The sequence below is a fragment of the Stegostoma tigrinum genome, chromosome 13, assembly GCF_030684315.1.
Source record: "Stegostoma tigrinum isolate sSteTig4 chromosome 13, sSteTig4.hap1, whole genome shotgun sequence".
Taxonomy (NCBI): domain Eukaryota; kingdom Metazoa; phylum Chordata; class Chondrichthyes; order Orectolobiformes; family Stegostomatidae; genus Stegostoma; species Stegostoma tigrinum.
Window position 1 is genome coordinate 48,680,487 of NC_081366.1, and position 211,956 is coordinate 48,892,442.

Sequence of the window (211,956 nt, forward strand, 5' to 3'; positions counted from 1 at the left end):
CTGGAGAATTCCAAGATAATAAAATGTGAGGCTGGATGAACACAGCAGGCCAAGCAGCATCTCAGGAGAAGATTGCAGGAACAGCAACTCATATTCCGCCTGGGAACCCTGCAGCCATATGGTATCAATGTGGATTTCACCAGTTTCAAAATCTCCCCTTCCCCTACTGCATCCCTAAACCAGCCCAGTTCGACCCCTCCCCCCACTGCACCACACAACCAGCCCAGCTCTTCCCCCCCACCCACTGCATCCCAAAGCCAGTCCAACCTGTCTCTGCCTCCCTAACCGGTTCTTCCTCTCACCCATCCCTTCCTCCCACCCCAAGCCGCACCCCCATCTACCTACTAACCTCATCCCACCTCCTTGACCTGTCCGTTTTCCCTGGACTGACCTATCCCCTCCCTACCTCCCCACCTATACTCTCTCCACCTATCTTTTTTTCTCTCCATCTTCGGTCCGCCTCCCCCTCTCCCCCTATTTATTCCAGTTCCCTCTCCCCATCCCCCTCTCTGATGAAGGGTCTAGGCCCGAAACGTCAGCTTTTGTTCTCCTGAGATGCTACTTGGCCTGCTGTGTTCATCCAGCCTCACATTTTATTATCTTGTTATATAGCTGCCTGTGTTTGCTTTAACGTAATAGGCCCTCCTCGGATATTTCACTAAGACAGCATTTGCAACTCTTCATCTTTGCTGGTCTCATCCCGAATTTGACTCAAGTTTAGTGCTGTTCACAAACTAATGGATCTCTATAACTAAATATTTTATTTTATATTTCTCCTCTGGTGACAACTGAAATAGAGCAACTGTTAGCACAATTTCTCTCTCTGGCCAGTGTTACACAATTTCACACAGTTGAAATCACAACTCTGAAGTCTTTGTCATCTTGCTGGTGCCCTCATCAGATTTTTTTTTAAGATTTGCTCCATGAGGTAGATCATCCTCCATTATGATTTTCTCCCATAGACATAAAAATGGATGTGAAAAATTCAATGCATGATTGCCAAAAGCTGACTATGTTGGCAAATCTCAACTGAACTCATGTTCAATTTTTGGATGCTAATATTAGTTTTTCCTCATGTACCAATCCATTTATAGAAACACCTGCTTGCAGAGCAACAGATTTCTTTCTGTTGCTGCCTAACATCCTTTTCTCTATGCATATTATTTCTTTGATATTGTCGAAATTCCTCTCATATGACTCTGACCTCTGTTGGTCAAAAGCACCTTCCATCAGCTGTTGGATGTTTGCTAAGTAGACTATCATATGAGGAATGAAAGAACCCAAACTTGATCAAACTAATTAAACTTCTCTTTATTGCCTTTTGGAACATACATCTCAGAGAAAGCTGTAACATTTCACAATGCAACTGTCTGCAGTTAGCATGATCCCTAATTCAAATAGATAGACCTTTAACATGTCAGAAGTTCCTCATTTAACTTTGTATTTGCTTTCCTTAACCATGCAACTTTAAACAACATAATATTAAGAGAATCAGCTTATCCTATTATAACCAATATAAAAGTTGTAGTTAGCTGCTGTAGTATATTGGTGAACAGAAAAAGAAAATTCATACAAAATTTGAAATGATGTTCATTGCCAAATTCCTACTTTTGCAAATGAAATATATTAGAGTAAGTATGAAAGGCATATACTGATTCATTCTATCTACCTTGGGTTCACCACCCCTCTTCCTCACTGACCCTTTCTCTTGCTGATCCTCCCTCTAACAAAGCCTCCCTTTCACTGTACTTGTCTCTGACCATTTGTTACCACTTACCACTCCTGAACTCTTTAGTGTGACTGAGCACTCACAAAAATGTGGTGAGAAGGAGGGAGAATAGGTTCAGGTTGTGAAGGTAAGCTGCAAGCTAGAGAGGTAGAGAGAGCACGCGTCAGCGTGATGGAGAACCAGCAATAACTCGGAAGGTCAGCAAGAGAGAGGCTTGGAAAGCAAAAGGTTAACAGTGACAGGGTGTGGGGGAGGGTCTGTGCCAAAATGACTTCTACTGGGCATTCAACCCTACATCAGACCAGTGTGAAGCAATAATAAAATGTAGCTTGCAAAGTGAATAGGGGTCCTATTAACTGCTCAATGTTAAATAAGCCTTGAATAACAGTCCCTGACAGTTGGTTGGTAGAGAGATGCCCTCACATGAAGACATGATTGAAGGAAGCTGGAGGTGAGGAATCCCAAGGATCTCTTGACAGACCAGAGGAAAGCATGTCTGATCCCCTGGTTCACAACTCACATTAACTTCTTCTGGCCAGTTGACTCTTTCTGACATGTTTTTATTTCCTTTTGTTTCCAAAGAATAGCTGTTAATATCGCTTTGGGGAGCCGATTATATCAGCAGCCTGTGGCATCTGTACTTTAAACAAGTTAATTGTAAGAAAGTAAACAACATGTCTTGCAAAACCATTTTTTCCTCAAATAAAGCAATGAAGAAAGAAAGAGAAAACAAAGTGTGGAGCTGGATGAACACAGCAGGCCAAGCAGCATCTCAGGAGCACAAAAGATGATGTTTCAGGCCTAGACCCTTCATCAGCTTTTTCTGATGAACAGTCTAGGCCCGAAACCTCAGTTTTTGAGCTCCTAAGATGCTGCTTGGCCTGCTGCGTTCATCCAGCTCCACACTTTGTTATCTTAGATTCTCCAGCATCTGCAGTTCCCGTTATCTATGAAGAAAAAACAGTTTTATATACAGTTAAACACATGCGTATGTGAAGCAATCACACCACTGTATTGATTTTACTCTTCTGATAATTATGATAATTACATATGGTTACAAAACAATCAATACTTAATAAGTGTTTTAATATTATTTAGAAACCCAAAAGGTTTTCTTGGTCTATTAAGTTTTAATATTAAATGCATGAATTTAATTTAAGGATCAAGAAACAAAATGAAGTTAAAAATACAGAGCAATATATTTTCTGATTATGTTAATTATCAAATTCTCAAACAATTTTAGGATCTTTGAGCAAAAGAGTGGGTCTGTAAAGTTTTCAGTGTGTGATTTAATTCAATACGATGAAATAAATGTGTTGTGAAATAAATCACTGAAGAAAACCAGTTAAACGTGATGAGCGTGTCATTCAGACAGATCTTGATTCAGCCTCAGTTAGAATACTGAGCTCTGTTTTTAATCTCCTCATAGAGAGCTGGGGGAATTGGGAGGGGGTGTTGGGAGCTAATATTAAGGCTTGAGATGGGTTCAAAGGATGACCACTTGTTAGGATCTTTGCAGGGCTGGTAACAAATCTTCTTTTTTAAGAATCCATAAGCCTACATATTTGCTCAAAGAAGCCACAAGGTTCACACATAAAATCAGAAGGATTTTACCTCAATCTCAAGGAGTGTAAATATTAATGATTAAATTCTGAGTCAATTACATTAAACATACAATGATCACTGGTGCTTATACTTCAAACCAAACTTGTTAAGTCAAACTTCCTTATGGAAAACAACAGAAAAAAAAATGGAGAGAGATAATGGGAACTGCGGATGCTGGAGAATCCGAGATAACAAAGTGTGGAGCTGGATGAACACAGCAGACCAAGCAGCATCTCAGGAGCACAAAAGCTGACGTTTCGGGCCTAGACCCTTCCTAGACCTGAAACGTCCACATTTGTGCTCCTAAGATGCTGCTTGGCCTGCTGTGTTCATCCAGCTCCACACTTTGTTATGTCTAAAAAAAATGGATGTTGGAAATGTAAAACAAAAACAGAAATAGTTGCTAAAACTCAACAGATATGGCAGCATCTGAGGACAGATAGTAGAGGTAATGTTTCAGGTCCAGTGACCCTTCTTCAGAACCTTATAGACCTATTTGACCCTTAAAACTCAAGTCAGATGCTGATCTGCATTTGGAAGATTAACCACAAGATCGGATTATTGCTGTACAGATTTCTACTAGGGTTAATATTTCTTAGGCTGTCCATTTCTCGCAAGGCTTTTGTTTCAAATTTCATTCAAATTTCCTCCAACCAGCTCATCAACATAGGAATTGCTAACATCTAAATTATACCCTCTCAGGCCAGAACTCTCAAATATTTCTGAACTCTGGAATCTTGGTCTGTAATTCACTCCCTTTTCGCAGCTTGTCTAGAAATCTGAATCAGTGTTAGACTTCTTTTAGCCAGGCATTCAGAATTTCAGCTGAATTCTATTGGAAAGACATGTTTCCTTTTCTGCAGCTAGTTATATGAAACCTAAAGAAACCACTTCAAATCAGAATCTCCTCCCAATAGCAATCCATTCCATATGCGCTCTGACTGAAAGTAGGTTCTAATTCATTGTCTGCTGCATCTTCAGTTTGAGCCATCTTTTCTTCCACATTGAGGGGCAAGGCAAAGAAAGAAAAGAATCCCAAATCTACTTCAGCTGAAATATGAAATTAGCCCACACTATTGATGGTAATCTGAACCACAGGCTAATGCATCGAGACAACTAAGCTATTTAGCGCCCACATACAAACTTCTCATGCTGACAACTAACTTCTCATTGACCATTTTCCTACTTAAATCGGCCAGATATCTGGGACACATGATCATTCACTGGAAGCAATTTTATCAGAATTTATCTCCCAGAGAATTTACTTATTAAAAGGTCCGCGACTTCCAGGTACAATATTATTTCTATCTCCTGAAGCAAACCATATTAATTCCTAAGTTAAACACCTCAGTTGCCAACATAGGTCCAATGATCTAGATTGCATAATTTAGAAAACATGTTCTTAGCATTAGATCAAGGTGAAATAAAACCATGAATGTGCTGGATTGTACCTATTTAGATCATTTCAAATTATTATATTTGAGAGTGTCAGGCATTGTGCTTACAAGCTACATAATCACCAAACTAGATTCCATATTAAGTCATTCTTCTTTTCCTAGAGAAGAGGCCATGCAGTACAAGTTGTTAGCTCAAGTTGATTGTTGTTTATAGTTCAGAGAGAGGTTGGGGCAGTGGTTACCACCTATAAGGAGTAGCATTAGTGTAATCAGTGTGATCTCCATGACCCTATCTGAATACCCAAAGAAGGTCTAGGGGGGTGCTTCCACTTTGTTTTGTCAAGGTTGTGAAAATAACGATCTGATGGATTTTATTAAGGAATATTACGATGCCAAGCCTCTTCTGATCCTGAGATGCCAACAGTTTTACTTGGCAGGTCAAGAACCAGGGGAATCCATATCAGGATTTTTGGCGAGGGTAAAATGACTGGCAGAGCCATATGATTTTGGTTTAACCCTTAGTGAGATGCTGAGAGACCATTTGGTATGTGGGATTAACGATGTGATCATGCAAATGCACGTACAGACTGAAGCCCGACTGGGCGTCAAACGGGTGCTACAACTGGCTTTATCATTAGAAAATGTGGCAAGTGGAACTTGTAAGTTAGGGGGTATGCTGACAGAAATCGACATTCTTGCCAGGGCAACTGAGCTTAATGGACACTACTTGAGTGAAAGCAATTGCATAGCCTCATTCAGGAGATATCCTCAATAGAGGGACTCTAGGTCAGGCCAGAGCAAAACCCTAAAATAAAGCCAAACCTCGGCTATAAACAGTTATAATTTTCTTGAGTTTCCAGTCAGAAGGCCACTGCAGTTGCTGCTAGTATGTGGACTTGAGACTACAAAAGGGTCCGATGGGCCTGAATTGAGTAACAGAATTTATAGGCCAGTATCCAGGATTGTGCAAACCCTGGAAAGTCCAGCTACAGCTGGTTTGAAACAGTTAAATTGCTTAGCAACATCCAAATCAGAACCAAATTTAAATGGTCACCAGGTTCTAATGGAGATCAATACTGGCGTAGCTATATCAGCAGCTGCAGAATCAGTCTTTACTAAAATTTGCTCTAGACTCCAATCCTTAACTTTGCATAAGACCTCAGCCAGGCTGAGAAACCATACTGGCGAAAACTCCCAGACTAAGGATACAACTTCAGTTCTGGTCTTTTATGAGAAGCAGCTGGTACAGTTACTGTTAATTGCAATAAAAGGCTCAGCCCAAACTTGATGGGATAAAATTGATTGAGAAAGATTCACCTTGATTGGCTCAATTATAAATTGGCTGCCTGAGCGAAGTCCTAATTAAATGTCCAGTGTTTTTTCAGGAAGGTCCATCAAAGGAGCCAAGACCACCTTACAGGTTGACCAGTAAGCAATTCCACAATTATTCAGGGCCTGCCCAGTGTCATATGCCTCATGTACAAAAGTAGAGGCAGAAACCAGAAGGCTGAAAAGCGAAGGAATTATCAAACCATTACAGCTTGCAGAATTGTCAGCACCGGTGATATCAATGGTGAAGCCTGATGGGTCGGTTTGCCTTTGTGTGAATTTCAAACGAATGGTAATCCACATTTCGCAGCTGGATAAAGACCCAATCCCTTACATAGAGGACTTACACACAAATCTGGCTGGGAGGCTCTCTGCCACGCATGCCTGCAATTGTGATTAGATGAGAATTTCCATAAGAATGATACAATTAATACACGTTAGGGTTTATGCCAATATATAAGAATGCCATTTGGGGGTATCGTCAGTCTGTGCCATTTTCCAGCAGACAATGGAGAACATTTACAAGATCTACCGCAGGTTGCTATTTATCTGGATGACGTGCTAATAACAGGGAAGACCAATAAAGAGCACTTAGAGAACTTGGACACAGTGCTTAAACATTTCTCCAAGGTGGGATATGACTTAGGAGAGAAAAATGTGCGTTCCAGGCACCCCAAGTATCCTACTCGAGCTACAGAGTTGACAAGATTAGGTTACATCCATTGAAAGATAAAGTGAGGGTGATCAAAAGTGCCCTGACTCCCATATCCAAACTGGAGCTTGGGTCTTTCCTTGAGGTGGTGAAGTATTACTGAAAATCCATACATAACCTGGCCTCAATACTCGCACCCTAGCATGTGCTATTGAAAAAGAGTCAGCCTTAGAAATCGTCTTGTAAACAAGGCGTAGCCTTTGGGAAAGTGAAGAAGTAATTATCATTGTCTAAGGTGTTGGCACACTACGATCCCAAGTGGGAGGTAGTGCTGACATTTGATGCCTCTCATTATGGTATCAGAGTAATGTTGGCTCACCAATGGCCCAGTGGAGAGGAACATCCAATAGCGTATGTTTCTTGGACTTCAGCTGACACTGAATGAAGATATGCTCAGATAGACAAGGAATGTTTGGCAGCCACCTTTGTGAGAAAGCTCCACCTATACCTTTACGGATGTTCATTTGTCAAAGTAACAGACCACAAAACCCCTGCTAGGCTACTTAAAGAAGACAGGGCCATGCCACCCATAGCTTCAGGTCAAATTCAACGTTGGACTCTCATTCTGAATGCATACAATTATAAGTTGTAACATCATCTGGGAGGCCAAGTGACAAATGCAGATGCTTTGATCCACCTCCCACTGGCAGGTACACAATCAGCAGTGCTACTAAAGAGTCCATTGTGGTTTTAAACCTTCTGGAAGCCCGTCCAGTCACCGCTGACAATATCAGACTGTGGACACAAAAAGATCCTGTCCTGAAAAAACTAAAATGGCTGGTGGTGATGGGGAAACAAAACGGCCATTACAATCAGAACTGAAACCTTTTTGGACCCAGTGAGACTAGATCACCGTAGGGGATAATGTGTTATTATGGAGAACGAGAGTGATTGTCCCTAGCAAAGGCTGCTGACAGATACTGGCTGGACTCAACCAGAGTCATCCAGGGGTTTCCAAAATTGAGATACTGGCAAGACAATATGTCGGTGGCTAGGACTGGATATCAACACAGCTGCTTTGGTAGTGCAGTGCCCAGCGTACCAACAAGGACAAAAACTACCCCAGCAGCTCCATCATATTTGTCAGAATGGCCGGATAATCCCTGGATTTGGTTACTTGTCGACTGTGCTGATCCTTTCATGGACTCAATGTTCTTAGTCATTATGGACACCCAAAATGGTTGGATGTGCATAGAGTTCATTCAACAAACACAGGAATGATGGTCGAAGAGTTGTGAGCAACATTTGTAATACATGGACACCCAGAGGTGTTTGTCACAGACAATGGCCTTTCTTTTACCAGCAGAGAATTCAAGTATTTCCGAAAGTTATTCAGCACGTAAGGATTGCTCCATACATCCATCGTCCAAGGTGTGGCAGAACGAACAGTCCAAACTTTGAAGGCAGACTCAAAGAAACAGCCTACAGCTTTACTCCATACCAAACTGTCCCAGTTCCCATTTGATTATAGGACCATCCCTCATGCAACTACAGAGATAGCTCCAGCAGTGTTGGTAATGGGGAGAAGACGCCACACCAGGAATCTTCCAGACTTCCTGGACTTTGTAGGGTAGGATGAAACAGAATCAGGAACACTAATATCAGATACAAGGCTCCTCTAGCAAAGAGCCCATTTATTTCAGGGGACAAAGTGTGGCGTTGAAACCAGGGAATGGCCCTGCATGGGTAAGAGGCACGGTCAATGAGAGGTCTGCTCCTAATTACATATAAAGGTCAGGTAGGAGATGTGGTTCTAAACAAGCATATGGACCACAAGAAAGCTACAAACCTCGCAAATGGGGCAGAGGTAAAACATACCCTGCCCCTCAGAACATCTGGCAAGGCTGTAAGAACCCATGGGTTCTCCGACGCCACCTAGCATTGAAGAAACTTCTGAGGACAAGATGAGCACATCAGATGCTACAGTTTCAGTGATGTTGTGGCCTTAAGAAGAAGATGAACATCAGATGAGCCATTCTGGTTGCAAGAGGAGGACTACACTGATTCACATAGCCAGTATCCAAGGCAGAGTCAGAGGAACCAGACCTGATGGAAAAATGCCCCAGGAGAAAGAAAAGGCCTACCTCACAGGACTTAGAGGGTGAGAGATGCTGTGATTGTAATAAGGTCAGCTAGATGGATCTTATAGAATATGAGTTCCCTGGCTGGGGCTGTTAACCTGCTCCAATCAGAGAATCCCAGGCAACAGACATAAACTGGAAGGTCAGGGGTTCAGTTCACTCTAGGAGCTGGCTCTGAGTTGGGTCAGTGTCAAGGACTCTCCACATATAAATAAATAAATACAAATGTAAATATAAATAAAGATGCAATACTGACCTATGTGGAGTTATTTCACACGCTAATGTTCCAGGGTGGGTGGGATCGCATTCAACCATAAAAGCTGGTGAAATTTAAAATTTTGCCAACAAATCTAGAATTTAATATTAGTGTCAATAATTGTGCCATGAAGCTATCACTTGTCATAAAGTAATTTGGAGAAAGATAACTGCCATTGCTACCTGACATGATCTACATGTGACTAAAGATCTACAGTAAAGTGCGTGACTCTTAAGTTGCTCTCAGATCAATTTGAGATGGACAACAAATTCTAGTCTTGTCAATAATACAAATCCCATGAACAAACATAAAAAGAACAAAACTTGCTGTGCTTTTTACTTTATTTTACCTCTTCCAGAAGATTACATGGGTTTGTATGGTTAGGAAGCGTTTGTATTTTAATATACAGGAAATCTAAATCATCCAGGAGAGTCTTGAAGGACCAATGGGTCTTTTCTTGTCTGTCATTTTTGTATGACTGGTCAGAATAACAATTCAACCTCTCAAGCTACTTAATTTATTTAACTAATATAATTAATGAGAAGTTCATGTATCCAACAATGGATTACAAATATTTCTCTGTAATGACTCATAGATATGGGTGTAACTTCCAGTTAATATCTTTTTGGTAAATGGTGAAATGCAACAAAGTTAAAAATGAATTGCAATACATATCATGTGAACACAGTGCCACTACCATATAAACAGGTGATAGTGAATCAGCATAGATAACAAAGTGTGAAGCTGGATGAACACAGCAGGCCAAGCAGCATCTTAGGAGCACAAAAGCTGACATTTCTGGCTGAGACCCTTCATCTTCTGTCAGATTTTGTGCTCCTGAGATGCTGCTTGGCCTGCTGTGTTCGTCCTGCTTCACACTTTGTTACCTTGGATTCTCCAGCATCAGCAGTTCCCATTATCTCTGATCATGATGAATCAGCAGCCTGGTTTTCCATCTCTCCGCATTTTTGTTTCTATTAATTATTATGAAGAGTGATTCGGAAATCATAGGCAATGCATGCCCAAATTTCACAACTGCACTGGATTCGGTAGAGTTAACTGCTAACAAAGCAAACTTAAAACGAACTTCAATGGACTAAAGGCGGATGGTAGACATGCTGAAAAACTGCAAATTATCATGCTAGTAATTTACTTTCCTCTAATTATGTGCCACCATGCCACCAAAACCTGGTGGGGTTAATAAATGATCCAGAAAGTCTGTGAAATTATGGTTCCACTGCACTTCTGATTAAGTTATTGTAGCACTGTAGCCAAAAGTCCGAGGAAATTCAGGGACCATGCACTTTTATGACTTCTGCCATATGGTGCATCATTGAATCCATACATATTGAAGGCCCACATGAGTGGGTTTATTAATGTACTCATAATGTGCCACCTGCTGCCTTCAAAAAGAAGAAAGAATGTTAATTTTCAGTGACAACTGAAAACTACTAAATACCGGAACATGAACCTTCACTACAGATGTTTTCAAGAAGTAATTTTCCGCCATAAAAATGTCATTGAGCTGATGGGAATAGTTCAGATAAATATTTGCTCATGGTACGGTCTGCAATTAAGGAAATTTAAACACCAGTGACAACTTCTGGGGCAATCTTATTGTCACAGTAAAAGCAGCATCACTTAATAAGGTTCTCATGGTTTTTATGGATACATTGAAGTCCACACGTGAACAATCATAGGAAGTTTCAAGTTGTTTGGAGGATGGCTACAACAGGAAGAGCATTCAATGCACTCCATGTACGAAATAGTAACTGACTCTTATAATGTACTTGCTTGGGAGTTGGTAATAAATTAGAGTTTTCTTACAAAACCAAACTGCTACGTGATGGAAACCTGAAATCTGAAAACATACAGCAGGGCACTGATGCCTTTGTGGCACAGTGATAATGTCCCTGCAACTGAGCCAGGAGGCCCAGGTAATTATGATCAACTCATATATTCATTCTCTTTACCCCTTCCTTCTAGAGCAGTTGTATAGGAATGGTCACTTTTTATGGGAATTGGTTAATCCCTACAGGCAGAAGGCTCAATCACTTCTAGACCTGTCAGTTAATGATTAAAGTTGGAGATTAATAGTTCCTTTGCATTGTCATATTCTAAGTATCTGACAACATCACCATATATAGCTTTTGATGTATCAAAAAAGTCCAAAACACATACAAACATAACAACTTACATTAATAAAGAATCTTTCATGCCACATATCGTCAAACTACTCCTGTGGAATGCTATCAGACACAATTTCACACAGAACTACAAGATATTCAAACACTTGGCAAAAAGATTGGTCAAAAAGCTAGGTTGAGAAATGTTTTAACATCATTGATGTTCAAACACATCACCATCCGCAGATCCCCCATCATCAATATCCTAGAGGTTGCCGTTGATCAGAGATTAAAGTGGACTAGTTATATAAATACTGTGGCTACAAAAGCAGATCAGAAGCCAGGAATTCTGCAGTGAGTGACTCACTACCTGTCTCCCCAGTGCCTACCCCCTACCTACAAGGTACAAGTCAGGAGTATGATGGAATACTCTCCATTTGGCTGGATGGGTATAACTGTAGCAACACTTACAAAACCTGACACCATAAAGGATAAAGCAGTATGTTTGACTGGCATCCCATTCACTGCTGCGAACATTCATTCCTTTCACCACTGATGCACATCTGCAAGATACACTGCAGTAACTCACAAGTAGCTTCCACAGCACCTTCAAACCTGTGACCTCTAGCAAGTGGAAGGACAATGGGAGCAGATATATGGCAGTACCACCACCAAGCAACACACCATCCTGACCTGGAATTGTATTGCCATTCCATTAGTATCACTGGATTAAAATGCAGGAACTCACTTCCTAACATTACTGTGAGGTATCCACACACCCCCAAAGACTGCAGCTATTCAGGAATGCAGTTCACCACCAACTTCTCCAAGGTAATTCAGGATGGGAAATTGGCAAGCAACAGTGGCCTAGATGGAAATGTCTATATTCCAGATATAAAGAAATCAAGATGGAAAGTTTTATAAAGAGAATTCCAGACTTTAGTGGAACAATCTGAAATGGGGATACATGAAAGAAACACAGTCTTCAGTGACCTTTAGAACTGATGGTGCTTGCAGAAATACGTGGATGTGAGGATGCAAGGTCAACTCACACAAGAGAATTTTAAATTGGAGGTGCTATTGGGCTGAGCAATCATATTAGATCAGCATAAAACAGATGTTGGAGGAACAGGATATTACTCTAGAAGATTGGACGTGTACAGATTTATGAAGGGGGCAAGATCAAAGGCTTCTATTGTAATTAGTTGTATAGATGAGGTTCTGCAAAGGCTGAAGCACACTCATTCTTACCACATTACCATCTCTTTTTGTCTTACATCTTTACTCCTTTTGTCATTAATCTCTCATCTTCCACTTTATTACAGAATTTGTTTTCTTCCTCCCCTGTGTTTCCCAGTTGGTATGGCTTGAAATGGTGAGTCTTTCTCTCTTCTCGAGTATTACCGTTATTTTATATTTTTGTCTCAGATGTCTAGCATCCGCGGTATTTTACTTTTATTACAGTCAATTACACTTGAATAGTTCGGCCTTAAATTTCCGTGCATATTTAGCTACACGTATACAGGAATCACAGTTACTTTCGTTTCTAGATAAATGAAGAAAGCCTTTAAAAGGACATAGTATTTTGAATAAAAACAGAAAAAGTTGCAAACATTCAGTAGAACAGAAACATTTGCCGCAATGGAGTGCACAGCTCACATTTCAAGGCGAGACCTTTCGACAGAACATGGGATCTGACCTGATTGTTAAATCATCTCAAAACCCTGCTTTCCTTTTCCTTTTCAACAGGACAACTGGAAAACAGTCAGGTGACAAAACAGTCTTAAATTCTAATTACCCAAAATTCGTTTTTTTTTCCTAGACCATCCGTATTTTTAACTTGTGCCATGCTGATTTTTCCATTAAAAATAAACCCTGAATACTGTACATTTCCCAGGTTTATTGGAACGGATTGAAGGTCAAACAGATTTCACTCTAGTTTTCAGAAGATTCCGCGCAGTGACACACAAGCGCACATTCAGAATGATATTCGCAGCTTTTAAGTGTTCACTGTTCTCACATCCTTCATGGGTGAAAGCGATTTTGCGGAACAAATGCGGGAGAATTCTACGTTAAAGAAGTCTGACTACATATTTACAAGGAACAATTGCATGTGCTGCAGTGAAATGAACTAGGAGGATTTGCTGCATACTTTTATTGTCCTATTTGTCCATTATAAATCCACTTTTTGCAAGAAACTATTTAGTACATTTTTTAATGCAGTTGTAACAAAGTGCGTCGTGCAACATTGATCGCCATTGGTCAGGGTGTATGACTCATCTTCCTGAGAGCTGAAGATAGTTATTGCGGAACGCCACTGTCTGTGAACCGCAAAGTGCAGGATGTGCTGTTTTGGAAAATAGACGAGTGAGCCAAACCAGTTTTGATCCTGTACCTAGACAACGTCGATTACAATGACGGTAAAGCGACTGTTGGAAACTGACGGAAACCTCCACCGGCTCGAGGGCAGGTTGCCTCAAGAAAGGGGCACAAATGTGAATGGGGGAGGTGGGTGGCAAGAGGCCGGACAAAACAAAACACAAACCCAAGGATGCTGGGCTTGAAACCAAACGCAAATATTATCAAACCAAACAAGTCCTGAAACACATACGAAGTGTTGGAAAAACTCAGCAGACGTAGTAACGTGTGTACACGGAAAATTAGGGCTAACGCTTAAGTCTGTTGACCCATAGAAACTTTATCACGTGAAATTCTTCCCAGGCAATGAGCAGAAGATCGACCAAACAGCCTCAATGTGATTCGAGTTTTCACCGAAGTGACAATCGTCTGGAGACCAACAGGAAGAGACGTGTAGTCCAGTAGCCACGGAACAACAGCTACACTCGTTCAACATTTTATCCAGCGCATACATATGAACGTTATCAATAACCAATCATAAACAGGTCCTCACACTAAAGAAACAAAGTGTTTTTCAAAATAAAAATCAACCTGTTCACTTATACCTCGGGGGAAGATGGGAATTGAACGAGCACCTTCTGGCCAAGAGGTAGGGACATTACCACTGCACACATAAGACCCTACATATGTCTGCCCAATGATGAGAAAACTGGGAAAATTAAGATGGCAGATATGAAGGCAATTTTACTGAAGTCTGGATATGGAGACTCGTACGTTCAGACGGTGCAGAGAGAAATACACTGTCTCTCTTCCCAAAGATCTGAAGGCTTGTGGCCACGTCCTTTACTCCCATGAGCTGTTCAGTTCCCTGGGAGCCCATCACATAATTGTTGGCAGGCGGAAGGCCTATATTGACAACTAGTCAGCACTCCACAAACCAATCCATTGCTGAGTGCCAGCCAAAGTTCCCTCTCTTCACACCCCCAGGCTCCAACAGTCTGCTGCAATCACCCCCACTGTTTAAATAAGCTGCAGTATAAACAACATGTATGTGGGTCACCTGCTTTTCAAAATTAAAAAAAGTACTCCTTTTAGTAACCCTTGCTTTAAAATGGTCCATTTTCCATTTCAGTCCACAAACAAAATATTGAGAATAAAATGGTCTTGACAAAACTATACTCTGAAAACCATTCCAACAATTCCCTTTTGCTCTATGATGCCATTCAGATCACAAATATCTTTGAAAAATGCTCCAAGTGATCACTTAATACCTGGGTAAGAATTGTAAGCCAAGTCATTTTCTAAAATTGTTTAAAAGGCTTCTACTGAATATAGATTGAACTGTATTTTAATGTTTACAAAATCCTCATGTTCGTACACAGCACCAGTCGTAGAAGTTCAGGGCTCACAGGTAACGTTAATGGCAGGCTCCTTTTGCAATCTAGAATTTATCACCTTTGTAAGGATACTGAAAAATTGCTTTGATTTTATGGCTTGGGTGAAGATTCTTCATGTTTCCTTTTCCTATTTCTTCTAACCTTTTATTTTCTCCCTGCATTTGCTTGATCCCTTTTGTTAATTGTTTCTTCTCTAAATTTTTTATATCTGTTTATAAACATTGAAATGATTAACAATAAAACATTACTTCAATAACTTAAATGCATGAGAAGACCTGAGCAGAATTTTCTAATATTTACAACACATGGGCTGAAAGAAAACCTGAAAATGGTTTGTTCACTGTATTGCAGCCAATTTCCATAAATAATTTGTGACAGGACTGATATATAGTTACTATCAAGGTAATGAAAGATACACTTAAAGAAAGATATACACAACTCCTCAAATCTTGTGCAAGATAAGTTACTTTGTTCTGATCTTCTGAAAACTTTTCTCAGTAGTTTATCTATGAGCACAACAGGATCTTGATCAACTGGGCCAGAGGGCTGAGAGATGGAGTTTAATGTAGATAAATGCGATGTGTTGCATTTTACTAAGATAAACCATGACAGGACTTACACCATGAATGGTAGGGCCCTGGGGAGTGTTGTCGAAGAGAGAGACCTGGTGGTGCTAGTACATGGTTCCTTGAAACTGCCATCACAGTTAGACAGGGTGGTGAAGATGGCATTTGGCCCACTTGCCTTCATTGGTCAGAGCATTGAGTACAGGTGTTGGAATGTCATGTTATGGCTGTATAAGACATTGGTAAGGCCACATTTGGAGTACTGCATACAATTCTGGTTGCACTGTTATAAAAAGGATGTTATTAAACTGGAAAGAGTGCAAAAAAAGATTTAAAAGGATTTTACTGAGACTGGAAGGTTTGAGTTGTAAGGGCAGGCTGGATTTTTTTCCCTGGAGTGTAGGAGGCTGAGGCAAGACTTTATAGAGGATTATAAAATCATGAAGAGCATAGATAATCTGAATTGCCAAGGTCTTTTCTCCCAGGTAGGGGAGTCCAAAACAAGAGGGTATAGATTGAAGGTGAGAGGGGAAAGATATAAAAGGGATCAGAGGAGCAACTTTTTCACACAGAGGGTGGTGAGTATATGGAGTGAGCTGCCAGAAGAAGTGGTAGAGGCAGATACAATTATGACATCTAAAAGACATTTGGACAGATGCATGGATAAGAAATGTTTAGATGGGTATGGGCCAAATGCAGGCAAATGGGACCAGTTCAGTTCAGTAAACCTGGTCAGCATGGGTTGAAGGGCCAGTTTCCATGCTGTATGTCTTTATGACTCTATCCACACTAATATATTTTTGCTTTGTTTATCATTTGTGAATTTGCAGTATTTGCAATACAGGTATTGTTCTAAGTTACATACATGATTGAAAATTTATTGGTCTTTTGTACTTTCTTTTCATCTCTTATAGCTTTATATCTGTTATTGAAGTGGTCACTATAGCTGCAGTGTCCAGGATGATTTTTGTTGCTTTAAAGCCTGTGACTGTCATCTGAAGAAATAATCATTTACCTTCGCCCAAGCTGGCTGATTTTGGTCACAGTGTCTGAAGTCAATACCAAAGAACCTCATAAAATATTTCCTCCTGACACATTCCTATCACGAATAATTTTACATTTTCAGCAAAGTGAAAGTAAACTTGCAAATTAATGCTATCAACTCAGAATTGTTACTGCTGTCATAAACTGTAAACAATACTGAAGACGTTGAAATGTACTTTGAATTTTCAATATTGTACTTTCAATATGAACACCAAGTTGTAAATTGCCTGTTAGTGTAAGTTGGTGCTTTCAGGATCTGTCAACAAGAACTAACTGCTTTTTTTAAAATCTCTTGGCATGTGGGATATGTTGTACTGTTAAGTATTGGCCTGAATTTTGCAATTGTATTGGCAGTAAAATTGTCAGTGTTTGCCATTATTATTCAACTGAAACTGACAGCAATTTTGAGAGTCTGTAAATGCACAAACATGGAAGTACAGAAGGTGTTGTCAGTAATTCGATATTCCTACAAAGAGTGCACCATAGAGGCACTGCAAAGACTGCAACTAAGTTGAAATTTATGAATGAATGAAAACTTCTCCTTTTCCATGATCAAACCTACTGCAAAACCCTTTAAAATGTTAGATCTAGAATGAGTTGTAATGCTGCACTATCTTTGTAATTGCTACAAAATACCCTTACTGGCCCTGAAATATCTTTACTTGCCATAGTGGGAGTGCAGCATAGATTCAACAAACTGATTTGCTGGATGGCAGGCTTGTCCAATGAGGAGGGACTGGGGATACTGTGCCTATATTCTCGACAGGTGGGAAGAATAAGAGATGATCTCATTGAAAAATTATTCCTTGATTTAACAGGGTAGATTTGGAAAGGATGTTTCCCCTGTTTTTTTTGGGGTGGGGGGGTAGGAGTCCAGAAAATAGTCTCCTAAGAAGGAGCTATTTTTGAGCTGAGGAGGTATTTTTCCACTCAGGATCTTTTGGAAATCCCTGACCCAGAGGGCTATAAATTCTAAAATAAGTTTTTAAATATTATTTATTTTTATTTTAGCTTCTATCCTAATCAGCTCATAAATTATCTATGTCACTCCCTGAAACACCAGATTAAAAATCGCAGGACTCTGTATTTTCAACTTCCTGGTTGGCTGAGTGAGAACACTTCAAAGTCATGTGTTGTTTAACCTGCTTGCTGACATCACCACTGCTGCACACAATGAGATCAATTTGGCTTGGCACCAGATTTGCACTGCTGTTAGGAAAGGGGAAATCTACAGAGATTGCTAAATTGCCAATCAGAAAATCCAAGCCATTGTAGTCATGCATAAGTAGAGTGAAAGCCACAAATACTCATTAATCATTCCTCATTGATTTCTTCCTGTTTTTGGTTCGTTCAAAAGTATTCCATCAGATAATCAATTTGAGATTTGAAAAAAAGTTTATTTGAGCCATTCATGGTTTAGTTGATCCTAAAGACATGTGAAGCTTTAGACGTGTGATTTTCGGAGGCACATTGGATGCTGTAAATAACTGTTGATTGAATGATTATTAATTATAGAGATTTAATTATTTTCTTACTGAAACTGTTAAGAACTTGTCAGCTATTTGTCAGCTTTATTTATTTCAAAGAAATATGTAAAAATGCAGCAGAAGCAGAGAACATCACAAGGTTTTATGGGGGTAAATTATCAGACTGTTCATTCAACAACCAGTGCTGAATAAGGAAAAATTTCCTTTAATTAAATATAGTGAAGTCTGAAGCCATTGTTTTCAGACACCACTCTAAAGTCTCTTCTTTAACTACTGACTCCACTCCTTGGCAACAGGGTGAAATCAAGTCCATCCATTTGCTACGTTATGTGTAACAGATTCACTCAAATTCTTAGAGGAAAAAACAAGCAGGATAGATATAAGGGAGCCAGAAGATGTAACATTGAACTCTTTTTGGAAACCCAAAGATAAAATGCAGCACATAAACCCACTTAACAAGATGAGAGCTACTGGTGTTGGGTGCAATATATTATCATGGATAGAGGATTGGCTAACTAATAGAAAACAGAGTTAGGATAAAGGGGACATTTTCAGGATGGCTTTCTGTAACTGAAGTGCTACAGCAATGAGTGCTGGGGCGACCATTAATTTCTATATTAATTACTTGCAGTGTTCCCTCTAAGCTGTACGCTACCATACAGCCACTCTGAGGTTCTGCACATGCTGGTCAGCATGCCAAAGCACTGACTTCTGGTTTTAGGAATCGATGCTGCACATGGATCGTGAGGTTGGCTGGTTCACTGAGCTGGTTTGTTGTTTAGCACTTAGAGGTTCTTTCATCAAAAGAAAAATTAGAGGGAATATTGATGACTGAGGAACGTGAATAACTGTCTTCACGTTTGCAGGTGATGCAATAGGTGGGAATGCAAGTCGTGAGAATGACACAGAGTCTGCAGAGGGATAAAGATCAGTTAAGTAAATGGGCAAAATTTTGTAATGTAATGTAAATAATGCGATTATCTTCTTTGACAGGAAGACTAGAATAGCTGAATATTATTTAAAAGGAGAAGGCTGCAGAAAACTCCAGCACAGAAAGATTTGGGTGTTCTTGTGCATAAACCACAAAAGCTGGTTTAGACATTCAGTGGTAACAGGGGAGGCAGATAGGATGTTGGCCTTTATTTCAAAAGAAAGACATATAAAAATAGGAAGTCTTGCTAAAGCTATGCAAGGTGCTAGCAAGACCACACCTAGAGCACTATGAAAAGTTTTGGTCCCCTTATTTAAGGAAAGATATAATGGCTTTGGAGATGGTCTAAAGAAGTTCACAAGGTTGATCCCAGGTATTCTCCCAGATTTTCTGCAAGGAGAGTGAGTAAGTTGAACTTATACTCATTGTAGATTAGAAAAAAGGACATTATTAAAACATTTAAGGTTTTTAGTGATCTTGACAGGATAGATGTAGAAAGATTGTATCCCTGTAGGAGAGTCTAGAAATAGAAGGCGTCATCTCAAAGTAAGGAATCAGCTAGTTAGGACAGAGATGAGGAGGACTACCTTCTCTGAGGGTAGTGAATTTGTGGAATTCTTTGCCACAGACAACTGTCAAGGCTGGGTCATTAAGAATACTCAATGGTATTTTATCTTTATCATTAAGGGAATCAAGGGATTTCAGGAAAAAGGAAGAAAGGAGGAATTCAGCCACAATGTCACTGAATGGCAGATCAGATTGGGTGGGTTGAATGTCCTACTTCTGCTCCTACATTTTAAGTTCTTCGGGTGGTTGATGATATTTTATACTGAGATGACCTTCTGATCTCAGACTTGTGCCTTTTCTGTTTTGGGTTTTAAAAAATCACTCAACTTCATCCCATTTCAGCTTATCTGCTCTTGAAACTCTCATTCATTCACTCATGTCTTCATTATGTCCAGATTTTGACCATTCAATTAGTCTCCTGGCATATTCTGCTTCTGAAAAGCCAAGACCTCTCCGCTGACTATATCTCATCTCACAGTACATCTTGTTTCCTCCATAATCTTTGTGTTTGTTTGCCTTAATTAGCTCTCAGGCAAACATTCTCACCCTTGTTTTCAAATTTCACCTTGTCTTTGCCCTTCCTTATCATAGTAATCTTTAACAAACTAACAACTCTCTTAAGAATATACGTTTCTCTAATCTAGGCCTCTTATGAATTCCCATCACAATTGCTCTGCCATTCATGGCTGTGACATCTGTTACCTAGACCTAAGTTCTTGAAGTCCCTTCTGGCACGTTCTACTTTTTTCTTTCAGATAATGAAGTTGTTGAGTGGCTTGCCGAGTTGACTTGTTTTCATTCAGATGCTTTGCCACCATGCTATGTAACATCCTCACTGAGGCCTCCGATGAAGTGATGTTGTTCTACTCTGCTTGGAATTTATACTGTCTGCTATAAATTTATACTGACTGAATAGTATAAATTCCAAGCAGACTAGAACAACATTGCTTCATCGGTGGCCTCACTGCTGATGTTACCTAGCATGGCAATGAAATGTCTGCATGAGAACTAGCCAGCTTGGTGAGCAAGCCACAACCCGAGCTACAGATCTTTGCTAAAACTTTAAACCTTTCAGATAATTCTCAACCTCTTTCACCAACCTTTTTTGTCATTTGACATCATATCTGCTCACATGGTTGTTTGGTCTTGTACACTCTTTTATCATGATCCTTTGGGATATTTCATTATGTTAAAAATGCTATATGAAATTAGTTGTTGTAGTGGCATTTGTGATCATTGTTTTCATTTCATTGTAATCTTCCCAGCAAGGACATAGGACTAATCAAACTGATATTTTGGTATCACAAAGTGAGGGGCTTGATGAACACAGCAGGCCAAGCAGCATCTTAGGAGCACAAAAGCTGACGTTTTGGGCCTTGACCCTTCATCAGAAGGATCTAGGCCTGAAACATCAGTTTTTGTGCTCCTAAGATGCTGCTTGGCCTGCTGTGTTCATCCAGCTTCACACTTTTTTATCTTGGATTCTCCAGCACCTGCAGTTCCCATTATATCTGATATTTTGGTATATCTCTTGTTTTACATATAGTGCAGATCAAAACAATGATGATGAAGATGATAATGGAAGTAAACAGAACAATAGGATAAGGGGCTGTTTTTTACAAATGTGCAATTGTACAATTTTGAGATCTCTCCCTCCCACCTGGTCAGCTGGTAAAATAGCTAATCTATCCCCAAAGCATGTATCTTTGACCCACTCTGTCCTCACAAAAAACACCTTTCTATTGGAGAAAACAGCATTGATAAATGGCTTGTCTGAGTATTGCAGTCCCCTTGTGTGATAATTCTATTTTCTAATTCAGATTCTGAGATAATGAAAACTGAAGTGTACAGATTGCACTTCCTTGGACTGTAGATTGCTGTGGTAACACCTTTTCTCCTCCCCGCAGCAGACCTTCACACCCCCTTTAAAAATTTAGCAGTGCGTTTCATGCATGTTTGAATCACAACAGTAAGAATAAAAGTGTAGCAATGTGTAAGAGGTGTGTTTGTTCATTCTGTGATTGTTCGCACTTATTGACATGCACATCCTTTCACCATGCAACATTAGATCTTGGAGATGAATAAAGTCTGTCCGCTAATGTTCAAAACTTTTGCAGATCCAGGATATATTTGACCATTGATTGCGTTTTGAGGCAGGTCTGTGTATAAATAGTGTTATATAATGTGAATTATGTAACAACACTGCTTCGTCCAATCTACCCCTTTTGGTTATTTTATTTATTATATCCTGTTTTGCGCGAGGGAGCTAATTACGTTGGTAGATTTACATTTTCCTGTGAAGCGGAGACATCTGCTAATATATCCTTTGCCTTCGGACAATCCTGCAATCTACTCTGCCCTAAATTTTTAACTAGTCTGATGGTTAGAATGCCGAATGTTCTCGTCTTTGAACCATCGGGATGAAAAAATAATGCGTACAAGAACTAAGGAACAAGTTCTGAGGGTCACCGAACCCGAAACATTAACTCTGATTTTTTTTTACAGATGCTGTCAGACCTGCTGAGCTTTTTCAGCAACTTCTGTTTTTGTTGTTAAAAGCAAAGTTTACATTCTTCGGCAAGTAACGCGGGTTATTTCGTACACAATGAGTAGCGCATCAACTTGCACACTGCCACCCTCTGGTGTAATAAGAGAGCAGACGACTTGCAGTACCGCTGCCGTCCACAGGGCTGGCCGAGGAGCAGCAGCGAGCTCACTGTGCCGGCTCTGGGGATCTCCACGACCGTCACTCACTCTCTCTCACACACACACCGCGGGAAGATGGCGGATTGCACGCTCACGGATGAGGACTTCTCTTTATTCGTCTTCAACTACCTGACAGAAAACGCAGAGTCTCAGGTAAGGAGCGGCGCTTCGCTTCCCTTTCCCTGCATGAAAGTGGAGCCAGTTATTAATCGCAGCCCGGATTGGGGGTGTTTTTTTTCTTTTGCCCTGTCTTGAAGCGGCTAGCCGGCTCTCACTGTCTGGCTGCTTCTCTCATTCTGCAAAGTCCTGTTTGTGTTGGAGAGGGAGCGCAGGCACCGGCTTCACGTGCTCGGAACCCGGGGCAACACCTGAGCGCCCGCTCGAGCCTTGGCTGCCTGGTTACCTGCTCGTTGCCGGGTTACAGTTGTAGCAAATCCCTCCAAGTGTCAATTGCTGGGGATCGCTTCATTCATTCATTCCGGACACGTGGGCGCTGCAAGTTACAATCAATCTCGTCTCGATTCTCCTTTTCGCACTGAGCCCCGCGTTCGTTTTCCAAAGTGCGCCTGCAGAAGAGGCAGCGTGAGGGGGAATCAGAAAGGGAGGTGGAGGGAAGAAAACAAAATAAAAATCAGCAACTTGTACTCCGCCTAGATGCTTTATTTCAGGCACAGTGTTAAAGTCAGGTTCCTGGGGAATGAGGGCACATGAAGAAGTGCATTTATTTCTTCCTTCCCGGTTCTTGTGTAACAGTGAAACAGATGGATTCAGCAGGAAACAGTGTGAGAGCTTGCGTAACTTGGGGAATTACTTAACATTTAATACACATGTAATGGATCTCGAGGAAGGCAGATGACGGCAGCAAACTCCGGTTGGGACCACTTCAGAATGAGTGACATATTAGAGCCGTCTCGTTATTTCTTACCCTAACTCGCGCCGTCCTCCTCCTAAGGCGCGATAACACTGATTACTGTTTTTTTTTTCCAAATTCTGGATAGGACCAAGCATCTCGAATGCTCCCGATTATATAGTTACAAACTTGAGCAGTCTCTTGCATGTAATTAATAAAACGCTGCAAGGGATTTTTATTTTTGTGTTTGTCTGCAAAAATCATACCCCCCCCGGCCGCAAGGCCAAAGAAAACCTTGACAAATGCGAATGCTGTTTATATAGTATTAAATGCTAATAAACATTGCGCGAAGCCTGCGAGCACGGGTTATGAAAGCCTGTTTGATCGTGTGTCACATGAGGACTTGCTGCACCGAACAGTGCTGACGTCTCCGCTCTCCTCCAGCACTGGGAGGCGAGAATGAACTCTCTGCCTCTGCATTTCTGGAATAACTCCATGCACATCTTAAGCAGCGCGTCCACTCAAGAGGACTTACACTGCAGATGTGTAATAAATAAACCACACTTTGTTTGATTATCGAATGTTGATTGTAACTACCTGCCGTTATTTCAGACGTTCATGCCTGGCCAGTAAAATCATATATTTAGAATAGCCTGGTAAACTTAAATGTTGCTTTATCGCTGTTCGGAAAGAGTCATGTCTAATACAAAACGCCAGTGAGAAATTCCATTGCCTATCGCGCGTGTGTTTTTTTTTGACACGTTCTAACTTTCCAGTGTCTGGCCTGATCTACTTGCGGTCTTAAGATAGGATGCACCAAAGCTCTTTAATGCATCACCTCACTGTGACCCATGACACTGCCATCTAGTGCTACAGAGCTATTTTTGGTGATAGTCGCACAGGCTTGTAATACCAGCTGAAAGAACCATTGACATTATCTGAAGTCATTTCTTTTTGGAACATTCATGTTAATGTATACGCATTACTGATACAGGGATAGTAACAAAGTCGTACTATGAACAGAAATAAGCAGATTCATTGCCCTTCATTGTTTTGGGCAACGTCCTGTACCCCTCCCCAACCTGAAATTTCTAGGTAACGTAATCTATTGACAAAATTGAGAACTATTGCTCCATAGGTCAAATATTGCATGAGGGTGAGATCTTTGGATGGTAAATAAATTACATTGCTGATGGTTTCTTCATGATCTGTTGATAAACTGTTGAAAAACATTTAACTTTAAATAAACACTGTACAGCCACTGTCAATTCTCTCAAACAGTTCTTGCTATGAAAATCCATGTATGGAACCTGTATAGTGCTGAATATAACTTTTAATGTCAATTTTCTGAGTACATGCTAAAGCAGTCTTTCAGAAATATCATAAGTGGGCACAAAACTGGGCATGGGCACAGCTTCTGCAGAATCAGTCAACTCCTTCACAAATCTGATTAGAACATTCCAACAGCTTTTTCAGAAGTTTTAAGTTTTATCCCTTGACATTGTTTGCTGCCTTCTTAATGGGAAAACCACACAAGTGTTGCTCCCAAAAGGTCAGATCATACTCTGTGGCCTAGCATTACTTAATAAGAGTCCAGAAGCTCGTCTCCATTCTTTGCATTATGTTTAGCTATTAGTTGCCAGGATGGAAAGTCTGAACAGTGTGAAACTGCAAGAGATCTTCAGCTTGCTGAGAAGGAATTGGGGAGAAAAACAATGACGTTAAAAACTGTTCGAAATAGTGATTGTAAAGTAGCATGATTTTACAATAATTAGAAAAGCACGCTTATGAACATTTGTCTGGGGAGTTAGAAGGACCTTATTTAGTATCACAGTCCATTCAGCTTTATCCTTTTGCTACCCAGTCATTTCCTTGGAGAATAATACTTTTGTATTTTGACCCTGGTGTAGCTTAGTCCAGTTGCAAAAACAAAGTTGGTCAATTCTTTTGGCTTGGAATCCCACTTCTTGCCTCAGTAAAAATGGGTTATACATATATGACACGTTAATTCAAAAACCACGTATAGGGCTGAAAATAAAGCAGGTAGTCTATGCTTATGTGACTCCCCCTCACAACAAATTAAGACAACTAGAGAATAGACAGGATTGCTTCATCCTTTTTTCTCAGTCATTAAATCAGTAGCAGCTTAATTTCACAGCAGCATTAAAATTATAAAGATTTCACTTTCTTTTTCATAATCTTGACTAGCTGGCTAGCTCCTGTCTATCATTCGTCTAGTTGTGAAAAGTTGTCTGAGAGTGTGTGAACAGCACCAAATATGATTTATTCCCAAACAGCTAATATTGAGAATAGTAGGCCCCCTTAATACAGTACATTTCATATTCTAAGATGTAAACAGGACATAATGGAATCTTAGATATAGGCAAAGGAAATGGATGTAAGGTGACAACTGTGCAGTTAAGTAAGAATCTGAGGAGCTGTTGAATGAAGAGACGTGTCTAAGTGGAAGGTTTTTAGAACAGGTTTTTAGGGTTGTGAAGGCTCTTTTATTGGCTAGTGAGAATGCGCTGATGTGTAGACTCAATGGGTGCTGTTCAAGAGTGCAGTATTGATTTCTAATAAAAATAAGGATTTTGATTTATCTATGTCTGCAACAGGATTCCAGTGGTGATCGCTGGTATGATGAGTCACTGAAATGTAGTAGGACGCAAGATATGATGGTGAAGTTCTAAAGCACTCTTACAATAGCAGCTACTTTAAAAAGAAACTACATACATGTTATATAACTCAGTGTATTTTATGCCGTTTATCCAGGTTGGTCAGAGAGTACTGAGTCCACTATTACAGTACAGTGTAAATTCTCCCTTGGGAGATTGTTTACTAGTCAACCCAGTAACATATGTATAACCCAAGTGGCTTAGTAATTACACTGGCAACCAGAATGTCTACTGCTTAATAAAATACTATGCATCAAATTTCTTCATTGAGGTCATTTACTTCGAGAAACAAAATTGATTGCCCTGCTATTTAAAGCTGGATCACTCTTCAGTTGAGCTGAGATGGAATGGATTAATGTTTTAAAGATGGCACAAGGTACGCCCTGCATAGAAGTGACCCCTGGTATCTCACTGACATAAACAGGAAATACTCAGAGAACAGTTTAACCAAAGTATAAACCTGTGTTATAGTTCTGCAGGATCAGATTTGCTTCTCTACAGTCAGCAAGTTTTCTGCTTGCCCTATATAATTTACCATAAAAGCAGGAACTTGATCAGCTGTAAACAACACCAGTAGGGGGCCCAGGAGCCATAACACTATACTAGGCTTATTAGACTAGATCAAGATCGGACAAAGACCAAGAATAACGTGCATGAAGAAGGGGATTGTTACAACTTTTACTCATTTTATAAGCTTGATAGGTAATAGCAGAATCAGTATCTAACTTTTGGAAAAAAATACCTTATTTGAAGTGTTTTGTTTTTGCCAAGTTGAACAACTATTTATGATTTGCTTATCTCCACAGATATGCAAACTTTTATTTGTTTCTTTGTTCATGAGTGAACATTAACATAATGGCAAGTTGTTTTTGATGTGCAATCTGGCAGGAAAGACCAGAAGTCTACACCACAGAAACAAAACAAATACACCTACCAGCACTCTTCTGGAATTCAAGCAAAATGATTGAAGGACAAGATGGGAAAAAAATTGATTTGTTTGTCCAACCTTCAATATACTAACCTTCACTATAGATGGCATTAATTCAAAATACAGGAATGGCATGTGAGTGCCTCTGACTTTCTGGCTATGTGTGGAAAGTTTAATAGTTCAGGCCCACAGTTAACTAATTGTTATCTGTTGAGACACTGTTGATATTGAGTTGTCTGAAGTGTTATACTACATTCTGGCTTTTATAAATATTTTATCTCATCCATAATTACACACAATTCTCAGCTTACGATATCTGTAGCGCTAAATGGTGCCAGATGGTAGAAGTTTGTAAAGTGTAAGGGCAGTCGCTATATTTGGATGGCAGCTTGCAAGTGGCAGTTTGAGTAACATGCTGTAGTTTGGATTTTGTAATAGGTTATCCAATTATGCATATCATCTGGGGTAAATGTTGGTAACTTGCTACTTAACTCACTGTTGTAACAACTGAGGTAAGTAACTGCATGCACCAGTTTTTTAAAAACATTCTGCCATATGTTGTGAGTATTGTAGGCAAGGCCGACATTTTTTGCTCATCTGTATTTGCTCTTAAACAGATGGTAGTTCACTGTTGCCTTACACTTCGACACAGCTTATCTGGTGTTGGTACACTGCAATACTGTTGGAGGGGGAGTTCCGAGATTTTCACCCAGCAATAATGAAGGAATATAGTCTCAAGTCATGAGGTTGTGTATTCAGGGGAAAACTATTTTTTAATGCATTCATAAAATGTGGACATTGTTGGTTAGAGTAGCATTTATTGCCCTTGAGTATATACCAGTGAACTGTTACCTCGAACCACTGCTGCTGGGGAGGGAGTTTCAGGATTTTGACCCAGTGACAGTGCAGAAGCAGTGATATGGTAGTAGGTCAAATTTGATTTATGGCTTGGAGAGGAATTGCAGTTGTTGGTGTCTATGTATCTGCTACTGTTCTCCTTCAGGGTGGTGCAGGTCATGGGTTTGGAAGGTGCAGTCAGAAGATCCATGATGAGTGTTGCACTTGTTCTCTTACGTGGTACAGCTCACTTATTTGGAACATGCTTTTGTGCATCTTGCATGCAAGATGGTACACACCGCTGTGCATTTGTGTGATGGGGAGTGAAAGTTTGAGGTGTTGGAGGAGGTGGTGATCAGATAGTTTGTTTTGTTCTTGATTCTGTTGAGCTTCTTGAGTGTAGGAGCTACACTGAGCCAGGCAATTGGGGAATATTCCATCACCCTCCAGACTTGTACCTTGTCGATAGTGGACAGATTGTCGGGAATCAGAAGGTGATTTAGTGGTAGTAGCCTCCTTATTTAAGTTTATTCAAGCTGTAAGTGACTGTCTTTTGAAAGTGTACAGTGTGATAAAAGATTGGTGTGTAAGATGACAGGCTGGCGCTTCATATAATTGTTGGAGCTTGGGACAACAATAGCCACGTCAATTCTGATGTTGCATTATTTATTCATCATGTGATTCCTAGTCTGTGACCTCTAGCTGCCACAGAGCCAATGGCTAATCAAGTTATGTTTCTGGTTGCTGGTAAATTGGAGGATGTTCATGGTGGAAGATCTATGCTGTTGAATGATAAGGGAAGATGGTTAGATACTGTTTTGGAGTAACAGTCATTGCCTGGCTCTCATGAGATGACTATTGCTTGATTGCAGTGACTCAACACACAAGATGACCTGAGTCATTTGTTCTTTGCTAAAGAGAATGGTTTTATTTTGAGTGAGTTTATTTCCAGCCTTTCAATAATTCGTAGTTGATAACAGATATTTATGCTTTAACTGTGGCTATTCCTGCATGTGATCATGGGAATCAGATTTTAAAATAAGGAAATCTGCAGCCACCCCTGATCATTTTGCAAATTTTTTCCCCCATTCCTTATTTGAACACTGTTAGAAAGATTGAAACTGGGAACTGATGTAGGCATTCAGCTATGCAAGCTTGCTCCACCATTCGGTATGAACATGACCAGTCCTGTGTCTCGGTGTCATATTCCTGTTTTCACTCCATGCCTTTGATGCCTTATTATCTTAAAAAAAATTGTTCTGGTGAACTTTTCTCTTTGAAAATTGCAAACAATTGAGCTCAGTTAAAAAAATACCCTTTGTAATATTTACTAATATAGGAAAATATGATGGATTCATTTTGCACAGCAACAGTAAAGTGATTAACAATGTATATTGTATCTTTGTTGTAAATGGTTCCAAGACACTTAGTTGGAATATTGCCAAACAAAGTTACCCCGGCCTCAAATGGAAGTAGTCAGGCAGGTAGGCAAAAACTGGCCAGTGAGCTGTGTTGTAATGGAAGAAAGAGGCAAAGAGATATGAGGAAAGAATCCCAAAGCATACAACCCTGGTAACTGAAGGCTGAATTCAGCCATTAGCAGAACAATTAAAATCGGGCACTCTCAAGAGGCCAGAATTGGAGGAGTTCTCTGAGGATCTTGGAAAATTGTAGGGCTGGAGGATATTAGTAATTGGGAGCGTGTGGCCATGGAGAGAATTAAAAACACTACGGGAATTTTAAAATCAAGCCATTGCTTAATGGCGAGTCAGTGCAGTTAGCAAGAACTTCAGTGATGGGTGAATGTGACCCATGTCAGCATATGATCATTGAAATCCTTGGATTCCAGCAACATATTCACATTTATCTTGATATCAATACTCAAGTTGTGCCGTGCAACAGATTTTAAATAACATGCTAAGGTTGTGAAATGCCCTTTGAAATTATCTTAGAGGAATTACTACATCAATACACTGACAGACAGATAGGTTTCAAAGGTCAGAGAGATCATTGAATCCATAATGAATTCTCAAATGTTCTTGAAACAATTTAGAGTAATGCATAATGTATCATGTAACATAGTCACAGAAACATAAGTTGGGATATTTTCAGTGACTGACAAGATACTTGAATGACCACTTGCTGAGGCATTCTAAGCTAATAGTGCAAATGTTGTTTTCTGAGTATGTCACACTTAAAGGAAGCCATATTGAAAATAATGAAGAATACAGTGATCCACCTGACACCAGCTTGTAAAGAAGGTTTTGAATATTTTGGTTACAAATGCGGGAAAGGATAAGATTGAAATTTGTGCAAGGTTGTACCTGCAACTGCACACCATTCCTTTTGCCACCTCTCTTCCAACACCCTTTACTCCCCACCCCCGGCTCACCTCCACCCCTAGCCTTTGGAGCCCCACACTTACTGCTGGGATTAGAGAGAGAAACCGACCAATCAGATTGGCCAACTACACTCTGGGATCAGAATTTCTCCTGCTTGATTGGTGGCAGCCTCATCTCCAGCCATTCATTAGAACATTAAATTGCACCAGGTCAGCCAATAGCAGCAGGCATATGTTCCCACAGATCCTTGTGGTGGCGAAGTGGGAAATCCTGCCACCTGGAAAGTCCTGATTTAGGTACTAAAAAAACTCATGTCAACTCTGCTTAACTGTTTTTCCGAGGGTGAAACAAAGGCAAATTGTTGGACCATTTTAAAAAATTCTCTCTTGAGTTGGGGCATCACTAGTTTGGTCACATTTTATTGCCCAACCCTAGTTCCTTCTTGAGCCATTTGAAGTCCATATTTTGTAAGTCCTCCCATAAGGCTGTTAGGGAGGGAATTCCAGGATCTTGGCCCAGTGACAATGAGGAATGGTGATAAATTTCTAAGACAAGATGGTGAGTGGCTTGGAGGCGAACATCCAGGTGGTGGTTAGCACAATGTCTAATCTGATTAATTTTGAGATATATTTGGTCTCGGTATTTGTTGCAGTGCTGTGTTTATGAATTTGCTGAAGTGACAGATCTCTAGGGAAACACTTATTGATCCATCTGTCCATCCACGTAATTGTGAAATTTTACAGATCAAAATACTTATATTCGCCAACCCAGATCCATATGTTTTCTTTGGAGGAACTGGAAATGACTGGTACCAAACAGGTTATCTGGGAGTTGGAAAATTTCTGTCTGTTCCCTTTGGCAATCTTAGTCCAGGAGATAATGCCCTGAATTACATCGAGTAATTCTACTTTTCTGAGATGATCTTCACATCAGCTAAAAAACAGGTGCAGCTGTTAGGAATACAGTTTATCAACATTTCCTGCATGAGCCAGCAACCTTTTTCCGTAGATCCAGTAATCCCTGGCAAAAACGCGCTACCAAACATCCAACCTTCTAAACTCGAGATCTTACATAACTTGAAAGTATGTCACCTGGTTATCACTGAGTTATTCATAATTGATCTCCATATGCCAATCTGGCCCCTTTATTGTTTTACATCTCAATTGAACACTCGGAACTTAAGTTTCTTTTAAAGGATGGACTCCAAACCCTGTGAGCTGATTTAGGGGATTAGTTGGTTAGCGTGTGGTTCAGAATAATACGAGAAGCTTAGAGTATTCCCCTGTGCCACTGAGGTAGACTTGAGACCTGCCTGCTCACTCTGCCGTGTTACAATATCACATTGTAACATTGGTTCAACACCCTGTGAAAGATTGAGGATGTGATCTGAAGAAGGAGAAAATGCTTCCAGCTATTATTCACATTGCATCATAAAAGGCCCTCACCCCATCCCCCTCACTGATGAAGGGTCTAGGCCCGAAATGTCAGCTCTTGTGCTCCTGAGATGCTGCTTGGCCTGCTGTGTTCATCCAGCTTCACATTTTATTATCTTGGATTCTCCAGCATCTGCAGTTCCCATTATCTCTCCTCATATCCATGCTGCTTTCAAAAATACACGTGATTCAGCTTATCTAGGCATTTTTCAGAATTATTGGGAGCTGTTTTTTCCTTCCTCAAGTACTGTCATCAAAGCCAAGCTGATAGTTTGTTGCAACAAAATTTTATGCAGACATGCAGTTTCTTGCAAAAGGCATAATGGGTGTTTGTTTCTGAATATTATGCATAGGAGCAGATTTTTGCTATCTCATATTATCCAGTTTCACAATAAATCCAGGAGATTGAGACTGTCTTTGTTTAGCTTGCTTTTGGCATTTGGTACAGTGGGTGTATTGTGATATGAACATGTGACTGACAACAACTTGCTTTGGAAGTCTGTTTTAGCTGTGCTGCCTAAGTGTTCTGCATGCAGTTTGATCATGTGCCTCATGAGTCGAGAGGCCACACTTATTCCATATATGTTCTGGCAGACCAAGGAATCCTAGATATCTTCAATAATTCTTTCCACAGCTCTCAACACCATTTTTGGTTGTTCTTCACATACGTGCTTTGCTACATGCAGACTGGACTATTCCAATGCACTTCTGGCTGCCCTCCCATGTTTTTACCCTCCATAAAGTTAAGGTAATCCAACATGCTGCTGCCCATGTCCTAACTTGCAGCATGTTCATCCTCACCCCTCTACTTGCTGACATATATTGGCTTCTGATGATGCAATGTCTCGATTTTTAAAATGCTCATTATTTTTAAATTCCACCATGGTCTCACCCCTCACCTTTGTCCTCTTTCTCAGACCTCCAGCACTCTGAGATGTCTGTGATTCTCAAAATTTGTTCCCTCAGTATTTCTGATTTGAATTGCTCCAACAATGGCCATTCTGCCTTCATTTGCCAAGGCTCTAAACTCTGGATTCCAGCCCACCCACAAACCGTTCCCTTGTCTTCTGCTCCTTCCTCTTTTAAGACACCCTTTAATGCCAAACTCTTTTATAAAGCATTTGGGCAGCTGCCTGAATGTCTGCTTGTGTGGGCCTCAGTGTAAAATATTTGTTTGGCAGCTCTCCTGTGAAGTACCATGGGATAGTTTACAACATCAAAAGTGCTATATAGAGCAAGTTGTTGTTGCTGTTGAACTTTTATACATTCTCTCCATTTTCATTTAACTACACCTTTGTAAAATATGCAAAACCTCACTTTGCGTAAATATATTTTATAGCATAAAGCTAAAGTGTGCTTCAGAAAATGTATTCGAAGTGATTATTGCTAGTTCGTCGATTATTGTTCATAAAAGTAATGATTTTCACCGTATGATTGTCATTGAATTTCATGGGTGTGCTCTTGAAGGTTTAAGATCAAGAGTACCTTGACAGCAGCAAAAGCAATAAAATAACACATATTTAATTGAGTAAGTTTAAAGTCTTTATTTTCTCAATTTCCTGACATGTTCTTGTTAGTTTTTGTTTGGGTCTCCTCATCACTCTTTTTCATGTTTGTAGGAATGGGGGTTAGAATAGATAATCTGTTTGTAGTTCCTTGCTAGTACTGATGTGTAACTCCCTGCAGAGTAGCTCTGTTCAGTGCCTTTGCTCTGTATCTCTGCCAAGCATGTTAACTATAGGCAGGAAGTCATCAAGTGGAGGAATATTTGATTTGAATCAGTCAGCAATGTACTACAGCACAATATTGCTATATTTCAAAATGTATGATGGACACAGTTTCTTGCTGAGTACTTCAAACAAAACCAAGCCTTCAGCAATGATTTTAAAATCTGCTGTTAGATTGTTTAATGCTATGGATCACACGTTGAACATCAAATGTCGTCTTCACACAACAAATATGACTTATATGATTTATTACGAGTATTTGAGTTTCCTTCAAAGCTGTAAGGACCCTGACCAAGAGTCCATGCTATTCAACTTATAGATAATTATAACTATTGTGCAGTATAAGTAGACAATGTTATGATAAGTGAATATTTGTCATGTTTTATGGTTGAAACTCTCTATTAATGTGACCACTGTGAAATTTTAAACCGTCTGAAGGTTAGTTAAAATTGAAAACTGATGGATGAACCCACCTTTAGAAAACAGCTAAGAATTGACAGTGAGATTGCCAACATTGACACCCTGGATAAATGAATTGTTAGGTTTGAATGCAATCCTTCAGGTTTACACACCTCATCTGTTTTTATCCAGATAGCAACAGTGTCTGCACTTCAAACTAATTTACTGCATGTGAGGTAGCTTTTAGAAGACTGCAGGGCAGAATAAAGTGCTACACAAATACGTGTTTGCATAAATTAATTTTATTGTTAAGAGTATTTTCTGATGCACGGTTAACTGTCCCCACAAATGGTTCATTGTGTCAGATGCTGTCTGGCTACAGCTATCAGACATTCATTAAAAGAGCATCACATTAAAAGCTTAGTGTATATTTAACTGTGTGACATTGTATTATCCATACTGTGAAAATCTGTTGTGTAATTTTTCCATAAAGTAACATTTATTCCCCAGAAAATTGTCTACCTGGTAATGGATGTATTACAATATCAGTACAGGCAGTGATTACTTTTGTTTCTGGCATTTCCAGTAAATGTCTGGTGAACGTTTTGACTTGCTATTTTCCATGACATAGGATTCCTCTGGTAAAGTCTATCGAAAATATGCTTTAAATGTTTTCACTTTATGTCTGTCCTCTCTTGAAGGGGCCTAATAATGATTGGACAGTGCATGCTTGCCACTGCATCTCAATAACCTCCTCAAGGTGCACAACCTGGAGATCTCTGTATCCTTCCAATTTTAGCCGTTTGCACATCTAGCAAGTTTTTAACTATCTCAGCACTAGATTCGGGAGCTCTCCATTAAGCTTCTCTGCCACTCTACCTGTTTTTCTTCCTTTCAGACACTTTAACATACATCTTGCCACCTGCCCTAACATCTTATGTGTGTTGATGCCAAATCTTGTTTGATATGGAGTGCCTTTGGACATTTTACCATTTGTAAAATGCTTTATAAATGCAAGTTCTTGTTGCTACATCACCGACTAATCTTCAGTCTCAAACTAGACTTCGTATTGACTCGGCTGTGATCCCATGGTTAAATAGCAAAAGCTATTTCTGTCCTCGTTTGAAGTCCTCAACAACCAAGAGAGGCCTGCACCTATCAACCAGAAGTGAGACCTCTGCCATTCTTTCAAAACTCACCCAAAGTGCTGAGTAAATTGTCGTGGCGAAATGAGTTAATCTTTTGGAGGTGAAGATTAGACTGTAGTTTTCCTGTCCATTGCACCATGCTGAACAATAGTGTAGTTCCACAGGGCCATTAAAGAAGTTTTCTTAATTTTAAATTGCTCATTTCCTGACAATAGGAGAAGCTATAATAACTTAAAAAGCTCCTCACTCCGTTCTAAATCACTGTGGCTTGTATTTATGTATGTTGTACAAAAAGGGGAAGATGTCAGTATTGAGAAATGGAGAACTCAAGTTTGTATCAACTGGAAAGGAGCACAAATACTTTTTTAATTTCATTGATGGAATGTAGGTTTTCCTGGCAAGGACAGCATTTATTGCCATGCCTGTGCAATGCATTAGTTTGCTAGGTTATTAGTGGACCGTTAACAATGAAACACATGTCGGTTTGGAGTCAGATATAGACCACAGTGGGTTAAGATGTAGACTTCCTTCCCCAAAGTACATTAGTTGGTTTGCTGGTCTTTGCTTCTACTATCATTTTCCAGATCTATTTAATTAAAATAATTTTAGTTTTCCTGGTGCCATGGATTTTAAAATCTCATCCTTGGGTAACGAGTTCAGTCATATACATTAATAGAAATCATGTCGAAGCTTGCACTTTTTGAAACCCACTTGTCCCTACAGTATTTTCATATCACTCAAAACTGTCCTTTGAACTGTCTGATATTACCAAGAAAAACCATATTAGATGTAATTTGTTATGAGATCTATGCTAACTGACAAGTAGGGGCAGTGTTGGCATATTAGTAATGTCACTGGGGTAGTAATTGAGAACCCTAGGCTAATGTTCTAGGGATTTACATTCAAATGACAGAGGATGAAATTTGAATTCAACAAAAATCTAGGGTAAAACATGATGAGGATGGCAAGTGAGTCCAGACCTACAGCAATGTGGTCAGTTCTTATGTGCCTCCTGGGAAATTAGGGATGGGCGTCAATATCCCATGAGCAAATTAAAAGAAAAAAAACTAGATTCAGGTCGTGTGAATTCATTCACAAGACTTTGTGCTGTCGACTGGCATCTAAACCAGTCCAATATATAGTTTTGCTTTTGCAAAACACTGTTCAGAATTTCAAACAACATTATCCCTGTAGTCATCTGCTAAATTCTTTGACACACTTTTTCCTTTTCTGTTTGTTTTTTTTTCCCCCTGCTTTATGTCATATTCCTCCTGTAGGAAAACCTTTTATGAAGCTGCTTCTAAACCTGGGACAGATAGCATTTATCAACAGGCTGTTTTATTGAATGTTAGTCATTTTCCTGGTGGCCAGTCTTTTGTCCCCATATCTGGAGAATGCTCTAAATTTACAGTGTCCGTTGCAATCATTTATTTAGGGACTTGCTGTAAAGAAAGTAGTGGTATAAATCCAAATCAAATCATAATTATGAATATAAAATAATTATTTTGTAGTGCCATTATTTCATAGGAATAAAGGTGATCTTTTTAATGCTGCTCAATCATTGAGTTACACCATGATTTTATCTGCACTTTTTCATCTTTTGATCCATACACTTAATACCCCTGCCTAATAAAAATCTGTGATTCTCAGTTCCAGATTGTCACTGTCCTTTGCCAAAAAACAGCTTCCTCATTTTACTTCTAACTGGGCTCTCCCTAATTTCAAGTTGTGTTCTTTCAATGTCTTCAATTATTACTGGATAGTGTGATTCGGCCATTTTCATTGCTCAAGCATTGATAGGGACTTGAAGTTTGTGCATTGTTTGTCTTTAGAGAAATATAGTGACTCGATGAACTTGCACACCAAGAATGCTACTATATCAGGTGGGTGATGTGACACCTATGACTAAGCATCAAATCCAGAATGAAACCAGTAGACCAAGAATTGTATAAATGTTAAAGGACGACTTCAAAATTGGCATTTGCCTGAGTTTGCTTCTGATATTTAAAAATTAAAAATATCATCTAATATCTGGTGTAAGATTCATTTTGGAGGACATGCAGTTTGCTTTGCTGTGAGACATTGAGTCTTTCCTACAATAGATTTTATTTGGAGAAAAGTCTTTTCAGTGAATTTAAATCTGGCAGTAAATGTGCGTAAATTTATAGACCATGCACCTCATGGGATGTAACCTTTTTGAGTGCATATATTCAGGGAAGGAATTTGAAAAAAGCCATCCATGGTGTGTTGACGATTACTAGATAATGTAGTTTACCTGCTGTTTAGTCAATATAATTTTTTCATTCTGTGCTATAGGTATAGACATCACAAGCATTTTGAAATGACGTGTTTTTTATATATTTCGATCTTAGCTCATTCAGTCTACATTGTGACTGTTACTCTGTTTGTATGGTCTCTTAATTTTATAAATCTTTCCCTAAATATTTAACAATTTAAGACCCAAATATGTAAATAGTTATTAACCATGCAAATGATATGAAAGTCATGAATAGACTGAAATGTATTTTCTCAACAAGCTGTAGTTGTTTTATAAAAAAGTGTTTATGCAGTTGAAGAGATTAATTATGTTAAATTTGGGATGACAGTCTAATGCATCTTAATGTTAAATCTAATAAAAGAAAGGTATGAAGGAACGGTTTTTCTTTTCAAAGTCTGGTAGCGATGGTTCAGTAATGCCATAACACAGATTCTTGGACTGATGAAAGTCTCACTGACCTGTGTGTTGGTAAACAAATCCTGGGAAGGGTATGAACTGTTCACTGTTCAGTTCTTAAATTGAATTTGGAACATGCTAAATTCTGTTTCCCTGTATGTTGTAAACATACAGTTTATGATTAAGATTCTTGCAAGGATTTGGGAGTAAGCCAACAGCCTTACAGTTTATCAGTTGATCAGAGATAATGGGGACTGCAGATGCTGGAGAATCCAGGATAACAAAGTGTGAGGCTGGATGAACACAGCAGGCCAAGCAGTATCTCAGGAGCACAATGCTGCTTGGCCTGCTGTGTTCATCCAGCTTCACACTTTGTTGTCTTAGTTTATCAGTTGAATTATTTTTAGCTTCTTGAGCTTGACGTAAGATGGTAATTTTTCTTTTTTCTCCAATTTACATATTGAAGGCTGGAAAAGAGATTTTTGAAACCAAGGTAGTGAAAGGAATTCCATTGATGGACAACAATGGCGTTATCTGAGAAGACAGACCGCCAGGCATTGGCAATTATATCTGATCCCAAGAGCTAATTTTATTATAGTTCAAGCAATTTTCATTAAAGTTCAAATGTATTATAGGAGCTATAAGGTATGCTGGAGATATGTGAACAAGATGCGAAGTCCTAACCTGTGCTGTACAATGGCATGAAGAAGATCTCTCAAGCAGCAAATGAAGAAATAAAAAGATAATCTGGTTCTGGGGATTTATTTAAAGACATATTGACAAGTCAGTGGGAGCACTTTCTGCTGTTCAAATATTTCCATTGAATCTTTCATGTCACAGAGTCATACAGCATGGAAGCAGACTCTTTGGTCCAACCAGTCCACGCTGGCCATGCTCCCATACTAAACTTGTCCCACCTGCCTGCGCTTGGCCCATATCCTTCCAAACTTCTCCTGTTCATGAACTTATCCTAATATCTTTTAATGTTATAACTGTACCTGCATCCTCCACTTCCTCATAGTTCATTCCACAAACATACCACTCTCTGTGTAAAAACAGTTATCCCCCGTGTCCTTTTCAAATCTTCTTCCTCTCACCTTAAAAATATACCCCCTAGTTTGGAACTCCCTGACCTTGGGGAAAAGACTAGTGGAAAAAGTCCCAGCCTTAAAAAACTAGATTTACATCTCAAACTCTCCATTTCCAGCAACGTCCTGGTGAGTCTTCTGAGCCCTCTCTATCTTCATAACACCCTTCCTATAATGGGCCGACTGGAACTGCACATAGTACTCTGGAACCGGCCTCACCAATGTCTGTACAACCTCAGCATGACGCCTGAGCAATGGAGGCAAGTGTGCTGAGTGCCTTCTTAACCACCCTGTCTACCTGTGATAGAAACGTCAAAAAATTATGTACCTGAAACCCAGGTGTCTCTAATCTAGATTACCACCCTGGGATCTTCTATTAATTGCTTGTCCTGTCCTAATTTGTATTATCAAAATGCAAAATCTCATATTTAATTAAATTAAACTATATCTGCCATTCTTCAACCCATTGACCCAGGATGAAGACCTCTTTGTAATTTGTAACCACATTCATTGTCCACAATACTGATATTGTACACAATTTTGGTGTCACCTGCAAACCTCCTAACAATGCCATCTATATTTTCATCTAAATCATTTGTATAAATGACAGACGTGGACTCAGTACTGATCCCTGTGGAACACCACTAGTCACAGGCCACCAGTCTGAAAAACAACCCTCCACCGCCACTCTGTATCTCCCACCATAAAGCCAATTTTGTGTCCAATTGGCAAGCACACCCTGAATCCCGTGTGATCTAACTTTAACTATTGGTCTAGCATGTGGAACAGTACTTGAACAGACAGAAAAGGGCATATCTTAACTATTTTATAGTTGGTACCTTTTGAGATTGCAACACTTCAGTAGTGTGCTGAAATGTCAATGTAGTTTGTGTTGTAGCCACCTTGGTCAGAGGCAAGGGCACTATCAACTCAGCCTTGAAGGAGTACAAAAACAATTTATTAGTACTTTAAAAGCTGGAATGAGCTATCCTCAGTATTAGTACCTGGTTTACAATGTCTGTTTAGAAATTTTGATCAGTATTTTTATTCAAGTTGGCAGTGATCATTGATGATTTGTTTTTTTAAACGTGGTGGTACCCTTGTTATCCACAACCTTAACATTATAGGAGTGCAGGCTTGCAGTTTATTTAGGTCCAGTTAGCAGAGACCAGATATAGACCTAAATTATTCATCTTTACGTATCGAGTGCATTCAAATTAATGATATTTTGTAATAAAAAGAAAGGGAAATTGTGGACACCAAACAGCAACAGTGGAAATAAATCAGGTATTAAAAAGCAGAAAATTTGTGGTTGACTGATTCCTTGAGTGCCACTGTGGAGGTGATCAATAATAAAGTCTGCAAAGCATAAGCAACATACACCTTTGTATCTTTAATATAATTATCGATTACAGTAGAAATCTGTACTTTTGAATTTTGCAATTTCTGTATTCTGGTAAGTTTATTTTACAACATTTTATATTTGATCAAAACAAGTGAACATGATGTGGATGCCAGCACACCATTTAGCATTTAATTTAATACTTTCTGTGACTTCAATTTACACCTCATAAAATTCCAAAGAAAAAATAATATTCATTCAGCAATTAAAACAGAAGATGATCTGTGGTGAAACAGTACTCAAGTTGTATTTCATAGACCTTACTTTTATATGCACGTGGATAATTGCTTTGCATCAAATATTTTAATTTAATTCATTTTGAAAACAGCACTGGAACTGACCCTTCAGCCCACCAAGCCTGCATTGATTCTCATCCTTATTTAGACCCACTACTTATAGCCCTGAACTATCCACCCTTTCTATGCCCCTCGCAATTTTGTAGACCTCTATCAGGTCACTCCTCAGCCACCGTTCTTCCTGGTAGAACAATCTTGAGTTTATCCAACCTCTCTTCATAACTAAAACCCTCCAGACCAGGCAACATCCTGGTAAAGAGAGATAACAAGGTGGAGAGCTGGATGAACACAGCAGGCCAAGCAGCATCAGAGGAGCAGGAAGGCTGACGTTTCGGGCCTCGACCCTTCTTTGGTAAGCCTTCTCTGAAACCTCTCCAAAGCATCCACATCCTTCTGGTTGTGTGCCAACCAGAACTTCATGCAGTATTCCAACTGTGGCCCGACTAAAGTTTTGTACAACTGGAACATAACTTGGCAACTTTAATATTCACTGCTTCAGCCAATAAAGGCAAGCATGTTGCATGCCTTCTTGACTAGCTTGTCCATCTGTGTTGCCACTTTCAGGGATCTGTGCACTTGTATGCCCAGATCCTTCTGCATGTCAATGCTTCTAAGGATTCTGAATTTGGTCTCCCAAAATACATCAGCCTGCATTTGTCTGATTAAACACCAACTACCATTTCTTTGCTCAAAACTGCAATCTATCTGCATCCCGCTGTATGCTTTGACAATCCTCCTCCCTATCTGCAGGTCTGCCAATTTTGGTGTTATGTGCAAACTTATTATTCAGGCCACCTACATTTTTCTACAGATCATCTATATACAATACAAACAACAAAGGTTCCAGCACTGATCACTGTGGAACCTGACTAGTTACTCATTGTCATTCCAAAGGCACCCTTCCATCACTACTCTGTCTTCTATGACTGAGCCAAATTTGTATCCATCTAGCCAGCCGACCCAGGTCCCATGAGACTCTACCTTCTCTATCAGCCTGCCATGAGGTACCTTATCTAATGCCTTACTAAAGTCCAGGTAGACAACATCTATTGCCCTTCTCTCAACAATGATTCTTGTCTTCTTTTATAAATGAGGATGAATACTGTAGAGAAAGTGACAAGAAGTGTTATACTGGCACTGGATATTTAAAATATATAAGGAAATAGCTCGCAAATAAGTATGTAGAAGAAACAACTCTAATTAAAGCTGTCCCTTCATTTAAAAATAGCACAAAAGAATAAACTGAATGGCTGTTGTGGTGCAGAACCTGAACGAGTTGATATAGAGTATTTTAAAGCACAAATCAAGCACAGTTCAAGATGCCCTCTCCTCTTCTGAAGCTAACCTCCTCTCCTGAATTTCCACGCAAATGTGAATGCCGAAAAAATGAATTAATGATGCCTTGTGAACTGAAACACACAAAGTGCACTGAGACACTGCATAATATGATGGAAGGAAGTAAGCCAATGTTTTAGCCATGCAGATTGGATACCTTTTCAGAGTGCAGACGTTACATTAGTCTGCACACTGGCCTTGCTCTGTCATTTTTTTCTGCCTAGCACAAAGGTATGATCAGAATCAAAGCATCTAATATCCAGTGCAGTGGGACTGTCAAGTTTTAAACTCTTGTTGCTGATACACCAGCCCAAACAAAAGGATGGTCCTCTGGACAACTTGTCATCTTATCTCCTCACCAACATCTACGCAAAAATAGATTTTCTTGTTTAAAACAATCTAGGTCAAATGTAAACTTGTAATCACTCATTATTTTAAATTTCAAATAAAGTGAATTCTTATGAAATATGCTTTTGTTCAATAATTTCCTGGAATTTAATTCCTTCAAAACTAAAGCTTTTTGCTCCCCAACTTTGTCAGTAAAGTCTTTATTATTATACAAGTAACACATTACTTACTATCATTTTCATTCTCTAAGAAAATGCAAGTATTTAGGCCTGAATTCTTATGCATGTAAGTAAAATGAAATTTTGTATTCTTCATATTTGTGGTTGTCTCAAAAGTAACATCCATCTCGCCAATTGCCATTGAGTTTTTAATCTGTGTCTCAGCTGGCACATGATTGGTTCAGGCAATTTGGCACAGATTATTAGTAAAAAGTTGTAAAATGCTGGAGTATGATTGATCTGTTTACTTTCTTTATGAGAAATTGAAAAATTACATCACCTGCAAGTTCACATCACAAAAGGACAGTGATTTCAAAATACACAGTTTAGAAAGCCAAATGCTTGGACTGAAATGTGACAGCTTTATAAAAATTTCTAAACTAGCAATATTATTGTATTGGACCAGACGGATTCAGTCCTCTGCTTTATTCCTCACAATTTGCCATTCTCCCGTGTTACGGACGTACATGGAATAGTGTAGGTTAGATGGGCTTGAGATCGCTATGACAGGTCGGCACAACATCGAGGGCCGAAGGGCCTGTACTGTGCTGTAATGTTCTATGTTCTATGTTCTACTTGACTAGGTGACCAGATAGCATATCGAAGGTTTTTAATGAGCACTAGAATGTAGTAGGAAAGCTTTCATGGGACAGACATAAAAAAGAGCTTCTACAAAAATAATTGCAAATGAAATGAGAACTAAACAAAAACACTGTCCTTGGGAGGATAAGTCTGCATTTGGATCATGAACCTCTAGACAGTATTTCCAGAATTTTCTGGACTTATATTGATTTACACTTTGAGCTATTTTTGAGAAAAATCTTTTTTTCACTCACAACGTGCTTAATACCCAATAGCTCAGCTGGTTTAACTTGCCTCCATATGATATGGTAGGTCTGACAGATGTGATAGTGTTACACTTCTTTGTGTTATTGTTTAGGTTGTCAGGAAGGTAAGATCAGATTACATTCTTCATAGCTTATTGATATTCAAAATATTAAACCTGTTGGAGCATAATAAAACAAGAATAACATCAGCCAAAAAAAAAAGGATTTCACATTGCAAATAAAACAAAAGGTTTGTTAGTTTAGGTAAACACGAAGACCTAACTTGACGTATAGCACACATTCAAAGTGGTTGACAGTGGTTGACTGTCGCAGGCGATGGCAAAAGATTTGATTTGTGCCAATGTGACATGGCGTTGTAGGTTGACATTAAATTTGTTGTGTGATAAAATGTGAACAAATATCCAGTCGAGCATGGGATGTTGTCATGTTTAAGAAGTTTGTGACTGTTTTCCATAGTGAGAATTCAGTGATGAATAATATTTAACTACTGTTGTTTAAATCAAAGTAGATTTGCAAGATATTTACTATTTACTTTTTAACCATGTATTGTATACACTGAGTCAGAACATCTGATTGGATCATATCTTGTGTATCCCACAAGCTCATGAACGGGTCTAAAGTTGTCACATTTGCTTCTGAAAACTGCCCAGTCCACCTCAATTTACCCTGGAATCATGACGTATCTTAAACACTTCAGCAACAGGGAAAGCTGGCTGTTTCACACTGCTATCATGCAATACCACCCTGAATTCGTGTTCTCCAAAGTTAGAATGCTGCAGTCAAGCTAAAATGAGTATCGTGTTGCATGAATTTCAGTGTTGGTGTGATGCTAGCCGTGTAGATGGCATGTAAGACTGGCAGTTGGATCAAACTATAAAGAATTAGTGCAGACAAGCAATTTGGGGTTGTCAGTCAGGCATGCAGTGTGGCGCACTAGTGTACGCTAGAAGTGACATACTGTAATACACGGTGCCCTGTCCTTTCTAGGTAGAAAGAACTAGTACACATTGCCTGTTTCATCTCAACAAAATATTTGGGAGATACTCAGTGGATCATTTCACAGGGCAATGCCTCAACCAATCAGAGTCAACCTGTCAAGTTGAAAATTTAAACAAAGCTTGGCTGTTAACTGTTAGTCATCATCTAGCAGGTGCATTCTCCATGGCAGTGCCCTTTCTAGTTCGACTCCACTTGCCAATCAAACAGCACTCTCCTCCTCTTAACACAGTAAATACGAGCCTAATATTAGAACTTTTCTGAATTGCCCTGAGGAGTGCAAGGTGAAAAGCTTTATCAAAATGTATTATTTTCTGCAATACTCGAATTCTGCACCACTAAATGTCTCATAGGAAATAGTAAGTTGATTGACTTATTCTTCCCTGCCACTTATATTGTTGGGTGATTTTTTTTGGATTCTACTTCAGTCAAGGGGGACATGTATCAGGATTTTTTTTTCCCCAACAGGTAATTGGTAAATTTTCCCAGTCTTTGTTTGGAGAGCTAGAGGTCTATCCTACGAAGCTTGATAGACTATTGTATTGTCAGACATGGTGGCAAATCACAGAATTATGAAGTAGTCAGAAGAATAACCTTCTTGCTGTCAGGAAAGAAAGGACCATTTGAAGATCAGGAACACTAGTTCAGGCTGCCTTGGTAAATCCAGCTAATGTGGGGAAACTCACTAGTTTCAAGCGCAGAGTTGTTCAGAATCTAAAGGCTGACTTGGAAAATATATTTGAGTATGATAATAGGGATTATGTGAAGTGTTTTAATTGTTTTTCTTCTCCACAAGGAGGGATCTAAAGAACACCTCCGATCGGTTTGCAATAAACAACTGCACCTCCCAGTCGCAAACCATTTCCACTCCCCCTCCCATTCTTTAGATGACATGTCCATCATGGGCCTCCTGCAGTGCCAAAATGATGCCACTCGAAGGTTGCAGGAACAGCAACTCATATTCCGCTTGGGAACCCTGCAGCCCAATGGTATCAATGTGGACTTCACCAACTTCAAAATCTCCCCTTCCCCCAATGCATCCCAAAACCAGCCCCGTTCGTCCCCTCCCCCCACTGCACCACACAACCAGCCCAGCTCTTCCCCTCCACCCACTGCATCCCAAAACCAGTCCAACCTGTCTCTGCCTCCCTAACCTGTTCTTCCTCTCACCCATCCCTTCCTCCCACCCCAAGCCGCACCTCCATTTCCTACCTACAGACCTCATCCCACCTCCTTGACCTGTCCATCTTCCCTGGACTGACCTATCCCCTCCCTACCTCCCCACCTATACTCTCCTCTCCACCTATCTTCTTTTCACTCCATCTTCGGTCCGCCTCCCCCTCTCTCCCTATTTATTCCAGAACCCTCACCCCATCCCCCTCTCTGATGAAGGGTCTAGGCCCGAAACGTCAGCTTTTGTGCTCCTGAGATGCTGCTTGGCCTGCTGTGTTCATCCAGCCTCACATTTTATTATCTTGGATTCTCCAGCATCTGCAGTTCCCATATCACGGGATCTAAAGTTAGTTCAGTTAAGATACTGCTTGACTATAATGCTTTTATTTCAATACATTCACTTACTTACTTTCAAATTAAACACCTGAACTATTTGCATCGAGTACTGTTTCATAAAAATAGTTTCAGTCTGTACTGAAAGAATTGAAAAAGCAGGTAGCAACACATCAAATTAAACATATGGAAGATATTTTAGGATTAACATTAGGTGTTCTTTGATCATATGCTTAGATACATAATAGTACAGACACAGTTCTTGTCCTAAGGTGCTGAATCTGCTTATATGAGTGCCATAATTAGCACTATTAAACCTGAGAATCTTTAGAAAAAGGCTAAACAAGTATTGCTGTTGTTATTACTGGAACGGAGGAAACAGAATTTCAGTCTTAGTTCAGATATGTTGCTGCCAGGCATTAAATCATCATTAAAATATATCTTTCCCTTCTTATCCCTAACAGCGTTATGAAGGAACTATTTCTCCAATGATATGTAGTCCATTTCTCAATCACCCCGAATACTCCATCCATCCCTTCCCTGCGACATCTTTCCTGCAACACTGGATATGTAACACTGACTGTTTTATCTTGTCTCATTTCTTCCAGGCTAAGTAATGATTTATGCAAATTTCTTTCAATTTACACTCTATTATATTTGTTGCTCACAATACATTGAGGGCACCATATGCAGAAAACTTTGTCATATTACACACATGGCGCTGTGATGTTGGTGGCCTGTCATTTTTATTTTCCACCCTGCTCCCATGCTGACATTGTCGTCCTTGCCCTGTTGTCACTATCTTATTGAAGTTCACCGTAAGCTTGAGGAATGTTTTTCATTTTCCCAGTTTCCAGACTCACATTGTGTTCAGCAATTTCAGAGAATAAACTTTGCCCCTTATTTTGTTTTGTTTTCTTTGCATGTTTTGGTTTTTCTCTTATTTTTGCTTTTTTTTAAATCTTTTTCAGGTAACAGCGCACCTACTCTATGCATATTTTTGTTACTTTGTTTCTTTTCCCATCACTTTCCCTTTTGGTCCTGTGAGACTTATTTCTTCTGTTATCCAATCTTTCCTGTCTTTCACCCTGTTACAGACCATCTCTTTGTCCTTGGCCTAACCACCCTTGCTCCAAACCTATTACGTGTCTAACTTTTTGTAGTTTTGATTATGAGTGATTGACCAAAGCATTAATTCTGTTTCTATCTGTACAGATGCTGCCAGGCCTGCCGATGTTTCCGGTGTTTTCTGTTTATAACCCTCTGACTGTATTATGTTAGCAGCAATTTGAATCACCCTCCTGTCTGAATGAGAAAGTTGCAGTTCAAGTCCCATTCCAGGACTTGAACGCAACAATTTAGGCTGATACTCCACTGCAATTTCTGCAAGAGTGTTACCCTGTTAAAAGTGCTGGTAAAATAAATCAATATGACAGTGTCAGCACATCAAACGTACTTAGCTGGCTGTAAAACAATTTGGGATGTCCAATGGTTACGAAATATACAAATAAATGTAAGACTTTTTTTTGTTTTGAATTATTGAAGTTCAGAATGGAGTAAACAAGTGAAGAGGCACACTATAGGGCACATAGCTCTCCCATGCTGCAATAACCCAATTTATTACAAACATGCAGCATTTCCTTAACAATATTGCCTGTATCATTGTTGTTCTGTAACATGAGACTGATATTCTAAATTTCTTTCTTTGAGACACTCTATTTCACTGTGGAGGTATTTGGATATTTTATATGCACACATGGAAGTATAACAACACAGAAGGAGACCAATTGGTACATGTTTGTGCCAGGTCTCCAGAGAAGAGAATTATCGAGTTCTACTGCCCCATCCTCTTCTTATCCACTTCTTTTTGGGTTTATTGTCCAAACACAGGTTCAACCCATGCAGTATGACCTTCAGCGTAGGTTGATCGTATTCACTGAAACCAGGGCCTTGGGTGTTTACACCCACCCAGATCCATATCGGCTGTCCACTCAGCTCAGCCAGCCGACACTCCTCCCACCTGCCCCAGATTAGGACTTTGAAATGCTACGGTAAAATACACTTTTACATGTATGTTGGCAGCCTGGAACTATGGATAGTGATGATAAGGGCTTTTCTCCCCTTCCACATTATGCCTTTCACAGGGAACAATCCAATTCCCTTTTGAATAACTTGATGGAACTTGCCCCACACCACACCCTCAGACAATGCATTCCAGATCATGCACTCACTGCATGAGTAGCTTTATCCTCATGCCACCACTGATTCCTTTGCTGATTAAATCAGTTCTGTCTTGTTCTCACTCGATCCCCCAACAAGAATGTTTCTTTTTCTCTACTTATCTTGTCTATGCCCCCTTATAATTTTGAAGATCTCCATCAAATCTCTCAATCTCCTCTTCATAAAAAAAGTCCCAATTTCCTCATCTCTGGAACTATTTGCGTATCTCTTTTCTGAACTCTATTTAATGCCTTCACATCTTTTTGGAAGTTTGACACTCAAAATTGCACACAATATTCCAGATGAAATTGAACCACTTTTCAGTAGACATTTAATATAACTTTCTTGTTTTTATACTGTGTCCCCCTAAGAATGACATTTAGTCTATTGTATGTTTTATTAGCTGGTCTCCCAAACTGTCCACCCACTTCAAATAATTTATGCAACTATAAACCGAGGTCCTCTGCTTTGTATTCCTTTTCGAAATAAGCCTGTTGTTTTTATTGTTTTTCGCTGCTCTTCCTATAAAAATGAATCACTTCACACTTCCCTACATTAAGTTTCACCTGCCATTTGTCGGGCAATTACACCGGCCCATTTGTCCTGCGATATGCTACCTACAGTTAACAGTGCTTCCAAGTTTATGTCATCAGTTTATTTTTAATTGTGTCCTGATTGCAAGTGCTGGGGACATCAATTTACCTTAGAAAGAGCAAGGATCCCAACTCTCACCTCTTCAGAACTCCACTGCAAACCTTCCTCTAGTTTGAAAAATACAAGAACTACCATGAGTCTTTTTCTTGTTACTTCAAAACTACTCACATTTTGAGAAATATGACAAATTGCACCAAAGCATTGAAAAAATTCACAATATTCTTTCTGAAAAAGTCATTTTATTCAATCTCTTAATGTGAGTGAATTCTTTCAAAAAGATTTCAGTATCCTGATCCTTCACTAAAAGCTAATCATTTCTTCTTTGGGCCATACTCTATCTGTGTACCAAGCTTTGTTGAAATCTGTCAATTTGTTTTTGAGATATATTGTTTACAGATAAACAAACAGATAGGCGAATGGAATGAATGCAAATAGAGTGAAAACATTACCTCTGCCCACCTTCAATGGTAGAGATAATAAGTCCAACATTATGAGGGAAGGTAATAGTAGCCTTTGGCTGTTTGCAGCTCCACTGTGTCTCAGCCCCAGTATATGGTGATTATATTGTGGATTCTGTAATGAAATTGTTAAAGAATATATTTTGTGGTAGCCTGGTTTAAAATTTATTTTGTCCTCCCAAAACTGAATAGTAAGAAACATGGAATTGTCAAGCTATATCCAGTACAAATTGTCATGTTACTTACACTGCAATTGTCTGGTTTTATCTTGCTGAAACTGGAGAGGTTCTTGCAGTTTAAATTTTGTGGAACTTTTTTCCTTGCTAACCTTTGTCATTCAAGAGGGCAAAACATTATGGAGCAATAACAGATGATGTTGTATCTATGATTTCAAAATTTTTTTTTCTATCTCAAGGTCACCCAGTGATTGGATTGTGGCAAGTACAATAATGTAGATATTTTAAGTGACTGAACTTCCTCAAGTAAATTACAAATACAAAGGGAATATTAAAAGATGCATTACATAGTTCAAGAAATTAGAAAAAAACATTGGTTTTGAAACTTCCCAGCCTGAAACAGAATTAATCACCAAATTTTGGTCCAGATATCCAGCTAAAGCATCCATGGAGCACCTAAAATAAAAATTGGTAATTTTCACCTTCCCATTTTTTTGTTCGTCTTTGTTTCATTTACAGAATGTTGTCTCTGGTTTTGCCTATAATTACTAAGTAGCCCATTAATTATGTACATTAAAATGTGAAATTTTGGATCTATTCAGTTAGGTGTGCTGAGCAAACTGCATTTTCATTCAATTAGGTCTTTCACTCAGAATGCACACTGTTGACATATTTCATTGTTGTGGCAATGTTACCACTCAAAAATAGCTTAATTGCCTGATTAGGTTTGTGTATTTTTTTAAAAAAAATCTGTACTAGATCTAAATTTAGTTCTGTGATCTGTATTTACTTGCCACCTTGATTTTGAAAAAGGCTAATCAATTGCTGATTTTAATCAGTCAATTGAATAACCGTCGCACAAGATTGACAATAACATTTATAACATGTATGCGTGCATTAGAGTATGGCCTTCTTTAATGCATTACCCTAATCTCAAACTGATTTTCTTTTCTTAATTAAAGCCTAAAGATACTGTGAAACAAAAAATGAAAACTCTGCTGGATTTGCAGCTTTAAAATTCAATATTCTAAGGTGTGGTGTCTTACATATTTTAAGGTCTTTGAAATTGAAGGTCCCCATTAATAACCAATAACCCATAAGTCAAGTGGAATACAAGTATCAGAGATAATGGGAACTGCAGATGCTGGAGAATTCCAAGATAATAAAATGTGAGGCTGGATGAACACAGCAGGCCAAGCAGCATCTCAAGAGCACAAAAGCTGACGTTTCGGGCCTGGACCCTGATGAAGGGTCCAGGCCCGAAACGTCAGCTTTTGTGCTCCTGAGATGCTGCTTGGCCTGCTGTGTTCATCCAGCCTCACATTTTATTATCTTGGAATACAAGTATTTTAGCTTTAGTAGTATGTACAAGAGAAAAAAAAGGATTCATCCTGTATGGTTGGTGATGCACAAATCGCACATATTTGCAGATAACCTTTAAATTCCTGTTCAGCCATCTAGGCCCTGAACTCTGAAATTCTCTCTTTCTCTTGCTCACCTCTCTTCTTTTAAGATGCTCCTTAAACCTGTCTTTTTGACAAATCCTTTCTTTGGTTCCGTATGAATTTTTGTCCAATCATGCATCTGTAAAATACACTGAGATGTTGTATTACATTAAAGGTGCTAGAAAAACATGGGCTGTTATTGATGTTAACCATATTTTCTTCTAGATTCATGCAGCATGGAAACACTCTGTGTGGTCCAACCATTCCATGCAGAACACAATGCCAAACTAAACTAGTCCCACCTGCCTACTCCCGGCCTATAACCTTCCAAACACTTCCAATCTATGTACTTACCCAGGTGTCTTTTAAATGTTGTAATTGTGCCCACAGTCACCACTTCCTCAGGAATTTCCCTCCACACACAAGTCACCCTCTGTGTTTAAAATATGTACTTTTTATATTTCTCTCCTTTCACCTTAAAGAGTGCCCTCTAGTCTTGAAATCCCCCGTCCTAGGGAAAAGACATCCACCACTAAACCTATCAATGCCTCTAATGATTTGCTGACTGATTGCATTTGTCCAAAATGTAGTAATGTTTTCAGATGTATTTGAAGAAATTTACCAGAGTAAAGAACAAAAATGAATGTTAGCCTTCTGTGATACCACAAAACTTCATTTCACCTGAAGGATAAATTATTTCTAAATGTCTTGAAAACCAAAATTCACTGGCAGGCTATGCTGGACGGAGAAAGATTAAAAAACCTGGGAATTCCACACAGTGTTCCCATTTAGTTATTATAATGCAGGTTTGAAACAACTCAGGATTTTAAAAAATTATCTGGTGACACCAATGTTAAGATTGCAAGAAAACATTTAAGGACTTTAAGATTGAAACTGACTTACAAATTACGGGAGGGGTCCCTTTTCCTTAAAACAAAAAAAAAGGTTTACTTTCTCTCTCAAAATTACGAGGGAACATGGCTGCTTTTCTCCTGATGAGTTTACAGGTGTATTGCTGCCTGTGCTTGGGTATGAAACACGTACTACAGTGACAGCTGGAGGTACCAGAATTTGATGGTTTATGGTGCTACACTAGAAATTTATATTTTTTGTAACTATATTATTCTATGATGTGTGCATTGAATTGGTCTGTATTAAGTATTTGTCATAATGTGAATTGTACCTGGAGTTATAACAGAAGTAGAGGCCTTCAGCCCTGCATGCCTTTGACCACTCTTTGCAAGATGGTTCTACTTTGTCCCATTGCCTTCCTCTTTCCCTGTTATTTTTCAAATATTAATTCATTTTTGGAAATTACTATTGCACCTGTTTCCAAAATGTTTTGGTGCAGTGCACTTTAGATTACTTCTGCCAATCTGTAAACCTTAAGTCTGTATTGTCAGCTTACTGATCCTCCAGCCAGTGAAAACTTCTTTTCTCTTCTTTTGCTTCATTGAAGACCCTCATAATTTTCAGTGTTCGAATTAAATCTCCCATTAGCTGCAGTGCTTTAAGACAAATGCCAAAAGCTTCATTCAGCTTTACTTTCAGCAATGAAACAAGCATTGCACAGTTTCAGGTCTTCAGTGTCTAAAGTTGGATTCTTGAGAGAAATTACATTAATAAATTTAAGCACTACAACTTAAAAGATCAGAATTCCTCTGGTTGAAGAACCTCCTCCTCAGCTTAAGGGTTGTCTCTTCACTCTGACGCTGTGCCCTCTTCTCATGGAAACATCATCTCCATGCCCACTTTATCCAGGCCTCTTTGTATTCTATAGGTTTCAATGAGGTCACCCCTCGTTCTTCGAAACTCCATCAAGTCAGGCTAAGAGCCCTGAACCACTCCTCATAATGACAAACCGTTGATTAGTGGGATCATTCTTGTGAACTTCCTCTGGACTCCCTCAAAGATCAGCACATCCATCTTTAGATATGGGGACCAGAACTGTGCACTATATTCTAAATGCAGTCTGGCCAGAGCCTTGTACAGCCTCAGTTGGTACATCCCTGTACTGAATGAAAATATCTCTGGATTAAGGTGCTTCTTTTTACAAATGTGACATTCTGTCATGAAGAGGAAATTGTTTCATATAGTTGATTTTCATTGTTTGTGTCCAGCCTGAAATTATCCAGGAGTGACTTCAGTCTTTCAGTCACACTATAAGTGCACTAAACTCGATTTAACTAGAATTCCTAACTTGACAAAAGACGTTTTAAATTATTTCATACAACATCAGTACAGTTATGATTTGTTGTAAATAGCATAGAAAGCATCAGGGTGGCACGGTGGCTCAGTGGTTAGGACTGCTGTCTCATAGCACTAGGGACCTGAGTTTAATTCCAGCCTCGGACAACTGTCTGGAGTTCACAGGTTCTCCTTGTGACTGCGTGGGTTTGCTCTGGGTGCTCCAGTTTCCTCCCACAGTCCAGAATTGTGCAGGTTAGGTGGATTGGCCATGCTAAATTTCCCGTAGTGTTCAGGAATGTGTAGATTAGGTGGATTAATGGGGTGTGGGTCTGGGTGGGATGCTGCAAGGGTTGGTGTGGACTTGTTGATCCGAAGGGCCTGTTTCCACACTGCAGGGATTCTGTGATTTTATGATCTGTGATCGAGGAAGATGAAATTACAGCAATCCTGTAGAGCTATTTAAATTTAAAATCCTGTACAGGGAAAGTTTCTGGTAGATTAGTCAAAAGTTTTAGTGTATACTAAGCTTAATCTCACTTTTAAAACTTTCTTAAAATGCAGCTTTTAAAACAATCATTTGCTGAAAAGTTTTTGTGCAATAGACTATCAACTATTAATTTAATAACACTCGTTCTTTGTAAGAGGAAGTGGTATGAATGTACTTCTATTTCATAGGCAGAGAATTCCAGGAACCCAAACTGACATTAATGACCAACATGATGGAAGAATCATTTACATTTGTTTTACATTGTGCAATGTTTGCCACATGATTTAAAATTTAATAGTCTATTAATAATTTTCTCCTATATGTGGGAGTATACTTTAGATTACCACTGTAGCATTGAGGCAGAGGTTTTTTTGTTCTGATTGCACGCATGTGTGTAGTTTTGCCAACAGGTCAGAGAGATCGGGTGTGATAAATTATTATAAATATTAAATCTGAGCTAGCCCATCATGGATGTGGTCACTTCCCATTTAACTGCAATGATTTTGGCACTTCTGCATAGCCTACTCTGGAAAGTAATGTCTCTAACCATGATGTTTAAATGCATTCTTCAGATTTTGAGAACTATTTAAATTTGCTGACTATAAAACAGATTTCCCATTGGTGTCGAACTGTGACAGTTTAAGGAAAATTAGCAAGGCTTCTGGGCCTAGAGGAATATGGGTATTTGCCTCATTCCCTCAAAACAACTCTCCAACTTTGATCTTTCCCTGTTATTGAGTCATCACTCAGATCTCTTCCATCCATTGCCCCGCCCCATTCTCCATGATCTCTTCCCTCGAGAAATCTGTTCTCCCCCTACAATTCAAGTTCTCCCCTTCATCACAAACCTCTGATTTTCTCGAAGGGTTCCTGACACAGCCTTCTGCTCTAGATTTCTCTGCACTGTGGCTATCTCATCTATAGCAGACAAAATAAAAAGAACATCTTCTAATCAGGCTATTTTATTACATTTGTTAAAGCCTCTGCCCAGTATCTGCAGGTTTCCCATTGCCAAATACATGTCCCACCTGCTCCCTATCTTCTCACAAACAGTGGAGCAATCGTGTAAAGTCAACCAAGATTAAAAGCCTAAACTTAAACAGACTTCAGAACTCTGTACCATTTGTGCTTTAATAAAATGTAATGACAAAGTTGGGTGGCATTTCTACGCTTGCTACACTTATCATAACAATATGTATATTTTTGGCATGCTGGTTAAAAAAAAGTTTGACTGTACATGTTTGTGACATAGCAATTAGTTGTGAACATGAACATACTGTAGAACACAGACACAATTTTTCATGACAAACTTGTGAGGCATTTGAATGATTGTTGATTCACACCAGAATAATTTCACAGAGCATAGTGTGATCATTGACAAGTATTTGCCTTTTCTGGCAGATACCCCAATGCCATTTCGTTTCAGTAAAGGTTGTTCTGTATTGTGTCCCTATTACTGATTCATTTCTACATCTACAAAATTTTATGTCCATGTATATTTTGGCAGTATTCCTGTTGCAGACAAAATAGTGGAATAATTTGCATGGATTTTAATGCAACTTTGTGATGACAGTGGTTCCCTCTAGGCATCGGGGAGGAAATGCTTGCCATAGTGGAGGCCAAATGTTGAACTGCCCTACATTAGGACAAAAACAAATGCATTCTTATATTTTTGTTTCGGAGTTTAAAGTTTTTGAGACGATTTATAGCTTGGGTTGTGGATAAGGTAGTAGACATGCTCGCCAAGCTGGTGTTAATTTTATGGTTCTTTTCTAAAATCATTTCAGTAGAAAACAATCTTATTCAAAGTGCTCAACAGTTTTTCCATGGAGAAATATATTGTGTAGACAGTAGCATATGATGCCCTTTAAATGAATTTTAAGAAATCTGATTTGTATGCTAAATAATCCCGTCCCTCCTTTGTGTTGCATTACAAATGAAAATCTTTAAGCAAGACAGGATAAGCCAACTGTTTTGAGTTGTGGGCAGATTTCTCAATGCACGATAAGTAAAATGGAATTTAATCTCCATTGTGAACCAAATAAAATGGTAATACATTGCATTAATCAATCTATATTAATATAGTCTGGCATGGCTTGCAAACTACTTTCATTTCATTTGTGGCTTTCAAAAACCTTGTAGTTTCATGTTCCTGTAAGCCTCCATTTCTGAACTGATAGATGGAAATGTTGCCCAAGCTGGTAATTTGTTTTTTTATCCGTTTGTTGGATGTGAGCATTATAGGATAGGCCAACATTTATTTCCCCATTCCTAATGACCCTGGGTAGGATGGTGGTGATCTGTCTTCTTGAACCACTACAAACCTTGAGATTTAGGGACATCCACCATGCTATTAATGAGGGAATTCCAGGGTTTTGACCCAGCAACAGTGAAGGAATAATGATATGGTTCAAAGTCAGGATGTCGTGTGACTTGGATGAGAGCTTTCAGTTTATGGCATTCCCTTGTACATATTGCTAATGCACTTTGAGATGGTGGAGCTTGCAGGCTTGGAAGGTGTGGCTGAAGAAACCTTGGTAAGTTAGTGCATCGTATTTTCTTGATGGTAGGTACTGCTGTCACTGTAGGTTGTAGAGAGGGAGTGAATGTTGAAAATTGTGGCTAGGACTCCAACCAAGTAACTGCTTTGTCCTGAGTAGTATTAGGCTTTTTGAGTGGTGTTGGAGGTGCACTCATCCAGGCTCATGACACTCACATATCCATGCACTCCTGATTTGTGATTTGTAGATAGTGAGCATGCAAGGGGGAAGCTTGGAGTGAGTTATTTGCTGTAAAATTCCAAGCCTCTGACTTGCTGTTATAGCCATAATATTTATATGGTGAGTGCAGTTCAGTAATGGTAATATCATTGAATGTCAAGGGATGATGGTTTGATTCTCTGTTATTAGCAGTGGTCATTGCTTTGCATTTTATGGAGCAAATGTTACTCGCTATTTTTCAGCCCAAGCTTAGAGATTGTCCAGATTTTGCTGCACATGCATGTGGACTGCTGCAGTGTCTGAGGAGTTTGTGATGGTGCAGAACATTGTGCAGTCATCAGTGAAAATCTCTTGACCTTATGATGGAGGAAAAGTAATCGAGAAGCAGCTGAAATGGTTGGGCCTTGGGCAGTAACCTGAGGAACTCCTGTCGAGATGTTCTGCAGCTGAATGATTTGCCTTCCGACAACAAAACCCATCTTCCTCTGTAATAAGATAATAAAATGTGAGGCTGGATGAACACGGCAGGCCCAGCAGCATCTCAGGAGCACAGATGCTGCTGCGCCTGCTGTGTTCATCCAGCCTCACATTTTATTATCTTGGATTCTCCAGCATCTGCAGTTCCCATTATCACCATCTTCCTCTGTGTTCAGTATGACTGCAATCACTGGATTAAAATGTTTGCAATTAGCCTGTTTTTTGACTTCATATTTGATTGCATTCTAGTTTCATCATTTGCCATGGTGGCATTCGAACCAATGTGCCTGGAGAATTGGCGTGGGGTTCTGGTTTGAGTCTAGTGACACTACCAGTTCACAACTACATCCCTCAAATCAGTCCTCCCCTCTTTATTATCAAACATGAGAAAGGAAAGATTGGGAGTTTGGGGTAGCTTGTACTTAAAGGAAACCTTTATGGTGATTCGGAAAGAGCAATCATTAGAGTTTCATTAAAACTATCAGTTTTTCAATTGTGTTTCCTTTCTCCCTTTAAGGGGAAGTATGTGACTTCCACTTAGCAACGGGCACTTCAACTTACCCACATAAATAAGAAACAGAAATAGGAAGGTTGGGCGCCACTTTCTTTTCACTGTCTAAGTGGTATATCAGTCTTACTGTGCAACCATAACTCTGCAAAATTCCCTTATACAGCAGCTTGATTAACAGTTTACTGATGATTTTGGGACAGGGAAAAAAGTCAGTAATTTGTTGCTTTGAAACCACCCAAGGATCTACCTTCCACTTCCTTACCTTGCTGACCAACATGCTGTTCCTTGGTGACAACGTCGGAAGATATCGTTTCAGCATCTACGTGGGCTCAGATAACGCACAGCCTTGCAACAAGTTCAACTGTGAGCTGCCTTTCCAATGGTACAAATGACCTCTTCTATTTAATTGTCCACTTCTGCTTCTGTTGAAACTCCTTTGAGTCTTTATTACGCATAGTATTGACTGTTCTATGAGTGATAATGGGAACTGCAGATGCTGGAGAATCCACGATAATGAAATGTGAGGCTGGATGAACACAACAGGCCCAGCAGCATCTCAGGAGCACAAAAGCTGATGTTTCGGGCCTAGACCCGGGTCTAGGCCCGAAACGTAGCTTTTGTGCTCCTGAGATGCTGCAGGGCCTGCTGTGTTCATCCAGCCTCACATTTCATTATCGTTGACTGTTCTATATTCTGTTGACTTTCTCCCATGTTCTAAGCTTCAAAGCATCCAAGATTCTGTTTCTTAAATCCTATCCTTTGTGGAGTTGTACTTAGCAGTAATTCTTAGCCTTAGGCAGATCTATATTTGCTCCCTGTCTTCCCATTTCTCAAACGTAAAAGTCATCTTGCTATGTTGAAATTTTCTCAAGGCCTTTTTGCCCACTCATTTTGTAAATATGACAGTGGGGAGGAGTTGTGGGTGTTTGCTGCTTCCCCAGCAGAGACTTGAGTCAAGACTTACCAAAAGTTCACAACCAGTTCAAAGCAATTGTCTCTGGGGAAGTGAGTGAGTTTTTTTTTGTGGATGTCTGTAAAAATAATACAGCTGATGCTGGAAGATTGAAATCTAAGTTGAATGTAGCCAGGCTATGTTTTTCATTGTCTAGGCAGACCTGGCCATTGATTAAACATGGTGGTGTAGATTGTGATTGAGTCAGTTCAATAATGGGCATGATAGTCCTAAGTGGATATGTAGCAGAAAGCTTACTGATGCTCTAGGTTCCTGAAAGTGAGGAAAAGAGGTCGGATAGACTTTATAAGAACCAAAAGACCAGTTGGGCTGAATGTAGAGATTCTATGACAACTATGAAATCTATAAAAACCAAAAGAACTATGGATGCCGTAATTCAGAGACCAAAACAGAAATCGCTGGGAAGGCTTAGTAGGTCTGGCAGGAAGGGTGACTGGACCCAAAATGTTAACTCTGATTTCTCTCCACAGATGCTGCCAGACCTGCTGAGCTTTACCAACAATTTCTGTTTTGGTTTTGGATAGGCTTTATTTTGGTATACATATTTCCTGCTCCAGTGTGTGCTAAAAGCGAGGGAGTATACATTTCATTTCAAGCAAACAGAAACTCTACTTCTGTTGATTTCCGTGCATTTTGGCTCCTTAAGCATTGTGTTGGCATTCCACTCAACAAATAGAAAATAGTAGATTTGTAATTCAGGAATCACGTGTGTTAGAGTAATGTCATCATGTTGGACCTCATAGGTTTAGAGACTTTTTTTGCAAGTTGCTGCAGCCCCAGATGTGGATCACAAGGTTTGGTTTACAAGCCTCACTAATGGCAGAGCCAGTGAATTTTCAGTGATGATAGTGGGAGAACTGGAACTTCAAGGGGCAAATGATCAGTGAAAAAGCCTTGGGGCACAGTATTTAGAGTCATAGAGTTGACAGCACAGAACGAGACCCTTCAGTCCAACTTGTCCATGCCGACCAGATATCCTAAAACTGATCCAGTCCAATTGCCAGCATTTGACCCGTATCCCTCTAAACCCTTCCTATTCATGTAACCATCTGTTTCCTTTAAGTACAGATCAGAGAGGTGATGGAAAACAACCTCATGCGTTCTTTACTTGGCTGGTATTACTTATTCCTCTTCTGTTGCCTCCCATTCACAATCAGTGAGGAAAATGCAGTATTTGGTCTGGTATGAAGAAATCACCAGAGGACCTGCCCTTGGGCAGATCATGCTATGGACTGCTATTATAGCTCCATATTCCATTACTGTTGCGGTGGGATGCTGAATTCTGCAGACAGAAGTCTGTTATAAAGTGCTGTGCAACTTTAAAATGCCTGAGTGAAGTTATAATTGGATTAACTTAACGTGTTTCTTCAAGTCAGCGAGGTAATTTGACACACCTCGAGTATGTAACTACAAAGTTGGCTTTGATCGATCCGGAGAGTAAATATCAAGGAATGTTACTGCCTGACGATACTATTTTTGAATAACTCGACTTTTGAATTCCTGACTTTTGCATTTGAAATCTTTGAACATTGCCCTGATAATGAGATTTTATGAGGGACAATTAACATGAATTTAATATTTCACAAGAGAATATTTATTGTTTTGTTGTGAAATAGCTTCTCTTGGGTGCCTTTGCTGCAAATTAAAGCAGGCTAAAAGGTTGTTATAGAGTGAATAAACACTGCAACATACTACCTTCCTTGCAAACTTTATTATGGTTGAACGAAACATGGGATCTAAAATCATGACTGATATTTAGAGACAAATTACAGGTTAAAATGTAACAGATCGCAGCTCATATCAGTTTTGTTTCATTTCTAGGTGCAGCTTTTGGTGTATTTCCATTATTTGTTGTGCAGCGTCAGTCAGACTCCTGCAGATTAGAGATTCAGGGAAATGACATCATACACCATTGCAGGAAAAACTTGGGCACTGTTTGAGGAATAAGTCTTTTAGTACTCACCTGGAATAAAATGACTGTGCAAAGATTGTTAAAATAGCTGTAATCTAAATACTCACTTATGATAAAAAGACATGAACCTAACGACAAGAGCGTTTCTTAAAGTTTCACAATGTTTGGTTTGATCATTTTTTTTCTGACAGTGTGCATTCAAAGGCCCATGGGTTCTTTGAAATATTTAGATTGTTTAATCAGCAGTAATGAACCCTAGTGAAAGTTTGTCAGTCAGTTATCAGTGTTTTACAACATTATAGTACAATGATATGGTGCAAAACAATAAATGAAAGTTTGAGGTTTAATAAGTTTTACATATTTAGATTATTTCATTTTCTGGCAGAAAAATGCTGTAAGGCCATTCTCAGAAATATTTGCTTGGCTACAGACTGAAGAATAAGAGACAGATGATATTAAATCAGTGTCAGCAATATTACTGGGGAACTCTGATAACATGAAATGTGCACAAGGGATTGTTGAATGGCTCCTTAGTCTCTGAATTTTGAGATGTATTTCTGTGAAACAGAATGGACTGTTTTACTCTGTGTAGGACACAAACAATTTAACTGAATTTGTTACTTGAAAGTCACAGTTTGTGATATTACTGTAATGTCACAAGCCATCAAGTTGAGATTTATTTTATTTTACAGATGGTAGAGCATTTTTGAAATGTAGTCATTGTTCTAATAGGAACAGAAGACATTCTGATAGAATTGTTTCACAATAAAAATATTTTGGAGGACTTAAGAGCCTAGGTTCACAACTTGTATTTATCTGACAGAGTTAACAAAAAAAAATCAAAAGATGACTCAGGCAAGTAATAAAAGTAAACCTGACATTGAGCTGAATAAGGAGATATAAAAACAGGTGATGTTAAGATTTGGTCAAAATATTTCTTTCTGAAAGGTTATCTTTTTGGCATTTTTAATATATCTCTGTATGAACTATAGATCCCTAAGTCTTTTGTTGACATTTATTAATAAATGTTCCTGGAGCCTTATAGTGATGGCACTGACCTCAGTGTTGATAGAAGCATATCTGTCAGCTGTGCTGCAGTCTATCAGGAATTAATTGAAATTCAGTGAAGTGCTAGCTACCTTGGGACCTATTCCAGTATAAATGACTAAAAACTCAGTGTAATGGACGTAATGCCACGTTTCTTTCTGATCATTGGATAATAATCATTTCATTACAGGAAAAGTAAGCGTAACCTTTTAATCTATTTTTACACTACTTGACTAAAGCTACAGGCAAACATTTCACAGTAGTCTACAGCCCTGCGTCATGTATATGTCATGGGTTTATAGTCTAATGCAGGATTTCCCTAGTTAGATTATCTGATGAACCCCTCACAATACCCGAATGATACGCACAGTCATGGATTCCAACAGTTGATATGTCTGTAGAAGTAAATCATTTTGTTTTATTTGGCTATTCCTTAGGTAAAACGCAAGAACATGAATAGGCCATTCCGCTCTTGAGCCTGCTGTGGCATTCTGTTACATTGTGACAGATCTTTACTCTATCTTACTCCCTCAAGTCTGTATAACCTTGAGTAACAGCCTTTTGATCATAGTCTTGAAAAACTCATTTGGCCCATAATCCCAAGCCCTATAGGGAGAATGCTCCAGAATTTTAAAAAAATAGCTGTTGTACAAACATTATGCCTCATTGTTCTGGAATTCCATGCGAGAGGAAAAAGGGTAAATACAGAGAAACTACCAACTCCATAATCATTTGAAGATTTCAATTTGATCACCCCCCCCAATTATTTATAGTCGCATAAAAATAGACCAGGTTCATGTAAAATAAACATGGATTCAGCAAATCAGGAAATAAAAGCAGAAACTGCTGGGAAAACTCAGCAAGTCTGGCAGCATCTGTGCAGAGAAATTGTTCTGAAGAAGGGTCACTTGGACTTGAAACATTAACTCTACCTTCTCTCCACATGTTACCACATCTGCTGCATTTTCCCAGAAACTTCTGTTTTTGTTCCAGGTTTATACAAGTTGCCTTGATAAATTAATCATTTTAGCCCAGATAACCCAAGGTGCACCCCTTTCAAGTCTAATCTGTGCTGAACTGAGGCCTAAATGGGTGGCACAGTGGCTCAGTGGTTAGCACTGCAGTCTCACAGTGCCAGGGACCTGGGTTCGATTGCTGCCTCGGGCGACTGTCTGTGTGGAGTTTGCACATTCTCCCCGTGTCTGTGTGGGTTTCCTCTGGGTGCTCCGGTTTCCTCCCACAGTCCAAAGATGTGCAGATTAGGTGGACTGGCCATGCTAAATTGCCCGTAGTGTTCAGGGGTGTGTGTGTTATAGGGGGATGGGTCTGGGTGGGATGCTTCAAGGGGCAGTGTGGACTTTCCACACTGTAGGGAATCTAAAACAAAATGTGAATGCAATACTACAAATGGTTCTGTACGTTCAAAGTTTAACTTCCTCATTTATTTTTCCCCACTTGCATGAGAAAAAGACCATTAGTTTTTGTATCAAAAGACTTTTTAAACCTATGCATTAGAGTAGTGATTTGTGATTTGTTTTCGATGTTATAATAGTGGCCACACTTCAGAAGTTTTTTGTTGGCTGTAAAGAACTTTGGAACATCTAGAGGTTATAAAAGATGCTGAATAAGTGCAAAGTTTATATTTTGTGTATGTAAACATCTTCCTATTGCGGTGTTACAGCTTGTAGTCTGTCCCCATTAATGCAAGTTACTTATTGTTTTCGTCATATCCAAAATGAATAACTCTTATTTCCCCAAATCAAACTGTATATGTAGTTTTACCCTTTCTCGTCAACCATGTACATTTGCAGACTTTTATTTTCATCCTTGAACAATCTATGTTTCAATTTAATGTTAACTAGAAACTTGAATATAACATTCTCCCTTCCTGTGTCAGTTCACGAATGTGCAAGGTTAAGTCTCCCAGAAATCTCAGCCATGTACACAGTCTTACCAGCCACACATTTAGAATTTAATCTTTCTATTCTTATCTGGCCGGCTGGGTGGAGACAATTATAATTTTACTATCTTTCATGCAGTTACTTCCTGGCTTGCATAATATTTCTGTTGTCTACTGGCATTTCAAACAAATTTGTGAGTCATTACTACTGCATTCAATGCTAAGGTAGTAATGCATCCTATTTTCTTTCATAACTCCCTACTTTACTGTTACCATGATAATTTCAAAATTCATTGATAATTTGGGATAACCAAATAGCTTAACATGTGCTTCTTATTGAACTACCTCAGCTTTATGCTCTGAGTATTTATTGCTGACTTTTTTAAAGGCCAAGTAAAATAAAATAATTAATAATAGACCATTTTCTGAATGGAAGTACCCGACTATTTTGTTGAAATTTTGTTAATGAAAGCTATATGAACTTAGCCAAAATTTAATTTGATAATTATAGAGTCAGAGTCATATAGCATAGAAACAGACCCTTCAGTCAAATCAGTCAATACTGACCAGAATTCCAAACTAAACTAGTCCCACCTGTCTGTGCTTGGCCAATATCCTTCCAAACATTTCTTATTCATGTACTTATCTAAATATCCTTTAAACATTGTAACTGTACTCCCATCCATCACTTCTTCTGGAAGTTCATTCCTGACACAAACCACTCTGTGTTTAAAAAAAAAGATTGCTACGCATGTTTTTTTTTTCAAGTCTTTCTCCTCTCACCTTAAAAGTATGCCCCCTAGTCTTGAAATCCCCCACCTTAGGGAAAAGAGCCTTGTCATTCACCTTACCTGTGACCCTCATGATTTTATAAACCTCAGTAAGGTCACCCGTCAATCTCCTATGCTCCGGTGAAGAAATTCCCAGCCGTTCCAGTGTACTTTTATAACTTAAACTCTCCATTCCTGGCAACATCTTGGTAAGTCTGTTCTGAATGTTCTCCAGCTTAATAATATCCTTTTTAAAAACAAGATGGCCTGAGCTGGACACAGTACTCCAGAAGAAGCCTCATTAATGTTTTGTACAGCCTCAGCATTGCCACCCAACTCCTTTGCTCAAAGTTCTGAGCAATGAAGGCAAGCGTGCTAAACGCCTTCTTAACCACCCTGTCCATTGTAATTCAAACTTCTAAGAATTATGTAGTTGAACCCCTAGGTCTCTTTTTTTCTACAACACTGTCCAAGGCCCTACTTTTAATTGTATAAGCCCTGCCCTTGTTTATTTTACCAAAATGCAATACCTCACATTTATCCAAATTAAACTCCATCTGCCACTTTTCAGCCCATTTTAATCTTACATCACCTTCTTCACTGTCCACTATACCACCAATCTTGATGTCATCTGCAAACCTACTTACCATGCCTTGTAATATTCTAATCTAAATTATTTATATAAATGACAAACAAAAGTATACCCAACACCAATTGTGCAGAACATCGCTAGTCCCAGGCCTCCAGTCCAAAAAGCAATCCTTCAACATCTCTCATTGTTTCCTATCGTTAAGCCAATTTTGTGTCCAATTGGCAAGATCACCTTGAATTCCATGTTATCTAACTTTACTAATTGGCCTACCATGTGGAACCTTGTCAAAGGCTTTAATAAAGTCCAAGTAAATAAAGTCTACCGCTTTGCTCTCATCAATCTTATTGGTTACTTCTTTACTTGACTACGGGCTGTTCATAGTCATTCTTCGGCCAGGGCCTTACAGGCCTGAAGGAATGTAGGAAGTGGAGGCAGAAAATTGTGTGAAAGGTGGTAGTGTCTGTGTAGGGAGAATTCTAAATTAGAAGTCACTGTTAAAGTAAGGGGTTGCCTATTTAATGGTATGAAATTTTTACATTCCAATGTCTATTAGTCTTTGGAATATTCTTCCCCAGAAGGTACTGGAAACAATATTTTGATCCACACATAGGGATTCAATGATTCTATGAATATTTTTAAGTCAGATGTGGATGGATTCTTGGTAAGTAAAGAGGCAAAATGTTTTCGGGATGGGCAGTAATGTAAGGTTGAAATTATAATCGGGTCAGCCGTGATCATACTAAATGTAGGAGCAAGCACAAGGACCAAAATGGCTTATTCATGCTCCTAAATCATATGTATCTTCCCACTGCTACTGGTATTTTACTAGTGATGGATGGGCACCTCTGAGATCACTATAAGCCCTTAAGTACGAGGAGAAAGTGAACTCTCCCAGGAAAGCCGGTTGCCCAATATAACTTGGCCACCACCTTGTGGGATCAAAGTTTGAGGATCTTGATTGCCACTTACGGCTCTCAGAGAGCCACTGCTTCTATGAATGGTAAGAGCTACTCCTTCAGAACACCCACCCCACTACTCCCCTTGGGTTCTGAGCCAGTAGAGAGGCGATGGGGAAGAAAATGAAAAATGATGGCCTGTGATGGGGTTGTAGGCAGAAAAGATTAAATAATTGGAAGTTTAATGGTATAAGAGTCAAAGGGAGTTGTAAGGGGGTAAAGTAAAACAAAAAAAATGTGCCTTCACTGACTGGAAGCATGTAAAGGGTTTTAGAAAGAAGCAAGGCAAGAACCAATTTTGCGCTATGAAGTTCACTTAGTGGCATGTATGGCACATGCATTGAAATGCTACATGTGAGGGAAAATCAAAGTTTTACTTTTTTTTTCCTGTCAAGCACATGGAGAGCTTCACTGTCACTACAACAGTTGTCCCAGAGGTTCTGCTGTTGAACATGGTACCTACCATTTCGTAAGGGGTTGGATGGGAAATGGCACAGTTTCTCATGCATGTCCATGGTTTGCAAGTGACACTGCACACAGTAAAATGCAGCTGCCTCGGGCTGAACTGGTTTTTGCTAATCTGATTGTCATGATCTACCTGGAAAGTATGAATCACTAATCATGTTCTCTGTTCCGCGAGCTGTCACAGAATATATAAGTGTATAAAATCGCACAATGACCAATTTACTTAACTGACTGCTACTCAGAACAAAAACAATTCACATCAGGTTTTGTCAGTACAGTAAAAGGAATGCTATTTATTCTAACCCACATAGCATGAGTAAGAGCAGAGAAAAGAGAGGACCTCTAATCTACCAGTATGCCACTTTAATTATATCCCTACAATACATTCAAATTTACACCCTTGAATGATTGAGATTGACAAATGATTTAACACATATGGCATGGGTGGAAAAAAATATAAAATTCCAAGGATCAAAGTTCTACGTCATAAGGTGGAATGTTTTTTTTTATAGTCCTTTTGATTTTTGCAATGATGACACACTGTTGCCTGTAGCATGACATTTGCTCTTTGATTCAGTAGATGATCAGATTGACTTGGGCCTTTTTTCTAAAAACATCTGCCTTTTTGGCATTATTTTAAGTCTTTCTGTCTTCCTCCCAGACAATGAGGGAGACCTGGATGTCTTCCATTTACAAGCTCTAGTTATTTCTCCTCTTTTGCTGTTCTCAGTACTTCCCAGCCTTTTAACACTTTAGAGTTCAGCTAATAAGAGGGCTGTTGTCAGGCAGATTTCCAATGACTGGAAGAATTCTCGGTGCCTGTCAGAATCAAATTCTTCCTCTTATTTCTTCAAAAGGCAGCATTATATTGCAATACTTAATGATATGCAACCTTTGATTTTCAAGTTGCAAAACTCTGCTCTTACAGTTGTAGCAGTCCAACTTCTCTTTTTTTTGTAATTCTGAAAACGAAAAATATACTGTCTCTTACAAAATGATCAAAACTCAGCTTGTGCACTTCAGACCTGGTATGGGAAGGTTTAAAGCTGGCAAAGTTCTTTCGAAAGGGAGGATACCCTTCTGGGAATGGTTTCAGCTCATTTTGAGGGGAAGTCATAAACCAGTTGGGATTGTTACAGCTGTAAATGATTGCACAGAGAAAATACATCAATTCATTGGGGCTGATAGAGAGTGCTGCCAAATGAATTAAAACTCCTGCCCTTTAAATATTTGAAAAAGTACTCTTTGTGGTGCAAACAATGAACTTGCAACAGGAGTAGCCCACTTGGTCCCTCAAGTCTGGCCTGCCATTCATTATATCAAGGCTAATCTGATTAATCTACATTCCTTCCTACTCCCAATAGTCTTTCACCCACTTGCTTGTCAATAATCTGTCTCCCTCTGCTTTTAAATTGTTCAAAGACCCAGTTTATGTTGCTTTATGAGGATGAGTTCTAAAGACAAACAACCTTCATGAGAAAAGGATTCTGCTCGTCAGCCTTAAGATGGTTCGTAATTTTAAGCTGTGGCAGTTCTAGATTCGCACAAGGGGAAGCACACTTTCTACGTGAACTCTCTTGATCTCTGAGGATCTTGCATGTTTCAACCAACTTGCTTCTGACTCTTCTGAACTGTAACAGATGAAGGCCTAGTTTTTAACACCTTTCTTCTGAAAACAATTTGTCCATTCCAGGTGCTACTGTACTAAATCTTTTCTGTAATGCATCTAATGCATTTCCGTCCCTCCTTAAACAAGGTGATCAATATTATATACAGTGTTGCACAAGTGGTCATGTTGTATAACTAAAACATAATGACATCCCTCCTATTGTTTTCAATTTCTCTCCGATAACATTCTGGGGCCTTTCATAATTGTTTGCTGTATCTGCATAGTAGCCTTTTGCGATTCATGCACAAGAGTGCCCAGAACCCCCTGTATCTCAGAGCTCTGCAGTCCCACAGTTTAGAAAATATACATCATATTCTTCCTAACAAAATGGGCAATTCTTTGCTTTTTCCACATTATATACCATTAGTCAGATGTTCGCTTAATCTAGCTAAATCCCTTTCTAATTTTGGTGTCATCTTCATTGTTTAGATTTCTATCTGTCTTTCAGTCATCAGCAAATTTGGTAACCATACCTTCCATCCCTTCATCCAAATCATTTCTATACATTGTGAAGAAGTGAGAGCCCAGCAGTGATCCTAATTGTAAAATCTTGTCAATCAGCAAAGATCTATTTATTCCTGTTTCCTTTATTTTCCAAAGTAACCTTGGATGTTGCCTCTTATCAAATGCATTCTGGAAATACTGCAGTCAGAAGCCTGAGGGTTATTGTTACAGAATAAATGCTGCATCAGTGATTTAACAACATTTCATTATCTGAGAGTTCACATTTTGATTAACTGGTCCAAATGATGACAAATTCTTACAGAATAGAAAAGCAATTTATTGTAGCATGTATTTTTACAAAAAGAATACAGCAAAAAGTTTTGTACCTGTACCTGTATTAGTGGCAGAAGTCATAGATAAGAAGAAAAAGTAAAAATTAAGACAGAGTTCATCTTAGATCAGTTTCAGTTTGGGGAAAGCTGATTAAGATGACAAATGCTGGAATACCCAGAAATCACCACTGAAGAAGACCTCCACTTGATGAGACATCCATGCCGGGACAGCGCCACCAAACCTGCAGACGGCCATGCCAAGCTGAGACCGCCTCTCTGGGATGAGGCTGTCACAACAGGAGACCACCACAGCAGGCTGAAATGCAAGACCTACATGCTGGGATGAGACCTCCAGGCCGGAACTGGATGAGATTGCCATGCCAGGCTGAGTCCGGACCATTGGGCTGGAAGTCTCTGCTTCGCTGGGCCTGGGCTAGGAGAAGACTGCTTCTGCTGGAAAAGTTTTAAAAAAGTAATGTAATAAATGGGAGCATTAAGAAAAAGCAGAAAAGAACAAAAATGTGAAAGCAGATGGAGTAGGTGAGCTCTGGGCTCCTGGGCTGAGGAGCCCACAGGCTGCGCTGCTGCATTGCTACCATCTTGAAGATAGGATGGGACTTTTAAGTGGGGTTGTGAATTCCAATGCTTGTTTTTAACAAGGAATTAAAGGAATATTGTAATGATTTTTTTAAAAAAGATGAATTCATTAATAGATATTTGAGAACTTTATTTAATCTCAGGAAGGGTCTTGAGGTTTAAGGTGCATGGTACCGACATGGTTAGTTTAGATAGAGTTTTAAGGGCAAAGCATTATTCTTTGTTGGCGGGTGGTGGTTGTGTGCATAGATGCTCTAAATAGTTATGGGGTGGGCAAAGGGGAGTAAGTTTACATGGTGGATATAGAGGAGAAAGGAGTAGTGACAGGTTGGCTGGAAAGGTATGGGAGGCATGTGGTGGCATAGATTGTCATGGGTGTAGAATGAGGAGCATGAGGGGTTGTGAGGGATAAGTATTGATGATCTTTTTTCCCTCACTGTTAGTATCTGATATCCACTGTATGGTGAGTTTCTTCAGAAACGGCACATGGTAAGATGGGGTGGAAATTAGGCCCAAATTTCAGATAAGTGTGGACTGGGTGATATACATAGTGTGTTTGACATGAAATGACCCAATACCTGACCGGGTGTTGACACAAACACTTGGCACAACTCAAATTTAGCAGAAAATACATAAGATGCAGCCCTCAATTTCCTAATTAACCTGAGATCTGCCTGTCTACTGACTTGAATGATGTCATGCCCTTTTGACATTGAATTCCATAAACATTGTATGATACCCAGTCTGGTGTCATATTGGACATTGAGGTCTGTGACATTAATAGCAAATGTCAACGGTTGCATTTTCCCACCATGCAGCTTACTAATCCAATCCATTTATGGAATTCAAGGAATGTTGTTAAATTTGGGAAGAGGCCAAGTGGATTCTTCATTGTAATTTACACGAAGAATCTTTAACATGATGTGTGCAGCTATGCTGCAATAATTCTTCACTTTTTTTTCTGATTTATCTATTAAGAGCCTGGAACAGCTGACAAATAGTTGCCCTTTTCAATTCAAAAGAAATTTGGTAAACATGGTAGCAGTTTGGTCTTATTTGCTATTTCAGTGGAAGTAACTGAATTATCAGAAATGTATATTGCACAATTATTTCCCATCAAAGTGTTTGTTCAGTGTGTGCTGGTCCCTGCTACTCTGTCAGTAAAACCTCTCACCATTACTGTACTTGCACGAGAATTGTCAGCAGTGTGGCTTGGGTGAGTAGGTGTTTCTTGTCAGTGGGACCAATGAATGCTCGGTTGGAGGCAATTCATTGGGACGCTATGCTCTGGGAAATTTCTACCCCTACGATCCACCCATTTGTTGCTTTTTCCAGGCTCAAGACTCATTCAAGCCACATCACAAAAAACTTCAAATGTTCACATTTCTCTGCCCATCTTCTGTTATTGATATAGACTTAGTTCTCATTTAAACATCTCTCCCATTTTAGTACTTGACTCTGCATTCGCTTCTTTCCTTTGTATCTTTTTCTCACACACGTTCCTTCCCATTATTCTATTCCTTTCTAAATGCTACTCATTAATAATCTTTAACATATCTAACTGATGAAAAGACCATGTCTAAAGTCTGTTCTTTCCATTATGTTCATTTAGTGTTTCCAGCAACACTATTTTTATTTCAGTGTCTGCAATTTTTCTGAGTCTTTAGTCACTCTGTCTTATTTTGTGTACTGCTTTGCTTTTCAGGTTACGATAAACAATTGCCAGTCATAGTTCGGCGTGTACTTTGTCTCTGCAAACCTCAACAAAATTCAACATTATGAAGTGAGAATTGATTGAATAACGACCGTTAAAAAAACGGTAAAGTTACTGTAGTTCTGCCCAGCTATTGGGCTGTTCTCTCACTAGAGAGAGACAACTAGCGTTGATTTAGCGTCACCACGCTTCAGGAGAGGGGAGAGGTTGTGAAGGAGAATTCTTTGTGGAATATTCAGTCAGTGCAGGAATTGAACTCACACTTTTGGCTTTACCTTGTGTTGCAAACCAGCTGTCCATACAACTGAGCTAACGAGCCGTTGAAGTGTTGATTAACAAATAAGGATTGAACCAAAACTATTTAAAGCTTTTTATGAGCTTGGTATTAAAGTCAGTTTCCATAGTCAAACTAGGTTAGCTCATATTTCCAGTTTTACTTGACAAATGCCTTTGCTATTTTTACATAAACAAGCAACAAGTCAAATTCTGCTGTCATCACAGAAGTAATTTATACAATTCAATAAAAATAAAGATCATTTCTGTAGCTGCTCAGATATTTGTGTACCCAATTCAGTGTGTCATTTGAAGAAATATAGAAAGTAGTTAATGTTCTTCAGATCATGTCTCACCAGGTGCTGAAAAGAATGCCCCCAAAAAGAAGGCAAGTAATCTTAGGCTTCCCAAAATGGAAAAGACTCCTTGAAAGACAATTATCAAAATAGATATTGAACTTACTGATTAATGATCTTTGAATTATCTTAAGCATTAGATACAGTTGATACAGGGATCAAGTAATTTTGGTTAAAAAATGGACAAAAGCTCTCATGATGTGTGGTGACTGAAATTGTTCCTCTGTGGTATAGACTCATACAATGTACCAGAAAGTCAGGTTCTCTTCCGAAATCTCCTCTGAATTCACTGACCTCAATTAGGACAGTAAGTGACTGCAGCTATTTAGGATAAGGGAGAATAAAACTTGTTTGTGACTACAAATGGTAAGTGCTTAAATAATACTACGATAGAATCGCATATGACTGTGTTGCCCTCCATTGTCAAATAGCCTGCTAATGTTTATACACACTGAATCATCATTTGGACAAGATACTGGCAGGGGCTACAGGGGAGAGTGATTACTGACACCACATGTTATTAAGGAGATAGTAGGAACTGCTGATGCTGGAGAATCTGAGATAACGAGGTGTAGAGCTGGATGAACACACCAGGCCCAGCAGCATCAGGAGCAGGAAAGCTGACATTTTGGGCCTAGCCCCTTCTTCAAAATGGGGGAGGAAAAGGGGTTTCTGAAATAAATAGGGAGAGAGGAGCTCAGATAGAAGATGGATAAAGGAGAAGATAGGTAGAGAGGAGACAGGTCAAAGGGGCAGGGTTGGACCCAGTAAAGGTAAGTTTAGATGGGGAGTTAGGGAGGCGATAGGTCAGTCCAGGGAGGACAGACAAATCAAGGAGGTGAGATGAGGCTAGTAGGTAGGAGATGGGGGTAGGGCTTGCGGTGCGAGGAGTGGATAGCTTGGAGGAAGGACAGGTTAGGGAGGCGGGGTCGAGCTGGACTTCTTTTGGGATGGGGTCGGCGGAGGGGAGATTTTGAAGCATGTGAAGTCCACAGTGATACCATTGGGCTGCAGGGTTCCCAGGCAAAATATGAGATGCTGTTCCTGCAACTTTTGGGTAGCATCGTTGTGGCACTGTAGGAGGCCCAGGATGGACATGTCATCCAAGGAGTGGGAGGGGGAGTTGAAATGGTTCACGACTGGGAGGTGTAGTTGTTCGAGCATAGGTGATCTGCAAAGTGGTCCCCAAACCTCTGCCTGATTTCCCCAAAGTAGGGGAGGCCACAACGGGAACAGCAGATGCATATACCACGTTAGCAGATGTGCAGGTGAACATCTGCTTGATGTGGAAAGTCTTCTTGGGGTTTGGGATGGGGGTGAGGGAGGAGGTGTGGGGGCAAGTGTAGCACTTCCTGCGGTTGCAGGGAAATGTGCCAGGGTTGTGGAGCGGACAAGGGAGTCATGGAGAGAGTGGACCCTCTGGAAAGCATGAAAGGGTGGGGGGGGAAAAATGTTTTTGGTAGTGGGATCCGATTGCAGATCACATCCTCCGGCACTTCCGCCATCTGCAATCTGATCATCAGATTCATTGAGTTAACTCACCCCTTGGCTATTGTTTTCTTTTCAAGATCCTCCCGTTTTTGCCCTTATAGTGGCAGTAGAGTTAGGAGTTCATTCCCATGAAGCTTTGGGCGCCTTAAATAGCTTTACAAGGTTCAAAATGACATCCATCACTATATCAATGAGGACATTTGTGCCCATACAGTGAACATCCACTAGCCATCTGCAGAGTATGGTGATTGCAGCAATCAGGGTCTGATGAAAATTTGATATCAGTACTGCCATTTTGGAACACAGTGCTCCAGTCTCATTAACGAAGTCTCTTAATTTTATATGAGTTTAAACGGGAGCACTGTTGACAGCAAGTGCTGATGGTTTTGCCATCATTAAAACCACAAGTTCTGTGCCAGTGTCACAGTTGTTCATGACAATGAACTCCTAACTCTACTGCCACTATAAGGACAAAAAGGGGACCATCTTTAAAAGCAAACAATAGTCAAGGGTGAGTTAACTCAATGAATACTTCAATAAATTTGGGTTTGCATCGTACGCGCTTGTCTTTGTATAACATACTGGCTAACAAACAACTTGGGTCCGTATCCACGTCTATAATTTACCCCTGACTGTCCTTTATGCTATATTTAGTAATCTTTGCCGCATTCAACAAGAACAGCTGTCAGTGTTCAGGGTGTTGCTTTATCCTGTGCAGCCTTACATAAGCACAAAAAACAATTAAAGCAAAGTACATGTTTGCAAATTGCAAGTCAAGCTTTGAAGCTATATGTAGCCATAAATATTACTATTCAATCCAGCAAGAAAGATACATTCACTCTCTTTACATAACAATTGACTGTGACTTATCAGCAGTCATGGAAATGACATCCTGTCATACCACAGCAGGAACTTCAAGCTCATCTTTCTCACATATAAATTCTCAATACGGAATTCTGCAGATCTGATAAATGGATTTGCTATATTTAGAAGTATCTTGAGTTTTCAGCAAAACTATTATTACTGTGTTCAGCTTCTGTCTGGATTTATTTAATTTAGTCCTCTGGGCCCAGCTGTTTACAGCAGGAATTTTGAGGAAGACAGTGACCTTATTCCAAGCCCTAAACTAAATTAATCCAAATTAATCTCTCAAATTGTCTTCTGTTGATGTAATGATTTTTTTTCAAATTGCTGAATGTAAAATTAGGACAATGATCCATTTTTGTTCCAAAAAATTCTATAACAATCATGTATCGTGTATCTGTTTCCACCCTAATCAGTGTTTTTTTTACCTTACTGTACGCATAAAATTACGACCCACATTTGTGCCTTTCACACTTCAGGATGTTCATGTGTACTTCTCTAAAATATAGACTATGTGGCAACCTGCGCATGTACATCATGGTCCTGCAAACAACAGCATGTAATAATGAGTTATCTTTTTAATGACCATGTTTATGAGGTGCATATTGGCAAGGATGTCTGAGAAGAATTCCAATGTTCTTCAAATAATACAACAAGATATCTTATGCCCACCTGAGAAGACAGATGGAGCCTTGAGCTCACGTCGCTTCCAAAGGACAGTTCCTCTGACAGTTTGGCACTTATTCAATTCTGCATGAAGTGTCAGACCAGATATTGTGCTCATGTCTTCAGATTAGAACTTGAACTCTCAAATGGGTCTGACTCACACAAGTGAGTTACAACTGATTTGCAGCTGATATATTTGCAAATATTATGCAATGACACAAGGTTAAGTAGTAATTTCATAGTGAAAATTGACTGAGACAAATTAATCATGATACAACTGAATCTCACATTGTTTGAAAGTTTGATTCAGGTCCTAAGCCAGGACCTTAAAATGAATCAAAGCAAAATACTGTGATTGCTGGAAATCTGAAATAAACGCAGAAACACAGCATCTGTGGTGAGAGAACAGTTAATGTTTTAAGTCCAATATGGCTCTTCTTCCCGAATTCCTAGGCACAAAATGGGAACTCCATTTCTCTCTGAACAGGTGCTGTCAGATCTGCTAAGTTTCTCCAGTATCTTCTGATTCCATTTCTTAAATTTGACCTCAATTATATAGTTGAAGGAGAGCTGGCTGAAATTACATGTTCAGACTGCAAAATATAATGATAAAATGGGGGAAATATAAAGAAACAATATAAAGTAAAAATAAACACAAGAACTGCAGATGCTGGAAAAAAAACTACTTTCTGGGAAAATTCAATAGATCTGGTAGTGTTTGTGGAGAGAAAGCAGAGTAAATGTTTTGGGTCTAGTGAGCCTTATTCAGAACCCTTATTTTTTCTGAACCTTTCTCTCAAGAAGCGCCATTGGACCCAAAACATTAACTCTGCTTTTTCTCCATAGACGCGACCAGATCTGCTAAGTTTCCTCAGTAAATTTTTTTGTTAACAGCTTAAAGTATTCAACAAAAATACACTCCCCCAATAAACAAACAGCTCAGAAGGATCAATCGATGGTTTGTCAACAAATTTGAGGGTAGTGTTAGATTAAAAGAACAGTATTATGGCTAACGGTTGGGATTTTTTTTAGAAACTAGCAAAGAACCACCAAGGTGTTGATGAAAAGCAGAAAATAAAATGACAGTAGATTATCTGGCAATGTGTACCAGATCATGGAGCTTTTAAAGTTTTCACAAAAAAGAGAGTTGGTCACTTAGAGATGGAAATAGGAGAAGATGCCACAGGGAATGAGGAAACAGCAGAGACATTGAACAAATATTTTGTCATTATCTTCATAATGGATGACACAAACTATGCTGGAATTAGAGAGAAGACTAATAAGAATGGAAACTTAAGACATTTAATAACAGCAAAGAAAATATTGGAGAAACATAAAGAACTAAAATTTGACAAATTTCCAGGATCATTCGGCATACATTTTCCAAAATTCCAGAGATTTTTCTAACAGTCCCAGTAGATTGGAAGATAGCAAATGTAACACTACTATTCAGGAAAGGAAGAAAAGAGAAAACACGGAACACTAGGCCAATTAGCTGATGTCAGTTGTTGGGAAAATATTGGAATCTGTTATTAAGGAAGTATTAACTGTATATTTTGAAATTTATTTAATGATCAGGCAAAGTCAATATACCTTTCCAAAAGGCAAATCATGCTTGATAAATCCATTAGTGAGAGGATAAAAGGAAATCAAAATACCTGAATTTCAACTAAGTTTTCAATGAGAGACTACTTAAAAGATGAGGACTTATTGAGTTGGAGCTAATATGTTGGCATGGATACCAGATGGTTAATAGACAGAGAGCAAAGAGTATTGATCTGCAGGGTATTATCAAATTGGTAGGCTATGACTAGTGAAGTATCATTAGGAACAGTACTGGGTTCTCAGCAATTTACAACCTATATTAATAACTTAAATGGGGAAAAAAAAGAAACATGTAATATGTCTAAAGTTGCTAACAATACAAAGATAGGTCAGAATGCCAACTATGAGGAGGTCACTGAGGTAGTAAACAGACATGGACAGGTGAAGTGGGCGGCTCACAAATTGGAGTCGTGTCACGGTAGAAAAGCAACATGTTATTAAAAGGCCTGAAACTTGTAAATATTGATGCTCAGAAAGATTTGTTTGTACTCGTCTAAGAAATATAAAAAGTTAGCAGGTAGGTACAGTAATCAATTAAGAAGGGAAATGGCATGTCGACCATTATTTCAAGAACTTTAAAATGTAAGAAAGTCTTGCTACAATTATTGTCTGAATGGAAAGAAACTTGAGAGTGCTTTGATGCAGAGGGATCTGAATGTCTTTCTGCGTGAATTGCAGAAAACTAGTATGCAGGTAGAGCAGATAATAGGAAAGGCAAATGGAATTTTGGCATTTATTGCTAAAGGAATAGAGTATGAAATAAAGGAAGTGTTGCTGCAACTGTACAAGCCATTAGTGAAACCACACCTGGTGTATTGCATACAATTTTAGTCCCCTTGCTTGAGGAGAGATGTGGTTGTATTAAAGGCAGTTCAGAATTGGTTCACTAGATTGATTCCAGAGATGAGGTGGTCCCTAATGAAGGGAGGTTGAGGCCTAAAGTGTCCGGAATTGAGAAGAATGAGAGGAAATCTAATTGAAGAGTATAAGATTCTAAAGGGGATTGGGAAAGTAGACATAGAAAGGATGTTTCCTTTTGTGGGGTAATCTAGAAGTCACAGATTTAAGAATGTGATGTGAAGTAACACCACAGAGGCCGGTATCCCATCACCGAGTCATCCTTTATTGACTCATAGAGAAGTCTTTAACATTGATCCTATTTCTTCAGAGCCAGCTCTCAGAGTGAACAGGATGCCTGACATGCCTGAGTAATCAAATGTAGATTTCTGTGCAGGCACTCACAAGACAATTCCATGAAAGCGAGAACATGCAAATTCCACACAGTCACCTGAGGGTGGGATTGAACCAGAGATCCCTGACACTGTGAGACAGCATGTTAACCACTGAAACATCAGCTTTTGTGCTCCTGAGATGCTGCTTGGCCTGCTGTGTTCATCCAGCTCCACACTTTGTTATCTCAGATTCTCCAGCATCTGCAGTTTTCATTATGCCTGACATGCCTGTTGTTTTCTTATCAACACTTCTGTTCTCATCTAACAGCCAGGGCTCCCCAATTGCATCGGATTAACAGCTCCAATCAAGGAACCCATATTCTGTAAGGTCCACATGACTGAACTCGTTACAGTCACTGTATAATGGATGCTGGGACAATGAGCACATTTATGGAGGAGAGACATTTTTAATTAGTAATGGGTTGAAGGGTTATGGAGCGCAGGCAGAGAATGGAGTTACGGCCAAAATGGGATCAGCCATAATTATATTAAATGGTGGATTTGGCTCGGGGATGAAATGATAAGACCATGTGGAGTAATGAGCACAATTTTAGCCTCCATGTTGTCAAGATTGGTGTAAAAATGGTGTCAACTTCCACCATCTGATTTTGATGCCTGGCACATTTGTACACTGAAATGATATTTAAAAGAAGAAACAAAACTTCCTTAAAATGGTTGCAGCAGTTGCCTCACCACAGTTTATCTTGGCTTCAGGAAACCGATGTGAGATGCTCCAAGATAATCCGAGCTGAAACTAACATTTTCAAAAGTAATTGAAACTCAGAACTGCATTTCTTGTTTGAATCACCTTTCAAAGGTAAGTTTAACATATTTGAAATGCAAGACTTACTTGCAAATTATTCAGCTCAGAAAACATTAGCCCAGACATGGAATACACAAATGAGCTGTATTTCGAGCTGCTGCTTTGACAGAGCAAGAGGAACAAAAGATGGATTTGTAACTGCAACTGGTAAAACCTTGGCCCTGCCTCCCTATTTTCCCTCGGCCTCTCTTGTAAGACGTTATCCAATCATAAAGCACGCTGGTGAACCATCCCTCCACTGAGGACTCAAAGGCATCTACAATATTTGCAACTTTGAGGATACAAGGCATTGATTAAACAACACTGGTTAAAACCTAGCACCTCAAGACCTCTAATGATTTTAAACTGCATATTCTTTTATCTTTTTTGGTATTGCCCACTCTCTCATTTTCAAATTCTACATTTATGTTTGTATGAATGTGTTTAATGTTGTATTTTTATTATTTTTTGGTTAGCAAATAATAAAATTGCTCTACTTTTCTTTCGAGAAATCCTATAATTTGTTCCTTATTTAGTTTAGGTAATCTTAGGAAACTACATTTTATGAGAGTGCGGTGTCCCTATGTGCTAAAAAGAATATAAATGTTTTGTTGTAGTCAAATAAGGAGGGCTGATCAACACTTAATTAGTCATAATAGTATTTAATAAATTAAATACTTGGTCTGAAATTGGTACAGCAAAGGTTCGCTTGGTTGATTTGTGGAATGAGTGGCTTGAATAAATGGGCCCTTATTCTCTGGAGTTGAGGTATCATTTCCTAGAAAGATAGGTGATTCTGAAATCATTTGAAGAGTGAATATTGAGGAAACGAAAACAGAAATTGCTGGCAAATCTCAACAGGTTTGATGATATCTGCAGGGAGAAAGCAGCATCAGTGTTTTGAGTCCAGTGACCCTTCATCAGAACCTGGGCCACTGGACCCAAAACATTGACTTGGCATTCTCTCCACAGATGCTGCCAAATCTGTTGAGACTTCCCAGTAATTTGTGTTTTTGTTTCAGATTTTTGGCATCCACAGTTCTTACCTTTATTTTGTACATTGGGGGTGTTCCTTCTGGGCTAGGGATTCTAGGACATGGGAGCATAGTTTCAGATATGAGTCAATCACTCAGGTGAAAGGTGTTGTTAAGCTTAAAAGAGTTCAGAAAAGGTTTACAAGGATGTTGCCAGGGTTGGAAGGTTTGAGCTACAGGGAGAGGCTGAATAGGTTAGGCTGTTCTCACTGGACCATTGGAGGCTGAGTGGTGACCTTGTAGAGGCTTATAAAATCATGAGATCCGTGGATAGAGTGAATAACCAAGGCCCTTTCCCCAGGGGAGGGTTATCTAAAACTAGAGGGCATGGGTTTTAGGTGAGAGGGGAAAGACTTAAGAGGGACCTAAGGGGCAACTTTTTCATGCAGAGGGTGGTGCTTATATGAAATGAGCTGCCAGAGGAAGTGGTGGAATCTGGTACAATTACAGCATTTGAAGACATCTAGATGGGTATTTGAATAGGACGGGTTTTAGGGATATGGGCCAAATGCTGGCAAATGGGGCAGTATTAATTTATGATATCTGGTCGAGTTGGACTGAAGGTTCTGTTTCTGTGCTGGACGTCTGTGTGACTATGAGTGATCAGAAGAGTTTTCTTCAATTAAAGGGTCATATAAATTATTGAAATTCTCAATTCCAAAGAGTTGTGAATGCTCCATTGTTGAAATGTTTTGAGCTGAGGTGAAAAGCTTTCTCGGCTCTCAGAAGATCGAAGAATGTATGGAGAGGGTGGAAACTAGAGTGGAGGCCAAACATCAGGAAATGTTCTTGTTAAATAATGGAATAGCTCCATGAGCTTTATGCTTTATTCCTGTTTCTATTTCTTACATTCTTCTTATCATCATCATCATCATCATCATCATCATCATCATCATCATCATCATCATCATACTGAAAAGAGCAATTAGTTTCCATCTTTTTGAGTATGAAATCTGCAATTTTTGCTTACTTATGCAAAGAAGAAACCAGGACTTTTGAAATGAATTTATCGCACTGAACTGGAGAAAATAGAGGTGTAGAAGGATAAAGGACAAACCCAAGAGCATGTACTCTTTTATTTGGCAAAGAACTGTAATTTTTTAGGCAGTCATGAAAAAGTCATTTGCAGATATGTTGACCAGTGACTTAAAATATAAATGGTTGTTTTTATTCTGAATCTAGCCACATTGCAGAGGCATGCATGTGTATAGTTTAAGGACATGTACATGTGAATAATTTTTTGTTAATCTGCTCATGTGAGACTTTCAGAAGATATACAAATCGAGCATGTTAGACATATTCTGGCTTTGAAGCTAGAGCAATCAAGTGTTTGTCTTTGTTCAGATGTAAACCTATATATTTATATTCATCTTTAAAGCCTATTGCAAAGTGAAAACAAGTTGTGTTTTCGGTTGTCTACACACACTTTTGGAGATTCTCTCAGATTTGCTGCAGATTCAATGCTGAGATAGCTGCAACCAAGCTCTCTATATTTTGTCAATTTCAGCTCTTCCTTGTCTATTCTTTTTATTTTTCTCTGTTTCCCTGTTTCAAGTACTGAATTCTACTCAATACTATATTGCTACTTAGGGCACACGATTTAAAAAAAATGTTCGCACAGAGAAATGCACAACTTAGAGAAAACATATGCTAAAGGAGCATGTTGAAGAATGATTTATGATAGTCATATATAAACAAAATGAGTTTTTCTTCAGAGTACAAATACATGCAAATTTTCACAACATTTTAACATGTTGCCAAAATTTAGTAAGTTTAAATGGTAATATTTTTGAAAGAAATGCCAGTGGGAATTGCAATTTTGATTTGATAGTATCTGCTAATTTGAGGATCAAGTACTACAGAACGCATTACCAATTACTCACCCAGCATCAGAACAGCACCAGCAACCTTGTTATTTTTCATGACGCATAATTGAAGTGTGTATTAACTACTGTTAGTTCAGAGTTTCAGCTAATGAATAGGTGGTGGTTGACAAGGCTGCCAGCAGTGCGTTTTTGTTCTGATTTAATTCTGCAGGCCATGAAAACCAGGTGCCTCCCGAACATTTGTGATGTGAACTTGCGTTGATGAGTTGCTGAGCTTTTTGCTGTATAGAAACACAGTTAAGCAGATAACTTGTTAACCTGCTCAGCAGGCTGCTAAATAATGTGGTTGTCAAATTATCATTGGGATATCGATTCTACAGCAGCTAATTGTTGTGTTGACAGTTTGAGGCATTTAACACATTGAGAATTTGTTCTGGAACTGCAAACTAGCATATTCAACAGTTAATGACTGATCTTCCCCTTTGTTCTAAATAAAGTTAAAGCAGAAATCAGATCAATAACGATTGTATCAAATTATGGAGCAGTCTTGTGGAGCTGAATGACCTCATTCATGTGTTCATGTGTGCCTGGGCCAATATAGATAAACAACTTGGAACAAATGCACTGTTATAATATTCAGACCAATTCCTGAATAAAGTGCAATGGCCTTATATGGTATCCCATTCTTGGAATTCTTAATAAGGCTTCAACCATTGTTTTTAAGCATTTTAAAACCAAAAATCCCAGACATCTCAAAATGTGTTTTCATTAAGGTATTCAAATCATATCATAAGTTGTAAAATCTTAAGCTCTATCTCTTGAATTAACCCCATACTCATATCACTTTTGCTGTACTCTATTAAATTATTCTCTGTTCTTTATAAATGACTTATTTTTGGGTGAAATCTCACAGCCATGCCTCATTTATTTTTGGATATTTTAAGTCAACCCATTCTTTTGTGTTATGATACATGTCTAGGGCAAATGGAACTTAAACACAGACTTTCTGCCCAGAGGTATGCATCACAAGAGCCCTTTCGGATACTTCAGATATAATGGAGTGAATCCCCCTTGACTGTAAGCCTAATTAGTTCTTCAAATATCAATTTTCTTTGTGTACATTAATGAGTTAGCTCGGTAATCTTGCCCTTCATTACCCACACGTGCCCACGTTCCAGGAGCAGTTCCTTGATCTAAATGCTAATGGGAGTTCCTGGTCGATCCTTCTCCTTTCTGCTTTGTTGAAGGATCCTGACCAGTTCGGCACTTTGAAAGCTTTAAAGCCTTGACAGAAAACACAGATACCTTGATGATGCAGTTGAGATTTCCTGAGGTTGGGTTTGAGATACAAGAGGGGATAGTACCGCAAGCAGTAGTCGGTGCAGTTTGTTGATCTGAGGTGTGCATTGTAACAACTAAAACCTCTTGGGGTTAGTGGTAATTTATTAGCTAGAATAGATGATTGGCTAACCAAAAGAAAGCAGAGAGTTGGGATATATGGATCTGTTTCTGGTTGAAAGAATGCCACAGGGTTCAGTCCTTGGACTGTAATTATTTACAATCTATATTAATGACTTGGGTGTGGGGATTAGTACTATAATTAAAATTCCAGAAGCCACTGAAATAGATGAAAAAGTAAGTTGCAATGCAGAAATAAGAAATTTACAAATGAATTTGGATGGTTTAGGTGAATAGGACAAAATTTGGCAGATGAAGATTTAATGTGGATACATGCAAGGTTATCCATTTTGGTCAGAGAAATAGAAAATCAAACTGTTATCTAAATGGAGAGCAGTTCAGCATATTTCGGTCAAGAGGAACCTGAGTGTCTTCATGCAGAATCACAGAAAACTAATATGTGGGCACAGTAGGTAATGACTAGTTTAGTCTGGGATTATGGTTGGCATGGTCTGGTTGTATCAAAGGGTCTGTTTCAGTACTGTGTGACTCTGATTTTCTGAGGAAGGCAAACGGAATTTTGGCATTTATTTCTAAAGGAATAGTGTAAAATAAAGTTGGAAAGTGTTACCGCAACTGTACAAGGCATTAGTGAGTCTGCACCTGGAGTATCAAATACAATTTTGGTCTCTTACTTGAGGAGGGATGTAGTTGCATTGGAGGCAGTTCAGAGGAGATTCACTAGAAATGGGCAGTTTGTCTTAAGAAGAGAGATTAGGCAGTTTAGCCCTATACTCTTTGGAGGTTAGAAGAATGAGAGGAGGTTTAAATGATGCTAACCAGAATTGAGTAGATGTAGGATGTTTCCTCATCTGGGGCAATCTAAAACGAGAGAACATTGTTTTATAATAAGGTGTGGCTGATTTAAAACAGAGATAGGGAAGAATTCCTTGTCTGAAAGTGTTGTGAATATGTGCAATTCACTACCCCATGTGTGTGGTGAGTAGTGGAAATAGACCAATTTTAGTTAGTAATGCGTTGAAAGGCTAGGGAGAGCCAGGAGGAGTTGAGGCTGAGATGGAATCAGCCATGACCATACCAAATGGTGGATCAGGCTTGTGTTGAATTATCTCCCCTGCTCCTAGCTTGTATGTTTATTTTTATATTGCCGTAACTGTAATGAGCACCCAAAAAACTGAAAATGTTAATAAAGCATTAATAAGTTAATCTATTAAGCATACAGAAGGTACAGAGAGGTTTTACATGAGTTAAAGAAATGTTTGATTGTATTAAGGATGTAATCTAGAATTTGCTTTTATTAATTTGCATTATCCATAATGCATTGATGTACTTCTTTAAATGTGTTGTCTTTTGTGATAATTTCTAAAGCAAATTAAACCTTGAATTTTAGAACAAAGATCTTCCAAACAGAAACAAGCCATTGTTCTGGTTAAAACGCCTGCACAATTGAATGAATTGGCTGCCATTTTATTTACTATTTGTATTATAGCTTTATGTTATAGTAACGGTAACAGTACCAACAACATTTTAACCAGGTTAAGAGCAGATAACCATATTTACTGTATCTACCTGAGTAATAGTCAATCTTACATAATTTCAGCACCAGGCCTTTATATTTTTAATTAACCTGCTTGGAGATGTTATTACACATCTTTGGAGTAGTTGGGTTTGAACCTAGGTCTCCTAGTCTTCACCAAGCTAAAGGCCAGTGTGGTCTGGAGGCGAGACATCCAGCAAGGACTGGTTTGGAAGAATTGTAATCCTGAACTTTTATTTCTTTTATTTTTTCTGATGTATTCCAATGATTTTTAATGCTGGCCTTTAATTTCTTTATTTTTCTAATTTCTTTCCCTAAGAAGTTGTTCTTATGAACCTGTACCTAGGTACCTTAGTATCTAAGATGGTGCCATAGTAGTGACTTGTAAACTTTTCACTTTTCTCATTTGCGTATATATGACAGCAAAGCTAATTCTAACTCTATGACTTCACACACGGTACCTCCTGATCAGTATGTTCAGAGATGGCATTACACACCATTGGAGCAAGTCAGACTTGAAACTGGGCCTCCTACCTCAGAATAAGAGAGATTACCACTGTACCACAAGACCCTGGCCAAAAAATCAAACTCTTGAAACCTGTTTGCTGTTTATATCACACATACCAGTATGCACATCTGCTTGGGAGAATCATATATTAGCACACTATTCAAAGATGACAGTTTAGCTCCTCACGTTTACACCCATCAAGAAGTAATGTCGAAACAAATTTGGCTCCTTTTGCACTATTTTTGAGAGTGGGGTTGGTGGAAAGAATCTCTGGCTTGGTAGCTCTTTGATAACAAAGTGACAAAAGAGGATTTCAACCTCTCCAAAATGTCATATGTGTAAACGTCAACCCTCCCACTTTTTGGCTAAAAATGTAGTCTTACAACATTGACTTTTACATGAGTATACACAGTATTAATGTCGAGGTACAAGGCAGAGTTCTTCAAACTCTTATTGAAGTTAATATTTTGAACGCTACTTACTGGCCTTCAGGTGCCATTTTGCGCTACATGTTGTTGATGTTCCATCATTAAATTTCTTCATGTTTAATAGTTTATTTGTTAAATTAGTCCATCTGGGGCTTCATTTACAAAATATTGGAGAAAATAGAAGAGGAGCTATGCACTGATGTAGACAAAATTAGTCCAGGAGACTGACAAAATAAGCCCAGGGGGCTACATTAAAGCAAGGCAGCAGATGGAAGCCACAAACATAAATTTGAATTATTGGGAGATAAACATAAAGCATATATTAGAAAGATTAGTTACTTAATTAATATGTAGAATAATTAATAAAATTTGTAAAACTTTATAGACATCCCAGATAAGACTGAATGATGGAGTGAACAATTTAATGTGTTTGAAGGGTGGGTTAAATGGTCTTAGCTTCCAGTTGACTTTTCTTCCATTTTTCTTCTATCAGCTATCAATGTGTTAAGCATATAAAAGCTTGCAGTTTTGTACACATTTCAATTACAGAGAAATTTTACAAATTAAAACTAAAACAAACATCTGGAAGCAAAGTGAAAAAAATAAGGATTCATCAAAATGTATTATGAAGAGGAAAGCCTGCAGTTCAAGTTGATGTTGACCTTGTTTTGCATTATGAGTTCTCAAACTGTCAGTATACATTTCAAACTCATTAATTAGGTAACTTGCCCTTGAAGTGGCAACCTTAGAAAGCACACTTTGGAAATTGGAAGGACTGCCACTTGTTTCAGTACTTCCCAGAAATATGCCTGCTGTTTACTCACCTTGTTTAACTTTTCCTATAGCTTAGTTGTGAAGCATGCACACTGTTAAACCAGATCTTGTTTAATATTAGTTTATGTTGTATGCTGAAATGCATTTAGTCTGGTAACTAAAGGGTAAAATGTGTTTGTTTTATAGATATTGAGAGAAAATCATCAAGATTATTCTAAGGTAGATATGCAAGAACTTCACAGTTGGTCAGCCTCTGGTTTCAATGAGTAGCAAGGACATGGAACGGACTATTTGTAAATGTCTAATGCTTGTCCAGATCTCAAATTCTTTTAAGAACATCATGCACATCAGAGCAAAAGGGGAAATTTTTTGCCCCCAAAAGATAGTGCTGTGTTAAAATTATCCTCTAATTTGACCTTCTAGCAGTGAAACAGCCAGTGAGGACATGAATTGTTAATTCAGATGTCTCTCAATTACCATAATTCATTCAATCAGAAATAAGCTATTAACACCTTCATCAATGCCAAAAGAAAATTAAAGCAGCTGATTGGTAGTGGCATTGAATATATCCCTGGAAAACTGGGGATTGACATTAATGCCTCATGTAAAATTCAAGTCATTCTCTTCAAATACATCTCTGAAATGCACCTTGGTTGTCACTGCACCAAATCATGTAATTAATTTGATGGCTGCAGTCATATTGAAGAATTACCTGTAAACAGTGAAAACATATTAAAGTTGGAAAGTTTTTCAAAGTGGAGAAAAGGTGGATAAATGGTTGTGGAAACTTAGTTGGAGAAATGACTTAATTGTTAGGTTTTGAAAGGATTTTTAAAGTTGCAGACTAATGGCCGGCAGAATTTTGTCAATGGCATGCCATTCCAGATGGTGGAACTGAGGGAAGGTGCCACTTCTGCTCCAGATAATTCAGACGGAAATTTAAAGGGTCATGATGCAGGATTGTGAAACCTGCAAGTGCACAGTTGAACTGGGTGTCCACAAAGGATGCTGCCATTAGTTGGCTATTTACCTGTACCATGCAGTCTATATAAGAGCTTCCTGGACAAGCAGAGAGGATTTGCATCCAAGATTACAGGCTGCTAGTTTGTTTGTCTGTTAGTTTTGCATCTTACTCCAGAACTTGTTTCCAACCCCTCACAATTATCGGCCTCTTTCAAACCCCACCTGTCATCATTGATGCCTCATTAAAATCCGTTAACCCCAACCTCACTTTACTCTGAAGCTAACAGTATGTCAGAGGAATGTCATAGACCAGCCACACAATTCGGCAGTACATTTCTGCAGATTTACTTCCGGGTTGTAGGGTGAATGTTGGGGGAGGGATGTTGTTCCCGAGTGGTGGAACCTCCGTCCTGACCATGGCAGCCTGGATATTGATTGTAGAGGATGTGAGTAACCATGGGGTAGAGACAGGAACCTGGGTCAACTGTAGGTAATGCGCAAAAACACAGCAACCTGCCTTCGTTTCAGTTGCTGGTATTGCATTTGTATCGAGACATTGTGATAGGAAGAGAAAGGTGAAGAATTTGTAGGAGCACAAAACTAGCATGGCTGTTTTAACAAATTTCCCTTTGTCATTTATAAATAGTTTGCAATATGTTGTTTCCACTTGTGCAATTTTTTTAAGCTACTGATCACACAGAGACCTAACTATACTGTCATGCCTCATTGTTGGCACGCATTAATGACTTCAGGAGAATGATAGCCAGAATTTTCATTGTCTAGGAGACGGTTATTTTGTGTTTGAGAAAAGTTTTCATTTTGTGTGTGTGTGCACACTCTCCGGCTTTTTATGGCTACTGCTCCGGGGAACCTGCGGGAAGATGTCTCCTCTGCAGTGACTCCATTACTTGTATTATTAAGGATATTTTTTGAGCTTCTATTGCACAGGCACAAGCAAGTAGCCTTGTAGAAGCCAAGCCTGTAGTGTTGCAGCAGATTATGAGCAGTACAGGATTCTTGATGTGTATTTACAGGTATTTCATTTCTCCCAGGTAACTGTGTTCCATTATGAGTGGATGTAATAGACATTTGCTTGCCTTGTGATTCTTGGTAGTAGAGATTTCAGGATCTGTTATTGTTCAGGGTTGGGTGTGGGCGCTGGCTGGCAAAGGTTCATAGACATGCTGAGAAGGCAAACCTATCCAGGTTATAGGAAAATTCTCATGGTAGATGCCTGAACTGTGGTGAATTTCACTTATTAACAATTGTTGGTATCCTTGGCACTCCTAATGAATGTCAGGACCACGGAGAGACATTCAAGCCCTTTTTCCTGAGGCTGAGCCTATTCAATTCCATCTGAGGATGTTGTGTCTCCCGGTTTTCCTGATGAAGGAGTTTGCTTTATTGAAACCCAGTATGGTGCATATTCCAGAACCCCTCTGAGCCTTTCAAGGTATTTTTAATAGACCTGTAATAGGTCTGATGATGGCTGTGATGGAGGTGGGCTGTTGACCCTCGCATATGGAGCAGAAAAGAAGCATGAGGTTGATTCCTAAAAGACCACAGAGTTATAAGAAAGATTAGAGAAGTATTTGGAAGGAAGAGACTTGGGAAAGATATAGATGTACATAAAGTAGCATTTTCAATTTATTTCACATTAAACCATGAAGATTGAACGAGGACTGTCAGGTTTCCAACCTGTGTATGCATAAGTGGACTGGTATCAAAGAGTACTTCTGAACAAAATAAAAGACTAAGCAACATATATGATGGTCTTCTGATAGTGAATCAGAATAAAAGAAGAAATGTTGGAAAATTGAAATTCAGTATTTCTAGTTGGATAAACACTGAAATGCTTGATAACAATGATTACAATTATCTGTGCTGTAAACTGTCCTCCTTTAACCCTAAACCTAGTGACACTTAGTTGCAAACTTGAGACAAATTGACAAAACTTTGGGCATTTACTTTTAGTTTTTACAAAGAAAAATTGGCATATTTTCTGGTCATGGATTAAATCCAATAGTCATCATGGGAAAATTCAATTTGAATTTCAAGTAAAATGTAATGCATTTGGAAATGTCAATAACAGCTTACTCCAGTTCTGATGCGATACTTACTGTCATTTTCAGTGTTTTTAGTAAGGAACATTTCATCTGTGTGCTGATACACAGCAATGTAGCACAGACCATGAGTTGAAGCTTTATATCAGACAGTTGAACATAGTCCCATTGAAGAGATTGTTACGCATTGAGTTAACAATAGGTAACAACTTCTTTTGGGTATATACTCAGTGAGGACTATTGAAAGTATTTGTTCATTTTAGAGAACTTCATTTTTCTTTCCTGAATTATTTTGGTGATTGTACTATTCCATTAAAATTCTTGTTTTATTCCATTAACCAGTATCTTATTTTCTTTTTGATCCACATATTTCCTTGTGGATAATTCAATCAAATTTTAATAAAAATCAGAATAATTAAATTTGAAATAATTTTACAGATATTATTTTGGCATTTCTTAGAACTAAAGGCCACAGATTTCTCTCATCTTTCTCTTTACTTCTGTCTTTGTCCTAATTTACCTTACAGTTGTCATATGAAAATGCAGCCAGTTATCCATCCTGTATGTTGATTCATTGAGATGGTATTGGGCTTTAAGTACAGTAAAATCAGGTGAAAAATTAGCTTTGCCATTGCCCTAGAAGACCATGGGGCTGCTCTGTCATTAGAGATAAGCAACTGGCCGTGATTTAACTTGAGGGTCCCAGCACGTCAGGCGAGGTTGAGAAGATGGGACTTTCATGGCAAGCTTGGGTGGTGTGGCAAAGGCTGATTTGAGATGCAGAGTGATGCTAACAGCGCAGGATTGCACTCTAGTTTGTGGAGAATTTTGTTTCATATAACCAGATTTCAGTTGTCTTTTCAACTTCTGTGGAATTACAGGTGGAACACATATTCTCAGTATGAATTACTGAACAGGTGTGAAAACACGTTGGATATGAATGCTGCAGAGAATTGTGTTAAGTCTTCATTTTCAATATTATGCAAAATATTAATGCTAGCATAACTATTCAATACCATGTACAGACCTCTTGACTGATACATAGGTCCTTTACATAAAAAAGTATTCTCTTCATCAACTATACATTGGGCCAGAAGTTACATAAAAATAATGGTGAGGTAGATACATTCAGTTGTTTACGCGTAAATTGAACAGTAATTTCAGGAGAGGGCAGATGCACCATCGGACTCTAAAGTGTGGAAGTTTCTGTTCAAAACCCGTCAAAATGAAGTGCAGTGATAATGGGAACTGCAGATGCTGGAGAATCCAAGATAATAAAACGTGAGGCTGGATGATCACAGCAGGCCAAGCAGCATCTCAGGAGCACATAAGCTGACGTTTCGGGCCTAGACCCTTCAGCAGTTGTTTGTCCCATTGACACACTTGCCTTATGCCGTATAGAGGACGCTGTGCCATTTTGATCTCCCACTTGCGGTATCTTGCAGTGCACAGTCTCCTGGGAAATAAACAAAAGGGCAAGTTTTTTTAGTAAACTCTGGCCCATTTAGGTTGGGAGTGTTTTAATTCATTCACCTCAGGCTTATTTTCATTGAAATGGTGTTAAGAGTTTCACTTGAGGAAAAAGAATCGGCAACATCGACTTCACTGCTCCAAATTTGATCTGGGGTATTCAATTAGTGAAGCATCCCTAAAATCTTGTAGACATAGCAAGTCATATCACTCATGGTGACAAACCCTTTAATTTGTTATGACACAGCTACCTTTACCCAGTTAGGGTGCATTCACCTCTGATAGTTGGCAGAGCAGATTCAAAGACCAAACAGCCTACTTTTGTTCCTAATTCTATAACATTCTTGTTGCTATATTTTTATTCAAAGGAAAAAAAGTAACTTGATATATTCTGAATTCTTTTATTTGAACAAATCCTCACCCAGTTTCATAAACACTGCAGTTTTACATTTTCCAGGTGCTCAAAATGTTCCATTAGTATATAATTCATGCCTTGCTGCAAAAAAAACTAGAGTTTGAAACTCATACAATGAGGAACACCTCATTGTAACTTCTGTTCCAACATTCCTTTGTGATAGTTTTGACTGGAAAATCAAATAAATGATCAGCAAAGAATGGTATTTACCTAAGTGCCTTAATTATCTAACATTTTCTAAAGAAATAAAATTTATCTGCACACTTATGCCTCCATGTCCTCAAAGCATCATGTTGGTGCTTAAAACTGATTGGATGCAACTCAACTGTAGATATTTTAGAACCAACTTTTGTTTTGTGATCTGAAATAATGTTCTGAATAGTAAGAGTGCTGCCCGCAGTATATTTTGCCTGCTCCCAAATTATCGGATGACTTTTCCAGCTAAGATTAATTGTGATGCACGATGAAGTTTTCAACTCTATCACTCTACATGGAAATGCATTATAAATGTTGATTATTCTTTATTTGATGGTATCCATGCTGATATTGATCATAAATTCATCTGAAACAGTGCCAGTGTTCCCTACTCCCTTGTCCTAACTCGAAATATTGGCCTGAATTTACTTTTTTCTTTTTTTTAATAGATATAATGTCTCCTAGCTGCTGTTGTCTTTCAAGCCAATAAAGATCTCCAGTTTTTCTAGTCATCCATCAGCTCAAACCTTAGGGGATTATCTTCTTGGATTTCTTCACTGATCTAAATATTTCATGGTAATCTAAATTGAATACAATACTTAAAGTGCATACAGATCAGACAACTGCACAGTTTTAGCTCAACCCCTGTGACTTATTCACTATTCTTTCATCTGTATAACTCAACACAGTATTTGCTTTGATAATTAGCATTCCACTGTGACTTAGTGTTGTATCTATATCTCAGTCTCACCTTTAACTATTTCCATACCAGCAGTTGCATTTAGGACATCTTTTTGTTTGTTCCAGGTTTAACTCTTGCTATTTACATATAACTTTTACATGTCTTCTTCTTTTTTCATTTTTTTTGTCACTTAGAATTTTCAGGGGTTCCTTAAGTAGGCCCTTCAAGACCAAATCCATTCCCCCAGATCACTGACATCAATGCAAAAGAACAGAGGCCTCAGCTCTTAGAAAAATGATTGCCACAATGATTGTCATCTGTACACAATCCCCCTTTTAGCAAGAATGTATTAACTTCTTCAGCCTGTTTTTCATCTCAAGTATTTTCAGGTTTTGCATTGAACTGTCTTTTTTTTAAATGCTTACTTTGGATAGAAATCTTCAAGTTGTTAGAACTGAAAACGTTCAGGCCATCAGAGTTGTAAGACGTTTGTGCCAATGGACTCTGAACAAAGGAAAAGAAACTGGAAAGATTTAAAATCAAAGATAGCAATGATATTTCCCTGGAATTGAATCTCTGTAATAGATGGCATTGGGAAATAACTTTAACTGTTGTTTGATGTTTGTCTTAAGACCTTTTTACTGACCAACAAAAAAAAAATATATATATATATTTGTTTATTTCTTTTATGTAGTATATTTGTGTTCTGTTGTTAAAGCACATTTTTAACCTTGTGTGAATATGTTACAGAGGCTAATCATCATGTTAACCAATTGCAGAAATGTAATATATAGTCTATCAAAACAGGTTTCATTCTGAGATCTCACTTGTCAAGTATTATTATTAGGTGGGATCATCATACCTCCTCAAAATATCATCAGGTTTGGCAGTCAGGAGCATTCCTCTTCAAAGGCAAGTTGCTGCTAGTTTCGGTTTATCAATGTACAGATATTTCTAAAACTAACTTCAAGTAATGAATATCATTATTGTTTCTCGGTCTGATGTAGTTCAGTAGTTTCTGTAGTATTCTAGAGGGCTCCCGAAAAAAGCGCACATGTTGTCGAACCATTTTGCTTTGCAATTTCAGGATTATTCACAAGAATATCAATTCAGGGAGAAAATCAACATTTATATTGCATAAGAGAAGAGTGCTGATTGATTAATTGGCAAGTAGATTCTGGTAGAGGCATTGCCATGGATAGTGTACCTGTTGATGCTAATTGAAACTTAATTGCAGGGATTTGTTTGAATTTTAAATGAAGCAGGTTGACACTGATTCATCAGGGCCTTGCTGTGGGAAATGAACTGGTGAATGGCTGTCAAGTATTTTGTTGAGCTAGAGCAGGTGCAATGCATATGCAAATCCTTTCTTTTACAAAGAACAAGGCCTTGTGTTTTAATAGTTGTAGCTTCCAGTACAAGCAAGCACATTACACTGCCAGCCCAACTGGCAATCCTAAATTGGTGGTTAGCATAACTCCTCACATATCCAGAATCATCCAGCAAATGTCATCCAACTGCAGAATCACATCTAATTTTGGTCATTTGTTGCAAGTGCAAATTGTTTGGGTACAGTTAGAAGCTCTGCCAGGCTTTGGGGCATATGACCTACATCCCTGGCATCACACCAGCATTGAAATTTGAGCAGTAGGTGAAGTTATATGTCTGACACTGCTTCTATGTAGTAGCAAGACATGTGGTTTTCTCCACAAACAGGATACTGCCTTCAAGCCAATAAGAAGTTATGCTGGTCATGCAAATGAGTAGTTTGGTAGCTCAGAACTTGTACCATATGACTATATGCTAGTTCAGTTTGTTCCTTTTCTGTCTAAAGTGTATTCTCTGAAGAATTAAACTGGATTATAAACATAAACTATTTTGTAAATGATCGCTGAAGTGCCGACAACTTAATCCCTTACACATGCAAATGCATTTGACATTAATATGCTGAGTGTTTCCTTCTCCGACTTTCAACACTTTTACTCCTTTATTGATCAAACAGCTGGCTAGATACAAAATAAAAATCATAAAGGTGGCTTTTATTTATGTCAATGGTCCAGACTAATGCTTTGATCATTGTTGATGTAGGCAAGTAGACTGCCAGAACCTCATTATTTAGTCCATTAGGAGATTATCAAAATGTATTTCCATGACATATTTCTTTTTAGTAAGCAAGGTCCATCCAACTACATGCCATGCTTCTCACACAATAAGTTTATAGGTGCAATGCCACTGTTTGAATAAGTTCAGCTTTCAAAATAAGTGCTGATATTTATAGACAAGTTGCATGTATACTAATATTCATAAAATGTTCATGATATGTCCTTTTCATATTTATAATGAAAGGGCTCTCTACTTTAACATATTTCAGAGGTTTGTTTGTTTATCTCATACTCAGTCAAAAACGATCAAGCACAAGAAACAAAAAAAGTCTTTTTTCATAAAGATGTGATTCTGTCAAGCAAATGTATTTATCAGCTTTAATGCGGATTCAGTGGTGACATTCCAGATTTCAACATTTTTAAAAAAATCAGCAGTCAGCATGCTCTATTTTTCATACATGCTGACATCCAAAAATTCCACAACAATTAACCTCACTGCAAAATCTATGAGGCTATTAGCTCTGTTCTTTTTATTTGGGAAGGCCATGACAGTGGTTAATTAAGTTTAGACAAGAAGATAGGAGCAGTTTGCTTATGTTTGCAAATTTGTGTATACATCAACATCCTTGTCCATCTAACAGGAGCATTTCTTATTTACAGAAAGGATGTGTAAAGTACAAATCACTGACAATACTTTTGGCCTGAATCAGAGTACGTTGTCATTATAGCTGCCCACTGTCGTTCTGGACCATGGTGCAGATCAGTTGGATTAGTTGACCCTGATGGTAGTGAGCTTGCCCCATCTGGTGTATTCTCCTTTATAAGAAGATGAGGCTACATGCCAGTAGGGTGGGCCTTTTATTTGCATCCAGCTCATGACTAAAACAGCTTTACTGAGGGTAACTGGCATTTTTTTGTGCTTCAAATCAATATTTGCAAGGGAGCCTACCACTCTCTTATATTTCCTAGTGCTTTTTTGATACTTGCTGAAGATGTTTTAAATACACTTTCATGCATAATTCTTTAAATTTGGATGAATTTCAAGCTTAGTCCCAATTTTCAAGTAAAGCTGAACAAGGAAGTGCTAATATTGGATATTTTGCAATCAGAACTGTCATCACGTATAAATATTTTTAAAAAAAATATGAAATCAATACACTAATTTTTTGGATTATGTGGTAATAATGGGGTATTTAACTATATTACTGACACCAACAGGTGGGGAAGAATGTTGGATTATATTAAAATGCTCCTCAGTGACACAATTTATAATTCAACCAGATTTTGTGGTCAGTGACAAAGGAATGGTGCTCAATAGATGTTACTTTTGCAGCGTATTAGACTTTTCATAGGCATTGAGTGGCAATCAATAGTTAGTAGAGTTTCTTATCTGTATGAATTGCAACATCTTTACAATTGTTTTGTAGAATGAGTATCACCATATCTCCTCAACTCATCGGGCTGAAGCAGAGACACAGCATCCTGATCTCTTATGTGAAAATAGATTTACACTTGGGGTTTGGTGGAACCTGGGAGGCTGGAATTGAGGGAAGATCAAAGGCCTGTAAGTGGCACTTGAAAACCCTGGAGAGTTTGGAGGTCTTTTGGTGGGCAGAAGGTTTAAAGATGTAAAGGAGTATAGGAGGACAAGACGAGTGACCAATGCAAGGAAATGGTTCAGCCAGGCACATTGGATCCAGGAGATAGGTCTTCAGACTTTTAGCTCTTGGATCCGATAAGAATTTTTAAACTATGCCCTCCACGGTTATAATTGAAAAGCTGCACATAACAAGGCATTGCATCTTAAGTTTCGACTTGCTGTCTCACTGCCTGTCTACCCTTCCTGCTTCCATTGAAGTTTTGACTGGATATTTTTGAGTTAGGTGTGGGTCAGTTCTATGATTTTTAAAGACTTTAACACCCAAACTTGCTGCTCTGATTAAAATATTTCCTTGCAGAAACCAGGAAATCTGGTTTATTTTTATCTGTTCAGTTAAGCAGTGTTCAGTTATGCAGAAAACATTATTCTCAAATGCTTAGGCCAGTAGTGACAAGTTTCCATCTTATTCCAAATATAGGACATGCACATTTGTAATAAATTCAATTGCTGATAAATTTTACAATAAAGATTATGTTACCATATGATGGATAAGAACACACTTAAGGTCGGGTACTGTGTAATAGTTTTGCGTGTAAGGTGGTTTGAGACAGCAGCCTGTAAAATATAGCCCATGAATCTGCCATGATCTCAGTTTAATCTTGAACGATAACTTTATAGTCCTTCACCTTTCCATCATCATGGTGGGGTGGAACCACATAAAGATAAGTTTATTCATCCCACAGACTACTTCTGCCTCTGATCAAATAAGCAGTTCCACAGGAGGAAAGAGAAACATGTTTCTTCTAGAAAGTATTGTCATATCAGAAAAATAATGGCAAATGACTAATAATTTCATGATATGGTTTAATGATTTGGAGGCAATCCAGAGAAGGTTCTCACAGTCAATTCTGCGAATGAAGGTGTTTTCTTCTGAGGCGAGGTTGAACAGTTTGGGCTAGTACTCATTGGAGTTCAGAAAAATGAGCGGAAACATTAGTAAAACATCAGATTCTTATGGGACTTTCCAGCGCAGATGTGGAGAGATTGTTTCCCCTTGTATGAGAGTCTCGGAACGTAGGATGTAATCTTGGAATAAGGGGCCACCCATTTAAGTCAGAAATGAGAAGGAATTTTTTATTTCCGAAGGACAGCAAATCTGGATGTTTAGAAGTTACAGATAGCTGTCAAGGCTGTGAGAGATTTTCAGTCTGCAAGGGAATCAAAGGTAATGGGGATAAGGTAGGAAATTGGAGCTAAGGATTATAAAATCAGCCATTGTTTCATTGAATAGTGGCGCAGAGTTAATAGACTGAATGGCCTAGTTGTCCTCCTCCATCTTATGATTTTATGGTATTGCTATTCTCTTTATGATAAAACCTGAAAGCATTTCATTAATGATATTACTGCCGAATAAAACACAGCCACAAGTGCTATCTTTTGCATTATCCTGACAAATTCAAAGGGCACTTCAAAAAATTAATATTTGTTAAACTTTAGAAATGCCAAATAAAGCAGCAGTACAGCTTTTAAATCATTCCTGTAACATAATGATCTCGTTCTATCTGTAATACTTTATTTTTGTCCTTTTATCTTTAAAATAGTCAAATAGAATATTAAATATATTGCATGATTGTTAAAAATTTTGGAATTATTAACCTATCTACAACTTTCCTTTTATGTAAGTTGACTGGAAAGAGTAATTAAAATGTCTTAGGCAAATCAAAGTTCAACAATTGGGCCATGTGAAATACTTAGATAATACTTTGTGGATCATGATGATCGGATGAGCTGTTAACTTTCTGGTTAAGTGGACAATACAGTGGTTTGTAACTTAATTTTCCTTCTGAGGTATGGCCTGCCCTGCTGTGGTAATTTTGTTTTCATGTCTGAGCCATTGACTCTCTAGGCCAATTGTGTTGAACAGTGGGCTCCTGATGTTTTGAGTAAAGGAAATCCAAGGAAGTTGTGTTTTTAGTTCATTGGTTGGCTTTTGGGCAATTTACTGAGCAGTTTTGTGAATTTTGCAGGGCTGTGAATGGCAGCAGTCCAAAAAGTATTGTGTGTGTACAACTATTTATCATTCAGTTTTGGATTGATGAAGTGGCTGTATTGAGAAACTGACAACAAACAAGCTAACAGTTTAAAATAATTTCCGTAACTTTCATCAGTATCTTGATGTTTGTTCAAAGTGTCTAGTGATAAGGACCTACACTCGTTTCACCATTTGGTTCAGACTGCAAATTGATTTCCAGTTATATCTGCAATGTGTTACAAGCTTTGCAAGAGTTTAAGTGAATTTTGTTTCATAATTGCATTATTTGAACTGAATATTATCATCATCATGTAACATTGTTGCAATTGTACAATATACTTGTAACCGTTTCCAGACCTCTAAAGCATCAGGTTTACTTTTGTAAGGTATATTCAGTTCAGAAAATGGATCAACTTCTGACCTGTGCAGTAAAATGTCTGACTGTACTTTCAACCCATACAGGTTTTGCAATAGTGTTATTCTAAAGATTGCAAGTGTTTTTCACATTTATCTTCAGTGGAAGCACACTAAGCAGAGAAATTGGATTAGGAGAAAAATACAGAAATAATTCAATTATTAAGTTTTTTTTGCCCTTTTTAAAGCCTTATTTAGGGTTTGTAAATGTTTTCTTGAGTATGTTAATTAGAAGAATGGGAGAAATGACTTGATCATATGTTTATTTATCTGCATAAGGAGGTGCAATAATTCCACAGAGGCCAGTATCACATCACAAAGACACACTTTATTTACATATGGAGACACCTTGACCCTGATCCAGCTCCCTCCAGAGCCAGCTCTCAGAGTGAACAGGATGTCTGACACATGTTCTTACCTGTCAGCCAGGGCTCTCCGACTGGGGCTGTTAATCTGGTCTAATCAGTCCACCTGGTTGACCTCATTGTAATCATTACAGGGGAGTACAGGAGCCTTTGAATTAAACCATATAAAACAGGCACCTCATTTAACTAAAGATGCAGCATTCAACTTTTACTTTTCAAATTGTATTGTGTCTACTGCTTGTATGTTATATGAATTATCAAGTAGGAGAATACAAGTGGAACATTGAGGAAATTAAAGAAAACAAAGGGCAGGCTATCAGTTATATGGATATTTCTTAATAGAAAGGAAGAAGTCCGGGGCAATTTTTGCATGTCAACATTTTGGCATGGACAACTCTGATTGTAGGAGCGCCTATGATCCGCATCACGGTACTTGTGGCCTATTTGAGTCAACCAGTCTCATTGATCTGGTATCCACTTATTTGTTGCTGTTTTACCTGTGCTGGCATTGACATAATATTCTCATTATTTCCATGATGAGAATCATGGAACGTTCCATTTACTTGGTGATTACCAGCTTCAGTGAGGAGTTCGTATAAAATTCTAAGATTTTTTTTGCTGATTGTGATGGTTCAGTCATTTTCTAGCATAGTTAAAATAAAGATTAACCGTTAATTGAAATAACGCTGTGATAAAGGTGGCAGCTGTTGTGAATGTTATTGTCATAGCAGCAACATGCATACAGCAGCACTGGGAACACTGCATGGCCCTGGTTTAGAAATGAAATGCAGCGCTGATTGGTCATGGGGATGGAACCTGTAGGTGTAAAAGCACAAAAATAGTGCAGGGAAAATGGAAGTATGAAACCAGTATAAAGTGGATGGATGACAATATTTTGATGTAGCCAGCAGTCGAGAATAACAGTTATTAAATCATGAGAAAGAGCCAGTTGTTGGAAACATTTAACATCTAGATAGAAACAGGAAATTCAGAAAGCTGGTAAAATCCCAGTATGGTCTGACAGGTGTTAGTGAGAGATACTAATGTTTGGATAGAGCTGTGGTACCGTATAAGCAAATAGCGACAAATAGACCAATAAATAGGCAAATGATGGTGACAGATACTTGCATTTTTGTACTGCCCAGTAATATTAATTAAATGTTTCATATGTAACCAATGACTTTGAAATACAGGATGCAAGGGAACATAAGACCATAAGGAATAGATGCAACAGTGAGTCATATGGCTTGTGAAAGATGCCAAATCATTCAATAAGATCACAGTTGATGTATTTAAACTCCAACTTGCCACTCTGTTTCTATGTCCCTCAATTTTCTAAGTACCCAAAACGCAATCAATCTTCATCTTGAACATACTGTTCTACTCAGCATTCACAGAATTTGAGGGAATTGATGTGAGAATAATTCCTAAAGATTCACTTTTTTCTGAGTTGAGAACTTTCTCTTCATTTCAGTTCTAAATGGCCAAGCCCTCACACCCAGCAAGGAAAAAAAATAGGCTGTAAGCTAGAATCTTACTTGCTTCATTGAAATTAACACACAGTAGTTTAAACTCCTGAGACTACAGGCCCAGTCGACTCCATCCGTGCTCATACAACAGTCCTCCCATTGTAGGAATCAATCTAGTGAGCCTTTGTTCCATCCCCTGTGAAGGAAGTGTTTCCTTGCTTAGGTAAGCAGACAAAGGCTGTTTACAGGACAGATGTGATCCAGCTAAAGTACATTATAATTGCAGCTAGAAAAAAAGTCTGCAATGATATAGCACCAGACATGATGACAGGACTTCTGAAAGTATCTTACAGCCAGTAAGGTACGTGAATATGATTACTTGAAGTAGAAGAAAGGCAGCAGCCAATCTGCACGTAACAACAGGTTCCCATAAACCGTGATGTGGTAATGACTAGGTGTAACCTATTTTTGTGATGTTGTTTAAGGGATCCACTCTTTCAGTATAGTGAGAATAACTCCCCTGCTCTTCTTTGAAGTAGGATCATGCAGCCTCCACCTGAATGGTCAAGCAAGGCCTTGGTTTAAACACTGAAATACACCACCTTCAACAATGAGCACTTTCTCATTAATGCATTGATTTGTCAGCCGTGATTTGTCTGTTTGTGACCTGGGGTAGCATCAAACCCCTAACATTCAGACTGAGTGCATGAGTAGGACCACCTGAGCCGACAGCTGACATAGCTGAAGAAGCTGATATACCTCCAAGCCCAAGCACTCCTTGGAATATTTACTCATAATTCTTTCCTAGCATGTTCATTTTATATTCAGTGCCATACATCTACTGCATCCTCCCCTCACCATTCCGTTTTGTAACATTTAGAAAAATGTGAACTTTGGTCTCAGTCATGGCTACTGTTGATTGGATAGCTGGAATCTATTTGTTGTTTTATCTCAATGTAATTTCAGAATGAGGGGTCTAAATAAAGTAGTTAAGGAGAAACTACCAATTGGTGGAATGTCAATAAACACAGTACACCAATACAAGATGATTGGCAGAACAAATAACCATGACAACAGAATATAGTCCTAGGTCACAAGGACTTGAAATGCACTACCTAAAAATGATGAAGGTGAATTTAGTTGTGGCTTTCATAATAAACTTAAAGCAGTATCTGATGTTGAAAAGTTGGCAAGGCTGTGAGGAAAAGGCAAGGGAGTGGCTGTAAGTGCATTGCTGTTGGTAAAAGTTCATCATAGATATGACAGGCCAAATGGCCTCCTGTGCTGTCCTTGATCCTAATCATTGCCATCTATACATGTAAATGTGTATCCAGAATTCCACATTACTTACTACTACATTAAAGTCAATTCCTAAGTGCAAAATCATCATCGTTTCACCATACACGGGGAGCTATGTGAAAGTTATTTTCAATGTAAGCAATGATGCCCGCATTAAATAGTGGGATTATTTCAGACTTTTGAGTACCACGAGATCACACAATGGCAGCAGATGTTTGTGACTGAAGTCAAAACGTTATAATGAAATATACATCTCTGAGCAGGTTGATTCAGAAAATATGTTAAATGAAGTACATGCTGAACGAGATAAAGAAAAATCAATCTGAATCGGTGCCTGAAAGAGAGAAAACAGCTGAGTGAAAGAAATGGCTCCCAGCACAGCAATGAATTTGTAGCTACAGCTCAGTGATGTTGGATACTGGTGATGTTGTAGAGGCATTTGAGACGTTTTAAGACTATACTTGAGCACATAAAGCTATGACTAGCCAAATTGTCTTGCTGACTACCGAAATGGCCAGTTTTCTGTTAAGTCAACGAAATGAAACAGGTGTACTGCCATAAAACAGCAACAAATGGAATACACGGTAGAATGAGAGAAAGATATGCAAAAGCTGTGGGTGATCACATGAAGTTACAGATAGAATAAAATGTCACAGAACTTAGGGAGAGTCCAATCACTGGGAAAACATGTGCAAATGAAAGAAAGGAGTGTGCAGAAGTGTTATCAGATGTACAGAAACAAGGAAGAAAAGAAACCAAAACATCATACTCTGGAAGATAATGTTTTGTACCATCAAGCTGAAGTTTGATGCTGGAGCACTGAATTACATCATCCAAATTAGTCTGTACAAATTCATTCATGAACATTTGAACAGAAGGTTTATCCAATGTAAAATGCCTGGTAGAACTGAGGTTGAGGTTGGTTGGCTCGCCAAACTGGTTTCTTGTTTTGCAGATGTTTCATTACCATGCTGGGGAACATCCTCGGTGCAGCCTCCGATGAAGCGTCAGTGTGTTTTCCCGCCTGGCTTTTAAACTCTGGGGTCTGTTGCGACGGATTGCCTCACTTCCGGTTTTCCTTCGTAGTGGAATATATATGGGGTCGAGTTTGATGTGTTTATTAATAGCCTGCTTCGTGGAGTGCCATGCTTCCAGGAATTCTCGTGCTTGTCTCTGCCTAGCGTGTCCCAGGATCTTGGTGCTGTCCCAGTCGAAGCGGTAGTTCTCCGCGTCCATGTGGATTGAGATGAGTGAGTAATTGTCGTGCTTTTTTGTAGCCAGTTGCTGTTCATGTCCCCTTGTTGTTAGTTTCCTTCCTGTTTGTCTGATGTAGTGTTTCTCACTGTGTCGGCAGGCGATGTTATAGAAGTGTTGCAAATCAGTGAAATGGTTCAGCTGTGATAGGTTTAAACATTTATAAAGAGCTGTAGCTGTAAACCATACATTGATGGCACTGTCACTGAGGACTGAAGGTTAAAACTATTGAAACACATCCTCCAATCCAAAGTAAGAAATATCAGGTCCAAATGCTTCCAGATCCTTTCATGAGAGCAGCTGTCCCTTAATTTGAGTATGATGTCTACTGAGTCACCTATGTCTTCATGTAATGAACAAGTCGATTTTTGATCAACAAATCTTTGGACACACGAAGAAAGGATGTCCTTGAGGTTATGTGCAGAGTGCAGGATTACCTTCCTTTTCAATCAATCCACTGCCTCGTCATTAATATGTGGACCTTTAGACCTGTGCATGACTATTTGAGCATAGGTCCTTGGAGTGCCTTTGCTGTCCACACATTCATGGTGGGATTGTGGTTAGATCTCAGTGGTAAGATGATTGGGATCATCCTAACTCTGTTCTGCTATTGAGGAATTTTTTGAACTGCATCTTGCCTGGAGCCTTTAAACCCTACTACCTTTCCCGGAGCAAGGAGTTCCTGCTGGTTTTGCTTGGATTTTCCCAGAGACCATTGAAACACACAAGATTTTCAACTACATCAGTGTGACCCTCCACAAAGAGATGAAGCTACAAGGAACGAGTTTGTCATATGACAACAGAGAAACCTGTCACTTTGCTAATGAAGAGGCAGAAATGTCAATGGCATTTGTATCCAATACCTCTATCATCAGCTGTGGCTCTCGATGCTGAAATAGAAAGAGAGTTTTTGGCAGCGGTGCATGGATTCAAACAAATGTCTCCTTTCGAGAAAGTTCATTGTGGAGAATAGTAGTCATTCAGTAGAGAAGTCTTTAAGGAAAATGTTCTGTCAAGTACTGGCAGTACTGGAGAGGTTACTCTTGAGGTTTCAGAGTTATGCTTTCTGCAACACAAACCATGAAACAGAAATAGCACTAACAGATGTCATATCTTATCTGAAGCCTAATGAGAAACATGAGATAAAAGGTCTAGGTATAAAGATCCATCGTCCAGTGAACATGACACCACTGAAACAGAGTCAGATTAGAAATGAGACTAGAAAGACAAAGAGCTACAAAGAGATGGCCTGATGAGTTACAACAAATGCAGCCGAAAGTACAGCAGTATTGGTTTATCAGAGATGCCATCTCATTAGAAGAAAGCTTTCTGCTGGCTGGATCTAGAATCATTGTACCCAAAGTAAACAACAACAAGTGAGGAGGGTGATTCAATTCCCTTCTCTTTATCCTCCTCTTGTTTGGGCGCAGCAAATATTTATTTTTGGCATGATCTATCACCTCAAATAAAATGTAGTTTGCTAAAAAGTGAAGGAGCCAATTATCAATGTTTACTTGAGTGAAAGTAAGAGGAACTTTTCTATCTACTCATTCTTGAATAAAAATAATAACAATAATATACACACACACATGCATGCGCAGGTGAAAAGTATAAAAGCTGGAGTGTCTGAAGTGCTACAAGCAAGTTGAATAAAGTTTGTCCAGTTACACTGTCCTTAGAATCCTTGAAGCATTGAATTCTTCTTCTGATTCCTCAGTAGTGGAAGCTATAGATATCTATTAGATATCTATCTCAGAGAATAATTGTGTTCCTGCGTTGCTTTATCATCAGTTGCTGTATTCTGAGATGGTGAGACAAGGCGATAGTGAGAGAGAGTTCCAGCTCTTGTCACAAATTAATTTGCCATCTCTTTGTTCTGCATTTCAGAAGCAACTATTAAAATTCTTGAGTGCATGTTCTAGAATCTATGTATTATAGAATCTTGCTTCATTGTGTTTCCAGCTGGCTAACTCGAAGGGAAAACTTTCATCGCAATTGAAATTATCTCACAAATCTCAATTAAACAGGAGATGTGAATTTCTTCATGAGATTCAATTGCCTCATTTTTATGCCCTCAGATGAAAATGGTAAATTCAGTACGGATAGCTATATTGATTCCACATGGATATCATGGAACCTGTGTGATTCTGTGGTTTGGAGATCACTGCAGCCATTTCTGGTCCATGTTTCTGCCATTTTTTTTTTAAAGTAATTTTGTCTCCAAGTTTTCAGGTATAACAATCAAATGATGGAAATTAAAATGTAATAATACCACTATGGTAATAATACATGAAGCGCACATGGAAAGTGAGAAGGGTAAGCTCAGAGCAGATCAGCTATGCACTGGATAGGCAGTTAAAAACGTCATTGGATGAGTGTGTTGCATGCTAGAGGTACAGAAATATACAGAAGAAAGTGATGATCACTGAGGTACCATCTGAATCATAACATGCAGATACAGTAGGAGCCAACTTATTTACACAGTTTTGAGTGCTACAGTGAGCAATACAGCAGTACAATATCTGTTTGCTGAGTAAGAGATTCTTAAAATAGTAATATGTGATAATTATACACAATTCACACCCAAGATGTTTAAGAAATTTCAGTATGAATTCAACATCATAACCTCATTTCACATTTCCCAAGTTGACAGCATTTCTTGGAAAGTCACATATATACAATGAAGAGGACCAGGTTAAACACAGGTGAAGAAAGACCTTGCTTTATTGTTCCCCTCAATTACAATTCTTAAAATTGAAATGAAATTACCTGCAGACCTACATAATAATGTGGAAAGTCACCAAAATTGGAAGTGTATTGGACAGTGAAGAAGGTTACCTCTGAGTACAATGGGATTTTGATCAGACAGGCCAATAGGCTGAGGAGTGGCAGATGAAGTTTAAATTAGATAAATGTGAAGTGCTGCATTTTGGAATGACAGGACCAGTACACTTAATGATAAGGTCCTGGTGAATGTTGCTGAACAAAGAGACCTTGGAGTGCAGGTTTGTAGTTCATTGAAAGTGGAGTTGTAGGTAGATAGGATAATGAAGAAGGCATTTGGTATGCTTGCCTTTATTGGTCAGTGCATTGATGTAGGAGTTGGGAAGTCATATTGTGGCTATACAGGACATTGGTTAGACCACTTTTGGAATGCTGCACGCAATTCTGGTCTTTCTGCTATAGGAACGATGCTGTGAAATTTGAAAGAGTTTGGAAAAGATTTACAAGCATGTTGCCAGGGTTAGAGGGTTTGAGCTATAGGGAGAGGCTAAATTGGCTAGGGATATTTTCACTGTGGCATCAAAAGCTGAGGGGTGACCTTTAGAGGTTAATTAAATCATGAGGTGCATGGATAGAGTAAATAGTTAAGGTCTTTTCCCTGGGGTAGGACTGTCCAAAACTAGACGGAATAGGTTTAAAGTGAGAGGGGAGAGATTTAAAAGGGACCGAAGAGGCAACTTCTTCATTCCAAGGGTGGTGCGTGTATGGAATGAGCTGCCAGAGAACATGGTGGAGACTTGGTACAAATACATCATTTAAATGGCATCTAGATGGGTATATGAGTAGGAAGGGTTTAGAGCAATATGGACCAAATGCTGGCAAGAGGAATTAAGCATCGTTGTTTCACAGATAGAAGCAAGTTGATACTCGAGCAAACATATAAATGTTTGTTTGTACATGTAAAGGATATAATTTTTAAGACCTGGAACAAATGTTGTTGGTAAAACTGAGACTTCAAGATTATCAGTTTCAGACCTGAAGAAGTATAAGTAGATGTGAATGAACAGAGACCATGTTCCACTTAAACCACAACTGGTGAAGCAGAAACAATCAGCAACATCACTGAGAATGTCAACAACAAACAAACATTGCAACATTTGTAACAATGGCATCAACATAAGACGCAACATAAAACACTGCTTCTGCAACAGTCGATACAACATTGCCAGTACAGCTAACCAAACTCATCACAGAGCAGTGGCAGCTGAATCCATGCAATGCAGGCACAGCATCTTACTACCTGAATGTATTCATGAATAATTTGGTACCTTTTTTAGATATTCATGTCGAGAGTAAAGTTTCATTAGTTTAGACATGAATGGCAATAGATTAGGAAAAGGGGAGGTACAAGTGAGATCTGGCTATTCTTGTATACTAGTCGCTGAAAGTAAGCATGCAGGTGCAGTAGGCAATGAAGAAAGTAAAGGGTAAGTTGGCCTTCATCGCAATAGGAGTCCAATACGGGAGATATCTTGTTGTGATTGTGTAGGGCCTTGGTGAGACCACACCTGTAGTATTGTGTGCAGTCTTGGTCTCCTCATCTGAGGATGGATGTTCTGACTATGGAAGGAATACACCAAAGGTTGGCCAAACTTGATAGCTGGGCTGACGGGACTGGCAATTGAAGACAGACTGGTTCAGTTAGGACAATATCCACGGGAGTTAAGAAGAATGAGGTGGAATTTCGTAGAAACTTACAAAATTCTAGCAGGTTTGGTTAGGTACGTGCAGGAAGGATGCCCCAATGATTGAGGGATCTAGGACCAGGGATCACAGTCTAGTGATGTGGGGTAGGCCATTATCAGACTAACCCCTCCCTCCGAGCTCAGTGAATTGTTTACATGCTGTAACTGTTTGTAGAGCTGATCTAATTTCTCTGATCAACATCCACTTTTTATCTGTATCATTTGTATACTATCATCAGACTGAGATGAAGAAAATTTTCTTCACACAGAGAACAGTGAGCCTGTAGCATTCCATGTCACAGAAAGCAGTTGAGACCAAAACAGTAAATGTTTTAAAGGAGGATTTTGATATATTTCTTGGGGCTGAAGAATCACAGGGTATGGGGAAAAAAAACAGGAAGAAATTTCTGAGTTGAATGATCAGCTATGATCATATTGAATAGCAAAGCAAGCTTGAAGGGCTGAATGTCCAATTTTTTATGTTTCTAAAGTACAAAAATAATTGGAAAAGGTAATGTTTATGTAAGAAGACTTTTAAGGAAAGGTTGATATTATATTTTTAATAGTATAACAAAATGATGCAGAAACAGTAATACCATATGCATGTATACATGTATATCCAAGATCTGGATCACACTCTGCTGTTCTACTGCATCTGTACCAAACACACTGCATCATATTGCACATTTGTGGAGGGATGTAAAAAATGTACTGTATGTGAAGTGCAATATCTGTGGTAAGTAGTGTAATAATATCAGATTTCTGGGACTGCATAGCATATCATCATTTATATTAAAGGAAACATTAACATTGAGCTTAACAACCTCAGACCATGAATTCTGTCCTTTTGATTAACCCCTCCCTCCGAGCTCAGTGAATTGTTTACATGCTGTAACTGTTTGTAGAGCTGATCTAATTTCTCTGATCAACATCCACTTTTTATCTGTATCATTTGTATACTATCATTAGCACTCTTTTTACCTTTTGTGGAAGACATTTTTACCATCAGAATCTGGGCCTCATCATCTTTGTTTTTGAAATTATTCATCAATGTCATCAATTGTGAATACTTTGTGCATATAGATTTGGTAAATCTTCACCATTTGTAAGGTTTATGCTCTTGGAAAACCTGTCAACATGTTTTCACATTGAAGCCAGTTGCATAGGATTCTACCATCCAAAACTTTTATATGTACAGTACACAGAAGATAAAATTTGATGTAAACTACTTCTATATAAATCGAAATATTCTACTGGAAGAAGTTAAAATAAACTTTTTATGTAAAATTTGTCACACCAACCCTTCTTTTAAAGCTCATTGCATTTTAAATCATGACAACAATGTGGGACCCACGTGCAACATAACTGACATGCAGTGCTCACTTTCCAGTCCGGAAAAAAACAGTGCAGGTCATTACCTCCATATTTTAGTCCTTTTATTAGTCTTGTTTTTCCCTTTCTCTGATGGCTGTTTCAAGTTTTCTTCTTTCCTTTGTTTCTGCAAATTGCAAATAAAAGAATATGGGGCCTGCAATGGACAAAATAGTATACAGAGCACCTTTTCCAATTAGGCACATTTGTGAATTGCAATGATCAGAATGACAAGACTTTACTGAATAGTGCCATTAATTTTAACTTTGGTCTAATTTTCCCTGATGGAATCTTAGCTCATGCCGTAATAACTTTAGTGTATTCTTTGGCCTAGATGCATGTTGCTTGGTTTCACCCAGACAACAATAGTGTTGTGAAATTTTGATTTTTATGTTTAGACATACAAATTTTCCTTTACACAAACCTCCCCTCCGCGTAATGACCTAAGTTCTGCTTGGTCACCTGACAGCCAGTTTGCACACAGCAAGTTGGCAGAACCAACCAATGAAAAGAATTATCAGTTAAACTAATTTTGGTGCTGTTACTTAAGGTTGAATGTTCAACATGAATTTCCAGATTTTCAAATTGTGCAATGGAATCCCTAAGGTCCACATAAAAGATTTTGTTTTACAACTGTCATGAAGGACAGCACCTCCAGCAATGCAAAGCTTGTGCTCAATAAATTTAAATCTTCACCTGACATGGGGCTTCAAGATGAAAACCAAATATGATACACTTAAAAAGCAATATCTGTGTTCTTTGATTTGATAAGTTCTAAGTAATTTCTTTTGCCTGTAATGTCTGTAAGTAATGTTATTTTAGGATTTAATTTTAATGTAAATGTAACGCTCTGTGAAGATCTTCTATGCCCTTCTACTCCCCTTCCCACTTAACTTTTCTCTTCCCCACCATCTATCTCTTTTTAATCTTGCCTTCCTTTACTTACTTCCACATCTCAACACCTCTCCCCCTCCCCCTTTTCTCCTCCTTTTTTCCAATACATTTTTTCCCTCCCTCTACCTTTCTGTTATAAGTTACATTAATAATTCAAAAGATTCAGTCTTATCCATCCAACCATAACTGCCCTATACAATAAATCAACTTGGCTATTTATTTAATACTTTTGCAATAATGTGTTGCATATGTACTCTTTATATCAATTCATTCTAACATAACCATAAGGCACTAACTCAGAAATATACTTAAACATGCTGATGACATTTATCTCACCAGGCTAACAATTAAGTTATACAATATACAATGAATTTCAATTGCTTTTCCTGTAAAATCCCATTGAGGTTTGTTGAGACATGTATTTTGCTTCGTAGTTAGTTGATCACATATATCCGGCAAATGATCAATTTGTAAGAATAATGAGAATGCTTTGAACCTATTCTAAGGGGCCAAGTTTGAATGAATGTTCTTGCTTGCAGAAGTCTGCCAACATAATAACAAGTATACTTGATTAGAGGTAAATGAGGGTCGTGTCCAGACATAGGCGTGCTGTTCTAATCACTCTGCCTCACTCGAAAGAAATAAACTATTTTTGAGGTTAATATCCATGTTACACTAGCTCCTCCTATTCAGTTGTACCCACATGCAGTCTGTGGGTGAAGACAAAAAGCCCTATTCTAATTTTTACAAGGAGCAGCTGTATTTGTACCAGCTCCCTAAGGTCTTATTACACTTTACCAAATGTACTTTTTTTTCATGCAATAAACCTTGTTATGCAAGAACTTTCGTAGATGGTCTGGATCAATGTATCAAATGCTATTAATCAATAGATAGACCCAAGACAAAGTGAAGATTAGGAGGTTTGGTGAGCAGCAAACTATCTCAAGCAACCCTTACTCTGTCCCACATACTAGTAGAAATGGCAAATACTGCAAGGTGTCCACAATGGTCATTTGGGAAAATACCACAGAATCCAACTCTTATAAGGCTATAGAACATAGGAGTAGAAGTTGGACAGTCCATCCATTGAGTCCGCACTGCCACTCAATGAGACCAAGGCTGATTGGATAATCCTCAACCCCACTTTCCTGTCGTTTCCCCATAGCACTTGATTCCCTTCTGATTATAATATGTCTGTCTCAGCTCTGAACATAGTTAATGACCCAGCCTCAACAGCTGTCTGTAGTAAGGATATCCACAGATTCCTTTTTCTCTGAGGGATGAAATTCCTTCCCATCTTTTTCTTGTGACTCGTTATTCTAAGAATACGTCCTCTGATCTTAGTCTCTCCCACAAAGGGAAACAACCTCTGTGCATCTCCCTGCCAAGTCCTCTATGAATCTTGTATGTTTTGGCAATGTTGCCTCCCATGCTTCTAAATTCCACAAGAACAGGCATAACTTACTCAACCACATCGCATAGGTCAGCCCCTGTACTCTTGGTATCAGCCTGGGAACCTTCTCCAAATTGCCTCCAAAACCAGTAAATTTTTCCTTGAATAAGAGGCCCAAAACTGTTCATAGTATCCCAACTGTTATTTGACTAGTACAGTCTGACTGCTATAGCCTCAGCAAAACTTTCCTACTTTTATACTCTGTTCACTTTGGAACAAAGCTTCCATTGGCCTTCCCTATTACCTACTGATCTTGGGTGCGAGGTTTTGTAGCTCATGGATGAGGACATCCAAATCCCTCTGTTCTATGTTTCTGCAGCCTTTCTCCACTTAAATAGTATTCTGCTGCACTGTTTTTCCTGATAAAGTACATAACCCCACATTTCTGTCCTTTATACTCCATCTGGCAAGTTTTTTGCCTGCTCACTTATCCAAGTCATTGATATATATTGCAAATAATAGTGGACCCAGTACTGATCCCTGTGGTGATGTTTTGTTACAGGTTACAGTCCAGAAACTCCAGTGGGTAAAATTTCAAGAGCTACTTATTGCTTGTCACAAAACTATCAGTGGTGTCTGATTAAGGCTGGAATTAACCAACCGGGTTTAAGCTATTTGAAAAGGACAGTGATTGTCAGACACGTTGTCAGCAATGCGTAATGGGATTTTGACAAGTGGTCTTGGTAAATAGAGGATTAGATGATGTATGTTGTACAGCAGCAGTTACATTACTGACAGGATTGAAGTTTATGCAACTATTGTAGCCCAGTCATAAAACTGCCAGAGGTATTTCCAAATGGAGTTGTTAAAATTTGTGTTATTTAATAAAATGTAACGTGCACAGTAAGTGAGGGAATGAATCTTGGCAGCAATTTCTCTGTTCCCGCTTCCATTTGTTAACCTAGCAGCATTTTGGTGGTTGCCAAATAAGAGTATTGTTTCCCAGCTTAGTTGAAATTCAGCCTATTATTTAGTTAAAAGCAAAATAAATACTGTAAATGCTGTAAATCTATAACAACAGAGAATTCTGGAGAAACTAAGCAGGTCTGGCAGCATCTGTGGAGAGAGAAATAGAAGTAGCATTTTGAGGCTGGTTTAATTTCTTCAGAATTAGTCTGGTTTCTGATGCAACTCTTTACTGTCTTGAAATAATGATACAGTGAAAGAAAAAACAATCCGATACTTAAGACATATATAACAAGGTGTAGAGCTGAATGAACACAGCAGGCCAAGCAGCATTAGAGGAGCAGGAAGGCTGATGTTTCAGGCCTAGACCCTTCTTCAGAAGACACAGAATACCTAGAAAGTCCATTTGTTAAATGGAGTTTAATCTTTTCTGATCAAGTTAAATTCTTTAGGTAACAGAGGTTGAACAGACTCATGGGGCTGATTGGCCCTGTTGTATATTTCTACTTGTGGTTATTTCAACCCTTGCTGCACAAACTGGTATAATATGTGTAGATTTAGAAGTGAAATGAGTACAGGTGATTGCATAACAAGTCTGTAAAATCCCCAGTTAGTATACTAATGTTTCCTCAAACAATTATAATAATTACAGAGTTCTTTTTCTCCATTCCCCTCCACACCCTATGTTGAGCAGACTTAGGGAGGCAGTTTGCACTTAAATGCAAAATTTACCCTCATTGCTGAATAATGTGTTCCTTTTCAGCATTTTTGTTTACACAAGGTGCTTTCAGGTCAGGTTAGTGTATTTAGATGCAGCTAGTCTCTACACTGATATTAGTATTGTACCATTTTTAGGACATGACTCCCTCTGACATCCATGTGACATTACCTGAGTAGCATTACCAATGAAGTATTGAAATGGGGACACTATTATGCTTGGGTCCATGGTCACTAGGAGGGCGATAAAGACTGCTTCAGACCATTTGATATAAGCTTGTCAGAGCTAGCCAGGAGGCTTGGATTCAATTTCCACCTCCTCCACAGGTATATAATAACATTTCTAAGCAGGGTGATTGAAAAATGTTAATCAGCAAATAGTGGTTCCGTCTTTATCAGTCTGATTGGATTCATATCCATATTCTAGAGGTGAAAGGGCAGTGGCCATCCCGTTCTTTTTAATCATCAACGATTTTTAACTAGTATTTATCATTTGATTCTGTACAAATCAAATGATAAATACTAGGAATGCTTAAAATTCTGAATTGAAAGCAAACAATGCTGGAGCATCTCTGAATAATCTGAAATATTAATTGTGCTTTTACTTTTTTACGCTTTTTCAGCATTTTCAGATTTTAGTGTAACTTAAATTTCATAGCCAAAGTTTAATGGGGTGCAGAAATATTTATCATGGTTTCTTATTGGCTGTTCCCTGCTTTTCTCTAAAACCTACCTGGATTAACGAGTACTAAACTGCATAGATTAAAAACTGATCCACCGATTCTTTACCAAAATGATGTTATGTTGGTATTAATGACATCTCCAGCCAAGAAAGAGTGTGGATTGGCAAAGCCATTACAGAATCAGACGAACATTTTATCAAGAGATGCAGTGCTTTTGACTAGACACAAATTCAAGGTAGATCACCTGAAATGTTGCTATTTTTCTCCAAAGTTTGACCACTGATTTCAGCTGAGATTTTGAGGAAGAAATTGAGGAGTACAATTACAGCATTTGTAGGGCTTCTGGATGGGTTTATAACTAGAAAAGGTTTACAGAGCTATGGACCAAATGTGGGAAAATGGGACTAGGTCAGTTTGGGATGTCTGGTTGGTGCAGACAAGTCAGTTTGAAGGGCATGTTTCCATGCTGTATGACTCAATGAGAAGATACCCTCTTCAATGGGGTAACCTCAGGGCTGTTGTTTGCTCTGATTTTTCACCACCTTTCCTGTTATCAGCCTCACAGAATTCTATCAGAATCTGCTCCCAATTATCATTTACAATGGTGGGTGTAGAGGGCAAAACAAGATGGGGAAAGGTTATTGGGGCAGTGATAACTTGCATTTGAAATTACAATCAAATCAGCCAGGATCCTATTATGTGGTGCAGTAGTTTCGAGGGGTTGAACAGTGTACTCCTCCACCTTCATATGTAACATTAACAGTTGCAGTGGGAGTAAGGGGAATGCAGGGCAGTCAGTGAGGTGATGTTTGGCCTCAAAATTGTGTTTATTGTCTACTGCTGTCTTGATGTTTGAAGAATCTTATTCAATTGGTCTAGTAAACAACCAACAGCTTTCACTTTCGTTATCACCACAGATAATTTAGCTGGCAACATGTAGGTTTATCTGTCTCAAATGACCATTTGATTTTTCCCTTGATCACTGAAGGAGCAACAATGGGACAAAATAAAACATCCCCCCCCCCCCAATAGAAGTTCTATATTTCTCTTCTTGCCGCTTCAGTTGCTCACCAACAAATACATTAAACCTTTACAAAGCAGAACTTAAGAGCACAATCTTTGATAACGCTCAAATATGTGCTGATTGTGCAGTGAAGGTCTCTCAGATGCTTTGATATGAAAAGTTGCAATGCATTGATTCAGACAATTGTGGATTCTAGCCCCACCTTGGGAAACAATCAAATTTGGAATTCTATTGCCTTGTTGGAGGTGACATGTTTCATGGGTAACACTGTACCAAGAATCACATGGGCATAAAAGATCCCATGGTATTCTTTTAAAGAACAGAAAGGGAATTATTTTCCTGTCTTGGTCCATATTTCATTTTTAATCATTGTTACCAAAACACATTAAGTGGTCATTTATTTTATTTGCTATTTATGGGAGTCTGGTTTACAAAACTGATTCTGTTTATTGTCATAACAACAAATACACTTAACAGTTTAATGGTGAAGAGCTTCTTTTATATTTATAGTTAAATGAAAATGGAAATATTAAGTCATGTCCACAACACAGGCATTTTTAAGAAAATAGTAGTACTTTCCTGAATGTACATACAGTTCATATGATGTCATAATTCATCCAACAAATTTTTACATCTGATGAAGCTGATAAGCTTAAACGCACGATATTTTATGAAAAATATTTTATTTCTCTATCTTCATTGATGAACCATTTTTAAAAGTTTTTGTGCTGTACCCACTTCTACTTGAGAAACTTGAAGTGATTGTTGTTCCAGTCTCTTAGAACAGGGAAAAAGCAAGTCCCTGTGGTCAAATGAACAGAAATGATGAGGCCACACCTCCCAGTAAAAAAACACTTTCACATTTATTTAATTTCTGTAAAGCAAAGAGATTATGTGAACTGAAATATCCAAACACATACCAGTTGTGGCATTATCCTGCTGTTTCATTTCCTGCTTCAATTTAATCTCTGTTCTGCAGCCTTGTCGTATGTTTTGTCAACAACCAGTGCAACACGAAGCACATTGATGAAAGTTTGTTGGACAATGTGATGTATGAATAGGTCTGCTGAACACTGAGCGTTGCCAGAGTTTGTTCAGCTTTTTAAAATCAGACTTTCTACTGAGAAAGCCAGGTGGCTGCATCAAGTTCTGTATGATTTTACTAATTGCTGATGGTCAAAATGACAGCTTTAAGATTTTGAAAAGGAGTTGGGCTATAATGCCATTAGAACTCCTTGGCTGTGGATTATAGTAGTATTGAAGAAGCCGATGAAGGTAACTTTGGACTGCTCAGAATGACACATGCCAATAAACAATAGTAAATTATGCAATGATTTGGCAGAGCTCCAGCAAATGCTTTCTGTAATTTTCGTAGAAACAATATTTCTCTTGTTACTTTGATCAGATGTCATATATTGTACCATAGGCCATTCAGCCCATCAAGTCAACACCGACCCTTTAAAGACCATCCCACCCACACCCACCCCGTCCCTGTAACGCTGCATTTCCCATGGTTAAGCCACCTAGCAAGCACATCCTTATACGTTGTAGACATGCTGGCATGGCCAATCAACCTAACTTCCACATCTTTGGATTGTGGGAGGAAATTGGAGCACCTAGAGGAAACAGACAGGGGGAGAATGTGCAAACTCCACGTAGACAGTCACCCGAGGCTGGGAATCAAACCTTTGTTCTTGATGCAGTGAGGCAGCAGTGCTAAGCACTGAACCACTTTGCCATCATATTTTCTGATCTATGTACCAATTGTGTGTAGTTCAGTGATTTAAGTTGAATATTTTCAAATGTGAATTATATGGCACCAAGGCCCCACCCAGATAAATTGACAGGGTTGGGGAGGGGAGGGCAGGGGGAAGCTCCATTTGGCTGGTAAAAGGCTGGAGGTGGGATTTCCATCCGTCACACAGAAAGCAGTGCTTCAAAGAGCTGTTTCCCCATCGGGGATTGGCTGCTCCTGATGTACCAGTGTGCCAGGAAAGAGCAGTGGCCACAGTTAGTGTACACTCATGTAGTGAGGAGGTGAACTGATGGATTGCAACTTTGTAACAGTTTGGTTGTCAGCAAGTGGGATGGTTTCCAGGTTTTGAGAGACCAGCAGGGGCTTAAGTTTCAGGAGTGTTGGACCTGGGTGCTTGTTAAGGAGGGTTCCCATCCACCACCACTGTCAATAACTGTCTACACAGCAATTTCAGTTGGACTGGCACTTCACATGGGCATTTCCCAAAACTGGTTAAATGTCAGCAATGATGGGATAAACCCATGTCAAGTGCCAGTCCTGCAGGAGAGTAATTATCTACTTAAGGGCCTCAGTTGGCGTACTTGTGGTCAGGTCCCTGACGGCACTGCCACTGATATAATTGCATTCGGAACAAAGGTAGGTGGGCAGCAGGCAGACAGGCTGTTCACTTGCTAGAGTTGTTGTGGCCTCAGTTTCAAATCTATTTGCAGGGTACGTTAAATCCAGTCAGTAGAGTTGTTATGGTATAGCAAGTGCACTTTGAGTCTGTGTCATCTCTTCATAGAGCAATATTGTCAGCCGCATTCCCTGCAATGCTCTATATCTCAAAAGGCCATGCAATTTCCTTTTGAAATCATTCAAAACTTCCACTACTGTTAACTCCAGTCATTACCTCTCATTGCTTAAAAAAATTTCTTCACTTTACCCTGCATGCCCCCTAATCTTCATGCTATCAAAGCATGGCAGCAGCTATTTTTGTATACCATACCTAAACCTGTCATAATCCAGTCCGTGAAATTTACACACCACATTTAGTTCTCCATTGCTCCAAGGAAAACACGCTCTAGCTTATCTAACCCACCTTTGTTGCATAAATCCCTCACTCCTGAATCCTTTCTGGTAAATCTCCTTACACCGATTCAAAGACTATCACATCCGTCCTAAAGTGTGATGCCCAAAAATGGAAGCAAAGTTCTGTTTGTGACCTAACAAGAACGTTTTAAAGATTCAGCATTATTTTGCAACTTTTGTAATCAACGTTTCTATTTAAGAAGCCATAGATCCCACATGCATTGCTAAGTACTCTCTCAACATGTCCTGCCACAATCAAATGCCCCCCCCCCCGCCAAGCCTCTTTGACCGTGTACGTTCTTTAGATCTTTCATTAAAGCTACAATGCATCTCTTAAAGCCAAATGTCAAAAGAATCATCTCAATCTCTTTGCATTAAATTCCATATAGAACATAGAACATAGAACAGTACAGCACAGAACAGGCCCTTCAGCCCACAATGTTGTGCCGACCATTGATCCTCATGTATGCACCCTCAAATTTCTGTGACCATATACATGTCCAGCAGTCTCTTAAATGACCCCAATGACCTTGCTTCCACAACTGCTGCTGGCAACGCATTCCATGCTCCCACAACTCTCTGCGTAAAGAACCTGCCTCTGACATCCCCTTTATACTTTCCTCCAAACAGCTTAAAACTATGACCCCTCGTGCTAGCCATTTCTGCCCTGGGAAATAGTCTCTGGCTATCAACTCTATCTATGCCTCTCATTATCTTGTATACCTCAATTAGGTCCCCTCTCCTCCTCCTTTTCTCCAATGAAAAGAGACCGAGCTCAGTCAACCTCTCTTCATAAGATAAGCCCTCCAGTCCAGGCAGCATCCTGGTAAACCTCCTCTGAACCCTCTCCAAAGCATCCACATCTTTCCTATAATAGGGCGCCCAGAACTGGATGCAGTATTCCAAGTGCGGTCTAACCAAAGTTTTATAGAGCTGCAACAAGATCTCACGACTCTTAAACTCAATCCCCCTGTTAATGAAAGCCAAAACACCATATGCTTTCTTAACAACCCTGTCCACTTGGGTGGCCATTTTAAGGGATCTATGTATCTGCACACCAAGATCCCTCTGTTCCTCCACGCTGCCAAGAATCCTATCCTTAATCCTGTACTCAGCTTTCAAATTCGACCTTCCAAAATGCATCACCTCGCATTTATCCAGGTTGAACTCCATCTGCCACCTCTCAGCCCATCTCTGCATCCTGTCAATGTCCCGCTGCAGCCTACAACAGCCCTCTACACTGTCAACGACACCTCCGACCTTTGTGTCGTCTGCAAACTTGCTGACCCATCCTTCAATCCCCTCGTCCAAGTCATTAATAAAAATTACAAACAGTAGAGGCCCAAGGACAGAGCCCTGTGGAACTCCACTCACCACTGACTTCCAGGCAGAATATTTTCCTTCTACTACCACTCGCTGTCTTCTGTTGGCCAGCCAATTCTGTATCCAAGCAGCTAAGTTCCCCTGTATCCCATTCCTCCTGACCTTCTGAATGAGCCTACCATGGGGAACCTTATCAAATGCCTTACTGAAGTCCATATACACCACATCCACAGCTCGACCCTCATCAACTTTTCTAGTCACATCCTCAAAAAACTCAAGGTTTGTAAGGCATGACCTACCCCTCACAAAGCCGTGTTGACTGTATTTGATCAAGCCATGCTCTTCCAGATGGTCATAAATCTTATCCCTCAGAATCCTTTCTAACACCTTGCAGACGACAGACGTGAGACTTACCGGTCTATAATTGCCGGGGATTTCCCTATTTCCTTTCTTGAAGAGAGGAATTACATTTGCCTCTCTCCAGTCCTCAGGTACGACTCCAGTGGAGAGCGAGGATGCAAAGATCTTCGCAAGTGGCGAAGCAATTGCATTTCTCGCTTCCCAAAGCAGCCGAGGACAAATCTGATCCGGGCCTGGCGACTTGTCAATCTTAATGTTTGACAAAATTTTCAGCACATCAGCTTCGTCTATCTCTATCCATTCCAGCATGCACACCTGCTCTTCAAAGGTTTCATTCACTACAAAGTTTGTTTCTTTCGTAAAGACAGAAGCAAAAAACTCATTTAGGGCTTCCCCTACCTCCTCAGGCTCCACACACAAGTTCCCTATGCTATCCCTGATCGGCCCTACTCTTTCTTTGACCATTCTCTTATTCCTCACGTAAGTGTAATATGCCACTTGACTGCCAATTCTGCTGGACTATCTATGTCCTGCTACTGTTGATTGATATCATCTTCACCATCTGCCGCAGTTTGGAATCACTGTTGACTTCATAACTTTTACTCTCTATTCCAATGTCCAAATCATTTAATTGGTCTGTACATGAAAGAATGCATATGGGATCTTCGGCTTCTTAAATAGAAACATTGATTATCTCTGTCCCAATTCCTTTCACATCCCAGAATGCAAGTCCAGATGAACCAAGTAACTTACCATCCCTCAGCAAAGCTCTAGGCCTATGAACACCTATCATTCTTTTTGCACCAGATAGGCCGTAGTCCATAATAAAAGAGGTTCGCAGCGTTTTGACCATGTATGACATTTTCTGGGAACATAACCCTTGCAGATGGAGACAGTTTATGATCCTGAATTAGATTTATCAGTTTGAGCTCTCTTCTAAGTCAGTTTATTTTTCACTAGAGTTATGGTAATGAAGCACGGTTGGTTTCAGGATTAAAGTATGATGAAAGGGGAAATGTTCTAGAGCCCTTACTCCTGTTCACTCTGTGTACACTATTGTTGCGCAGTGTGTGTGATGGTCTTTAGGTGGGGACAGAATTGGCTTTATCAGCTCTAAGTGTTCATTATCTAGACTCAAACTAAAACCATTAGCAAAGTGGGTTGTGTTTTTAAAACAAACGTGTAATGAATTATGTCATGCAGATCACCAATTTAAAAAAACAGTATGAATAAAATACAAAGATAAAATACTGCACATGCTGAAACTTTGAAATTGAAATTGGAGCTGAATATAGTCAGAGATGGTAGGAACTGCAGGTGCTGGAGAATCTGAGATAACAAGGTGTAGAGCTGGATGAACACAGCAGGCCGAGCAGGAAGTCTGCATTTCAGATCTAGACCCTTTAGATCTAGCTTTCCTGCTCCTCTGATGCTGCTTGGCCTGCTGTGTTCATCCAGCTTTACACCTAGTTATCTCTGAATATACTCAACAGGTTAGGCAGTATCTGTGGAGGGAAACAGTGTTAATATCTCTGGTTGAGATGAGCTTTCATCAGAGCTGATGTTATGACCAAGATAATAAAATGTGAGGCTGGATGAACACAGCAGGCCCAACAGCATCTCAGGAGCTCCTGAGATGCTGCTGGGCCTGCTGTGTTCATCCAGCCTCACATTTTATTATCTTGGATTCTCCAGCATTTGCAGTTCCCATTATCACTGATGTTATGACCAGTCATCTTGATTTCAGGCATTAACTGTTTCTTATCACATGGTGCTGAACTTGTTTAGTATTTCTAGCGTTGTTTTCATTTTATTCCTGTCAATTAATATTAACTGGACATGTAAAGTTTATTAAAATGAAACATTGTAAAATGGATAATACATGGCCTGAGTTTTATTACAAATTTTAACATTTTTTCTCAGTATTCACTTTAGGACTTTACTCATGAGACAAAATCCACCCCCTGACCATTGTCCCAACTTTATCTAATGTAAATAATAATGTTCTGTTAATTAGAAGCTGGCCTCAGACTTCCATGTCCCAATTAAATTTTATTGGGATTTATGATTGACACAATGTACTTGATGTTTGTGTTTAGTTTGGATTTTTCCTCATTATGCAATAGACAGCAGACCTTGGTGTGACCATTCACAATGCATGTTATCTTTCCTACATTGCAAAGGTTGGGTTTTCATTTCAATAAAAGGAATCACTCCGGTTGGATTGCTCAACTTTTATCAGGAAAACGTTTCCTTATCAGCTTTATACAGTAATATGCAGCACATCAGAAATATATTCATCTTTATCGTTACTTTACGATGTTTCATGTGAGGCTGAGTACTGATTAAATTATAGATATGTATGTAGAGTTCCATGTCCAAGTCCAAAAGGCACTGGATTTAATCATCAATAATGTGGCATAGTTATATCTGCCATATAATTGAATGGCAGTTCAGTAACTGTGCCTTAAAAGTTTGAAATAATCTCAGGCACATTTGAAATTAAAGAAACAGAATCTGAAAACCCTACAGCAAGCTATTTACCCTTAGGAAAATCTAAACAATTAAAAGACGACCTTTGCAAACAAACAGTACCCAGAATTGGAGTGTTTCATAATATTGCGCTAATGATGAAAATTTTTGCGATAGAGTGATATTGTTCCATAAATACTAAAAACGCCCACTATAATAATTAATTACACTGTATATGTTGTCTGAGATTAGTTACACTCATTCATAGAACTTTATGGGGCACCAAAATTATTAACTTTGTAGTGAGTACTTCACTGAATGCTATCTAACATCCAATTTATTTATCATTATTTATTATTAACAAGAATAATGTGAGATAAAAGATTTGCATTTAAATAGTACCCTTTGTGCCCTCAATGTCTCAAGGCACTTCACAGTTAAATTATTTTAAAGGGTATCACTCTTTATTAGAAAAATACAGCCATCAAAATGCATATAGCAAGGCCTCATGTGCAGCAGTTTTGTGGGTGTTGGATGAGGAGTAAGTGTCAGTTACAATCAGAATACCCTATTTTCCTTAGAAAGCGCTCATGGGTTCCGTTGTGACTATCAAGGTCTCCATTTAAAGTTTCCTCCAGTAAGTAGTACTTGCAACATTGAAGCATGTCCTCATGATAAAATGTCAATCCAGATTGCATGCTCAAACACCAAAAGCCCTGGACTCAATGTGTTCTTGCAGCTTTCTGGAATTGAGGAAATAATCACTGATTCTCTCACCATGAATATTGTTTTAAATAATTCAAGCTTTCTGTGCCTTGTTATGATTATTGGTAGTCTGAAAAGAGACAGCTTAGGTCTTGGGTCAGAATAGGTAACCTGGCCAGGCAGTGCAAGAAGACCATGCCGATTGAGACACTCACCATCACCTGATTTCTCACTCGCAGATCCCCACTCAGATGTTATCACTACCCATCTTAGAGAATAGATTGGAGCAGGGATCTGCGCTTGGTGATACTCTGGGCACTACTGGCATACAGCCAGGGCAAAAGGCAGGCTGAGTACAGGTGCCAGCTTGCCAGAGCTTGAGGTTGCACCCAAGCGCAATTGCAGAGAACTCAAATGACTAATTTGATTGGAAAGCACATTGAAGAAAACTCATGGGTATGCATATACAACGATCAGTTGTTTCAATCTCCATGGAGACCTGTAATCTTTAGAAAGTTATTCAGATTTCCAGTAACTGACAGGATCAAATGACAAGATTTAAGACTTTTGATGTAACAAACTAAAATCCATATTGACATATCGCTATTTCAGTAACAAACTTATTCTTGAAAATTGGAGAAACGTTGCTACATTTAATTAGAAGTGACCAAAATGATTTAGTGGCCGTTACAGTGACATGGTTGCAGGATGGTCATGACTGGGAGTTAAATATCCAGGTATATCAAACTGCTCAGAAGGACAGACAGGAAGGTAAGGGAGGTGGTGTCGCTCTGATTTTTAAGGATGATATCACGGTGATAGTGAGAGATGATCTAGGTTCTGCTGAGCAAAAGGTTGAATCCATTTGGGTGGAAATTAGGAATAGAAGGGAAAAGAAGTCACTGATAAGTGTGGCCTCTAGGCCACCAAATAATGACATCGTGGTGGGGCGGGCAATAAACATAGAAATAGCTAATACATGTAAACATGGTACAGGAATTATCATGGAGGAGTTTAATCTGCATATCGATCAGTCAAACCAGGTCGGTCATGGCAGCCTTGAGGAGGGGTTCATAGAATGTATCCGCGATAATTTTTTTGAACAATATGTAATGGAACCTATGACAGAGCAATCCTAGATCTAGTCCTGTGTAATGAGACAGGAATAATTAATGATCCCACAGTTAAGGATCCTCTTGGAAGCAGTGATTACAGTATGGTCGAATTTAAAATACAGATGGAGCGTGAGAAGGTTAAATCCAGAACCTATGCCATGTGCTTAAACAAAGGAGACTATGAAGAAATGAGGGAGGAGTTAGCTAAGGTAGAATGGGAGAAAAAGCTTTATGGTGGGTAATTGAGGAACAGTGGAGGACTTTCAAAATGACTTTTCACAGTGCTCAGCAGAAGTATATTTGTGATAAGGAAGAACTGTAGGAAAAGAGAGAGCCAGCCATGGATGTCTAAGGAAATAAAGGAAAGTATCAGATTGAAAAAAATAACACACATGAAAACGCAAAGAGTAGTAGGAAACTAGTAGACTTGAAAATCTTTAAAGGCCAAGAGAAAGCCACAAAAAAATTATGAAGAAAAGTAAGATAGATTATGAAAGTAAACTAGCTCAGAATATAAAAACAGGCAGCAAAGGTTTCTATAAATATGTAAATCATAATAGAATGGTGAAGGTAGACATTGGTCCTTTAGAGGATGAGAAGGCCAATTTAGTAACTGGGAATGAGGAAATAGCCGAGACATTAAACAGTTATTTTGTGTCGGTCTTCACAGTGGAAGACACAAATACATGCCGAAAACCGATGGCAAGAAGGTTATGAAGTGTGAAGCTGGATGAACACAGCAGGCCAAGCAGCATCTCAGGAGCACAAAAGCTGACGTTTCGGGCCTAGACCCTTAATCAGAGAGGGGGATGGGGTGAGGGTTCTGGAATAAATAGGGAGAGAGGGGGAGGCAGATTGAAGATGGAGAGAAAAGAAGATAGGTGGAGAGGAGAGTATAGGTGGGGAGGTAGGGAGGGGATAGGTCAGTCCAGGGAAGACGGACAGGTCAAGGAGGTGGGATGAGGTTAGTAGGTAGGAAATGGAGGTGCGGCTTGGGGTGGGAGGAAGGGATGGGTGAGAGGAAGAACAGGTTAGGGAGGCAGAGACAGGCTGGCTGGTTTTGGGATGCAGTGGGGGGAGGGGAAGAGCTGGGCTGGTTGTGTGATGCAGTGGGGGGAGGGGATGAACTGGGCTGGTTTTGGGATGCGGTGGGGGAGGGGGGAGATTGAAGCTGGTGAAGTCCACATTGATACCATTGGGCTGCAGGGTTCCCAAGCGGAATATGAGTTGCTGTTCCTGCAACCTTCGGGTGGCACCATTGTGGCACTGCAGGAGGCCCATGATGGACATGTCATCTAAAGAATGGGAGGGGGAGTGGAAATGGTTCGCGACTGGGAGGTGCAGTTGTTCATTGCGAACCGAGTGGAGGTGTTCTGCAAAGCGGCCCCCAAGCCTCTGCTTGGTTTCCCCAATGTAGAGGAAGCCACACCAGGTACAATGGATATAGTATACCACATTGGCCAAAGTGGAAAGTTATCTTGGGGCCTGGGATAGGGGTGAGGGAGGAGGTGTGGGGGCAAGTGTAGCACTTCCTGTGGTTGCATGGGAAGGTTATAGCGGGCGAAGCATTAGAAACTATCTTTATCACGAAGGAGGCAGTGCTGGGCAAGTTAATGGGGCTAAAGGTGGACAAGTCTGCTGGCCCTGATGAAATGCATCCCAAGGTACTAAAAGAGGTGATGGGGGAAATAGCAAATGCACTAGTAATTATTTCACGAAATTCATTTGACTCTAGGGTGACTCTCATAGATTGGAAAACAGCTAATGTGACGCCACTGATTAAAAAAGGAAGCAGATAAAAAATAGGTAACTGTAGGCTAGTTAGCTTAACTTCGGTAGTGGGGAACATGCTTGAATCTATCATTAAGGAAGAAATAGCAAGATATCTGGATATAAATTGTCCCATTGGACAATGGAGAACCTCTGGATGTGGTGTAGCTGGATTTCCACAAGACATTTGACAAGGTGCCACACCAAAGACTGCTGCATAAGATAAAGCTAATGGGGCTAAAGGTAGACAAGTCTCCTGGTCCTGATGAAATGCACCCCAAGGTACTAAAAGAGGTGATGGGGGATATAGCAAATGCACTAATAATTATTTAACAAAATTCAGTATTACAGGTAACGTATTGGCATGGATAGACTAGTTGACTAGTAGAAAGCAAAGAGTAGGGGTAAATGAGTGTTTTTCTGGTTGGCGGCCCATTGCTAGTGGTGTGCCTCAGGGATGTGTTGGGACCACAATTGTTGAAAATTTACTTAGACGGTTTGGAGGTGGGGACTAAGAGTGGTGCATCAAAATTTGCAGATGACACTAAGGTGAGTTGATAGAGCAAAGTGCGCAGAAGACACAAAGTCTGCGGAGATAATCTAAGTGAGTTGGCAAAGGTCTGACAGATAGAGTACAATGTTGAAAAGTGTGAGGTCATCCATTTTAGTACAAATAACAGTAAAGTGGACTATGTTTTAAATGGTAATAAATTGTAGCATGCTGCTGCGCAGTGGGATTTGGATGTCCTTGTGCATGAATCGCTGAAGGTGAGATTGCAGGTGCAGTAGGTAATTAAAAAGGCAAATGGAATTTTGTCTGCCATTGCTAGAGGGATGGAGTTTAAAAATTGGGAGGCAATGCTGCAGCTGTATAGGGTCCTGGTGAGGTCACACCTGGAGTACTTTGTGCAGTTTTGGTCTCCTTACTTGAGAAGGGATATACCAACACTGGAGGGGGTGCAGAGGAGATTCACTCGATTGATTCCAGAATTGAGAGGGTTGGATTATGAGGAGAGACTTAGTAGACTGGGATTATACTAATTGGAATTCAGAAGAATGAGGGGGATCTTATAGAAACATACAAGATTATGAAGGGAATAGATAAAGTGGAGGCAGGGAGGTTGTTTCCACTAGCAGGTGAAACTAGGACTAGAAGGCATCGCCGCAAACTAAAGGGAAGCAGATGTAGGACTGAGGTCAGGAGGAACTTCTTCACCCAAAGGGTTGGGAATCCGTGGAATTCCCTGCCCAGTGAAGTGGTTGAAGCTACCTCGCTGAATGTTTTTAAGGCAAGGCTCGATAAATTTTTGAACAGTGAAGGAATTAAGGGTTACGGTGAGTGGGCAGGTAATTGGAGCTGAGTCTCAAAAAGATCAGCCATGATCTTATTAAATGGTGGGGCAGGCTCGAGGGGCCAGATGGCCTACTCCTCCTCCTAGTTCTTATGTTATACTTTATTCTGTCCCTTAATACACGCTTCATTTTCCAGGGACTAGTTCAAAGGATTCTCAGCTGTTGGTGGCTTGGTTCATTTTTCCTTTTCCAGTCAAGTAACTTCTAATCCCTGACTTGATTTTCATGAAAAGGCTAACCCTGTACATTTTTTTCCTTTACCCAAATTTTCCAGCCTTTTTAAAAATGCTCACGAACTTGATCTTTTCAATCCAATTACAAGCTTTGTTTATGGCAACCAATAGAGACTGGCAGTTTTACTTTCTCTCTCTCTCTTTCTCACTCTTCTCACACACATACACACGCATCTCTCAAATTCTTGCAGACTGATTTATTTCTGTAAGGTACACTGGTTTGCTATGAACTCTTGCCCCTCAAAATGCATCTCTACGGCAACTTGAATCACCTGAGTCTTGTTTCCAGGTAAAGATATGAATTAGCTTTCCTTCTGGCCCCCAATTCTATCCAATGTTGGAATTAAATTAACAGTTCAAAGTATAATCCTTCATAAGGGCGGCACAGTGGCTCTGGTTAGCACTGAAGCCTCACAGCGCCAGGGACCCAGGTTCGATTCCAGCCCCTGGCGACTGTCGGTGTGGAGTTTGCACATTCTCCCCGTGTCTGCATGGGTTTCCTCTGGGTGCTCCGGTTTCCTCCCACATTCCAAAGATGTGCAGACTGGGTGGATCGGTCATGCCAAATTGCCCGGTGTGTGAGTTATAGGGGGATGGGTCTGGGTGGGATGCTCCAAAGGGTGGTGTGGACTTGTTGGGCCGAAGGGCCTGTTTCCACACTGTAGGGAATCTAATCAAAAAGAAACATTTATATTCCTTCTGCGTCCCTGAAAGACTCTTGGATTTATCTATCTGCCCACAGCCAACACAGATGCAGTTTGATGTGAATATTTTGTATTCTCTTTCAATAAAACAGCCAGCCCTCATTTCAACAGCCAAGCTACCCATTTTTTTTTTGTCAGGCAGAATTCAGAGCATGTTACACCACTTAATATGACCATTTTATCTGACACTAAATGGGATGTCTCAAAATATAGCAATCTTTAAAAACATGTATTTGTAACATTGTGTTTTAGAAAACTTGTCAGAATGCCTGTAATTAATGTCAAGAAGTGGATGGAGTCCTGCTCTAAGTTGGCACAGGGCTTTGATCAAATTTTGAAGCCTGTCTTTTCAAGCCTAGAAGTGAAACAGGGAGGATAAGGTGTGGAATTCTTCTTGAGTGTAGAATTGGGAGTGTGGCTGTTGGATAGTGGCATTGCAATCATGTAGGTTTGTTTGTGGACTGCCCGGCCAATTACCTTCTCTCTTCCTTTTCTTTCCTGACCCTATTCTGTAGCTGCCCACTATTTAACTACTGACAAGGCCAATTAGGATGATAGAATCTGGTGAAAAGGAATGGAACCCCTATCAGTTCTAACATGGGGTTGCATTCAAATATGTTTTCCACAAGGTCATATGTATGTAGAAATTGTGACTTGTGGAAGCCTGCAACCTTACCAAAGCCACATGTTCACTTTTCATTCGTCTCTGATTAGAGAGGAGGAAATGTACTTGATTGTGAATGGATAGAAGCATCAGTGGGCTTTCAGCAAACTGAAATGCTGACAATATTGCACCCTAAGTACCAGATGCCCAGGTCCATGGTCATTTTCATGACTGCTGGTTCTTAACACTGCTCTACAATTATAACTCTGGCTTTGGCAGGTGGAAGATTTCATTGAGAATGTTCTTCCTGAAACAGAGACTGCACACATATTGTTACTGACTGAGATTAAGGTAGTGAGATTTTCTCCCTGAGCATCTTGGATATATTTACAAACCTACTCTCATTCTTCCTTAATGAATCAAGGTGAATCTATTGTGTAAGATTTGCACAGAAACTGGACATTCTTTGATACCAGATTCACACAATTTATAGACGTTAACATAAAGTAAAACTGGACTAATCTTAAATGAATGACTTCTTGGTGGGACACAAGCAAAGGCTATGTAATGTCAGTGTAAGCAGGTGACAGCAATGAGCAATATTAATAATTCCTATCATGTAGGAGGATTTGGCATCTGCTATGCTTTGTTGGGGACTGTGACCTACTTGGACCTTAATGGCATAGGTATCTATACAGACAGTCAGACTGCTTTATTTGTGTGCAGACTTTCAGGATATAAGCATATGAGAGCTGCTGACCACTTTACACGTTTTCCCAATCTTCTCAGCAACTAGGCAATGCTTATCATTTAAAAGTTGCCTTTCAAGTTAAAAAATGTCAAAAATAAAACAAAATGGACCCCTAGGTCTGCCACAGGTAGAATGTCACAAATCTGGCTAGCTGATCACCAGATATTTTTATCAGTTGCCATGCATCAGTTTTAATTGTGATTAAATCAGTTTAAAAAAAAAAGGAGTGTAATTCAACAAACTGATGCTTTAGCATGATGGTGTACCAGACTAGTGATTATCAATCTTTTTCCATTTTTTAAGTGGTCTGAGTGACTCTTGATCCTATCCAACCTCGTATAGTACACATTTGTTTTGAACCTAACACAGCCTGCGAGTCAACCTTACATTTTATTTCCAAATGTTACTTTTTCACAATTATGTTTTATTTTGTTAATTAGAAGAAACTGAGTCATTCGATTTCATGTTTCTCTTATTCATTGAATTAATGTTCTCATTTCTTTTCCTGTGAATACTGGCAACATCCAAAATCCACACAGTCAGTTCCTACGCTGCCAGTTTTGAGACACAGTTTTGGAGTTCGGTAACTTGAAACTTGAGCAGAGAATGCACCTCAGAAGACATTGGGTGAATATTAATTCCCGGCAGGAAGCTAGGCCATCAGGTCAGGTGTTGCATTGGAAAACCTTTTCATTTTAATGGCCTGACCTCGTGGACATCTGGTTGACCAGCTGTACCTGAAATGATCTGATCTGCCTCGTGAAGATCTGAGACCCTAGAGACCATCATCTGTGAGGCTCGGAGACGATTTTACAGCTCAGAAGGAAGGAGCCTGGAACATTAGCACCAAGAAATTTCTTTGAGCTTCATATCAGACCTCCGCACAGAAGAGTCAGAACTGGCTCAAACGTTAACTGTTTCTCTCACCACAGATGTTGCCAGATTTGCTGAGATTTTCCAGTGTTTTGTGTTTTTATTTTAAACTTGTAGCATGTGCAGTATTTTTCTTTTACTCTGTTCATGGTTTACCAGGTTTGGCTTTTCATCTTTTGAGAGTACCCCTGCTCACCTGCCTTTAAAATTCCATTGAAATCCTTCGTCCAAGTATTGGGTGCAAACTTACAAAATTTGAGAAGCTCCCACCTGAGTCAAGCCAATGCCCCAAGCTGCCAAAACTGTTGTTAAAATATCTGGGATGTGGAAGTCTATTAGAAAATTTGTTGCTCCCGTTTTAACTCCCATTTTGATTGACTTCTACTAGGCGCAGGAGTTAGGTTCCCACTTTCAGATTTCCTTTGTATCATAAAGACCACATAAATGGTTCATGGAGCCTAGAATTTTTTCCAGCTCTGAAGGGGCCTTTCACTCCATTTTTGAAAGAACTATCTAATTCATTCCACTCTTTTTGCCCATGTCTATGCAATCTTCTCTTTTTCAAATAGATATCCAATTCCCTTTGTTGTAACCATAGGTCAGAACCCTGAAGTACTGTGGGTAATTTTAATTTATAATTCCAAAATATGTTTTTGTTTTAAAAGAGAGTGGAAACATCCAAAACTGGCTGCAGTTTTAAATTAAATGGTTGCCTGGAGAGGGAGACCATGTCGCACTGTGTGTGCAAATGGAATTTCTACCAACTACCCTTCAAAGGGTAATGGGGGAAGTCAAAACAGACTATACTGTGATTTCTTGTGATTCCAAAATTAGCAAAGGCCTGATAACCCCTTGCACACCAGCGAGACACCCTTGTGTTTAATTTCCTAAACTAGAGATGCAATTTGCATTTTCTCTTTTTGATGAATGCACAACAGCAAAGGTTAAAAAGCCAGTTTCAGCTCCATTAGTGTGTGATAGTAGGACTGAACATTTGCATGTGTACCAGTTTGACCTCATGGATCAGCCTGGAGTAATCACTATCAAGTAGCAATCCTCCAGTCACCCCTCAGTTGCAGGTAAACGGATTCTCTCACTCTGGGCTGGAGCTAGCAACCACAAAAAGAAACAGAACAAAAAACAGAGAATCTCAGCCAATCTGCAAAACTAAAGATTGTGACATCAACTGTTCAACTATCAATGTTGATGTTAACAATCACCTCTACTGTAACAGTCACAGAGTTCAACTATTTTTTTTTCACAAACAATTGAGACTGATCTGTAAATCATTTATTAACTTTTGTCATTAATCACTTACCACCTGGGAGCTTAAAGATTTGGAGTATCATATCTGGAGCTGTAACAAATTGGTGAATCTTGCTTGGAATCGGAGTCTAACATTTGGCAAGTAACTGTTAAATCTCCTTCCACCAAATTTACAGGGAGTGCATTTCACATCACCAAAAATATATTATATGGGGGGGAAAATCCCTTTTACTCTATATTTTTAAAGGTTTTCCACAAATGACATGGTTTTATAAATTAACAGAACTGAGTGTCTATCTGTCCAAAGAGAAATGTGCACATTTTATGTCTGTAGTTTATAGTAGGGCAAATTTCCATAGCATGAAGTTAAATTAAAAACACACAGAATACTGCATTCACACACTTGCTTCTTTATGTCCCATATATATTATGAAGTGATTTCTCTGTGGATATAGCTTCCCAGCTCAATTTTGACATTCTATATTTGTCCTGTTAAGAGGTGTTGAATTTGGTTCTCAGTGGCAAGGTTGAAATAATGATGCATGCTGATGTGGAAGACTGGATTGTAAGGACCAGCATTGTGAAAATTGGATTGCCTGCTCAATTTGGCAATGTCAATGCTCAGTTCTTCTGTGACAAAAATAAAGCATCATGTGCCATATCCAGTACCTTCAGCAATGGAAATTTGCATTTGCTGCCATAATGCCTGTGAGCAAGAAATAATGCTTGTGAGAGGATGCTCTTTGCCTTCACAGGCATGAATGCTGCCTTCTAATAATAAAACCAGAGTATATATATAAATAACACTCCAAGATCATGGGACCCTATTGGGAATTGTTTGCTGGTTAGCCAATTGGATCATTCCAGTTTAATTAACTATCTACTGAACTGTTCAAGTATATAAATGTCAGCATGATACTGGATTGGAATACTGCATATGTGTTGAAATACTCTCTCAGTTGCTTTACACTCAAGCTTGTGGCGTAAAATAGGTCCCTTCACTTCAATTAAAATAAATGAATTGTAATGCAGACGAGTTGCTCAATTACGGGAAATAAAACTACCTGCTATTCATAGTTCAATATAATGAAATATTCATTACAGTAATAAAAACACTGAAACAGTTGTGGGAAAAAATATTTTTAGTGAACAATACAAAAAAAACACACAAATGACCCTTTTACTACAATGAATTAAAGCTAAATCCTCACACTCAGAGAATAGCTGTATTGGAAGCAAATGCTCTTATATTCAGGTTGACATCCAATTTAGAAAATCTGACAATTCTCATTTTGCCAATTTTATTGACTGAATCTATGTGAGTAAGAATTGTTTAATACTGGCAGGGAGTACCACTAGGTAATTTGTCTGTTTTGGCGGCAATTATAGTTTTCATTTCACTGTAAAGCAGAAGCACAAAAGACAAGTGAGTTAATGTCTTGCATTTTATTTGCTAACAACAAGTTCTTGCATCATACTGCTTTGCAGACTTTTATTGAATACTATTTTATTTCAGTTCACACCTGGGCTGATGAGTTTAGTGAAGAGAAAGAATTTAAATTATAAGCAGAGCATTTTACACCCAAGAGAATTAGTATAGAGGCTGTTGGCAAACATTGCAGTAAGCAGAAAAAAAGACTGCATTTATCTAGTACCTGCTATGACCTCAGAACAGCTCAAAGTGCTTTGAGCAGCGAGGAATGCAGCCAATTTGCACTTCACCAGTGGATCAGATTGAAGCTTTTCAGTCCTGCCACATCTGGGCATGAATGATGATGACCAAACTAAACAACAGGAGGAGGAAGTTCCACAGCTTTTCCATACCATTAATGATGGGCGAACCCTCCATGTCATGACAAAAGGTAAGGCTGAATCATTTTCAGCCAGTGATATGGAGTTAATGATGCATCCCAGCCTTCTCCTTTGAGCAAAAGAGCTGCCAATCTTCAGCCAATTCCATTCACTCCCTTGTGAACCTCACCAAGCTGTTCCAGGGCAGCTGCAAAACTGCCATCTACTAGACAATGTGGAACAGTGTCCTAGGTATGTCCTTTCTAAGAATAGGACAATTTTTTTATGGTCAATCATTCCCCACCTCTCACCTCATTAGACTCCTTTCAATCATTCACAAAGATACGGGAGGTATCATTGCTGGTACCATCTAGTGGCACTCATTACAGCTTTGATCATTGATCATAGAATCTGTACGAGGGGGAAGCAGGCCCTTCAGCCCCACAAGTCCACATCGACCCTCAGAGCATCCCACCCTGACCCATCCCCCTATAACCCACCTAATCTATCCATCGCTTGAATGTTACGGGCAATTTAATTTGGCCAATCTACCCAGCCTGCACATCTTTGGGCTGTGGGAGGAAACTGGACCACCTGGAGGAAACCCACGCAGACATGGGGAGAATGTGCAAGCTTCACATAGACAGTTACCCAAAGGTGGAATTGAATCTGGGCTCCTGGCACAGTGAGGCAGCAGTGTTAACCACTGACCCACCGTGCCACCCTTGTGCTTGACAGATTCCAGGGCAGTAAATGTATCGAGGGTTTGAACTCGACAGAAGAACTGAACTTGAGGTTAAGTGAGAGTGACTGCCTTTGACATTGAGGCAGCATTTGTCTGAGTGTGGCATAAACAAGCCCCAATGAAAATGGTGAGAAAAACGTGCTGCTTGTTTGCGTCACATCTAATACCAGGAATGAGACATTGCTTCGAGTGTTTTGCATGAGAACTTCCTACAGTCAATCATCTTCAGCGTCTCTATCATGACCTCTCCTCCAACATAAGGTTGGAAATGGAGATTTTATTTTCTCCATTCACAGGACTCAGACATTGCTGGCTAGGCAAACATTTATTGTCCATCACTAATCCCTGGCAGGCAGTTAAGAATCAGCCACGTTGCTGTGAAAGTAGAGTCATATGTTGGCCAGACCAGCTAAGGATTCTTCCAACATTTCAATTAATGAATAAGCCAATCCATCAGGCTATTTTCATCTTCCACTCATTCAACTAAAAATCCATATAAGAACACAATTTAAGTTCCCATGCATTAAGGTTATAGATGCCACATTTTTCATTCAAAGCTATTAGCTCTACCCTGAATGGGATTACTGACAAACACCAAAGATAAAAGTGGCCAGTGCTTGTGTTCCTCTGTTTTGTGCCTTTTGTGTGGTAACTTTGCAAATCTTATGGTGCATGTTTGAATTACATTGAGGAGCGCTGGACCATTTAGATACTTGAATGGTAATTTTAGAGCTTCATGTAATTCTTTTTTGAAAATCAAGCTTGATATGTTTAGAACAATGATTCTGAACCTTACAAAAGCAAGGACGTGACTGTTTTAAGTTGGCTAGCTTAACTTTAATAGTTCATGTCAGTGCATCCAGTTACTTAAATGTATCTTCAAATAAATCATCTGGTTCTCTGTTAACATAGCATCAGTGCAGATCTGAGTTAGCTAAGCATTCCAAAATAACCAATTACATTTAATAATTGATGGTGAAATTGCTAACTAAGAATTTTTTAGTCTTTTATGGATTAGTGCCTGCTCACTAACTCAAGTGTCTCAGCATGTTTGCCATGTTTTCTACATGACAAATCTTGTGACTGTTAGTTTAAAGCACCAAATAAGCTGTTTATTACCAGGGTAAAACACTTGCATCTATTCAAATTTTGCTGAAAGCATTTGTGACATGAATGAGCCAGTTACTGCAAAACGTGCTGTTAATAGCCAAACCCATGGAACTGAGGGACTGACTTGGCTCATTGCTGTACCACCAACTTGTCACAGAATAGCATGACATAGTTGTACTCACAGAATTATATTTTATGAACACTGGTCCAGATAATGCCTCCCTGGGTAGATTCTACAAAACTGGCAGAACAGATCCAGCAGAGGTGGTAGCACAGTGGTATGCAGTCAGGAAGGAGTTGATCTGGCAGTTCTTGCCGTTTTACTGTGGATCCCATGAAATGTCATGACATCAGGTCAAACATGGGCAAGGAGACATCCTGCTAATTGCCATGTACCTTGCCCTCAGCCCGTGAATCAGTATGTGTCCCTATCGGGCAGTTGAATGAAGCAGAGGATGGCAAAGGGTGCAGACTGCGCTCCAAGGTGGGAGGACCTCACTGTCCATCATCAAGTAGTGGTGGCACCATTACTGACCGAGCAGATTGAGTCCAAAAGGGCATTGCTGCTAGACTGGATCTGCAGCAGTGGTGAAGAAAATAAGAAGAGGAGAAAAAAATCATACTTGACCTCATTCTCAAAGCTGTATGTCACAGATTGATCATCCATGACACTAGCAGTAAAAATGAGAATGTCTAATCTTCATTCATATTGATGATACATCCATCATGTTATTTGACTTTGTCATCCTGTTTAAAAAAAAGATAGACTTCAAACAGATTTAGCAGCTTAAGACTTAGTATCCATTAGATGCTGTGGGCCATCGGCAGCACCAGAACTATACACAAACAGAATCTACGACATCATGGCCCGACATACCCCAACACTGCCATTACCATCATTTGAGGGGTCAACCTCTCATTCATTCGAGAATGGAGGAGGGCCTGTCAGGCATACCGAAAATGAGATGTCAACCTGGTGAAGCTACAAAACAGGACTACTTGTGAACCAAACAGCAGAAGCAGCAAAAAATAGTCAGGGCTAAGTGATTCCATAATCAACAGATTGTAAAAAGCTCTGCAATCCTGTCATATCTCATCATGAATGGTGATGGACAATAAACAACTAACAGGGAGAGGAGGCTTCACAAATATCTCCATCCACAATGATTGGGAAGCCTAATACATCAGTCCAAAAGAATTTGCAACAATCTTCAGCCAGAAGTGCTGAATAAATAATCCATCTCAGCTTCCTGTTGAGGTCCCCAGCTTCACATCTATTTTGTGCTGTTCACCTCAGGATGTTGCAAAGCACTTTCAAACAAAGGAAGTACTTTTGTAATGTAGTAACTGTTGTAACATAGGAAGCAATCAGAAGCACTGTAAGTCTGAACAGCATTAATTTGCTTTTAATGTGTCTTGCTGTCCTTCATTGTGCAGAGTATAAAGTAGCAGCGCTTCAATAAAAATGAACCTGGCTGACTCCCAACATAAGTGCTCCAAGAAAGTATTTTTGCTGCAACAATTGAACACATTGGTGACTTTCTGTAGTAATGAACTCTTGATGTTTAGATGAAAGGACTGGCGGCGCCAACTGTTTGCTAAAACAATCCAAATCTAATTGCACTGTCCCAGGCTCCCATGTGACCTTCTTCTGTTCTTTAAAAATGCAATTGATTCTTCCTCCACCAATGGATGTTTTAAAACCTTTCATGTTTCAACAGCCTATTGGTACCTCGTAGATGGCGGGCAGGCTTTAGGGAGTCACATGCCTAGGAATTCTCAGCCTTTGATATATTGTTGAAGCCACAGTATTTGTAATATCATTCCAGTTTGATACCTGGTCAGTAGTGAATTCAGCAATTGCTGTTCCATTGAATATCAAAGGGAGATTGGTAGATTCGGTCACGTTAGAGATGTTCATTGCTTGAAACTTATGTAGTGTGACTGTCACTTGCCACGTAGCAGTGTAAGATTGAATATTTTTTCTGTCTTGCTGTATAAGGATACAGACTGCTTCAATATCTAAAGAGTTATGAATGGTATGAACATTACCACTTCTGACCTAATGTTGGAGGAAAGGTCATTAATAAAGCGGCTTAAGATGGTTGGGCCAAGAACATTACCCTGCCTGCAGTACTTCTACAGCGATATCCTTGTACTGAGATAATTGGTCTCCAAAAGTCCTGTACTCTAACCTGTACTTTCCCCCAGATAGCTCGTGATTTCAGTTTTACCAGAATTTCTTGATACAAAGTTGGTTAACTGCTGCCTTAATGTAATGGGCTGTCATTGTCATCTCTTCATAGAGAATATTCAGTTCCTTTAAGAGACATTGCTCTTAATTTCATGTGCAGTTTAGAATTTATTTATTTTCTAGGTATATAAAACATTAAAAGTTGGTGATCAGCACTTAAAATTGCTAGAATACAATTTGCGATAAAACTAAATTGGGAAAAAATTACACAAAGATTAGAAAAAATGAGGTAAATTTCAGACATTAAATAATGTACCAGGAGTGCAGTGAAATCATAAAACAAAATATATATTTCTGATTTCTAGCCACATCTCCAGTGAGGATACTGGAATACATTAAGAAAAACACAGTTGCACATTTGCTGCAGTGGAAAGCAGTCACCTTGTGTTGCAGTGAAGGAAAGTGCTATCATTAGAACAGGGATTCAGTATTGAGAAACAGATGGGATTTTAAGTGCATTTACCTGTCAACAGCTTCTAGTGTAAACCTGCAGTGTGACATCAAAATTGCTGCCAGGCACTGGAAGGAAACTCACTCAGATTGATTGTTCCTCCTCAGAACTACCAAAATGTGACTTTCAGCAACCAGTTAAAATTGATTACCTCAGCACCGCACACTGTAGAAGACCTTCAAAGGACTGATTGGAAAAACTGAGTTAGACAAGTAAAATTAATTTAAATTGATTAGACCAGGCTTATTTATTTATTTATTTTTAAAAAAGAATCACTCAGCATACAGATCCTTCAAACACTGTGACTAGAATCTTTCCTTGAGGCTTTAATACAAGAGAGACCTTGTGAATAATAGCTTATTCAAAACAGCATGGTATGATATATGGCTATCTTTCCTATTGAAGTTCTTTGCCACTTAAAGATTATCTGCTGCACTTGTGAGGAGGGAATTCAATCTTATTATGATTGGAATTATACAAGGTGGTGCATTTTCTAAAATTTATTTTGTTATACCTTTAGCTGTTACATCAATCAACAAATAGCATTTAAGTACAGGTAAATATTTTAAAGCCGAGACAAGAGTTCACATTAACGTGGTGATCACTCAGTCAGAGCAAAAATTGTGATTAACCACAATAAATTGTCACTGATCCTTTGCACCAATAGCATTGCAAAATTGTTTCAAACCCACTTTGAACCACCTTATCAAGCATTGTAGGATAAATTTAAATTGTCTTATTGCATTGTGCATTATTGCTGTTACTTAAGAAAGGTTTCTGGAACTTGTGAGATAATAACGATACAGAGTTTTATTGGTTTTTAAATCATAAAATCCTTTTGTCCCTCATTCGCTGGAAATCTGCCAATTCTAATTGCCTGGCTGAATAGTTTGTGTATCATTTTAATGCTGCTATGGACAGTCAGACTGCTACAAATTGAGTAGGTCCTTGGGCCCAGAAATTGGATCAGGCCCAAACTGGAGTGTGCTTTAGACACTGAATATGTTAGAGGTGCTTGTTAAGGCTGGCAGCATGATTAGAGGTGAGGTGATATCAAATTGGATGGCTAATATAGTTTTTGGGCAGAATGATGATAGCTAATTGGGAGAAAATGAACAGAAGTCAGGAGAGGCCAATAGTTTGAACATGGAGTGCTCCTGCCTCACATTAAGCTAAATTTTCCAAAGTTGGCCTCCACCAACTTGGTATTTCTGACAAGTCAATTTTTATATATATTCCAATGAAAGTATTTAAAGGACATGATTTTTCCTGGATTTTCATCACCGAGACAGGGAGTGGGAATCAGGAAAATTCACAGCTCAGCTTGCCAGTCTTGGGAGAAAGTGCCCACAAAAGGGATCCCAAAGATCTGGGTAAAGAGTTCGGTGGTAGCCCTCGAGGCAACTGAATATCTCCATGAAATGGGCTGCCACATTGATGAGAGGTGGGGTGGTGGCCAATAAGGAATCTAACATGGTCCTGGTTCCAGGAATTTGTTCCAGTTGCAAAATGAACAGTGAAAACCAAGCTGTAAACCCCGTGCCCTCCAGACGCTATTAATTCCTCCTGTGTCCAGGCTGGACCATGAGCCCCATCCATTGGGAATGTTTTCACCAGGGTTCCAGTGCTTCAACAGGGTAATGGATGTTGAAGGGTGTTTGGGTTTTCAGCTACGTCCCTTTATGCATACTTACCTGATAGCACAAATGTCTGTTTCTGTGTATGTTGAAGCATTGAATCCCTTGCTTGCATGACAGCTTTAATCTCTAAACTTTGCTGTCAATTTCACAATGTTTATTTGCACAAGTTTTTACAAAGTTTCAAATGGTTAAAGTTTATGTCATTGATATTTTTAACGGATATGGATTATTGATATGTTTATTGACCTGTAATTTTTAAAAAAACTGGGGTGTACTTTTAATTTATAATGTTGAATGAAATTACAGTCTACAAAACTCTGTTTTACGCACCATATTGTCACTTTAGGATTCCCTGTCTGTGTAGCATGTAGTGGGCCAATCTGAATAGAAGTGGTGTGGTTTGACTTGGGGGCATAAGGGACCAAGGTGGGACTATTTTAAAAGTGCTCTCTCGTCAACCTGACACAGGTCAAGCCCTAATGTTTACTGTAGGCCGTCATCACACGCAAATCAAAATGAAGTTGTTTATGAATTTATTTTTAAAATCTTTTTCTGCCTGGAAAAATGGGCATCTTTAGATCAAATTTCATCCTCTTGGTGTTAAACATAGTAACAATATAATGTTCTCATACTTTCTATAGTCTGTTGCATACTGTGCACATTATGAAAATTAACATCGGCTGACCTGGGAAATTGGGACACTACCGCTGCACCACTAGAGCCTCTATTTAGCACAAATTATGTGCTTGCAAGTAAAACATTAGTACCTACTGTTGCAAAGTGATTATCATAAAATTGAACTAGTTGATATATCTGTAAACTATGCTTGCAATAACTGAATTCCTATCAACAAAAGGCACGTACTTCTCTCTTCTGTCTTGGATCCACTTCATGTCACCGATCTTATTTGAGCCAATGTGTGAGAGTAATTCTACACAGTGCTTTACCATGCAGAATTCTTGAAAACTTAACTGCACCCAATACGACAAGCATACATTCAATGGGGGGAACAAAACAGTTAGTTCATACCATTACTTTGCCATCAAATTTCTCTGTGTTCCAGCAATCATCCATAAACTTATTATTGTATCTAGCTGTATTAAAAGGTTAATTTTATCTGGATTGTTCCTTCATTCTGAAGCTTAGGTTAATAGCAGACTAAGCCCAATTATTCTCTTTTGCAGTATGATTCAGTGGCTGGTGATGACCGTCTATATTCAGACTTCCCTGAAATTGACCTTTCCCAGCTGGATGTGAATGACCTTGATTCAGTTAGCTGCCTTAGTGAACTGCAGTGGGACAATGACCAGACAGAAATAACTTCCAGCCAGTATAATACAGAAGATTCTGAACTTTTTGAAGTAAGTATGCATTTCAGATCTTGTACTCAATTCTGCAAATGCTAAGTAAGCTAAAACATGGTAGAAATTAAATCTTTACATTTTTTTGGAGTGAAAATATTTTATCATTTCTAATTCTACGTATTCAGTAAAAGAAGGGGAAAATGAGAACATTCTGGTTTTTCAGGCTGTGCACTCTTATTTATTAACCCTGCTATTGAAGACCATGCCACAGTAGTTCAATACAAATGAAAACTATTAATGTAATAAACATTTTAAATGACACACGATCATTCCAGAAAATATGTTTAAATGTACACTTTAATAATATTAATTAAAATTCTGAGTCCCCCACTCCCCTGTATTACAAGTAATGAGGGCCTATGATCTTCAGTTAATCTAAGACATCAAGTATATCCTATGTAACCAGCCAGTTATCTTTAAATTGAAGCTCAAAGACTGAGGTTGATTTCAGTGTTGGATTGAAAGTGGACTAGGTCAACAGCTTCCTGTCTGTCCTTTAGCTTATCTCTGCACTTGTATGTAATTAACTGGAAGTGAGGTGTGATATAGTCGTGACATAAGTAGAGAAGAGGATTGATGCAATCGTACAACCAATTGAATCCTACTCTTCCTTGAGATAAGCTCCTCGGTGTGGGTCAAGTTTTGCACATTATTATGGATTAGACAGGGGTTGCTGACAAATATCTAAGGGCAGACAAATTTGAGGAATGTATCACAGTTGACAGAGTTGCTGGCTTGCGTGAGGCTGAAAATGGCCATGTCCAGCAGTTGCTTTTGTACCTTGCACTTTATATGAACTTTCTGCATAGTGGAGCTCAGGTCTGTGGTGTCTTTGAGTTGGCAGAAACTGCACTGCAACACTTAAAGGAGTTTCTCAGCCATTGGGAGGGGGCTGCTGGGAAGGAACCCTTTGATTAGCTTCGCTGTGGAAGACAGGACGGAGACTGCTCCCGTAATGACCCCAGTCATGAAATCATACAATTCCTACAATGCAGAAAGAGGCCATTCGACCCATCGAGCCTGCATCAACCCTCAAAAGCACATCATAGCCACACCCAGCCTCTTGAATCACTCCCTTGAAAAAGAATGATAAGGAGCGCCTGAGATCCCTAGAATGAAGTGTTCTTCCCAATATGTAGCTGTACAGGAGTTTACCTCTGCCATGTTTCATTATTTTGGCAGGGATTTTATTTTTCAGATGTTGACTGGCTTTTTCAGCCTCACTTGTGATTGGGATAGTGCTGAGACCCAACTGGACTGGATGTTGAGAAATGGAATTAGAATATTCAAGTCAAAGACAGAGGTTCAGTTGTTTGAAGAGTTTGTCAAAATGTTCCCTCTAGCGAGCTTGGATTTCTCCCTGTCCATGAATAATCTTGGCTGTCAATAGGGTGAGAGCTTGGTGCTTTAGATCCTCTTTACTGTGCTAAAGAAAACACAGATGCTGTTGGTACTCTTCAGGTTTTTGCATCTCCTGTAGTATTTCCATCCCATATTTTTCTGTATATCTATATTTTATGCTGAACTGCTGCCTTCATCTATATATGATACTGTTGCATTTCTCTTAAGCGGTGAAGTCTCTAAACTGTGAAAGCTCAACTGTTACTTTTGATTTTAAGTCCAGTACCTCTTTGTAGTTTTCATCTAATAAGTTAATATATCTCATGGTAGAGACACCAATAGTTGTTTGTTATGGTGGACTACAGTGTTCAGTGTCCAACCACCAGGAGCTACAGAGACTAATAGTAAGGTGCTGTGTGAGAAGGGCCATCTTGATGGGTTCATTGAGACCTTCAATATGAGTTTTCTTGTGGCATTTTTCTGTTGCCTTCACAACAGATGGTAGATGGTAGATTAGGTAAGTGTTGATCAGCACCTGTCATGGTACAAGTGATGCGAACATCTCTGTGGCCCCTTGCTCAAACACTGACATAGTGAACTAACTGCCAGTGTTTGGACCACAAGTGTTGCCTTGAGGTCTTGCCTTTGTCATAAATCACGTTTTGTTCTGCCAGCAAAACAGGGCCATGCTCAAAACACTTTGCTAGGAGAACCCTGCTGAAGTTTGTTCTCCTTATTCCTTCCTTGCCTGTCAAACCCTCCCAGAGATATGTCCTTCCTGACTTCTAACATACAGATCTCTGTGGTGGATCACTTTATTGCCTCTTTGATGCTTCTGTGTGTTCATTCAGAAACTGAGCAGCCGGTCATTGTCAATTCCTTCTCTAAAACTTTGAAAAAGTGGGTCTCTCATTAAATGCCCAGAAAAGTAAGGTCCTCTTCCAAATCGCTTGCACAAATATTACCTCTTCTAGGTAACAAATGATGAATGGCAATGTCCTGAAAAATATTAACTATTTCTGTAACCTTGGGAACCTCCTCATGACAATGACAGACATAGACAACGCAATTCATCATTGCATGTGATACACCAGCCCAGCACTTCAATCAACTGAGGAAAAAGTGTGTCAAGATCTAGAATCTCAAAGAGAAGTCTGTGCACGGCAGTGGCAAGAGACCCTCGGAAGGGCAATAGAAATACTTCAGCAATGAAACCAAGTGCGGATATACTTCAGTGCTGTCCTTGAAGCATCACTCCTCAAGAGATCAAACATCCCTGCTGACTCAGGGGAGTCATCGGCTTTTGACCGACCAAAAGAAGATATTTTATTCAGCAAATCATCAAACATATTGAGAAACTTCACTGGGAACGTGCAGAGGTGAAGTCAAGGTATTCGATAGAGCATACAAAGCCCCAGACACCTCATCAGTCTGACACCATCTGCCCCAGCTATGGCCCAATCTGCAGATTTTAACATTGAATTGACTGAACATTTCTGCATCTCTCAAACTGTAGTCGATGCAAGCCATGCACAATTTCAAGGGACTGTCCAAAAATAAAAAGTAACCAGTGCCAGGAATATTTGGAAACTGCACAATGCTAACAATATTAACAAAAGATTTTAAGTTGAGGAGCCTTCTCATCTAACTGTACAGTGAGTCCTTACAGGCATACTTGGTTAAAATTTATTCTATGCAACATGGGTCTTACGTGCACACTGAAGAGCCAACAAGAGTGCCGTGGCACCACCTTTGGGGAAGGCTCAATGTATTAAGTTTATTTTAGCACTTAAGTGGCCAGCAATGGACCTCGCTTGGGATTAAAGACTCTTGGGCCATGTGTCTCATTGAGGAAATGCTGTCAATCATTCAAAGTGATATCTACCAAAGACCAGGATCTGCAAGGGATCCGAAGCCAAAGCTGAGTAAGGAGGTGGGGTGGGGATCAAGGTGAATGTGCAAGAATGTCATCAGCAAAGGTGGGAGGTCCCTTTCAGCAAGCCCCCCCACTTCCTGATGTCAAGTCCTTATAACAAGCGCAGAGTCCTCTCCTCAGGAACCAAAAGAGTTTGCTTTCTTGGCTGTCCCATGTGCTGTCTCCCTGTTCTGTCATCAGCAGGTTGGCACCATTAATTGGTAATACCCAGGCATGTTAATGTAGACATCTGGAATCTTGACCAACAGCATGATTCGGGGAACGCAACTATTGTCAGCTTGTTGCTTGACTAGTCAGTGGGAAAGTTTCCTCCACCTTAGCACCAGCTTCCAGATGTCAGTGACCATGTCTTCACTGTGTTTTCTGAATTGGCTATATTCTATGTTGTCCTGATTCAGAATCTAGATTGTAGCTAACTGGTCCATCCAGTTTGTATCTTGTCTATTTTTGCAACAATAACTGAATGACTTGTTATAAAAACCATTAGACCATAACAAATAGGAACCGGAGTTGGCCATTTGAGCCCTTGAGCCTAATCTGACATTTCTTACATCGATTTTCTCAGCCTTGACTATACACAAGGACTGTCTTTCACAGCTCTCTGTGGCAAGGCGTTCCGAAGACACTCAACTCTCTGAGAGAAGAAATTCCTCCTCACCTCAGTCTTAAATGGCACCCTTTTATTCTGAGACTATGCCCACTGGTCCTAGGGTCTTCCATGATGAAAAACATCCTCTCAACATTTACCCTGTCAATCCTGTTAAGAATACTATAGTTTTCAATAATATCACCTCTCATTCTTCTAATTTCCAGTGAATATAAGGTCCTGATCTGTTTAGCCTTTGTACATGACACTATCCCTCCATACAAGGGATCATCCTCATGAACCTTCTCTGAATTGTTTCAATTGAAATCAAATCTTTTCCTTAAATAAAGGGATCAGTACTCTTAGTTGTCCAGATGAGGTGTCACCAGCACCTTATAAAGTTGCAGTAAGATTTCCCTCCTTTTATACTCCAACCCCTTTGAAATAAGGACCAACCTTCTATTAGCCCACCTGATTACCTGGTACACCTGTGTGCAAGCTTTCTGTGTTTAATGCACAATTAATACATTTTTCACCATTTAAATAATATTCTGTTCTTCCTTCAAAAATGAACAACTTCGTATTTACCCAAATTAAACTGCATTTACCAACATTTTGCCCGCATCCTTAACCTATCACTATTTCTCTTAAACAGTTTGGATCCCTCTCAACCACCTTTCCACCTAGTTTTGTCTTCCCTGCAAATTTGACAACAGTACATTCACTTCCTTCCTCTAAGTCATTACTGTATGTTGTCAGTCGTTGCAGTCTCAGTACTGATCGTGTGGAACCCCAATGATTACAGGTCGCCAACCTTAAAAAAAACCCTGTCCCCACTTCGCTGCTCCTGCCCATGAGCCAATTAGGCGAAGCAGTTCAGAGCCACTCGCTGGAGTCACATATAGGCCAGAATGGATAGGGCTTCCTCTTGAAGGACATGAAACCAATTGGGCTTTTGGATTTGATATTACTTTAGCTGGTGCTAATCTTTTAGTTTCGGATTCAAATTCCCAAGCTGCTGTGAAATCATTCTCTGGTTAATTAGCCCAGGTCTCTAGGTTACTAGGCAATTAAAGTACCCACCATGCTGAAACAGAGGAACTGCTCACTATTGTCCTGAATACTGATGCTATAAAGAGCAATAGTAATGAATTTTCTCATCGTTGTTTCCCCTTATGCAAATAAATCAAAATCTGTGTAATTGCCTTATACTTTGTAGCTCCTGTTCAGAAGTATAATCAGAGTTAAAATTGTTTGCTGTAGTATGCTTTTCACCTCGTGGCCTTCTGAATTTTGGCCTTACAGTGATTCTGCAAATTCTTTGTGCTGTTAGCAGCTGCCAAAGTGATTTTTGTTGAACACGTCCTTATTACAGTTATTTTCAATCTCCATTAATGTATTTATAATATATGGAAAGATATATGTAAAAAATTGTGGGTTTCCAAATGTAAATCTCAGACAGTCGGCCAGGTAATAGAAGCACATTTATCTGTGTTGTTTGGTTTATACAGCATGGATTAAAATTAAATGTAAAATTCCATGTTCCTCATAGTTAGTAAATTAAACATTGTGCAACTGTGCTAGATCCCGTTATCTAACCCCTTTGCTTCAATATTGTAGATCATAGAGGAAGAAAATGAGGCCTTGCTGGCTGCTCTCACTGAGACACTGGACGACATCCAAGTAGATGATGTGAGCCTGTCTGCGTTCAAGGAACTTGCAGATGGAGTTGTGACTGATTCGTTGGAAACTGCCTCATTATCAACACCAGATGGCAGTCCTTCCACCACACAGGCTGATGAACCATCTCTAGTAAGAATCCTTCCTACTGTTTAAAAGGAATTGGATGAGCCTCTGGGTACCCGCTGCATGGGTATAATGTAGGCAAAATAAGGTCTGAATTTTTTTAATTTTCAGGTTTAAAAATAGTAAAATAAGTTCTTTTTTCATTTCCTGTTAAGTTGCATGTACCATTAATAATAATTATTAAATAGGTTACTGAAATCAAAGTGCATGAATAGGCTAAGATATGATATATATTACCAGTAATTTAAAAATGTTACAAACAAATGCAGAATTTTCAATAAACAGACTTTCAATAGGCAAACTTGTTCTGTTTCCCCAGCTAATATGAATTTGGATTCAGATGGTCAGCTTTCTATTCAGACACATTCATCTACTCCATTCTCTTCACTGACAACTGTGCCCTCTCCTTCAGAGAAAGGGAGAAGTAGTTTAGTTGGGCTCCTTCCACAGGACTTTCAAGCTCACTGCTATTGCACATTTGACAGGAAGGTTATTACAAAATACAACTTTGTCAATCTGGGAGTAGATGCAAATGTGGAATTTGAAATAATATAAACACATCAGCTACGATCTTATTGAATGGCAGAGCAGGCTCAGGGACCAAGTGGCCTCCTGCTGTACCTATTTTGGATGTTCATGGTGTTATTTGTTGGAAGGTCATTTTCATTTGCCCCAAACTCTTCATCTTCCCCCTCTCTCTGTAAATGGTATTTTAATTGAATATTAGTATATAGGCCAGAAATAGAACAGAACATAACTCAAGTAGTTCAAGTGTACTGTTACAACGGATTTAGTAGATTGAAACCAGTATAAAATCACTTGGGATGGATAATCACATCAATCCTTTCATTATAACATTTATCTATAACGTCGCTATGATATATTCGACCATCAAAGATTCATGTACATTTTATTTATTTTATGCCATCCACAGCTTTGCTCTAGTTTCTATTTTAATTGGATAAGGAGGCAATGGCCGATTATCACTAGACTATTAATCCAGTGATGTAGCTTCAAATGCTGCCATAGCAGATAGTGGAATTTGAATTCAAATCAAATCTGGAATTATAAGTCTAATGATGACTATGACACCATTGTCAACTGTCAGGAAAAACCCTGGTTTGCTAATATTTCTTCATGAAGGAAACTGCTGTCCTTACCTGGTCTGACCAACGTGTGACTCCAGATCCACAGCAATGTGGTTGGTTCTGAAGTCCTGTCTGAGGAAATTCTGTGGAATTAGACTGGCCTAGTCAATAGTACCAACATCCTGTGAATAAATTAAGAAAAATGAGACTGTTCAGCTTTATTTCACAAGAGTGAATTTTTCTGCCAACACTGTTAAACCAGAAGCAGCTCTTGTATGAAAGCAAGACTTTTCGTTTTTGTTTTCTGAGTAAATTTTTTGCCTATTTTCTTTTAAAAAATAGTTCATGAAAAAAAGAGTCAGAATTTTCAAAGGATGCCAAAAATAGTGAATGTTTGGACGTAATAAAAAATGCTGGAAAATCTCAGCAGGTCAGGCAGCCTCTGTGTGGAGCTTCCAAATTAACATTTTAGTTTGATAATCTTTCAGACCAGTTCTGATGTTGAGGTTTTCCAGCATTTTTTGTTCTTGTTTCAGATTTCCTGCATCCGCAGTATTTGCTTTTGAAATACTTTGGCATATTGGCTGTGGAATAGGCTAATCAGAGGATTCAGGTGATTCCATTAATCATGTCAATGCATGAGCAGTTTATAACCTGTCATCTGAAGTGTGAGATTAGATTATAGTTTTTTTTAATATGTTGCTCCCTGGTGTCTATTATTATTTATAATACAGAATGTTTCAATTTCATTCTGTTTTTGGTCAGCTTTTGTGTCATCAGCAGCTGTTAGGACAGTCACCAACTGTCAATATATTCCATTTCTTTGATGTGCTTTGACATTCATGCGAGTGGATTGGCGATTATGCCATCATTACTGCAGGTTTATTAAGACCCAGTCTGTAGTCAATCTCTGTCCAATATCTGTTACAAAGATCTAACACTAAGAAAGCAGAAATTCTACAATATACATTTCTATTACAGTTTTTGTTTATAAATGAAATTTGTGTTAAACTTGTGATGTAATATTTTGACATATACTTTTTGATAGTTAAGGAAACTCCTTCTGGCTCCACAAAATGTCCAGTTAAACTATGAGCGACAAAAGAGAACCAATACAACACAAAACGCGTCCAGTAACCACAAGTCAAAAGCACATCGCCCTTCTATCAAGGTATTATTCCCTTACAGAACATTGCATGTATCTTTGCAGATAAAGCTAGTTTTTGGTTTGTATTATTTAATTATTAGTTATGCCTTTTTCTGAGCTACATGAACTATTACTGAACTAATGTAATGGATTTTGAATGCTTTCTCTTAGCTTCGATCCTGGTAGGATGTTTTTAGCACTAATTTAATTCACACTTGAAGGAGCGGTGAATCACAAATGCGACTCCAGTAGAGAAATATTTAACTGGAGGAAAAAGATACAAAGTTTCCTTTGATGTCTCAGTTGATTTGCATTTTGTCTAATTGATATTTTGCAGAGTTGCAAACATCCAGAAGCCTCCAGCTTTAATTTCTGGCCAGATTGCAGCCAGGACAATGCTATTGATACCATATCAGTGGGTTAGGGAGGGGAAAAGTCTGCTAAAAATTTGATTGGACAGCATACCCTTGTTGGATTGTTATGAAGGTGTGGACATTGGGTGTGAAGACTCCACGGACAGAATTTTATGGTCCACAGCCAGCAGCTTAGCAGATGTGTTGGGGGGTGATTTCCCACCTGAGGTTGTGACCCACTCACCTGAACTGATGGTCCCAAAATGGCTATTTATTGGTTGTTTCCTTGCCCAGCCTCAGTTCTAAGATTGACAGTTAAGGGTTCAGGGATTCCTAGCTGGTTAACCTGCTAGAATCTCAAACAGGACATTAATGGGTGGTAAAGTGCTTACTTCATGGGCCCTCCTTCCATGGAAGCTGAAGGAAGTCTTCTGCACAACTGCAACCAACAAATAAAATTTATAATATTACTATGAGCATATAGTGAATAAATAACATTGGCATCATGCTGTCACCCACTACGTCTTCAGATGGCAGAACAAAAAGTCTTGCCTGTGAGGAAATAGCATGTAGAGTCTCCATTCCCATATGGATGAGGTACTAAATATCTTTTGATGAAAATTTGCTGTTATTGTTATTGTAATGTATTATTGTTTTTTGAATTACTAAGATGAAGAGAGCTGAAAATTTTATTAGAAAAATGAAGTGTGTAAAGATTCAGTTTTAATGACCTGATCTGCTTGGCTTTTACTGTACTCTGATCCTCTCTTTGTCTTGTTTAATAAAAAGGTTGAAGGCCCACAGGGCAGTAAGCCACACAGCACCTGTCAACGTCAGCATCGAACGTTCACAGAGTTACACAAGCACCTGACATCAACTACCTGTCCTTCCCTGTTTAAAACAGATGATTCCATACTCACTAAAAAAGACCAAAGCAGTCCAGTGTGGACTTCGCAGTATCACCAGTCACATCACCCGCAAGGTGAGAGTGAGGATGATGGTGATGTTGATGACGATTGTGTTAATGATGGTGCTAACAAAGAATTGGATTGCTTCAATGATGGGAATGGGGAACACAAACAAGGACAAAACATTCTACAAAATGGCACATCTTGCTTTGCAGCCAATAAGCCGGAAGATGTGGTGGCATCAGCAAAAGGCAGTTGGACAAAAAGCTCTCAGTTTACCACGGAAACAGAATTGCGTTCAGTAATTGAGCTTATCAAGTACATGCACACATATTGTCTTCCACCTAGAAAATATCTGGTAGACATGACTGAACAGAGTGGTAGCTGCAATGCTAATTGTAAAAAGCTAAACAGTGACTGCTCTCTGCACGAACTTATAAAACCCAGTGTAGACAATCAAAAACTCTCAAATTCCTTAAAGTCAAATGTCAGTCCGGGGCTTGGAAGGAACACTCCAGATATTCGCAAATGGAATATAAGAGCGCTTTCCAAGAGTTCTATTCTAAGGCAGCTATTGGAAAATAATATTGCTTTAGACGTGAGCAAACCTTATAGACTTCATAATCCTTTGTATCCTGTTTACACTCACTCACCTAGTCAAGTTGAGGCTGTTCTACCTCTGATAGTGTCCCAGAATGAATGTGATTGTACTTATTGTACTGAAACCATCAAATGCACACTGGAGAAGCACAGAAAGAAATGCAGTAAGAGCAGGGCTGCTAGAACAGGGGGCACAGCAAGAAAACAAGGAAATACATGCCTTGCGGTTCGACGCTCATTGAGATTGAACCCTCAGGCTAATGAGGTACTGAACTATGATTTAGAGTCAGCTTCAGGTGGAAGTTTGACTAGAGTAGATTTGAAGAGAACTGTAAAGGAGCCTGGGTCTGTGAATGTGCAGACAATGTTCAATGAGGAAGAGAAGGAGCAAGTAGTAGAAATTGAGATAGATCATTCTGGACAGCAACTCTGTGACAGTGGTGCGAGCATTGTGCTAGATGACCAGCGGCATCTACAATCCTGTAATCAAGTGCGATGGACTGAGGAGAACAACAATGAAGAAAGTTCGTTTATTCCTGACCTTCCCATGGTTCCATGCTCTAATATAGTTGAGGACCACCAAGCCTTCACTGCACAGGACTTCCCATTTTATGAAATCAAGATGCAAGAAACCAGGACTAGCAGAAAGCTAGGTAATCCTGTTTAGCCTATCTGCTTAATTCTTTGCAATAATTATACAAAACTATGCCCCTGAGCCTCTTTCAAAGCTTATTATAACATGACTGCAGTCTTTTGGAAAATTACAATCATTTTCATTAACACAAAGTTTAACCCTATAACCATTCTCAGGTCTGTTTATTCTTACTATTGTATTACATACTGTGGAGAGAATTCTCTGCTGGTTGCTTGTTACAATGATCTGATTTGCTTTTTCGCTTTCATTCTGTAGTGAGAATACCAAGAAATAGCATCTTCTTTCAAAATGTTAATTTAATTCAACTCTTTAATACTTAACCGGAATAGCTAAGATTATTTTTAAATATTCTCCAGCATCAGCAGTTCATATTATTTCTATTTTTAAATAAGCTGTTTTATGTTGCTGCTGTAATTAAAAAAAAAACAGTATATCAGTACTGGATGTTTTAACTACATTTTTCCACCTCACACCTATTTCTGTGTAGGAACATCTTGAAGATGAGTCTTCTACCCATCCCCAGGTTCCTGTGACTCCCTGATTGAAATTCTTCCAGTACTGGCTTTCAACCTTGATTTTTTTTTCCCTCCATTATGTTGCTTGAAATTGTTGAAGTACCAACTGATAATTACCAATTTCAGTAGAACAGGTTACAAATCCTATTCCTGTTTGTCTGTTAAAGAAATAGTTAGCTAAATATAGAGTATGAAATGCAGCGATGTGGAGTAATCAGGGCAAAGTACCAAACAGGATATAAAGATGTGGTAGCCATTTTAAGTGTTGTGGGTAGAAAACCCTAAATCTTTCCATTTGCCTAATCATGCATTGGCAGAAAGTGATGAGTAAACAGCAACTTTAGGTATTTCCAATTTTAAAATCATAAAGCAGCATCAAAATAAACTATTCTTGATCATATTTTATAAGCTATGTGTATAGGAAGAGTCACTTTCCAGAGGTAAATTGGAGTGCAAGTTTTACAGAACCATAGTTTGATCAACGTGATGTATTTATGTACTAAGACAAAGTCTCCTACTTAAAAGGGGCCATCTTAAGTTAGATTACTTTTTTCCAATAAAAATTTGATCATAATCATCCTTCAAAAATTATTCATTCAATTCAACTGAGGAATAATTTGAATCTGTAATTCTTTTGTTATAAATGAATGATTCCAATTGGTGCCTATCCTCATCTCTATCCAAGTTCGATATCTTGTTTTCATTCTGTCTTAAAATCTTATCAATTTCCTTTTTATTATTGTGTATTTTTATTTTTATTGAAGCTTGCTTTTTAATTATGATCTGATATAAAACTTTGAGGTTGAAAATTATCATCTAAAAAGTCTTAATTCTCTATACCAAATAGTCAAATGATTTACAGAATAGCAACAGGTTACACTATAATTGACATTTTTTAAACGTTTATCTTTGCAGCCAAACCTACAAGCTTGTTACTGAGTCCAGAGTCTGAAAGGTAGGTGATACTCAGTATGGTGTTAGGATTCAGCAGATGCAAAATCCAACCTGGCTTTTACAGTTTGAATCCTTTTATTAGAATCCCATCATTCCAAACCATTGCTTGGCTGTGTAATTTCAAGATCTGGTGTTTAGCACTTTTAATATGTCATTTTAAGTTTTATTATAGTTTCATTGATCTTATTTTTCCTATTTTCAGTGACTCCAAAGATTCCCCTCTTGAGAGCAAACCCTTTGAACAAAGCCTGAGTGTAGAACTGTGTGGAACTGCTGGTAAGGATATAGTCTTACAACTGACACCATTACTATTCAGATAAGAACCTGTTTGCCTCAGACTGGTTCAGGAGAGAGAAGAATTTTATAAAATATTGAAGTTTCTTCAATGACACTTGTTTTCAGCTAAACCAAATATATTGTCCACACATCTTTAAAGATAAAACAAATTAAAGGCAAGAGAAGAACCAATCTTTCATATTCACAAGAAATACATGTTTGTTTGGAAATATTGTCACTTTTTTGTATTCTTCTCATTACTCCACACACCTGTTGAAGAGGTTTTATGCTGACACAAATAACTTCAGAAATTTCTGGCTTCATTTCAATATCCGCCTCACCTTTACAAAGATAAAGATAACAAAAACGTTGAGTCAATCTTACAGTACGTTTTTCATAGTTTTGAGGTCTGTAATGCATTTGTGCTGTCAGCAGAATGCTAGCAAGTAGACTGCATCTACTTTATCGATAGACACAAGCAGAATATTAAATGTTTTAAGTGAATTTGCTTGTTCACTCTGGCTCTGGGCTTTTATGTGTTTTTTTATGACATTGAGTCAATATGAATGAGATAATTTAGATGCATTTCTGATGTGCTTTCAAATCTGAGAAGCATATTCCAGAGGTGCATTGGGGAATACTGTGAAAGTGCTTAGCCATGAAGTTGTATTCAATTGATGTAGCAATGTAGGAAAAAAAAATTTTGCCTGTTCCCCATATTTTCCTTCAGAGCATTATACAGTGTGGTGGTTATGTGCTAAAGAATTTCAAGCACCTAGATGCGGTATTGATGGAATGAAACACTTTCCTTTATGCCACACAAAATAACGACAATTATTTTATATTAACGAGTACCAATGTTAGATCTTTTGTTCTCTAGGACTTACACCTCCAACTACTCCACCACATAAAACAACTCGCGATGATCCTTTCAAGACATCAATAAAGACTGAATCATCTGTTGACAACAGAATTAACCAATTACCATCAAAAGATCATTGGAGTTCTTTGTCAAAAAGTGCTGTTAATAAACACCCAGAGCAAACTGAGCTCTATGCTTATCTTAGCAAAGCCACAGTTACCCCCATTCAAATGGAAGGCAAAAAAGTTAAAAGGTCATACACTAGATGCTTCGGTGATCATGATTACTGTCAATTGTATAGGTCAGAGACTGAAATTGAAAGAAATATTTTGAGACTTTATGAACTTCCAAACTCCAATGGTCAACAGAATGTAAAGGAAAAACATGACAATTATTCACTTTACAATGAAAAGAGACAGAAGATGTCTCCCATTCCAAACCTCGGACTTAATTGTGAGAAAGTAGAGATGAGCAAAGAGCTTCCAGTTCAAAGCAGCAATAAGAAATCAATGAAAGACCAAGAGATAAGAGCCAAATTATTCAAGCACTTTGGTTATCCAAAAGAAGCCATCACTGATGAGGAGAAGCAGCATATGATTGAAGACACTGATTGTGATCTTAAGAAACGCTGCTGTTATTCAGATATAAAGCTACAAACTTGGGTGAAGAAGCCTGACACCAGTTCAAGGGCTTTGTCACCAACCATTGCCTTGCATAAACAATCCAAGTCACTGCCAAAGGACCCTTTGCATCCTCAAGAGCATCAATTAGACAGGGAACGAACAAAGACCTACACTAACCAACAACGCAAAGCATCATTTGGATCTTCACGCACACAATCCAGGTTTGCAGTGAAAAGGGAATCTGCCAGGTAGGATATTCAAAGTATGAACTTGGAAAAACATAAGACCATAAAGTTTGGACCAAGAATAGGTCATTTAGTTCATCAAGTATACAACATCGTAGCATACCCTTGCACCCCAATCTTTACCAGTTGATCTCCTACTTTGAAAAGTATTGTTCCATTCCACCCACAGTTAAAAGGAAATCAAATCATACTGTTGACGTTTGTGATAAAATTAATCCACTAGTGCAAAAGATCCAAACTTCCCTGGAAATCAGTTTGACACATCCATCATTCTATGGGCTTGATGTGGTTGTTGCAGAGATGTGGTTGGCGGGTGGGTGGGAAAGGGAATGGGTTTGAGGGGAAGGGTAGTTTTCTTGAATCTTTGATTTCAATTAAGCCTCATCTCCAGACTCTCACTCCCTGGATTCTCTTTCCTCCCTAGTTCTCCATATCTTCTGTCCTTTAATACCAAGTCCATAATTAATCTTTTCAACTGACCTGAACCCATCCCCGTAATCACTAGTCAGTGTACACCCTGAGCCTGCAGCCCTGTCTCCGCTTTGCCCCTTGCTGTTCTCCAGATATCTAGCAGCTAGCTGGCCCTGCATCCAGGCACCCCTTAGCTTAGACTGACCCTCTGATTGTAAGAGGGTAATGTTGCAAAGCCAAAGCCACTTTGTGGTCACAGCTGGTGAAATCAGGAAGAGTGGTAATGTCAGTTGCAGGAGGCAATCTACAGCAGCAGAGTTCTCCCAGCTGCCAGCAGTAATACCTGGGAAATCCACAACACATTTTGAGGAACATCTGAGTATTCCAAATGGCTTACTACTCTATACCCATATTGTAAAGTCACAATCTACATCCATATGTGATAGACTTTGAGTTATGTGTTTGCCACTTGTTACTAACCTGTCATTTGGAAATACATTCCAGTGTTTGCGTGAGAGACATGAACAAATACATATTGGCTACTTTATTATGGAATTTTACAGCATAGAGAGCATTAAGTTAACAATGCCTGCCTCAGCTCTCAGGTGCCATCTACAACTGCGTTCCTACTCTTCATCTGTACTTTTTATGTCCTTTTTATTTTTGTATTGCAAGTAGCTACTCTTCCATAATCTGTTATTAATCCTGTTTCCATCATTCTTTTAGATAGGGCTTCCCGTCCTTAGCCACTTTTTCTTTACAGTAACATATGCTTCCTTGCTATTGCTGATAATAAATTTATGCCCTGCTATTAAGTCACCAACTCATGAAAAATGTTTCTCCATAATTTAATATATTAAAACACTTGTAATACATTTTCTCCATCCTAAAGCTCCATTCTAGCCTTTAGTGCAGAAGATTTCACAATCCTGTTGTAAGCTTTGATTCGGAAAACAGGTGTGCAAAACTTAAAAGGAAACTTTTTTAAAAGTTGCCCATCTTCTAAACACCAACATGTTTAGGTATGTAATTATACACTGTTGGAACTGGTGAGGCTCGAACCTGGATTTTTGGGCTTAGAAGTAGGGACATTACCACTGCGCCATAGGACTCTTAAAAAGTGGGTGCTTGAGCTCACTATTTGTTTAAAAATCTTCAGCAAAAGAATTGGAGCCTGAACTGAATTTGACATAATGACTGAATAGTGCTGTAGACTTGGCATCAGCAGTTAGTACAAAATATTTTATTTGTGGAAAATATGTTTCTCGATCAACAAATAACCATATCCAAATCAACCAAGTAGGGCAACTTATTTTTCTATGGTTTGTATGGCCAGACTTTATTATTCTAAGGCTCTCTTTGCTCTGATACTTCTGAAATAAGCCCATCTTCAGCTCCCACTTTGGATTTTTCTTGTGCAACGTCAGAGGAAAGTGAAACAGAAAGCTGACCTCCGCCCCAAGCACACCCCAATCTGCCCCACCTTTGGAAACACTGAGCTAGGCCTGTTGATCCAGGGAACCATGGAATAATGTTAACAACTGGGTGTTGCAGTAAGGAAAATAATTGGTGCTACTGCCTTTGTCGGGTCTCTAGTTCTTTGCACTCTCATGATCATTGTTCTCAGCCTCTCATCATTGTCTGTTCTGTTCTTAGTTTCTGTAAGGCAGAGACATTCTACGCTGTGGGATAATCCAAGCTGTTAGTGTTTATTCACTTGCAGTAGTCTGCACATTTGGTCTTGCTCATTCTTCTGTCTCTGAAACTCTTCACCATGACTACTTTCTGACATTTGGTAGTTGATCTCTCTAAATTGCATTTGATTTATTGACTTTTGAAAATAATCTTGATGGTAATTACTTACATGTAATTTGACATTTTATTTGGCTCATTAGTTTTATTGCTATTAACACAGGAGATGCTTTTCATATGGACTCATAAGCTTTTTATTCAGTTGCAGTTGACTGCCATTCTAACATTCACCTTACTTAGATTGAAGCCTGACTTTGATGCATCAAATCATAAGTGAAGTTTTATTGCATTAAAGAGTTTGAATCAGTTATTACCATACACAGAAGAAAATTAGTTCATATTCCCATTTTTTCTTCTCATGCCATTTGTCAAACTTCTGTGATGTTGCACATAGGGAAGTAAGACTTGATACAAAGTTCATGTTAGAGTAGTAGGCATGCACAGCATTGAACCAAGGTGAGTGATGAGAATACAGGTAGGAGGGGAAGAGATGGAGGAGACAAGGGGAGAGGTGGAAGTCTGAGAAGAAAATCTGAGACATGTGAGTAAGAGACATGATGGAGGAACATGGGTTAGAGAAATAAGGAACCATAAATGAGAGACTAGTGGTGTTATGGAAATGCAGAAGACAGAATGGTGAAATAAAAGTGTTTAGTGAATGCCAAAGGAGTGTGACAGACACAACAAGGAAATGGAGAGGGAAGACAGCTTAGACTGGAAAATCAAGTTGCAGTGGGAGAAGTTAGAAAAAAAATATGAAGTTATATATTACATACATGTTTTTCAGTAGGTAGTGAAGTTCATGCAACCAAAATTATGTGTAACCCTGCAGGTGTGGGGTGATGAAATGCGATGGCTATAACCAAATCAAATCTCAGAATTGATGGCATCAGGGAATGTTTAGACCCTGCCTCAGCTGTCCTGTTTGAATATTCGCGTCTGTTTTCTTATTGTGGAAGAGAAATTAGTGGACAGCCTACCTGGTGCCTCTGAGGCATTAGTGCCACTGATGAAATTGAAATTGAAATTAACCTTGTGCTACTACAATTTGTGGTTGTAAATACATAAAACAGGATCAGCTGAAAATATAACCAGTCTAAATATTTAACACAAAACAAAAATTGGCATCAGTTGAATTAGACAATCTTTTTAATGCATTTTGAAATAACTGTTGTGAGTCACCTTTTTTAAACCTTCTACGCATGTTAAAAAAACACCTGACTTGAATGCGTTGATAAGCTTTTATGTTACCCAAATTATTAAATAATCAATTCCAGACTTCACAACATTCGATTCTTTTTTTCTTCTTCCCTTCTTTCTCCCTTTCAAAGGCTGTGACTCTTGATAGGATAGTGTCCTAAGGGTGCTGATGACCTTATAACATCTGACCAAATCATTTGCACAACCTTTTGTGTGAGCTGAGGTGGTGGCTGTTGTCAGGTTATTCAACCATAATGACCATGAAAATGAAAGTTGATTGCACCCTCACCTGCTATTGGAACACTTACACACTTTGCACTCAGGCTCGAGAAGGAGAGGAAGCCTTCCAACCAACCCCCCCGCCCCCACCACAAACTTCTCATCGCCTTCCCAAATCCCTGGCAGTAAGGGAGCTGAAGTAAAATGTAATAGTCAGTTAATGCTGTGACTGTCATCGGCTCCAAGCCGTGCGTCAAACCTAGTTGCCTTTGTGTCTTTAGGTGTAAGCCACTGGGTTTGTGTGATTTTTCTTGACTGATTTTATGTACAACATCCAGTACTGTTATCATTTGTGCTACTCCAGTTAAGTGCCTTAGTTTGTCATTCTATTTGAATCGGTCATAGAACTATGCTTGATACACGATGTTTAATAAACAGATTTAAAAACTATAGCTGCTAAAAATGGCCAATGTGCCATTATCAGTGTCCAAGAGGAACAATGTTCTCTTCCTAAAATTAACATTATATGTAAGATTTATACAAGCGTATTTGTTAAAGATAATTTAAAGTTATTGTTGATAAGAAGTTATAGCTTGCACTGAAATTTCCCCAGAAATGGCTGTCAGGAGAAATATTCGTACAAGAAACAAATATGGAAGGAGGAGAACTTTGAAAAAGCAAACCAAATGAACAAAAAGAATAAAGCCATGGTGAGTACTGGACACAAAGTGCATGGAATTGAAAGTTGACTGTTTCTACACATAGATTGGAATATTCCCAACTCATGAGTTGAGTGGGCAACAGCAAGAAGTGTGGGAACATATGGTAGGATTGAAAAAAGGTTGAACAATCTTGATGTTGAGGTACAAAGCTCTGATTTTCCCCTCCCTTAATGTTCCAATGGCAAGTTCTAAATCTTGCTAATAAGTAGCAACGACCATATTTCCATCTATTTACATCTAATTAATGCCCTAAATCATCTCAGTTGTATGCAACTCTTAATTCTCCCATTCTCGGTCAAGAAACTAGACAACAACAAATTTCACCTTAAAAGTCAGAGTAGTTACCCGGCAGATCAGATTGCTACTTCCTTCTTCCCTGACAACTATATTAGACAAAGCCTCTATCTGTTTTCAGGCCCTCTGTATCTGGTGCCTTGGCTTCCTCGGTGTCGAGGATGGCCGTACTCTTGAACAGCACCATCCACCACAACCCTCGGGTACTTATCTGGAAAGTGGGATGCCAGTTTCACTTTCAGAGACATTTGTATGTCAGAAGGTTCCTGTACCAAAGGGACTTTTTCCCTCTCCTGCTTCATGATTTCATGAGAAAGATGCCAAAGAGGTCAATTGCATAATTAATAAGGTGAGGACTGAGACATCGTGTGTAGAAAATGGCTGTGAGCCATGATGGGATACCTGCTATGAAACTATGCCAGAAAACAGCACTTAGCCTGAAAATGAGAAAATTCAGCCCATTTACTTTAGATGTGGGCTACCAGCGGGACTGGATGGAAGTCCTGCCCTAGCTCAATGTCACCAACAAGACAAGAATCCAGCCCATCATGTCTGAAACCAATATGACCCTTAATTTTCAGAACTGTCACATTTTCTAATTACAAGACTATCCCAAACAGGACTACTCAAAGGAATTGGCCATACCCTTCTCATCTACACTAGAATCAAAGAAAAGTCAAAATTGACATTTACTTGAATCATTTTTAGCAAAATTATATTATTGGGTATAGCGATCTGATTTTGCTTTACACAACCATTTTACAATAAATTAAGATAGTTATTTATAGATTCTGATTTTCCCAATATACTGAACCCATTGTAATGCATTAGTTTTACTGACACTGATTAAACCTAAATTACCATATCTACTGACAACAAGAAGGGTCACATTCCTCTCCTTTGCCCAAGTAGAATTTGTGTTTGGGTCTCTAATGTTTAAATCCTTTGCATCAATGGTCCCAGCTTTAATCTCAGCACCAACAAGAGACACATGCTGCATTTAGATAGTAATTGGCTGTGGCACTGATCTCGTTTCTATGCACATTCATTATTAATTTATGGGCACTTAACAAATCCATTCATGTCAGTTAAGGATGGTGTTAGCATTACTAATTCTGGATTTACCAAAATTTATTTTAATTATGTTTCTCTGAAGCACAGGTGTTTTATGTGAGCATTTAAAAAATATTTTAATTTTTTTTTAAGCTCTCACCATTATTTTGTGCTGTAGAGTTCCAAATAATGGACATAACTCTCAGCAATCAGCTGCACATATTTCTTGGATAGATCTGCAATCATTCATTTATGCCAACTAGCTTAATAGCTTCAAATAATACATCCTGGCAAAGGTGATCCTTCAGAAATGGCATGGATGATGAGCTGGGACATAATAATGGGTTTGGAAATTAAGGAAAAACATATACACAGTTCTTTCATTTGTATAAATAATAAATGGTCAAAAGACTGAAAGTAGTGCTGGTGGCACTAGATAATCTTGTTTTTCAGGAGCATTCAAGGTTTTGCCAGCCAGGAGTAAAATTGTCACTTAAAACACAGTTCTAATAACACTACTTATTTTAAAAATAATTTTAAAGTGAAAAACATCATTTTATAATTCCAACAGACTAAACAAGCCATCATAGCAACAATTTTAATTTATATATTGGGTACAACTTATTAAAATATTCCAAATTGCTTCACAGGAATGTTTTCAAATAAAGTTTGGCCTCAAACCACATTAGCAAGTGTTAGGACAGATGAATTTGCTTAAAGAGATAAATTTTAAGGTCTGAAAGAAGAGAGAGGATTAAGGAAGGAACTTCTGAGCTTCAGCTCTCGGCAGCTAAAATCACAACTGCTAATGATGCATGATTAAAGTTCAGATACACAAGTTTTCTTTTAATTTATTCAAGTGATGAAGGCATCCTTGGCTAGGCTGGCATTTATTGCCCATCCCTGATTGCCTGGGGGCTGAAAAGAGGCAGCCACATTGCTGTGGATTTGGAATCACATGTAGTCCAGACAAGGTAGGGGTGGCAATTTCCTTCCCTAAATGACATTAGTGAACCAGATGGGATTTTCTGACAATGGAGAAAGGATAATTGACTCTTACGTTCCAGATTTTTATTGAATTAAAATTCCATTGCCTGCCATGGTGGGATTCAAACCCAAGTCCTCAGAACATTACCTGGGTCTCTGGGTTAACAGTCCAGCCATAATACCACTAGGTCATTGCCTAGTAAACAGAACTGAAGAACTACAGAGATATGGAAGGATTGTAGGTTTTACAGTGGTACAGAAATGTGGAGCCAGTCATGAAAGGATTTGATGCAAGTTTTCAAATCGAGGAGCTGCCAAATTGGGTTTCAGTGGTGGCTAGCAAACCCAATGGTGATGGGTGATTGGGTCTTTGGCAGGATTTTCCCTTCTACCAAAGTGGCGGGTCCGGTGGCAGGAAGGGCAAAAAAATGGGGCAGCTTGACACTGGAGAAGCACCGAACCCCTTCCCCAACCCCCACTTCAGCAATTAGATACTGGACAGGAAGGTACATGATAGATTAATGACCAATTAAAGAACATCAGCACATCTCTAGCCCAGTTACCAGCCTTTCAGACAGGGAAAACAAAATGGCCTGCTGACTAAAGTTGGAGTCTTAATTTGAGTTGGCAGTCTTAATTTACCCCCGTCAGAGTTTGCAAAGTAAATTCTTCCCCTTATCAGCCAATTCCAAAGACATACCCAGTTTAGTTAATCACTTGTTTTCACACAGTCGCTCTCCTCTCCAGTCATTCTAATTTACTCACGACTCTTCTCCCCCTTTAGTTCAATCTTGACTCCATTCACCTCAGAATTTCAAATACTCTCAATCCTAACACCTCATTCCCCTAAAATAATGCACATTTTTGCCTGAAATTTAATTTGGTTTCCTTCACTGCAATTGCTCCCCAAATACTTTGCATGACATTTCTTTATCCACCATTATAATTTAAGTATGTTTTTAAAATAACTTGGCTAAAATAGACAGAGGGATATCATATTAGCATGCTAAAAGTTCATGTTCACGGACCAAATTTGAAACTTTTCATTAGATTACTGTATTAACTAATATTTTATAAAACAGTAACAGTAAGAAAAAGATTGATCCAGTCACTGTTCTTTTATGCAAGCAGTTCGTTATATTAACTTTGAAATTTCATTAAAGTAATATTTTTCCACTCTGTTTTGGTAATTTTGATCATTTGTAAAGCTAAAGAAATGATTAATGTTTTGCGAATCAACCTGGAAATGATCTGAGATTGCTGAATAAAATTTATTATCTTTTGTTATGACTGTCCAAATTCATTTCATATAGGTCAACAATAACTTGCATTGATATGACACATTTGAAAAAACACAAAACATCCCAGTTAATTTCACGCAACAGAAAAAGAATTTTGAAAATGATCAATATGAGCTCGGTTCCCATTAAAGTTTCTGAAATGAAACCTATTGTAGACCCTGGTCTCCATTCAGCCCTTTTTAATTTATCTAGTCTCTAATCTAGATTATTAAAACAGCATAAACATGTAGATGACATGCACTACAGGAAAACAACCTGTTATTTGCTGATTAAAAAAAGAACAAAAACAATTTATTGATTTAATACAAAACATGTTAGGGAAGTGCTGAACTGAACCAGATTTTACAAACTGCATCAAATTGTATTTGCTTGTTCAGGATGAATGTCGTATTATCTATGTTGGAAAGCTAGCATGCAATATAACTCAAGCAGAACTAAAGCATCGCTTTGAAGTCTTCGGGGAGATTGAAGAATGCAGATTACTCGGTCAAGACAGGGGGTAAGTTATTATTAATAAGTGCTATACATTTCAATGCACGTTATTTTTTAACCAATGGAAGATGATGCCTGTTTTAAATTGCAAGTATTAATTTCTGTTTTAATACAAGAATGTTTTTTACAATGTAGTGACATGTACGGATACATTGCCTATCGCTACAGTGAGGATGCTGCTTTTGCTCTCAAGAATGGACACAATTTGCAGAAGCAGAATGAGCCTGCCTTGCAATTGTGCTATGGAGGACTCAGACGATTCCGGAAAGCTAGTTACACCGACCTGGGTAAGGGGGCTACCAGTCCTTGTCCGTATAATCTGTGAGAAATATAGTCTGTATTTTGAGGTGTTGATCAGAAAATGAAATATGAAGTATATCCTAGCTGAAGTGATGCCCTTATTTTGATATTCACAACTTCTTATTCCAAACTGTAATATATGAAACAATAAAATTAGCATTTGTATTTTGTCCCTCTCCTCCATTACCAAACTTCAAGATTTTCCCAATGCTTTCCGTAATTTTGGTTTAGTTGTTCAGGTGCCATTCTCCTGAAGATATTTCGGATCTGATGGAAATAGCTCTGAACAGTATTTTCAGCTTTATTTGATCTGCCTCTATTTTCTTTATTTGTTTGCATTGTTTTTAAGTGAAAGAGTTCTGCTTTCAAACCTTTGCTGTTTTGATGTCATGGTATTTTAAAATTTACAGTTTCATGGAAGTGTTTAAGGCAATACCTTGAACTACAAAGTGCTCAGAAAAATACAAATTCCTTATCAATAGATTTTGTTCATGATTCAGTAAATATTACTGTTTACAACAAGATTGGTAAGTGCATACATAATTGAGTTTAATCTACATTCAGTAAGCCTTAATGAGTAGCATTAACAAACTCCTGGGTAATTGAAAGAATGTTCTTAACCAGTAGGCTGTTGAAAGACATTGGAATGTACAATGGAAAGTTATATAGCAAACTAACCTTGTATTAAAATTATGATTTCTGTCTCAAAGATTACATTTTAGCGAGTAGTTAAAGCGTTGGAAGTGGAAACATAAGCAGAATTTGTCATTTTTAGATTCTGTTGGACATCAGTAAAATCTGCCTTAGTTTATGAAGCAGAAGTAACCCAGAACTAAAAATATCTTGTTTAATTTTAGATACCAGTGCAGAAGACCTGGAGCCTGCTCCAATTAAAAGCAAATATGACACTATGGATTTTGACAGCTTGCTGAAAGAGGCACAGAAAAGCCTGACTAGGTAACGGCCTTACATCTACTGCCTACAGAGGATGCCACAATACCTCAATCAAGGCACTTTTCATTTGTTTACCTCTGTCCAGTAGAATGGGACATTGTCCTTTTACAGTTTAACAAAAATGAAGTTTACATGAACCAAGCTGCTTCTGTCTGTGATTCTTTGGGTAGATGTCAAATGTCACAAGTTTGGGCAGTTTAGTAGAACTACTGCTCTTTGGTTGTTGTGTTCCCATAAGTATACATACAATAATAGTGGAGTTGCAGCTGTGTTCACCAATTTTAATGTCTGTAGTTTGGGATACTGTGTTAGTATAATGGGAATTGGGGTTAAACACTCGGGTGTTTTACATGTTTTATGTGCTGCATTTTAAAATGTAATAGTTTACATGTATTGAAGCGTTTTCTGTTGTAATTTATTGTGTGCTTCCATTGTTTCAACTATGCACTGTAACTGTAGCCTTGCCTTTTCAGTCCTGAAATTTCCTAACCAGAAATGTTTACATGTAATATTATAGACCTTACTATCATTATAGTGAACTAACATATCTAGGTTGACAAAGCTGTACTGTAAGTCATTGAATAGGTGCATATCAAGAGCAATTTATACCTGGGCGCATGAATGATAATTCCATTAATTGGTGGGATCATCAGAATGTTATAGCTATAGCTGATGAAAGTAAATTAATCTAAGATCATATACTGACAAAAAAAGAAGAAATTATGGTTATTATTGTTTCAGTATGTGTGCAATTCATTTAAAATGAGTGGGAAGGTATGGGGAGTTCAGATTAAGAAGCATGATTTTCTTTCAATTTTTTAATTTTTGGAACGCCTTACTAGTTTAATTACTGTTTTATAATTAGATTTTTCCAGGCAGTTAAAATATAGTCCATTTTTGGTAATCTAATGTATTTTATTTATGATCTTAAGATTGAAACTTTGGAACCTTATACCTTTCCACATCAGCTTTAAGTGTGATTAAATGAGTCTCTAGCTTCTAAGCAAATGGCATATTATGTATTTTTTAAATCATATCTTATAGTTTCCTAGAGAAGTAATTCAAATCACAAACTGTATTAAACATTATATTTTAATGTCTTGTAAATATGTTTAAACCTTCTGAAAGCCCCTTTAATGCACTTGTTTACATTAATAAAAATCGCAGAATGTAACCACACTCTTTTAACAATTGTATTTTATTTTTCAATATTTCAATGATTTGCTACTGAATATAAATAGCAATAAAATAATGTAGGAATTGATTTTTTTGGACTAGTTCAATTCTATCTAGTGGCCTATAAAACCTAATAATTAAAAGAGAAAGTTGTTTGAAAGTTGTTTCACATCCCAAGTAGGAAAAAATGGTGAAGTGCTTTCCAGCTCATGTGACATCACACAAACATTTCGACCAGTCATCTTTCTATTATAAATAAACATGGTAGCTTTTGTTTTTAATTTTGGCTATACCGTATGTTAAAGCTGTCAGACAACGGCTAAATGTCGAAAACCTGTTTGTATACTGTCATGCCAATGGGAAATAATGGCTAGCTTAGAAAATGTTGCTCTTTGTTCTTTTTGAAGCAGAGTACTTGTTTACTCTAGCGCTGTTTAGCATTCTATTACAGTTTAGAGACATATTCAAAAATATATGTAATGTGGTTACTAATGTACATATAAACATACACACCACAAATAGAAGTAGGTCACTCAGTCTTTAGTCAGCTCCACCATTCATCAAGATCATGATATATCTGTTTACTCTAAATTGCTGCCTTTCCCTTTTAACATTTCACCCCCTTGTTAACCAAGAATCTTTCTACCTAAAAAAAATTTGATGAATTCATGATGAAGTACAGTAGGATGCCCAGATCCATCTGCATTTCGAGGCTCTGCAATCCCTTTTTATTCTTTTTAAATTTTTTTAGGTTTTTTTTAATCTTCCTACCAAACTAGACACTTTTATACTTTCACATTCTACTCCATTTACCACATCTTTGCTAACTCATTTAACCTATCAATATCACTTTGCAACCTTCATTTGTCTTCTTCACCACTTATTTTCCAACCTACTTTGTGACATCAGCCAACTTAGGAACCATATCTTCCATCACTTCATTCACTGCCAGATTTTTAAATTATATCAGTTGTGGGTAAGTGCTGATCCCTGTGGCACACCACTCATTACAACTTGCCAACCAGAAAATAACCCATTTATGCCTAATCTGTTTTCTGTTAACTAGCTGATGTTCTATTCGTACTGATTTGCTACCCACTATATTCTGGGCCTATAATTTTCTGAGTTAAACTTTGATATGGCATCTAATCAAATAACTTTCTGCATCTATTGGTTTGCTTTCATTCACAGTGCATGTTGCTTCCTCAATTGTACTAATACTATTGTTAATTAACAGGGCTGTCCTACATATTTTGCTATCTTTCTGACTTTTCTAAATTTCATGTATTTTTCAATATTCAGATCCTATTATATGCCATTCCGCTGACATGATTCTGTAACTGCTATCAAATCGTAGTTATTTATTTCTGTGCATGCTAACGGTTCATCTGTTTTGTCATGAGTACAATATATATTCAGATACAAAGCCTTTAATTCTGTCCTTTTACTATTTATGTCACCCACAACTTTATCTGTTCATTTACCCTGAGATTTTTACAATATCTTTCCCTCACTGTCTGCTTATCATTTCCATATTTTATCTTTCTCTCTTGCTTTCTGTCTTCTGTATGATTTACCAAATGTTCCTAAATTTGATCTCCTCCTAGTAGTTGAAAAATACATGACTTGCAGTAACACAGGCCTAAGGACTATCTGCTTCAAGATTGCCCTAATGTAATAGATCCCATATTCCCCAGTATGTGGTGCTTGACCTCGAGTGATCCTAGCCCATTTCTACCACATCATTCTTTGAGCCATGGATTTACTTCTCTAATTTTATTTACCTTGTGCCAACTTATTCATAGCTCAGGTAATAATGCAATGATTACTACCCCTGAGCTTTTCCTTTTTAATTTAATTCCTGCCTACCTATAATTTGTCAACAGAACCTCTTTCCTATCTTTTCCTGTATCATAGATATCTACATGGACCATAGCCACTGGCTCTTTCCTCCCTTTCCAGCAAGTCTCTTTCCAGCCCTAAAAAGACATCAGGACCCTGTCGCTGGGCAGGCAATGCAATCATGCACACTCTTGCTCTTAGCCACAGAAAACTGTGTATGTCCTTCGCATACTGTCATTCATCACCTCTATATTCCTACTAGCTCCCCTGCTTGAATGACCTCCAGTAACATGCCATGCCTCTGCCTCCAATTTTGCCTGCAAAGGCTGCAGGAACATCAAACCTGTTGACAAATTACAAAGGCTCAGATTCCTGCGCTCCCACCCCTTAACTGCCGCCCTGACAGTCTCTCACTTCTGCCCCTAAACACTGACCTAATCAGTAGGCCTCATCATGAGGGATGTGGCCATCTCCTACAATATAATGTCCAGCAAATTTGCTTCTTCTCTAATGTAATACAATGTCTGCAGCACAGCCTAAAGCTCATAAACCCTGAGCCAAAATTCCTGCAGTTGCAGACACTTGCTACAAACATATTTGCCCTGGATCACACCAGTGCTCACAAGCTCCCACATTTTGCAGTCATACAACATCACCAGCCCTGCCTTTAAGTGTCAATTAATGTATTATTCCATTTATAATTACTAATCCCTACTCACTCACTACTTGCCTACCAATTTCCCTGTGATGACACACTTTTGTTTGTTTCTTTCTTTTAAAACAAATGCTTTACAGAGAGAAGCCTAGCCCCAATCCGTACTCTTGCCCTATTGATGGAATCTCCACCTCCACTCTTAGGCATATTCTGTCATGCATCCACAAAGCAGAGAAAGCAAAAGGAGAGGCATATTCTGTCATGCATCCACAAAGCAGAGAAAGCAAAAGGAGAACCATTTTGACTAGTGTCTTAATGAATGCTACTTATACTTTGTATTTATCAGAAATAATTTAGTCCCAGCCATCTCTAATCACTCATTATTTCTCGCAATACAATATGGTAACATTAGTTGTGTTTTTATTTATTTTTGGCAAATGGCTAATACTGACTTTTTAGTTGTTTTGGAATTACAAATTCAACGTTGCATTGCAGCTGAGATCATATTATCCAAGGAAGAACTATTTAAATGACCAGAATAAAAGTCCCCTGTAAGTACGCAAACGTTGTTAGATGTATAAGATGACATCATTCAAGGCAACCATAATTCATCATTGTCAGGACCTTGCAAATACTGTTTCCTTTCTCGCTATCATGGCTCTCCTAATGACATGGTCAAATGAGAATCAGTGGGAAGAAGGACAAGTGTAAGTGTCTCTTTCTGAGGCCACACACAGAGACCGTGAATCTGATCGTTAATAGATTGAGCATAAAGTGCATGAGCATTTTCAAAGTTGGAGGCTGACATGAAACTAACTGGTACCCTTCTGCTTTTATGGTAATACATCATTGATAATGGAGAATAATGAGTTACGTGAAGAAACAAAATGTAAATCACATTTCTAAGAACACTAGATGCTGCCTTCTAAAGGGCAGTGACCTACTTTGATAAAGTTCAGAAAAGAGCCAGGCTCCATGACAATACCTCTAGAATTTGTCCTCATAGGGCCTCACAGAGTGAAGACAGTTTGTGGTAACTATTGTTTTTACACTATGGCAAAATGGACACTGAAATGGTCAGTGACAAAGGGAAAAGAAGCAAAAATCCTTGTTCCTGCATTCTTACGATGAAGGTTAATGTATCACTAGATTCCTAATAACCAGCTGTACCTCTATGCTTGCTTTCAGTGACTGGTGTACAAGAGCTACCAGGCCCCTTCGTACATTAGCGTTTCCCAAACTCATCAACATTTAAATGATACTTGGAGTTCTGTTTTTACAACTGAAGTGGATAACTTTATATGTGTCCTTTTTTATACTGCATCTGTCAGGTATTCGGGTGGCATAGTGGCTCAGTGGTTAGCACTGCTGCCTCAACACCAGGGACCTGGGTTTGATTCCACCCTCAGGCAACTGTTTGTGTGGAGTTTGCACATTCTCTGTTTGCACAGTCTACATGGGTTTCCTCTAGGTGTTCTACTTTCCTCCCATAGTCCAAAGATGTGCAGGTTAGGTGGCTTGGCCATGCTTAATTGCCCAGTGTCCAGGGGTGTATAGATTAGATTGATTAGCCATGAGGAAATGCAGGATTGCAGGGATGCTGTAGGGAGATGGGCCTGGGTAGGGTGCTCTTTGGAGGGTCAGTATGGACTCGATGAGCTGAAAGGCCTCCTTTCACACTCCGAGATTCTGTGCTTCTATTTGCCATTCAATCCATGCATCTAAATTGTCTTGGGCCCTCTTCCTCGCCACTAGTAATTACTTCTCCTCATTTTATGTTGCCAGCAAACTTGGAAATACTACACTTAATTCTGTCATCCAAATCCTCATTGGCACAAGAAAGAATTCATATAGTGTATTGAGTATAATTTCCCAGAATACCATTTGTGGGTCTAATCAGCAATCGGGCTATTTTGGACAGGTAATGTCTACAATGGCATGTGTAATAAATGAGTTCAAAGTCAAAACATGGGCTGGCAAACAGCAACTATTGAATTTACAGTACAGAAGAGGTCCTTTGGCCCATCGAATCTGCACAGTCAAAAACTACTTGAAATTTACACTCTTTCTACTTTCTAGCATATGGCTCATTTCAAGTGCTCATTCAAGTACTTTTTAAAGGTTCTGAAGCTTCCTACCCTAACTACCCTCCCAGGCAGTGTATTCCATAATTCCACCACCCTCTGGCTGAAAAAATATTTTCTCAAGCCCTCTCTAAACCTCCCACCTTTCACCTTAAAATTGTGCCCCACTTTGACTGAAGAGAACAGCTGCTCTCTATCAACCCTGTCCATGCCCCTCATAATCTTACACACTTTAATCATGTCCCCTGTCAGTCTCCTCTACTTTAAAAACAAACAACCTGAGTTTATCCAAACTCTCTTCATAGCTAATTTGTTCCAACCCAGGCAATATCCTGGTGAATTTCCCCTGCACCTGTTCCAGTGCATTCACATCCTTTCTACAGTGTAGTAACCAGATTTACACAAAGTACTCCAAATAGAGCTAAGTTAGCTGTGTACAGCTCCTGCTTCCCTGCTCATACAATCAATGCCTGTACTAAGCCCCCCAACCTCCTCCTTAGCTACCCTATTAACCTGTACTGCCACCGTTGAGAATCTTTGAATGAGTAGGAACGCCATAGTATCCATTGAGTATTCCCTTGTCCTGTTACTACTTGAAAAATGCATTATCTCACCCTCATCAGGGTTAAATTCCATCTGCCACTGATCTTTAGGTGTTCTGACCATATGACCAATCAGACTGTGTAATCCTTAATCTAAGACCTTTATCATCACTGTCAACCATCTGGCTGATCCTTGTGTTATCATTGGTCCCACACCATTTATACATATCACAAGCATTAAAGGATGCAGCATTAACCACTATGATACACCACTGGACACCGACATTAAGTTGCTCAAACAGCCTCCTACCACCACACTCTGTCTCCTACCACTAAGCCTATTTTAAATCCAATTTGCGAAGTTATCCTGAATTCTATGCTAAACTGCCCACAGTGTCCAGGGATGTGCAGGCTACGTGGATTAGCCATGGGAAATGGGGGGTTAGGGGGATAAGGTAAGGAGATTGGCCTGGGTAGAATGCTATTTGGACACAATGGGCCGAATGGCCTAATTCCACACTACAGGAATTCTATGATTGTATGGTAAGGCATTTGAGGAAGTTCAGAGAAAATTCACTAGATTGATTCAGTGTATGAAGGTATTGTCTTATGAGGAGAAGTTGAGTTAGTTGGTTCTGTACTCATTGGTATTTAGAAGAATGAGAAGCAACCTTATTGAAATAATAAAAATTCTTAGGGGACTTGACAGAGTAGATGAGGAGAGATTGTTTCCCGTAGTGGAACATTCCAAGATCAAAGGACATTGTCTCAATGTAAAGGGTCACCCACTTAAGACAGAGATGAGGAGTAGGTTTTTTTAAATGTAATTCTTTACAACAGATACTGTCAAGGTTGGATTATTAAGAACATTCAAGGCTGAGTTAAACAGGTTTCTAATCAATACAGAAACTCATTCCTGTACAGCTGACTGATTGACTTGGGGTCCTTTATCTCCTATTTTTCAACCAATGAATTTGGGTTTTCTGAGATAACTCCTAAGATGCTGCTTGGCCTGCTGTGTTTATCCAGCTCCACACTTTGTTATCTCGGATTCTCCAGCATCTGCAGTTCCCATTATCTCTGATACAATTTGGGTTTTCTTATGTCATTCATTTCTTTCAAATCAGCCAGCTCCTGTGTAGAGTAGAGATCTATTCAGGTCCTGTTTACTTTACTTCTCAAAGGTGTGTGAAGACCCAGACCTTTGTACTCTCTTTTATCTGCACCCAAATCAAAGTGTTTCGTGAAAGTGCAGTTCTCTACACATCCCATTTTCCGTATATGTCTTATACATTTTAGAGAGATAGTGAAATAAAGATTGGTTGAAGTATAAACATGTGAAAAATACCTTTTGCTATTTCAAAAACTACATATTTTTACAGAGGAAAAATTACATGACACAAATTTAAAACATCAGTTTTCAAGGGTAAAGAACTCCATGGCAGTAGTTATGACATGAGCACACCATTTAAAAGAAAACAGTTACAGTTCATTAACAAGGCATATCTTTTTCAGAATTTTAACATGGATATTATAGTGCATGTGTGTGTTGGGCGGGGGGGGGGGGGAGGTGTAATTGCTTGTCAATTTACTGATTTCAAAAGATTTCTATCTGCAGAAGCTTCAATAGTATGTCCAATGATAAAGCATGGAATTGTTGAGAGCAACTTCCATAATTTCATGCTCAATTGCACAAGCGTGCATTCTAGAGGCTGCTGACAGTTTCAAAGGATTGATGCGAGGAATGCTGACTCTTTTGCTCTGATTATTACTGCAAGTTCCTGATCTCTATACATAAGCCGACTTGTTCTGGAATCATCCAATTTATCAATATCCATCCTGTCGAATCCCTTCGTAGGCTGAAGGCTATGTTCTCCCATTAGCGAATTTAAATACAGGGGCGCATGAAATCCAATGGGACATCATCCTACCACCTACCCATCTTCTCCCACTGTTAGCTGGCCTTCTCTGGCTTCATGTACCCAGTCGTCACCTCCTTTACACCACCCTTGCTGAAACTCCAACCCTGACCTCAATCAAGATCGCCAGTGTGATGGGGCTGCCCACAATCCCAGCAGTGGCCAAATCGCTCAACTAGAGCTGCTGGAACTACAGAGCTTTGAAGGTCCCCCAGATGCAATAACAGACATCTTGCCTTAAATAATTAACTTAGTTCCCAGTATTAAATTGTTTCTGGACAGCCATCAGGGTTATCGGTCTGTCTTCTTGACCTTCTAGGCAGAAAGAGGGAAAAACCACAATCTTTAAAATACCCCATAATTTAAAGACCAAGATCAGATCTCATCCTAGTCTTCTATTTCAGAGAAAAGAGCCCAACTTTTTTAGTTGTTTTTACTGGCTGCTTCCTCTCAATTCCGTAACATCTTTGTATTTATTTTTCTCCATTTTCTCCACTTTCCTTATACAATATAGAGATTGGAATTCCATGCAGTACTATAAATTTGATCTTACCAAAGTACCATATTAAAAATTTACAGAATCTAATCCTATAAAATAAGTCTGCAATATTTTAATATCTGGATTTTAGATAACTGTTGTAATCTTCTTCATTCTAAGCTCTCTGCATCAGCTTAATTCTTCAATTGTATTACCATCTTAAAATTAGATAAACTATTTTTTGTACCTGCATTGAAGCACAAAGTGTGTATCTACTTTCTTAGAATCCTGAATACAATCACCTCCTAGATGCTGCCAGCCTCCTGAGTTTGAAAAGCAAGGCAGCAGTCTTAAGAGACCAACTATAACAATAGTTCTGTGCTCCTTGACTGCTTCTGCCATCATTCACGATCATTTCACAACTTTCAGTAAGTATTGTATCAAACCTATTGCAACATTGGTAGTGTTCAAAATGTCTCAGTATGGCCCAAAAGGATTACTTCTACAACCTCGGATAAACTTTCAAAAGAAATCTCTGTTACCCTTTGGAATAAATCTTACATGTTAACTCAACTTCCCACTCATCACAGATTCTGCCTGATCAATTGAACGTTTCCATCATTTTATGTAGCTAATTAAACATTTCAGAGCTGTGAAAAGGGCGACAAGATTTATAATCACTGAGATGAAGTTAATGGCTGAATAATCTGTAAAATGCTTAATGGAAAACTATATGAAAAAATAGTGTGCAAATACTAAAGATGGTAAAAAGCTAAGAAACTTAAATAAATGAGCAAAAAATTGGTGAGTCATGTATTACTTATAATTTAAGCCAGTTTATTCTATTTTCAACGAAGCCCCAAAAGTTCCCCACAGATTATTTTGTGATTTCTCGCGACTCGGAATATTTTTCTATCTAATTCACCAAACCTGGCACACAACCAGCCAGGCAGTGACCAGCCTCCTGATCAGATGTTATGTCCCGAGCAACTTTAACAGCAATGAATACTGAAGCTTATGTGAGGTTGTTGACTTGCTTGCTGAACTGGCTTATTTTTGTTCAGACATTTTGTCACAATGCTAGGTAACATCATCAGTGGGGCCTCCAATGAAGCAATGTTGGTATTGCTGTGGTTGGAATATATACTGTCCGGTCTGTTATGGTGATAGTGTCATTTCCGGTTCTGTCCTGAATGGTTTTCTATGTGAGGTCCAATTCTATATGTTTGTTGATTGCATTATGGGTTGAGAACCATGCCTTTAAGAATTCTCTTGCATGTCTGTGTTTGGCTTGGGCTACTACAGTTACATTGGCCTAGTTAAACCAATAACCTTCATTGTCCGAGTGTACTGATATTAGGGAAAGTTAATCATTCACAAAGATTAAAGACCCCATATCCATGACATGCAGAACCAAAGTAGTTTACAAAATACCATGCAACGACTGCCACAAACATTACATCAGGCAGACAGGAATGAAACTCACCATCAGAATACACGAACATCAGCTAGCGGCAAAAGGACACGATGTATTTTCCCTGATATCAGTACATTTGGGCAATGAAGGCCATCAGTTTAACTGGGACAATGTAACCATAGTAGCCCAAGCCAAAGAAAGACACACAGAGGAATATGTAGAGGCATGGTTCTTAATCCATAATACAATCAACAAACATATAGAATTGGACTCCATATACAAACCTATACAGAACAAAACTGGAAATGGCATAACTCCCCTAATGGACTGGACAGAATAAATTCCAAGCAGAGTAGAACAATGTCATTTCATTGGACGCTTCACTGATGATATTACCCAGCAAGGTGACAAAACGTCTGAATGAAAACAAGCCAGCTCGGCGAGCAAGTCAACAGCCTCATCCACAACCCAAGCTACAAATCTTTACAAAAACCCCGAGGCTAATGTGTAAAATGCTCTTAGATGACTGGCGGGCTTGGTGATAGACAACTAACGTTCAGAAATTTCATTTTACACAATTAAAGTGGCAGCAGTCAGGTAGTCTTAAATGATAGAGCTATTACTGTGTGTTCTGAATACCCACAAACTAAAAGACTTTCTATTTTGAAAAGTGTGGCTAGCTTAGTCAAATACTAATTCTAGGCTAACAGTGGGGGACCTTTAGTTTTAAGATCAATGCTGAGATGTAAGGGAGAAATTACCTTTGCTGTTTTTATCATGGAAGAACTGTATGATTCATTTGTAACTTCTAAAAGAAAATTGAATATATGAAAGGAAAAAGAACAATCAGGCTTTGGGAAAAGGAGAGTAAGAGCAATTGAATAACTGATAAGATTCGCTATGTGAATGATGGACTGAATGGCCTTTTTTATGATTGTTAACTGTACATTGCCATTGATTTTCTGTCAATTAAAATGAATAATGAATATTACAGACAGAGAACTTGTGATATCTTGATATTCCTGGTGGTTGGGCTAGCAAATCTATTGGGTCTCTAATGCTAAGAAACATAGTTTTCTTAATTATACTGTATAGGCTTATATCTATTTCCAAGATTCATTTTTGCTTCCCTCCGACCCACCCACCCAGAATATGTATGCGATGAAATAACTAGTGGCTAAATTAATTAATTAGAGAAGAAAAGTGACATAATTCATTACTTGCACTCATATTCAATAGAGTTACCATGTAACGTTATATATTTTCTGTAGACTCCTTAGCTGGTACAAATGGAATCTGAGGTGGTAAACTAAAGCCACAGAGCTCATTTTGGCTTCAATTAAAATTATTATGTATTTTAAGAGGCAGAGGATTACTAAAATACTAGAATATGATTTCTGCCACCAGAGCCCTTTTAAATTAATGTGAAACCCAGCCATCAGAATGTAATTCTAATGATGAGATGAGATAAGCAACTTGTTAGATACCATGAACAGTTGTTGATATGATTCAATGCAGGGGAGAAACAGCAATACATTAATATAAGGATGTATTAATGTTCCAGTCCTTCCCCTTTCACTCACTGTCTCCTGATCCTGCAACAGCACAATGAAAAATGAAACTTGAAGTCAGTAATAGAGGGCAGTTTACAGGAGACAGATGAACAGCAGCTAAAAGTAAACCAACCTTGCTGCGACGGCTGAGAAGCAAGTCAGTACTATTGAGTAGGTTTTATCAAATTGCTCTCCTGGCTTTCACTGCGGTGTCAAGCAAACTAAAAAGCAAGAGATCTGGTCATTATTGCTGTTCATGTCCAAATTAGATGTTGTGATGTCAAAATTACAAGACATTTGGTTCATGATTTAGAAGTAATTCTTTGGATGTAAAGTGATTTGGGATGACCTGAGATTTTGAGAAGTGCAATACCAATGCAGTTAATTATTTTATAAGAATCACCACATACCAGCATTGGATTAAGTACCAAGCTCATACAAATTGTTCTGCTAGTAGTTAGATTGCCACTTAAAGCTGGGAAGAGTCACATGTGGAGCATTAATATCAACATAGACTTGCTTTTGCCGAATGCTGAATTTCTCTGTTATAAAATTCTATCTAATCTAAAACAATGAGAAAATTCAAATTTTCAGAATTTGAATTGATATGTTCAATGAATACTATGGGTATATTTGTAAGGTGAGAGGGGAGAAGTTTAAAAAATACATGAGGGTCGTTCGTATGTGGAATCAACTTCCTGAAGAAGTGGCGAATGTGGGTACAGTTACATTTAAAAGACACTTAGATAAGCACGTGATGATGAAATGTGAGGCTGGATGAACACAGCAGGCCAAGCAGCATCTCAGGAGCACAAAAGCTGACGTTTCGGGCCTAGACCCTTCATCAGAGAGGGGGATGGGGGGAGGGAACTGGAATAAATAGGGAGAGAGGGGGAGGCGGGCCGAAGATGGAGAGCAAAGAAGATAGGTGGAGAGGGTGTAGGTGGGGAGGTAGGGAGGGGATAGGTCAGTCCAGGGAAGACGGACAGGTCAAGGAGGTGGGATGAGGTTAGTAGGTAGCTGGGGGTGCGGCTGGGGGTGGGAGGAAGGGATGGGTGAGAGGAAGAACCGGTTAGGGAGGCAGAGACAGGTTGGACTGGTTTTGGGATGCAGTGGGTGGGGGGGAAGAGCTGGGCTGGTTGTGTGGTGCAGTGGGGGGATCCCCCTCGTTCTCACACACCACCCTACCAACCTCCGGATACAACGCATTATCCTCCGACACTTCCGCCATTTACAATCCGACCCCACCACCCAAGACATTTTTCCATCCCCACCCCTGTCTGCTTTCCGGAGAGACCACTCTCTCCGTGACTCCCTTGTTCGCTCCACACTGCCCTCCAACCCCACCACACCCGGCACCTTCCCCTGCAACCGCAGGAAATGCTACACTTGTCCCCACACCTCCTCCCTCACCCCCATCCCAGGCCCCAAGATGACATTCCACATTAAGCAGAGGTTCACCTGCACATCTGCCAATGTGGTATACTGCATCCACTGTACCCGGTGCGGCTTTCTCTACATTGGGGAAACCAAGCGGAGGCTTGGGGACCGCTTTGCAGAACACCTCCGCTCAGTTCGCAACAATCAACTGCACCTCCCAGTCGCACACCATTTCCACTCCCCCTCCCATTCTCTTGATGACATGTCCATCATGGGCCTCCTGCACTGCCACAATGATGCCACCCGAAGGTTGCAGGAACAGCAACTCATATTCCGCCTGGGAACCCTGCAGCCATATGGTATCAATGTGGACTTCACCAGTTTCAAAATCTCCCCTTCCCCCACTGCATCCCTAAACCAGCCCAGTTCACCCCCTCCCCCCACTGCACCACACAACCAGCCCAGCTCTTCCCCCCCACCCACTGCATCCCAAAACCAGTCCAACCTGTCTCTGCCTCCCTAACCGGTTCTTCCTCTCACCCATCCCTTCCTCCCACCCCCAGCCGCACCCCCAGCTACCTACTAACCTCATCCCACCTCCTTGACCTGTCCGTCTTCCCTGGACTGACCTATCCCCTCCCTACCTCCCCACCTACACCCTCTCCACCTATCTTCTTTGCTCTCCATCTTCGGCCCGCCTCCCCCTCTCTCCCTATTTATTCCAGTTCCCTCCCCCCATCCCCCTCTCTGATGAAGGGTCTAGGCCCGAAACGTCAGCTTTTGTGCTCCTGAGATGCTGCTTGGCCTGCTGTGTTCATCCAGCCTCACATTTCATCATCTTGGAATCTCCAGCATCTGCAGTTCCCATTATCTTAGATAAGCACGTGAATGGGAAAGGTTTGGAGGGATATGGGCTAGGAGTGGGTAAGTGTGACTCGTTTAGTTTAAGATTATGTTCAGCACAGATTACTTGGACCAAAGTTTCTGCTTCCATGCTGTATGACTCTGTGAATGCAGACTGTTCCTGTAGTCAAAATGTAAGTTTTTTCTAAGAATGTTAATTTAGATACACAGACAGGTTACAGAAAAGTTTCTTTAAAGATGTTTATAGTTCAACTTTTTGAGTTGGATCTATAGTTTTCAGCCTGTTTTGAAAGTCTTTGTGAAAGACAAAAAGTAAGTCGTAAACATGTCAGAGATAACAAAGTGTATAGCTGGATGAACACAGCAGGCCAAGCAGCATCTCAGGAGCACAAAAGCTGACGTTTCGGGCCTAGACCCTTCATCCTCTCAGGAGCACAAAAGCTGACGTTTCAGACCTAGACCCTTCATACATTTTGTACATGGACAATAAAAGATGTTATTAAGAATATTAATCAATATTCTGTAAGGAGCAAGTTTCTCGTCAGACCTCAGTGCCTTCTCCACAACAGCAGCTTGTTGTTTTGGCAATGCTCACAAGAACATTTAGTGGAGCGTACAGAGAGCAATCTATTGTTAATGTTGTATGAGCTACTCATAAATATTCCTGGTTTGCATGCACAGTGTTCCTAAAAGCTGGGATACACAATGCAGCAACCTGCTTTCTGAATCATCCAAACGCCATGCAGTGAAGCAAATTAGTGCAGTACACAATGCTACAAAGAATTTCTAAATTTTCTGGGATAACTAAAACAAATAATTTACATTCTCCCCAATACTTTCATTTCCTCAAAGATGATTACTTAGAAGAGTTTCCATGACAAAAGAAACTCCCTTTGTAACACATAAGAAAGGCCATTCTTTCTATGTTAATGTAGCCGGGGTTAGTGAGTGTTATTGATCTATTTGACTGTGGGAGGCATTATGGCCAAATTTAAATGTAGTCTAATTTAATACCTGTGTGCACTTTTAAGCAGAGATCACTGGGGTTTTGCCAGAAATGGGAATCTTGATTGCTTGTTTCATTCTATCTTCCTTAGATCGAGAAACTTAATATCAGCTTTAGATGTTTGAAATCTGTAAGTTAAAAGAAGGTATGTTAAAAATGTGCAGCAGCATATAAGGCAGCACTATGGAGAGAGACAGGGTTCACGTTTCAGATGGATGACTTTTCATTAGAACTGAACTTTGGTGAAGAGAAGAGATAAGAGGATAACTATTATGGCTCATTTATTTGTATTGATGTGGAATGTGTGGTGGTTCTTTTTTAAATTCCTATTGGAAATGATCGAGGTGATTGTTATCCGTTTCTAATTGCCCTTGATAGCATGGTAGTGAGCTACCATCCTGAATGGCTGCAGTTGGTCTAGTGTAGGTATATCCACAGTGTCTTTAGGGAGAATTAGTCATCTGAGTCAGCAACATTGAAGGGACGTTGATATAGGGTTTGAATTTTTCCAAGTTTAGCTAAGTTCAATTTCAGAGGATTTCATGGAATGTTTCCTTCTGTGAAACTTCATGACTTTTCTTTGACACAATTTGACACAGCTCATGCACCAGATTGTGCTGTCTTATGCTCAGTGGCAGTGGCAGCATTTGCTAATACCCAGCATTCACTGGGATTCACACCACAGGTGCTATATTTAAACCACAGCTCTTCCCTGTTTCCAATGTCGCCAGCCAGGAATTGCCCTTCACAGTTTGTGCTCCAGAGGAGATGGAAAGCAGAAGCAGATTGTCATTCTAGTTCATGGGCAAGGAATTAGAGAGCCTGGTGAAGAGAAGGTCATCCTCTTTTCCCAAGACTGCTGAGGAGACCACAGCATCAGACTCTGCCAGCTTGGTTCAATGTTGTTGCCCAAGTTGATGCCATTATCAAAGTCTGGAGGAATGCCCTGCAATTCAGAAAATGGTCAATAATTTTCTGTATTCTGCCTCCACCTTTTCTCTGCAATCTTATACACATTGTAATTCTGCCATCATACATTCCTCCTGCCATACCTCATGGCCTACCACTCTCAGGTTTGTGTAGGGTTTGCTTTCACTACTATCCCCCAAATTACCAAACGTCCTGCCCTCTGTGATTCTCCCTCACTCACTCACTCAGGGCATCTCATGGCTTTCTTCTATCTGCACTAAACAGCTGTGCTAGCCACATTTATCTCACTCAATTTTGTCTCAGAAGAAAACAGCCCATATTAGAACTGAGAAGGCAAGAAATATGATAGAGTTGTCAACGTTCACCTCCACACTACATCCAGATAGTCACTGCCCCTAGTGAGGCCATCCCCTCCAAACATCATCTGCTCCTTCACTCCTGAGGAAGAAGACTGAGATCTCTCAGAGGAAGTACCAGAAAGGTTGACTTCTGCATCCTCCACCAGCTAAATCCTGACACCTTGGTGGGTATGTCAGGTAGAGGTACATTTGGGAGCACATTCTATTGAGCAGGTTCGCTCTACTCCAACTGCGGAACCTGAGACTGCACCTAGGTATAATAGTTGGACCAGTTGACTATGGACCTTGATACGAAACAAACAAAAAAACTGTGGATGCTGGCAATCTGAAACAAAAGCAGAAATTCCAAAAAGTCTCAGCAGGTCTAGCAGCATCTCTGGAGAGAAATCAGAGTTAATGTTTCAGGTCCAGTGGCCCTTCTTCAGAATTGATGGTAGCTAGAAAAAGGATGATTTTTATTCAGAAGATGGGGTGTGGGAAGAGGTGAGAGTAAACAACCGGTGCGGATGGAGCCCAAGAAGAGAAAAAACAGTTGGACAGACAAAGGAATGATTAAAAGTCAGTCTGGGGAAATGAAAAGCTGCTAATAGGGGCTACTGGTGGCTGAAAATGATATGTATGTGGTAGCCCGTGTGATAACAAGGTCTGGTACGCAGGGGTGGGGTAAAGCATGGGGAAAGACACTCAATCCCTAAAATTGTTGAGCTCAATATTGAGCCCAGAAGGTTGCAGGATGCCCAAGGGGAAAATGAGATGCAGTTCTTCCAGCTTGTGTGAGCTTCGCTGCAGCACTGCAGCAAGACTGAGTCAGAGATGTTGGCCATGGAACATGACGGTGTATTGAAGTGGCAGTCATGGAAGTGCAGGGTCTTTTTTGTGGACAGAACAAAATTGTTCTGCAAAATGGTCACCCAGTCTGAACTTTGTTTTCCCAATGTAGATGCGACGTCTACATGGTTATGGGACCTCGATCACCTGGGGCAATGTGACTTCCACCAAAGAAACAATATGTAGTCTCTACACGTAGCTTTTACAGGACAAGCCAAACAGAGATGCACAAGAATTCCTAGAAGCATGGCGTTCCAACTGGAACTCCATCAACAAACACATTGATTTGGAGCCTATCTACCCAAAAATAGATAAAAATACATAAATAGATAAAAATACATAAATAGATAAAAATAGATAAATAGAAAGCGGGACATAACACCAGCACTTCACCAGAGGTTCACTGATGATGTTACCTAGAATGGTGACGAAACATCTGAAAACGAACCTTCCAGCTCAGCGAGCAAACTTACATCCAGAACCTCAAACTGAGCTACAAATCTTCTCAAAACTCGCTAGTTTTTACAGTGTACAGTATGTAACAAAATACTTTAAGATCAATCTGAGAGAAAAGAAGGTTTGCAGCCTTCTGCAGTCTGTGAAACTTTGGAATGTGTTTGTGAATCGTGGAACAGATATTTCAAAAGGCACCTGTGATCATACATACTTCACAAGTTAATTTGTAATGATAAATATAATTGTCAGGATTATTTGAGCTCAGGATCTGTAATCAACATAGTCAATGCATGAGGTACACCACGTAGGCTTTTGTGTTTACAGTAGTCTTTAATTTGGAATCTATGAGTCCCTGACTCATGCTTTTGTCCTTTGACGGACCTCATGTTGCACATAAATAAGGCCCGTGGAAATTTAAAAAAGAAATTACTTTGTCTTCTCCATTGTGTTGGCAGACATTTTCCTTTCTCATTGAGCAATTGAGAATCAGATGGTAATGGAAGGCAACACAGCTAGCACTCCAGAGAATGGAGTGCGGGCTCTGCCTGTCATTCCATGTGTTTCTTTCAATCTTCCTTTTCCTTTCCATATTGCACTTTCTTTGAACTCTATCCCCACATTCCCACCCAATCCTTTTGTTTAATTGCTCATCTCCCCACTTTACCCTTTAATTGCAAGCCTACCACTTAGTAAAATGTCCAACGTAATTTTGAATTGCCCCCATCCACCACATTTCCCCACTTCTAACAGTGCCCCACGTCCTCCCCTCTAGTGTCATGTTGAGTTGCCTCCGCTTCACAATCATCTCTTCATTCTAGCATACTGCCTCCATCCACGGCAGTGATGTTGGGCAACTCCCCCTGACTTTTAATGCCTAGATCCCCAAGACTAACAGTGGGCCCCCACACAACTGACATGAGACTGAGGATGGGTCAGACCCCTGACTAGTTCCAGCACAGTTGACCAACTGCCTTGCCACTAATCCCTGGACTAATCAAACCTGACCTGCAGGACTGACTGTGGCCTATTACATGGATTATAATGAGATGGATCCCTGGACCCTGTTTGCATCAAGCAATTGACTAACTAAGCCCCTGGGCTGAACCTTTGACTGACTTTGATGCAACCCACAATGGAACATAGTCCCTCTTGTCTTTACTAAGAACTATTCCCCTTAGACTTTCATTCATGGCCGTTCACTTGAATTATATGCACTCTAATTGCTATTCACTAGAAAGGTTCTAATCTAGTCTTTAAAACATTATGCATGAGACCAAACATTTTTCTTTGGAATTGCAAATCATATTTTATGATTCTTAATGTATCTTCTCACCTGTCTTGTGTCATTGCCACATCATTCAGAGGCTGGTGATGTTCTGACTCTAGTTACAAGTCAGGATGGTGTATGACTTGAAGGGAACATTGAAGGTGGTGTTGGATTGTGTGTAGTCATCTCTGAGCATTCCAATGTTTGACCTTATAACTGAGAGAAGGTCATTGACCAGGCAGGCAGGACCTTGAAAACTCCTGCAGCAATGTCATAGAGTTATAGAGGCCTACAGCATAGAAAAAAGGGGCCTGCAGCCCACTGGGTCTGTGCCCATCAAAACAACTGCCTATTCTAATCTCATTTTCCAAAACTTGGCCCATTGCCTTGTATGCCTTTGCATCACAAGTGAACATCTAAATAATTCTTAAATGTTATAAGAGTTTTTGCCTCTACCACCCTTACAACAAACAAGTCCCAGATATCCACCATGCTTTGTGAAAAAAAGTTTCTTCACATGACCTCTATGCCTCCTGCCCCTTCCCATTGATCTCTTTACCAAGGGGAAATGTTTCTTCTTGTGTAACCTCCCTTTGCACCTCATAATTTTGTACATCTTAGTTATGTTCCCCCCTCAGTGTCCCCTGGTCCAAGAAAAATAAACCTAGTCTATTCAATTTCTCTTTAAAAGCAAATCTCTTCAGCCCAAGCAGCATCCTGGGAAATCTCCTCTGCACGCTCTCCAGCACTATCACATCCTTCCTATCATGTGGGTTCCAGAACTGCACACAGCACACTAGCTGTGGCATAACCAAAGTTTTATACAGCTTCAACATAGCCTGCTCTTAAACTCTGTCTTGTTTAATAAGGGCAAATTTCCCACATGACTTCTTAACCACTCTATCAACCTGTCCTACTGTCTTAATTGACTGATGGACATGTACACCAAGGTCCCTATGGTCCTTGGTGCTTCCCACAGTCATGCTGTTCTTCATGCATTCCCCTCCCTTGTTTGTCTCAACTATATGCAGCACCTCACATTTATCCTGTATGAATTCCAGTTGCCACAGATTAACCGATCTGACCACTCCATATATATCCTCCTGTCATATATGGCTGTCGTCCTCATTATTTACCACATGATTAATTTTCATATCATCCACGAACTTACTGATCAAGCCAACTGCATTCAAATCTAAATCATTTGTAAAATACCACAAAGAGCAAGGCTCCAGGGCTGATCCCTGTAGAACCATACTGGGCACAGGCTTCCAAAAGCATCCCTTGACCATCATGCTCTGCTTCCTGCCACTCAGCCAAATCCATACACAGTTTGCCAAATTCCCTTGAATCATATGGGCTCTTACTTTTGCTATCAGTCACCCATGCGCGACCTTATCAAAGGTTTTGCTGAAGTCCAAGTAGAGAGTATTGAATGTGTTTCCCTCTTCTGCACACCTGGTTACCTCTTTGGAAATTCAATCAAGTTGGTCAGACATGACCACCCCTTAACAAAACCACGCTAACTAATCCTCGATTAACTCCTGCCTTTCCAAAGGCAGATAACTCTGTCCCTTAGAATTCCTCCCAATCATTTCCCCAGCACTGAGGGTGGACTGACAGGCTTACAGTTTCCTGGTGTCTCCCTTGCTTCATCTTGGATACCGATACCACATTGACTGTCCTCCAATATTCTGGTGCCTCTTTTACAGCTAGTGAAGAATTGAACATTTTTGCGGCACCCCTGCTATTTCCTTCCTTGTCTCACGCAACAGCTTGGGCTATATTTTGAAGCCTGCCAGACCACTCAGAATGTCTTCTCCGTCCATACTAACTTCATTAAGTGTATCACTGTACTTCTCCCCAATTTCTATATTCACATCATCCCTCTTGCTAATAAGCGTTGACACAAAGCATTCTGTTAAGCCCTACCTACATCCTTTGAAGCCATAAGCAAGTTACCACTTCCCTAGTTATCCTTTTATCCAAAGGCTGGGTATGTTTCCTCTCCTGCAATTGCAACCACATTTCCTTGTGCTTTGTATGAGACCAACTAGTGGAAAGTTTTTCCTTATTCTTATTGACGACAATTGTACAAGAGATACTTGGTTACACATCTGGCACAGGGATGGGGCTGTCAATCTCAAGACACCTTCAACAATGGTGAGGTAGGAGAAAGGAAGACAAATTGGAAGCACTGGTATGGAAGCTTAGATCATCAGTACAGACTTCCAACTTGGAGGATTAGAGATTTTAGAGGAGGTCGGGTGGGAAGAAGTGTCGCCAAAGTGTTTTGGGATCAGTAGGCTTGTAATGGATATCAGATGATATTCTATCCCAACAAATGGAGATAGGGAAGTTAAGAACAGGAAGTAAGCATCAGAAATGGACCGCATGAATGTGGTGAGAAAATAGAAATTGGCCGCAAAATTGATGTGATTTTACAGTTTAGGGTGGGAGCAGAAAATGGAACTTCTATATCTATCAACCTATTGGTAAAAGGCAGTGGGAGGGGAACTTAGCAGAACTGGATAAATTATTTTCTACTTATCCCATAAAAGGGCAGGCATAATTAGCAGCAAAATCAGATTAGGTGATTGTTTTCTGAACAAATCTAATCAAACCACAATGTGCCCACACATGCAAGGTTACCTGTTGTTTTAATATACTGTTCCACTCCCCTTTTCTGATTCCCCTTTGCATATCCATCATACCATCTCTTGTTTCTTTACTTATCTCATCGCTACCTCCGATTTGCTTTGTACCATCAGCCATTTTGTAATTGAGTTTTTGTTTAACCTTCTACCCTATCATAGTTTCCATTTGTCTTCCGCTTTCCATCCTTTCCTGCCTGTATAGATTAAAACTTGTTACCCCAGTCTCCATTTTCTGTTTTTATATTTGTGGTCTCCTGCTCACCAAACTGGAATCAGCTAATTTAGCGTATACCTGGGAACAGGCTATAGTTATTCATAGCCCTTCTGGCTCAGTATCACATCATTCAGTTGCCATGTCAAAAGAATCCAAAGATTCCTTTGATTATGAAGGTTGCAGGTCAGAGTATTCTTGCTGCATTGTTTTTTGGTCAGTATGTTAGAGTTTCAGAAGGGATCATCAACCAAGCCTTCAGTCTTCCATTGTTTTCACTGAACAGTGTTTCTTACATTCGTCTACCTCAAAGAGAAGTGAACTGGTTGATTGTGAAACAAGTAGGCACTTTGATAATGTCCCAGTAAAGGAATAAGGAGGTGGTTCATATTATTTGCATACATAATTGGAAATTGCGGACTTCTGTTAATAAAATTAGGCACTTCTCGATGGAAGCATAATTCCAGCTGTATGAAGGTTGTACTCTTATGATCAAAAGTAAAACTTCTGTACATTAATAATCACAATTGTAATTTTTGGCCCTGTAGAAGAGCTTCTGCTTCTGAGAGATTGCAGGTTCCAGTCCAGTTACAGAGACTGGAGAAGATAATTTCCATGCCATAGTTGAGTGGTGCTGCGTGGCTGGAGGTGCCATCTTTGAGATGTGGTATTATCCCAAAGTCTCATTTGTTCTCTCAGGTAGATGTATAAAATTCCATAGCATTAGATGATGAAAACCAGGATATTTCTTCCGACGCTGCGGCCAACGTTTGCCCTTCAAGCAGCATCACTAAAACAAAAGTCAAATCATCATTTTTTTCTGAAGAAGGGTCTTGACCCGAAACGTCAAACTTTCCTGCTCCTCTGATGCTGCTTGGCCTGCCGTGTTCATCCAGTTTCACACCGTGTTATCTCAGATTCTCCAGCATCGGCAGTTCCTACTATCTCTCTCAAATCGTCAGTACTTGTTTTTGTAAGTTTGTTGTTGCCGAACTATGCGTGTCTGGTATTATGAAAGGAACTTTGCAAATACAAGTGCCTTCTCTCCTTGATAATAATAGATTTTTGTTAGAACTGAATTGTATACTCATGTACAGAAATGCAGGAGTTCAGTGAAAACTGTACAAAGTCTCCATTCTCCAGTGCTATCTCAGTATACAAATGCAGGATTAAAAACAGAAGCAGCAATCAAAGAAAAGGAAACATCCTATCTATCTTAGACATAGTAGGAACTGCTGATGTTGGAGTCTGATAAGGGGAAGGGGACTCAGAAATAAATAGAGAGAGGGGATGGAGATGATAGTTAGAGATGATGGAAGGTGGACAGAGGAGCAGATAGTGGAGAGAGCTGTCCATCTTCTTTCCATATATCTGCTCCTCTATCCAACTTCCATCATCACCTCCCCCTCTCTCTATTTATTTCAGAGTCTCTTTCCCCTCCCCCATTCTGAAGATGAGTGAAGACCTGAAACGTCAGCTTTCCTGCCTCTCTGATGCTGCCTAGTCTGCTGTGCTCATCCAGATCTACACCTTGTTATCCTATGTGTCTTTTTGTCCTCCTCCTAAAATGACATGCTTTGACTTTGTTTAAATATTATCCTTTTAAGGTTCATCTAGTTTAGTTATATAAATGCTTGGGCCTAGAGTGTTTACACAAAAAAATTGGAGCTGAGCATACAAGCTATAGTAAGGTAGTAAGCCTTAAGACATAATGATCCCGGACGCCATTAATGCAATGTTACCAATACAGTTGACAGCTTGTAGACACTAGCATATTTATTAAGCAGGTAAAACTAAGAGGAAATTTGTAGCAGTACATTTGAGCTTGTCGTAGTGGCATGAGATTGGAATTATGGTTTTAAGATAATGATCAATGAAGTTAAAAATAATTCTGTGGAAACGTTAAGTTGGAAGATTTACAGCAATATTGTGTGCTACAATTGAAAATACATGCTATTTGTAGACAAGAAAATAAAGGGTGACAATGGCTTAGTGATATTGTCACTGGACCAGAAGCTAGCTAAAATTTTGGGGACCTGGGTTCGAATCCCAACGTGACAGATGGTGGACTTTGTATTCAATAAAAATCCACCATGAAGAGTTTAATGATGACCATGAAACAACTGTCAGGAAAAACCCTTAGAGTTCACTAATGTCCTTTAGGGAAGGTAACTACCAAATTTACCTGGTCTGACCCACATGTGACTCCAGACCCACAGAAATGTGTTTGATATTGGGTAAAAAATGCTGGCCTCATCAGTAATGCCCATGTCCAATGAATTAATAAAAAAGGCATTTCATACTATTAAAACCCACTGTATGATTTTACTGTGTTTACACATAATTGTTCAAATCTGCCAGGATAGAATGCATGTTTGCACTCCTTACTTGTTCCCAGTTCCATCAAAGATTTTGAAAGAAACAGTGAGCAGTGGCACCTATAAAGAGGAAGGGGAAATCAAATGATAATTAACTCTGTGACATTCATACTCATCACACCTGAAGCAAGTAATGTAGAGCGATTTTTCTTTCACTAATTTAATTCAATTAGATAGTCTTTTCTTAAATTTTTACAAATTCAGTGCAAAGAACTGTTTCACAGTTATTCTAATAAAATAAGTTACTTTTATACTTTAGTGCTTGGCTTCAATCTAATGACTCCATGCATCACACGATTATAACGCATGAAAAAATCGACATGGGCTTATTCTTCTTGTTTACTGCTGAGGTTCCTTAGCGTGATTTAATTATTAACAATTTTTGCAGAATTTGACTTGTTTCTTAAATATTTTGGGCTTCCGTTCCTAATTTTATAAGTATTATAGAATTGTTCAGACTATTCGTATACAAGCATTGCAAAATGCTCATTTTGAGTTGACAGTTTTGATGATGAATCACGCTAATACATTTTATTTAGTATTTTGGTTTTCACAGCTCTTCCTGTTTCCACTGTTGGCAACAATAGCAAAATCATAACAGTTGTTCAGTCTGTTATGTTAGCGGAGGTATTAAATCATTAAGACAAATTAAGTAATTCCTTAGTGAAATGTCATAGGAAGAGAAATCAAATGTATGAAATGTTCATTATCATCATCCTTCAAAATTTCCATCCCAAGATGCAGATTTAATTGAATAGTAGGATTTAAATTTAGTTTTAACTTGCTAAACACAAATTTCAGCAAAACTTGAGCTGTATTTCATATTTCAAAAACTGATAGAACTCTGCTACAAATGAGTTTAGTTACAGCCAAAACACCAAGGAAAAAGAGATACATATTTCCCTACAAGACAAACTCTAAGGTAGGTCATCTTGGGGTATTGTACTTTCTGTACAAGCCAAAGAAAATCAAAGGAAGAGTAGGGGAGATAAATGTGGTAAGAAAATGTTCAAAATAGTATCAACAGACAAAATAAATAATATTACATGACAATGTCATCTCAACAACTTCTCCTGTGTTTTATGGAGACAATATCAGAACTAAAGTAATCATGGAACAAAATCAAATGTTCATCGCTAGAGCAATTCCAGTATTTGCATATCAAGTTACAATACTTTCCATTTTAAATGGAACAACTGACATTTTTAATTTAATATAGTATGACCATGTAACAAAATGAGGAACCGGGACACAATTTATGTACCTTTTGTGAAGACAATCGTAATTCACTCATGGTTTTTGTCATTCAGAAGTTATCTGGTCAGCCCACTGGTGGTAAATAGCATCCACAGCTCCTTATCATGCAACCTCCATAACATTCTCTGTAGGTCAAAGATATTAAATCATGACAGACAAGCTGCTAAAACAAAGGAAGCTTCACATAAATTATGCTAACAGTAGCAGAATCATCCATTACAATCTAGAAAGCTACTCCACCTCCTCTGCAACTTTAAACCTTTTGTCAAATTGTATATCGTCATTAATTAACTGGTGATTGCTATCGATTGATTATATGAGCATAGTCAAGCAATATATTCTAAGATGTTGTACGGATGTATTTTTGGTTTTTCCATATATGTAAGTGAACTGCATACTGTCATTTCATTTATATGGAATAAATAAAGACCATCCAGGCCGCTGAACCCATTCCATCAAAATGGAATGGTACTCCAGGCAGCACTTGTCCTTGAAAATCTCAATCCATCAATCATCACCTTGCCCTACTTTCAATTTCTTTTTTCCAAGCTATTAACTCTGTGCCCATTGCACTTAACAACAGCTTATGTCACAGGCTGACAACCCTGAGAAACAGTGGTTTTTGAAACTCTTTCCAGCTTACCATCTTCTAATTTTGGAAAAGAATTAGTTCAGAAGCAAATTATTAGCTTCCATTTTAATTAATTTCGTTACAAGTTCAAACATCTGAATCACTTTGGTTTTACTTTATGTCATAATCTTCATCCATTCAATCTATCACCACAGATCATTGATTCCTTTTGAAATGGTTCCTTATGCAAAAGCTGATGAACAATTATGTTAATATACAATTTTCCTTAATCTAAGGTTTGAAATGGCTTCAAAATAAGAATTCACAATATTAGAAATCTGGATTTTGATTTATTTTGGGCAAAATCTTTCAAGCATTTGAGAACTACTGGAGTATTTTATCTCATCCCTTTAGGATACTGAATACAATGTAGACAAAAAAAATAGTTATTCAGCTATCTCAGATGTTACCTTAACATAAACTTACAGGTTTAAATGTCTTGTTGTCCGTTTCTGAAACATGATTGCCCCCTAGTGCTTATAACTTGCATTTATCCAGAATCACTCCTGGATGCTAATTATTATATCAGGTTAAATTAATTTGATTGCACCATAAAGAATGAAATTATGTATAGCTCACACAGTAAAGCTACTGGGTTTATCAATCTCTCAGCTTCAAAGGCCGTGTTGTTTGTGAACAACGTAGAACATTTATAGAACATGTTTTACATAAACGTTTGTTTTTAAACAGTGCATTATATGAGTATTGGACATTGCGAAGCACTTTACTGAAACTGATATTTATAGGTATAGTAGCTGTATGATCTATCAAGTCAGACTCAACTCTGGGCTCTCACTTGTCAAGCTTTACAATCAGTTGAGATCATAACAGCTCTCATAATGCAGGAAGTATGGCAGTCAATTTGCATGCAATAAACTCAGACAAGCAGCATTGTGACAATAACAAGATGACCTGCTTCCAGTGCTGTCAATTAAGATGTAAGTATTGGCCAGAACACTAGGGATAATCCCCCTGCTCTTCTTCACAATAGTACTATGGGCCTTTTATGTCTATCTAACAAGAAACCAAGGTGTCCATCCATTATTTAAGTGAGAAGACTGTACCTCAGATTAAAAAATATTCCTTCAAAATTGCACTGGAATGTCAGCGTTGAATTTTTGTGCTCTAGTTGTGGACTCAAATAAGAACCAGAACCTTGTAACTTAGAGATAAGAGCCATGTATGGCATAGACTTTGTGCAGAGGAAAATGATTCATTTCTATGTTTGTAACTATTCCTAGTGTTGGTGGAATGATTAATATTTACATTTGTGGTGCTGTGGCTTGTAGTCCACTGATTTTTTAACTGAACTGTAAAGAGGTAAATGAAACAGCATGAGGACATAATTACACTTCGTTACTAGGGTATGTTAGTGCGCAATCAATGTTTATGGATATTCTGATGTGAAATTTTAAAATGTCACCTGAACTTACTGACAGAAAATTGTGGGTTTAAATTCTACTAAAGAATTGATCACACAAGCATAGATATTTCAACTGGACAAAGAGAATGCAAGGTACTTCCTTTTATGAACTTCAAGAAGGCCTTACAGTGAACTGAATAATTTATACCTTTGAACAAAAATTAAAAACAAAACTGGTTAATTGGTCAACTACCTCATTCCTTTTTGCAAGAAGATGTGCTGCTGAGGAAGTAAGGAATTAGAACTGTTCACAAGTTGATGTGCGACCACATCACATTTGTTATGATCTTTGTAGAGACTGATGACTTATAAAAAGATAATTCAATTTCTAATAACTAATTAGAAAGAAAAAAAAAACAAGATTTCAAGTTTTAAGACTCTTACTATAAGAAATAACAAAAGCAAGATTGAGTCAAAAATAGTTGGAACTGCAGATGCTGGAAAATCCAAGATAACAAGGTTTAGAGCTGGATGAACACAGCAGGCCAAGCAGCATCAGGGGAGCAGGATGGCTGATGTTTCAGGCCTAGACCCTTCTTTAGAAACCCATTTCTGAAGAAGGGTCTCGGCCTGCTGTGTTTATCCAGCTCTACACCTTGTTATCCAAGATTGAGTCAATGCTATTTTCATAGCCACCTTATACGGTACACTACAAAAATATTTTCATGTGATTTTGAATATGATCAACAGTCCTACCATGATTATTATACTTTATGCAATCCCATTGGATATTTATTTCTCCTGGAACTAATCCAAAGCTATTCCTGCTCTTTGCTCCCAATGCCAGAACTGACTTTGTCTGTGAGTACTGCAAAGGAGATTCCTTACTTCTACTCCAAACTAGGCAAATCTTTTAGCCTTCTTAATTCCTGACTAATGTAATCTCTTCATAGGGTCATAGAGTCATAGACGGCTACAACATGAAAACAGGCCCTTTGGCGCAATTTGCCCATGCTGCCCAGTTTTCACAATTTGAACTAATCCCATTTTCCTGCATTTTGTCCATATCCCTCCATACTTAACCCATCTAAGTACCTGTTTAAATGTTTCTTAAATAACAAAATTGTACTCACTTCCACCGTTATCTCTGGCAATCTGTTCCAGACATTCACCACCCTTTGCGTGAAAAAATTGCCCCTATGGACACTTTTGCATCTCTCCCCTCTCTCTTTATACCTATGCCTCAAGTTTAGACTCCTTACCATGAGGAAAAGCTATCTACTATCTATCTTACCTATGCCTCTCATGATTTTATATCCCTCTATCCCTCAATCTCCTATGATACAGGGAAATAAGTCCCAGCCTATCCAACCTCTCCTTAAAACTCAAGCCATTCAGTCTGGGTACAATCCTAGTAAATCTTTTCTGCACACTTGTTTAATAATATACTTTTGATAGCAGGGTGATCAGAATTGCATGCAGTACTCCAAATGTGACCTCACCAATGCTTTATACAGCTGCAACAAGACATCCCATCTCCTATACTCAATGCTCTGACTAATGAAAGCTAATATGCTGCAAGTCTTCTTCACCACCACCAGTCTACCTGTGGTTCCACTTGCAAGGAGCCATGAGCCTGTACCCTTAGATTTGTTTGTTCTATAACACTCCCCAGGGCTTTACCATGGATGGTGTAGGTCGTGCCCTGTTTTACCTCACCAAAGCACAACACCTTGCATTTATCTACATTAAACTTCATCTGCTGTCCCTTAGCCCACTAGCCCAAATGATCAAAATCTTGCTGCATTCCCAGATAACCATCTTCACCGTCCACTATGTCACCAATCTTGGTATCATCCTCAAACTTACTAACCATAACCCCAAATTCTCATCCAAGTAAGTTATAGAAGTGACAAAAAAAACAGTAGACCCAGCACCACTCCCTGTGGCATACCACTTATCATAAGCCTCCAATCTGAAAAGCAGCTCTCTACCATGATCCTCTGTCTTCTACCATCAAGCCAATTTTGTAACCAATTGGCTAGCTGTCTCTGGATCCTGTGAAATTTAACCTTACTCAACTACCTACTATGTGGTACCTTTTCAAAGGCTATGTAGACAACAACTTTCACATTGCCCTCATCTACCTTTTTGGTCACCCCTTCAAAAAGCTCAATCAAATTCATGAGACACAATGTCCCATGCACAAAAACCATACTGACGATTCACCTGAGCCCTCCCCTCTCCAAATGCCTGTAGATCCTGTCTCTCAGAATCCCCTCTAACAACTTACCCACCGGAGATGTTAGGCTCAGCAGTTTGTTGTTCCCAAACATTTCACTGGAGCCTTTCTTAAATCATGGCACAACATTAGCCATTTTCCAATCCTCAGGCGCTTTACCTGTGTCTGTGGATGAAACAAATATCTCTGCTAGGAGCTCCGCAATTTCCTCCCTAGATTCCGATAAAGTCCTAGGATATACTCCATCACGTCCCAAGGAGTTATCTACCTTAATACGTTTTAAAACTTCTAGCACCTTCTCTTCTGTAATGTGAACACTCTTCAAGATATCAGTATTCATTTCCCCAAATTTCTTAGCATCCATAACTTTCTCGATGGTAAATACTGACAAGAAATATTCATTTAGGATCTCACCCATCTCTTGTGGCTCTGTACAGTAAGCTTGTTGATCTTTCAGAGAACCTATTGCCTTCCTAGTTACTCTTTTGCCCTTCATGTATTTGTAGCATCTCTTTGGATTCTCCTTTACCTTATCTGCCAATGCTACCTCCTGCACCCTTTTAACACTCCTCATTTCTCTCTTAAGTATCCAACACCCTCTAAACTCCTGAAGGAATTCACTTGATCCCAGATACCTGTACATGTCATATGCCTCCTTTTTTAAGACCAGGGCTTCAATAACTCGAGTCATCCAGGGTTCCCTACTCCTGCCAGTCTTACCCTTCACTAACAGGAACATACTGGCCCTGAACCTTCATTAACTCATTAAAAACTTGTCACTTACCAGACAATAAACTTTTGAAAGTTCCTATCCAAGATCATCAAAATTGACCTTGCCCCAATTTAGAGACTTAAATTGTGAACCAGGTCTATCCTTTTCCATAGCCAATTTAAAACTAATGCAAAGTGTTCCCCTCCTAACACTTCCGTCACTTGCCCTGCCTTTTTTTTAAGAGGAGGGGAAACTTTGCCCCTTCTCTAGTACGCCCATCTACATACTGCATGAGAAATTCTTCCTGAACACTGAACAAATTTTTCTCTATCCAAGCCTTAGCACTATGGCAGTCCCTGTTGATGTTAGGAAAGTTAAAATCCCCTACTATTACAACTAGTACAATACTATCAAACTAACCTACCCGTTTCCCTTTTCTGCCCATTAAGGCTCAATGAATGAACCCCCAAGAATATCCTCTCTCTGTACCGCCATGATGTTCTCCCTAATTAAAAATGCAACTCTCCCTCCTTTCTTGCATCCCCTCATCTTTAATCAGCTTGAATTGAGCTGCTGCTGGCATTTTGCATGGTTAACATTGGAGCCGAAAAATACCTACTCTCATGTGCAAGACTGCCTGCCTCAATCTCCTACACTCTTTCACTCTTTCTCACATTCTTACAGACTGACTTGTGACTCTGATGGTCATTGGAAAGGATAGACTCCAAGATCTGCCTTCTGCCAAGTTGATACTGGACCTCCTGCATGATCCTTGGCATTGTCTGCTAGCTTTATAGCAGCCTTCCCAGTAGACAAACATTTTGTTGTCCATATCAACCAACGTTTTTCTCGATGCTGCTGCACCTGATCTCTCCTGTGAGTCCTCTGATTCAGAACTTGTGTGATGTTGTCCTCTGTTGGACTGGAGTTCTCACTACCCTTGCCTCGTTGTCCATATCTGGTATACCCTTGCCTCGTTGTCCATATCTGGTATTTTATCACATGGAGATCCTGCCTCATAAATTACACACATCTCAGTATCTGATCTGCAAAATGTGTATGTGAAATTAGGTGGCAGTGCCGTATCTTAATCATCAATCCCTTTCTCCATTTCTTGACCAGGTTACACTTCCTAGATATCAGAAAAGGCACATGGGAAAGAGCTTAGTGCCAAGGAAGGGTTGAAAGTCGAAGGTGAATTCTTACATCAAGTGCAGCTTTTAAATGAGGATGGATTGTGGGGCGAGGGGAGAAATGGAATGTAAGAAGAAGGACTAGACATGAGGAAATTATTATTTAATAGTTTGATTGCAGCCTTCCACTAATGGCCAACATCACCTCCCCCACAGAGATTAAGGCAAGTAGCCAGTTTTTTCCCTTATGTGTTAGCCCCTGCTGCCCCTGATCATGTGCCACATTTTCCTAAAACAGAGACTTAACTGTTTTTCAGTGCCGTTTGGCTGCTGTGATTATTATAGTTGAATAGCTATCAAGCGTGTGTAAGCTCAGAGAATTGTAGCAGTGAGGCTGAGGGAAAGTTTATGATTTTGAGGTATAAATCTGCATTAACGGAAATTGTTGTTAGATGAGTATTGAGGAATAATTCATTGAGCAATATCTGAAGCTAGTTCTACAGGGAGTGCAATTTGACCTTGAAGATGCATTCAGTGGCCTTGACCAACTGTGAGGCCATCGAATGTCTTGCAGCGCTGGGCTTTGATCATTGGGGTTTGATTGTGAAGCCTGATCTCCTGCTGATGCAGTGCAGGACTTATACTTCCATCTCTCCAGTAAGGCCTCCAGTGTAGCATCCACACAACTTGAATCTCATGTTTTCCTATGTTGTGACATTCTTCACTAGTTGTCAGGCTTACAGTCATTTCAGCAATGACCTTGAGAAACTGCCTGTGGCTCAATACACATCCACTTAAGCTGTCGAACCAAGCTTCCAGTGGTGTCAGCCATTTCCAGTCTTGGTCACCTGAACAATATGGTTAGCACTGACTAAACAAACCTGATTTAAATAAACAGACAGCTCTCAAACTTGGTGTTGTGCATTCGCAGAAGTTAATTGTGCATCATGATTCCTTGGTGCATTTTCAGGCTCTGTCCAATTTAGCCACTTCAAAAACTGCTTTAAGTAGTTTATTGGCAGTGAAATGTTTTGGAAGATGTGGAGGCTGCTGTATAATTGTGAGGCTTTCTGTCTTCATGCAAAACAGAGACTATTTGACACACATGGTGAAAATGAATGAGCTTCCAATTCCCTCCCACAACAATGATAGGATCTCCTTGGCCTTTACACCCCACTAGCTCCTGTATCCAAAGGATCAAAAGCTGCAATTTCCAGTGGCATGCCACCACCAGACTCATATTCTCCTCCCCCACCCATATCAGCATTTTACAGGGCCTGGCCCACTCCTCGTTCACTCCCAATACTTCCCCACAGCCTCATGGCACCTTCCCATGCAATCTCAGATGATGCAATACTTGGCCATTTACCTCCTCCCTCCTCACTATCCAAGGCCCCAGACACACCTTCCAGGTGAAGCAGCGATTTACCTGCATTTCACTCAATCTAGTCTAATGTATTCACTACTCACAATTAGGTTTCCTCTAAACTAGTGAGACAAAACACAGGCTGGGTACCCACTTTGCCTAACACCTATATTCAGTCCATAAAAATTGCATTAAGTTTCCAGTTGCCTGCCACTCAAACACTCCACTGTGTTCTGAGCATTCCCGTCTCAGTCCTGCTGTAGAGCTCCAGTGAGGTTCAACGCAAGCTGGAGGAACAGCATCTCATCTTCCGCCTAGGCACCTCACAGCTCTCAGGGCTCAACATCAAGTTTAACTATTTCAGAATATAAACGCACTCCTCTAGATTTGTTACCCAACGCCATGTCTAGGTCCTGTTTTGTATGGGTTTCTCCCACTACATCCAAACCACTTTAACCATCTACACGCCTCATTAGCACCCTACCTCGTATTTACCTTTCTCTCAGCTTACAACCAGTCATCTCTTTGATGGAGTTTTCCTTCTATCCCCCCCTCTCTCTCACTGTGACCTTTCTCTATGTACTTTATTCACACCCCCAGCCCCCATGATCATCACAAATACTACCATGCCCCCGAAAAATAGTAGGAACTGTCGATGCTGGTGTCTGAGATAACAAGGAGTGGAGCTGGAGAAATACAGCAGGCCAGGCAGCATCAGAGGAGCAGAAAAGCTAATGTTTCGGGTCAGGATCCTTCTTCAGAAATAGGGGAGGGGAAGGGGGTTCTGAAATAAATAGATAGGTGGGGGCATGATGATAGCAGGTGGATAGTGGAGCGATTTGGTAGGACAGAAGACATACAGGTCAAGGAGGGGAGATGAAGCTAGTAAAGATGAGTATAGGTAGAAAGTGAAGGTGGGGATTAGTCAGCGAGGAAGAGAAGACGGACGGGTCAAGGACGTAGGGATGTGAGGAGGGTTAGTCTTGGGATGAAGTTGAGGGTGGGGAAATTTTGAAGCTAGTAAAGTCCATTTTGAGACCATTGCATTGTAGGCTTCCAAGGTGGAATATGAGGTGTTGTTCCCCCAGTTCCCAGATGGCATCATTGTGACACTGGAGGAGGCCCAGGATGAACATGTTGCCCAGGGAGTGGGAGGGGGAGTTGAAGTGATTTGTGACCGGGAGGTGTTGTCATTTGTCCCGAATCGAGCGTTGGTGCTCCACAAAGTGGCCTCCAAGCCTCCGCTTGATTATACTTGCATTCCCCACGCAGATGGCCTAAAAGCCCTCTGCTTCCTCCTCCCCCGTAGGTCCAAACAGTTTCCCTCCACCAACATCCTTATCCACCTAACTGAACTCGTCCCTACCCTTAACAACTTTTCCTTCAACTCCTCCCACTTCCTACAGACAAAGGGAGTGGCCATGGGTACCTGCATGGGTCTAAGCTTTGCCTACCTCTTTGTAGGATACATGGAACAGTCCCTCTTCCGCAGCTACACTGTCCCCATCCCTCAAATCTTCCTCCGCTACATCAGTAACTGTATTGGCACTGCCTTGTGCTCCCACGAGGAGCTTGAACAGTTCATCAACTTTGCTAACACCTTCCAGCCCAACCTCAAGTTCACCTGGACCATCTCTGATATCTCTCTCTCCTTCCTGGACCTCTCTGCCTACATTTCTGGTGATGACCTCAAAACAAACATCTATTCAAACCCACCGACTCTCACAGCTATGTAGACTACAACTCCTCTCACCCACCTTCCGGCAAAAATGCGATCCCCTATTCCCAATTCCTCCACCTCCACCGCATCTGCTCCCAAAATGAGGTGTTCCACTCCCGGACATCCCAGATGTCCTTGTTTTTCTAGGACTGCAACTTTCCCATCATTGGTCGAAAACGCCCTCGACTGCAAATCTTGCATTTCCCGCACCTCAGCCCTCACACCCCATCCCCACAATAAAAACAAAGACAGAATTCCCCCTGACCTCAAGTATCACCCCATTAACCTCCTGGTTCAACACATCATTCTCCGCCACTTCAGCCACCTGCAATCTGACCCCACTACAAAGAATATATTTCCCTCCCCACCCTTATCTGCCTTCGGGAGGGATCGCTCTCTCCACGACTCCCTTGTCCGCTCCGCACTCTCCACTAGCCCCACCAACCATGGCAAAGTTCCCTGCAACTGCAGGAAGTGCTACACTCTGCCCCTACACCTCCCACCTCACCTCCATCCCAGGCCCCATGAAAACCTTCTATATCAAACAGAACATCCACTAATGTGGTCTATTGTATCCGTTGTTCCCGATGTGACCTCTTCTACATCAGGGAGACCAAGCAGAGGCTTGGATCCTGCTTTGTGGAACACCTGCACTCGATTTGTGACAAACAACAACACTTCCCAGTTGTGAACCACTTCAATTCTCCCTCCCACTCCCTGGACGACATCTCCAACCTGGGCCTCCTCGACCGTCACAATGAAGCCACCCGGAAACTGAAGGAACAGCACCTCATATTCCGCCTTGGAAGCCTACAATCCAATGGCCTCAGTGTAGACTTTACTAGCTTCAAAATCTCCCCACCCCCAACCTCATCCAATGACCAGCCCCCCTCTCTCATCCCCACCTCCTTGATCTGTCCATCTTCTCTCCCACCAACCCACTCCAATATCCACCTGCTAAAGCTGCCTCCCCTTCTCTCTACATATTTCAGAGACAACGTCCTCTCCCCATTTCCGAAGAAGGGTCCTGAACCAAAACATCAGCTTTCCTGCTCCTCTGATGCTGCCTGTCCTGCTGTGTTTCTCCAGCTTCACACCTTGCTATCTCTCACTCCCCTGAAATATTTACAGTTAATGTAGAGCTACTGGAATCAAAACATTAACTCCGTTTTTCTTTCTGTAGATGCTAGTAGCTTGATAAGTTTCTCCAGCAATTTCTATTTTGTTTTGGCCTATAGTCTCAATTTGTCATAATTACAGCACCTACTCTAAAATAAGTAAATAGTAACTTGCCCTGAAGGAGATTAATCTTATGGGGTGGGTTACCTGTTCTGGGAATCAACTTCCAGAAGGTGTTAGTTTTGCAACTAACAATATATGTTTGTGAGTTGTGATTTCTAATTTTATCTCACTTACATGTAAATATTTGACAAATACTTATGAGAAAAGAAATAGGCAATGAGGAAAGAGCCAGAGAGTGGGGTGAATTAGTTAGAATTATCAAACAGTTACGTTAGTCTGAATGCACTTCTCCAGTACTATATTCTTCTGAAATTCTGTATCATGCAATGTATATAGTTTATCTTTACAGTTGAATTATGATTTATTTTAATTCTATATCATGTTTCTGTGAGTGGTGTTCCCATTTCTTTTTAATGACTATTGCATTTCTTCACATAAAAAATAATGGCCAATGATTTAGTAATATTTATGTTCGGTCCTCATGTCCATCTTCATTTGTATAGCATTTTCTGGAGCTCCAGTCAAGAGATCTGAATTGTAACAGAATTGACTCTATTACATTTACATTTGAATTGTTCCTTGAATTACTGATTTTTCCTTTGTTGGTATTAGTGCTGGTTAACTGGCTACTTGACAGGCAGTCAAGGTCACTATTCCCGCTTTGTCAAGATTGACTAGTTTATCTTACTGCTAAGAAAGTGTAATGCTCAGGTAGATTCAAAGCTGCGTATTCCTGTGAATCTCAGGAGGAAAGATCCCTTTCTCTCATTTCTCATTTTAAAGTACATTAGGACATCTCTGAGGAGCTGTCTGAATCATGTGAGAAACAATAGGATGTCAACTGTTGGTCACAATGTGACCCAGTGAACTAGTGATCTCACTCATCAGCTTCTAATTAGTGTGAGCTCATAAAGGTTGTTTGTTGATTGGTAGAATGTGATTGGTTGATAGGGTGGGTGTGATCAATTTAAAAACATCCGCTTGTGTCACTGATTTTAAAGAGGTTACTTAAAGCTGATTTTGTACTGTTGTTAGTTGTATCCTAGCTGATAAATGTAACCTAGTTTTGCATCACCTTAACAATATAACATCATTTGATCTTATGACATCATAAATATCACATTATGATATGATTAAATAATCTCTGCTTCACTGAAGTGTCAAATTCAATAGCTGCTGCATATGAAGAATTAATGACTCATTGTCATCACTGGATATTTTGCACACATTTGGTGAGTTATCTTCACTTTTAAAGACTTTCCTATACTATATTTGTTTTGTTTTGGCTACGTGTATTGTGAATTATGTGAAAATCAGGGTGAGGGGTTATGGGGCTAGTGATATAAAGATATCTTGGGCAGATTTTTTTATGTATAGCAGGCAGACCAGAACCTACAAGATCTAAGAGCTGATTTTGCTGTTGTTTTTTAATTCAGCCAAGACATTAAATCCCTTCTCCTGAGCAATCAGAGTGGGTGGGTGTGATGGTGACTCAAACTTCTATTTATAGGTATCCTTTACAGCTCATCAAATCTCTAAATGTCAAGCACAGCCAAGAACTTTGCCAAAGGAATACAAACCTGGGAAAGTCACCCTACAACTCCTCCCATCCCAGTTCTTAATCACATTCCTGAGGTAATTCTGTACCCATCTGGATTCTGCAGGGAAACATTAGACCTGACAGGTGGGAAGAAGATGTTAGCATCTGGGGATAAAAAACTATGCCAGGAAGATGAGGAGGATGTGAGCAGCAGGGATTTGATCTTGCAAACCTGTGTCCAGTGAGAAAAGAGGTTCTGTGGTCTTGTAGTCAAGATTAGTAACATATCGCCTTCAGGTTGTCCCTGTCACTTTGACTTGCTCAGGATTTATCTGCATGTCATTCTGCAATCTGGAACATCTTGCAGCTCCACTTATTCTTCTCTCCAAGACCATATGAACACACTCCACTGATACCCAACCTCATCCCAGTAGTACCTACCTCACATGCATCACTGTCACCTTCCACAAACATCGCCCATCACCTTCCCAATGCTTTCCATTTCTCACACTCCTAATGCTTTGCTTTCTACCCTTGTAGAACATGACAGAGCAGGAGTCCAGGCAGAGGTAAAGAACTGGTGAAGTTGGGGGTGGGTGATGTGCAGGCTGTACAGCTCCTGTCTTAACTAACATGACTACTACAGAGAAGGATCCACTGGAAATTACCAATGATGGAAAATACCTGTCCATTGTGGAGTCTTCCAGATTTGTAGTGACATGATTAGATGTCACAGACACAGGACAAATAACAGTCACTCACATTGACTTAATGTCACCTATAAATGAAACACAACCATCAGCACAGTGAACTTGAAGCCTGTTTTCTCATCAGTTCTAGTTGATATCATTTGTTTCCTACAGCCACTGAAGCTTATTTGGCCAGAGGCTGAGTGATCTTCTGATGAAGATCTATCAGGAAGCTCCATTACACAATTCGCATATATCCTCCACCAGCTCAGAGAATCTGAAGAAGGGTCCTGGCCCAAAATGTGAACTTTCCTGCTCCTCTTATGCTGCCTGGCCTGTTGTGTTCTTCCAGCTCCATGCTTTATCTGACTGCAACATTTGCAGGTCTTACTTTCACATGAACAGAAGGAGTTGTTGGAGACAGGCACAACAGTGAAATGGCCACATCAGAAGGTGGAGAGCATTTCAACTTCTACTTTACTTTATACAGATAATGAGCCTTCGGTCAAAAGATGTCCATCTAAAATAACTATTCTGGAGCAGCATCAGAAAGTGTGTGTGTGTATGGTTTTGTCAGCTGTTTGATACATTACATGAGACTGGAGGTGTCTGTTGCTCCCCAAGTATTAAAATGTCTCAGCATTTGTACTGATAATCACGGGAAAGATGTCCATTCGCATGGAGCATCAATTCAGTAGGCACGCAAGCATATCCTTGCCCTCACCAGAGACCTGCACACTCAAGTTTGGCAGTTTTAGTCAGATGGTGCAAAGTCTCAATTTTCCAACCAGCACTTTATCAAAATGTAGCTTTTGGACAGCTGGGAAGTGAGATTCGACTATGAAAGGGAAGGTGGAGAAAGGGCATATGGAAGTGGCAACTCTGCTCAAGGCATGTCCTTTGTTCTTCCCGCCCCCCCCCCCCCCCCCCCGCCCCCGCCCGCCATCACTGCCCTCCTCACGTTCCCCTCATTAGTCAGAGCTTTGTATGCTACCTCCAGAATTCATGACAGAGCATGCCCATGTATAAGTGCAGGTGGGTCAGTCTTTGGAGCAGTCCTCACAGAATCTAAATCCAATAGAACATTTACTCTAAACATTTGAACAGTTCGTCAGGAAACAACCCACCTGGAGCTCTGCTTATACTAAATAGGAGGAAGAAGAGGAGCAAAACAGAATTGTACTAAAAAAATTAACTTAGGTGTTGGAGATAGTAGGAACTGCCGATGTCTGAGATAATCAAGGTTTAGAGCTGGATGAACACAGCAGGCCAAGCAGCATCAGAGGAGCAGGAAAGCTAACATTTTGGGTATGGACCCTTCAAAACTGTCCATACCCAAAACATCAGTTTTTCTACTCCTCTGCTGCTTGGCCTGCTGTGTTCATCCAGCTCTGCACCTTATTACGTCACTTAGGTGTCAAATGTCTTTTAAATGAGTCCACTTTCTTGTAGTCATTAGCATCATAAATTTTATTTCAAATCTTATTTTTACAATCAACATTTTTATTGCTTCTTGCCTGCTAAGTGGATATCAGCCTTGCGGAGAATTGTACACTACCAGAAAATGAATAGTTGGTGTAATGAGGATACCTGCATAGGCTATGCAGTTTTTAAACTCAAAACATTCTTCAGAGTCTTTTGAGGTGTTAGATTTTTAAGTCTGGGGTCTACTGATCGTTTTTTTTTAAAAGTAATATGGCTTGTGAACATTGCTGTCTAAATGAGTGTTTATTGCCTGTCCCTATTTGCTCCTGAAGTTGATGAGCTGTCTTCTCGAACTACTACAGTTTAAGATGTAGTTACAGCTTAATGAAATGCTGTTAGAATGAAAGTTCCAGGATTCTGACCCAGTGACCATGAAGGAATTATAACTTGAAGTTAGGATGGTATATGATGAAGGGGAATTTGCCGGTTGTCGTGTTCTCGTATATTCGTTGCCTTTGCCCTTCTGGTTTGGAAGCCTTGCTGAAGTACTGCAGTGCATGTTGGAGATGGTATGCACTGCTATTGCAGTGAATTTGTGGGGGAGAAACAAAAAGTTTGTGGAATTTTTTTATTTGTCAGATGTTAGCATTGATGGCTGGCCAGCATTTATTGCCTGTCCCTAGTTGCCTTTTAGAAGATGATAGTGAGCTGCCTTCTTGAACTGTTGTAGCCCATGTGCTATAGGTTGACCCACAATGTCCTCAGGGAAGGAATTCCAGGATTTTGACTCAGTAACAGTGAAGGAATGATGTTATATTTCCAAGTTAAGACGGTGAATGACTTAGAGGAACTTGCAGTTGATGTTCCCGTGTATCTGCTGCTTGTGCTTTTTAGAAGGAAATGTTTATGGGTTTGGAAAGTGTGCCTGAGGATCTTTGAATTTCTGCAGCACATCTTGTACATAACAACAGACACTGCTGCTACTGAGCGTCAGTGGTGGAGGAAAACATATGTTTGTGGATGTGGTGCAAATCAAGCAAACTGCTTTATCCCAGTTTGGTGCCAAACTTTGTTGTTGGAGCTGCACCTGTTCAGGGAAGTGAGGAAGTCTGGAATTCAGCTTTTTTGCCCACATTCAAACCAAGGCTGTAATGAAGTCAGCAGCTGAGTGGCACTGGGGGAAATACAAACTGGTCCTCACTGAGTAGGTTATTGCTGATCAAGTGCTGCTTGATCACACTGCTGACATCCTCCATCACTTTGATTTTTTTTTTGTGCTCAATGACTCGGACAACATAACTGGTAATAGACTGATGGGGCAGTAAGTTGCAGCGTTGGGTTTGTCCTGATTTTTGTGTACAAGACATACCTAGACAATTGTCCACATTGTTGGGTAGAGCCAGTGCTGTAACTGTAATGGAACAGCTTGGCTAGGGGAGCGGCAAGTTGTGAAGTCTTCTGTACTATAGCCGGAATGTTGTCAGGGCCTGTTGCCTTTAATTTCCAGTGCCTCTGGCCATTTCCTGATATCACCTAGAGTGCATTGAATTGGCTGAACACTGGTATTTCTGCTGGGCACCACTGGAGGAGGCTGAGGTGGATCATGAACTCAATACTTCAGGCTGAAGAATGCTGTAATTACTTCAGCCTCATCTTTTGTATTGATGTGTTGGGATCTTCCATCATTGGAGAAGGGGATATTTGTGAAGCCTCTTCATCGGGTGAAGTGTTCAATTGTCCACCACCATTCATGTCTGGATGTGGCAGGAGTGCAGAGCTAGTGGTTATATGGTGCCAATCGAGCATACCTGTGCTGCTTTGCCTTGGGTGATGTCAAGCTTCTTGTGGTGTTGGAGCTGCCCTCATCCTCATAGATGATGGACAAGCTTTGGAGAGATAGTTATTTGCCACAAAAGTCCTACTTTGAACTCAGATAGTAAAAACTGCTGAAACTGGAGTCAGATAAGTGTGGAGCTGGAGGAACTCAGCAGGCCAGGCAGTGTGAGGGGAGCAGGGAAGTTGACTTTTTGGGTCAGGATCCTGAGGAAGCATCATGACCTGAAATGTCAGCATTCCTGCTCCCCTGACATTGCTTGACCTGTGTGTTCCTCCAGCTCTACACTGTTATCTCCTACTTTGATCTGTTCTTGTAGCCATAGTACTTGTATGGTTGGTCCAGTTAAGTTACTAGTCAATGGTGACTGACAGAATGTTGATAGTGGGATATTCAGTGATTGCTAAATCACTGAATGTCAAAGGGATCACTGTCACCCATCTCTGAAAGTCAGTTCTTTACAGCTTTGGTTCAAGCATGAACCAATGAGGTGAGGAGGTGAGTGACCTTGGCAGAACTCAAACTGCTCTCTGGTGTTCTGTTTATTGTTGAGTGAGGGCCACTTGATAACACTGATCCCTTCTAACACTGAGAGTTGGCTATAGCAGTGGCAAATTTGCACATCTTATTCACTTGCAGCATGGTGGATGTACTGAGTTGCTTTTACTCTTGGCACTTTCTGCTCAAAGCAACTGGTGATAGAGGTCCGTTTTGTATTCCTGAGTTGGCTTCATTGTCCTTTCAAATTAACAATCCATTCTTGTGCTGTTGGTTGAACACACTGGACAAGAGTATATTAAATGAGATGCAAATGTTCTTGATATTGTTCCAGTTGGTTACGTCAAACTTGTAGATAATTGGTTGCATTGAGATTATTACATTAAGTTTTATTCTATTTGGGTTTCCTGGACATGCTTCACTCTGTGGTCAGATGATCATAGCCGTTCCAGGCCAAGTTTTCACCTTTTAAAATCATTTTTAGACCATGTAAGCCTCATTTAAAATTAGATGATGAAAATTGACCACTGATACTCCAAATTTATAATTTTGTGTTTGTTTTACCCATCTTGAACATCAGTGGAAGCACTCCTCACAAATGTCATTGGCCACATCACTCTTGTTTCAAGGAGTCACAAACTCCAAGTACGCTCAGTAAGAAAGATCTGTGGTATGGCTGACTAGGATAGGATAAAGAAGCTTCCAGAATATTTTGAATGGAAATTCACAAATGAATATTAATCAATGGTTATTACCTGCTGATCATAAAAAAAGTTCAATCTCTTTTTTGCTTTGAGGATACTATTTCATGATGAGGTTGCGATGTGTGTCACCATTGTGCAATCTATGGGTCCCTGAATTTTGGGAATCTAACACTTTGCAATAAATTCTGGTGTGCACTCCCTTTCTCTCTAGCTTCAGCAGTAGCAAAGTGGATAAAGACTGGATAATAAAGTGTGAAGCTGGATGAACACAGCAGGCCAAGCAGCATCTCAGGAGCACAAAAGCTGATGTTTCGGGCCTAGACCCTTCATCAGAGAGGGGGATGGGGTGAGGGCTCTGGAATAAATAGGGAGAGAGGGGGAGGTGGACTAAAGGTGGAGAGGAGAATATAGGTAGGGAGGGGATAGGTCAGTCCAGGGAAGACGGACGGACGGACAGGTCAAGGAGGTGGGATGAGGTTAGTAGGTAGGAAATGGAGCTGTGGCTTGAGGTGGGAGGAAGGGATGGGTGAGAGGAAGAACAGGTTAGGGAGGCAGAGACAGGCTGAGCTGGTTTTGGGATGCAGTGGGGGGAGGGGATAAGCTGGGCTGGTTGTGTGATGCAGTGCGGGGAGGGGACGAACTGGGCTGGTTTTGGGATGCGGTGGGGAAGGGGAGATTTTGAAGCTGGTGAAGTCCACATTGATACCATTGGGCTGCAGGGTTCCCAAACGGAATATGAGTTGCTGTTCCTGCAACCTTCGGGTGGCATCATTGTGGCACTGCAGGAGGCCCATGATGGACATGCCATCTAAAGAATGGGAGGGGGAGTTGAAATGGTTTGCAACTGGGAGGTGCAGTTGTATATTGTGAACCGAGTGGAGGTGTTCTGCAAAGCGATCCCCAAGCCTCCGCTTGGTTTCCCCAATGTAGAGGAATCCACACCAGGTACAATGGATACAGTATACCACATTGGCAGATGTGCAGGTGAACCTCTGCTTAATATGGAACGTCATCTTGGGGCCTGGGATGGGGGTAAGGGAGGAGGTGTCAGGGCAAGTGTAGCATTTCCTGCGCTTGCAGGGGAAGGTGCCGGGTGTGGTGGGTTAGGAGGGCAGTGTGGAGCGGACAAGGGAGTCAAGGAGAGAGTGGTCTCTCCGGAAAGCAGACAAGGGTGGGGATGGAAAAATGTCTTTGGTGGTGGGGTCGGATTGTAGATGGCAGAAGTGTCGGAGGATGATGCGTTGTATCCGGAGGTTGGTGGGGTAGTGTGTGAGAACGAGGCGGATCCTCTCTGGGCGGTTGTGGCGGGGGAGGTGTGTGAGGGATGTGTTGCGGGAAATGCGGGAGACGCGGTCAAGGGCGTTCTCGACCACTGAGGGGAAAGTTGCGGGCCTTGAAAAACTTGGACATCTGGGATGTGCAGGAGTGGAATGCCTCATCCTGGGAGCAGATGGGGCGGAGGCGGAGGAATTGGGAATAGGGGATGGAATTTTTGCAGGAGGGTGGGTGGGAGGAGGTGTATTCTAGGTAGCTGTGAGAGTCTGTGGGCTTGAAATGGACATCAGTTACAAGTTGGTTGCCTGAGATGGAGACTGAGAGGTCCAGGAAGGTGAGGATGTGTTGGAGATGGCCCAGGTGAACTTGAGGTTGGGGTGGAAGGTGTTGGTGAAGTGGATGAACTGTTCGAGCTCCTCTGAGGAGCAAGAGGCGGCACCGATACAGTCATCAATGTAACGGAGGAAGAAATGGGGTTTGGGACCTATGTAGGTGCTGAAGAGGGACTGTTCCACGTAACCTACAAAGAGGCAGGCATAGCTGGGGCCCATGCGGGTGCCCATGGCCACCTCCTTTGTTTGTAGCAAAGTGGGAGGAATCGAAAGAGAAGTTGTTGAGGGTGAGGACGAGTTCGACTACGCGGATGAGGGTGTCGGTGGAGGGGGACTGCTCGGGCCTGCGGTACAGGAAGAAGCGGAGGGCCTTGAGGCCATCTGCATGCGGAATACAGGTGTATAGGGACTGGACGTCCATGGTGAAAATGAGGTGTTGGGGGCCAGGGAATTGGAAGTCCTGGAGGAGGTGGAGGGTGTGGGTGGTGTCACGGACGTAGGTAGGGAGTTCCTGGGCCAAAGGGGAGAAATGGAGTCCAGATAGGTCCTTTTGTGCTCCTGAGATGCTGCTTGGCCTGCTGTGTTCATCCAGCTTCACACTTTATTATCTTGGTTTCTCCAGCATCTGCAGTTCCCATTATCTCTGGATAAATACTGGACCTGGTAAACTTGGCATCAGCCACCTGGCAAAATCCTGCAGCTATTATCAGCAGATCATTGGATTTGTAAATTTCAGGCTATCATGATCTTGTCAGCCATTGGCAATGCATGTTCACCCCTGCTTCACCAGGAAAGATCTTGTCTCAAGAGGCTGCAGAATATCTGCTGAGAAAGTCTAAAGCCTCCTCAGGTATCGCTGAGCTCTGAAGAGAAAATTGAATCTCTGTTTGGAAATCTGCTGTTGTGGTATCACCACCTGTGAGGAGGAACTGCTTATCACCTCTACTCTTTGGTTGAGGGCTGGTGTTGCCCCTTCAGCTCCTGTGGTTGCTGATACAGCTCATATTGCCGCTCCTTTTGTTCCTCAGAAATATAAACCAGAGCTGTGTAAGCTAATTCCTCCTGTAATGAAGCCTGCCTGCAGATGAATGAAGATGAAAGGGAGAAGGGTCCAAAGTATCAGAAATGGTCTGCAAAATGCTGACAATCACCTCCAGAACAGTCAAACCACACTCTCAGAACTAGTCCTTTCATTTTGGCAACATTATTCTTCTTTCTGCTATTTCTATTATTCTTATTTGAAGTTTCTCAGCTTGGTTAATCCCTTGTTTGTGCCATCTTACTGTGGTGAGCTTCACACCTCTCCAGAAGCCCAAGTTCTTCTGATAGTAAAAACCACAATGCAAAGTTTGAATCTTAACAGCATGAGGAAGGGTCACCGGTCCCGAAACGGTACCTCTGTTTTTTCCATCTCAGATGCTGCCAGACCTGCTGAGCTTTCCCAGCAACTTTTTTTTGTTCCCGATTCACAGCATCTGCAGATCTCTTGGTTTTTATTTTGAATCTTCACCACTTCTGACTTACACCAATATCTGTCCTTCCCCTTACTCCCTTGAATGTTCAAATTTCCCCCTTTCAGTGTGTATAATCACTATACCTCCAAAACTATTGTCGTACAGTTAAAATGAAGTTTAGAGCTTCTTTTGGGCTGAATGGTCAATGCTTCTTAGTATCAGCAGTATTTGACTACGTTATCTCCTGTCCTTAGTACTTATCTTCACTTTAAAATCTATTCTGAGAAACATGACATTGGGAATCCTTATGCCTTTTGATATTCATCAAAGGTCTAGTTGATTGAAGTTCAGGTTAGGCAAATTTCGATTAAGTTTGTTTTCAACATTTTAGAAAGCTGTGTTTTGTTATTACTGAGTAAAATCATACGGGCACTGTAACTTCTGGAAATTTGCCAAGAAAGAGTGAGTGAATCTGCCAGTACTTTTTGACTATTATTGGATTTAGTTCTGAGTGCTACTTGTGTATTGTTTAGTGCTTACAAGTGTTTATAATAATCAGGTGTCTTGACCACATTCAAAATTTTACTGTTTAAAAATAGATGGTACTTAATATCAGCTGACTATAATTTCATCAACCGTGCCCATCCTTTTACAACATTAAAGGTGGGACCATGGCAGGCTCTAAATGGATGGGCCATAGTGGGATAAGTGGTAGAATTGGGTGAGATGTTTGTCGCTTGAGATCAGTTTACTGCAACTTGCCCTCTTTGCTCTTGTGTCATGGCAAGATTCTCACCAGGGAGTAGTGGGTTCCCAAATCATATTCAATATTTCTCATCAGTCCAATTTATGATGGGTTGTGATCTTACCAATCTCTACATACAAACTTGCTGGCAGCAATCAGTGTGTTATAAGTAAGTTAAACTCACCACTTGCTCCAAGAGGTCTGGCTTGGCTTGAGAGCAGGGCCTGATCCACCAGCAGAAACTGCATGGAGATTAGCACTCAATTTCAGGGAGTCATTGTCGCCCTTCTGGCAATGCCAATGCACTGGCACTGCACCCTGGAAGGGCAGACTGGATTAGCAGTGCACAGGCATCCAGCAGTGTACATCTGCATCAGATACATGTAACGTATAGGTACAGGACAACTTTCTATGGTGCGGACTAGGCTGCCTACCAGGGCTGCTCTGTGTGCATTTACCTGATGACCGCTGGCATGTCCTGAGCGTACCTTCCTTGCCCTACCTTGTCTTGCCTGACCTTGCATTGGCAAGGTCAGACAACCATGCAAGTGGTCATGCTGGGCAGTAGTCCTCATTCAGCAACCTGTACATCCTGTCATGTCAGTGTGGCACATCATCATTATGGCATCTAAACCACATGGTCTTCATGCCAAATAGAGTGTCTGCGGTAAACAGTCTGACATGTCTGAAAGTCTTATGACAGTAGACCACAGTGAGGCCTGAGAAGGCCCTTATTATTAAGGGTGTGCCCTATATGATGACTCAAGGGCAATACACCCTACCGGTCAGAAGCTTTGGCTGTAGTCACACATAATGTTGAACAGGGTAAGCCTCTGTATTACAAGCAGTGGGCCACATTCAGCCCTTGGTGTCCATGGATGCCAGTCTAGGGATGAAGGGATGGAATTGTCACGATTGAGATCTCGTGTCCGCCGCCAAATGCCTGGGCAGGTGAGGCCTGCTGCAGCAGATCAGGATCGCATGAAGGGGCGACCACAGTTGTCCCATTATCTGCATTCACAAAAATTAAGAAGGAAGGGAGTTGGGGGGAGGGGTGGGGAAAGGGGGCCAGAATAAGTGACAGGATAGGTAAGCTGCTATTGTTGCATGTTAATGGAATAATGCCTGCTGTTGGGGGGATTTGAGTGACACATCAATGCTAAGGCTGAAAACCACTCAGAGGACCTCTTACTATCGGGACAATCATAAAGCACATGTATAGAGAACAACAGCTGAGAGTGGAATTGCAATGGGCAGGGTCAGTAAGACAACTCATAAGTGAGGAGGCTGCATCTGCAGTTATTCACTGAGCCTTCACATTGTCCTCCAATACATGATATAAACCTACAGAGTTCACAAAATCTTGAGGAGCATGGATAGACTGAATAGCCAAGCTCTCTTCCCCAGTGTAGGGGAACCCAAAACTAGAAGGCATAGGTTTAAGGTGAGAGGGGGAAAAATTTTAAGTGACCTGAGGGGCAACTTTTTCAGAGTGTGGTGCATGTTTGGAATGAACTGCCAGAGGAATTGGAGGCTGGTACAATTACACCACTTAAAAGACATTTGGACAAGTACATGAATAGGAAAGGTTTAGAGGGATGTGGGCAAATGGGACTAGGTCATTAGGGAGCTGTTTAGCGTGGGCGAGTTGGATTGAAGGGTCTATTTCTGTGCTCAATGGTTCTATATGTTGGCCACATAGGCATGTTGCCTGACTACCTCCAAGCTATCCCGCAACATTGACCATCTCAGTTGCACCATTTCATCAATATCACTGTCAGAAAACTCCGAGACCCAAAAGCCTGCAGCTAGCTGGGTATGTAATAATGAAGAGGGACAAGGTGTCAGAGTGAGCTGGTGCCATGTGCACAAGTTGCTATCCCTGCTCCCAAATGATGTAGTTAGTGTTCACCAAAGGACCTCAATCTTTGTATGGTATTCAAGGCCAAGGAGTTATGCTGCAGGATGCTATGAAGCATCTAAGGCACAAATGAGACATGGACCACTTCATGAATGGCGAACTGCAAGGGCTTATGTAACGCTATAACTACTTACATACATGAAAAACTTTAAAAATGGAAGTGTTTAAGGGATAGGGGATCAAGCAGATAATTTGTTGACTATTAGAGACATTCAAGCCTGCCCACCTTTATGTACATGTGACATTGATGTACTTTTCTCCTCCTATCCCTCCTGCTATGCTGCATTGAACATGGGGTGAAGGTGTTTTTGACTTTCCAGTAGCCTCCGAGTGTTATGGAACTGTCTGTCCATGGCAGTGCCAACCTCTATAGGGAGTCTATCGCAAGTCTGGCCGTATCGCTATAGAGCGTGGATGATAACAGACGGTGAATTGATGCACTGGGTCCATCACCCCAGTTTCTATGCTATGAGGGCTAGTAAATCCTGAATGTCTGCCCACCTCTTCTGCTCCTACCTGTGCATCTGCACAAAGCCCTTCATGGCCCTGGGGCATGCTGGTCTTATAGATGTCCCATGCTGAGTTTGAGTTCCTCCCTGAATGCTGTGTGGTAAGGTGACATAGAAATAGGCGTTAGTTCTAATCACAAGACCTCAGATGGCAATTTAACTCAACAAAGTTTTAGGATTATGGTAAGAAAACTCAATTAATCTCACAGCAAGAATTGCTCCGAACTAGATTCAACTCACCACATAACAGGAAATGGTAATGTTCAGCTCGTGGACTTTCAAAACAAATTCACTGTTTGCAATAATAACATCTCTGCTTTCACAGTAAGCTGCTCTTCTGGATTGTTTGCAATGTTTAGTTATTTTTACCATTTTAGTGCATTAAAAAAAGTTGGTAGTTTTGAGAATGTTGCAGCATAAAAAGGTGACAATGACCTAGGCCATTTTCTGATGCCTACCTAGACTAAAGCAGTATTGATTCTTTCCAAGAGGCAATCTTGCACTGCTTCAAGATCATGCAGCTACAGTATAATTCCAATCCTGAACAACAGTGACTTGTGAAGCATCCAGGCAGTTCAATGGAAAATAGTTTTGGAAGGAAAATTCATTTAATAAATCCTTGACTTAAAATAGTTTTTAAATAAAGTATGACTAATCTACATTAATAATTCATAATTTTAAAATTACATGAAATTAGTGTTAAGGGAGAAGTTCATCTTGGATGGTGACACAAAACTAGTGTCACTGCATATGCAGCGTATGTTATTTCATTAACTACACAATTGGAATATCAGGCACTGGGTACAATGGATCATTGATCAGATATCACCCATCTTGCAAGTAACATTTTCACTGCACATGTGCCGGACGATGAACATCTCCAACAGGGAAGAGTCTAACCATCAATATCCTGGGAGTTACCATTGACTCAAAACAGAACCGAACTATAGCCCAGGTTACGAATGTGTTCCATTCTTGAGTAAGTATGTCAGTTGATTTGTACGCAAGTTGAAATACAACGCAATACAATACAGGACCATATAAAATAACTATTGGAAGGTATAAGTAAATGTTCATATTTTGGATCATTAAAATATGGGATCTTGTTTATTAGGATGGGGGGTTTGTAATCCAGCCATATGTAAAACAGGGAGGGTCATTAGATGTATAAATAGTTGATACAAAGCAGATCAGCAACTAGGAATTTCACAGCAAGTAATTCACCTCCTGACTCCCCTAAGCCTGTCCACATCGCACAAATCAGGAGTGTGATGAATACTCTCCACTTGCCCGGATGAGTGCAGCTCCAACAACACTCTGGAATCTTCACAACATCCAGGACAAAGTGTCTCACTTGATTAGC

At 39.5% G+C, this 211,956-nt stretch overlaps 1 protein-coding gene across 3 annotated transcripts; it reads left to right on the forward strand.

The window, feature by feature from the left end:
• The first annotated feature begins 22,270 nt into the window (after positions 1 to 22,270).
• Positions 22,271 to 163,171, forward strand: LOC125458306 (peroxisome proliferator-activated receptor gamma coactivator 1-alpha-like). Of its 3 annotated transcripts, none has more exons than XM_048543488.2 (12): positions 22,274 to 22,444; positions 138,240 to 138,416; positions 143,903 to 144,094; positions 146,225 to 146,347; positions 147,466 to 148,837; positions 150,270 to 150,309; positions 150,511 to 150,584; positions 151,465 to 152,317; positions 156,510 to 156,606; positions 160,631 to 160,752; positions 160,881 to 161,032; positions 161,903 to 163,171. In XM_048543488.2, exons 1-12 carry the CDS (start codon positions 22,367 to 22,369, stop codon positions 162,004 to 162,006), a joined length of 3,384 nt encoding a protein of 1,127 aa, XP_048399445.1. In that variant the 5' UTR covers positions 22,274 to 22,366; the 3' UTR covers positions 162,007 to 163,171. The 3 variants fall into 3 exon arrangements, with proteins under 3 accessions (XP_048399447.1, XP_048399445.1, XP_048399448.1); XM_048543491.2 differs by having other exon boundaries at positions 22,297 to 22,444; positions 147,466 to 147,658; XM_048543490.2 differs by lacking the exon at positions 138,240 to 138,416 and having other exon boundaries at positions 22,271 to 22,444.
• Positions 163,172 to 211,956: the final 48,785 nt, after the last annotated feature.

Bases quoted from the DNA above. Each gene is read 5' to 3' on its own strand.
- LOC125458306 (XM_048543488.2), top strand. From the start codon at position 22,367: ATGGCGGATTGCACGCTCACGGATGAGGACTTCTCTTTATTCGTCTTC. The intron at 150,585-151,464 runs GTAAGGATATAG...TTTGTTCTCTAG, and splicing joins AGAACTGTGTGGAACTGCTG to GACTTACACCTCCAACTACT. The intron at 161,033-161,902 runs GTAAGGGGGCTA...GTTTAATTTTAG, and splicing joins AGCTAGTTACACCGACCTGG to ATACCAGTGCAGAAGACCTG.